The 288,358-nt window shown below is 42.6% G+C and overlaps 1 protein-coding gene across 3 annotated transcripts; it reads left to right on the forward strand.

Moving 5' to 3' along the window:
- Window positions 1-41,356: 41,356 nt before the first annotated feature.
- Window positions 41,357-234,560, forward strand: cntnap3 (contactin associated protein family member 3). 3 transcript variants are annotated; one of them, XM_042326590.1, is made up of 24 exons: window positions 41,357-41,583; window positions 71,663-71,773; window positions 89,062-89,255; window positions 100,261-100,408; window positions 114,677-114,886; window positions 133,029-133,210; window positions 134,802-134,942; window positions 136,883-137,183; window positions 137,392-137,541; window positions 140,775-140,946; window positions 153,837-153,943; window positions 157,024-157,143; window positions 157,723-157,920; window positions 159,346-159,502; window positions 162,479-162,606; window positions 164,168-164,338; window positions 186,565-186,786; window positions 198,604-198,843; window positions 214,334-214,558; window positions 221,214-221,347; window positions 227,481-227,568; window positions 230,826-231,044; window positions 232,193-232,264; window positions 233,276-234,560. In XM_042326590.1, exons 1-24 carry the CDS (start codon window positions 41,499-41,501, stop codon window positions 233,473-233,475), a joined length of 3,975 nt encoding a protein of 1,324 aa, XP_042182524.1. In that variant the 5' UTR covers window positions 41,357-41,498; the 3' UTR covers window positions 233,476-234,560. The 3 variants fall into 3 exon arrangements, with proteins under 3 accessions (XP_042182524.1, XP_042182525.1, XP_024286710.1); XM_042326591.1 differs by lacking the exon at window positions 232,193-232,264; XM_024430942.2 differs by lacking the exon at window positions 214,334-214,558.
- The last annotated feature ends 53,798 nt before the right edge of the window (window positions 234,561-288,358 follow it).

The raw sequence follows: 288,358 nt of genomic DNA on the forward strand, positions 1-288,358 counted from the left end.
CTGCCCGGCACCCTCCACAGCAACCCGCCAAAGCCCCCACCATTTCTCCTTTACCCAAATCCAGATAGCTGATGTTCTGAAAGAGCTGCAAAATCTGGACCCCTACAAATCAGCCGGGCTAGACAATCTGGACCCTCTCTTTCTAAAATTATCTACCCAAATTGTTGCAACCCCTATTACTAGCCTGTTCAACCTCTCTTTCTTATCATCTGAGATTCCCAAAGATTGGAAAGCTGCCACGGTCATCCCCCTCTTCAAAGGGGGTGACACTCTAGACCCAAACTGCTACAGACCTATATCTATCCTACTCTGTCTTTCTAAGGTCTTCGAAAGCCAAGTTAACAAACAGATTACTGACCATTTCGAATCCCACCATACCTTCTCTGCTATGCAATCTGGTTTCAGAGCTGGTCATGGGTGCACCTCAGCCACGCTCAAGGTTCTAAACGACATCATAACCGCCATCGATAAGAAACATTACTGTGCAGCCATATTCATCGACCTGGCCAAGGCTTTTGCCTCTGTCAATCACAACATTCTTATTGGCAGACTCGACAGCCTTGGTTTCTCAAATGATAGCCTGGTTTACCAACTAGCCTGGTTTACCAACTACTTCTCTGATAGAGTTCAGTGTGTGAAATCGGAGGGCCTGTTGTCCAGACCTCTGGCAGTCTCTTTGGGGGTGCCACAGGGTTCAATCCTCGGGCCGACTCTCTTCTATGTATACATCAATGATGTTGCTCTTGCTACTGGTGATTATCTGGTACACCTCTACGCAGACGACACCATTCTGTATACTTCTGTATACAGCTTCAATGCCATACAACTCTCCTTCCGTGGCCTCCAACTGAACACTGCCCGCACCTGCTCGCATATCCAGCATCACTACTCTGGATGGCTCTGACTTAGAATATGTGGACAACTACAAATACCTAGGTGTCTGGTTAGACTGTAAACTCTCCTTCCAGACTCACATTAAGCATCTTCAATCCAAAATTAAATCTAGAATTGGCATCCTATATCGCAACAAAGCATCCTTCACTCATGCTGCCAAACATACCCTCGTAAAACTGACCATCCTACCGATCCTCGACATTGGTGATGTCATCTATAAAATAGACTCCAACACTCTACTCAACAAACTGGATGCAGTCTATCACAGTGCCACCCACTACCCTCCATTGCAACCTGTACGCTCTCGTTCGTTTGCCCTCGCTTCATACTCGTCGCCAAACCCACTGGCTACAGGTTATCTACAAGTCTCTGCTAGGTAAAGCCCCACCTTATCTTAGCTCACTTGTCACCATAGCAGCACCCACTCATTGCACACGCTCCAGCAGGTATATCTCACTGGTCACCCCCAAAGCCAATTCCTCATTTGGTCGTCTTTCCTTCCAGTTCTCAGCTGCCAATGACTGGAACGAACTGCAAAAATCTCTGAAGCTGGAGACTCATATCTCCCTCACTAGCTTTAAGCACCAGTAGTCAGAGCACCTCACAGATCACTGCACCTGTACATAGCCCATCTGTAAACAGCCCATCTATCTACCTACCTCATCCCCATACAGTATTTATTTATTTATTTATTTATCTTGCTCCTTTGCACTCCAGTATCTCTACTTGCACATTCATCTTCTGCACATCAACCATTCCAGTGTTTAATTGCTATATTGTAATTACTTCACCACCATGGCCTATTTATTGCCTTAACTCCCTTAACTTACCTCATTTGCACTCACTGTATATAGACTTTTTGTTTTCTTTTGTTCTATTGTATTATTGACTATGTTTTTTTAATTCCATGTGTAACTCTGTGTTGTTGTATGTATCGAATTGCTATGCTTTATCTTGGCCAGGTCGCAGTTGCAAATGAGAACTTGTTCTCAACTAGCCTACCTGGTTAAATAAAGGTGGAAAAAATGTCACCATACAGTATGACATTAATTAATCTACATTGCCTTCAGAAAGTAGTCCTACCAATTGACTTATTACACATTTTTGTTACCGCATTAATTCAAAATGGATAAAATATAATACTTATGCACAATACCGCTTAATAACAAAACAAATACATGTTTTTAGAACTTTTAGCAAATTTATTGAAAATAAAATACAGAAATATCTAATTATTCATGATAATTCACACCCCAGAGTCAATACATGTTACAATCAACTTTGGCAGCATTACAGCTGTGAGTCTTTCTGGGTATGGTGCTTTGAACACCTAGATTGTACCGTTTTTGCACATTATTCTTTAAAAAATTCTTCCAGATCTGTCAAGTTGGTTATTGATTGTTGCTAGACAGCCATTTTCAAGTTTTGCCTATAGATTTTCAAGCCGATTTAAGTCAAAACAGTAACTAGGCCACAAAACAGTAACTAGTAACTAGGATCATTCAATGTCATCTTGGTAAGCAACTACAGTGTATATTTGGCCTTGTGCTTTAGGTTATTGTCTTGCTGAAAGGTGCATTCATCTCCCAATGTCTGATGGAAAGCAGACTGAACCAGGTTTTCCTTTAGGATTTTGCCTGCGCTTAGCTCGATTCCATTTATTTTGATCCTAAAAAAACTCCCTAGTCCTTGCCGATGACATTCACACCCATAACATGATGCAGCCATCACCATGCTTGAAAATAGAAAGAGTGGTACTCAGTGATGTGTTAGATTTTCCTCAAACATAACACTTTGTATTCAGGACATAAAGTTAATTTCTTTGCCACATTTTTTACAGTTTTACTTTAGTGACTTGTTGCAAACAGGATGCCTGTTTTCTGTACAGGCTTCATTCTTTTCTCTCTGTCATTTAGGTTAGTATTGTGGAGTAACTACAATGTTGTTGATCCATCCTCAGTTTTCTCCTATCACAGACATTAAACTCTGTAGCTGTTTTAAAGTCACCATTGGCCGCATGGTGAAATCCCTGAGCGGTTTCCTTCCTCTCCGGCAACTGAGTTGGGAAGGATGCCTGTATACTGACTGGGTGTTTTGATTCACCAGTAATAACTTCCCCGTGCTCAAAGGGATATTCAATGTTTGCTTTTTTTTACCCATCTACCAACTGGTTCCCTTCTTTGTGAGGCATAGAAACCTCTCTGGTCTTTGTGGTTGAATCTGCATTTGAAATTCATTGCTCGACTGAGGGACCTAACAGATAATTGTATGTGTGGGGTACAGAGATGAGGTAGTCATTAAATATGGTTGATAATATCATTTTACTGCAGTGGGCAAAATCAGGGTCACACAGTTTGATTCTTAGTAGTCTTAAACAAATCTACTTTGAAACAAAAGTATACACCTCACACACATGATAACGGGCTTAAAAAGAATAAGCTACCTGTGCCATGTCAGATATAGAGTTGAAAAGTATTAATATCACACTTTATATACATCAAAGAAGACTGAAATATAACAAAACTCGTTGATATAGAAACACTGGATTTTCATTGTTTGAAAAAATTATATTTGTATTCGTCATGATATTAGGAAAAATATGAATAACATTCCAACCATAACGCCAAAGGTCGGCTTTTGTTCATTGACTGCAGGAAAGGGCTACACATGAGTCCATGCAACTTATTGTGTGACTTGTTAAGCACATTCTTACTCCTGAACTTATTTAGGCTTGCCTTAACAAAGTGGTTGAATACTTATTGACTCATGACATTTGAGCTTTTCATCTTTAATTAATTAGTAAAAATGTCTAAAAACACAATTCCACTTTGACATTATGGGGTATTGTCTGTTTGTCAATGACACAAAATCAAAATTGAATTCATTTTAAATTCAGGTTGTAACAACAAAATGTTGAAAAAGTCCCTGTATGTGATCATATACCACTATCAAACATGGAAGAGCAATAGGCATGTAACTTAGACGCTGTATCCAAAAGTTCATTGGACAGGTCATGTGTGGATGTAAAGGCTTCCGTTGAAGCACCCAATGTCCTTGGTCTGTCACGCCTTGGTCTTAGTATTTTGTGTTTTCTTGATTTATTTGGTCAGGCCAGGGTGTGACATGGGTTATTGTGGTGTGTTTTTGTCTTGGGGTTTTGTGGGGTGTCTACGTAGTCTATGGCTGCCTGAGGCGGTTCTCAATCAGAGTCAGGTGATTATCGTTGTCTCTGATTGGGAACCATATTTAGGCAGCCATATTCTGTGAGTGTTTCGTGGGTGATTGTTCCTGTCTTTGTGGTTGCACCAGATAGGGCTTTTTCGGTTTTCATTATTTCATTTAATTATTTTTGTAGTTTCTGCATGTATAGTTTTTCCTTCATTAAAATATATTATGAGTCATCATCACACTGCATTTTGGTCCGACTCTCCTTCGACGGAAGAAAGCCGTAACAGAATCACCCACCGCAACTGGACCAAGCAGCATGGTGACAGGCAGCGACAGCAGAAGCAACAAAGGGAGGAATGGACATGGGAGGATGAATTGTTCGGAGAAGGACCCTGGGATCAGCCTGGAGAATATCGCCACCCCAAAAAGAACTGGAGGCGGCGGGAGCTGAGAGGCGCTGGTATGAGGAGAAGCAACAGCGGCAGCAGGAGCAACAATATCGGGACTACACTACTTGGGAGGAAATAGACAGGTGGGCTGTCGACCCAGAGAAAGTGCCGGAGCCCGCCTGGGATTCGCTGGAGCAGTGCGAAGCAGGTTATCGGAGAATGGAGTTGGCGAAGCAGGCATGGCGGCGCGGACGGAAGACAGAGAGTCAGCCCCAAAAATTTCTTGGGGGGGGGGGCTCACAGGGAGTATGGCTATGCCAGGTAGGAGACTTGCGCAAACTCCCTGTGCTTACCGGGGGGCTAGAGAGACCGGGCAGGCACTGTGTTATGCTATGGAGCGCACGGTGTCTCCAGTACGGGTGCATAGCCCGGTGCGGTTCATACCAGCTCTTCGTATTGGCAGGGCTAGAGTGGACATCGAGCCAGGTAAGGTTGGGCAGGCTTGGTGCTCAAGAGCTCCAGTGCGCCTGCACGGTCCGGTCTATCCAGAGCCACCTCCACACACCAGTCCTCCGGTGGCAGCTCCCCGCACCAGGCTTCCTGTGCGTGTTCTCGGTCCAGTTCCACCAGTGCCAGCACCACGCATCAGGTCTACAGTGCGCCTCGCCTCTCCAGCGCTGCCGGAGTCTCCCGCCTGTCTAGCGCTATCAGAGCCTTCCTCCTCTCCAGCGCTGCCGGAGTCTCCCGCCTGTTCAGCGCAGCCAGAGCCTTCCTCCTCTCCTGCGCTGTCGGAGCCTCCCGCCTGTTCAGCGCTGTCGGAGCCTTTCTCCTCTACAGCGCTGCTGGAGTCTCCTGCCTGTTCAGCGCAGCCAGAGCTGCCAGGCTGCATGGAGCAGCCTGAGCTGCCAGTCTGCATAGAGCAGCCTGAGCTGTCAGACTGCATGGAGCAGCCAGAGCTGCCAGTCTGCATGGAGCAGCCAGAGCTGCCAGTCTGCATGGAGCAGCCAGAGCTGCCAGGTTGCATGGAGCAGCCAGAGCTGCCAGTCTGCATAGAGCTGCCAGTCTGCATAGAGCAGCCAGAGCTGCCAGTCTGCATGGAGCTTCCAGTCTGCATAGAGCAGCCAAAGCTGTCAGTCTGCATAGAGCAGCCAGAGCTGCCAGTCTGCATGGAGCAGCCAGAGCTGCCAGTCTGCATGGAGCAGCCAGAGCTGCCAGTCTGCATGGAGCAGCCAGAGCAGCTAGATTCGCCAGTCAGCCAGACTCTTCCAGATCTGCCAGTCAGCCAGACTCTTCCAGATCGGCCAGTCAACCAGACTCTTCCAGATCTGCCAGTCAACCAGACTCTTCCAGATCTGCCAGTCAACCAGACTCTTCCAGATCTGCCAGTCAACCAGACTCTTCCAGATCCGCCAGCCAGCCAGGATCTGCCGGAGCAAACTACCTGCCTGAGCTTCCTCTCAGTGCTGAGCTTCCTCTCAGTGCTGGGCTTCCCCTCAGTGCTGGGCTTCCCCTCAGTGCTGGGCTTTCCCTCAGTGCTGGGCTTCCCCTCAGTGCTGAGCTGCCCCTCAGTCCCGAGCTTCCCCTCAGTCCCGAGCTGCCCCTCAGTCCCGAGCTGCCTCAGTCCCGAGCTGCCCCTCAGTCCCGAGCTGCCCCTCAGTCCCGAGCTGCCCTCAGTCCCGAGCTGCCCCTCAGTCCAGTGGGGTTCTGGGTGAGGACTACTAGGCCATGGTCGGCGGCGAGGGTGGACTATCCCAGGACGCGAGGGGAGGAACTAAGACATTAATGGAGTGGGGTCCACGTCCCGAGCCGGAGCCACCACCATGGACAGACGCCCACCCGGACCCTCCCTATGGTTTTGAGGTGCGTCCGGGAGTCCGCACCTTAGGGGGGGGGGGTTCTGTCACGCCTTGGTCTTAGTATTTTGTGTTTTCTTGATTTATTTGGTCAGGCCAGGGTGTGACATGGGTTATTGTGGTGTGTTTTTGTCTTGGGGTTTTGTGGGGTGTCTACGTAGTCTATGGCTGCCTGAGGCGGTTCTCAATCAGAGTCAGGTGATTATCGTTGTCTCTGATTGGGAACCATATTTAGGCAGCCATATTCTGTGAGTGTTTCGTGGGTGATTGTTCCTGTCTTTGTGGTTGCACCAGATAGGGCTTTTTCGGTTTTCATTATTTCATTTCATTATTTTTGTAGTTTCTGCATGTATAGTTTTTCCTTCATTAAAATATATTATGAGTCATCATCACGCTGCATTTTGGTCCGACTCTCCTTCGACGGAAGAAAGCCGTAACAGAATCACCCACCGCAACTGGACCAAGCAGCATGGTGACAGGCAGCGACAGCAGAAGCAACAAAGGGAGGAATGGACATGGGAGGATGAATTGTTCGGAGAAGGACCCTGGGATCAGCCTGGAGAATATCGCCACCCCAAAAAAGAACTGGAGGCGGCGGGAGCTGAGAGGCGCTGGTATGAGGAGAAGCAACAGCGGCAGCAGGAGCAACAATATCGGGACTACACTACTTGGGAGGAAATAGACAGGTGGGCTGTCGACCCAGAGAAAGTGCCGGAGCCCGCCTGGGATTCGCTGGAGCAGTGCGAAGCAGGTTATCGGAGAATGGAGTTGGCGAAGCAGGCATGGCGGCGCGGACGGAAGACAGAGAGTCAGCCCCAAAAATTTCTTGGGGGGCTCACAGGGAGTATGGCTATGCCAGGTAGGAGACTTGCGCAAACTCCCTGTGCTTACCGGGGGCTAGAGAGACCGGGCAGGCACTGTGTTATGCTATGGAGCGCACGGTGTCTCCAGTACGGGTGCATAGCCCGGTGCGGTTCATACCAGCTCTTTGTATTGGCAGGGCTAGAGTGGACATCGAGCCAGGTAAGGTTGGGCAGGCTTGGTGCTCAAGAGCTCCAGTGCGCCTGCACGGTCCGGTCTATCCAGAGCCACCTCCACACACCAGTCCTCCGGTGGCAGCTCCCCGCACCAGGCTTCCTGTGCGTGTTCTCGGTCCAGTTCCACCAGTGCCAGCACCACGCATCAGGTCTACAGTGCGCCTCGCCTCTCCAGCGCTGCCGGAGTCTCCCGCCTGTCTAGCGCTATCAGAGCCTTCCTCCTCTCCAGCGCTGCCGGAGTCTCCCGCCTGTTCAGCGCAGCCAGAGCTTTTCTCCTCTCCTGCGCTGCCGGAGTCTCCCGTCTGTTCAGCGCTGCCAGAGCCTTTCTCCTCTACAGCGCTGCTGGAGTCTCCTGCCTGTTCAGCGCAGCCAGAGCTGCCAGTCTGCATGGAGCAGCCAGAGCTGCCAGTCTACATGGAGCAGCCTGAGCTGCCAGCCTGCATGGAGCAGCCAGAGCTGCCAGTCTGCATGGAGCAGCCAGAGCTGCCAGTCTGCATGGAGCAGCCAGAGCTGCCAGTCTGCATGGAGCAGCCAGAGCTGCCAGTCTGCATAGAGCAGCCAGTCTGCATAGAGCAGCCAGAGCTGCCAGTCTGCATGGAGCTTCCAGTCTGCATAGAGCAGCCAAAGCTGTCAGTCTGCATAGAGCAGCCAGAGCTGCCAGTCTGCATGGAGCAGCCAGAGCTGCCAGTCTGCATGGAGCAGCCAGAGCTGCCAGTCTGCATGGAGCAGCCAGAGCAGCTAGATTCGCCAGTCAGCCAGACTCTTCCAGATCTGCCAGTCAGCCAGACTCTTCCAGATCTGCCAGTCAACCAGACTCTTCCAGATCTGCCAGTCAACCAGACTCTTCCAGATCTGCCAGTCAACCAGACTCTTCCAGATCTGCCAGTCAACCAGCCAGCCAGGCCAGGATCTGCCGGAGCAAACTACCTGCCTGAGCTTCCTCTCAGTGCTGAGCTTCCTCTCAGTGCTGGGCTTCCCTCAGTGCTGGGCTTCCCCTCAGTGCTGGGCTTCCCCTCAGTGCTGGGCTTTCCCTCAGTGCTGGGCTTCCCCTCAGTGCTGAGCTGCCCCTCAGTCCCGAGCTTCCCCTCAGTCCCGAGCTGCCCCTCAGTCCCGAGCTGCCTCAGTCCCGAGCTGCCCCTCAGTCCCGAGCTGCCCCTCAGTCCCGAGCTGCCCCTCAGTCCAGTGGGGTTCTGGGTGAGGACTACTAGGCCATGGTCGGCGGCGAGGGTGGACTATCCCAGGACGCGAGGGGGAGGAACTAAGACATTAATGGAGTGGGGTCCACGTCCCGAGCCGGAGCCACCACCATGGACAGACGCCCACCCGGACCCTCCCTATGGTTTTGAGGTGCGTCCGGGAGTCCGCACCTTAGGGGGGGGGGTTCTGTCACGCCTTGGTCTTAGTATTTTGTGTTTTCTTGATTTATTTGGTCAGGCCAGGGTGTGACATGGGTTATTGTGGTGTGTTTTTGTCTTGGGGTTTTGTGGGGTGTCTACGTAGTCTATGGCTGCCTGAGGCGGTTCTCAATCAGAGTCAGGTGATTATCGTTGTCTCTGATTGGGAACCATATTTAGGCAGCCATATTCTGTGAGTGTTTCGTGGGTGATTGTTCCTGTCTTTGTGGTTGCACCAGATAGGGCTGTTTCGGTTTTCATTATTCCATTTCATTATTTTTGTAGTTTCTGCATGTATAGTTTTTCCTTCATTACAATATATTATGAATCATCATCACGCTGCATTTTGGTCCGACTCTCCTTCGACGGAAGAAAGCCGTAACATGGTCACAATACTTTTACTACAGTATGTCGTCAATACAGTATGTCTGCAATACATCTATTTTATCTGATGTCATATAAAGTCAAATGTTCTGTAGACTATCAAACAATGTCAGGGGACAGAGATGGGCATGTAACTTTCATGGTATGTTAAAAACATTTTCCTTTTTACCAAGTTGGTTTTCAAGGGTTTACTCTGGAGATGTATTGGACGAGCAATGTGAATAAATCAACCCTCCATGGCATTGTGTCTCCTTCTAAACCTAAGGAACTTGAATGTTTTCTGTGGCCAGAAAGACAGGCAATATGAATCCACTTACCTACCTCTGCCTACACTGGTGTTTAAATGCAGTGGGTGTTGTCTGTCTTTTACTGATGTCATGATACGATACACACAGCCGCTATGCTTTAGGCTCAACCACTGTCAAACTTCCTTTCACCGCCTTCATCCTGGAGCCGCAGACTGGAGCCGCAGACTGGAGCTGCAGCCAAGTCCTCTCTGCCGATAGATAGGGCAAGCAGAGGAAGAGGAGAGAGGGCAGACAACAGGACATGCTCAGTGAGGTAATGGATATTTACATGGGAAGATATATAGTTTGCTCAGATGAGCTCAGCTTCTGTCCCCGGTAGATTGCAGAGAGGAAACAGGTGTCAGTTGTGACAGGCAGCGTTGTTGTGTTGAGGAAATGGCCAATACAGTGTGACAAGCCAGACTGGGCTGGAAGGGATACAAGATCTGCACAGGGCCCACAGAGGTTAAAGAACGGAAAGGAGAGAGGAGGAAATTGTGTTGGAGAGGAGGAAATTAATTCAAATCGGATAATATGCCCTTGGGCAGTGTTACACACATTAAGACTTACTCAAGAGTGAGACATATGTTATTAAAAATGACTAATTGTCAAAATCACATGCACAAAACCAATTTCCTTTTTATAGGTTTCGGGCGTGACTACATTTAATTCCACCACCATTTTGTGAAATTACAGATTTCTTTAGCATGAAACAAAGTGCTCCTTACAGAAACCTGACTTGCACCCATTTGAAAATCTCAGATGTCATTTAACTAGTCTTTGATTTCTTACTTTTTTTTTGCTCCCACAGTGCAGCAAAGGGCCTTAACAGTGCATCTCCTTAAAGTCAGCATACGCAGTACCACTCCTGTTATGTATCTGGGGTCAGTTACTCCTGAGGGGGTCAGTCCATTTTCAGTATTACCATTCTGCCCATTGATCCACAGATATCCCACTGATGGAGGGTTACATAACTGACACTCCCTCTCTCCCTCACATGAAAATACATACATTTCCCTAACTGGACCCCCATAGCCACTCTAACATTGACTACATCCCAAATGGCTCCCTATCCCTTTGTTGTGCACTACTTTTGAACAGAGCCCACAGGGTAAAAAGTACAAAATAGTGCCATATAAAGGGAATAGGGTGCCATTTAGGACTGAGACAATGTTCCACCTGAAGAGGCCTATCTGTCAGTCACAGGCTGTTACCGTGGAGATATTCAGAGGTCATTATGACGCTGGAGCCCTGCGGTGTGTATCGCATCGCCTAATATCACGCTCCACATCACACTCAATATCACACGCACGGCCTGGTCAAACTCCACCAAGTGCCGCTCACAACACAAAGTTTACACTCTCTAGAGTCAAGTCCTGTGGTTAAGTCGTGACCCTATAGTATCTACATATTATACTCTCTATATATTATAGTATCTACATATTATACTCTCTATATATTATAGTATCTGTATATTACACGCTCTACATATTATAGTATCTATATATTGTGCTCTCTATATATTATATAATCTACTGTATATATTATACTCTCATATATTATATTTCTATATATTATACTCTCTATATATTACAGTATCTATGTATTACAGTATCTATATATTACAGTATCTATATATTACAGATCCTATATATTATACTCTCTATATATTACAGTATCTATATATTACAGTATCTATATAATATAATATCTATATATTACAGTATCTACAGTATATATTATAGTATCTATATATTACAGACTGTAATACCTTGCATCTCTCCTGGACAGTCAGAGAGAGATAGGTAATTTTTGAGAGGAATGGAAGATTCGATATAGGCCGATATTTTTTTATATTTTCTGGGTCAAGGTTTGGCTTTTTCAAGAGAGGCTTTATTACTGCCACTTTTAGTGAGTTTGGTACACATCCGGTGGATAGAGAGCCGTTTATTATGTTCAACATAGGAGGGCCAAGCACAGGAAGCAGCTCTTTCAGTAGTTTAGTTGGAATAGGGTCCAGTATGCAGCTTGAAGGTTTAGAGGCCATGATTATTTTCATCATTGTGTCAAGAGATATAGTACTAAAACACTTGAGCGTCTCTCTTGATCCTAGGTCCTGGCAGAGTTGTGCAGACTCAGGACAACTGAGCTTTGAAGGAATACGCAGATTTAAAGAGGAGTCCGTAATTTGCTTTCTAATAATCATGATCTTTTCCTCAAAGAAGTTCATGAATTTATCACTGCTAAAGTGAAAGCCATCCTCTCTTGGGGAATGCTGCTTTTTAGTTAGCTTTGCGACAGTATGAAAAAGGAATTTCGGATTGTTCTTATTTTCCTCAATTAAGTTAGAAAAATAGGATGATCGAGCAGCAGTAAGGGCTCTTCGGTACTGTCTTTCCAAGCTAGTCGGAAGACTTCCAGTTTGGTGTGGCGCCATTTCCGTTCCAATTTTCTGGAAGCTTGCTTCAGAGCTCGGGTATTTTCTGTGTACCAGGGAGCTAGTTTCTTATGACAAATGTTTTTCGTTTTTAGGGGTGCAACTGCATCTAGGGTATTGCGCAAGGTTAAATTGAGTTCCTCAGTTAGGTGGTTAACAGATTTTTGTCCTCTGGCGTCCTTGGGTAGACAGAGGGAATCTGGAAGGACATCAAGGAATCTTTGTGTTGTCTGTGAATTTATAGCACGACTTTTGATGTTCCTTGGTTGGGGTCTGAGCAGATTATTTGTTGCAATGGCAAACGTAATAAAATGGTCGTCCGATAGTTCAGGATTATGAGGAAAAACATTAAGATCCACAACATTTATTTAATGGGACAAAACTAGGTCCAGAGTATGACTGTGACAGTGAGTGGGTCCAGAGACATGTTGAACAAAACCCACTAAGTCGAATATGCTGACTATCATCTCTCCTGGACTGTCATAAGGGTGACTATCATCTCTCCTGGACTGTCAATAGGCTGACTATCATCTCTACTGGACTGTCAATAGGCTGACTATCATCTCACCTGGACTGTCAATAGGCTGACTATCATCTCTCTTAGACTGTCAATATGCTGACTATCATCTCTCCTGGACTGTCAATATACTAACTATCATCTCTCCTGGACTGTCAATATACTGACTATAATCTCACCTGGACTGTCAATATGCTGACTATCATCTCTCCTGTACTGTCAACATGCAGACTATCCTCAAAATCCAACATTACCTTGCGTCCAAGTAAGGTAAATCTCAGGGTATTGACTGCTTGTAACCCTGCATGTCTTGACATGTAGCTCCCAGAGAAAACAACTGTCCTCTGACTTTCCAGTACTACACAGGCTCTAGTAGGGTTTGTCGTGCACCACACACAGTAGTCTGCAGCTCAAAACGCTGCAGATGTACATAGTCCATCTGTAAATAGCCCACCCAATTTACCTCATCCCCATACTGTTTTTATTTATTTACTTTTCTGCTCTTTTGGACACCAGTATCTCTACTTGCACATGATCATCTGATCATTTATCACTCCAGTGTTAATCTGCTAAATTGTAATTATTCGCTCCTATGGTCTATTCATTGCCTACCTCCTCATGCCTTTTGCACACAATGTATATAGACTCTTTTTTTTCTACTGTGGTATTGACTTGTTTATTGTTTACTCCATGTGTAACTCTGTGTTGTTGTCTGTTCACACTGCTATGCTTTATCTTGGCCAGGTCGCAGTTGTAAATGAAAACCTGTTCTCAACTAGCCTACCTGGTTAAATAAAGGTTAAATAAAAATATAAACAAATAAAAATGGCACGCTCTTCTGTATATAGTGCACTACTTTTTAACCAGACCCCTATTTCTATATAGGGAATAGGGTGCAATGTCAGATGCATATCTAGCCCTTCTCAGTAGGGTTGATGTGCTGTGCGCCTCAAAGCACCTCTTACTTTCCCAGAACTCAGTATGTACTATGGTGTAACACCTAGAGTTCTAGCCCCTCTCAGTAGAATATGAGGTGGACACCTAGAGGTCTAGCCCCTCTCAGTAGAATATGAGGTGGAGCACCTAGAGGTCTAGCCCCTCTCAGTAGGATATGAGGTGGAACACCTCGAGGTCTAGCCCCTCTCAGTAGAGTATGAGATGGAACACCTAGAGGCCTAGCCCCTCTCAGTAGAATATGAGGTGGAACACCTAGAGGCCTAGCCCCTAGGATCTTTTGCTACACACCTAGTCTCTCTGACCAGGGTCTGTGTGAGTCTCAGAGCTTCTGGTGTACTGGAATGAGGTCACAGTGGGTTAGTGGCTCGGCTGACCGGGCCGCTGGCTGTGATTAATTACTGGTCCGGAGAGCCAATGCCATTTCTCCCTTCACGTCGAGCCCTGTCAAGACACAGACACTTTTCTGGGACACTTATTTAGCATCCCTTAAACCGTCTGGATGATAGGATTGTGGATCATGTCTGAGCTGAGGCTAAGCTGTGGGACAGACTGAAACTGTCTGCCAATGGGTTGTTCTTATAACCAGAGCTCACAGATCTCACAGGCAGGCCTTCAGGAATGGTTGTAGAGATCATATCCTTACTGACTGTTATTGTACACTGTTCTGCTTTTGAAAAAAATAACAGCTTCCATCCAGAAAAACAATCGTTCTCAAAATATTGGTACAATACTGAGGCTTTTGTATAAAGAGAGGTGTAGGATAAGATATTGCAAAATCAGTCCAATGAAGAGCTTTTCCCATTCCTGGCATACAAACTTTATTTGCAAAATGGATATATAAAACAAATATTCTGATGTTTGGAAAGTGAAATTGCTGTATGACATGTTGAATCCAAACTCAATACCATGATGTAGATGTGCCAGCAAGGCAATTAAAGCAAAAAAATAAGACTAAATCCATTTAGTAATTATATGTCAACTTGGACCCATTGTATTTAATCGCCTTTGGCTTTCCCTCTTTGGGTCAGAGGGGAGAATGCTGTGGCAACAAACTGATATTGTGGGATAATTATGATTTAATTGATAAAGCAACTCTCTCAACTGACCTTTGCAATGCTAGTTAACTACTACTACTACTGCCGATGCTTGATAAGAAGTTAAAATGAACATACATTATTTTCTGTGTATGTTTATTTCTGCGTAAACACCATGGCATTTACCTGTTTACGGTTATCAGATACGCTTACCCTAATTCCCAACACACCCTAATACTTCCTGTATTAGCTTTATGCATAATACATACAAAAACCTCCCTTATATAGCTTTTAAATTTCTCCTTGCGGTACATTCACATAGGTGAAAAACATGTATATTCCAGTAACTACAGTGCACTGATCAATGGGATACCTGTGAGGGTATTGTATTGCTCAATGGAGGTTGTGTCCTGCATGTCATTGGCACAGTAGATTACTGTCCTTAGCAGTGATCATTATCTCGGTCATAATTAATACTTGGAAATATGGAGAAAAACAACTATTTGTAGGGTTCCCATAAGACTATATTGTATATACCAGAGTGTTTTTATCATTAGAATTAAATGTCAAGGGCCTTGTTTGAGACAATACATTTTCAGTTCACATAAGGTCTGCACGCTTGTGTTTGAGCATGAATTTTTTTGTTTTTCTGTGGAATAACTGGTGGCAACTCAGGTGATTGGTTAACATAGAAATGTTGTAACTAAACTTAACAAAAATATGAATATATTACACTACCAAACCAAGATAAGTGGCATAAAACACAGTGTAAAAATAGTATGGAGTACCTTAAATTATATCATGGGCAGAAAACCCAATTAATCTACATCATTCACTGAAGTTAATTTATAACAACAGAAGTGAAATGACAACAATGAACAGTGAACCATCATATTTTTGTATAAAATATCTAATAATGGAAGAGGATTGCTGCTTTGAATTTGGTCAAGTTTGTGTAGGAGAGGTGGAAAATATATTGTTATCCATCAATATTAATATGCCAGCAGGTATAGACAACATTGATGGGAAACTATTGAGAATAGCAGCAGACTGTATGGCCACCCCTATTCGCTACAGTATATCTTAAACCAGTATATCTGTGTACACAGGTGTGGAAGGAAGCTAAAGTCATTCCACTGCCAAAAAATGGTAAAGGACACTTTGCTGGCTTTAACAGCCGCCCAGTCAGTTTGCTGCCTCTTCTTAATAAACTGATGGAGAGAATTGTGATGGACCAAATAAATTACAATGCTATTTTTCAGAGTACAAGTTCATTACTGACTTTCAGCATGCATACAGAGTAGTGCACATAACACTTGCACTGACACAATTGACACATGATTGGTTCAAATAAATGGATAATAAGATGATAGTTGGAGCTATATTGTTAGATTTCAGTGCAGCCTTTGATGTTATTGATCATAAACAGCTATTGAAAAACTCACTTGCTATGGCTTTACATCACCTGCCATCACATGGTTGGAGAGTTATGTATCCAATAGAATCCAGAGAGTGTTCTTCAATGGAAGTTTCTCTAACATCAGATACGTACAGTGCGGTGTCCCTCAGGCCAGTTGACTTGGGCCGTTACTCTTATTTGGTTCAAAACATTCTCTAAGACCTCAGTTGGAGTTGAGCAAGTTGAGGAAGCTAAACTCCTAGTTATAACATTGGATGCTCAATTATTATGGTCAAGTCATATTAACAAAGTTGTTGTGACAATGGGGAGGGGTATGTCTGTTATAAAAAGGACGTTCTGAACAACTGGACTAGTTGTTCAGGCTCTGGTCTTAAACAAAATGTTGTTTAATATATTTTTGAAGGTAATTTTGCTATTTGGGTGAGTAATTTGATATGGAAGGGAGTTCCATGTGATCATTGCTCTGTATAATACTGTGCGTTGCCGTGAATTTATTTTGGACTTGGTGGCATGTCTTGTGGAGTATGTATGGGTGTCTGAGTCTGAGCATGAAAACTAGAAAAGAAGCAGCTAATCTCTCGTCAACCCTCAACCAGTAAAGACCGGCATGCATGTTGTTGATTTTAGTTCTGTATGTGCAGTTAAGGGCAAGGCGTGGTGCTCTATTTTGAGTCAGCTGCAGTTTTGCTAGGTCTTTTCTTGCTGCACTTTATCATATTACTGAACAATAATCAAGATGGCATTATTGTTCAGTAATATGATAAAGTGCAGCAAGAACTCCCTTCCATATCAAATTACTCACCCAAACAGCAAAATTACCTTCAAAAATATATTAAACAACATTTTATGGAATGGCGGGGACTGTGAGGGAACACACACTCACAAACACACGGTTTAACACACATCTTGTTTGGGGTATTGTTTGTACTATTATTATTATTATTTGTTTTTGTATTTATTGTTTGCATTTAAAATATGTGTGACTGTCCTTGTGTATCAGTGTCATGACTTCCACCGAAGGTGGTTCCTCTCCCTGTTCGGGCGGCGCTGGGCGGTCGCTGTCGCCGGTCTACTAGCTGCCACCGATCCTTTTCCCTTTTCTTTTGGTTATGTCTGTTTTGTGGTTCACCTGGTTTCATTTTGGTTAATTAGGGGGGGTATTTAATTCGACATTTCCTTTGGGGTTTTGTGCGGGATTGTTTTCGTTTGTACTGTCAGTGAGTTTGGGTTTCGTTTTATTAGCTTATGTTTTACAGGTGTTTTTTCCCTGGACTGCGTCTGAGTGGGGTTTTCAGGGCTATTGCTGTAGTACGGTGCCCTGTTGTTTGTTGAACTAGTTTAATTAAAAGCCCTTTTCTTTGGAACTTGTTTCTCCTGCGCCTGACTCCACACCCACATCTCCTTGGGGAGATCTCACAATCAGTGCTTTGTTAGATGTCATGTTTTGTGTTTTTTGTGGACCCCAGGAAGAATAGTTTCTGCTTCAGTAACAGTTAATAGAGATCGGATGTCACGTTTGTTATAATGAGTGGACCAAAGCGCAGCGTGAATAGGGCCAGAGTAGGGCTCCGGCCATGGAGCAAGACTGGACGCCGTGACTGGACTGGGCACTGGGGGGAGAGGAAGGCTCCGGCCATGGAGCAGGACTGGACGCCGTGCCTGGACTGGGCACCGGCCAAGAGGAAGGCTCAGGCCCTGGAGCAGGACTGGACGCCGTGCCTGGACTGGGCACCGGTGCAGAGGAAGGCTCCGGCCATGGAGCAAGACTGGACGCCATGCCTGGACTGGGCACCGGCGCAGAGGAAGGCTCTGGCCCTGGAGCGGGACTGGACGCCGTGCCTGGACTGAGCACTGGCGCAGAGGAATGCTCAGGCCATGGAGCGGGACTGGATGCCGTGCCTGGATTGGGCACCAACGCAGAGGAAGGCTCCAGCCATGGAGCGGAACTGGGCGCCCTGAGTGTGGGGAGTCGGCACAGAACGTACCGGGCTGAGGATGCGCACTGGAGGCCTGTTGCGTGGAGCTGGCATAGGCTTAACCGGACTGATAACACAATCTTCAGGGCGAGTGCGGGGAGCCGGCAACGGACGTACCGGGCTGGTGAGGCGCTCTTCAGGGCGAATGCGCTGCAGAATACACCTAACCAACATCTCTCTCGGAGGATCTCCCTCCTCACACTGCTCCATCGACTCCCGACGGTCTCTGGCTCTCTCCTCGGCTCGACCGACCGCCCCTTGTGCCCCTCCCCAAAAAATCTTTGGGTTTCTGTGGCCGCGGACCCCGGCGTCGTCGCTGTCCGCCTATGCTCCAGCTCTCCTTTTCCTTCAGGGCACGCTGCTTGGTCCAGTAGTGGTGGGACATTCTGTCACGTTCTTTATAATGAGTGGACCAAAGCGCAGCGTGAGTAGAGTTCCACATATTTATTGAGGTGAAACTTCAAACAACAAGTAAACAAATGAACGTGCAGTTCGTAGCGCACATTGGCACTAGACAAAACAATATCCCACAATGCAGGTGGGAGACGGACCACACTAACGGACCACACCAATTAAAGGCAACGATCATCAGCTGCCTCCAATTGGGAACCATACTCACACCAACATAGAAAATAATGACTAGAACACCCCCTAGTCACGCCCTGACCTCTATGGTCAGGGCGTGACATCTGAATAAACCATGGGGCTCCTGTCAAAAGCAGTGCACTATATAGGTAATAGGGTGTAATTTGGGACCCGGACTACATCTGAATACTGTACAGCTGTTGGTAATAGGGTGTAATGTGGGACCCAGACTACATCTGAATACTGTACAGTTGTTGATTGCTCCATGTTTGATCCTATTCTTGGCTGAACCCACCGACAAATTCTCTCCCTGAGTTATGGTCTTTAGTTCTAGCCTGGTTCCACATCTGTTTGTGCTGTGGGCAAAATTGCAAGACAACACCAGGCTACCTTAGTTCACTGTAGCAATAGTTAACATTGACACTGCAATCTACTTCTATACAAAATACCTTTGTGATTAAAAGTTTTTCTGCCATTCTGTTGCTGTTTTCATCTGTAAGAAAGGGGAGTTAGTAGTCATGGATCAGAGTGAGGCTCAGTCTCGCTCCGGTCTCGGCTAATCCGGGCTGTAAGCATGCTAATCCTTGACATGGAGAGTTATGCTAGCCAGCTTCTGTGGCATGTTGAATCAACAAGTAATAACATTGTTGAAGGGCTTATATGTTTCTGCCTGTTTGTTGAGCTGCTGCATAAAAATTTGAACAAGAAGAGGAAAGTAGGAGACCCCTTGCATCACAAACAAATAGGATCAACTGAGATGTTATTTTTTGGTAAATGTCAAGGTTGACCAGGTACTGTGACTTATGTTTTGAAACGGGAGGTCGCCAGACAAATCCTTAATGATATCAGTGGTTCAAGGATAAACTGAATGGGAAGAAGGGTGTTGGTGGCTGGGTATCATAAAATACTATTCCCCCATAAGAATGTTTTGCACAATGGAATCTTATCATTGCTATCCGCTTTTGTTAATATTATCCATTCAATCCTGTCTCTATCAGTCTTTTTACAGGTCAAGCATTTAATAAGGGAGAGAAGATGCACAAGCTGACCAACCTCACTGAAAGACACATACCCCCTAACTGTGCCAGTGGATCTATCTCCTATGTTGAGTTATTGCTATTGTAACACAATGATGTGGAGGCAACACATCACAGTCACATTTATTTTACCTTTATTTAACTAGGCAAGTCAGTTAAGAACAAATTCTTATTTTCAATGATGGCCTAGGAACAGTGGGTTAACTGCCTGTTCAGGGGCAGAACAGCAGATTTGTACCTTGTTGGCTTGGGGGTTTGAACTTGCAACCTTCCAGTTGCTAGTCCACCGCTCTAACCACTAGGCTACCCTGCCGCACATGAACAATCTCCAGCTGAAACTCAGTTGTATCAGTCAGATAGGGGGTCTCTGGACGTAATCTGTGCACAGTGGCCTCCAGCACCACCATCTACTGGAACAATTACACCCCCATGAGCTCTGGACGCCCTAGGACAGGGGTGTCACCAAAATCCTGGAGTAGCTCTTTGTTAGTAAGACCTTTAAAGAAGTTAACATTCATAAGTCTGCAGGGCCAGACGCATTACCAGGACGCATACTCAGAGCAAGCAATGACCAACTGGCAAGAGTCTTCACTGATATTTCAACCTCTCCCTGACCCAGTCTGTAATACCTACATGTTTCAAGCAGACCACCATAGTCATAGTGCCCATGTACACCAAGGTAACCTGTCTAAATGACTATCACTCCGTAACACTCACATCTGTATCCATGAAATGCTTTGAAAGGCTGTCCCTGGCTCACATCAACACAATCATCCCAGACACCATGGACCCACTCCAATTCGCAAACTGCCCCAACAGATCCACAGATGATGCAATCTCTATTGCAGTACACACTGCCCTTTCTCATCTGGACAAAATGAACACCTACATAAGAATGCTGTGTTCATTGACTTCAGCTCAGCATTCAACACCATAGATGGGTTTCATCTCCATTGGAGATTAAATACAGTTTACATGTAATCAACAATCTAAGCCCGTCTGTTTTGCGCCATAGTTGTGCACGCATTGGTTTTGTTGCTAAACAACCAACCTGTCTATACTGCCCTCCAAGCTCATCTGATCCACCTCTACGCAGACGACACCATTCTATATACTTTCGGCCCGTCATTGGACACTGTGCTATCTAACCTCCAAACAAGCTTCAATGCCATACAACACTCCTTCCGTGGCCTCCAACTGCTCTTAAATGCTAGTAAAACCAAATGCATGCTTTTCAACCGATCGCTGCCTGCACCCGCATGCCCGACTAGCATCACCACCCTGGATGGTTCCGACCTTGAATATGTGGACATCTATAAGTACCTAGGTGTCTGGCTAGACTGCAAACTCTCCTTCCAGACTCATATCAAACATCTCCAATCGAAAATCAAATCAAGAGTCGGCTTTCTATTCCGCAACAAAGCCTCCTTCACTCACGCCGCCAAGCTTACCCTAGTAAAACTGACTATCCTACCGATCCTCGACTTCGGCGATGTCATCTACAAAATGGCTTCCAACACTCTACTCAGCAAACTGGATGCAGTCTATCACAGTGCCATCCGTTTTGTCACTAAAGCACCTTATACCACCCACCACTGTGACCTGTATGCTCTAGTCGGCTGGCCCTTGTTACATATTCGTCGCCAGACCCACTGGCTCCAGGTCATCTACAAGTCCATGCTAGGTAAAGCTCCGCCTTATCTCAGTTCACTGGTCACGATGGCAACACCCATCCGTAGCACGCACTCCAGCAGGTGTATCTCACTGATCATCCCTAAAGCCAACACCTCATTTGGCCGCCTTTCGTTCCAGTACTCTGCTGCCTGAGACTGGAACGAATTGCAAAATCGCTGAAGTTGGAGACTTTCATCTCCCTCACCAACTTCAAACATAAGCTATCTGAGCAGCTAACCGATCACTGCAGCTGTACATAGTCTATTGGTAAATAGCCCACCCATTTTCACCTACCTCATCCCCATACTGTTTTTATTTATTTACTTTTCTGCTCTTTTGCACACCAATATCTCTACCTGTACATGACCATCTGATCATTTATCACTCCAGTGTTAATCTGCAAAATTGTAATTATTCGCCTACCTCCTCATGCCTTTTGCACACATTGTATATAGACTCCCCCTTTGTTTTCTACTGTGTTATTGACTTGTTAATTGTTTATTCAATGTGTAACTCTGTGTTGTCTGCTCACACTGCTATGCTTTATCTTGGCCAGGTCGCAGTTGCAAATGAGAACTTGTTCTCAACTAGCCTACCTGGTTAAATAAAGGTGAAAATTAAAAAAAAAAAAAAAAAAAAAAAATCACTAAGCTAAGGACTCTGGGATTAAACACATCCCTATACACCCGGACCTTGGAATTCCCTATTGACCACCCCTAGCTGATGAGGGTAAGCAACAACACATCCGCCCTGCTGATCCTCAACATAGGGGCCCTTCAGGGGTGCATGCTTAGTCCCCTCCTATACTCCGTGTTCACCCACGACTGCATGGCCGTTTATGACTCCAACATCATCATTCATTTTGCCGATGACATGACGGTGGTAGGCCTGATCACAGACGCCAATGAGACGTCATCGGCGTCTGAGGAGTTGTCCTGGCACCTCTCCCTCAATGTCAGCAAGACAAATGGGGCTGATCCTGGACTATAGGAAACGGAGGGCCAAACACGGCACATCCACATCGATGGGGCTGTAGTGGAGCAGGTTTAGAGCTTCAAGATCCTCGGTGTTCACATCACTAAGAAATTATCATGGGCCACACACACCAACACAGTCGTGAGCAGGACAACGCCTCAGGAGGCTGAAAAGATTTACAGCTGCACCATCAAGAGCATCTTGACTGGCTGCATCACCGCTTGGTATGAAAACTGCTTGGCATCCGACAGCAAGGCACTACGGAAGAGCAAAAACCTTTAAACCTGTAGACACCTGTCACATCTTCTCTTGCTCACCCCTTCCGGCGTACGATTGTCACCGGAATACCAACCACTGGTCCTGGGAGTCATCATTACGCACACATGGCACTCATCATTACACGTACCTTTTCATCATTATGATTCACACCTGTACTTCATTACCTTCATCATTTCCTCCCCTTTATAAGTCACTCCCTCATGTTCACTCACCAGTTGGTATTATGCGTGTTTACCAGCGTGTAGCCACATGGAATTGTCTCTTTCCTGGATTTATTAACCGTTTCACCTGCACCTGCTTCCCAACTCACAGCTTCATTATTACAGAATACCAACTCAAACTATGGAAGCAGCAGTAAAATTGGATATCTCTCAGATGGTCGACGACCAAGGGTACCTTCTACGTCAACACCATGAACAGCTGGCTCAACTGGGGACAGCCATGGAAGAGGTTCTCCACGGTCTGCAGCATCTCAAACACCCCCGAGAGACGTTGCAGTCCAGCAGTGAAGGACACTCTAGAGCCAGTCTACCCAGCGAGCCAGAGCAGCAGCCCATTCAGCAACTCACTCAGGTCAGCGATGGCCGTCTATCCCTCCCGGAGAAATACAATGGTACATCATCCAAATGCCTTGGCTTCCTGCTTCAGTTCCCCCTCTATTTTTCATACCAGTTGCGAGCCCCCACCACTGAAAGATCCAAGGTTGCCATGGTTATTTCTCTGCTGACACGGCGGGCATTGTAATGGGCTCCGTCTGGGAGAGAGGAGGAGCTAGATTCTAATGAGGGGTTCATGGCTCTGTTTAAATGCATTTTTGATCATCCTGCGGAGGGCATTGAAGGAGGTGAGCATCTGTTTCAGCTACAGCAGGAGAATCAGACGGCTGCTGAGTATGCTCTCACCTTCCAGACAGTAGCAGCTTCCAGTGGATGGAATGAGCCAGCGCTTCTCACGCTATTTAGATGAGGGCTGCGCAAGGAGTTCCAGACAGAACTGGCCTGTGAGGATAAGAACCTCACCCTGGACGCACTCATTGTGATGGCCATCCGTCTGGATAACCTTCTCCAGGAGCGTCTGCGTTCTCATCGCTTCTCTCACTCCTTTGGCGAGTACTCGGGATCAGAGCCTGAACCCATTGAGGTAGGGGTCACACGCCTTTCCGCGACAAAACAACGCAGACGGATACAGCTGGGGCTATGTCTGTACTGTGGGCAAGGAGGGCACAAGCTCCAGCGGTGTCCGGTACTTCATAATCCGGGATCCACTAGAGCAGACAAACGGTCACATGATGTTCCATCCCCGACCAGGAGTGAGTATTCCAGATTCAACTCTTCCCACTAGACTCTTGGGGTCCATCACTCTGGCTGACTGTCAAATCAAATCAAATTTATTTATATAGCCCTTCTTACATCAGCTGATATATCAAAGTGCTGTACAGAAACCTAGACTAAAACCCCAAACAGCAAGCAATGCGGTTGTAGAAGCACTGTGGCTAGGAAAAACTCCCTAGAAAAGCCAAAACCTAGAAAGAAACCTAGAGAGGAACCAGGCTATGATGGGTGGCCAGTCCTCTTCTGGCTGTGCCAGGTGGAGATTATAACAGAACATGACCAAGATGTTCAAATGTTCATAAATGACCAGCATGGTCAAATAATAGTAATCACAGTGAACAGGTCAGAGTTCCATAGCTGCAGGCAGAACAGTTGAAACTGGAGCAGCAGCATGGCCAGGTGGACTGGGGACAACAAGGAGTCATCATGCCAGGTAGTCCTGAGGCATGGTCCTAGGGCTCAGGTCATCCAAGAGAGAGAAAGAAAGAAAGAGAGAAAGAAAGAGATAATTAGAGAGAGCATTCTTAAATTCACACAGGAAAGAAGGAGAGAAAGACAGGAGAAATACTCCAGATATAACAGACTGACCCTAGCCCCCCGACACATAAACTACTGCAGCATAAATACTGGAGGCTGAGACAGGAGGCGTCAGGTGACACTGTAGCCCCATCCAATGATACCCCCGGACAGGGCCAAACAGGCAGGATATAACCCCACCCACTTTGCCAAAGCACAGCCCCCACACCACTAGAGGGATATCTTCAACCACCAACTTACCATCCTGAGACAAGGCCGAGTATAGCCTACAAAGATCTCTGCCACGGCACAACCTAAGGGGGGTGAGTGCCAACCCAGAAAGGATGACCACGTCAATGACTCAACCCACTCAAGTGACACACCCCTCCTAGGGACGGCATGGAAGAGCACCAGTAATCCAGTGACTCAGGCCCTGTAAAAGGGTTATAGGCAGAGAATCCCAGTGGAGAGAGGGGAACCGGCCAGGCACAGACAGCAAGGGCTGTTCATTGCTCCAGTGATCTTTCCGTTCACCCTCACACTCCTGGGTCAGCCTATACTCAATCATAGGACCTACTGAAGAGATGAGTCTTCAATAAAGTCTTCAAAGTTGAGATCGAGTCTGCGTCTCTCACATGGGTAGGCAGACCATTCTTTAAAAATGGAGCTCCATAGGCAAAAGCCCTGCCTCCAGCTGTTTGCTTAGAAATTCTAGGGACAATTAGGAGACCTGCGTCTTGTGACCGTAGCGTACGTGTAGGTATGTACTGCAGGACTAAATCGGATAGATAGGTAGGAGCAAGCCCATGTAATGCTTTGTAGGTTAGCAGTAAAACCTTGAAATCAGCCCTTGCCTGTCCCTCATGTACTGTGTCTACAGCTTTCGTGGATTCTGGCACTGCAGGGAACTTTTTATATATCAGACCCTTGCCTCCTCCCTCAACATTACCGTCTACCCGCTCTCCTCTCCTTTTCCGGTTCAAGGTCTCGACTGTTGGCCATTAGGATCTGGAACCATCACTCACATCACCTACCCTCACCATGGAGTCCAATCACCAGAATAACATCCCCTTCTTCATCACCAGTGCACCAGTTCAAAAAATCCTCCTAGGCTTCCCGTGGCTGCAACGCCATGGTCGAGGATGAGAATAACACTGGTCACCTGATTGCCGGAAGACCTCTTTTCCTGTCCTCTGTGGTTCCACATTGGTTGAGAGTCCTGTGGTTGCCTATCAGCCCAACATCCTAGAGGAATACCAGGACCTAGGGCAGGTATTCTCCAAGACCCGTGCTACCTGTCTCCCTCCTCATTGCCCCTGGGACTGTGTCATGACCTGTTTTCCGGTGCTACACCTCCGCGCAGATACATCTACTGTACCCTCTGTCTGTGGCTGAGACCCAGGCCATGGATGATTATGTTCAAGTGGCGCTCCAACAGGGTTTCATCCGCACATCCACGTCTCCTGCGTTGGCTGGCTTCTTCTTCGTGGCCAAGAAGGAGGGAGGATTATGCCCATGTATCAATTCATGTGCAAAGGATTAGTATTTCAATTGTTATAATTATCACTCTGTAGTGACTTCTTAGTCGACCCCCACTTCCCCTTTTGTCTAACAAGCCGTCATGCCTGTTTAGCCCTCTAGGGCACATTCTCCTATCATTTCTTGTAATCATATTTACTGTTTGTTTATACGTTTCTGTGAATTACTTAGTTAGTAATAAATAAATGATTTAAGACAATTGATGTATGGATGACTCATAGTGAAGACTGGGTTTGTGCAGATTTACGATGTTTGGAATGAGACTAACGTGAGGTAAAGTAAATAATTCATTAATTCGAAGACTAATTGATCAGATAAAATATCTGAATATTTTAGGAAATGATAACTTTGTAATCTGAATATTTTTCCTTAGTGCCCCGACTTCCTAGTTAATTACATTTCCATGATTAACAAGTTGATTGCGTAATACTAATTACAGAGAATCTTTGATAAACACTATAAGTCACGACAACATGCTGATAGAAATTTGGTAAAACGGATTTAAGTTACCTGCATTAAACTCCCCGGCTACTAGGAGCGCCTCCTCTGGGTGAGCGTTTTCTTGTTTACTTATGGCGGAATTCAGCTCATTCAATGCTGTCTTAGTGCCAGCCTCAGTCTGTGGTAGTATGTAAACAGCTATGGAAAATACAGATGAAAACTCTCTAGGTAGACAGTGTGGTCTACAGCTTAGCATGAGATACTCTACCTCAGATGAGCAATAGCTCTAGACTTCCTTAGAAATCGTGCACCAGCTGTTATTTAAAAAAATACATAGTCTGCCACATCTTGTTACCAGACTCCGCTGTTCTATCCTGCCGATACAGCGTATAACCAACCAGCTGTATGTCAACATTGTCGTCGTTCAGCCACGACTCCGTGAAGCATAACATATTACAGTTTGAATGTCCCGTTTGTAGTTTAATCTTCTGCGTAGGTCAAATACTGTATTTTATTATCCAAAGATTGCACGTTTGCTAGCAGAATGGAAGGAAGTGGAGGTTTATTTGATCGCCTACGAATTCTCAGAAGGCAGCCCGCCCTCTGGACCCTTTTTCTCCACCTCCTCTTCAGGCAAATCATGGGGATCTGGGCCTGTTCCCGAGAAAGCAGTATATCATTCACGTCGGGCTCATCAGACTCAAAGGAAAAAAAGGATTATGCCAGTCCATGGTGAGAAATCGCAGTCCTGATGTCCAGAAGTTATTTTTGGTCATAAGAGACGATAGCGGCAACATTATGCACAAAATAAGTTTTAAAAAAGTTACAAACAACACAAAAAAACACAATCGGTTGGGGACACGTAAAACATCAGCAGTCTCCGGTGACATTGTTACTATACTATAATATATTTTAGATGATACATCAAGCGAATCAGCGTCAAGCAATATTCCAGCATTGCGACTGAGTAGCCATCTCTAGAGGTTTTTAATTTTTTTGGGCTACAGTCATATAGAGTAGGTACATTACAGGATCTCTATGGCTACAGTCATATACAGTAAGGTACATTATAGGATCTCTCTGGCTACAGTCATATACAGTAGGTACATTATAGGATCTCTATGGCTACAGTCTTATACAGTAGGTACATTATAGGATCTCTGTGGCTACAGTCATATACTCGTCGCCAAACCCACTGGCTACAGGTTATCTACAAGTCTCTGCTAGGTAAAGCCCCGCCTTATCTCAGCTCACTGGTCACCATAGCAGCACCCACTCGTAGCACGCGCTCCAGTAGGTATATCTCACTGGTCACCCCCAAAGCCAATTCCTCCTTTGGTCGTCTTTCCTTCCAGTTCTCTGCTGCCCATGACTGGAACGAATTGCAAAAATTTCTGAAGCTGGAGAATCACATCGCCCTCACTAGCTTTAAGCAGCAGCTGTCAGAGCAGCTTACAGATCACTGCACCTGTACATAGCCCATCTGTAAACAGCCCATCTATCTACCTACCTCATCCCCATACTGGTATTTATTTATTCATTTATTTTGCTCCTTTGCACCCCAGTATCTCTACCTGCACATTCATCTTCTGCCGATCTACCATTCCAGTGTTTAATTGCTATATTGTAATTACTTCGCAACCATGGCCTATTTATTTCCTTAACTTACCTCATTTGCACTCACTGTATATAGACTTTTTTGTTTTCTTTTGTTCTACTATATTATTGACTGTATGTATTGTTTATTCCATGTGTAACTCTGTGTTGATGTATGTGTCGAATTGCGACGCTTTATCTTGGCCAGGTCGCAGTTGCAAATGAGAACTTGTTCTCAACTAGCCTACCTGGTTAAAAAAAGGTGAAAAAAAATATATATATATAAAAAATACAGTAGGTACATTATAGGATCTCTATGGCTACAGCCATATTCAGTAGGTACATTATAGGATCTCTATGGCTACAGTCATATACAAGTAGGGACATTATAGGATATCTATGGCTACAGTCATATACAGTAGGTACATCTCTGTGGTTACAGTCATATACAGTAGGTACATTATAGGATCTCTATGGCTACAGTCATACACAGTAGGCACATTATAGGATTTCTATGGCTGCAGTCACATACAGTAGGTACATTATAGGATCTATGCGGCTACAGTCACATACAGTAGGTACATTATAGGATCTCTATGGCTACAGTCATACACAGTAGGTACATTATAGGATCTCCATTGCTACAGTCACATACAGTAGGTACATTATAGGATCTCTATGGCTACAGTCATATACAGTAGGTGCATTATAGGATTTCTATGGCTGCAGGGCCACGCAAATTAAATGACATTATATTGGTCACTTGTGCCGAATACAACAGGTGTAGACTTTACAATGAATTGCTTACTTCCGAGCCCAGTCCCAACATTGCTGAGTTATAAAATATTACAAATATTTGCTAAATAAAAAATAAAATACTAACACAATAAAAACAATAATGAGGCTATGTTCAAGGAGTACAAGTACAGAGTCAATGTGCAGGGGTACCAGGTAGTTGAGGTCATTGAGTTAATACGGTATGTACACGTAGATAGTGGTAAAATTAACGAGCAAATCAGGATAATTAATAAACAATTAATAATTAATAAATAATGAATAAACAGTAGCATCAGCATATGTGACGTGTGAAACTATGTCTATGTGTGAGAGCGTGTGCGTGTGGGAGCGTGTGTGTGTGTTGGTGTGTCAGTGTAGTATGTGTAAATGTGTGCGTAGAGTCTAGTATAGGAATTTAACGACTGCATAGGGCTATGTTTTGGATGACTGGCTGCGAATGTTTATTGAATTTTTTTATTTCTGCCTTATCTATTCCAGACATTCTGAAATTCACTAAAGCATCCCATGTATGTAACTTTAGTCTTTCACTTTTCAAGTCAGTGCAAAACAATAAAGAAAAGAAAAGAAAATAATAGAGGGTCAATGTAAATAGCATTTGATGAACTGTTCAACAGTCTTATGTCTTTGGGATAGAAGCTGTTTAGCAGTCTTATGGCTTGGGGGTAGAAGCTGTTTAGCAGTCTTATGGCTTGGGGGTAGAAGCTGTTTAGCAGTCTTATGGCTTGGGGGTAGAAGCTGTTTAGCAGTCTTATGGCTTGTTTGTTTAGCAGTCTTATGGCTTTGGGGTAGAAGCTGTTTAGCAGTCTTATGGCTTGGGGGTAGAAGCTGTTTCTTATGGCTTTGGGGTAGAAGCAGTCTTATGGCTTGGGGGTAGAAGCTGTTTAGCAGTCTTATGGCTGTTTGTTTAGCAGTCTTATGGCTTTGGGGTAGAAGCTGTTTAGCAGTCTTATGGCTTGGGGATAGAAGCTGTTTAGCAGTCTTATGGCTTTGGGGGTAGAAGCTGTTTAGCAGTCTTATGGCTTTGGGATAGAAGCTGTTTAGCAGTCTTATGGCTTGGGGGTAGAAGCTGTTTAGCAGTCTTATGGCTTTGGGGTAGAAGCTGTTTAGCAGTCTTATGGCTTGGGGGTAGAAGCTGTTTAGCAGTCTTATGGCTTTGGGGTAGAAGCTGTTTAGCAGTCTTATGGCTTGGGGGTAGCTGTTTATGGCTTTGGGGTAGCAGTCTTATGGCTTGGGGGTAGAAGCTGTTTAGCAGTCTTATGGCTGTTGTTTAGCAGTCTTATGGCAGGTGCCTTTATGGCTTGGTCTGTTCAGGTGCAGACTTGGCTGTTGGTTACAGACAATTTTTTGGGGCCTTCGTCTGACACTGCCTTGTATAGAGGCCTTGATGGCGGGGAGATTGGTGATATACTGGGCCGTAAACACTACCCTCTGCAGCGCCTTGTAGACGGATACCGAGCAGTTGCCATACCAAGCAGTGATGGAGCCAGTCAAGATGCTCTTGATGGGACCTGAAGGCCCATGCAGCTGTACAACAACCACTTCAACCTCTATCTCCCTCTGTTGACACTGTAGGTGAAGGTTATAACCTTTGGGAGAAAGAGATATTTCATGGATTATAAAATGTTCAGTAACTGTTGTTGTGATTCGGTTTGTTGACTTTTTCAATCAGTCGTCTTGACTACCCAGGTCCAAAATGACAAGGTATCTATTTGATCCACAGTAAGATCCACAGTAAGACATAGTGTGTAACCATTAGCAATTAAACTTCACTGTAAACCGTTTACCCTACTAGATAGGTAAGTATATGAGAGTGAGTACATTTTTAAACACAGCCTCATTTAGAGTGAGCCTTCTGTAGAGTTTGAGGGGGAAGTTTGTCCGGGCTCGTTGCTGTAAAGCGACTGGACCCACTGCTCTGGCTAAGTCCCAGCTGCTCAGATACCTAATCTCATACCGCCTTCTCTGAATCTGTCTGCGGAAGTCGTGACAGTACCCCCCTTTGACGCGCGGCTCCAGCAGCGCGCCGACACGGGCCTCGGGGACGACCCGGAGGATGAGGCACAGGACGATCCGGGTGGAGAGGGTGAAATTCCTGCAGTAAGGAAGGTTCCAGGATGTCCTCCACCGGCACCCAGCATCTCTCCTCCGAACCATACCCCTCCCACTCCACAAGGTACTGAAGGCCCCTCGCCTGACACCTTGAGTACATGATGGCTCGCACAGTATACGCCGGGGCCCCCCTCGATGTCCAGAGGGGGCGGAGGAATCTCCCACACCTCAGACTGCTGGAGCAGACCAGCCACCACCGGACTGAGGAGAAACACATGGAACGAGGGGTTAATACGGTAATCAGGGGGAAGCTGTAACCTACAACAAACCTTGTTCAGTCTCCTCAGGACTTTAAATGGCCCCACAAACCGGGGACCCAGCTTCCGGCAGGGCAGGCGAAGGGGTAGGTTTCGGGTCGAGAGCCAGACCAGGTCCTCGGGTCTGGATACACCGGGGCCTCACTGCGGTCACCTTCTGCCACCTGATGGCCCGTTGCAGGCGCACATGGGCAGCGTCCCATGTCTCCTCCGAGCGCCGAAACCATTCATCCACCGCAGGTGCCTCGATCTGGCTCTGATGCCACGGTGCCAGGACCGGCTGATAACCTAGTACACACTGAAAAGGAGATAGGTTAGTGGAGTAGTGGCGGAGGGAGTTTTGGGCCATCTCTGCCCAGGGGATGAAAGCCGCCCACTCACCCAACCGGTCCTGGCAATAGGACCGCAGAAACCTACCCACATCCTGGTTAACTCTCTCCACCTCCGGGTGAAAACCTGAGGTGAGGCTGACTGAGACACCCAGGCATTCCATAAATGCCCTCCAGACTCTAGACATGAACTGGGGACCCCAATCAGAAACTATATCCTCAGGCACCCCGTAGTGCCGGAAGACGTGGGTGAACAGGGCCTCCCCAGTCTGTAGAGCCGTAGGGAGACCGGGCAAAGGAAGGAGACAGCAGGAAAATCGATCCACAACAACCAGGATCGTGGTGTTTTCTTGTGACGGAGGAAGATCCTTCACGAAATCCACTGATAGGTGTGACCACGGCCGTTGTGGAACGGGTAGGGTTGTAATTTCCCTCTGGGCAGGTGTCTAGGTGCCTTGCACTGGGCGCACACCGAGCAGGAGAAAACATAAACCCTCATGTCCTTAGCTAAAGTGGGCCACCAGTACTTCCCAATAAGACTGTCCGACCGATGCCAGGATGACCAGAGGAGGGTGACGTGTGTGCCCAACAGATCAAACGATCGCGGACATCAGACGGAACCTACAGATGCCCAACTGGACACTGGGTGGGAGTGGGCTCTGTACGTAATGCCCGCTCAATGTCCGCGTCCACCTCCCATACCACCGGTGCCACCAGGCAAGAAGTCGGAAGTATGGGAGTGGGATCCGTGGACCGCTCCTCTGTGTCATACAGCCGGGAGAGTGCGTCTGCCTTAGTTAGTTTCGCTCCGCCAGGCTGAGCTTGTTCAAAAAGACAGCACAGGTGGCGTACCCCGAGCGCTGAGACAGCACAGCTCCTATCCCAGCCTCGGACGCATCCACCTCTACTGTAAATGCCATGGAAGGATCAGGATGAGCCAGCATGGGAGCCGAGGTAAGCAGAGCCTTTAGGTGACCAAAAGCCCTGTCCGCCCCAGCTGACCACTGCAGCCGCACCGGTAACAAGGAGGTAATGGGAGCCGCTACCTGACCAAAGCCCCGGATAAACTTCCGGTAGTAGTTGGCAAACCCTAAGAACCGCTGCACCTCCTTTACCGTGGTTGGAGTTGGCCAATTACACATGGCTGAAATGCTGTCATTTTCCATCTCCACCCCTGATAGGCGGTACCCTAGGACTGTTGGAAGAACAGACATTTCTCAGCCTTGATGTACAGGTCATGCTCCAACAGTCGACCAAGCACCTTGCGCACCAGGGACACGTGCTCGGCGCGTGTAGCGGAGTAGATTAGAATGTCATCTATATACACCACTACATCCTGCCCGTGCAGGTCCCTGAAAATCTTGTCTACAAAGGATTGGAAGACTGATAGAGCATTCATCAATCCGTACGGCATGACAAGGTACTCATAGTGCCCATAGGTGGTACTAAATGGCGTCTTCCACTCACAGCCCTCCCGGATACGCACCAAGTTGTAAGCGCTCCTGAGATCCAATTTTGTGAAGAAGCGCGCCCCGTGTAATGACTCTGTCACACTGGCTATGAGAGGCAGCAGATAACTGTACTTAACCGTGATCTGATTTATACCTCGATAGTCAATACACGGGCGTAAACCTCCCTCCTTCTTCTTCACAAAAAAGAAACTCGAGGAGGCAGATGAAGTGGAAGGCCGAATGTATTCCTGTCCCAGAGATTTGGAGACATATGTTTCCATAGCCACTGTCTCCTCCTGTGACAGAGGATACATGTGACTCCTGGGAAGTGTTGCGTCTATCAGGAGATTTATCGCACAATCCCCCTGTTGACGGGGTGGTAGTTGAGTCGCCTTCTTCTTACAGAAGGCGAGAGCCAAATCGGCATATTCAGGGGAGAAGTGCTCATGACGAACGTCCTCACGTAGACTGCACCGGTAATGGTCGATCAGGGCCCTTTCATTCCATCCCGCGCTGGCTGCCAGGGTCCTGTAGTCCAGTGCAAAGTCCTGTGCGCTCCTCATCCCCTGTCAAAGATGGAACAACCGTTCCCCGCTGCTCTCCCCTCCGGTGGATGATCGAATACCGCCCGGAAACGGTGGGTGAAATCCTCATAGTGGACCAACGCTGCGCCTTCTCTCCCCCATACGGCATTGGCCCACTCAAGTCCTCTCCCCGACAAACAGGAGATGAGGGCGGACACGCTCTCGTGTCCCGAGGGATCCGGGTGGATGGTCGCCAGGTAGAGCTCCAACTTGAGCAGGAAACCCTGGCACCCGGTAGCCTTCCCATCATTTGCACTCGGGAGCGAGAGTCGAATCCCACTGGGTTCAGGTGACGAAGGAGTGGGTTGGTGTGGGTTGGGGTGAAGTGGAAGGGGGTGTGGGAAAACGCCCTCTCTCCCATTGCTCCAGGGTGTGCAGTACGCAATCCATGGCTGTGTCAATATTTTGGAGCATCGTCGCGTGCTGCTGGACGTGCTCCTCCACTGGTAACTGAGGACCAGATGTACCTGCTGACTCCATAACATGGTGTGTGTTTCTGTCAAGAGTCAGTGTGCAGCAGGTAGGACGGAGTCAGGCGCAAATTCCATACAGGGAAAATATTCCAGCTCAACACAACAGAGCGACTACTTAACAAAGAACGAACATGCACAAAACCATGTGGGAACCAGAGGGTTAAATAGGGAATAAATTATAATGTAACAGAAACTAGGTGTGTACAATCAAGACAAAACAAATGGAAAAATAAATGTAGATCGGTGGCGGCTAGAAAGCCGGTGACGTCGACCGCCGAACGCTGCCTGAACAAGGAGAGGCACCAACTTCGGCGGAAGTCGTGACAGAATGGGAAAGCACCATCATAAATGACTGTACTACCTTCCTTCAGCTTTATTTCCTTGTGTTCGCTGAATTGTGGCCCAATTAATTTATTGAGCCTGTAAAAGGTCACGTCCAGTTAGTCTACAAATTGTAGATAGTCTATTTCTTTCCATGCATTTAGTGGTTCTCTGCCCTGACTGTCTCCCGTCAGGTCACATCAGAATCACCTCCCCTGTTGAAGTAAAGCAGCTAATTTGGAGTATGGTCAGTGAGAACATAAGGACCTTCGCTCTCCAAACCCAGGATTGACTCTTTATTGTTTCTCACACACCAAGGCGAGGAGCTGGAAACACCTTGATCTCTTATACCCATGCTCTCTCATCGAAACAGATACTTTCTCAGCTAACTGACATTCTTCTTGTGAGGGGAAAAAAGACACAACACTACAGTACTCTACACAACCAACACAACACAACACAACACAATTCTACACATCACAACATATCACTAACAAACACAACATAAAAAAACACATCACTACTCTACACAATACAACACTACACCACAAAACACTACACCGCACAACACTGCACAACACTACACAACTCCACAACAAAACAACACTACACGAAACTCCACCAACAAAACACTACACAACAAAACACTACCAACACAACATTACCAACACAACACTACACAACACAACACTAAATTACACAACACAAGCTACACTACAAAACACTACACACACAACACAACACTACACAACAAAACACTACCAACACAACACTACACTACAAAACACTACACGCACAACACAACACTACACAACAAAACACTACCAACACAACACAACACAACACTACACTACAAAACACTACACACACCACTACACACACACCACTACACAACACAACAATACAGAACAAAACACTACACTACACTACACTACACTACACAACACAACAGAGACCAGCTGGAACAGGGAGGGAATATAAAGCAGAATAAATGCACAACACAACACTACACTACACAACACTACCAACACATCACTACACAACACTACACAACAAAACACAACACAACAATACAGAATAAAACACTACACAACAGAGACCAGCTGGAACAGGGAGGGAATATAAAGCAGAATAAATGCAAAAAGAGACAAGGTAGAAAGCAGTACAGCGCTTTAGAACAGCTGCCAGGCCAAGTGACTAATTTACTGTAGGCAACAAGCTAACTAACTAATAGCAAAACTAGCGCCTCTACACTGCATGAGCCTAATGTCGGCTTAATTTTTCCATAATGAAGAACTCCTTCAAATGTTTGTACTTGAGAATGTTACAGCAGCACACTGAATGAGTCTAACTGTTTTCCCATTGTTGATTTACTTCACATGATTTCACGTTTCATGTGTGAGAAGGCCTTACATCGGAAACAATTGAATTCATCACACACAAAGGAGTTAAACCCAATCATATCATATTTTGTCTATTTACAGCACACTGAATAAGGAAGGTTCCAATAAATTGTTTTGCATGGAGGAAACAGACGTCTCATTTGCATTTTGGCACTCCAAGCAAGATTATGACTATTTTTACAAAATTACCAGCAGGCTGGATTACTGCTAGATTCATCAAAGATTGCAAGTACTGTATAGAGTACTGCTCTATTTCATATGAATTTGTATGCTGGGGATGTTGTGGCACCGTGTGGTTCAGTTGATAGAGAATGGTGCCTACAATGCTACAGTAGGGTTGTGAGTTCGATTTCCACGGGACTCAAATATGAGAAAAGAAAATGTATGCGCTCACTACTGTAAGTTGCTCTCGGGAAGAGCATCCGCTAAATGTATGTTTTGTCCACATGGCATAGCTGAACAGCTCATATAACGCATAACTATGTTCTATTGAATAAGATTGTGATGCAGGAAACTACAAACAAATCCTGAGTAAATGTTTTCTGAATGAGTATGAATATTCAATTTCATATGCAAACTGTTCCCAAGTTTACATTTAGTAAACTTGTGTGAAAATGTAAATGAGTATAGAGATTACTGTAGCCAGGCACACAAAATGAAGATCAAAGACATTTGGATGTATACATATGCATTAGCCACTGTATGCTCCCAGAGATATCTCCATGCTATTTTAGAGATGTGCTGTCTTTGTTGTCCAACTTCTTTTAAAGAACAAAACCATTTTTCCTTCCATTCTATTGCGTTTAATGACTGAAACCACTCCATACTCCTTGTTACGAAAACCACATAGCCTCAATTCCTAGCACCCCTGGAACTATAGGTGGGCTTATATCGAACACTATAACCCTCCATCTTGCTCACTCTTATACACAGAGCACTTTAATCATTCACATTCTCCTCGCATCTCTCTTTTTTAGTGCTCTTTTCAACATCTCTGTTCTGTGGGATAGGGAGTTACCATGGGAAATGGACATCTGAAAGCGAAAAACAACAACGGTGATGCCTCAACAAAGGCAGCTCAGCGGGTAGGCAGTGTTACTGGACTCACTTCTGTGAAATGTAATTCCACCGGTGACTCTTTGACGCTGACTGTGTGAGTAGGAATCATCTCCATTAACGTTTGTATGAGTGCATTGCAATTATACACTGTGATGCATTCACAGTGTGTCTTACGGCATGCAAATAGAAACAGATATCAATAGAGAGATTGGACACTGCTGGTTTTACAAATGAGCCTTAATGTTTGAATCACTTCAGCATTTGCAGTAGCGATTCATTAGAACATAATCAACTACGGGCAAACAATTATGAACGCTTTCGCAAATATCGGTAGCAACACAACAACACAATACCCAAAAGGCTGAGACCCAATATCTTTGGAATTTCCTGGACATTGTCAACACAGGAGACTAGTATAGGTTTGGATTTAATCTGGGGTGAGAAATAGAAAATTAAATGTGTATTGAGCTGTAAATAAATAAGTCTACACTTGAGTAGAGAGGTTTTCCCAAGACCGCTACAATATGTTGCTGGAAAAATCAAACCCTTTGGGTTACCCAGCTTTAGAAATAGTGTGTGTGTCCAAAATGGTACCCTCTTCACTAAAATGCACTACTTTTAACAGGCTCTGGTCAGAAGTAGTGCACTATGTAGGGAAGAGGGTGCCATTTTGGATGCAACCATGGGGAAACAAGGGGTTCACTCAAAAGAGTGGAATTTAGGACATTTTCAAGATGCATCTATCTAAACATGAAAGTACTAGTCCCAAATAAATGGATGGAGCTACATTTCTAAAGAAGAGATGAGTGTGATTTCTCACAAAATAGTAAAAGGAAAGCTTTGTCCTTGAATTTACAAAGCTGGTCAATATAAAGGCTTTTGGGTATTGTGGAGGCACATGTCACTCAACACACAGTGATACGTTTCCATTGACAGAATACAGTCCGTAGTGTGTGCAGCAAATGGCTGGAAACCCTTTGAAGCTCAGGTTCTCCCTGTCAGTCAGTCAGACTCTTGTGTTTAAAAGCCTTTTTACCTGACAGGACATCTGATACGGCCATTAAATAGCCCAGTGGTTCATCTAAGTGTAGTCTGTCAGCGGTGCACTGGGGTGTGATCCTTATGGTTAGTGCGTGCGCGAGTGCTTGTGTGAAATCCTTCTCACGGGCAGTGCCCTCAGTACAAAAGGTCTACAATTCCTTGTTGTCTTTGTCTTAGTGCTCTCTCACCATATCGGTTAATAATTAGCTAGTCTATAAAAGCGTTATGAGTCAGTGTTTCTCCTTTGTGTATTTTGAAATCAAATGTTTCGGATGCAAGCTCTTTTACCCTTTTCACAAATGAGCTGTGGATCATGTGAAGGATATCTCTAAATGGTTCCATGGGTGAAGGAACATGCAATACTACACATTTCAAATTGCTTTCATGCCAACAAACCAGCGTGTTGTTGTTGTGTCTGTTGGTCTAAGGCCTATGTACTGTATGTGTCCTTGGCGGTTGGCTCAAAGGCAGATTCCCACAGCTACAATATAGCCCACACATCCTCTTCTGGCATACCTTCTACAACAGTATGTACTGGAGGTCTTTGTCCAATGAGGGATGAGCTATGTAGCAGCAAGCCAGTGACTTTAACATTATTACGGGCTTAGGATTTTCTCTCGATTGTGTCGAGGCACAGATCTGGGGATGGTACCAAAAAATGTCTGCAGCATTGAAGGTCCCCAATAACACAGTGGCCTCCATCATTCTTAAATGGAAGAGGTTTGGAACCACCAAGGCTCTTCCTAGAGCTGGCCGCCCGTCCAATCTGAGCAATCAGGGGAGAAGGGCCTTGGTCAGGGAGGTGACCAAGAACCCAATGGTCACTCTGACAGAGCTCCAGAGGTCCTCTATGCACTGTATGTGGCAGGTTGCTTGGCCACCACTCAGTAGGCCCCCTGTGGATGCCTTTCAGAACCCATTTTAAAACCCCACCTGTTTCATTTTGGTTGTCAGTGGCTCATTTGTTAATTCCCTTTTTCTATTGAGCAACGATTTTTGGTTTCTTATTGGGGAACCTAACAACAGTTATTACCATATAAATGCAACATGATAACATCTCTCACACCAGCGGGTTTAGCAGATGAGAGTGATTATGTTGACCTTAATGCATTTATTTTGTGTGATATGAACCCATTGATTCTTGAAGAATATAATGTATTGAAATACCTTGTGAGCTTAGTTCAACTGTTGTACCCCTCAGAATTTAAAATATAAACTTGTTTTACTCCATGGTTTGTTCACAAAGTAAATGTAAACAACCACTGTATAGTCTAAAAACATGTTTTTGATATGATGGATGGTCAGTCCTTGCATCCATAGCATACTGTAGACTAAGGATTTGAGAGTGGTTGCATTTCTCCAGCCCAATCCCTCAACTTTTTACTGAAACTGTGGCAGGGAGCACACTTGGTTAATTGCTCAATTAAGGATTGGCACTTAAAAATCCTTTAATCAAGTAATAGTGTTATTACATGGTGCAATCCTCTAGTGAATGAGTTACTTTTGTGCCATTAATATCAAGAAAAACTTCTGAAGTGAAGAACAAAATTCATAGTATTGCAAACAAAAATAATCATATTGAAAGCAAAACATAAAACCAAAAATATTGATTGCATAACAAAATATTGCAAGGAAATAAATTCCACATGTGAGAACAAATTAATTGTAAGTGAAGGCAATATAGTTTGCAGGGATTTTTTTGGGGAGATATCATGATTGAATAAAACGCCTTCCTCTTTCCTGCAATTTTCCCTATCTTTAGTTATGTTACCCTTGCCTTTGCTATCGATGCTTTTTTTCTCCAGTTGCAAGTTTTGGCACATCCATTCCAGCAATATAGCATCCTACATCTCTCTGCTGCTTTTTCTCAATGCGGCTGGAAGTGGTGAAAAATAAACTTGTGATTTATTTTTTTTTTTTGTAAGAGTGTGTGTGTGTGTGCGTGCGCCCCAAGTATTGGCAGACTTTGTAAAAAAAATAAAAAAAACAGTTAAACGCTAGCGTGGGGGCATCCTGAATGGCTCAGCTAGCATGTTGGTTTTAGGCTGCAGACCATGCATCATGGCACAGAGCCAATCTTTGACTTGACATTTATTGTTATCTCAAGTTTTGGCGTCTTCCAAAAATTGCGGCCACGAATCCACCATATATATATAGTTCGAAAGAATAAGATGAAGCTACAGTAACATGGATAACTACTTGAAGCTACAGTAACATGGATAACTACTTGAAGCTACAGTAACATGGATAACTAATGAATGATATGTGTTTTTCTACATCGTAATGTACACGGTGAAGCCTTTGGTAGGTAGGCTGCTTGGAGGCTTTTGGTTTCAATATGGCAAAGCCAAATCAGTCAGAGCCCATGGTTCTCACACGGGAAGTGAAATGATAGGCTTGCTCATGATCAAGGACGCCGCAAATGACATGTAACTATAAGTTCCTTGAATTTTATTTTGCGGCTGCCTTTCCATTATATGTATAGACACTTGTAGTTTTAGCTAACGTTACACCTACCAAAGCAGTGGAGTATGTAGTGAAGCAAAACTTGTGGTCAAAACCATTCATCTTGGGGCAAAAGGGGAACGGGTTTGCAAAATGCTATCATATCACGTATTTATACGATTTATAATTTGGTCATGCATAAACAAAATGTATACAGACTAGTTAAAAAATAAGTGACAATTGAAAAATTATTCAATGGATTACGATAATTGTCTAGTAAAAGTTTGTAACACAAGTTTGCACCCCTATTTTGATTTGCTCAATGGCACAGGTGGCCTAGTTGACGCCAGGCTGTTTGGCTCATCTCGGTCATGAAGAGGAATAACTGTGCATCTGTTTCTGATGAATAAACAATGTCATGCTGATGGGGGGGTAGCAGTCAAATAAAACCCAGCCCTGAAACAAAAAGTAGGTTGAAAAGAATGTGTATAATAGAATAGACATTACGTGGATTTGCCACTTCAAGTCCAAATATATCATACTTTTAACTAAACAACGACTTAATTGACGTAAAAGTCTAGTGAATCTCTGTCCATGGTCTTAAATCTCGAAAAAGTACATTTCTACTGGTGTAGGTGTTTAAACCAGTGATTTAAAATAGCTGTCCAGTGTTTCCACATTTCTATGAAATATGATCTGTAATTAATTACAATATGAGTTAAATAGTTTTCATTACAAAATTAAGTATACTATTGTAATTAAGTACATTAAAAAGCAGCTTATTTTGAGGAAATAGCAAGTATTATTTTAAGTGTTTTCCCCCCTCAAATGTATACTTTGGACACAAATACAATTATGTGATGAGTCAACATCATTATTTGGGTATGAGTTAACAGATTATGAGCTTTTAAAAGTGCCATTTTCACTGGACAGTTACTTCAAACCCATCGTTTTCTCTTGTCGCCACAGGCTAAACAGGTACAGTAAGTGGTTGGCTGGGTAGGTGCTATCCCATGCAAGGTCGTCGTCCGGTTTGTTATTTTGTAAGTATTGTAAAGTTGGGGCCAATATTAATTTATTCGATGATATATCAGTCTCCCTCGCTCCTCACTGCCACCGCGACGGCCTACCCTTCTCACAAATAACTATATAGAGTTAAACTAATCATGACACAGACTAAATGTTAAAAAATGTTAGTTGATAGCAGACAACATTAAGTCCAAGAATTTGTATAGTTTATTGGTTTTGAAGTCTGTGCTTAATAATGGGCACTTTAAAATATGTGATACTGATCAGAGGCTGGGCTGTAGAGGTGTGTCTATTTCTCTCTCAGCTCTCTCTCAACTGTTCCTCCTCGAGTCGGAACCAGTCGCATGGCGTGAGCAGAGCGCTTCACAGAGCGGACGCACAGGCAGGCAGCACAGAGAGAGGCACACGCGAATTATTTACCGAGCTAGAGGAGGACAGGAATAGTCGCTCTCCTCCGGCAGCATCATTTCGTTTTGAACATGCATTTGAGGACCAGAAGACACAGTGGAATGATTTTACAGCTCGCCGTCCTTCTCTGGTGTTCACATGGGGCAATTGGAAAAGGTGAGCACACGCAACAAGATTCCTGCAACTTAAGCAGAGAGGGATGGCGTGGAATTTGCTGTATTGCGTTTATTAAAACAAGTTTTTTTCTCTGCTTTCTATATAATCTGAGTGATTTAATAGAGTGGTTTATTTGTTACTTGTAGTATGGGGATATAAACCTTTAGGCAACTTTTTGTTGACAAATTACCACAGTCAGCGGTGACATTATTGATGTGTATTCGTTTGGGCGTTGAAGTTAATGTGTTAAACCTCTTGCGCCGAGTGGTTGAATATGTTTTTCAGAGTATTATTTTGCCTGTTATGGATTAAACAGAGCTTTCCCTTTAGCCATGTGGACACCCGCCATGCATGATGATGTTCTGACTTGACAGAAATGCGCAGCAAGCCCATCCAGCGTGTCAAAAGGAAACATGCATTGAGCTGTCAGAGTTTGCAGTGCAGGGAAAATCAGTGTCATATATTTTTAGCAGCTGTTATTATTAGGTTATAACCCTGCGGTTAAGTGTAATGGTTATGGTATCAGTGCTTGTCCCCGCAAATATGTATTTGCTACACCAAATGCGACAAATGATACAATTATGCACTTGAAGATACAGTATTATAAAGAGTAGCCTATTAGAAGCTTGGCCACTGCGTATATAGTCGATCATAGGTTGCATTAACCAACATTCAAAAGGACAATGCATGTGTTCTTTTCTTAATTTCCCACATACTGCGTAATCTCCTGAACAAGCTTATTTTCAACGGGGTCCCACGGAATGGTATGTGTGTATATATATATATATATGTGTGTGTGTGTGTGTGTGTGTGTGTGTGTGAGAGAGAGAGAGAGAGAGAGAGAGAGAGAGAGAGAGAGAGAGAGAGAGAGAGACAGAAATGGTCCAGTAAACTAGTGCTTGTGTAAATTAACCCCACTGATCATCAGTGTAGCCATGGTTGATGCTTCGATTCTTTAGGTGCGTTTTGCAGACAATCATAATGCATTACAGGACCAATGGACATAGGTTACAGCTGGCAAATGGCAAGAAAACACAATATTACAATTTCACAGATAATTGTAGATGAAAGGTGGGGTAATGGAATGGTCTCTCAGTTACTGTAAATTTAGAGAAATAAATGTAAAACAAGTTTTAATTCAAAGTCATTTTGCATGCTGTGCCTACAGGCAACACCATGTGATCTCTCTTCAACTAACATGGCACCTGTCTATTTATGGTGTGTGTGTGTGTGTGTGTGCGTGTGCATGTGTTTGTATGTGTGTGAGCGTGTGTGTGTGTACAACATGGAGAGAGACAGAAGTGTATATATAGAGAGAGCCAGAGAGGAAGAGGCTGAAAGAGAGAGCGAGAGGTAGAGAGAGAGGTAGAGAGAGAGAGAGTTGTAGAGGTAGAGAGAGGTAGAGAGAAACATTTTAATATATTTTTATTTAACCTTTATTTAACTAGGCAAGTGAGTTAAGAACACATTTGTATTTACAATGAAGGCTTCCCAAAAGGCAAAAGGCCTGCGGGGACGGGGGCTGGGATTAAAAATAAATAAAATAAAATATAGGACACAACACACATCATGACAAGAGTGACAACACAACATTACATAAAGAGAGACCTAAGACAACAACATAGCATGGCAGCAACACATGACAACACAACATGGTAGCAACACAATATGACAACAAAATGGTAGCAACACAACATGGCAGCAGCACAACATGGTAGCAGCACAAAACATTGTACAAACATTATTGGGCACAGACAACAGCACAAAGGGCAAGAAGGTAGACACAACAATACATAATGCAAAGCAGCCACAACTGTCAGTAAGAGTGTCCATGATTGAGTTTTTGAATGAAGAGATTGAGATAAAACTGTCCTGTGTTTGTTGCAGCTCGTTCCAGTCGCTAGCTGCAGCGAACTGAAAAGATGGGTGACCTGCAGCTTTGATATGTGCTGAGAGAAAGACAGTGTACCTTCTAGCCATACTCCCAAGTACTTATATGAGGTGACTACCTCAAGCTCTAAACCCTCAGAGGTAGTAATCACACCTGTGGGGAGAAGGGCATTCTTCTTACCAAACCATATGACCTTTGTTTTGGAGGTGTTCAGAACAAAGTTAAGGGCAGAGAAAGCTTGTTGGACACTAAGAAAGCTTTGTTGTAGAGTGTTTAACACAACATCCAGGGAGGGGCCAGCTGACTGTATCATCTGCATATAAATGGATGAGAGAGCTTCCTACTGCCTGAGCTATGTTGTAGATGTAAATTGAAAAGAGCGTGGGGCCTAGGATCGAGCCTTGAGGTACACCCTTGGTGACAGATAGTGGCTGAGATAGCAGATGTTCTGACATTATACACTGTGCTCTTTGAGAGAGATAGTTAGCAAACCAGCCAAAGACCCCTCAGAGACATCAATACTCTTTAGCCGGCTCACAAGAATGGAATGGTCTACTGTATCAAAAGCTTTGGGCTTGTCAATAAAAATAGCAGCACAACATTGCTTAGAATCAAGGGCAATGGTGACATCACTGAGGACCTTTTAGAGAGTCATAGAGGTAGAGAGAGATAGAGGTAGAGAGAGAGACAGAGGGGAAGAGACAGAAAGGAAGATACAGAGAGGAAGAGACATAGAGGTAGATCGAGAGAGTCAGAGAGGTAGAGAGAGGTAGAGGTAGAGAGAGAGAGAGATAAAGAGGCAGAGGGAGAGAGAAAGATGTAGGGAGAGAGAGCGAGAGAGACAGAGGGAGAGAGAGAGAGCGAGAGACATGGAGGGAGAGAGAGAGACATAGAGATAGAGACAGAGGTAGAGAGAGAGAAAGAGAAACATAGATATAGAGGTAGAGAGAGGGAGGTATAGAGGAGATGGACCCACTGGTTTCCCTCTAGGTTATAGATAGCTGGTAGTCCCATCCACCAAACTACCAGGTGTGAAACAGGGAATAGACTCAGGGGCTATTTTAATTTGGTATACAGCAGACCTAACTCACTCTATTAAATTGATCAAAGCAGGAACGTTTTACATTTGGCTAGAAATTCAAAAGGAAATTATTTCAACAGAGGAAAATGTCATCCTGCGTGCTACCTATATCCCCCCCACCGGAATCCCCATACTTTAATGAAGACAGCTTCCCCATCCTGGAGGGGGAAATCAATCATTTCCAGGCCCAGGGACATGTACTAGTCTGTGGCTACCTACATGCCAGAACTGGACAAGAACCTGACACCCTCAGCACACAGGGGGACAAACACCTACCTGGAGGTGACAGAATTCCCTCCCCCATATGCCCCACTAACTATGACAATATAACCAACAAAACGGGTCACAATTCCTGCAGCTCTGTCACATGCTGCATATGTACAGTCGTGGCCAAAAGTTTTGAGAATGACAGAAATATTAATTTTCACAAAGTCTGCTGCCTCAGTGTCTTTAGATATTTTTGTCAGATGTTACTATGGAATACTGACGTATAATTACAAGCGTTTCATAAGTGTCAAAGGCTTTTATTGACAATCACATGAAGTTGATGCAAAGAGTCAAAATTTGCAGTGTTGACCCTTCTTTTTCAAGACCTCTGCAATCCGCCCTGGCATGCTGTTAAATAACTTCTGGGCCACATCCAGACTGATGGCAGCCCATTCTTGCATAATCAATGCTTGGAGTTTTTCAGAATGTGTGGGGTTTTGTTTGTCCACCCGCCTCTTGAGGATTGACCACAAATTCTCAATGGGATTAAGGTCTGGCGAGTTTCCTGGCCATGGACCCAAAATATCGATGTTTTTTTCCATGAGCAACTTAGTTATCACTTTTGCCTTTTGGCAAGGTGCTCCATCATGCTGGAAAAGGCATTGTTTGTCACCAAACTGCTCCTGCATGGTTGGGAGAAGTTGCTCTCGGAGGATGTGTTGGTACCATTCTTTATTCATGGCTGTGTTCTTAGGCAAAATTGTGAGTGAGCCCACTCCCTTGCCTGAGAAGCAACCCCACACATGAATGGTCTCAGGATGCTTTACTGTTGGCATGACACAGGACTGATGGTAGCGCTCACCTTCTTCTTCTCTTGTCTTCTTCTATTTTTTCCGGATGCCCCAAACAATCGGAAAGGGGATTCATCAGAGAAAATGACTTTACCTCAGTTGTCAGCAATCCAATCCCTGTACCTTTTGCAGAATATCAGTCTGTCCCTGATGGTTTTCCTGGAGAGGTGGCTTCTTTGCTGCCCTTCTTGACACCAGGCCATCCTCCAAAAGTCTTCACAATACTGTGCATGCACATCACTGTGCATGCAGATGCACTCACACTTGCCTGCTGCCATTCCTGAGCAAGCTCTGTACTGGTGGTGTCCTGATCCTGCAGTTGAATCAACTTTAGGAGGCGGTCCTGGCACTTGCTGGACTTTCTTGGGCGCCCTGAAGTCTTCTTCACAACAATTGAACCGCTCTCCTTGAAATTCTTGATGATCCAATAAATTGTTGATTTAGGTGCAATCTTACTGGCAGCAATATCCTTGCCTGTGAAGCCCTTTTTGTGCAAAGCAATGATGAAGGCACGTGTTTCCTTGCAGGTAACCATGGTTGACAGAGGAAGAACAATGATTCCAAGCACCACCCTCCTTTTTAAGCTTCCAGTCTGTTATTCAAACTCAATCAGCATGACAGAGTGATCTCCAGCCTTGTTCTCGTCAACACTCACACCTGTGTTAACGAGAGAATCACTGACATGATGTCAGCTGGTCCTTTTGTGGCAGGGCTGAAATACAGTGGACATGTTTTTTGGAGATTCAGTTAATTTGCATGGCAAAGAGGGACTTTGCAATTAATTGCAATTCATCTGATCACTCGTCATAACATTCTGGAGTATATGCAAATTGCCATAATTTAAACTGAGGCAGCAGACTTTGTGAAAATGAATATTTGTGTCATTCTCAAAACTTTTGGCCACGACTGTATATATATATATGTTTACTGCTCCAGGGATATAATTAGTTTATATTATATTATATTATATATATTATATATTATTTACTATTAATATATACTTTTCCCTCTTTATGCGATACGCACTGCAGAGAACACTGGAAGAAGAATTATCACTAAATTATCAATGAACTATTGTAATGTGTGTCAATTAATCCCATAAGGGATGGGTTGCCAACTGGCAATTTTACACGAATTTTTTTTTAAATTCGTCATTCATTCAATAGCTCTCTTTTTAATATTTAACACAAGGAGAGAGGACAGGAGAACGCCTATGTGTTACGGTTTTCTTGTGTCGAAAGAGAGGAGGACCAAACTGCAGCGTGGTTATTTCGATACATCTTTAATTAAAGATAAACACGAACAATACAAAACGTAACGTGACAAACCGAAACAGCCCTATCTGGTGCAAACAAACACAGAGACAGGACCCACAAAACACTCAAAGAATATGGCTGCCTATGGTTCCCAATCAGAGACAACGATAAACACCTGCCTCTGATTGAGAACCACTCCAGGAAACCATAGACTTTTCTAGACAACCCCACTAACCACAATCCATAACCTACAAAAAAAACCTAGACAAAACACACCACATAAATAACCCATGTCACACCCTGGCCTGACCAAAACAATAAAGAAAACACAAAATACTAAGACCAGGGCGTGACACTATGGTTGATTTCACCCCCCAGAGTCAGGGTCAGAAGTTATAAACCTGGAAGGAACAAGAGTTGCTTCCAACATTCTAGTGTTCTTAGGAGCCGCTGTAAATAAATTACGCTCTTGTTTAGAGGAGCAGAACACTGCAACATGATTGGATGAGAGAGGATCAGTCGGATAATATCGGATCAGTAACAAAGCATTATTGTACACTTGTTCATGTGACATTTCACCATGGTAGGCTTTGAGTGGACTCCTACTATAGCTCATCTCTTGTCAGTAGTACTGTAGACTACTTTATCACTGACCTCAACCCATAGTCTCTCAGAGCGTTCACAGTCAGCCCAATGACACCCTTATCAGATCACAGCATAATCACAGTCTCCTTGAACAGAGCAATTCTCAATCATGAGGCATCAAAGCCAAAGGAACTGAATAATATTAACAAATGCGATAGATGGAAGGAAAGTAGTGTGGAAACCTACCAAAAAACAATTATGCACAGCAAATTCAATCCCTTTTTAGACAACTTCCTGGACAAAACATTGTAAGAGTGAAGGTGTAAACTTGGCAGTAGAAAACCTAAACAGTATATTTGACCGCTCAGCTTCCCTAGCTAATCTAAACATTTCAAACAGAAAACTGAAGAAAATGAACAACAATGACAAATGGTTTGATGAAGAATGCAAAAAGCCTATGAAAGAAATTGAGAAACCTATCCAACCAAAAACATGAAGACCCAGAAAACTTGAGTCTACGCCTTCACTATGGTGAATTACTAAAACAATACAGAAATGCACTATGGAAAAAGAAGAAACAGCACATCAGAAATCCGCTCAATGTAATTGAAGAATCCATAGACTCTAACTTCTTCTGGGAACATTGGAAAACACCAAACAAACAACAACACCAAGAGTTATCTATCCAAAATGGAAATGTATGGGTAAACCACTTCCCCAATCTTTTTGGCCCTAAAAAAGGCAACAAAGTTCAAACAGCAAAAACATATACATGATCAAATACAAATCTTAGAATCATCTATTAAAGAATACCAGAACCCACTGGATTCTCCAATTACATTGAATGAATTACAGGACAAAATACAAACCCTCCAACCCCAAAATGCATGTGGTGTTGATGGTATCCTCAATGACATTATAAAATATGCAGACCACAAATTCCAATTGGCTATACTTAAAAACTTTAACATCATCCTTAGCTCTGGCATCGTCCCCAATATTTAGAACCAAGGACTGATCACCCCAATCCACAGAAGTGGAGACAAATTTGAATAAAAAAACTACCGTGGGATATGCTTCAACAGCAACCCTGGGAAAATCCTCTGCATTATCATTAACAGCAGACTCATACATTTCCTCAGTGAAAACAATGTATTCACCCTGCACACCCTAACTGACAAAAAAAATAAAAAAAAGGAAAAGTGTTCTCATGCTTTGTTGATTTAGAAAAAATGAGGATCTGCTATACAAATTGATGGAAAGTGGTGTTGGGGGAAAAACATACAACATTATAAAATCCATGAACACAAACAACAAAAGTGCGGTTAAAATTGTAAAAAAAAAAAACGTTTTTTTTTCCAAAGGTCCGTGGGGTGCGACAGGGGTGCAGCTTAAGCCCCAACCTCTTCAACATATATTCAGTTGAAGTCTGAAGTTTACATACACCTTAGCCAAATACATTTAAACTCAGGTTTTCACAATTCCTGACATTTAATCCTGGTAAAATCTCCCTGTCTTATGTCATTTAGGATCACCACTATATTTTAAGAATGCAAAATGTCAGAATAATAGAAAGAATGATTTATTTAAATTTTTATTTCTTTCATCACATTCCCAGTGGGTCACAAGTTTACATACACTCAATTAGTATTTGGTAGCATTGCCTTTAAATAGCTTAACTTGGGTGAAATGTTTCAGGTAGCCTTCCACAAGCTTCCCACAATAAGTTTGGCCCATTCCTCCTGACAGAGCTGGTGTAACTGAGTCAGGTTTGTAGGCATTCATGGTTGGGATGATGTTCTTCGGCTTGCAAGCCTCCCCATTTCTCCTCCAAACATAACTATGGTCATTATGGCCAAACAGTTCTATTTTTGATTCATCAGACCAGAGGACATCTCTCCAAAAAGTACGATCTTTGTCCCCATGTGCAGTTGCAAACCGTAGTCTGGCTTTTTAATGGCAGTTTTGGAGCAGTGGCTTCCTCCTTACTGAGTGGCCTTTCAGGTTATGTCGATATAGGACTCGTTTTACTGTGGATATAGATACTTTTGTACCTGTTTCCTCCAGTATCGTCACAAGGTCCTGTGCTGTTGTTCTGGAATTGATTTGCACGTTTCACACCAAAGTACGTTCATCTCTAGGAGACAGAACGCGTCTCCTTCCTATGACGGCTGCGTGGTCCCATGGTGTTTATACTTGCGTACTATTGTTTGTACAGATGAACGATGTACATTCAGGCATTTGGAAATTCCTCCAAAGGATGAATCATACTTGTGGAGGTCTACAATTTTATTTCACAATTAGACCCAGCCCCAGATTACACAGATCCACAAAGAATTCGAAAACAAACCAAATTTTGGTAAACTCCCATATCTATTGGGTGAAAAACCACAGTGTGCCATCACAGCAACAAGATTTGTCACCTGTTGCCAAAAGAAAAGGGCAACCAGTGAAGAGCAAACACCATTGTAAATACAACCCATATTTTGTAGTATTTGCACATAATATGACATTTGAAATATCTTTATTATTTTGGAACATCTGTGAGTGTAATGTTTACTGTTATTTTTTTTGTTTATTTCACTTTTGTTTATTATCTACTTCACTTGCTTTTGCAATGATAACATATGTTTCTCATGTCAATAAAGCCCTTAAATTGAATTGAAATTGAATTGAATTGAGAGAGAGAGAGTGAGACATAGAGAGAGAGATGAGAGAGAAAGAAAGATACAGATGTAGAGAGAGAAAGAGAGAAAGAGGTAGAAAGAGAGAAAGAGAGAGAGAGCTAGAGAGAGATAGAAAGAAAGATATAGAGGTAGAGAGAGAAAGAGAGACAGAGGTAGAAAGAGAGAGGGAGAGAGACATAAAAGTGGAAAGAGAGAGATGTAGGGAGAGAGATATATAGAGGTAGAGAGCTACAGATAAGTAGAGAGAGAGAGAGAGAGAGAGAGCTACAGATAAGCATTGAGAGAGAGATGGGTATGGTGGTTGGTAATGAGATACATATGTATTGTAATTTGAGCAGATGGCTTTACATTTTGCAAGCCCCTGGCCCTCCACTGCTTTACTGCTTGCAGGGGTGGACTGGGACCAGAAATCAGCCCTGGCATTTATAACATCGGCCAATTTTTTCATTGATGCCCAAAATGCCAGATGGCCAGTCCGCCCCTGGCTGCTTGCCACTCTGAGTGCATCCCTGAGTCAGAGTCCTTTGCATCCCAAAAGGCACCCTATTCCCTATATAATGTGCACTACTTTTGACCAGGGCTCATAGGACTCCGGTCAAGAGTAATGCATTATATAGGGAACATGGTGCCGTTCGGGGATACGGTTAGAGCCACAGTGTCAAAGACCCTGCCTGATTCTCTCTATCCAGACACACACACACACACACACACACACACACACACACACACACACACACACACACACACACACACACACACACACACACACACACACACACACACACACACACACACACACACACACACACACACACACACAAACACACACACAGACCATCACTGTCAGGGTGAACAACTGTGACATAAATACATATACAGCACATTTAAAGAGAAGACAATGGCTGTCCTATGTGAGTTTCAGACGCATTGTCAAGGGACATTTTCCAGTTTTTTTTATTGTCACATTTACAAGATAGGTGTTGTGAAATGTGTTTTACAGCCTCCCGGGTGGCGCAGTGGTCTAAGGCACTGCATCACATTGCTAGCTGTGCCACCAGAGACTCTGGGTTCGAGCCCAGGCTCTGTCACAGCCTAGCGTCGTCCGGGTTAGGGAGGGTTTTGCCAGTAGGGATATCCTTGTCTCATAGTGACTCCTGTGGCGGGCAGGGCACAGTGCACGCTGACCAGGTCGCTAGGTGTATGGTGTTTCCTCTGACAGCGGCTGGCTTCCGGGTTGGATGCGCGCTGTGTTAAGAAGCAGTGCGGCTTGGTTGGGTTGTGTTTCGTAGGACGCATGGCTCTCGACCTTCGTCTCTCCTGAGCCTGTACGGGAGTTGTAGCGATGAGAGAAGACAGTCTCATTGGAGAAAATACATATATTTTTTAAAATGGTCAGCCATAGTGGTACCGCACCTCTGGAGCAAATTAGGGTTAACTGCCACATCAACAGAGGGAACAAGGTGCCGTTCGGCTCAGGTATTCAAACCAGTGACCTTTCAATTACTGGCCCAATGCTCTAAACGCTAGGCTACTGTCACGCCCTGGTCTTAGTATTTTGTGTTTTCTTTATTTTTTTGGTCAGGCCAGGGTGTGACATGGGTTTATTTTGTGGTGTGTTTGTGTATTGGGGTTTTTCATAGGTTTTGGGATTGTGGCTTAGTGGGGTGTTCTAGCAAAGTCTATGGTTGCCTGAGGCGGTTCTCAATCAGAGGCAGGTGATTCTCGTTGTCTCTGATTGGGAACCATATTTAGGCAGCCATATTCTTTGAGTGTTTGGTGGGTGATTGTTCTTGTCTCTGTGTTTGTTGTTCACCAGATAGGCTGTATAGGTTTTCACGGTCCGTTTGTTGTTTTTGTATTGTTCGCTTTTCTTCATTATTAAACATGTATGTAAATTACCACGCTGCATTTTGGTCCGACTCTCCTTCGACGGAAGAAAACCGTAACAGCTACCTGTCACCTACTATTCATAATGTATATGTTACCAAATGACAGCAAACCAAAGGATATATATTTTAAAATCTGCAGATGCTGCCTAGCTGACTTTGAGTTGTTTTTCCACCAAAAACATTTTTGTTTTTACTTGATGTGATTGCCATAGAAAATTATAAGCTTTCAATACTTTGATTTAAGCCTATTAAGAAGTCACCTCAATTACAATACTGCATTTTTCTATTCTAACACGGCAGTATATGTTTCCTCCTTTCACATCATGCTTGGCTGGTGCTGTTCACTGTAATTCCAAGCTGCTTCAGTGCATCTGTATCTTTGGAGAACAGGACTTGATATTTGATTTGTTGGCCAGTTGGCAGCATGTATAATCAAACAACTTGCTGACTCATCATACACTAACTGCTTGTCTGAGAAGTCAGTGTAGTACTTTTCATGAGAGGGTCTGCCTGCCCTCCAATGTCAGGTTCCGGTCCGTTGCGGCTCCGTTGGTAAGAGTATGGTGCCGGTAATGCCAAGATTGTGGGTTACATTCTCGTAGGTATCGCATATTGTACTTTCGATGAGGGTGTGCCCTCGACCTCCAATGTCAGGTTATGGTCTACCTAGTTATGTGGTGTGTGAGGCTGTGCTGTCCTGCGTGCTGTGTAAGTATGCGTATCCCTAATATATTCTGAGGCTATTTCATGAGAGTGTCTGCCCTCGCCCTCACCCTCCACAGTCAGGTTAAGGTCTCCTTGTTTATGTTGCTCATGGTTGGATGAAAAAATATAGATGTAGGATCTCAATTTGATCATCCTGTTGCAGGAGAACTTTGACATGTAATACTTGGTTTTCCCCTATGTGAAATGTATCAACCCCTACAAAATTTTAAATTCATTATAATCCACATGATAATTCACATTTACTATTAATGCAGGACTATTTTCCTGCTGTAGCAAACTGGCTCAAATTAACATCCTACATGCGTAGATGCCTATCTATAAAATATTCTGAGTCTATCTCATGAGAGCATCTTACCTTGACCGCCAATATCAGTTGAAGGTTTCCCTGGCTATGCTCCTTACGGGGAGGGGGGGGTACTGTACAGTATGCTGTGTATTGTATAAAGATTAGAGTATCCCTGAATTATTCCAAGACTATCCTCTTATTGGTTGAGGGTCTGAGAGCATCAGGCTTAATCAGAGCTATGCAGCACTTTGGTCCAACACTCAAGACGAGAGAGAGAGAGGCAGCCACCGTAGTCACTGTAGCTGGGGGAAGAACCTTAGTAGTTCTCAGCTGGAGACCTACAGTTGACTGTTTATAGATTGCTCCTTGTGACTCATTTGAACTTGTTTTATATGTGTGTACACAGAGTCCTTTACAATTAAGAGCTCAACACACAGCTACGTGAATTGCTTCTTTTTCATACGGCATGAAAATTGAATTAGGTTGATGCACAAATTCAGTTGGTTATTTGAATATGACCCCGTGTATACAGTGGGGCAAAAAAGTATTTAATCAGCCACCAATTCTGCAAGTTCTCCCACTTAAAAAGATGAGAGAGGCCTGTAATTTTCATCATAGGTACACTTCAACTATGACAGACAAAATGAGAAAAAAAATCCGGAAAATCGCATTGTAGTATTTTTAATGAATTTATTTGCAAATTATGGTGGAAAATAAGTATTTGGTCAAAAACAAAAGTTTATCTCAATATTTTGTTTTATACCCTTTGTTGGCAATGACAGAGGTCAAACATTTTTTGTAAGTCTTCACAAGGTTTTCACACACTGTCACTGGTATTTTGGCCCATTCCTCCATGCAGATCTCCTCTAGAGCAGTGATGTTTTGGGGCTGTTGCTGGGCAACACAGACTTTCAACTCCCTCCAAAGATTTTCTATGGGGTTGAAATCTGGAGACTGGCTAGGCCACTCCAGGACCTTGAAATGCTTCTTACAAAGCCACTCCTTCGTTGCCCGGGCGGTGTGTTTGGGATCATTGTCATGCTGAAAGACCCAGCCACGTTTCATCTTCAATGCCCTTGCTGATGGAAGGAGGTTTTCACTAAAAATCTCACGATACATGGCCCCATTCATTCTTTACTTTACACGGATCAGTCGTCCTGGTCCCTTTGCAGAAAAACAGCCCCAAAGCATGATGTTTCCACCCCCATGCTTCACAGTAGGTATGGTGTTCTTTGGATGCAACTCAGCATTCTTTGTCCTCCAAACACGACGAGTTGAGTTTTTACCAAAAAGTTATATTTTGGTTTCATCTGACCATATGACATTCTCCCAATCTTCTTCTTGATCATCCACATGCTCTCTAACAAACTTCAGACGGGCCTGGACATGTACTGGCTTAAGCAGGGGGACACGTCTGGCACTGCAGGATTTGAGTCCCTGGCGGCGTAGTGTGTTACTGATGGTAGGCTTTGTTACTTTGGTCCCAGCTCTCTGCAGGTCATTCACTAGGTCCCCCCGTGTGGTTCTGGGATTTTTGCTCACCGTTCTTGTGATCATTTTGACCCAACAGGGTGAGATCTTGTGTGGAGCCCCAGATCGAGGGAGATTATCAGTGGTCTTGTATGTCGTCAATTTCCTAATAATTGCTCCCACAGTTGATTTCTTCAAACCAAGCTGCTTACCTATTGCAGATTCTGTCTTCCCAGCCTGGTGCAGGTCTACAATTTTGTTTTTGGTGTCCTTTGACAGCTCTTGGGTCTTGGCCATAGTGGAGTTTGGAGTGTGACTGTTTGAGGTTGTGGATAGGTGTCTTTTATACTGATAACAAGTTCAAACAGGTGCCATTAAAACAGGTAACGAGTGGAGGACAGAGGAGCCTTTCAAAGAAGAAGTTACAGGTCTGTGAGAGCCAGACATTTTGCTTGTTTGTCGGTGACCAAATACTTATTTTCCACCATAATTTGCAAATAAATTCATTACAAATCCTACAATGTGATTTTCTGGATTGTTTTCCCTAATTTTGTCTGTCATAGTTGAAGTGTACCTATGATAAAATTACAGGCCTCTCTCATCTTTGGTGGCTGAGTAAATACTTTTTTCCCCCACTGAATCTTTCCATGACATAGACTGACCAGGTGAATCCAGGTGAAAGATATGATCCCTTATTGATGTCACATGTTAAATCAAATCAAATTAACCTTTATTTATCACATGCGTCGAATACAACGTGTAGACCTTACCGTGAAATGCTTACTTCCAAGCCCTTAACCAACAGTGCAGTTCAAGAAAGAGTTAAGAAAACATTTACCAAAGAAACTAAAGTAAAAAATAATAAAAAGTAACACAATATAATAACAATAACGAGTCTATATACAGGGTGTACCGATACTGAGTCAATGTGCCGGGCTACAGGTTAGTCAAGGTAATTTGTACATGTAGGTAGGGGTGAAGTGACTATGCACAGATAATAAACAGTAAGTAGTAACAGTGTACAAAACAAATGGGGTTGGGTATTAATGTAAATAGTCTGGTGGCCATTTGATGAGTTCAGCAGTCTTATGGCTTGGGGGTAGAAGCTGTTAAGGAGCCTTTTGGTCCATTTGTCGGCCTTTTGGACTTTGCACTCCGGTACCGCTTGCCATGCAGTAGCAGAGAAAACAGTCTATGACTTGGGTGACTGGAGTCTCTGAAAAATGTTTGGGCTTTCCTCCTAGTATATAGATTCCTGGATGGCAGGACGCTTGGCCCGAGTTAGGTACTGGGCCGAACACACTACCCTCTGTAGCGCCTTACTGTGCAGATGCTGTGCAGTTGCCATACCAGGCAGTGATGCAACCAGTACTCTCAATGATGGAGATGTAGAACTTTTTGAGGATCTGGGGCCAAATCTTTCTCCTGAGGGGGAAAAGGTGTTGTCGTGCCCTCTTAATGACTGTCTTGGTGTGTTTGGACTTCCTGAATGGATTTTTCTCAGGTTTTTGCCTGCCAAATCAGTTCTGTTATACTCACAGACATTATTTTAACAGTTTTGGAAACTTTAGTGTTTTCTATCCAAATCTACTAATTATATGCATATCTTATCTTCTGGGCCCGAATAGAAGGCAGTTTAATTTGGGCATGCTTTTCATCCAAAATTCCAAATGCTGCCCCCTACCCTAGAGAAGTTAAGTAAAAAAATAAGTTACAAACAATCCAAAAAAACGAACAAACTAGCGGTTAATTAGGAGCACGTAAAACAGCAGCAATCCCCTCCGGCGCAATTCTACATCAATCAGTGTAGATGAAGGGGAGGAGACAGGTTGAAGAAGGACTTTTAAGCCTTGATACAACTGAGACATGGATTGTGTATGAGTTCCATTTAGAGGGTGAATGGGAAAGACTAAATATTGAAGTGCCTTTGAACGGGTTATAGTAGTAGGTGCCAGGCACACCGGTTTGTGTCTAGAACTGCAACGCTGCTGGGTTTTTCATGCTCAACAGTTTCCCGTGTGAATCAAGTATGGTTCACAATCCATAGGACATCCAGCCAACTTGACACAACTGTGGGAAGCATTGAAGTCAACATGGGCCAGCATCCCTGTGGAATGCTTTTGACAAATTGTAGAGTCCATGCCCCAAAGAACTGAGGCTGTTCTGTTCTCTCTCTCTCTCTCTCTCTCTCTCTCTCTCTCTCTCTCTCTCTCTGAGGTACTCGGCATATTACCAGTCCTCTCAGGGCTTTTATCTTCTCTCACAGCTGATCTGGAGTCAGTGGAGCGTTCCTTCTAATCATTGCCTAATGGCAGATAACACCATGACACCTCAGTCCCCTACCCTGGGTGTGTACACAGATAGTGAGTCACACTCACACTAGTCTTGCTAGAATGATGGCGCCTATTGACACCTTATTCCTTATGTAGTGCACTACTTTAGACCAGAGCCCTATTCCTTATGTAGTGCACTACTTTAGACCAGAGCCCTAATCCTTATGTAGTGCACTACTTTTGACCAGAGCCCTAATCCTTATGTAGTGCACTACTTATGACCAGGGCCCAAAGAGACACAGTGCCTGTGGGTAGAGACTACACTCACACTGACAATATGCAGTATTCTCCTATAAGTCATTACTGTGTGATTTCAGTAGGCTTTTTAGTAAGACTATACAGAATCAAATACAGTTGACTTGCTGGGGCAGGAGGGAACAGTGGAAAGAGATGACCTCTTTGGCTGTGAGTCAGCTGTATGTGTCCCAAAGGTGTTTAGGAACAAGCAGAGAGTTTGGCTGGTGATTGAGGCTGTGGGGAAATGTTTTATGCCTCTAAATTAGACTTTGTCCACGTCCCAAATACTACTCTATCCCCTATATAATGCGGCACTTTTGCCCATACACTCTCAGAAAAAAGGGTTCCAAAAAACCCAACCTTGTTGGTTCCATGTAGAACCCTCTGTGGAAAGGGTTCTTCATTGAACCCAAAAAAGTTCTACCTGCAACCAAAATAGTTCTTCAAAGGGTTATCCTATGTGGACAGCCAAATAACCATTTTAGATTCCAGATAGCACCTTTTTTTCTAAGAGTGTAGGGCTCTGGGCAAAAATATGGAGTAGGGTTCAATTTGGAACCTTAGACTTCAGAGTCAGACAATGACCTCCCTCCTCCACTATTCCCACAGACAATAAGATTAATAATCAAGTAAAAAAATGTTCCTGGGTTGGAAATTATGTATATTTGGCCAGTAAACCGACTGACCGGGTGCTTCAGTGCTTCATATGCAGCACACAGCTCCCTGCCTCTTCGGAATGTATTACTTTTCAATGAGCTGGTTGTTTGTTTTGTGAAGAACATAAACCAGTGAATAAAATCAATTTGGTGCAACTGTCTGTGTGGCGTAGGTATTTCCCTGCAAAGCCCACTGTCCATCATGATTCATGAGAAGGGTGGCGTCTCACAGAGGCTGCATGAGGGAAGGGGAAAGCAGATAGCGAGGAGAGGATAAATCACCCTCATATTTCTTCTTTACTGTCATTTATGAAATGTGTGTTGGGGAAGTCGAGCCATGAATGAGATCTTATGAAGTCAAGGTTACACAAAGGTAGCGGCGGGTAGCGCTGGTCGTATTTAAAAAAAATATGTTTACTGTGTGAACTTGAGTCTGGCTCTGGCAGTTATGAATCTAGATTTATTAATCCAGAGAGCAGTATTTAAGTAGCAAATTGACAGAAAACGGCAGTTCATCTAACTTTGGTTCTGACCCAGGCCATTCTGTATTAGCTCAAGGCCAAATTCTTCAAAAGCCTGGCACCTTCAAAATGGATACATTCATCACACAGCCCTGTCATCATCGTAGATGAGTTGGTACTGGACCAGAAATCTGTCATGGTGGTTCTCTTTATAGGTTGCCCAATTGTTCTCTCAGCCTCTTTTAGCTTCAGTCCTACTTTGCTGTAATAACTAGAATAGTCAACCTTGCTGATACAGATTAGGCTGCAGTTGTTTAACATTCATACAGTCATCATTCACAACAACACCTGACCAGGGACAGGGCCCATAGGGCTCTGGTCAAAAATAGTTCACTGAAGGGTATAGGGTACCATTTTGGACGCTTACAAGGAAATAGCACAGGTGTGCTACCATTCAGCCGTTGGCTACCATGCACCCAACAGCTGTCCAGTACTAGCTTATAGTACGACAGTTGCAGCAGTTGATGTAGTTTCTAAAAAGAACCGTTGTAACACTATAACAGACCTGTGGAGCAGTGCTCTGAATAATCTCTCAATCTGAATCAATCTACATGTGTTCAACAAAAACAGGGCTGTTGTTAGCTGTTGTTTTTGTTGTTGTTGTCCACTGTTAGCAATGATTACAGCATTGACAATGCATGTCATCTGAGCCAACTGCAACATCAAATCATCAAAGTAATGATAAGAATCGCAGGTTCCTGCTATCTGTTTTCAATCATTTTTATTCAGGCTTTAGTTTATAATGGCTACAGTCAGGAGAGGTGTAGTGGAAGAAAAGTAGCAATATAGGAGAACCATAGAAATGTTTCCTTATTGCATTTCATAAACCTTAGTTGGAGGCTGAGGTAGTTGGAGAGTGAGGTAGTTGGATGCATGAGATAGTTGGATAGTGAGGTAGTTGGAACCTGAGGTAGTTGGAGCCTGAGGTAGTTGGAGACTGAGGTAGTTGGAGGCCTGAGGTAGTTGGAAGCATGAGGTAGTTGGGAGAGTGAGGTAGTTGGAAGCATGAGGTAGTTGGAAGCATGAGGTAGTTGGAGAGAGAGGGCTAGTTGGAGACCTGAGGTAGTTGGAGGTCTAAGGTAGTTTGAGGCCTGAGGTAGTTGGAGGTCTGAGGTAGTTGGAACGTGAGGTAGTTGGAACGTGAGGTAGTTGGAACGTGAGGTAGTTGGAGTGTGAGGTAGTTGGAGCGTGAGGTAGTTTGAGGCTGAGGTAGTTGGAGCGTGCGGTAGTTGGAGAGTGAGGTAGTTGGAGCGTGAGGTAGTATATGGAGAGTGAGGTAGTAGTTGGAGAGTGAGGTTGTAGTTGGAGAGTGAGGTAGTAATTGGAGAGTGAGGTTGTAGTTGGAGGGTGAGGTAGTTGGAGAGTGAGGAAGTTGGTAATGGGATAATCGGTCAGAGGGGAGGAGATGCTACGATAATCGGTCAGAGGGGAGGAGATATTACGATAATCGGTAAGGGGTAGTAAAGATTAGGAGATTCAGTGAGAGGGGAAAAGATATTACGATAATCGGTTAGAGGGAGGAGATATTCGAAGAATCGGTCAGAGGGGAAGATATATTAGGAGAGTCGGTTACAGGGGAAGAGATATTAGGATAATCTTGTCTTGTTGACACCCTCCAACTCCCAGCTCTTCTGGGACATTCTGAGCTCTTCCATTTCACTCCCCAGTGGTTTCCTTTGGGTAGGCCAGTCAGAGAGGCTGAACCAGTGACAAATGTGGGTCAGAACTGAAGTAACCCTCTTCTTTCAGCTCTGTTCTCTTCTCTTCTCCCCTCAGCTGTTCAACTCTGAGTATTCTATACAGTATCTGAACACCTCAAGCCAAGCTAGGAGGGTAGGCACCTCAATAATTTATAAGTTAACTCAGGCTCACCAAAATACTTACTTTGTTAACATGACTGGGAGGAAGAGTTAGTCTGACCTTCTGAAGAGCTTTTCCATCGGCATCTTCATAAGCTCAAAGCTAAGCAGTGATCAAGGCTACATATGGAAGCAGTGCGTTGGTTCAACAGAGACTCAGTTACCTCTCTATCCCCTGACTACAAAGAAACCAGATGTAAGGGGAAGAGGGCTACAGTACTATACCAAGGGTAGATTGCTAGACCATCACCCATTGATTGACAGTCACCCACAAGCTTATTGGCAGGTTAGAAGCTTGTGTGTGTGTATGTGTGTGTGTGTTCAATGTGCATGTACGTGTATTCATAGGTGTTTGTATTTGAGTGTAGTCTATAATTGTATTACTACCTGCGTTCACTTCCAGAGACCCCGAAACCTCCTCAACACATGCCCTCTCCGTTCCCCATTAGCTGTGTGCTAGTACACCCGTACAGAGTGGAATAGCCATATGTCTATGGGAATAGCACAGCCAGGGGACCGGGTCTTCTAAAATAAATAATCATCATAATTTTTCTAGCTACGAGCCTAATTACTCACTCCATTTTACTCCTCCTTAGCAGTCCAATAATATGTTTGCATCCCAAATGGCACCCTGTTACCAACTATAGTGCACTCTTTTTGACCAGGGCCCATAGGGCTTTGGATAAAAGTAGTGCACTATATACGAAGAAAAGGGTGCCATTTGGGGCCCCGTTATGATTTAATGGAGTACAGGCTGACACTCTGACTGTCAGTCATATTTCACATATTATATTTTTCGACAAAGCCTAATTTAGAACTGTTAAAACAAGCTGTATTTACAACGTGTGCGTGTATTGATGTTGCTGCTGAGTGCTGAGTAACTCAGAGAAGATAGTCATCCGTTATGTGTGAAGGGGTCCAGAAGTGTAGCAGCAGCGTCTGTGTCTGTCTGCGTCTCTGGTGATTATCAGTAAGTACTCAGGCACATCTCAACACTGAAAAAACACACACACATTGACACGACGTAGTTACAACACATAAAGTCAAATGGATGACTGTAAAGTGCATTAGCGACACTTAGAAAAAACACTTTAAAAAGTGTAGCTTGAGTGAATTATGACACCTCTAGGAAGAAATGTGACAAGTGTTGTTGGAAAGTAATGGCATTTTCCTCTTTATTGTACTGAACGTTCGGTTCCACACCTGATATGGAGTGTGCATTGACTGTTTCGTGTTATGAGGCTTGACGGTTGAAAGAGCCCCTCATTGGCACACCTGGGTTAAAATAGTACTTGAAATCTTTCAAAAGCATTGACTGTTTGGCTTCAGCCTGCATGGAGTGTCAGGTGGGTGGGGTTTGGAGTGACACGTTTTAGGACTTTTTTATTGGTTCCGTTGCACCAGGCAAGCTCAAACAAGCACAGCTAGCATATAGTATTTGAAATGATGTGAGATAGTATTTGAACCCAGGTCTGCTAATTGCATTTTTCTCCAACCCTGCAGAAGGATTTTTGTATCAGCCACGTGGGAGAAAACACAGAGAGAATGTAATTATCATAGTAGGACTTTTTAAAGCAGGCGTGCTTAGTGTGTCTTGATGGATAGACTTACAGTATGCCTATCCCCTGGAACAGGGCTGGGTGGCGATAAATCAGTCACTTTTATGCCCATTGTGGCGAAAGTACACTATCCACCCACACACCATAGTCCCGTGGACGCTCCAGGCCTATGTAAAATTTAGGCCTTAGAGCTGTAGTTGGAGAAGTGAATGCATAGAACACGTCCATTTTACAGGTTTATCTTTCAGTTTTCTTCATGTCCAGGCCCGTCACAGAGGAGGAGAGGAGAGGACAGGAGAGGACAGGAGAGGACATAATAGGGGAGGAAAGGTCAGAATAGGTGAGGAGAGGACAGAATAGGTGAGGAGGGGACTGAATAGGAGGGGAAAGGGGAGTAGAGAATAGGAGAGGAGAGGTGAGTAGTGAATAGGAGAGGAGAGGGGAGTAGAGAGGAGGAGAGGACCCAGCTGGCTGCAGCAATGGTTGAAAACATCTTAGGGTCTGTCCCTAATGGCACCGTTTATAGTGCACTGCGTTTGACCCGGGCCTAGTGCACTACAGGGAACAGGGTGTCATTTGGGACAAATCCTTAGTCTCGTTTCTGGGTTATAGATCATCTTAGTTTATGTTTTTCAAGCAGCATTAGATTACCCATTAATTACTTGCTTGTGTTCACAACAGTCTTGGGAGCTATTAGCATAAGTGAAGTTGCCTGAAGGATTCTAGATGAAATCTGCATTAACATGGTCGCACAGGAAAGTGTTGGAGTCATTGACTGTTCCTAGTGGTGCCTTTGCTCTAGTAATAAACGTGTTTGAACCCAGTCAGGGGAGTGACAGCCTTGCAGCTTTGCCGTCAGCTTGTCTCAACTCTGTGTCTGTGTGTTATTGTAAAGCGAAGTTAAGACTGGCAGACTGACAGATTCAGGATAAAGAGTCTTTAACGGCTACATTGCCACAGCGTCCTCCCTTTGATCATTGTCATCACTGATTGCATTTATCTTGGCTGCAGTCAACCCAGGGTGCTATGGTTTTAATGTAAAGCACAAAAGAGAGGGTTGATTGTTGTCAGGTAATTTTAGAGATGGGGATAGTTTGTCTGGCTAGCTGAGCATTAGTTATCCAATTGATACATTGTTTTTCTTACTGGCGTAATCATCTATTGTCTTGCTGCATTGTTTAACTAGATCAGCAGTGCTGCTCATGACAACGTCATCTCGCCGAGTGTACCGTTAAATTAAAGTCAACCTCAATGTGACCCACCAGATTCAGAAGCTTGAAAACCCCATTAGAAAAAAAGTTTGAAAACCACATTTAGTTTTATTTCAGTTTTAGTTTTATATAATAACCTTGGGCTGTGAGCACATGTTCATTCAATACCCGCCTGTGACTGCTGCATAACATAGTGCCTATTCAACACAGCATGTTCCACTATAGATTGGAGAAGTGGGGAATGATCGATCAATCAATCAAATGTATTTTTAAAGCCCTTTTTACAGTACCAGTCAAAATTTTGGACAACGCTACTCATTCCAAGGTTTTTCTTTATTTTGACTATTTTCAACATTGTAGAATAATAGTGAAGACATCAAAACTATGAAATAACATGTATGGAATCATGTAGTAACCAAAAAAGTGTTAAACAAATCAAAATATATGTTTTCTTCAAAGTAGCCACCCTTTGCCATGATGACTGCTCTGCACATTCTTTGCATTCTCCCAACCAGCTTCATGAAGTAGTCCCCTGGAATGCATTTCAATGAACAGGTGTACCTTGTTAAAAGTTATTTTGTGGAATTTCTATCCTTGTTAATGTGTTTGAGACAATCAGTTGTGTTGTGACAAGGTAGATGTGGTATACAGAATATTGCCCTATTTAGTAAAATACCAAGTCCATATTATGGCAAGAACAGCTCAAATAAGCAAAGATAAACGATAGTCCGTCATCTGGAAAATTTCCATAAGTTTGAAAGTTTCTTCGAGTGCAGTAGCAAAATTAAATCAAATCAAATTTGATTTGTCACATGTGCCGAATACAACAGGTGTGTAGACCTTACAGTGAAAATAGTCTGGGTAGCCATTTGATTCGCTGTTCAGGAATGCTTACTTACAAGCCCTTAAACAACAATACAGTTTTAAGAAAAATAGGTGACTATCTCTCATGAGAACTGCCAGAGGAAAGGAAGACTCAGAGTTACCTCTGCTGTTCATTAGAGTTACCAGCCTCAGAAATTGCATTCCAAATAAGTTTTTTTTTTAAAACAGAGAAAAACCTGAACCCCCCCTCCCCTACAAAAATCAAGTAGTTACAGAGCAGCAGTAAAATAACAGTAGCGAGGTTATATATAGGGGGTACCGGTACAGAGTCAATGTGGAGGCTATATACAGGGGGTACCGGTACAGAGTCAATGTGGAGGCTATATACAGGGGGTACCGGTACAGAGTCAATGCAAATAGTCTGGGTAGCTATTTGATTTGCTGTTCAGGAGTCTTATGGCTTGGGGGTAGAAGCTGTTAAGAAGCCTTTTGGACCTAGACTTGGAGCTCCAGTACTGCTGCGGTGCATTAGCAGGGAGAACAGTCTACGACTATTTTTGGGCCTTCCTCTGACACCGCCTGGTATAGGGGTCCTGGATGGCAGGAAGCTTGATCCCAGTGATGTATTGGGCCGTACGCATTACCCTCTATAATGCCTTGCAGTCAGAGGCCGAGCAGTTACCATACCAGGCAATTATGCAACCAGTCAGGAAGCGCTCGATGGTGCAGTTGTCAAACTTTTTGAGGATCTGAGGACCCATGCTAAATCTTTTCAGTCTCCTGAGACTGACAATGACAAAGTCCTGATAGACTTTGTCATGCCCTCTTCATAACTGACTTGGTGTGTTTAGACCATGATAGTTTGGTGTTGATGTAGACACCAAGGAACTTGTAGCTCTCAACCTTCTCCACTACAGCCCTGTCATTAAGAATTGGGGCGTGCTCGGTCCTCCTTTTCCTGTAGTCCACAATTATCTCGTTTGTCTTGATCACTTTGAGGGAGAGGTTGTTATCTTGGCACCACACTCATTGTTGTCTGTGATCAGGCTGTTGTGTCGTCAGCAAACTTAATGATGGTGTTGGAGTCGTGCCTGGCCATGCAGTCATGAGTGAACAGGGAGTACAGGAGGGGACTGATTACGCACCCCTGAGGGGCCCCCATGTTGAGGATCAGCGTGGCAGATGTGTTGTTACCTACCCTTACCACCGGGGGATGGCCTGTCAGGAAGTCCAGGATCCAGCTGCAGAGGGGGATGTTTAGTCCCAGTGTTCTTAGCTTAGTGATGAGCTTTGAGGGCACTATGGTGTTGAACACTGATCTGTAGTCAATGAATAGTACTCTCACGTATGTAGGTGTTCCTTTTGTCCATGCTTCACAGAGTTCAAGTAAGACACAACTCAACATCAACTGTTCGGAGGAGACTGTGTGAATCAGACCTTCATGGTCAAATTGTTACTAAAGGATACCAATAAGAAGAAGAGACTTGCTTGGGCCAAGGAACACGAGCAACGGTCATTAGACCGGTGGAAATCTGTCCTTTGTTCTGATTGGTCCAAATTTGAGATATTTGGTTCCAACCACTGTTTCTTTGTGAGACGCAGAGTAGGTGAAAGGATGATCTCTGCATTTGTGGTATGGGGGTGCTTTGCTGGTGACACTGTCGGTAATTTATTTAGAATTCAAGGCACACTTAACCAGCATGGCTACCACAGCATTCTGCAGTTTGCCCAACTGGTTTGCCCTTAGTGGACTGTCATTTGTTTTTCAACAGGACAATGACCCAACACAGCTCCAGGCTGCGTAAGGGCTATTTGACCAAGAAGGAGAGTGAGGGAGTGCTGCATCAAATGACCTGGCCTCCACAATCACCCGACCTCAACCCAATTGAGATGGTTTGGGATGAGTTGGACCGCAGAGTGAAGGCAAAGTAGCCAACAAGTGCTCAGCACATGTGGGAAGTCCTTCAAGTCTGTTGGAAAAGCATTCCAGGCGAAGCTGGTTGAGAGAATGCCAAGAGTGTGCAAAGCTGTCATCAAATGCAAAGGGTGGCTACTTTGAAGAAAACATATATTTTGATTTGTTTAACACTTTTTTGGTTACTACATGATTCCCATGTGTTATTTCATAGTTGATGTCTTCACTATTATTATACAATGTCGAAAAAAGTAAAAAAAATATATTTAAAAAATTGATTGGTACTGTACATCAGCAGTTGTCACACAGTTCTATACAGATACCCAGTGTAAAACCCCAAAGAGCAAGCAATGCAGATAAAAGCACAGTGATTAACAGGAAAAACTCCCTTGAAAGGCAAGAGTATATGGGCATGAAAGCCAGATTGTTCAAGACATTCAAACATTCATAGATGACCAGCAGGGTCAAATAATTAACCACAGTGGTTATAGAGGGTTCAACACCTCAGGAGTAAATGTCAGTTGGCTTTTCATAGTCGAGCATTCAGAGTTTGAGACAGACAGACAGAAACAGGGAGACAGCGACAGAGAGACGTCAGGGTTCCGTAGCCGCAGGCCGAGAGAGAGTGAAACAGGTCAGGGTTCCGTAGCCACAGACATAAACAGCATGATGCCCTATGAGGGCTGCACCTATCATACCATCACAATAACTCAATGATTGGATAGTGTTGCTCTGGCGAGCCAGGACTTTCTTTTGGGTAATAGCAGTCAATCACAGATCAGATCAAGCTACAAGGCAGTTTGCAGGCCCAGTAGTACATTACATAATGCTCACTCACATCCTGGTCTCACATGCTGCGAAGGAAGATACAGGTCATTCAGTTCTTTCTTCTTCAAAAGATACACACAATTTGTCTTCAATAGCCCTAGATGGGCCCAAGTTATCTATCCACATTCTTGATTCACTTAGGTCAGACCTAGACTGGATGTCAGAGTTGTGTATAGGTGGCAGGGAAGTCAGGCGCAGCAGAATCAAACTGAGTGTAATGGAGTTATTTAATAACAATGAACAAAACATACTCCAAACACTAAATGTAACAAATAAGTGTACGAGGACCCGACGCGCACTAAATACAAAACTATATACAACACTGAAATACAAACAATCTCTGACAAAGACATGAGGGGAAACAGAGGGTTAAATACACAACAGGTAATGAATGGGATTGAAACCAGGTGTGTAGGAAGGCAAAACCAATGGAAAATGAAAAATGGATCAATGATGGCTAGAAGACCAGTGACGTCGACCGCCGAGCACCGCCCGAACAAGGAGAGGCTTCGACTTCGGTAGAAGTCGTGACACTGGACCAAAGTTATTTGTTCATATTCTTGATTCACTTTGGTCATTCACAAAGTTTCTCCATCGAGTTTGGTTCATATTCAGGCGTATTTTATTAGGAATTAACTTCTGGCATTTTGTATTATTGTAGATCCACCAGTAGATGGGCACATTATCTTTTGGGGCCAATATGAAACACGAAAAACAAGCTCTAGTACGTTAGTTTATTATTTGGGACACGTCTTTCCCTGTGGAGGTTGTTGCTGCACGTGTTTAACTCTACAGAAGCTTCTAGCTGCTCTACTTCCTGTGGCAGTTGGTGTAAATGTTATAGGATGTGTCCCAAATGGCATCCTATTCCCTATATAGTGCGCTACTTTTGACCAGAGCCTATGGGGCACTATATAGGCAATAGGATGCCATTTAGGAAGCACCCATAGTCAACTACATTGTGCTAGCTGGCCACAAGCCCAATCTGTCTCTCCCTCTCTCTCAATCTGGCCAATTAATTCCCTGCCAGAGGAACAAGCTAATTAAAACAGGGACTGAAGCACCCCTACAATGTCACTACATGGAGTTAGCACATTAGGTTGGGTGTGCTGCTACAGTTCTGCTCTTCAATCTGTCTGGAGAGCTGAAAGACTATAGGCCCCATGGGTCAATATACTGTGGAACCAAGTTGTGCAGAATGGAACACAAGAACAGAACACTGGTGTTTAGTTTGGATTGAGGATGACTGTTAGTGTTCCATGCCATAGTTCCAGTTCACAAACAAGCATGTTATTGGCCTCATTAGACTATTATTTCTGCTGAATGCAGCATGGTCTGAATTTTTTAATACATCCAAAAGACATATAGTGAATTGTATTGAACTCAGTCTTGGAGTTCAGTCCAGCGCCTTATCCATACTCTATTTCTAGTTGTTGTTTGTGAAGGTGATGCATCATCTTCATCCGTATTCATTCTCCACTTCCATCATCTGGACTTATTTCAGCAAAATGTGAAATGGGACACAGTAGAGGGGAAGGGAGGGGAGGGAAGGGGAGTAGGAGAGGAGAGGAGAGGAGAGGAGAGGAGAGGAGAGGAGAGGAGAGGAGAGGAGAGGAGAGGAGAGGAGGAGAGGAGAGGAGAGGAGAGGAGAGGAGAGGAGAGGAGAGGAGAGGGTGGCCTGTCTCACTCTATTGCCTGTAGCTCCTGCCAAGGATCTGTCTTTTATCAATACTGATTAAACACTTCTGATGGGTTCTGAGGCCACTGACCCTCCTTGAGAAGAATACTTTGGAATGAGTTAATGATTTCATCCCAACTCTATTCCCTATTTAGTGCACTAATTTTGATCAAAGCCCTATGGGCCATTCGGGACACACACAATATATCATCATTTTCTAAGATAGTACTATTGGTATTGCCCTCGGGTAACTTCTGGTCTCAGGTTCAGGAGTGGCTGAAAAAGCATACCATTAATCTAAAATTGGGAGATCTGGAGAGATCTGGTAAGTCAATCGCTAATATATTAATACTCTTAGCAAAAGTATTTATCTTCAACTCACAATCGGTGGATTCAATTTGATAAGATAGATTTAAATGATATGTTAAACATCACAGCATAGTTAAAATATATATGGCGCATAGACATCCAAAGGGGGTGGTTAGCAGAGATAGGTGAGGGTTGGAATGTGTAACTGGAGATGAGTGGGAGGTTATCCTGATGCCTCACTTTACCCTGCCTCCATGTACATATCTACCTCAAATATCAGGTACCTCTGCACATTGATGTGGTACTCCCTGTATATAGATCTATTCTTGTGTATTTACTTTGATTCCACTTGTGTTTGTATTTTTCAACACTGCATTGTAAACAAGCATTTCACAATAAAGTCTACACCGGATGTATTTTGCCATTTGACAATTTTGTATTTATTTGATTTGTCGATGTGCCCTTGAGCGGGGCGCTTGACCCGGGTTGCTCCTGTGGGTCATTCTGGATGGGAACATCTGCTAAATGTCAAAAATGTCATGTAAATGTTGAGCGAAGGAGAATACACTGCAGATGTATTGTATGTTTAAAATTCAATACAAATTTTTCGAAAAAGTACTATTATGTTAAGTAGAGAATCTAGCTTTTAGTACATATATTATGTCTCTAAAAAAATAAATAAAGCATTACCTTGGGATGTAAGTATTGTTTTTTTTACGTGGGATTTCTATGGTTTAGAGCGCAGGTGTTAAACTCATTCCATGGAGGGCTGAGTGTCTGCGGGGTTTTGCTCGCTCATGTACTTGACTGATGAATTAAGGTCACTAATTCGTACGGAACTCCCCACACCTGGATGTCTAGGTCTTAATTGAAAGGAAAATCAAAAAACCTGCAGACACTATGACCTCCTTGGAATAAGTTTGACACCCCTGGTTTAGAGATAGAGAAATGAGCTATGGTACCTGTAAGCCTTTTCTGCAAAGGTGGCTCTAACACGAGGAAAGGTGAGTTTATTGTCGAGGTTCAGTGGATGTGTGCCGCACAGCTATTCAGCATTAACCTCCAGTTTCCTCCACCGCACCATGATGTCTGTGCATGACTGAACACAGAGTCAGTCAGAGATGTGGCTAAAGGCAGTGAAATGCCTAACTCTGAACACCATTTTTTAAATCGTTTTTTCAAACTCTGTTCTTTCTGTCAAGTCGTTTTCAACGAGTCTCATCTCATTAGTGATGATCAACTCAACTTTTACTCCTCTGCTCTCTTTTTGGAGTGCACTTCTCACCCTCAAACACTATAATTGAAATGCTTTTCACACTGAATACTCAACAAACAACCTCATGTACACTCATTGAGAGATAGTGATTGCAGGTTGGTCACGATGAGAGTGTGTGCGAACTACTAATGAGAGGTTTGCAAGCTGTATGATTAATATAATACAAAAATCCCCATCAAAGTTAGTCAGTTTATATATCTCTTTTTGCATGGGGCTCAGGGGTGCGTGCTGGAGTTATGGAGGTCATTTTGTGCCAACAAACTCTTTCTGAGCTTTCTTATATCTCCTAGATATAGGACAGACACTTCAAAACTGTATTCATTGTGATTTCTCCTAGATATGGGACAGACGCTTCAAAACCGTATTCCTTGTGATTTCTCCTAAATATAGGACAGACGCTTCAAAACCGTATTCCTTGTGATTTCTCCTAGATATAGGACAGACGCTTCAAAACCGTATTCCTTGTGATTTCTCCTAAATATAGGACAGACGCTTCAAAACCGTATTCCTTGTGATTTCTCCGAAATATAGGGCAGACACTTCAAAACCTTATTCCCTGTGATCTCTTCTTCTAGATATGGGACAGACGCTTCAAAACCGTATTCCTTGTGTTTTCTCCTAGATATGGGACAGGCGCTTCAAAACCGTATTCCTTGTGATTTCTCCTAAATATAGGGCAGACACTTCAAAACCTTATTCCCTGTGATCTCTTCTAGATATAGGACAGATGCTTGAAAACCTTATTCCTCATGATTTCTTTTTTGACTGTCTGATTTGCCATTCCTGAATGTGTTATTCAATGCATTTCTATGGTCTATAGTAGTAAAGGCCAAAATTCAGTATGTTATCAAATAATGTTTTCATTATTTTGGGGGATACCTACAGGTGTACTACAATTCTAAATAAAATAGCTAAATGATCCATGGTATGACCAATTTAAAACACGCCTAAAACAAGCATTAAAGCTTATTTGCCCCTAGCACGGTTCTGTAATATTTGTTTCTTAATGTTCTGTTTTTAATGTCATAAGAGACAAGCCAATTTTATCTGTGTGTGTGTGCATTTGTTTGCTTATGCATGTAATCACGCACCCCCAGCATGTGTGTGAGCATTTGGTCATATGTGCATGCCAATGTGTGTGTGTGGGTTTTTATTGTAATCTAAACCTCCAGTCATAACAGTCATAATCATAAAAGTGTGTGGAGCATGAACAGGTCTCTGAGAGGCTCTGGATCTAAACAACATGAGTCACCAGCTTGTTTTATTACTGAGGTGGTTCTAACATATATAACTGCAATACAATACCCAATCTGACATCATCAGGGCAAAAATGCTTGATCACATGGGGGCCATGTTAGAGGTGGTCAATGATTATCTTCTCTTCTCATCTAGTGAAAGTACTGCAAAGTGCAGCTCCTATTTGAATAGTATGGCATGGTCCTTTGTGGTAATTATTGACACCATGTCACATTGAAGAAGCCCAAGAACACCCTACTTTTGCAGTGTTTGACTCTTTTGAGTTGATCTCGTATGGTTGAAATATTTTTCTAATTTGGTTTATCAATACTTTGGTTTTACAACATATTACAGTTGAGTTCAAGTCACTCTGTAACATGTTTTGTGATATTGTTTTGGTCTTGGTGTTTTGATCTCTTCCAATAAAGTCAGAGCACACATTAGTGGTATTGGAACATAACAGTGTAGCTATTTTAATAAGCATTATGTAGTTATTTTACAGTGATGTCATTAGAATGGTGAGGACATCCTGTGATGTCACCACAATGGTGTCGATGGTGTTTCTATCGTGGCTTACAATATTGTGTCAACTCACTTTAAGCATTATTCCTCCTTGATAATGTTTTTTGGGGGTACTATGCTGAGTTACTACTAGTCCAGAGCTCAAAGACTAATCCTTTGCTTTGTGTTTCATGTTTGCTTGATAGACAGCTGTGATGGCCCACTGGTGTCCAACCTGCCCCAGTCTTCCTTCAGAAGCTCCTCACAGTTATCCAACAGCCATGGGCCCGGCTTTGCTAAAGTCAACAGGAGAGATGGTGAGTACTGGACTTTTGATACATACACTATTGAAAAAGAAATGGTTCCAAAAGGTTTCTTCAGCTGTCCCCATAGGAGAACCCTTTTTGATTTCAGGTAGAAACCTTGTGGGTTCCAAGTAGAGCCCTCTGTGGAAAATTGTTCTTCATGGAAGAACCATTTTAGGTTCTAGATAGAAAAAAAGGTGCTAAGAGTGTACCATTCTGCTGCAGTAGTTCTGAGGAAACAGGTTGTGTAGTCCCAATGGCTTTTTGCAATGCTTCACACACATTGACCTCATCCATTCCCCATTTCAAGTTGGAGTAAAGGATGCGAAAAATAATAAGGCATTGTTTGGCTTGAGAAAAGAGTCTGATATGGACACTGTATTGATTGTAGTATCCCCCACTGTTATTGGGAGGCTGTGTTCCAGCCGTACACTGTGGTGTTGAGGCTCAGCTGATTATTGCGGAGAGGGAGAATAGGGTTGGGTTCCCCACAGGACTGTCCATAAAGAACATCATAGGCAGGATTCAGCAGCAGTAGTGCAGGATCCAGATGATTTACTTTGAGAGAGAGAGAGATGCTGTTGTTACCACATCCCTTCAGAGTAGCGTACCCAGCTGGTCACCTACTGTAGGTAGATATTGGAGTACTACATCACAAGCTCCAATGCAAGGTCGCCCACCATTACCATCTGAATGGCGATTCATCCAAACCAAAAAAATCAAGAGGGGATTGGATGGTATGCTGGATGCTGATATAGGGTTTGCTTGCCTTGCTAACAGGGGGAAATGCTATCACGGTGGTTCTTTGTTTGAATGTTTTAAAACGGGGAGGGTTTATCTATTTTGTTTCTAGTTTTAAAGCAGAAAATCATTTGGGAAAAGCAGGGATTTTTAGCAGCCACATAAGAGGTCTGTGTGAATGATTTTTTTTGGACTGTGAGACCAAAGCATACTAAGCTTGTTGGATGCTGCTTCCGTGCTGTCTTTGATGGCTGTAGCAGTAAGCACACAGGTTTTTCACTATTCCCATCTGAATTGATCTGGGTGGATCAATAGGTGTCTAAAACTCTATGGTATCATCTGTTTGGTATATTTCCCTGTGTTTGATCATGATGAAGCAGTGTCAGTCAGGTTACTTGTTTTAGATATCAGTTAATGTCTGCACCAGAGGTAGAAGATTGCTTAAAACTCATTACACATGTGGGATTTGGCCTATATGGATTGGGCTAAATTAAAATGTTTTTATTACAGAAGAAATATGTATAAAGCATATGCATAACCATGGTAGCAATTAAAAAGGGAACAGTTTGGAGATTATGGGGAAATTACTAGGCCAAATATGAGGACACAACAGTTCACCTGACACAAGACTGAATCCATACATTACACTGTTGATTTAGTGTGTTTTACATTTACTGTACTTTTTGCCACATTGGTTGATAATGAAATCTTAAAATACTCCGGATATATTCGGTAACATGATAAGAATATTCCTAGAACATGTAGCGTACGTGCAACATATGACAAAAAAAGTTTGAGTCAAAGGACTAACGGGTATCTCCAAGTGGCCACACACTTCTCCAAAGTGTGCACAGTTCCTAAGTCATTTCAATGCACTTTTATGACTTAAAGAAAGATTCAACTACTGTATAAGGTGTTTTTTTCTTTTAGCTCTTCTAGCTGTGCCGTTGAGAAACTAGAGCAAACACAATTGTAGTTGTTTTGGTTGGAACACAGCCCTGCATCACACAATTACTGTTGTTGTTTACGCAATCCAAAAAATGGTCCCACATAAAAGGCAATCTTGGTGAGGTGAGCATCATTTGAAAGCTTGTTCTGTTGCCAACATTACTAGCTAAGATATAAAATATGATATTACAGTGTTAGGCTTTCACAAGGCAATTCAGAGACAGATCATTTTGGTTTCCTATATAATTAAGTAATGAGTGCATTCAGGTGTGTGTGCCTCAGCAACATTCTCTCTTAATTTACAGCTTTTCCCTCACTCAGACAACATCAAATTTGCAAAAATTGCCCAATTAGCAGGAGGAATTTGGGAAACTTCTTGTCATGCAAGGAGCTCAAGTTCAGAACGGCTGTCAGTCAAAACCCATACAGAGTTGTGAAGTACAGAGCCAGAGCTCAGAGGTCATGTATAGCATGTTACTGTACAGCCACTGCATACCAATTTAGCCATTTATCACTGATCAAATGAGATATTTTCAACCTGTGTACAGGTACGAGTGTATAGGATTAAATTACATTACAATCAGAAATCTCCATAATTGGAACCAGATTTCTGGCTGTAATGATGTAATTGCAACCAGCTTTGCTCTGTGGGTGAACATTTCTAGTGATGGAGTAGAGAACTGTAATCGATTGTTTACAAGACACTGCAAAGATGCCTCTCAATAACCTCTCTTCTATTTGACCTTTGACTGATTTCAAGCTCACTCTCTGTCCTTTCTGTGAATGGAAGAGGATCTAACAACATGGCATCCCACAGGGTTGAAACGGTGATGCTGCATAATTTATCCTACAAAGATGAGAATACAGTGACTCTCAAATTGCTTTTTTTTAACATGGCAGGGCACGAGACGACATAATCCCAGCTGTTCTAAGAAGAAATCTATGAATAAATGAATGAAACCATCTAATTTACAAATCTGCCTGCACATGTTAACACTTAGCATCCTCTAGCTAGTGTTTCTCAGAGGATATTCACATTACTGATTCAATTTACTGACAAAATGAACAGTGGTAACTATCAAAGCTTTAATACAGATGTAGAATCTTAACTTGATCACTCTTTTAAGCTTCCAAAGATAGTAATTTCCACTTTCAAATTTCAGACTTTCAACCACTACAAAAATGTTAATTCATTATAATCCACATAGTAATTCACATTTGCTGTTGCTGCATGATTACTTTCCTGCTGTAGCAAACTAGTTCAAATTAAGATCTGTTCAGTCCTGCTGGTATTGTATCTTCTCACCAGGCTTGTTTACTGAGAATGGTATTTCGTGATCTGACAACTAAGTTGATTGAAATAGTGAATTAAATATTCCTGTTTATCGATTGTAGTCAGAAAGCAGCAACACGAGAACAGGTGATACAGGTGGTGATATGATTGTATACAATGTATAGTCAGTAAAGTCATTGTATAAGAACATATCAAAATGGCACGTTGCCTGATCCTTGCAAGTTATATTGTTTGTCCTCAGACTGTCCGCAGAGTTAGATGGTCATCCACAGAGATCCTATTATGTAATTCTATGGGTTCACCCCTCTAGTCAGTCTGGAATTAGAATGCTTTTCAGACCCCACCATTCTACACATTCTATATACACATGCTGTGATCAGATATGTGACCATGTCCATGTAATCCAATGTGGAGAAACATGAAAGACACATTGAGATACAGTCAAGATCTGGTTAAACCACCTGCCTAGGGGTACAATAATGCATTATGGAAAACCAGGTTTTGAAGGATTATGGTAGGCCAGATTCTGAAGCATTATGGTATCCCGGGTTCTGAAGCATTATGGTAGCCCGGTTTTTGAAGCATTATGGTAGGCCGGGTTGTGAGGCATTATGGTAGGCCGGGTTGTGAAGCATTATGGTAGGCCGGGTTGTGAGGCATTATGGTAGGCCGGGTTGTGAAGCATTATAGTAGGCCGGGTTGTGAAGCATTATGGTAGGCCGGGTTGTGGAGCATTATGGTAGGCCGGGTTGTGAAGCATTATGGTAGGCCGGGTTGTGAAGCATTATGGTAGGCCGGGTTGTGAAGCATTATGGTAGGCCGGGTTGTAAACACACAGACTTTTATTTTCTCTTTCACGCTCCCTTGTTCTATCCTCCAATGAAACAAAATGAGTTTACTTAATTCAACCTCGTTTCTCTCTCTCTCACTCCTTCTTTCACTATCCCCCTTCTTTTTAATAACCTATTACACCTTCTTCTTTTTAATTATCTTTCTCTTTATCACTTTCTTATTCCCACCCTCTATCACCATTTACTGTCTCTGACACTGAGGTATCCCTTTGAATACACAAAACTGTGTTTGATTCTAATTATGAGTTACTCTGTCTCATTTTTTATTGTGGAGGAGCAATTCGGACAACTTCCATTCATCCCTTTGCTAAATGTTAATATCAGTATTTAACATTTAAATGGTTTCTTTTTTCATTTTTGTGATACTGACAGTTATACAATTATATTGAAATATGCTTTGAAATTACATTTTGGCTGGCTAATTCCTTTTCTTGAAGTGAAATTCAACTAAGTGGAGACCATTCATTGAAATGAACTCTATAAAGAACTATTGGCTAATCACATACTGATCTATTTGTTCAATCAGCGATCCACTGTCCTCCGGTTTCATGGTCTGATTTGTCTCTCCATGTCTTTTGGAGAGAACTGGTGGCCATTTTGGTCTAGTGAACATTTACCTGAACTGGCAGCTCAGCCAGATGCCAGCTTGGAATGTCCTATCAGAAAGTCCTCCCAAATTCCGGTGCTTTCCCTCTGATGATCTGCCATGTTATTCATATGGCCATTATTAGACGGTTGGTGTCACTCAAGGACCCACACTCTAAACAGGTGTTAAACATTCCTTATTCATTCCCTAGCAAGTGGAAAAACAGTACACTATTGATGAGTGAGTAGTCCCTTCATTAGACACGCATCTGCTCTTGTCTGGAAATCTGGTATGACTCGCCAAAGTCGTGTCGGCCACAATTTCCCAATCTCCCCTCTAAAATAGACAGGGCAACACTTGGCAGTCTAGGCAAGAATGATTTACAGTTACATCCAGAATTATTGGCACCCTTGTTAAATAGTGTTAAATACTGGGGCGGCAGTGTAGCCTAGTGGTTAGTGTTGGACTAGTAAACCGAAAGGTTGCAAGATCAAATCCCTGAGCTGACAAGTTACAAATCTGTTGTTCTGCCTCTGAACAAGGCAGTTAACCCACTGTTCCTAGGCTGTCATTGAAAATAAGAATTTGTTCTTAAATGACTTGCCTAGTTAAATAAGTATGGCTACAGGTTCATCTGCCTCACCTAAACCCCATTCTTGTGGGAAACTGCTATAGACCACCAAGTGCTAACAGTCAGTATCTGAATAATATGTGTGAAATGCTTGATAAGGTATGTGATATCAACAGGGTGGTATATTTTCTGGGTGCTTTCATCAAGCTGCCCACTCAAGAAAAAGCTTCAAACGGTAACCAGTGCATGAAACCTGGTTCAGGTTATTAGTCAACCTACCAGGGTAGTTACAAACAGCACAAGAATGAAATCATCAACATGAATTGATCACGTCTTTACTAATGCGGCAGAAATTGCTTTAAAGTAGTATCCAAATCATCGTATGTAGTGATCACAATATATTAGCCATGTCTAGGAAAACCAAAGTGCCAAAGGCTGGGCCTAATATACTGTATGAGGTCATACAGTATAGTTCAATAGTGATTCTTATTTAGATGATGTAAAGAATATTTGCTGCTCTGTGGTGTGAATTGAGGAGAAACCAGACACTGCCCTTGACACATTTATGAAATTGCTTATTCCAGTTACTAATAAGCATGCACCCATTAAGAAAATGACTGTAAAAACTGTTAAATCCCCTTGGATTAATGAGGAATTGAAAAATGTTATGCTTTAGAGGTATGAGGCAAAATGTATGGCAAATAGTCTGGCAGCATAACCGATTGGCAAACATACAGCAAATTGAGAGACCATGTGACTAAACTGAATAAAAATAAGAAACTACACTATGAAAGAAAGATGAATTATGGTAAAACAAAACTTTGGTCTTTGGTGCGAAAAGTGCAAATCAATCCCAGAACAACAGCAAAGGACCTTGTGAAGATGCTGGAGGAAACAGGTACAAACATATCTATATCCACAGTAAAACAAGTCCTATATCGACATAACCTGAAAGGCCACTCAGCAAGGAAGAAGCCACTGCTCCAAAAACCACCATAAAAAAGCCAGACTACGGTTTGCAACTGCACATGGGGACAAAGATCGTACTTTTTGGAGTAGTGTCCTCTGGTCTGATTAAACAAAAATAAAACTGTTTGGCCATAATGACCATCGTTATGTTTGGAGGAAAAAGGGGGGGACGCTTGCAAGCCGAAGAACACCATCCCAACCGTGAAGCACGGGGATGGCAGCATCATCTTTTGGGGGTGCTTTGCTGCAGGAGGGAGTGGTGCACTTCACAAAATAGATGGCATCATGAGGCAGGAAATTAGGTGGATATATTTAAGAAACATCTCAAGACATTAGTCAGAAAGTTAAAGCTTGGTCACAAATGGGTCTTCCACATGGACAATGACCCCAAGCATACTTCAAAAGTTGTGGCAAAATGGCTTAAGGGCAACAAAGTCAAGGTATTGGAGTGGCCATCACTAAGCCCTGACCTCAATCCTATAGAAAATGTGTGGGCAGAATTGAAAAAGTGCGTGCGAGCAAGGAGGCCTTCAAACCTGACTCGGTTACACCAGCTCTGTCAAGAGGAATGGGCCAAAATTCACCTAACTTATTGTGGAAGGCTACCCAAAATGTTTGATCCAAGTTAAACAATTTAAATGTAATGCTACCAAATACTAATTGAATGTATGTAAACTTCTGACCCACTGGGAATGTGATCTGTGGACCTATTGTGGCGGTAAGCAAATTGAAGTGGGTCCAGGGTGACCGGTAAGGTGGAGGTTATATTATCCTTGACTAGCCTCTCAAAGCACTTCATGATGACAGAAGTGAGTGCTGCAGGGCGATAGTCATTTAGTTCAGTTACCTTTGCCTTCTTGGGTAGAGGAACAATGGTGGCCATCTTGAAGCATGTGGGGACAGCAGACTGGGATAGGGAGAGATTGAATATGTTTGTAAAAACACACCAGCCAGCTGGTCTGCACATGCTCTGAGGACGCGGCTAGGGATGCCGTCTGGGCCGGCAGCCTTTCGAGGGTTAACACGCTTCAAAGTCTTCATATGTCTCATGTCTGTCTCATTGAATTGCGACATCACTTTGTCGCTATACTGACATTTAGCTTGTTTGTTTGCCTTGCGGAAGGAATAACTACACCGTTTGTATTCGGCCATATCCCCAGTCACCTTTCCATGGTTAAATGCAGTGGTTTGCACTTTCAGTTTTGCACGAATGCCGCCATCTATCCATGGTTTCTGGTTAGGGTAGGTTTTAATAGTCGTAGTAGGTACAACATCTCCTATACACTTCCTTATAAACTCACTCACCAAATCAGCGTATACGTCAATATTATTCTCTGAGGCTACCCGGAACATGTCTCAGTCCGCGTGATCAAAACATTCTTGAAGCGTGGATTCCGATTGGTCAGTCCTGCGATGAATAGTCCTTAGCACGGTTACATCCTGTTTGAGTTTCTGCCATAGGAAGGGAGGAGCAAAATGTCTACCTTGTTATCTAGAGACATTAGCAAATATACTTGGAAGCGGTGGGTGGTGTGGCCTCCGAAGTCTGACCAGAAGACCGCTCAGTCTTCTCCGGCGGCGTTGTTTTGGGTCAGCCTCTGGAATCTGTTCAAATGCCCTGGGTGGTTCGGACAAAGGATCCGCTTCGGGAAAGTTGTATTGCTGGTCGTAATGCTGATAAGTTGACATTTTTATTTATTTTATTTTACCTTTATTTAACCAGGCAAGTCAGTTAAGAACAAATCGTTATTTTCAATGGAACGACAGATTTGTACCTTGTCAGCTCAGGGGTTTTAATTAACTTGCAACCTTCCGGTTACTAGTCCACCGCTCTAACCACTAGGCTACCCTGCCGCCCCAGGATACCCTGTTGCTCTGATATCCAATAGTTCTTCCCAGCTGTGTGTAATAACACTTAAGATTTTCTGGGTTAACAATATAAGAAATAATACAAAAAACCGAAATACTGCAGAGTTTCCTAAGGACTAGAAGCGAGGCAGCCCTTTCTGTCGACGTCATCTTATCTGTTTAACACTATACATGTCAACTACTACAGCGACTGAAATTACTGCAACAATTAACAAAGTTAGTTTCAGAATGGGTGCCAAGGAATAAGTTAGTCCTAAATATTTGAAAAACTAAAAGCATTTTATTTGGGACAAATAATTCACTAATCCCTAAACCTCAACTAAATTGTATAATGAATAATGTGAAAATTGAGCAAATTGAGGTGACTAAACTGCCTGCAGTAACCCTGGATTGTAAACTATCATGGTCAAAACATGTAGATACAACATTAGCTAAGATGGGGAGAAGTCTGTCCACAATAAAGCACTGCTCTGCCTTCTTAACAACACTATCAACAGGGCAGGTCCTACGGGCCCTAGTTTTGTCTCACCTGGACTACTTTTCAGTCATGTGGTCAGGTGCCACAAAAGATGTAGGAAAATTACAACTGGCTCAGAACAGAGCAGCACAGCTGGCCCTTAAATGTACACGGGTACAGTACCTAACATTAATGATATGCATGTCAATCTCTCATGCCTCAAAGTGGAGGAGAGATTTACTTCATCACTACTTGTTTTTGTAAGAAGTGTTGACAAGCTGAATGCACTGAGCTGTCTGTTTTAAACTTCTTCAGGATCGGTGGGTCTCCCAAGGGACCGTTGAGCTAACTTAGGCTAGTGAGATAGCATGAGGTTGTATGTAACACGAACATTTCCCAGGACATAGACATATCTGATATTGGCAGAAAGCTTAAATGATTGTTAATGTCCAATTTACAGTAGCTATTACAGTGAAAGAATACCATGTTATTGTTTCAGGAGTTATGCACAGTTATGAACTTGAAAAGTTATTAATAAACCAATTAGGTACATTTGGGCAGTCTTGATACAAAATTGAATATACATGCAATGGTTCATTGGCTCAGTCTAAAACTTTGCACATACACTGCTGCCATCTAGTGGCCAAAATTCTAAATTGTGCCTAGGCTAGAATAATATATGATGGCATTTCTCTTGCATTTCAAAGATGATTGTACAATTTTTATTTTATTTTTAAACGGTTTTTTTCTTTGTATTTTCTTTTACCAGATTGAATGTGTTATATTCTCTTACATTCATTTCACATTTCTACAAACTTCAAAGTGTTTCCTTTAAAATGTTATCAAGAATATGCATGTCTTTGCTTCAATACCTGAGCTACAGGCAGATAGATTTGGGTATGTCATTTTAGGCAAAAATTTAAAAAAAGGGGCAGATCCTTAAGAGGTTTTAAACTACTAGCACACAGCTTGGACATCAATGCATACCATACAAGACATGTCACTAGAGTTCCCTTCACAATCCCCAAGCCCAGAACAGACTATGGTGCTCAGTGCTACATAGTGTAGAGCCATGACTACATGGAACTCTATTCTGGTAACTGATGCAAACAGTAGAATCTCTTAAAAAATAGTTACAAATATCTTATGGAACAGCGGGGACTGTGAAGAGACACACACACAGGTACAGACATGCATACGTACACACACACTAGCATACGCACACTACACACACGTACATTGTAATATTGTTCTATGGTGGTATTATACATTTTGTATTGTAGATATGTAATGGTGTTTTATATTTTGTTTTGAATATAATATACAGTGGGGCAAAAAAGTATTTAGTCAGCCACCAATTGTGCAAGTTCTCCCACTTAAAAAGATGAGAGAGGCCTGTAATTTTCATCATAGGTACACTTCAACTATGATAGACAAAATGAGAAATCCAGAAAATCACATTGTAGGATTTTTAATGAATTTATTTGCAAATTATGGTGGAAAATAAGTATTTGGTCACCTACAAACAAGCAAGATTTCTGGCTCTCACAGACCTGTAACTTCTTCTTTAAGAGGCTCCTCTGTCCTCCACTCGTTACCTGTATTAATGGTACCTGTTTGAACTTGTTATCAGTATAAAAGACACCTGTCCACAACCTCAAACAGTCACACTCCAAACTCCACTATGGCCAAGACCAAAGAGCTGTCAAAGGACACCAGAAACAAAATTGTAGACCTGCACCAGGCTGGGAAGACTGAATCTGCAATAGGTAAGCAGCTTGGTTTGAAGAAATCAACTGTGGGAGCAATTATTAGGAAATGGAAGACATACAAGACCACTGATAATCTCCCTTGATCTGGGGCTTCACGCAAGATCTCACCCCGAGTGGATCTTCCAGCAAGTCAATGACCCCAAGCACACATCAAAATCCACAAAGAAAATGGTTTATTGACCACAAAATCAACATTAGCAATGGCCATCTGTCTCGAGACTTGAACCTCATTGGAAACCAGTGGTTTGAATTGAACAGGGCAGTCCACAAGCACAGACCGAAGGACATCAAGGATCTGGAAAGATTCTGTATGGAGGAATGGTCTAAGGTCCCTCCCGATGTGTTCTCCAATCTCATTAAACATGATAAAAGTGCCTTTACCCTCGCAAGGGGAGGGTGGACAAAATATTGAAAACTAGGTGCCAATAATATTTAAAATATATATATATATTTGTTAACCAAAATATATTTATTTATTAATTAATTGTTGGACATAAAAGACTGTAAAAACACCAGAAACATGTTCCAACGTATTAATAAATATATTTGTGGTCATATACAGGACGGCAGGTAGCCTAGAGGTTAGAGCGTTTGACTAAAAACCGAAAGGTTGAAAGATCAAATCCCTGAGCTGACAAGGTAAAAAACTGTCGGTCTGCCCCGGAACAAGGCAGTTAACCCACTGTTCCTAGACCAGTTAACCCACTGTTCCCAGGCTGTCATTGTAAATAAGAAATTCTTCTTAACTGACTTGCTTAGTTAAATAACAGTTAGAAAAAATACATGTAAGTAAGGTTGAAATTGTGTTTTAGTCAAGTATTACATCTGTTTGGGCTTGTGGAAACATGTACAGTCTACAAATGATGTTATAATTATGTTCCAGCCTCCTGTCCATCCGCTCAAGAAGAAAATGGTCCTTGGCTCAATCTAGTCTATGATACCTGGAATAGGGTGCCATTTTGGATCCACCCCATGACAGGAAGAGAAGAAAAGTCTGAGTGATTTTATCTTCCTGGTTGGAAGGCCTGTCATACACAATATGACCAAATCTAAAGACAGAGGGTAGAGAGTTATTGGAACAGAGAGTAAAGGGATTATTCAATTTAGAAACCCTACAGCTACATTGGTGACTCGTGATGGAATTCACCACTGATCTGTGAAGAAAAGAAAAGTTGTATTTTGTAGAACCTTAGAAAATGAAAGTGTTTGCAGTACTGTGTGATTCCACTCAGTGTGGTAACCAACCATGTCTCTCTGTGTGGGGTACTTCTGACAAGGCAAAGCTGGTTGAAATCATAACATAATTTTAACCCGTTTACAAGGTTGTGATGACATTATTTCAACATGTTTTTTTCCGCTGGGTAGTACATATGGCATTAGAGAAATTTACCACAATTTGTCACTGAAAAAAACACAACAAAAAAAACTGTTGCCTACGAAAAACTCATAGTCAGTGTTGATTATGGACAAATGATTAGATCCCACTGATAATGTTTATATTTTCAGACCTTTAGTCAGATACGGTGCCTTCAGAAAATATTCATACCCCTTGACTTATTCCACATGTTCTGTTACAGCCTGAATTAAAAATGGTTGAAATATATTTGTTTTCTCACCCATCTACACACAATACCCCCTAATAACACAGTGAAAACATGGAAACATTTTTGCAAATTTATTGAAAATCAAATGCAGAAATATCAAATGTAAATAAGTATTCACACCCCTGAATCAATACTTTGGCGGTGATTGCAGCTTTGAGCCGTCTTGGGTATGTCTGTATCAGCTTTGAGCCGTCTTGGGTATGTCTGTATCAGCTTTGAGCCGTCTTGGGTATGTCTGTATCAGCTTTGAGCCGTCTTGGGTATGTCTGTATCAGCTTTGAGCCGTCTTGGGTATGTCTGTATCAGCTTTGAGCCGTCTTGGGTATGTCTGTATCAGCTTTGAGCCGTCTTGGGTATGTCTGTATCAGCTTTCAGCCGTCTTGGGTATGTCTGTATCAGCTTTGCACATCTGGATTTGGGTTTTTTCTCCCATTCTTTTATGCAGATTTACTGAAGCATTGTTAAGTTAGATGTGGGGTGGTGGTGAACAGTGATGTTCAAGTCTATCCACAGATTTCAATGGGATTTAAGTCTGGCTTTGGCTGTGCCACTCAAGTACTTTCCCATTGTTGTTCTGAAGCCATTCCAGCATTGCTTTGGCTGTATGCTTGGGGTCATTGTAAGTGTTGGAACGGTAACCTTTGCCCTAGTCTAAGGTAATTTGCCTCTGAAGCAGGTTCTGATCAAGGATTTGCCTGTATCTGGCTCCAGTCATTGTTCCCTCTATCCTTACCAGTCTCCCAGTCCCTGCCGCTGAAAAGCATCCCCATAGCATGATGCTGCCACCCTTATGCTTCACGGTAGGGATGGTGTTAGATGGGTGAAGAGCTGTCCCTGGTTTTCTCCAGACAGTGTTTTACATTCATGCCAAAGAGTTACATTTGTCTCATCAGACCACAGAATATTTTGCCTTATCTCAGGGTCTTTCATGTTTCTTTTTCCAGGCGTGCTGTCATGTGCCTTTTTCTCAGGATAGGCTTCCATCTGGCCACTCTCCCTTAAAACTGTTAGTGAAATTCTAAATTCCTCTGTATTATTTCCCAATCAGAATTATTACTCTGTCAATGCATTCTAAAGGGATTGTAAGACCCAAGAGTCCCGGTCTTAAAAGTCAGGTAACAGCGTTTAATTCAAGAGAGTACTGCCACATACACATTTTTCCACAGGTTATAAACTGAAAATGACGTCAGCGTTTTCTAAATGTTCTATCTCTTTCACCGGTAGAGAGGCCCTATAGTTCTCGAGCCTTCGCTCCACGCCTGAAGTCAAGGTCAGTCAGTTTAAATCAGCATTCTAGACAGTCTGGAGATAGTCCGTTCCTGCCACCTGGAGATAGTACATTCATTTGTACAAGGAACAGACCGTCATTTTTACTAAACTCCTGACTATATTATATACAATTGGGAATGGGAGCAAGAGAGAAAATGCATATATGTACAGTACATTATAGCATTTGGACTAGTCAGTTCTGATTGGAATGTATACATAATTAGTCATTTCAACCATAATTTCCTCCAACAAAAACCCAGATTGGTGAAGTGCTGTTGTCCTTGTGGCAGGTTCTCCCATCTCAACCAAGGAACTCTGTAGTTCAGGGGAGATTTCCCTGGCCAAGGTCCTTCTTGCCCGGTTGCTCAGTTTGGTCGGACAGCCAGCTCTAGGCAGAATCTGGGTAGTTCCATATTTTTTTCAATTTCCCAATGATTTCCCAATTTCCCAATTTCAACAATCTATAAATTAATTTGGAATGTCATAGCAAAGGCGTGTGGCTAATTATGTAAATGAGATCTCTCTATTTCATTTTAAATACATTTGCAAAAGTTTCTGAAAACATGTTTTCACTTTGTCATTATGGGGTATTGTGTGTAGGCGGGTGATTTGAATTATTATTTATTTTTTAATCCATTTTGAATTCATGCTGTAACACCAACAAATGTGGAATAAGTTAAGGAATATGAATGTCTGAATACACTGTATATGATGTGTTTATTTGAATGGGCAGCAGCACAGCGGTGGTATAATGACCACGTTCCTGACCCTACATTAACCCTAATAACCATGCACAGTGGGAAAAGCAGCAGCCCTGTCCGTTCCAGTCAGGGACTAAAGAGAAGATCAGGGGAGATTTCCTTGATTTGAACAGACAGCACTGCAGACAGAGGGAGAACACAATGGGAATCCAGGGATATGTCCCAAATGGCATCATATTCCCTATCTAGTGCACTACTTTTGAGCCCTGGTCCATTGATTGCACTAAATATGGAATAGGGTTTAATTTGGAACGTAACCCCACACAGGCCTTCCCAGCAACCATTAGGAGCCATTAGCCTTCCCGTGGGAGCTAATAATTGCCCATTTTCAAGACAGAATAAAAATATGAATGTGTTAATTGCTTGAAAAAAACCACCCCTTTATTCTGTCTCTGGTTTGCGTCCCAAATGGCACCCTGTTATTATAGTGCTTTACTTTTTTCCCTATGTAGTGCACTACTTTTGACCAGGGCCAGAGTCTTCATAGCTGGATACCCTCCTGGTATTGTGAATTCTGCTCCTCTTTGTCTCCCCTACATGCTCTCTCTGCTCTCTATTCCATCACCAGTAATGAACAAAGGTCAACGTGTTCACTCTCCCTCTCATCGCTGTGTCAATGGCAATGTCTGTCTGCTATTAAAGTTAAGTACTTATTAAACCAGGCCTTTCACTGCCTCATGTTCTAAATACCAACCTATACAGGCAGCTTGTTGCCTTAACCCGGACCAGACAGTAGTGTGAGTACAACCAACAGACGGTTATATAAACGGTAAAGTAGGAATATTAAGGGTGGATAATCAGTGGAATCTGGTCCCTAAGTCCCTGTGGGGTTCCTGGAGACTATTTGCTTCAGCTTAGTTAGATGACATCAACTTGGTACCAAATGTTAAATAGTCTTTAACCTCGGTGTCTTTGTGTTGGGTACTTAAAAGGCTCTGTGTGTTCTCTCTCTGTATAGAGTAAGGCATGCTGCAGCTTATTGGGGCATTTCTATTGGCAGCTGCGGTATGAGTCATTTCTGTGCTAGGCCCTCTAGCTGTCTTGTGTTCTGTCTTTGTGCCGACCCTGCTGGAAGCCTGGGCACCTCCTCTAGACAGCTCTGCTCCCGTTCTGTCCATCTGGCGTTCGGGGCTCTGAGGCTGCACTTTGGCCCGACTCAGCACTTTATGCTTCCCTTCTCTCACAGACATTAGCACACTTCTCATCCTGTCGTACCTCCTTTCTCACGGCGGCGTCTCCATTCTACAGAGTGCCATTTCATCACTTCTCCTCATGTCTCTATCCGACTGGCTTTCCTCTCTCCCTCCTCCTCATGTCTCTATCCGGCTGGCTTCCCTCTCTCCCTCCTCCTGGCTCTTGCAGAAGCCAAATGCCTGTTCCACAACCTGTTGTGATGTTTCATGGAATAGGTCACTCTGTTGATCAGATTGCTCTATTTTTCTTCTATCTACATTAACATGAACGTTTGGTCATTTACCAGACGCTCTTTTCTAAAGCCACTTAGTCGGTACATTCAACTAAGGTAGGTAAGAGAACCATCATATATCACAGTCATTGCAAGTAAAATCTTCCCCGCAAAAAGCAGCTAATGGTACTGCACTTGACAAGTGTCTGTTTAGGGGATTGACTATATAAACTACTACAGTCATGACCATGCATAGCTCCAGTTTGAGTGGTTACTTTACTGTGAGAGACTTGGACACTTTCTGCACATTTTAACTAGTTGCATGATCGAAACTGCTCTTCTTTATCATACAACGGAGAGTGACTCCTGCTCACAAAATGGCCCTGAATGTCAATGACACATTTCTCAAGTATTACTGTGTGCACAGTACCTGCTGGCGGATCATTGCATCCTCGTTTTGCCACCAGCTCTGTAATGGATGTATATGTTCTCAGGTTAGGTCTCGCAGTGCAAGACTGCTTCAATCCCACTGATGATATACACTGTACTGCTTCAATCCCACTGATGATATACACTGTACTGCTTCAATCCCACTGATGATATACACTGTACTGCTTCAATCCCACTGATGATATACACTGTACTGCTTCAATCCCACTGATGATATACACTGTACTGCTTCAATCCCACTGATGATATACACTGTACTGCTTCAATCCCACTGATGATATACACTGTACTGCTTCAATCCCACTGATGATATACACTGTACTGCTTCAATCCCACTGATGATATACACTGTACTGCTTCAATCCCACTGATGATATTCACTGTACTGCTTCAATCCCACTGATGATATACACTGTACTGCTTCAATTCCACTGATGATATACACTGTACTGCTTCATTCCCACTGATGATATGCACTGTACTGCTTCATTCCCACTGATGATATTCACTGTACTGCTTCATTCCCACTGATGATATACACTGTACTGCTTCATTCCCACTGATGATATACACTGTACTGCTTCATTCCCACTGATGATATTCACTGTACTGCTTCAATTCCCACTGATGATATACACTGTACTGCTTCAATCCACTGATGATATACACTGTACTGCTTCATTCCCACTGATGATATGCACTGTACTGCTTCATTCCCACTGATGATATTCACTGTACTGCTTCATTCCCACTGATGATATACACTGTACTGCTTCATTCCCACTGATGATATACACTGTACTGCTTCAATCCCACTGATGATATACACTGTACTGCTTCATTCCCACTGAGGATATACACTGTACTGCTTCATTCCCACTGAGCATATACACTGTACTGATCATGTACTGTACACTGTACTGCTTCATTCCCACTGAGCATATACACTGTACTGCTTCATTCCCACTGAGCATATACACTGTACTGATCATGTACTGTACACTGTACTGCTTCATTCCCACTGAGCATATACACTGTACTGCTTCATTCCCACTGAGCATATACACTGTACTGCTTCATTCCCACTGAGCATATACACTGTACATTCCCACTGAGGATATACACTGTACTGCTTCATTCCCACTGAGCATATACACTGTACTGCTTCATTCCCACTGAGCATATACACTGTATACACTGCTTTCATTCCCACTGAGCATATACACTGTACTGCTTCATTCCCACTGAGCATATACACTGTACTGCTTCATTCCCACTGAGCATATACACTGTACTGCTTCATTCCCACTGAGCATATACACTGTACTGCTTCATTCCCACTGAGCATATACACTGTACTGATTATGTACTGTACACTGTACTGCTTCATTCCCACTGAGCATATACACTGTACTGCTTCATTCCCACTGAGCATATACACTGTACTGCTTCATTCCCACTGAGCATATACACTGTACTGATTATGTACTGTACACTGTACTGTATGTGTACACTGATTATGTCTTACGCATGTGCTCCTCTTAAATGGTTCACGGTAACACTTTATTTTGAGAGGCACAATGCTGCGCAACAATCTATTAATAGATTATTATTATTATTATTAACAATAAATTACATCTTGGATAATCTCCATTGAAAATGCTCTTTAGTTCACTATTAGGCTTAATCTGTGTCAGAGAAACCTTCCCAAAGAGTTACAATATGTGGTATCTCTGTGCGGTATTTCCTGCAGGTGCTGGAGGCTGGGCTCCTGTGGAGTCTAATAAGTACCAATGGTTGGAGGTGGACCTGGGGGAGCGGACAGAGATCACAGCCGTGGCCACGCAGGGTCGCTATGGCAGCTCAGACTGGGTCTCCTCCTTCCTCCTCATGTTCAGCGACACGGGCTGCAACTGGAAACAGTACCGCCAGGAGGACAACATCCGGGTAAGTTAGTGGGACAAGACCATAATGGCTGTGTATAAAATGGCACATATTGGCACCCTTTTCCCTGTATAGTGTGCTACGTTTTACCAGGGCTACCCTCGGCTCCCAGGCTCACGTTGTGGCAAGGTGGAAGCTTGCGGCAGAGCCTAGACAAGGGCCCTGGTCAAATGTAGTACACTGTATAGGGAGCCATTTCAGATGCAGACCAGTACACCATGTAGCCGACTCATAAGAGTCCTTTCACTATCAATGAATAATAGATGAAACACCGGAAGGCAGGAACAGCTCAGCTTAGCTCTGTACTGTTGACTGAGGTAATTATTAGATGTAGCTGCTTTTTAGTGTTACCATCCTTGTTACTTGCTTTCTGTACTAAATAACATTCGGATAATTTTAGCTGACATGAGGAGGAGAAAATTTGAAAGATTGTCAATTAAATTAATGTATTTCACAACTACAGTACTCTCATCTTCTCGCAGTTTGACTATGCATATTGTAAAAAGTACTAAGCAAAAAGTGTCTGCACATATTCTGATAAATCCTAAAAACCTTTTTAAGGATTTTTAAACTCCAGATGCTAGTCTTCCCAGTTAGTCGATGACAGTCGATGACAGCAGCAGTCTAGCATCAGTATCGTTCAAAAGTCCTAGTGTGTTTTTTTTGTTTCCTGAGACAGGGTTTAGTAAGTTTAAGTTTTAGGGATGAGTGTTGTTCACTCTCTTTCTCTCTCCATGAGCAAAGGCTTTTCAGACAGGGGGCAGGCAATGGAGAGATGTGCTCCTTGACTCTGGGTATATTTCAAAGGGATACCTCACTCCAGGAGCAAATGAGATGCTGCTTCATGAGCTTTATCATACACACACACACAACACACACACACACACACACACACACACACACACACACACACACACACACACACACACACACACACACACACACACACACACACACACACACACACACAAATGAGATGCAGCATACTGAGCTTCCTCAGCAGGGAGGCAGTGCAATTTGTTGGGCTTAATGCTCCACTTCACCAGACGCATGGCTCATCCTCCCTCTTTAAAGACGCAAGTTAGCATTTTTCATTATGAATCTTGTTCTAGAGACAGCTCTGCAGCGTGGTCACTAGCTGGCATAGCCACAAAGTCATAAAATCAGATTTTAAACCTAACCTTAACCTTAACCCTAACCTTAACCACACTGCTAAACCTAATGCCAAACCCTAAACTTAAATTAAGACCAAAAAGCACATTTTTGTTTTCAGGAATTTTGACAATATAGCAAATTTTGCCTTTGCAGTTGGCCTATCTAGAGGAATCTCAGTTCTGCCTCCAGGACAACACTCATTCCAATAAATGTCAACCTGCTTTAAAGACACTGAAGATGCTTCTCACCCTTTCAAATTATGCAAGAATGATAAGAAAGTACATTTCACTCCAAGACAGACGTAAAATGCTATAGTATAAACTTAGGTAAAAAAATATATATTTTTAAAACACTGTAGTATCGGACACAGCTCTTCATTTTTGAAAATTCCAATGCCACCTCAGACCTCAGACCTCACTTTTTATTTTAAGTTTCAGTTGAAGTGGGTTCCATTGATTTCCTTTACAATAGGCAGGTGACTGGAGGGGGAAACAGTCCCCATTACTCTTATGAGAAAGGCTCATGATGGGTACTGAATAAGTCATGTGGTTATCGATTGCTGTTTGGCCACACACATTGCTGTAACCGCATATTTAGGGCCAACTGATGCTAGCCAGTGTAAAAGGGAGCTGACTTCTATCTATACAGTGTGCAACCATACCTCTCATGTCAACCCAACTACTGGACTGGCTCCTATCGATCTCACAATAATAGTTAGCAAATTCTATGTTAATTAGGTATTTCACCATTATTTTGGAGTTTGAACCGCCAACCAGAGTGTCAACTTTAATGGGAGGATGGAATAGTGAGTAGGGCACTTCCAGGGTGATGACCCCATTATTAACCTTTCTTAAAGAGAGACAGGGTCTGTGTCCCAAATACCACCCTATTCCCTATTTAGTGCACTACTTTTGGCCAGGGTCCACACCCATGCATTTGGGACGCAACCAGAGAGCAGGAAGAGAGGACCAATAATAGGACACAGTAATATTTCCATGTCTTATTAGCCACATAAGTTAGGATCAGAGAGGTTAACTACGCTCATTATTCATAGAGTAGATCTAAGTGTTTGCCAGCAAAACATGAGAAAGAGAGCTTCAGTATTACATTTCTTATTAATCTGTTTATCTTTTACTGAAACCATTCTTCAGAACCCACTTCATCAATGCGGCTATGTGTTCTCCTCAGTCATATGAGGCTAAGTTAGTTATATAATAACTTTACTATACTATTCTTGGCAATACAAATGAATTTTTCAACATACTGTAGCAATAAAGTATTTTAGAAATGACTACACTAGGGACACGATTGTGGTGGTGGGGCGGTTAGAGGGGGGTCCATGGGTCCTCCCCCGGAAACACAGTTTGACATGACTTATTATGCTTCTCTTCAGGGGCATTTTGAGGGGTATATGTAAGGGTATTCTGAAAACACTAAGTGGAAGGATAAGTGAAAGGGTAAGTCGTCACCATCATTAATGAAGGTAATTCACTGCAAATATTAAGAAGACACAGAAGATGAAGACAGTTGTATTATAATGATGCAGGGTAAAACAAATATGATTTGTAGACGTGATTGGTGTTGTGGAGAGGTTGATCATCACATGCCGACATTTTGCCACCGTCATACATCAGTACAATACTGTATATACACCTTGAAAGGGACTCCAGTTTTGTGAGACTCCTTTTTTCCACTTTTTGAGAATAACTCTCCTCTCACTCACCTCTATACCAACCCTGCCACTGCTCCTGCATGCTCTGACCCCTTCTTACGGTTGCTTGCCTCTCTAGCACCCAATCACAGCAGGCAAGGACATACGGTGAGCTAGACAGAGACAGTGAACAATGTCCTGTGTTACTGGATAACCTATAAAGTGTACTTTAAAAGACACATTTACAGTCAGTTGCTCTATTAAAAATCACATTTGTCCAAATCTACGTGATTCATTCAAGCTATGTACATTGAAAATGCAGGGCCTAGTTCCATTGAATCTATTTTAACCCAGGTAAAAGTATGTGATGATCACTGAAGTCAGAGAGTGCACAGGTTGATGTTATGTGTATGCTGTACATGACTGGTTTCCAAAGGAAGCCAAATTTTTTTTTTTTTTACCACTATCAACATCAGTAAAATATTTTACAAATATATATATATATATATATATATTCACTTGACAGGGAACACACAGTTTTGTGACTGTTTATTTTCACATTACAGGATAAGTAATCTTAGTCACTCACTCTCTCACCTGTAGATCAACACTGCTGCTGCCCTTGCCAGCATTGACTTCCCTCTCCTCACAGTCTCTTGCCTCTCTCACACCCAATCACAGCAGACAAGGACACTTGAGACAGTGAACAATGTCCTGTGTTTTTGGATAATCTACGAAGTTTACTTTGAAAGGGCACATTTATAGCTGAGTTGCTCAGCAATCACACTTAACTCGGTCTACATGGGGTGGCAGGTAACCTGGCGGGTAGGAGTGTTAGACCAGTAACCGAAAGGTTGCTGGATCGAATCCCTAAGCTGACAAGGTAAAAATCTGTTGTTCTGCCCCTGAGAAAGGCAGTTAACCCACTGTTCCCCAGGCGCCGATGACGTGGATGTCGATTTAAGTCAGCTCTCCGCAGCTCTCTGTTGCAGAGGGTTTAGGTTAAATGCGGAAGACACATTTCAGTTGAACTGACTAGGTATCCCCCTTTCCCTACATGATTCTTTCAAGATTTTAAATGACATGACCAAATAAGTGCTATACCTGGCCTGCTGTATAGAATGACAGTTTCCATCCCCCCTCTGATCTACTGTCTTCCACTCAGCCTGAGCTGTGCAGTGTCCATAGCTCAGTGGGACAGAAGTTTCAGCTCAGTGGGACAGAAGTTCCTAGGGGCGATGTGCGTGCTACTAACTTACTTTTCTTTTAAGATGATGCCCAAAAAAAGGCGAATACCTGGACCATTTATTTTACCTGGCGGTGGCATGTGGAGACAGACTAGGCTGAGACTCACTACTCACTCCCTCACACTGTGAATATGATTGTGCACGTAGCTAGTCACCTCCCAGGCTCTAATTTCTGCCGCATAGAGCCTGGTAACACTGTGCCTCAAAGTGAGACTTGAAAGGTGTGTGGTTAAAGGTAGACTCAGCGATATGACATAGAAGCCAAAAGTAAACAGCTTAGTGGGTCAATTTCCACAACAAGAAGAGTGTTAATGTGTGTGACTGTGTTGCATCTAGTTCATCTCAATATCTCCGGTGCTGCTTGTGGCAATGTCATTTCACTGAGCCTACATTTAAAATGGAGAGGGAGAAAGCCTGCTACAACTGTATGAGATGGGACATTGAAAAATTGCTGAGATCGCCAATCAATGTAAATGTTCTATCACAGCGACCACATTATTTTGTCCAGAGCCCAATTGATTCTGAATTCGGGCATAGAAAATGTATATGTGCAAAAAAAAATGTTGACGCATACTTTCCGATTTCCCAAACTCACTTCTTTGTTTGGCCCATTACTTGCAATGCTTGCACGTTGAAATCCACAAAGAGGGGAGGTGCTACATGCCTGGTGATGGACAGAGATCAGCCCATTAAAAGTGGTGTCTAGTGTCTATTTTCTCTGCTCCTGCCATAGACTACCAAGTACTGTTCTGATGCGCTCTGAAACCAAACATCCAGACCGAGAGCAAGCTGGCTGGTAGGCAAGATTAGTAGCTGTAATGTCTGCTTCCAACTCACACCCCCTGGACGCAGCTCACTTTCCAGCCCACTTTCTAGCTCACACTCTCAGACACCTAGATCCCCTGAATGCAGCTCACTCTCCAGATTCCAATCACCTGAATTCTAATCACCTGTTCACACACCTGTATGTCATTATCACACACTATTTAGTTCAGTTATTTGCACCCCATCACTGTGAGGTATTGTTTGTTTTGTGACACATTGCTTTCAGAGTGCTGGGTTTCCTGTGAATGACTCCTCCCATGTATGATGAGTTTTTGCCTGCCTCACTAACGATGGCTATTCCCTGCCTGTACTTCAGATTTCTTGTTATCTACCTATTGCCTGATCTCCCAGACTACATTACTAGCCTTTTCCTTGCCTGTACTGGTGCCCTTTTGGACCCCCTATGTATGAGCTTCTGCCTGCCCCTGGACCCAGCTTCCTGCCTCCTCCTGTGGTTCTTTGCAATAAACACCTTCTGCGCCCTGCACTTGAAACCAGCTCTCTGTCTCCCCTTGTGTTCATTACAGTACCTAGTAACTAGATCTAGCTAGATCTAGCTTGTCCATTGAGTCAACCAGTTAAATATGATGTAGATTCCAATGAGTGCATGGATTACATCACACCACCACAACAAAACCTTAGTAGCTCTATTTCCATATTATGATTTTTATTTTATTTCAAGGGGGCAGTTGAGGTTCAATTGAAATGCAAGCTACTCTGATTTTTCACTGATGCACACCAATGAATGAATAGCGTGCATATACACTGGTGCATATAGCTGTTGATTTATTCAGCAAAATATCATAGTTATTTAGGTGAAATCTATTCAACTTGCTTGTTTCGTTTGGCCAGTTCAATGCAATGCCATGTCACTAATACACCAACTTTTTAAAATGTATTTTTAAAAACGTTTTTACAATGGTGAGTTAAAGGTCAATGCTAACAACTGTTTGTTCGATGATGCAGACATTGCACAGTGCACCATTTATATGAAGTGTGCACAGCATTAACCACATTTCCATTCACAGTTTTTATGCGTGTAAAGTCATATCGTATAAAATAAAATCCCGACAGGTGATGGAAACGGTGTAATTTTATAAATGCCAACATAATTTGTCTGTTCCACATGGCGGGTGGAAGGTAATGCAGGAATTGGTGGTGAAAACGTCTGTATGTGCAAATATTGATATAACAACCATCATATCAAAGTAAACTTGGTGTCACGTGATATGGTGCGTTCTTCTCCCACTACAACTCATGAAACTATGCAGTTTATTAGGCTACAGATGAAATAAATTACGAACTCCACAGGGTGGTGAAAGTGCACAGTGATGAGCTTGATGATGCTTTCCAATAAATATTAAGTGTCTTATTCTGGTGACAAGATGATTGATGCTTGATTGCCATTTGACAATTAAAAATGTTCTCGCTCTTATCCATTATAATCTCATGGAGATTAGCCAACCTGCACAGCCTACATGCACTGTATCTGCAAGATGTTGGCAAGAGTGCAGGTGCCAGAACGAGATTAGGCACATTTGCTATTCAATGCAACAGTTGTTGTGGCAAAACTATTGGTAGAGTTGTAAATGCGATGGAAGCACAACATTGAACTTTAGATTTGTATTTGGTACATGAAACATGAAAGCATAAGTGGAAAAGTACATGTTGTGTGCACTACTTACTCACGCACTGATTATGTTATCCTCAACAAGTTCATTTGGTGGAAACACCACTGGTGGGAAAATGCACATTTTCTTCATGCAGATTCTAGAATATTCGCATGAAAATCTGTCGCCAATTAGATGGAAACCTAGCTACTGATAAATTCTGCAAAATGTCCTAGTTGTCTCTGCGAAATAATCTACTTTAACTAGCTTGTTTCGTTGGGCCAGCTTAATGCAATGCAATGCATGGTCATTGGTCACTAAGAGAAACGTAAAGAAAAAATGTCACATCGAATATCTACCTTAGCGGAACATTGTTTGCGACGTGCTTGTTGCTCGCTATATTTCATTTCAAGGAGGGGAGAGGGATGGGCACAACACCAGAGGGGGGCATTCCATTCCAGATACAGTTGAAGTCGGAAGTTTACATACACTTGGGTTGGAGTCATTAAAACTCATTTTTCAACCACTCCACACATTTCTTGTTAACAAACTATAGTTTTGGCAAGTCGGTTAGAACATCTCCTTTGTGCATGATACAAGTAATTTTTCCAACAATTGTTTACAGACAGATTATTTCACTTATAATTCACTGTATTGTAATTCCAGTGGGTCAGAAGTTTACATACACTAAGTTTACTGTTCCTTTAAAACCTCTTTGGGCTAAGTGGGACGCTAGCGACCCACCTCGACAACATCCGGTGAAATTGCAGAGTGCGAAATTCAAAATACAAAATTATTATATAATATTATTATTATATTGAACATTCATGAAAATATAAGCGTCTTACATCGTTTAAAAGCTTAACTTCTTGTTAATCCAACCGCTTTGTAATATTTCAAAAAGGCTTTATGGCGAAAGCATACCATAAGATTACCTGAAGACAGCGCCCCCTTCTGCCAGCATTAAAAACATCTTCCAAACCACAGAGGCGTCACAAAAATCTTAAATAGCGATAAAATAAATCACTTACCTTTGAAGATCTTCCTCTGTTTGCAATCGCAAGGGTTCCAGCTACACAACAAATTGGCGTTTTGTTCGATAAAGTCTTTCTTTATATCCCAAAAAAGTCATTTTAGTTGGTGCGTTTTTTTCAGTAATCCACCCGTTCCACTCGTTGATCATGCAGACAAAGGAATCCAAAAAGTTAGCAATAAACTTCATCCTAACAAGTCAAACAACGTTTCTAATCAAGCCTCAGGTACACTATGTAAATAAACGATAACATTTAATACAGAATGTAGTATGTTCAATTCCGGACATAAATAACGAAGTACGCGCCCTCATCCACGAGCGCCACAAGACTACAGTCCAAATGAGAGCCACCTTGAAAAACTACAACTTCTAACTAATTTTTCAAAAAACAAGCCTGAAACCGTTTCTAAAGACTTGACATCTAGTGGAAGCCATAGGAACTGCAATCTGGGAGGAATTACTTTGAATATCCCACAGACAAGTATTTGAATGGACTGTGACCTCCAAAAAAAAATATTCTGGGTGGATTCTCCTCGGGTTGTTGCCTGCCGTATCAATTCTGTTATACTCACAAACAATATTTTAATAGTTTTAGAAACTTCTGAATGTTCTCTATCCAATGCTACCATATGCATATCCTAGCTTCTGGGCCTGAGTAACAGGCAGTTTACTTTGGGCACGTCAGTCATCCAAACTTCAGAATACTGCCATCTAGCCTTAACTTAAACAGCTTAGTTAATTCAAAGAAAATGATGTCATGGCTTTAGAATCTTCTGATAGGCTAATTGACATAATTTGAGTCAATTGGAGGTGTACATGTGGATGTATTTCAAGGCCTCCCTTCAACCTCAGTGCCTCTTTGTCTGGTTCATCCTTGGGAGCAATTTCCCAACACCTGTAGGTACCACGTTCATCTATACAAACAATAGTATGCAAGTATAAACACCATGGGACAACGCAGCCATCATACCGCTCAGGAAGGAGACGCTTTCTGTCTCCTAGAGATGAACGTACTTCGATGCGAAAAGTACAAATCAATCCCAGAACAACAGCGAAATACCTTGTGAAGATGCTGGAGGAAATAGGTACAAAAGTATCTATATCCACAGTAAAACGAGTCCTATATCAACATAACCTGAAAGGCCACTCAGCAAGGAAGAAGCCACTGCTCCAAAACCGCCCAAAAAAGCCAGACTACGGTTTGCAACTGCACATGGGACAAAGATTGTAGTTTTTGGAGAAATGTCCTCTGGTCTGATGAAACAAAAATAGAACTGTTTGGCCATAATGACCGTCGTTATGTTTGGAGGAAGAAGGGGGAAGCTTGCAAGCCAAAGAACACCATCCCAACCGTGAAGCACGGGGGTGGCAGCATCATGTTGTGGGGGTGCTTTGCTGCAGGAGGGACTGATGCACTTCAATAAATAGATGGCGTCATGAGGAAGGAAAATGATGTGGATATATTGAAGCAACATGATATATTGAAGCAACATCTCAAGACATCAGTCAAGAAGTTAAAGCTTGGTCGCAAATGGGTCTTCCAAATGGACAATGACCCCAAGCATACTGTAACGTACTGGGTGTAGTGGGTGAGAAGTCAGGCGCAGAAAGTTCAGGGTAGAGCTATATTTAATGCACAAAACGACGAACATAAGCCAACCCCACGAAAACACAGGGCGCACAACAAAACAAATGCCCCAAACACGGGGACTTAAACTGTCCAGCAAAACCCACGAAATGGGAAACGCACAACCCACAGACGTGCACACAAGTTACACAAAACAATCCCGCAAAAAGAGCAGGTGGGCCTACTGGTAAATAAAGCCAGACTAATCAGCCTAAAACACAAACAGGTGAAACCAATAAACAGAAAGGGGAAAAAGGATCAGTGGCAGCTAGTAGGCCGGTGACGACGACCGCCGAGTGCCACCCGGACAGGAAGGGGAGCTACCTTCGGAAGGAGTCGTGACACATACTTCCAAAGTTGTGGCAAAATGGCTTACAGACAACAAAGTCAAGGTATTGGAGTGGCCATCACAAAACTCTGACCTCAATCCTATAGAAAATTTGTGGGCAGAACTGAAAAAGTGAGTGCGAGCAAAGAGGCCTACAAACATGACTCAGTTATGAAATTAATAAAAGCTGAAATAAATCATTCTCTCTACTATAATTCTGACATTTCACATTCTTAAAATAAAGTGATGATCCTAACTGACCTAAAACAGGGAATTTTAGGATTAAATTACAAGGATTAAATGTAATGAATTGTGAATAACTGAATTTAAATCTATTAGGTGTATTTATTTAACCAGGTAGGCCAGTTGAGAACAAGTTCTCATTTACAACTGAGAACTGGCCAGGATAAAGCAAAGCAGTGCGACAAAAATAACAACAGAGTTACACGTGATAAACAAACGTATAGTCAGTAACACAATAGAAAAATCTATGTGCAGTGTGTGCAAATGTAGTAAGGTTAGGGAGGTAAGGCAAAAAATAGGCCATAGTGGCGAAGTAATTACAATTTAGCATTAACACTGGAGTGATACATGTGCAGATGATGATGTGCAAGTAGAGATACTGAGGTGCAAAAGAGCAAAAAAAGAAATAACAGTATAGGGATGAGGTAGTGTGTATGTGTGGGTGTTGCTATGGTTACCAGTGAGCCTAGATAAGGCGGGGCTTTACCTAGCAAAGACTTATAGACCTGGAGCCAGTGGGTTTCGCCGCGAATATGTAGCGAGGGTCAGCCAACAAGAGCATACAGGTCGCAGTGGTGGGTAGTATATGTGGCTTTGTTGACAAAACGGATGGCACTGTGATAGACTACATCCAATTTGCTGAGTAGAGTGTTGGAGGCTATTTTGTAAATGACATCGCCAAAGTCAAGGATCGGTAGGATAGTCAGTTTTATGAGGGTATGTTTGGCAGCATGAGTGAAGGATGCTTTGTTGTGAAATAGGAAGCCAATTCTAGATTTAATTTTGGATTGGAGATGCTTAATGTGAGTCTGGAAGGAGAGTTTACAGTCTAACCAGACACCTAGGTATTTGTAGTTGTCCACATATTCTAAGTCAGAACCGTCCAGAGTAGTGATGCTAGGCGGGCTGGCAGCTGCGGGCTGCAATCGGTTGAAGAGCATGCATTTAGTTTTACTAGCATATAAGAGCAGTTGTAGGCCACGGAAGGAGTGTGTGGAGGATATAGGAGTATATATGGCTAATAGATGTGCAGCACAGGAGGTTGGTGACCTCTTAATTGGGATGGACGGGCTCGTGGTAATGGCTGGACCGGAATTGGGGGAATGATATCAAATACATCAAACAAATGGTTTCCATGTGTTTTTGATGCCATTCCATTTGCTCCGTTCCAAGCATTATTATGAGGAGTTCGCATCTAGGTAGACTCCAATGATGTGTAACATCCAAATAATGTGAGTATAATGTGTAAATCAGGCAGATAATTATACTGTCCCCTCTGTGTGTTCCAGGCGTTCACAGGGAACAGTAATGCAGACAGTGTGGTGCAGTTTAAACTGCAGCAGCCAGTCTTCGCCAGGTTCCTGCGGTTACTTCCTCTAGATTGGAACCCCAACGGGAGGATAGGTCTGAGACTGGAAGCCTATGGATGCCCTTACAGTAAGTACAACCAGTGGAGTTTGACAGGACATCATTACCTCTAAACAGATATGGGCAACTCCCTAAAGTCCCCCAGATCAATTTCCCCCCTATATACAGTATATATAATGCATTCAGTATTTAGACCCCTTGATTTTTTCCACATTTTGTTACGTTACAGCCTTATTCTAAAATTGATTGAATTAAGAAAAAAAAACTATCAATCTACACACAATGCCCCATAATGACAAAAGGGAAAAGTGATTTTTAGAAATGTTTGAGGGCTCAGGGCCAGACCCAGATGCAGACACGGGAGGCAGATGGTTTGAGTATTTGATATGTATAAGTTCCAAAAAGGGTAGGCAAGAGAATGGTCGTGGACAGGCCAAGGGTCAAAACCGGATCAGAGTCCAGGAGGTATAGAGTGGCAGGCAAGCTCGAGGTCAGGGCAGGCAGGCGGGTATGGAGTCCAGAAAACAGGCAAGTGTCAAAACCGGGAGGACTAGCAAAAGAGAGAATAGCAAAGCAGGAGCACGGGAAAAACGTGCTGGTTGACTTGAAAAAGACAAGACGAACTGGCACAGAGAGACAGGAATCACCGGGTTAATTACACTGGGGAATATAATCGGAACCTGGAGGGGGTGGAGACAATCACAAGGACAGGTGACACAGATCAGGGCGTGACAGTAACCCCCCCTAGGGGCACCACTTGGTGTCCTACCTGGGCGCATACCTGGCTGACCGAGGTACCGGCGGTGAAAATTGGCGATGAAAACTGGGTCAAGGATGTCTTTAGCAGGAACCAAGCACCTCTCCTCCGGGCCATAACCCTCCCAGTCAACCAGGTACTGGAAACCCCTGCCCTGTGGTCGAACCCTCAGGATGCGTCTCACCGTATACGCTGGCTGGCCATCGAATACCCGGCGGGGAAGGATGGGCCTAGAAACAGAAGACAGAGGACTGTGAGACAAGGGCTTAATCCTGGAAACATGAAAAGTAGGGTGAACACAGAGGGTACGGGGCAACAACATATGGACAGAAGTGGGACTAATGACTCTAGAAATGGGGAAAGGACCAATGAAATGGGGGGAAAGTTTACGGGATTCTACCCGGAGGGGTAGGTCCCGAGTGGACAACATACCCTCTGCCTGACCCAATAGCGAGGAGCCAGAGTCCGGTGGTGTTCCGCTTGTCAACGATACCTGGAGGTAGTCTTGAGAAGAACTGCCCGAGCTCTTCTCCAGGTACACCGATTGCGGCGGACGAACATCTCTGCTGAATGTATGTTGACCTCCACTTCTTGCTCTGGAAAGAGCGGGGGCTGATACCCTATGGAGCATTCGAAGGGGGATAGTCCAGTAGCCGAGCAGGGGAGAGTGTTCCTGGCATATTCCACCCAGACCAGTTGCCAACTCCAGGTGGTGGGGTTACTGGTAACAAGACACCGGAGTGCCGTCTCCATATCTTGATTTGCTCGATAGAGGGGAGCCGCCAGGTTGCTGTGGCCCCGAATGAAACTGCGATAGAAATGAGCAAAACCCAGTAACCATTGGAGCTGCACCCTGGACGTGGGCTGTGACCAATCCACCACCACCCTCACCTTCTCTGGATCCATCTGTACATTCCCCTCAGGTATAATGTATCCTAGAAAGGAGATAGTGGAGCGGTGGAACTCACACTTCCCTGGAGAGGTTCAAAAGCTGAGGAGAGGAGTGGTAGAGGGTACCGATTTAAAAGTATATATATATATTGTTGAGACCCTGGTAATCTTTACATGGATGCAGGGTCTTGTCCTTTTTCCCCACAAAGAAGAATCCTGCGGCGGCAGGATAGGCAGAAGGACGAATGCTCCCAACAGCCAGTGAGTCCTCAATGTACTCCTCCATGGCCTTAGTCTCAGATCCGGACAGGGAATAGAGCTGGCCTCTAGGTGGTGTGGTGCCCAGAAGGAGGTCAATAGCACAATCATAGGGATGATGTGGAGGAAGGGAGGTAGCACGAGCTTCGCTGAAAACCTCCAGGATGTCATGATACTCTCCGGGCACGGCAGAGAGATCCGACGCCGTACTTAATCTTGGAGACAGATGTTTCGGGGATGGCTGCGCCGCCTTTGAATGGCAAAATGCGCTCCAACCCAACAGAATGGAACCCGTAGTCCAGTCAATATCTGGGTTGTGTTTTTGGAGCCAAGAAAAAACTAAAACAACAGGTATGTGGGGAGACTCAATGAGGAGGAGCTGAATTGACTCACTGTGGTTTCCAGATACCCGCATATTTAGGGGAATTCTGCTGTGGGTGACTCTACCAATGGCGCGACCGATCCAGTGCCCTGGCATCCATGGGAACAGAGAGGAGTTGAGTATTGATACCCAGTTCTGATACCAGGGTAGCGTCCATAAAACCCTAATCTGCCCCAGAGTCAATAAGCACCCGGAGAGACTTATACTGGTCTGCCCACAGCAAGCTCACAGAAAAATGAGTATGGGTAATGGGACTTTTACTGGGAACTGTGTGCTTGTACCTACTAAGGTGTCTGGTCTCTTAACTGGGCAGGTGGCTATATAATGTCCTACAGCTCCACAATACAGACAGCAATTGGAGCTTAGCCTGCGGGAATGTTCCCTAGGTGATAACCTAGTCTTTCCCAGTTGCCTAGGTTCTGGTGTGTCAGACTCACTCGTCATTGATGATTCTCGAGGAGGCTCGGGTGGCTTCAGATCCTCTCTGAAAAATATCCTTTGAGGACTTCCAGATACCTTCGACGATGAGCGAGCCACTGTGGATGAACGAGTGTGACCCAGGCCAGACCTCCTCTCACTACTGCATTCCCTTAGCCGCCCATCAATTCTAATGGTGAGGGCAATGAGGGAATCAAAGTCCACCGGCAATTCCCGAGCAGCTAGCTCATCCTTTATCACCTCAGATAGTCCGTGAAGGAAGGTATCGAAAAAGGGACTCAGGATTCCAGGCACTCTCGGGCCAATGTGCAAAAATCAACAGCGTAGTCTGCCACACGATGGGAATCTTGATGTAATTCAAGACGTTTAGGGGCCACCTCTCTCCCGGATACCGGAGAATTGAACACCTTCCTCACCTCTGCCATGAAATCCTCCAGATGATGACAAATGACGGATTGTTGCTCCCAAACAGCCATCGCCCAGGAGAGCGCCCTTCGCGACATTAATGTAATAATATATGCTATCTTAGATTGGTCCGAAGGGAACGAAGATGACTGTAGCTCAAAAATAAGGGAGCATTGAGAATGAGAACCCCGGCAGGTACCAGGATCCCCAAAGTAAGGCTCCGGAGGAGGTAAGCGGGGTTTGCGGGGAGCCGAAGTAGGCTGTACAAACTCAGCACTCATAGAGAAAAAGTTACTGGGTGGTTTGGGGTTCTCAGAGGTGGAAGCTTGCCTATGAGCTAACTCCCTGATTTGCTCCATTATAGCCTTAAACCCCTGGTCGTAGCATTCCGTCAGGGAACGAAGCCCTTCCTGAAGTAGCTCCTCATGCCTCCCAGTCGTGGCTCCCTGCAGGGAGACAGCGTGGCGGAGCTGGTCCAGGTCTGCTGGGTCTGTCGTGGCCAGTTCGTACTATAAGGGCTCAGGGCCAGACCCAGATGCAGACACGGGAGGAAGATGGTTTGAGTATTTTATATTTATTAGTTCCAAAAAGGTAGGCAAGAGAATGGTCATGAACAGACAAAAGGTCAAAACCAGATCAGGAGGTACAGAGTGGCAGGCAGGCTCGAGGTCAGGGCAGGCAGACTGGTCAGGCAGGCAGGCGGGTACGGAGTCCAGAAAACAGGCAATGGTCAAACCGGGAGGACTAGCAAATGCGAGAATAGCAAAGCAGGAGCATGGGAAAAACAGACTGGTTGACTTGAAAAAGACAAGACGAACTGGCACAGAGAGACAGGAATCACCGGGTTCATTACACTGGGGAAAATAATCGGAACCTGGAGGGAGTGGAGACAATCACAAGGACAGGTGACACAGATCAGGGCGTGACAATTTTTGCAAATATCTAAAAATAAAAAACAGAAATACCTTATTTTCTTAAGTATTCAGACCCGTTGCTATGTGTAGGTGAGGATTTGTGGTAGACTGTATTCTTTAGGTTTTACTTGATGTGTTTGCTCCCATGTGCTGGTAAGGGCACAGATGACAAACAGGTAGGATTCCACTTGTGGTGGTTTAATAACGCTGAAGATCCACAGGCACGGAACAGCACCGCACAGTTTATGTAGTGTGGATGGACTAAGGCACTTAGTGGTTAGGCAACTTGCTTCAACCAAAGTGTGTGTGTGTGATCTGCAAGTACAGAGATTCGTAAAGATACATTAGTGAATGACAGACTACAATTTCCAATTCACATCTCTTATAAACAATATGCATGGATATAACATGACTATGATGACGTAATGCTACAGTGGGGAGAACAAGTATTTGATACACTGCCGATTTTGCAGGTTTTCCTACTTACAAAGCATGAACAGGTCTGTAATTTTTATCATAGGTACACTTCAACTGTGAGAGACGGAATCTAAAACAAAAATACAGAAAATCACATTGTATGATTTTTAAGTAATGAATTTGCATGACGTAAGTATTTGATCACCTATCAACCAGTAAGACTTCCGCCTCTCACAGACCTGTTAGTTTTTCTTTAAGAAGCCCTCCTGTTCTCCACTCATTACCTGTATTAACTGCACCTGTTTGAACTCGTTACCTGTATAAAAGACACCTGTCCATACACTCAATCAAACAGACTCCAACCTCTCCACAATGGCCAAGACCAGTGAGCTGTGTAAGGACATCAGGGATAAAATTGTAGACCTGCACAAGGCTGGGATGGGCTACAGGACAATAGGCAAGCAGCTTGGTGAGAAGGTAAAAACTGTTGGCGCAATTATTAGAAAATGGAAGAGGTTCAAGATGACGGTCAATCACCCTCGGTCTGGGGCTCCATGCAAGATCTCACCTAGTGGGGCATCAATGATCATGAGGAAGGTGAGGGATCAGCCCAGAACTACACGGCAGGACCTGGTCAAACCATTAGTAACACACTACGCCGTCATGGATTAAAATCCTGCAGCGCATGCAAGGTCCCCCTGCTCAAGCCAGCGCATGTCCAGGCCCATCTGAAGTTTGCCAATGACCATCTGTATGATCCAGAGGTCATGTGGTATGATGAGACAAAAATTTAGCTTTTTGGTCTAAACTCCACTTGCCGTGTTTGGAGGAAAAAGAAGGATGAGTACAACCCCAAGAACACCATCCCAACCGTGAAGCATGGAGGTGGAAACATCATTCTTTGGGGATGCTTTTCTGCAAAGGGGACAGGACGACTGCACCGTATTGAGGGGAGGATGGATGGGGCCATGTATCGCGAGATCTTGGCCAACAACCACCTTCCCTCAGTAAGAGCATTGAAGATGGGTCGTGGCTGGGTCTTCCAGCATGACAACGACCCGAAACACACAGCCAGGGCAACTAAGGAGTGGCTCCGTAAGAAGCATCTCAAGGTCCTGGAGTGGCCTAGCCAGTCTCCAGACCTGAACCCAATAGAAACTCTTTGGAGGGAGCTGAAAGTCCGTATTGCCCAGCGACAGCCCCGAAACCTGAAGGATCTGGAGAAGGTCTGTATGGAGGAGTGGGCCAAAATCCCTGCTGCAGTGTGTGCAAACCTGGTCAAGAACTACAGGAAATGTATGATCCTTGTAATTGCAAACAAACGTTTCTGTACCAAATATTAAGTTCTGCTTTTCTACTGTACCAAATACTTATGTCATGCAATAAAATGCAAATTAATTACTTAAAAATCATACAATGTGATTTTCTGGATTTTTGTTTTAGATTCTGCCTCTCACAGTTGAAGTGTACCTATGATAAATATTACAGACCTCTACATGCTTTGTAAGTAGGAAAACCTGCAAAATCGGCAGTGTATCAAATACTTGTTCTCCCCACTGTATACAGGACCATATAGTGCAATACAACGTGACTGTGACTGCACTAATTTGAGAATAAATAATTTTATTTATCACTTGCGGTACAACAGATGTAGACGGAACCCCTAACCAGACAACATTCCGCTGAAAAAACTCGGCAAACTATACTTTTGCATCTACTTTGTGCATGACACAAGTAATTTCTCACAAAATTGTTGAAATTATTTCATTTATAATTCAAATATTTTTTTACATTAAATATGTCACTTTCACGCATTAACAAATCCAATACAGCAAATGAAAGAAACTTCTAGTTAATCTACCCATCGTGTCCGATTAAAAAAATGCTTTACAGCGAAAGCACAACATATGATTGTTAGATCACCGCAAGTCAAAAAAACACACAGCCATTTTTCCATGCAAAGATAGACACAAAAAGCAGAAATATCGACAAAATTAATCACTAACCTTTGATGATCTTCATCAGATGACCCTCATAGGACATCATGTTACACAATACATGTATGTTTTGTTCGATAATGTGCATATTTATATCCAAAAATCTTAGTTTACATTGGCGCGTTACGTGCAGTAATGTTTTGATTCCAAAACATCCTGTGATTTTGAAGAAATACTCATAACATTGATCAAATTGATAAAAGATACAAGTGTTATTCACATAATTAAAGACAGACTTCTCCTTAATGCAACCGCTGTGTCCGATTTCAAAAAAACTTTACAGAAAAAGCATAATCTGAGAACGGCGCTCAGAGCCCAATCCAGCCAGAGATATATCCGCTATGTTGGAGTCAACAGAAGTTAGAAATAACACTATAAATATTCACTTACCTTTGATGATCTTCATCAGAAGGCACTCCCAGGAATCCCAGTTCGACAATAAATGACTGAAAAGCACTGGAACGAGAGCTAACTCTCTCGTGACCGCGCGTCATGAGACCAAGGCACTCTGCCAGACCATTGATTCAAACAGGTCTCATGAGCCCCTCCTTTATAGTAGAATCCTCAAACAAGTTTCTAAAGACGGTTGACATCTAGTGGAAGCTGTAGGAAGTGCAACTTGACTCCTTAGACACTGTGTATTCGGTAGGCCAAGCTTTGAAAAACTACAAACCTCAGAGTTCCCACTTCCTGGTGGATTTGTCTCAGGTTTTCGTCTGCCATATGAGTTCTGTTATACTCACAGACATCTTTCAAACAGTTTTTGAAACTTTGGAGTGTTTTCTAGCCAATACTACTAATAATATGCATATATTAGCATCTGGGACAGAGTAGGAGGCAGTTCACTCTGGGCACGCTATTCATCCAAAAGCGAAAATGCTGCCCACTGTCCCAAAAAGGTTAAAGAGCAGCAGTAAAATAACAATAGCGATGCTATAAACAGGTGGCACCGGTACAGATTCAGTGTTTGGGGGCACCGGTTAGTCAAGGTAATTGAGGTAATATATATATGTAGCTAGAGTTATTAAAGTGACTATGCATAGATAATAATAATAATAAAAGAGTAGCAGCGGTGTAAAGGGGGGGCAATGCAAATTGTCCTTGGAAGACATTTGATTAGATGTTGAGGAGTCTAATGGCTTGGGGATAGAAGCTGTTTAGAAGCTTCTTGGACCTAGACTTGGCGCTCCGGTACCACTTGCCATACGGTATCAGAGAGAACAGTTTTTCTTAGACAATTTCTAGGGCCTTCCTCTAAAGACCTCGACATAACATATTGGCTTGTTGGGAGGAGTTGGAGAAGCCTGGATTTCACTCTTTAATTTGAGTTTAGAGGTCCGGGATGGCAGGAAGCTTGGCCCCAGTGATGTACTGGGCCATACACACTACCCTCTGTAGTTCCTTGCGATCGGAGGCCGAGCAGTTGCCATACCAGGCAGTGATGCTCTCGATGGTGCAGTTGAAGAGACTTTTGAGGATCTGAGGACCCATGCAAAATATTTTCAGTCTCCTGAGGGGGAATAGGTTTTGTCGTGCCCTCGTCACGAATATCTTGGTGTGCTGTGGACACCAAGGAACTTGAAGCTCTCAACCTGCTCCACTACCGCCCAGTCAATGAGAATGGGGATGTGCTCAGTCCTCCTTTTCCTGTAGTCCACAATCATCTCAATTGTTTTGATCACATTGAGGGAGTGTTTGTTGTCCTGGCACCACACGGCCAGTCTCTGATGTTCTCCCTGTAGAATGTCTCGTCGTTGTCTGTGATCAGGCCTACCACTGTTGTGTCGTTGGCAAACTTAATGATGGTATTGGATTCATGCCTGGCCGTGCAGTCATGAGTGAACAGGGAGTACAGGAGGGGACGGAGCCCGCACCTCTGAGTGACCACCGTGTTGAGGATCAGAGTGGGGGATGTGTTGTTACCTACCCTTACCACCTGGGGGCGGCCCGTCAGGAGGTCCAGGATCCAGCTGCAGAGGGAGGTGTTTAGTCCCAGGGTCCTTAGCTTAGTGATAAGCTTTGAGGGCAGTATGGTGTTGAACGCTGAGCTGTAGTCAATGAATAGTAGTCTCACATAGGTGTTCCTTTTGTCCAGGTGGGAAAGGGCAGTGTGGAGTGCAATAGAGATTGCATCATCTGTAGATCTGAGTAGGCGGTATGCAAATTGGAGTGGGTCTAGGGTTCTGGATAATGGTGTTGATGTGATCCATGGCCAACCTTTCAAAGCACTTCATGGCTGCAGACATGAGTGCACGGGTCGGTAGTCATTTAGGCAGATTACCTTAGTGTTCTTGGGCATATGGACTATGGTTGTCTGCTTGAAACATGTTGGAATTACAGACATGTTGAAAGTGTAATTGAAGACACTTGCCAGTTGGTCAGCGCATGCTCATAGTGCACGTCCTGGTAATCCGTCTGGCCCTGCGGCCTTGTGAATGTTGACCTTTTTAAAGGTCTTACTCACATCGGCTGTGGAGAGCTTGATCACACAGTCTTCCGGAACAGCTGATGCTCTCATGCATGTTTGTGTTACTTGCCTCGAAGCAAGCATATAAGTAATTTAGCTTGTCTGGTTGGCTTGTGTCACTTAGCAGGTCTCACCTGTGCTTCCCTTTGTAGTCTGTAATAGTTTGCAAGCCCTGCCACATCCGACGAGCGTTGGAGCCGGGGTAGTACTTTTTGAGCTGGATATTGTTGTTCTGATTAAATAAGCAATAAAAACTGGCCTTCTTTAGACTAGTTGAGTATCTGGAGCATCAGCATTTGTGGATTTGATTGAAAATGCCTGAAACAAAGTACTTTCTTCTGAAACTCATCAGTCTATTCTTGTTCTGAGAAATGAAAGCTATTCCATGCGAGAAATTGCAAAGAAACTGAAGATCTCGTACAATGCGGTGTACCACTCCCTTCACAGAACAGCTCAAACCGGCTCTAACCAGAATAGAAAGAGGAGTGGGAGGCCCCAGTGCACAACTGAGCAACAGGACAAGTACATTAAAGTGTCTAGTTTGAGAAACAGATGCCTCAGAGGTCCTCAACTGGCAGCTTCATTAAATAGTACCCGCAAAACACCAGTCTCAACGTCAACAGTGAAGAGGCGACTACGGATGCTGGCCTTCTAGTCAGAGTTGCAAAGAAAAAGCCATATCTCTGTCCAGTTTCTGTGTTCTTTTGCCCATCCTAATCTTTTATTTTTATTGGCCAGTCCGAGATATGGCAATGCACTGGGGGACATTATCCTATACCAATATAGGGTTAATGATATAATAACCAAAACAGAGGTAGCCAGCTCACAATTGCTAGCTCGCAGTTGAAACTACTAATTAGCATAACCATAAATATGACATTATCTTCACAGAGTGCATCTTCAGACAAGATATGAAATATGTACTAACATGGCTAACACAATGAAAGCTAACTGGTGGGAAAACACAAGGATGGCTGGAACTTTCTCTCACTTGACTACTCACGAGCTGACCTTCTCTGAGCTGGAGATAACACAGTATGCTCTGCTCCACTTCACTGGTGGGCGGAGCTCCAGCTCTGATATGACGAACTAACATTATTGAAATGATTACCTACAAATCAAATCAAATCAAATCAAATTTATTTATATAGCCCTTCGTACATCAGCTGATATCTCAAAGTGCTGTACAGAAACCCAGCCTAAAACCCCAAACAGCAAGCAATGCAGGTGTAGAAGCACGGTGGCTAGGAAAAACTCCCTAGAAAGGCCAAAACCTAGGAAGAAACCTAGAGAGGAACCAGGCTATGTGGGGTGGCCAGTCCTCTTCTGGCTGTGCCGGGTGGAGATTATAACAGAACATGGCCAAGATGTTCAAATGTTCATAAATGACCAGCATGGTCGAATAATAATAAGGCAGAACAGTTGAAACTGGAGCAGCAGCACAGTCAGGTGGAAGTTGAAACTGGAGCAGCAGCATGGCCAGGTGGACTGGGGACAGCAAGGAGTCATCATGTCAGGTAGTCCTGGGGCATGGTCCTAGGGCTCAGGTCAGTTGAAACTGGAACAGCAGCATGGCCAGGTGGACTGGGGACAGCAAGGAGTCATCATGTCAGGTAGTCCTGGAGCTCAGGTCCTAGGGCTCAGGTCCTCCGAGAGAGAGAAAGAAAGAGAGAAGGAGAGAATTAGAGAACGCACACTTAGATTCACACAGGACACCGAATAGGACAGGAGAAGTACTCCAGATATAACAAACTGACCCCAGCCCCCCGACACATAAACTACTGCAGCATAAATACTGGAGGCTGAGACAGGAGGGGTCAGGAGACACTGTGGCCCCATCCGAGACACTGTGGCCCCATCTTACCCAGACCTAACAGACATGATACGAGATGTGTAGGGGTGTTTAGCCGCTCCATCAACAGAGGATTTGGCTAGGTATAATCACTAATAACAAAAAACTCTAGTCCCGTACATAAATGATGAAAAGGGTTCTCTGCTCAAGTGGAGAAGAGAAGCTGCTGTCCGTAACAGCCTGGCGTAGCTACAGCTCTGATATGATTATCTACAAATACTTCACAGCCTTTTGTACACTATGAGACTCGAAAATTGAGCTAAGGTGCATCCTGTTTCCATTGATAATCCTTCAGATGTTTCTACAACTTGATTGTGGAGTCCACCTGTGGTAAATTCAATTGATTGGACATTATTTGGAAAGGGACACACCTAAGGTCCCACAGTTGACAGTGAATGTCAGAGCAAAAACCAAACCATGAGGATGAAGGAACTGTCCATATAGCTCCGAAACAGGATTGTGTCTAACCACAGATCTGGGGAAGGGTACCAAAACATTTCTGCAGCATTTAAGGTCCCCAAGAACACAGTGACCTCCATCATTCTTAAATGGAAAAAGTTTAGAACCACCAAGACTCTTCCTAGAGCTGTCCGCTAATCCAAACTGAGCAATCTGGGGAAATGGAAGGCATCAGGGTTGACAGAGCTCCAGAGTTCCCCTGTGGAGACGAGAGAAACTTCCAGAAGGATAACCATCTCTGCAGCACTCCACCAATCAGGCCTTTATTGTAGAGTGGCCAGATAGAAGCCACTTCTCAGTAAAAGGTACATTACAGCCTACTTGGAGTTTGCCAATAGGCACCTAAAGGACTCTCAGATAATGGGAAACAAGATTTGCCCTGAATGCCAAGTCTGGAGGAAACCTGGCATCGTCCCTGCGCTGTAGCACGGTGGTGGCAGCATCATGATGTGGAGACTAGTCAGGATTGAGGGAAAGATGAACACAGCAAAGTAAAGATACCCTTGATGATAACCTGCTCCAGAGCGCTCTGGACCTCAGACTGGGGCGAAGGTTCAATTTCCAACAGAAAAATGACCCTAAGCAAAGCCAAGGCAACGCAGGAGTGGCTTCGAAACAAGTCTCTGAATATCCTTGAGTGGCCCAGCTAGAGTCTGGACTTGAACCCGATCGAACATCTCTGAAGAGACCTGAAAATAACTGTGCAGGGACGCTCCCTATCCAACCTGACAGAGTTTGAGAGGATCTGCAGAGAAGAATGGGAGAACCTCCCCCAAATACAGGTGTGCCAAGCTTATAGCGTCATACCCAAGAAGACTTGAGGCTGTAATCGCTGCCAAAATTGATTCAACAATGTGATTTATTTCATTGTTATTCTTTTTTTCATTTGCAGAAATTCTAAACCTGTTTTTCATTATGGGGTATTGTATGTAGATTGATGACGAAAACAAACACTTTTATGCATTTTAGAATAAGGCTGTAATAAGGTTCTGAATACTTTCCGAATATTGTGTGTGTGTACATTATTTTGTTAGACTCTTTCACTCAGATATCATATTAAAAACTGGAAACCTTTCTCTCCACCCTATGGTAAAATGTGTGGAATTGCAGAACATTAGCTGTAAAACTGCACAATTTTCTTTCTGCCCCTTTGAATGTTTTTTTTTTAAATTGCATGACATTAGTTAGACAAGTGCAAAATCTTCTCTCTGCCCCATGGCAAAATGTGTAGAATTGCACCAAACTTATTTTAAAACTGCAACATTTTCTCTATGCCCAATAGCAAAATGTGCAGATTAGCAGGAATTAAACTCTGAAACAAACCCAAAAAATACTTAGGGCCCCTAAAAGGCTAGGGCCGGCTCTGACTGTGGCCCCTCATCAGCCACAGCGGCCCCTCATGATGAGTTCAGATTTTTCATGGTCCCCACCCACATCAAAGTTTTCCATCTTTGCATTATTACAATGAGAATACTGTAATCTGGTTGTATTGACTTTGTTGCATATGTCCAGTATTAAACAATGCTAGGGAAGGACTGTACGTGTACTAACTGCATGCTCTTTTCTGTGGATGAGCCAACAAACAATATGCAAAAGACCCATTTATTTTCTTTTTCATCACTGTTGTCATTTCTGTTTACAGCGAGCATGTCTCACACAGACATCCATATCTGTTATGTCTCACACTGTGGCTCTGTTTCTCCCTCAGTCCAACAACCTGTCCCTGGATTGTTTGTTTTTTAATCAGTCCTCCATTGTAGAGCGGTGATTTATGATGTATATGAAACAAATATATGAATAGTTTTGTGTTCTTTTTGTATGCAGCACTATTGGGAGGAGATGTATTAAATTGTGGATAAGCGAGGACAGAGTGTATGTGTTTTGATATTGTATATTGTGTTTTGAATGATTATACATAAGAGCAGACAGTTTTACTCTTAAAACGATTATTGCCCACGGTTTGTTTATACTTATTTAACTGGCTTTTGGCTATGGAACAGCATTCTGAAGGGTTTATGTTTTAACCCTCAGTGACTGCTACCTGTGCTATAGGTATTATTATTCTGTAATGACCATTTAACAATGTAATTTGTAACCGTGAAAGTAAATGCCAGGGAAATAGGCCTGTAATCCCAAAATGACATATGTTTAAGTATGTCATATTCAACTTACAATGCATTGCAAACAATATCAATAAGGTAAAAGCATAAGATAAATGGTCAGTACTCTCACATTAAAGTCTTATTTAGTCTTTAACCACAGCTCTTCAATCATAATCATGAAAAAGACTGATCTAGTGATTGAAGTGGTTTGATGTGTGACGGACCAAGGCTACCCTGCCTCATTAGAGGCAGTTAAGTAAGGAGAAATTAGCTTTGGCTCTAAATCTCACTCAACCAGCACACACTGGAGCCTATAATGCACATCTAATTGCTAATAAAAACACTGAACGCAATGAATGGCTGCCACTGAGTGTGAATAACGTCTCTACTATTCTCTTCAGTATCCCAGTGGTCAAATCTGGTTGAAATTGGCTCATTACAACCAGCATTACAGCTGATGTTATATCAACAAGTGTTTCCCACTGGGTTTCTGAATAGAATGTCTGCATTTGTTTTCCTGCTGAAGATGAGGGTTGTGATTTTAACTTCTACTATCACAGGTTTGTAATGTAGTCCCTTATAGCTCAGTTGGTAGAGAATGGTGCTTGCAATGCCAGGGTTGTGGGTTTGAGTCCTAAGGGGGACCACTATGAAAATGTATGGACCCAATACTGTAAGTTGCTCTAGATAAGAGCGTCTGCTAAAATATAAACAATTAAATGTAAAGTTTGCAGTGTTGGATTGTACTACCATACTCTACTGTATAATCTTTACTTGTAAATGTGTTGGTTGTACTACTATACTCTGCAGTATAATCTTTACTTGTGAATGTGTTTGTTGTACAGTACTACTATACTCTACTGTACAATCTTTACTTGTGAATGTGTTTGTTGTACAGTACTACTATACTCTACTGTACAATCTTTACTTGTGAATGTGTTGTACAGTACTACTATACTCTACTGTATAATCTTTACTTGTAAATGTGTTGTTTGCAGAGTCTGACGTGGCAAGGTTTGACGGCAGCAGCTGCTTGCTCTACAGATTCAGCCCTAACCCAACATCAAGTCAAACAGCCAAAGACACCATCTCTCTGAAGTTCAAAACCCTGCAGAACTCTGGGACCTTGATACACACAGAGGGACAAGATGATCACACCATCACGCTGGAGTTACACAAAGGAAAACTTTTACTCCATCTCAGAAAAGGTACAGTGGCCTCTAGTACAATCAAATCCATTTATCTCGTATGTCCTTTACGACGTTCACTATACTTTTTTTATGATAAATAGTTTTCACAGTATAGAATGTGTTTGGAGCTGACCCAGTGTTTTAGGGGAATAGCCTACCATAGTATGTTACATCAACTACTATACTTACTACGATGCATAGCAGACAGGGAAAGAAAGTTTCATGTTTACCAGGCATAAGTGGGGCTAAACTTCAGGTGGTGTTATGTTCTCAGCTTGTCAGACTGTCCAAGGCATCAACATATGGTGCACCTCTTAGCAGGACCATCTGTCTGTTGCATACCACTAGGGTTGAGAGAGAGACACCTCTCTATCTTCACAGGGAGGTTAGTACAGTAGATATCCACTAAGCACTATCAGCACACCCACACCCAAACACACACACACACACATACACTGTACTATCAGCACACTAAACATGTCTAATACACAGCAGACCTACACATAATTATTGAGACACTTACGATAACTTAGGACCATAATAAATTCTGCAACTACTGAATGATTTAAGGATACCTTATTGCTGCAATCTGCAGTTTGCTGTATACTGTAGTCGGTTACTTAGGTTATCCAATCCAAAACCCAATAAAGGGTCTTTACTGTGGGATGCTCTGCTATTCATTATTAGTTGAATAAAATGAAAACCCCACAATTTGTCACTGGAATAACGGGATTGTCAACATAATAAGAAGAGGAAATTAAAACAGCAGGTGACAGACTGGACCTGTGCCAAAACAGAATAAAAGGCAAAAAACAATCATAGTTTATCAAACTAGTTGAAGGGATCAAAATTGTCTGCTGCACTTAATCAATCCAAACGGCCATAGGCTACAGTATAACATTTTACACTACATGATGAGTAAGGTCATACTGAAGAGGGTTGTAACTTGTGAGTACACAAACTATTTGAGTGGCCTGGTTTAAACATTTAGTTTTTGGTTGAAGTAGTGATGAACCTGGATAGACCGGTCTCCTTGTCTGATCATCTTCTGCATATTTCAAAAACTCAGTTTATGAGAGTTTAAATCCATTTTTTATTTAACATTTATATATTTAACCAGGTTTTTCCATTGATGGCAAGAACTGGGGTTTCTACATGTATAGAAATTCCAATCATAACGCTTATAGGCAATTCGCTAGGCAGGTTAGGTTTTCCCTCTAGGGCCTAGAGTCTAGGCACTGCCATTTCTGTCTAACTTAGAGCCATGCCACATGCATGGCTCTGGCTAGAACTCTCCAATAGACTGAATTTCCTCAACAGCAGCTCCAGTTTTTCCTGCAATAGTTGTTCTCTTCTACACAATGTGATTGAATGACGCTGATAGTCAACTAGCCGACAGTAAACCATCGTTAGTGCTGTCATTTTTAAAGGAAAGCTCAGAGGGAGAAAAGGAAAACCATCCGTTGTTATGATGGACGAGAGATTATGTCATTCTGTTTATCTTGATATGGACTGGCGCTGACAAAAGAACTGTGGCTCTGCCTCAATCAAAGCGTTTGTCGGGACGCTCTCCCTCTCTCCGTATTTTACATCACCCTTTCTCTCCTTCCCTCTGCCTCTTTATTTCTCTTTCCCTCTTCAAATCAAAATCAAATGTTGTTGGTCACATGCGCCGAATACAACAGGTGTAGACTTTACTGTGAAATGCTAACTTACAAGCCCATTCCCAACAATGCAGAGTTAAATAGTAAGAAAAATATTTGACAAATAAAAAAGTAAATATTAACACAATAAAAACAATAATGAGGCTATATACAAGGGGTACCAGTACAGAGTCAATTTGCAGGGGTACCAGGTAGTTGAGGTCATTGAGGTAATAAAGTATGTACATGTAGGTACTGTAGTGGTAAAAGTAACTAGGCAATCAGGATAATTAATTAACAAAGTAGCATCAGAGTGTGAGTGTGTGGCGTCAACACAGTCGTGGGTGAACAGGGAGTACAGGAGGGGACAGAGCACACACCCCTGAGGTGCTCCCATGTTGTGGGTCAGCATGGTGGATGTGTTGTTGCATAACCTCAACACCTGGGGGGAGCCCGTCAAGAAGTCCAGGATCCAGTTGCAGAGCGAATTGTTCCAGGGTCCTTAGCTTAATGATGAGCATGGAGAGCACTATGGTTTTGAACGCTGAGCTGTAGTCAATGAACATCATTCTCACCTAGGTGTTCCTTTTGTCCAGGTGGGAAAGGGCAGTGTGGAGTGCGATTGAGATTGCTTCATCTGTGGACCTGTTGGGGCAGTATGCAAATTGGAGTGGGTGCAGGGTTTCTGGGATCATGGTGTTGATCTCAGATATGACCAGCCGTTTGAAGCATTTCATGGCTACAGATGTGAGTGCTATGGGGCAGTAGTCATTTAGACAGGTTACCTTGGTTATCTTGGGCATAGGGACTATGGTGGTTTGCTTGAAACTTGTAGGTATTACAGACTGGGTCAGGGAAGGATTGAAAATGTCATTGAAGACACTTGCCAGCTGGTCAACGCATGTTTTGAGTACGCATCCTGGTAACCTGTCTGGCTCTGCGGTCTTATGAATGTTAAGCTGTTTAAAGGTTTTACTCACATCTGCAATGGAGAGCGTGATCATACTGTTGTCCGGAACAGCTGGTGCTGTCACGCATGGTTCAGTGTTGCTTGTCTCGAAGCGAGCGTAGAAGGTATTTAAGTTGTCTGGTAGGCTTTAAGTTGTCTTGTAGGCTTTCAGCTGGGTTTCCCTTTGTAATCCATGATAGTTTGCAAGCCCTGCCACATCCGGCAAGCATCAGAGCCGGTGTAGTAGGATTCGATTTTAGTCCTGTATTGATGCTTTTCATGTTTGATGGTTTGTTGGAGGGCATAGCGGGATTTCTTATAAATGTCCGGATTGGTGTCCCGCTCCTTGAAAGCAGCAGCTCTAGCTTTTAACTCAGTGCAGATGTTGCCTGTAATCCATGGATTCTGGTTGGATATGTACGTAGCGTCACTGTGGGGAAGACGTCATCGATGCACTTATTAATGAAGCCTTTGACTGATGTGTTAAACTCCTCAATGCCATTGGATTAATCTTGGAACATATTCCAGTCTGTGGTAACGAAACAGTCATGTAGCTTAGCATCCGCGTCATCTGACCACTTCCAAATTGATTGTGTCACTGGTACTTCCTGTTTGAGTTTTTGCTTGGAAGAAGGAATCAGGAGAATAGAGTTATGGTCAGATTTGCCAAATAAAGGGCAACAGAGAGCTTTGTGTGAGTGAAGGTTGTCCAGAGTTTTTTCTTTAGGTGCACATATGCTGGTAGAAATGAGGTAAAATGGATTTCAGTTGGTTACCTTGTTATTTATCATCTGTAGCTCAGTTGGTAGAGCATAGCCCTTGCAACAGAAGGATAGTGGGTTCAATTCCCAAAAAGGCCCATACATAAAATGTATGCATGCTTGATTGTAAGTCACTTTGGATAAAAGTGTCTGCTAAATAGCGTATATTATTTATCTGTTTTTTTCTTATTTTTTACATCTATCCTCTCTCTCCTTCCCCCTCTTCCCCCCTCTCTCCTTCCCCCTCTCCCCTTCCCCCTCCCTTTCCAATTTCTTTCATGCTGTAATTTACCAATGTAAGCTCTGTCTGTCTCTTTCACTCAGTCTTTCTCTTCTCTCTCACATGAATGTAATGTTGTGTCTATTGAATTAGTGTGACTCTTCCTCAGTTTTAATGCAAGGTTGAATTATCTGCATAATTTAGGTCAGTACCTCTCTGACTGTGTATTAGACCTGAAGCTATAATTAAGCAGCCATTTACTCAATAATCAAGTCAAATCCTGATAAGAAACAGTCCCAATACAGGACAGCATTGACATTGAGTCCTCTATACAGGATAGTAAAAGTGCCTGGAAAGCAACAGTAACCAGCATACTGTACCTCTCGTACCTTCAACGTTGATGGATGTCACAATATGACCATAACAATGTAGAGTAGACAGAGATGGTTATCTGGGGGGATTGACCTCTCTGCAGTTTACTATTGCCTTGTAACTCTTGTCATTCCCCTGTCAAGAAGCTTTCTCTGCGCAGTTTGTGTTACTGTGATGGCTAGCCTTAAATTAAACGCTATTCTCCTTGGTGCATCCTAGATGGCACCCTATTCCCTTATGTAGTGCACTTATTTAGACCAAGTAGTAGAATATAGTATATAGAGAATAGGGTGCTATTTGGGACGCAATCCTGGTCTTCCTCTTTGAGGTAATCAGTGAGTTCCATTTGTAAGAGGGCCTTATCACGGCTGTGTGAGGGAGAGTGAGGGAGGGTGGCAGGGTCTTGTAATGGCTGTGTGAGGGAGGGAGGGGTGGCAGGCCATTCTTCCTCTGCTTCTCTGAGGATTGGGGAAAGAACAGATTTACGTTGCTATAGGGGCACACTGTACTTTAAAGCTGTGACTATACAAGCTCTGGCAGGAATCCTCTATAGAGAACATGGAGAACTGCTATAGCACTATGCAAATGCCACCCCCTGTATCTGCTCTGTCAGTTACATTCAAACATGTATGCATGTGCATGCTCACAAACTCACACGCATACGTAAGCAACAAGTACGCACACAAACAAATACATATGGCTTTGTTGTGAAAATGGATAAATATTGAATTCTCCACACATAACCTATACACCTATTGTTGAGGAAAACCACAATACCATTCTTCCACATACACCATTATTGCCCATACATCTATCCAAACACGCAAATACAGTATATGTACATGCACAGCCATACTGTATGTACACACAGTCACAACAAAGCTTTGGTCCAAGGCTTTTCATGAGCCAAGCCTGTGCAATCAATATGGCTGCAGTGCTCACATTGAAAAACATAGGCTGTTCACCCTCCAAGGAGCAGACAGACCGACACAAGCTGTTTGCAGCAACTTTGCTGCCTGTATGTGGAAATGAATGAAATAAATGGATTGCCAAGATGTATTTCCGGTATCCAAAACCATGCCATTCCCTCTGTAGTTTACATTAATCAAAATGCCTGTTTATATTGTGAACCATTGGCTCATATTTCACTCCAATTCTTAACTGTCAACTGTAATATTTATTGTATGCAAATAGATGAAGCGGCAGGGTAGCCTAGTGGTTAGAGCATTGGACTAGTAACCAAAAGGTTCCCGCGCTGACAAGGTACAACATCTGTCGTTCTGTCCCTGAACAGGCAGTTAACCCAAGTAGTCTGGGTAGCCATTTGATTAGATGTTCAGTAGTCTTATGGATTGGGGGTAGAAGCTGTTTAGAAGCCTCTTGGACCTAGACTTGGTGCTCTGGTACCACTTGCCATGCGAGAACAGACTAGTTTGGCAAGTGTCAGTTTTAGGGCCTTCCTCTGACATGGTAAAGAGGTCCTGGATGGCAGGAAGCTTGGCCCCAGTGATGTACTGGGCTGTACGCACTACCCTCTGTAGTGCCTTGCGGTCGGAGGCCGAGCAGTTGCCATATCAGGCAGTGATGCAACCAGTCAGGATTGGAGGTCGACCGACTAATCGGAATGGCAGATTAATTAGGGCCGATTTCAAGTTTTCATAACAATCGGTAATCAGCATTTTTGGACACTGATCATAGCTGATTATATTGCACTCCACGAGGAGACTGCCTCCACGGCAGGCTGACTACCTGTTATGCGACTGCAGCAAGGAGCCAAGGTAAGGTGCTGGCTAGCATTAAACGTATCTTATAAAAAACAATCAATCTTAACATAATCACTAGTTAACTACACATGGTTGATGATATTACTAGTTTATCTAGCTTGTCCTACGTTGCATATAATCGATGCCTGTTCATTTATCATTAAATCATAGCCTACTTCGCCAAACGGGTGATTTAACAAGCGCATTAGCGAAAAAAGCACTGTCGTTGCACCAATGTGTACCTAACCATAAACATCAACATCTTTCTTAAAATTAATACACAAACATATATTTTTAAACCTGCATATTTAGTTAATATTGCCTGCTAACATGAATTTCTTTTAACTAGGGAAATTGTTTCACTTCTCTTGTGTTCTGTGCAACATAGTCAGGGTATATGCAGCAGTTTGGGCCACCTGGCTCATTGCGAACTGTGAAGACTATTTCTTCCTTACAAAGACAGCCAACTTCGCCAAAAGGGGGATGATTTAACAAAAGCGCATTTGCGAAAAAAGCACAATCGTTGCACGAATGTACATAACCATAAACATCAATGTCTTGCCTTTCTTAAAATCAATACACAGAAGTATACATTTTTAAACCTGCATATTTAGTTAAAATAAATTCACGTTAGCAGGCAATATTAAACTAGGGAAATTGTGTCACTTCTCTTGCGTTCATATCACGCAGAGTCAGGATATATGCAACAGTTTGGGCCGCCTGGCTCATTGCGAACTAATTTGCCAGAATTTTACGTAATTATGATATAACATTGAAGGTTGTGCAATGTAACAGGAATATTTAAACTTATGAATGCCACCCGTTAGATAAAATACGGAACGGTTCCGTATTTCACTGAAAGAATAAACAATTTATTTTCTAAATGATAGTTTCCAGATTTGACCATATTAATGACCTGAGGCTCGTATTTCTGTGTGCTATTATGTTATAATTAAGTCTGATTTGATATTTGATAGAGCAGTCTGATTGAGCGGTGGTAGGCAGCAGCAGGCTCATAAGCATTCATTCAAACAGCACTTTCGTGTGTTTGCCAGCAGCTCTTCACAATGCTTCGAACATTGTGCTGTTTATGACTTCAAGCCTATCAACTCCCGATATTAGGCTGGTGTAACCGATGTGAAATGGCTAGCTAGTTAGCGGGTTGTGCGCTAATAGCGTTTCAAACGTCACTCGCTCTGAGACTTGGAGTTGTTGCTCTGCAAGGGCTGCGGCTTTTGTGGAGCGATGGGTAACGACACTTTGAGGGTGGCTGTTGTCAATGTGTTCCTGGTTCGAGCCCAGGTAGGGGCGAGGAGAGGGACGGAAGCTATACGTTACACTGGCAATACTAAAGTGCCTATAAGAACATCCAATAGTCAAAGTTATATGAAATTCAAATGGTATAGAGAGAAATAGTCTTATAATTCCTATAATAACCTCAACCTAAAACGTCTTACCTGGGTATATTGCAGACTCATTTTAAAAGGAACCACCAGCTTTCAAATGTTCTCATGTTCTGAGCAAGGAACTTAAACGTTAACTTTTTTACATGGCACATATTGCACTTTTACTTTCTTCTGCAACACTTGGTTTTTGCATTATTTAAACCAAATTGAACATGTTTCATTATTTATTTGAGTCTAAATTGATTTGATTGATGTATTATATTAAGTTAAAATAAAATGTTCATTCAGTATGGTAATTGTCATTATTGCAAATAAATAAATAACTAAAAATGGCCGATTTTAATCGGCATCAGCTTTTTTAGTCCTCCAATAATCGGTATCGGTATCGGCGTTGAAAAATCATAATCAGTCGACCTCTAGTCAGGATACTCTCGATGGTGCAACTGAAGAACCTTTTGAGGATCTGAGGACCAATGACAAATCTTTTCAGTCTCCTAAGGGGAATAGGTTTTGATGTACCCTCTTCACGGCTGTCTTGGTGTGCTTGGACCATGTGAGTTCGTTGGTGATGTGGACACCAAGGAACCACTACAGCTCTACAGCTCCACTACAGCCACTACAGCTCCACTACAGCCACGTCGATGAGAATGGGGGCGTGCTCGGTCCTCCTTTTCCTGTAGTACACAATCATCTCCTTAGTCTTGATCACATTGAGGGAGAGGTTGTTGTCCTAGCACCACATGGCCAGGTCTCTGGCCTCCTCCCTATATGCTGTCTCGTCGTTGTTGATGTTCAGGCCTACCACTGTTATGTAATCGGCAAACTTGATGATGGTGTGGGAGTCATGCCTGGCCGTGTAGTCATGAGTGAACAGGGAGTACAGGAGGGGACTGAGCACGCACCCCTGAGGGGCCCCTGTGTTAAGGATCAGAGTGGTAGATGTGTTGTTACCTACCTTTACCATCTGGGGGTGGCCCGTCAGGAAGTCCAGGATCTAGTTGCAGAGGGAGGTGTTTAGTCCCAGGGTCCTTAGCTTAGTGATGAGCTTTGAGGGAACTGCTGTAGTCAATGAATAGCATTCTCACATAGGTGTTACTTTTGTCCAGGTGGGAATGGGCAGTGTACAGTGCAATAGAGATTGCATCATCTGTGGATCTGTTTGGTCCGGTATGCAAATTGGAGTGGGTCTAGTGTTTCTGGATAATGGTGTTGATGTGAGCCATAACCAACCTTTTAAAAAACTTAATGGCTACAGACGGGAGTGCTACGGGTCGGTATTAATTTAGGCAGGTTACCTTAGTGTTCTTGGGCACAGAGACTATGGTGGTCTGCTTGGAACATGTTGGTATTACAGACTCAGACAGGGAGAGGTTGAAAATGTAATTGAAGACACTTGCCAGTTGGTCAGTGCATTCTCGGAGCACACTTCCTGGTAATCAGTCTGGCCCTGTCATCTTGTAACGGCAGCCATCCTCTCCGGCTCCATCTTACATCATTCAGGGCTCGACCAACCCAGATTATAATGTCTGATATACCACGGCTGTCAGCCAATCAGGGTTCGAACCAGACGTTTAATCAATATAACATGTGATTAGTTTTCCTCTGAAAGTACAGTCATAATATCACAGTCAAAGTATCAGTCAGAACATTTCAACATGCTTCTCCATCATTCTTAATGACTTTAAGTTTGTCAATGATTATATGTTGACCTATTACATTTTTATGGTTCACTGAACTAAGCACAAGGTGTATTCCTTGCCATGTACTGTAGCTGGATAGCTGTTTTTTTCTCCAGCTTTTTTTGCACAATTGATTGTAGGTTATGTACATGCAGTGTTTTAGAGCAAGTGTTTACGATCACAGCAATTTGAGTATGACATGTTGAAATAATTTAAACGGCCTGTATCTAGATAAGATTTTTTTTGCCATCATTGGTAATCTGATTTAAAGTTGCAGCAAACGACAGTAACATGTGCAATACAATTAAGTTATGCTGTTTTCAGATTGTCCCCATGAGTACTCCAGTTTATTCTCCATCAAATATAGTGAGATTATATGAGACAGATTGTGCAGAGACACAAGGCATTCACTACCCAATCTTAGGAAGAGCTATGGCTTTCATGGTTTACCCTTTAAATAAGATCTCTGCATTTCTGCTGGTCAACAGCAGACATGTACGTAAAATGGCAGTTTTCAGACGGCCATTTAGACAAATGAGTTTCTGTAGATAATATAGAGTTGCTGTACTTTACTGTGTGCCCATCTATTTTTCTATTTCCAAACTGGCTCCTTTAGCATCACTGTACCTAGGAAGAATTTCACCAGCATGGTTTATGTAAGTGTTACGTCTCAAATGGGCCTTGGTCAAAAGTCAATCAAATTTTATTTGTCACATGCGCCGAATACAACTGGTGTAGACTTTACCGTGAAAGGAAGAAAATATATATTGGGAGTACCACATCAATGTGCAGGTATTTGAGGTAGATATGTACATGAAGGCAGGGTAAAGTGACCAGGCATCAGAATTGATTATAATAAGAGTAAAATAAAGAACAGAGTAGCAGGATCAAATGATGAGTGTAAAAGTGCGTGCTTGTGTGTGTGCATGTGTGTGGGTTTTGTGTGAAAGTGTCAATATAGTGTGAGTGAGTGTGTGTATATGGTGTACAGTGCATTTGGAAAGTATTCAGACCACTTCACTTTTCCCATATTTTGTTACATTACAGCCTTCTTCTAAAATTGATTAAATACATTTTTTCCTCATCAATCTACACACAATACCCCATAACAACAAAGCGTAAACAAGGCTTTACATTTTTTGCAAATATGTTAAAAATGTAAAACAGATACCTTATATGCATATGTATTCAGACCCTTTAATAAGAGAGTTGAAATTGAGCTCTGGTGCATCCTGTTTTCATTGATCATCCTTGAGATGTTTCTCCAACTTGATTGGAGATTGTGATAAATTCAATTGATTAAAAATTATTTGTAACGATACACTTGTCTACCTAAGGTCCCACAGTTGACAATGCATGTCAGAGCAAAAACCAAGCCATGAGGTAGAAATAATTGTCCGTAGAGCTCCGAGACAGGATTGTGTCGAGGCACAAGGGTACTTAAAAATGTCTGCAGCATTGAAGGTCCCCAAGAACACAGTGGCCTCCATCGTTCTTAAATGGAAAAAGTTTGGAACCACCAAGACTCTTCCTAGAGCTGACTGCCTGGCCAAACTGAGCAATTGGGGGAGAATGGCCTTGGTCAGGGAGGTGACCAAGAACCTGATGGTCACTCTGACAGAGCTCCAGAGTTCCTCTGTGGAGATCAGAGAACCTTCCAGAAGGGCACCATCTCTGCAGCTCTCTACCAATCAGGCCTTTATGGTAGAGTGGCCAGACGGAAGCCACTCCTCAGTAAAAGGCACATGACAGCCCACTTGGAGTTTTCCAATAGGCACCTACAGGACTCTTAGACCATGAGAAACAAGATTCTCAAGATTGAACTCTTTGGCCTGAATGCCAAGCATCTGGAGGAAACCAGGCACCGCTAATCACCTAGCCAATACCATCCCTACGGTGCAGCATGGTGGTGGCGGCATCATGCTGTGGGGATATTTTTCAGCGGCCAGGACTGGAAGACTAGTCAGGATTGAGTGAAAGATGAACGGAGTAAAATACAGAGAGATCCTTCATGATAACTTGCTCCAGAGCACTCAGGACTTCAGACCGGGGTGAAGGTTCACCTTCCAACAAGACAACGACCCTAAGCACACAGCCAATCCAACAGTCGCTGAATGTCCTTGAGTGGCCCAGCCAGAGCCCGGACTTGAACCCGATCGAACATCTGTGGGGAGACCTGGACATAGCTGTGCAGCGACGCTCCCCATCCAATCTGACAGAGTTTGAGAGGATCTGCAGAGAAGAATGGGAAAAACTCCACAAATACAGGTGTGCCAAGTTTGTAGAGATATACCCAAGGATGCTCAAGGCTGTAATCGCTGCCAAAGGTGCTTCAGCAAGTAAAGGGTCTGAATACTTATGTAAATGTGATATTTCAGGTTTTATTTTTAATAAATTAGTAAAGATTTCTAAACTTATTTTTGCTTTGTTATTATGGGGCATTGTTGTAGATTGATCAGTTTTAGAATAAGGCTGTAACATAACAAAGGTGTAGGGGTCTGAGTACTTTCCGAATGCAACTGCTAAAGGTGTCATTGTACGCTGGTAAATTGTTTCCTTTTAAATCCACAATTAGAATACCTCCACAGCCTCATAGAGAATATAGATCATTTTCTAACCTCTGGATTAAACTAAATTATGATAAATGGATTTGAGGGCCATCAAATATTACATATTGGATCACTAAAAAACATAACTTTTACATTACCGCATAGTTTACCAATACAATGGTCTGATGGTGAAGTGGAAATAGTCCATTTCTTTTTTCCGGATATGAATACTATCTCACTGCAATACATTTTAATCAAAAGTTAGCAAAAATAGATAAGATCTTGCTACCATGGAAAGGGAAATATTTGTGGAAAAATCACCCTTATTAAGTCATATCCCAGTTTACCTATTTACTTACGGCCTTGCCTACACCTAGTGAATTGCTTTTTTAAATATATGAGCAAAACATTCACTTTTATTCGGGACTGCAATCCAGACAGAATTAAACAGGCCTATTTATATAATGAATAGCACAGAAATTATTAAATATTAAGGCAATAGACCTCTCGCTAAAGGCATCAGTCATACAAAAGTTATACATAAATCCAAACTGATTCTCTAGCAGATTAGTAAAAATGTCTCACCCAATGTTCAAGAATGGCCTTTTTCCCTTTGTTCAGATTACAACCACTCACTTTGGGTTATTTTATTATAATGTATAGAACAGTAAAGACCAAAATTGGTAAAAAATAAAATAAAAATGTGATTAAAAAAAAGTATACAAGTTTTATTTAAGGAGCTAAAAATGGACAGCTGTGCCATATAGTTTGCAAAATAGTTGTGAAAAGATTTCTGATGTACCGATTCCATGACACATGGTTTATGAACTGATACACCAAAACACCTTTGAGTTTCTGAATTTAAATTATTATACTATAATATGGGGGATATTTTGATATTTTGATGTGAAGAATAATATAACACTCTTAGCAAAAATGTTTAATCTTTAATTTACAATCTGTAGAAACTGAGAATAGAAAGGTTCAGAAATGTTTTTAAACATCACAGTACTGTTGAAAAATATATGGCAAATAGAAAAACTGGATGGGACTAAAAACGACAAGATAACTAATGTAAAATATACTGTGTCCGTAAAAAGTATATGGGTTCAGAACATTTTTGGTACAGCACAGTTAAAAAATATATGGCAAATAGAAATCAAAACCGGATGGTCTTCAGAGATATATTCGAGGGGTTGAGTGTACCTGAAGGATGTATTGCAGATTGTAAATTATGCAGACAATTACATTGATGGAAGCCACAATCTATTTCTAATACTAAAGCTGATCTACTGCCCCCCTCAAAAAACAAAAAAACAAAACCCTCTGAAAGATTGATCAAACGGAGAGTTCTGAAAGTTTGACACTAGCACAAATAATGTCTCTCTGAGACTCGAACTCTGCCATGAGACTTCTCCCTCACATCTGCCCATGGGGATTAGGTCTGCTTCTCAAGTGGCACCATATTCCCTAAAGATGTAGGATCTTAATTTGGGCCGGTTTGCTACAGCAGTAAAATAATGCTGCAGCAACGGGAAATGTGAATTATTATGCAGATTATAATTAAAGCTGCAATATGTCATTTTTGGGGGGGTGATCTGACCAAATTCACATAGAAATGTAAGTTATAGATCTGTCATGCTCATTGAAAGCAATTCTAGATATGTTCTATGTGTGCAATTTCTATGCGTCCAGTTTTGTTTTTCAGTCCTTTACTTCCGTGTACACTAGCTTAAACAGCTGAAAAAAATATATTTTTATTATTGAAAAGATATTTAACAGCGGTTTAGATGGTACAATAATTATCTACACATGGCTTGTTTTGTCACAAACTGAAATTAGGTGAGATCCTACACCTGTATACTGTCCCTAATTTTGACCCTTGACCCTGGGGAATAGGGTGCCATTTGGAACGCATTAGGTATGGGCCAAACTGCCTCTGCCACGAAGAGAGCTCAGTTAATCAATACCAACAGATGGATATTTATTTGTTTGTGAAGCTCGACCTCAAGGCCTCTTAATCGTGTCTCATTCCATCTCTCTTCTCAACTAATCTGACATCATACTGACATCTGACTCTACATAATTGATGTGTTAAAGTGACACACATTCATCATTTGCAGAAGTCTCTCTCTCTTAATGATGTTGTAGCCTCTAGGTACATCCCAAATGACTATTCCCTATATAGTTCACTACTTTTGACCAGGGCCCTTTAAAATTCGAATCAAAAGTAGTGCACTATGTAGGGATTAGGGTGCCATTTGGGATACAGACCTCTCCGCTATAACCAGCTTCTCCGAAGAATGTCTAATACATATTTAATTACGGAGTGCATTTGCTTCACTCATTCCTTCATCCCTGGCACCACAGTACTGCACTGCTTCTTTTCCAGACCTGGGTTCAAATACTATTTGAAGCTTGATTGAGCTTGCCTGGTACAATGGAACCAATAGTAAAGTCCCAAAACCTCCGAACCCCACCCATCTAGCACTCCAGACAGGCTAAAGCAAATGCTTAAAGTATGCTTAAATGCTTAAAGTATTTGAAGTATTTAAAATAGTATTTGAACCCAGGTTTGTTATTTACTGCAAGACAAAAACATTCACCCAACATGTTGTGAGTTTGCGGACTGTAAAGATGGACCTGCTAGAGTTCATACTATATCATGAATTATGTCCTGCTATCTTTTACAAGCTGCAGTTTTTTAAATGATGCATAATTACTTATTGGGCTTCTTTCTTTAGCCAGTATGGTTGGTATGGTATACTGTACAATACAGTCCCCAACAAGAATTAAATGACTGTGAAGTTCATGGGTTCTCAATGTGGCTGTGTGTCTCCCAAGTGGCACCCTATTTGCTATATAGTGCTCTACTTCAAAGGTAGTGCACTATGTAGGGAATAGATTGCCAGATATCCCGAGTCTCATGCCAGAAATACAGTTAAAAAGCTACTGTAGTTTAAAACATTGAAACACTGAGCCTTCAAGACACCTACCCTGTGCAACCTTATGACGTCTGTCTTCTCAAAGGCAGCACACTCATGTATCTTCATTTTCTCTTTTTGGTATGGGCCATTAAGTCATGGATTGTGATAAAGGTTTTTTCACTAAGTCACTTACATGCCTACCACACCGCATGCGTTGCGTGTGCAAGCGTTGCAAAATAAATGTACAAATACTGTATATGCTATTCAATCAGGTGCTGAAATAGAACTTGGTTCTATTTGACATGTTTGGCGTGCCGCAAGTCCCGCCTCTGCCATCTCCTCATTGTTTTTTAGGAGAATATTTTTATTTTTTATTTTATTTTACCTTTATTTAACCAGGTAGGCAAGTTGAGAACAAGTTCTCATTTACAATTGCGACCTGGCCAAGATAAAGAAAAGCAGTTCGACACATACAACGACACAGAGTTACACATGGAGTAAAACAAACATACAGTCAATAATACAGTATAAACAAGTCTATATACAATGTGAGCAAATGAGGTGAGAAGGGAGGTAAAGGCAAAAAAAGGCCATGGTGGCAAAGTAAATACAATATAGCAAGTAAAACACTGGAATGGTAGTTTTGCAATGGAAGAATGTGCAAAGTAGAAATAAAAATAATGGGGTGCAAAGGAGCAAAATAAATAAATAAATAAAAATTAAATACAGTTGGGAAAGAGGTAGTTGTTTGGGCTAAATTATAGGTGGGCTATGTACAGGTGCAGTAATCTGTGAGCTGCTCTGACAGTTGGTGCTTAAAGCTAGTGAGGGAGATAAGTGTTTCCAGTTTCAGAGATTTTTGTAGTTCATTCCAGTCATTGGCAGCAGAGAACTGGAAGGAGAGGCGGCCAAATATAATAAATATAATAATATATATATATATATATATATATATATATATATATATATATATATATATATATATATATAATATATATATAATATAATAATATACCCATGTGGGTGATTGAAAGATGAACGAGGGTCACACTCCAGTCCATTTCATTGTGGTAATGCTCCTTATAGTTGGTTGCCAACTGCCATATAAAATCAGAAGAAGAAGAAGAAGAAGAAGAAGAAGAAGAAGAAGAAGAAGAAGAAGAAGAAGAAGAAGAAGAAGAAGAAGAAGAAGAAGAAGAATGCACTAGGTTTCCCCTTTTTATCTGTGGATTAATTGTCAGAGTGGAGAACACAGGATTTTGTATGACTCAACATGGGTCAAAATTATACAAAGATCCAGCAACATAAAAAAAGGACCATATGCATTTCAGGTAAAACAACAACACAATGTTTATTTTCCAGGACAAATTTGCTAGCAATAGTGAACAAAAATGTAAATGCAACATGTTGTGTTGGTCCCATGTATCATACGCACAAGAAGCTTATTTCTCAAAAATGTTGTACACAAATCTGTTTACATCCCTGTTAGTGAGCATTTCTCCTTTTCCAAAATAATCCATCCACCTGACAGGTGTGGCATTTCAAGAAGCAGATTAAACAGCATGATCATTACACAGGTGCACCTTGTGCTGGGGACAATAAAAGGCCACTCTAAAATGTGCAGTTTTGTCACACAAGACAGTGCCGCAGATGTCTAAAGTTTTGAGGGAGGGTGCAATTGAAATCCTGACTGCAGGAATGTCGACCAGAGCTTTTGCCATATAATTTAATGTTAATTTCTCTACCAAAAGCTGCCTCCAACATTGTTTTAGAAAATTTGGCAGTAAGTCCAAACAGCCTCATAACCGCAGACCACATGTAACCACAGATATCCAGGACCTCCACATCCGGCTTCTTCACCTGCAGTATCGTCTGAGACCAGCCATCCAGACAGCTGATGAAACTGAGGAGTATTTCTGTCTGTAATAAAGCCCTTTTGTAGGAAAAAACTACTTCTGATAGGCTGGGCCTGGCTCTGCCGTGGGTGGGCCTATGCCCTCCAAGGCCCACCCATGGCTGCACCCCTGCTAAAGTGACTAGTGACTGATTTTCCGATCCACGGCCTTACCTTTTTTTTAAAGGTATCTGTGACCAACAGATGCATAGCTGTATACACAGTCATGTGAAGCCCATAGATTAGGGCCTAATGAATTTATTTCAATTGACTGATTTCCTTATATGAACTTTAACTCAGTAAAATCATTAACTGTTTCATATTGCATTTATATTTTTGTTCAGTATGTTTGGTTCACAGTTGGTTTTGGTATTTTAACGTACGTGTCATGAACGCATCTGGTGGGGATAAACAAAATCAACACGCGCGTGATTGCAGACGCAGAAGCAGGTGCTGAGCCGGTTTTGTCAGCATTTTCGGTTGATTGCACAGATGAAGCCATGTGGATTAATATATTGAGTAGTTGACTGGCATCTCTCTTACTGATGTTTGTGTCTCTTGAATGATTTAGTATGTGGTGACCTAAACACTGGAAACCAGTGGTGGCGGTCTCACAGTAATGGTTGGAATGGAATTAATGGAATGGTATCAAACACATGAAAAAACATGGTTTCCATGTGTAATATACCATTCCATTCCAGTCATAACTACACTATATATGTATATATACAAATGTATGTGGACACCCCTTCAAATGAGTCAATGCAGATATTTCAGCAACACCCTTTGCTGACAGGTGTATACAATTTAGCACACAGCCATGCAATCTCCAAAGACAATTACAGGCAGGAGAATGGCCTTACTGAAGAGCTCAGTTCCAAATATCTGCCCTGCTAGAGCTGCCCCGGTCAACTGTAAGTGCTGTTGTTGTGAAGTGGAAATGTCTAGGAGCGATAACCGCTCAGCCGTGAAGTGGTAGGCCACACAAGCTCACAGAACGGGACCGCCTAGTGCTGAAGCGTGTGTCGATTACAACACTCACTACCGAGTTCCAAACTGCCTCTGGAAGCAACTTCAGCACAATAACTGTTTGTCGGGAGCTTCATGAAATGGGTTTCCATGGCCGAGCAGCCGCACACAAGCCTAAGATCACCATGCGCAATGCAAAGCATTGGCTGGAGTGGTGTAAAGCTTGCTGCCATTGGACTCAGTGGAAATGCATTCTCTGAAGTGATGAATCACGCTTCACCATCTGGGGGACCTGACAGACGAATCTGGGTTTGGTGGATGCCAGGAGAACGCTACCTGCCCGAATGCATAGTGCCATCTGTAAAGTTTGCTGGATGAGGAATAATGGTTAGGGCTGTTTTTCATGGTTTGGGCAAGGCCCCTTAGTTCCAGTGAAGGGAAATCTTAACAGTACAGCATACACTGATATTCTAGACGATTCTGTGCCTCCAACTTTGTGGCAGGCCCTTTCCCGTTTCAGCATAGCAATCCCCTGTGCACAAAGCGGGGTCCATACAGAAATGGTTTGTCGATCGTTGTGGAAGAACTTGACTGGCTTGCACAGAGCCCTGACCTCAACCCCATCAAACACCTTTGGGATGAATTGGAACGCCGGCTGCGAGCCAGGCCTAACCGCCCAACATCAGTGCCCAACCTCACTAATGCTCTCATGGCTGAATGGAAGAACTTCCCCGCAGCAATGTTCCAACATCTAGAGGAAAGCCTTCCCAGAAGAGAGGAGGGTGTTATCGCAGCAAACGGGGACCAACTCCATATTAATGCCCATGATTTTGGAATTCGATTTTTTTTAATGTAGTCTATGAGCCATCCTCGACTCACCAGTCTCCACTGCTTGAAACGTACAGCATTTCCTTATTCTAGCATTGCCTGTCCTAGAAAGGAAAACACTTCTACCAGACTATTACCAGAACACGTTTTCCTCTGTGATTAATGTATGGTTTTCTTTCTGTGTCTCTGTTGTATTCCAGATAAAAGTGTCTCTCCTGGTCCTGAGAGCCACATGGTTGTGTCACTGGGTAGTCTTCTAGATGACCAGCACTGGCACCACGTAGCCATCGAGCGCTTTAGTGGCCACCTCAACTTCACTGTGGACAAAAGCTCTCAGCAAATCCAGGTTCCTGCAGAACTCAGTCCTTCCGAGATAAACAAGGTGTGTTGTCTGTGACCTGTGGTGTGTTGCCTGTGACCTGTTACTCAAATAATTCCACACACACACACACACACACACACACACACACACACACACACACACACACACACACACACACACACACACACACACACACACACACACACACAAAAACCATTCCTGCATGCTTGTTCTTTCAAATATTACCCTCCATTTGTCTCTAACCGATGCATTCATAGATACTGTACGAATTAAACACATAGAAGACACACACTCAAAATAAATATAGCTTTGTAGCACGGGTCTTGATTATGCCATTGAATTCTCTCCAAGAGGGATTCATTAAAGGCCGCTAATGAATAAGATTAACCCAACCTCCATACAATATTTCTAGACTGTTTTAATAAATGGCCTATAGAAATACTTTTCTATTGAAATTGAAACACAGTTGAGCTACTGATCATAATCTACATGAGTCCTATTGAGACATTTATGTACATTGCCATTGTAGTCCCTTCCTGAAACACAGATTGGGATCATTTATTTAATCTACTCTTCTGCGCTCTGCTCTATGCTACTCTGCTCTATTCTGTTCTGCTCTGCTTTACTCTTCTACTCTACTCTACTCGTCTCGTCTCTTCTGCTCTACTCTGCTCTTTTTTTACTCTACTCTGCTCTTCTACTCAGCTCTGCCCTTCTCTTCAGTTCTACTCTGCTCTTTTCTTCTTCTCTGCTCTGCTCTACTCTTCTCTTCTGCCCTGCTCTACTCTTCTGTCTACTCTACTCCTCTGTTCTACTCTACTCTGCTCTTTTCTTCTGATCTTTTCCTCAACTCTATTCTGGTCTTCTACTGTGCCCTACTCTACTCTGCTCTTTTTTTTACTCTACTCTGGTCTACTCTACTCTACTCTGCTCTTCTACTCTGCTCTGCCCTTCTCTTCTGTTCTACTCTGCTCTTTTTTTCTTCTCTGCTCTGCTCTACTCTTCTCTTCTGCTCTACTCTGCTCCTTTCTTCTACTCTACCCTGCTCTATTCTGCTCTTCTCCTCTACTCTTCCTCTCAACCTTGCTCAACTCTTCTACTTTTCTCTTCTACTCTGCTCTGCTCTTTTCTTCTACTCTACCCTACTCTACACTGCTCTTCTACTCGGCGATTCTCTTCTACTCCACTCTGCTCTTCTACTCTACTCTACTCTGCTCAACTCTGTTCGACTCTGCTCTTCTCTTCTACTCTGCCCTTCTCTTCTACTCTGCACTTCTCATCTACTCTACTCTGCTCTTCTCTGCACTTTTCTTCTACACTACACTACTCTGCTCAATTCTGCTCTTTTCTTCTACTCTACTCTGCTCTACTCTTCTCTACTCCACTCTGTCCTGCTCTACTCTACTCTGCTCTTCTCGTCTACTCAACTCTGCTCTGTCCTGCTCTACTCTACTTTACTTTACCTTTTTATTCCTTCCTAAACATATGCCATCAATGAATGATTTCCAATCTCATTTGGTCTATCACCACTTGTTGAAGGTGTTACTATATCAAATTGTCATATAATGATAATACACTGTAGGTAAGAACATGTTGGAATATTAACATTGGCTTGATGTTCTTTCACAAGATTAGCTATGGTGGCGTCCAGTGCCATGGAAGTCAGAGGGTTATGTCCAGGAGGAACTTCCATGGGTGCCTTGAGAACCTGCTCTGGAACGATGTGAACGTGATAGATCTGGCCAAACAGCAACAGCAGGTCTTCATCACGGTACATTTGCAAAGGGGAGGGAACACATCACCTCCACATCACTCTCCAACCAAAGTGCATGAATTAAGTAGCAAACTGAATTGAATAGAAAATTTAACAACTCTTGGAGGTTGATAAAAAATGTATAAAACCAACTTGTTTCAGCCCTTAGCCATCCTCCGGGTTTGCTACCTCAGCCTGTTGAACTGTAGGTGGTTGGTGATAGGTTTATTATTTCTATTTTGTATTTATTTAACCTTTATTTAACTAGGCTAACCTGGAATTATCTGGGATTTATCTGCTAACCTGGATTCAAATAGTATTTGTTTTCTTTCAAATACATTAGCTGAGCTTGATTGAGCAAAATTGAACAGGTGGAATAGTCACAAAAGTACAAAAGTATTTCAAAGGAAACAGAGATACTATAAATCCCATAGCGCACCTTGTGTCTATGTGAACTGCTGGAAAATCAGACCTACCTGCATCTAGCTGCTCCTCTATGTAACAGAATCACCTCAATACAAATGGGTTATTTTCCTGTTGATTGGTCCATTCATTGAACAGAGAGTCTGAATCCCTCTAGATGGTGTTTAGCTCTCTCCTAAACACATTTTACCGTCTTGTAAATGATTACCTTAACTGCTCCAAAATGAAGTAGCGAATGGAGGAATAAGCAGAAATAATTCATGCGGGAAAACTGAAATTAATAAACACCCACACATCTAACACAGAGAATACCAGTAGCCAGAAATGAGATATGACCACTTGTTTAAATGTAATAAATATGCTAGGGAAATGAAAGTGACGTCAGTCTCTGGAGTATACTTTGAGGACATATTTCTTTGTTATTTTTCAGTGGTTAAAGATTCTGCTCACTACAGTAGCATACTGTAAGCACACTGTTGCAGTATATCACTTTCACTGCTGCTGCAAACAACTGTTTCCCTGTTGTAGTAGTTACTGTACAACAATGTCATTGTAACGCTCGTTGTCGTAAGGAAGAGTGGACCAAAGAGCAGCATGGAAAGTGTTCATGATCTTTGTCAAGAATCACTCAAACAAAAATAACGACTACAAAAACAAAAGCGAACAGTTCCGTCAGGCACATTATACTAAACGAAAAACAACACCCCACAAAACCCAAACGAAAAATGACAACTTATATATGATCCCCAATCAGAGACAACGATAGACAGCTGCCTCTGATTTGTAATCACACTCGGCAAAAACAACAAAGAAATAGAAAAAATAGATCCTCCCACCTGAGTCACACCGTGACCTAACCAAACATAGAGAATAAATAAAGATCTCTAAGGTCAGGGCGTGACAGTCATACTAGTCATACTAAAGATACTGCTGTGATATCACATTGAGCTAGACAGTACTGTAATACACCATTTTCACCCAGCAGCAGACCATGAAACCATCATTACTATACAACCACCATCCAACAACAATGGTCAACACATTAGATGGCTAGACCTACTCCCAGACAGACACACAGTATGATTTCAGTCATAACTTCACAAAGTTGCATTTGACTAGCCTGATTAAGATGGTCCATGTTATTACTAGCTTAAACCAGACTGAATGCTGGGTTCACCATTGTTTCATTGAAGCAAAACAATGGATGAGTGCAGAATTCAGTCTGGTTTAACCTGACTAGCATGACAGCGATCGTCTTTGTTTGCTCTGCTAACGTCCTGAGATCATATACCTCAGATCCCTATAAGGTTGAGGACTCTCATTATGATATGTATTATGAATGTCCTCCTGCTGGACATCTTGCTGATTAGATGAATCTCTTCTAATGCCATTCGCAATAGACTCAGGTCAGATGTCCCTTAGCTTGATTTCACCGTCTTGCTGAGGACTAATTAATATTTAGGTTTTTCCCATTACATTACACATATCTATATACGTGTATATATATATATATATATATACACACTTTTTTTTAGGGCAATGTGACCTTTACATGTGCTGAGCCAGTCTCTGTCCCCGTGACGTTCGCCGGCGCGCAGAGTTTTCTCCAGTTGCCAGGGGCAGCGCAGCAGCAGAGAGATGGCGGCGGGGTTGCCGTGGCGGTGGTTGGCGTGGCGATCAGCCTGCAGTTCCGGACCTGGAATAGAGCTGGCCTTCTGTTAACCTTTGACCTCCAGCAGCAGGCGGGAAGCCTGTGGCTCTACCTGAGTGAGGCCAGAGTCAGGCTGCAGATACACAAGGCTGGAAGATACACAATCCTAGTGGACGTAACTGCAGGTCAGATCAACAGTAACATACGGTTGTTGTTTTGTGAAGTTTTGATCTCTGAGAATAACACAATCTCATTACCCTAAATAGCTAATCACTGGATAAACAAAAACATCCTTATTGCACCCTAAGACTGTTATGCAAAATATTGAATTGAGCAGGATAATGTCCTATATTATAGGTAGCTAATACACTCTTGTTTCTTTTCTGTCCATAGGATTTGGTCTGAATGATGGCCAGTGGCATTCAGTAGACCTAACTGCAAGGAGAGGTCATCTGACCATCACTGTGGATAAAGAGGAAGACTCCACGGCTCATGCCAGCCCATCTTTCCCTGTGGTATCAGGAAACAACCTCTTCTTTGGAGGTGAGAGAAAACAACATGCATCATACACTGAGTGTACAAAACATTAGGAACACCTTCCTAATATTGAGTTGCACCCTCTTTTGCCCTCAGAACAGCCTCAATTTGTCTAACCATGGACTACAAGGTGTCAAAAGCGTTCCACAGGGATGCTGGCCCATGTTGACTCCAATGCCTCCCACAGTTGTGTCATGTTATCCTTTGAGTCGCGGACCATTCTTGATACACAAAGGAAACTGTTGAGTGTGAAAAACCCAGCAGCATTACAGTTCTTGACGCACTCAAACCGGTGCGCCTGGCACCTACTACCATACCCCCTTCAAAGGCACTTAAATATTTTGTCTTGCCCATTCACCCTCTGAATGGCACACATACACAATCCACGTCTCAATTGTCTCAAGGCTTAAGAAACCTTCTTTAACATGTCTCCTCTCCTTCATCTACACTGGTTGAAGTGCATTTAACAGGTGACATCAATAAGGGACCATAGCTTTCACCTGGATTCACCTGGTCAGTCTGTCATGGAAAGAGCAGGTGTTCCTAATGTTTTGTGTACATTGGACCTCAGGTCTTTTCCTGACTGTGTCACATGACCAGGAAAAACTCTTCGCCCTGATCATAAATACTACTTGGCTTTCCAGAGACTAATCCTAATTTCAGTTAGATAGGCAAGGGTAACTGTTGGTGCATATGTGTATCAAGATTTGTTTTGGACGAGTAGTGTTTGATCTCAGGGCTTAGTGCAGAGAAGCATAGAGCTTCTTAACCAGACTGCGGGAACTCTCCTCCTCCTCCTCCACTTTAGCTTCCCTCAGAGCATTGTTTCTCTGTTTGGATTCTGTGTTTGTCTCTCTGTCCCCCTCTCCCTTCTTCCCCTCAGCAAAATCTTCTTGGAAGGCTTGTCACATCATTTAACTACCTTTAGCAGAGAGCCAGGCAGCACCAGCTCTGTGTCCACAGCCCACACACACTGGAAATCAAGCAGAATAACAATTATGCCTTATTATTATGACTTGGCCTTCACTCTGGAATATACAACCTATACTCTGAATATACAATGCATTCGGAACTGTATATCGATTTGGAGATCGATACTACAGCGAGCTCCAAATCGACATGTGTGGAATCATCGACAGGTCAGTACAAAACACCATTCCCTGATAGGATTGTTACTAGGGTTGCACAACATTCCCAAAATTCCCATGTTTTACAGAAATCCTGGTTTAAGAATTCTCAGATTTCCTGTTTATTCCCTCCTGATTCCAGGAATCTTGTAACAGGAATTTCTGGATAACCGAGTGTCAGTGTCACTAATGCTATATCTTCCTCAGTTCACACACAAACTTAGCCAGATATAACTGGTACAAGGACAACCTGGGTGTGTGGACTATTGGATGAACTAATGGTATTACAAAAGCTCCTGATTTAACTTAATTTTGAGTCATTTTTAGGAAATTCTCTTATCCAGGGCGACTTACAGGAGCAATTAGGGTTAAGTGCCTTGCTCGGAGATTCGAACCAGCAACTTTTCAGTTACTGGACCTACCTCTTGACCGCTAGGCTACCTGCTGCCTGTGTAACTTCAGGCAACTTCGGTGTTGAGTTTGGTACATTATACATTGAAGTCCTTTAGCAGGCTTTCTTAATCAGAGCAACATACAGAGCAGGAGCAATTAGGGTTACGTGTCTTGCACAAGACCCATTGACTTTTTCCACATTTTTTACACTTTCGCTGGCATAGGTGAATCCTGGTGAAAACTATTATCTCTTATTGATCTCACCTATTGATGAAAGGGAGGAGAGAGGTTAAAGAAGTCTTTGAGAATTAATTTTATTTCTATTTAACAAGGCAAGTCAGTTAAGAAGAAATTCTTATTTTACAATGACGGCCTACCCCTTCCACAACCTGGGCGACAGTGTGTCACGGTTCATGAATCCACTGCCTCCCTTTCTCTCTCTTTCGTGTTTGTGTGGGCGTGGTTCCCAATCTCGGCCTGATTGTCTGTGCCAGCTGGAATCACTTATCTTCCATTTATATGTTCTGTAACCAGTGTTTCTTGTTGTCAGATCGTTGTTACTTCTCTGAGGTTGTGTCGTGTATCTGTGCTCATCTCTCACCGCCCTTGTGTGGATTATCTGCTGTGCTTCCTCCTACCCATCCGGACACACTCCCCTGGATTTCTCAGCACGCTATCATAGGAAGAGGCGCCCTAGTCCCTGGGTCGGATTCTGTCTGAGTACAGTCTGTCTGTCCTGTTGCTGCTGTAAACTGTATTCATTAAACCATTGTTGCTTGCATCTTGCATCCGCCTCTCTATTGTCACACAGTGGGGCAATTGTGCACCACCCTATTGGACCCCCGATCACTACCAGTTGTGATACAGCCTGGGATCGAACCAGGATCTGCAGTGACACCTCTAGCACTGAGATGCAATGCCTTAGACAACTGCGCCACTTGGGAGCATATGTTTTTCCCATTCAGAGGGTGAATGGGCAAGACAAAAATTTGAAATGCCTTTGAACGGTAGTAGGTGTCAAGTGCACCGGTTTCTGTCAAGAACTGCAATGCTGCTGGGTTTTTCACACTCAACAGTTTCCCGTGTGTATCAAGAATGGTACACCAAAAAAGGACATCCAGCTAACTTGACACGACTGTGGGAAGCATTGGAGTCAACATGGGGAAGCATCCCTGTGGAACGCTTTCGACACCTTGTAGAGTCCATGCCCCGACAAATTGAGGCTGTTCTGAGGGGAAAAGGGGGAGGTACAACTCAATATTAGGAAGGTGTTCCTAATGCTTGATATTTTGTATACTCGGTATATACTGTACAAGCTATACTCTGAAAATACAAGCTATACTCTGAATAATCAAGCTATACTCTGACTATACAAGCTATACACAGAATATACAAGCTGATCTCTGAATATACAAGCTGACCTCTGAATATACAAGCTATACTCTGAATATACAAGCTGTCCTTTGAATATACAAGCGGTCCTCTGAATATACACGCTGTGCTCTGAATATTCTTCTTATATTGTATACCCTGAATATACAAGCTGTCCTCTGAATATACAAGCTGTACTCTTCTTCGCTACTGTATGAGATACAACATATCTTTGTAATCCTTGATCATGGGGTAATGGCTTTGGCCTGTTTTTATTGACCACCTGTCTTTTGTAATGCCTACTTGTAAATGGGCGTTGATTTATGGCTGTCGTTTGGTCTAATACAGGTTGCCCGGACAGTGAGAATAACCAGGAGTGCAGAAACCCCTTCAACGTGTTCCAAGGCTGTATGAGACACATCCATGTGGATAACAATGCTGTGGATCTCATCAAGGTACAACAGATGCTGATAGGAAACTACAGCGATCTCCAAATCGACATGTGTGGAATCATCGACAGGTCAGTACAAAACAGTTCACACACAAACTTAGCCAGATATAACTGGTACAAGGACAACCTGGGTGTGTGGACTATTGGATGAACTAATGGTATTATGAAAGCTCCCTATTTAACTTAATTTTGAGTCATTTTTAGGAGACACTCTTATCCAGAGCAAATTACAGGAGGAATTAGGGTTAAGTGCCTTGCTCGGAGATTCAAACCAGCAACTTTTCGGTTACTGGACCTACCTCTTGACCATTAGGCTACCGACTGCCTGTGTAACTTCATGTAATGCAGTGTTGAGTACATTTTACATTGAAGTCCTTTAGCAGACTTTCTTAACAAGAGCAACATACAGAGCAGGAGCAATTAGGATTACATGTCATTCTCAAGGCCATATCAGCAAATTTTTTTCACCTAGTCTGCTCAGGCATTTGAACCAGCAACCTTTCAGTTACTGGCCCAATGCCCTTATCCACTGCGTTACCTGGTAGAGAGAAGTCTATGTGCATTGTTTGCCTGTCACTCGAACGCTTATCTCTGAAATCTCTTTAGATCTTCCCCGACACATTTCTTGATTGTTTTCACATCTACCTTTTATATGAAGTGAAAACATTTCTGAGGTAAGGTGTGCTATTTTGACAATACAACAGTGCGAAGTGAAAGGGGGATATTACACCACCCTGTGGAGTCCCAGAGATGAGGAATCAGCGGCAGAAAGATTGGTCCTATATGAAATGTAGACGTATTGTTCAGTGGAGGCCGTGGTTTGGAAATAACTAATATGATGTTCCATGCAGAGACTGATTTGTTACAATTCTATTATTGCTGCTGCATTGCTGCTGCTGCCCTGTCAACTCTATGCTGTAGTTTTTAGTTTAGAGGGCATGGTTTGTTTTTCTAATGCCGCTCTCTTCTCTCGTTTCTCCTTGATTTTAAATGGCTCACTGTTTGGTCTCCCATCGCATTCCTCTTATATTGTCATCTTTGTTACGGCCATTATCATCAAAGTCATCATCACTTTCATCTTCCATTTTCACTTATCATCACCACTGTCATCACCATCTATCAGTATTGTTATTGGGTGCATTCCAAATGGCTCCCTTTCCCCTATATTCTGTAGTAAACTACTTTTGACCATGGGCCCTGGCCCGGGCACTATATGGGGAATGGGGTGCAATTTGGGATGGAGACATTGTAATCTTTATCTTCGCCATAGTGCTTGCCGGCCATCTTTTTCAGATTGTATCTGATATGTGAGAGACAGCGAGTCAAAGCCACTCATGAGGAGCGGAGCTAATGTTTTACTGTCGGCTTTCTCCACGCTCAAATAGGAACACTATTATTGTGACAATTATCAACTCTCCTTGTGACCACACGCGCACAAGCACACGCACATACAAATTCACACAGTCTCAGCAAACAATCTGTCTGTACTGGTTGTAGCTTGTCGTCAGAGAGACACATTTCTCCTGCTTCACTGGTTTTAATTGAATATCTGGACCTGATCCTATTATTTAATTTGGATCTGCTTCTGTCTCTGATGGTCTGGAGACTTTATGGCTCACTTGAAGCAGATGCTTTGAACTTTGAGATTCCCTTTTAAAATGAGTTTAGTTGTATAGTTGATTGGCGTATTCAGATTGCGTTGTATTGGAAAGAATGCGCTGCCTGCACTGCAAACAACCCATATCACTGTCCTTATAGCCACCAACCCTTGGTGGTGATGCAAAAATGTATTATACATCTACATTTGAGTCATTTAACAGACTTTCTTATCCAGAGAGATTTACAGTAGTGAGTGCATACATTTTCATTCGTACTGGTCCTCCATGGGAATCGAATCCCTGCTCTACCAACTGATCCACATGGGACAAGAATGGGATCAAAATACAATGCAAAGAGGACAATACACTGTGTATTTTCATGTACCACTCCAAATGAAAACCTGATATAGTGGTGTGTTTGCTACAGGATTCCTTATCGGGTTAGTTACACGCCACAGGTAGCCATAGAGGTGCAGCAGGTAGCCTGGTTGTTAGTGTGTTGGGCAAGTAACCCAAAGGTTGCTTGATCAAATCCCTCTGTTCCTCTGCCCCTGAACAAGGCTGTTAACCTGCTGTCATTGTAAATAAGAATTTGTTCTTAGTTAAAGGTAAAAAGAAGAGGATTTGGGGTTATTCATTTTCAGTTTTTATATACAGCTAGCGGAAATAACGGTTTCATCTTGTGACTCCATTTCCGATGTTATTGTGGTGTGTGTATGCACGCGAGTGTGCATGTGTGTCAGTTGGGGAGAGAGAGAGAGAGAGAGACCCAGAATTTTTTTTTGTGTCAACAACCCCCCAAAAAATGGTTGAGTCAATTTCAAACCCACAAAAAAAAAAAATCTAAGGGTTAAATAAAGCAGTACTTGTTACCTTCAGACAAGTCCCGTGAGCAAAAAGGAGAACATTGTCGTGTTCGTGAGAGTCTCCCCTTTTTATTGAATGGTAGTTTATAGGTGAAACTGTTCGGACGTTTTCATGCGAAGACCGATTTTCGGGAAGTCTCATGTTCTGACAAACACCCCTGGACTGTAGCTCTGTCACATATCTCTAGTATAAACTGATAGGGATCTCCAGTGTGTCAATCAACTCTATGGGTTTTTAATGGTCATTTTCAGCGTGTTTATCGTTCCAGGGGAAAGCTTCATCTCGGTCCAGTAACCTGGCCCCAAGATGTGGTTGACCGAATACAGAGGAAAATGGTGTTTGACAAGCCTGTTGACTAGGTAATATTCTAATCAACCACATCTTGGGGTTCTATTCAACCGCCCCCTGCTGTTACGTCACTTCAATCTTCCACTCTGTGAATATGAATACCTGTGTGTGTGGTGCTGTTGCTCTGCTGCTATCGGGGGGGATGAAGAAAGTGAAAAGTAAAAAGTCTCTCCCTTGGCGAGGTGTGTGTGTGAGAGAGAGTGTTTGAGAGCTAGAGACAGGGGGAGAGAGCGAGTTCATTTTTGAGGCTTGTGTGTGTGTGTGTGTCTGCCTGCTCACGCCTGCCTTTGTGCGTTTGTGGAAGCTGGAGGGAAAACACTGCTTTTAGCTCCCTCAATGGCCTTATGCTCTGTGTGGAACTTCAGCTTCAGGCAGGGGTGTTGATCTTGTGATAAATAAACGGGGCATAAACAGTGCATTTTGTGTAAATGAAATGACAGTGCCAGTGCACATCAGGCAGGCTACCTGCACACTCCATTACCTCAAGACACGTGTTTGTGTGTGTGTGCACGACAAAGGGAGTAAGGCAATAGCACAAAGCTGGTAGCTTAGCCCTGGAGTGGGGAATTGAATCATTTATAATGGAGTGATTTTAGTCCACTCTCTCTCTTTCTCTCTGTTAGCTAGCTACCGGAATTTATCGAGAGGCCAAGTAGCTCAGGAACAGAGAAAATAACCAGGTCAATCAGGTGCATAGCCACCTCACCTTAGACAATAAGAAACAGAGATATGATTATGCCGCTCCTATACAATGCGAACAGAATGATTATCTTTAGATCGTAATCAACATTAGGATTAACATTCTGCTCCATATTAATCACTTGAGATTTCCACCCTATAATTGTCACACTTAACTATATTTACAATGTAGTGACAACTACTTCCATTCTAATGTGTAGTTTTACCACTCTTACTGATGTCTAGCTAATTACGTATAATCCACCATAGCATTCGCTCTTACTGCCATTCATGTACAGTAATTCACACCCTGCATTTAAGCTCCTGGCTGTGCTGTGCTGCAACAATACTTTGTTTTCCCCTTGGCTCTGCAGCACACCCATAGAGATGTACTGTAGGCTACAGCATTGTATATCCAGCATTGTATATCTTTGGCTGCAGCAGTGAGTTTTGTAAGACATTTGCTGTATCCTATCCAAACCTGGGTTTAAATAGTTTTGTTATTTTCTTTCACCTGGTACGCTTCATAAAGGGCAGCTATAGTATTTGAAAGTTAGCGAATAGGATTTGAACCCAGATCTGGCTGTATTTTGCTGCAGTGAGGAGTGTTGGACCAGTGAGTTTAGCCTCTGTCAGCCTGCAGTGATCCCCCCCCCCCACACACACACACACACCCCCACCACCAGGATGCACCAGTATCTCTTCCTGAGGTCGCGTTGATGACATGGGGTCCGTCTCTCATAATGTGACGTTGGGCCACCTTTGGTCTCCAGGCTTAGGGGAGAGGACCTGAAGACCTGTCTCACCTGTCTCCTGCAGGGCCCCTGTCAGGCTCAGCCAACCCTTGAAAACACTACAGTTCAGACAACACCAGCGAATGGCAACTAAGAAAACAACACTGTAACCTTCACCATTGTTTCTCCGGGCCTGCTTTGCCTGTCTCTCAGCCGGTGACTTTCCCGCGTCATGACACGGCTATATTTATCACCCCTCTGTAATTGGGATCACGATGCACGTGGCTTAGCCTGCCAAGGGTTGGGCGGGAGGCGGCATCAGGGCCCAGAGAGAGAGGGGGGTTATGGGTAGCTGAGGGTACCTAGCTGCCCCAGCCTTCTGTCACGCTGTCTGTGAGCTGTGGCATACAGCCCTGGAGCAGGTGCTCTCACGCAGGTGCTCTCACGCAGGTGCAAACACGCAGGTGTTCTCAAGCAGGTGCTCTCTCAATCTCAATTTAAAACTCGCTTTATTGGCAAAAAAAAGGTGTATGAAAAAAACAAGTCAGAAGTTTACATACACCTTAGTCAAATACATTTAAACTTCGTTTTTCACAATTCCTGACATTTTAATCCTAGTAAAAATTCCCTGTTTTAGGTCAGTTAGGATCACCACTTTATATAAAAAATGTGTAATGTCAGAAAAATAGTAGAGAATTATTTATTTCAGCTTTTATTTCTTTCATCACATTCCCAGTGGGTCAGAAGTTTTTGCGTCTCTCACTCTCACTCACACACACACTGCAGACACTACCACGAGAAAAACAAAGTTTACTCTCTGTCCCATCATGCTGTTCAAGGGAATGAGGTTATTTACTTTGTAGCTCTTTGATGCTCTTTTTAGGACATTCTAGCTAGCTTTTCTCGGTAATAGTCTTTACCGGGGGGTTCAGTGACTTGGCGGTGAACTGTAATGACTTGGAGTCATGTTGAGTAGAATTGGATGGAAACACTGTGATGATATACAGTGCGGTGATATCCAGTTCGGTGATACACAGCAGTGGTGTCTCGCTGGATTGATCCCATTCCAGTATTTACAAAATGGAGTTGCACTGTGTGGAAGATTATGGGACCAAGGCCATCCATAACATAATTAGGAATTAGAATACTAATATGATCTCTATGATCCATAGAATGTGATACAATAGTGTGGAGAAAAGAAAGGGATATTGTGTGTGTTTGTGTGTGTGTGTGTGTGTGTGTGTGTGTGTGTGTGTGTGTGTGTGTGTGTGTGTGTGTGTGTGTGTGTGTGTGTGTGTGTGTGTGTGTGTGTGTGTGTGTGTGTGAATGTCCTGAAATGCATGCACCTGAACCTCTGTTTTAGTGTGTGTGTGTTGAACAGGATCAAGGTACGTAATAAGAGTTTCTAGCTCAGTGCATCCTGTTTGTTATATGTGAACCTGTTAGCAGGTGTATGAAGTTGTCAGGTCCATCTTTACATGACTCATGGCAGGCTTAGCTTTCCATCCTCTGCTCTCTTGGAGGGAGATATTGAATGAGAAGAAAGCTGCCCATGTGAACATCAGGCTGCAGTGAAAGAGAAAGTGTTTGAGAGAGATTGAGAAAGAGAGTGTTTCTCTGTGTATGAGGCAGCAGTGAGAGTGTGTGAGGCAGCCTGTGAAATCCTGTGATTCAGCTCAGTGGCTGTTCTGGGATCAGTGCCAGCAGGTCAGGCAGACGGATGTGTCTCAGGCTGGGCTGGATGTGTCTCAGGTTGGGCTGGATTTGTCTCAGGTTGGGCTGGGGATGATGGGGAGCAGGTTACTGTTTTCGTAATGAATCTTGTTCTGGAGGCAGCTCTGCAGAGTGATCACTAGCTGGCACAGCCACAAAGACATAAAACCAGATTTTAACCTAACCTTAACTACACTGCAAACCCTAATGCCTAACCCTAACCTTAAATTAAGGTTAAAAAGAACATTTTTGTTTTCATACATTTTTACAAAATAGGCAATTTTGACTTTGCATTTGGCCTATCAAAGGGGGAAATTGCTCAGTTCTGCCTCCAGGACAAAACTTATGACAATAAACATCATTCTGCTGATGAGAAAGGCAGGCAGGATTGCCTCCTTCACATTGTCACGACTCCCACCGAAGGTGGCTCCCCTGCCTGTTCGGGCGGTGCTCGGCGGTCGCCGTCACGGGTCTACTAGCCGCCACCGATCCCTTTTTCCTTTTTCTGTCAGTTTAGTCTTATTAGTTGCACCTGTTCCTTTTGTGTTTCTTGATTTTTGTCTATTTAAGCCGGTTAGGCCCGCTTAGGTTTGTGTTGGATTATTTTGTGTTCACTGTTGATTGTGGATGTGGTTTTGTTCTCTGGATCGTTTACCCTGTGTTTTGGGTTGGTCAGTGTGTATGCGCCCTGTGTTTGGTGTGACCGTTTTCTCCTGATAATTAAATTATACAAATCATTGAACCCTCTGCTCTCTGTGCCTGACTCCTACCTTCCACTCCTAGTAACTCGTGACACACATGCCATGTAAAATCTTTATCGGAGAGTAGAGAACAGTGTTGATTCTCCAGTCTGACGTTATGCCATTCCGTTCATGTCGGAAAGGTCTCAATCTGTACGATGCTGCGTTTAGAGCAGATAGCTCCAAAATGCACACACAGATATGGTAACATAGGCTGCAAAAAGGGATGCATCATCTCCACACACAAAAATATACGTCCAGAATATACGGGTGGCCTTTTAGTTACAAGATACTGTTAACAGATTATTAGAATATACACTACCGTTCAAAGGTTTGGGGTCACTTAGAAATGCAGTGTAGACATTGTTAATGTTGTAAGTGACTATTGCAGCTGGAAATGGCTTGATTTCTTATGGAATATCTACATAGGCGTACAGAAGCCCATTATCAGCAACCAACACTCCTGTGTTCTAATTCCGCGTTGTGTTAGCTAATCCAAGTTTATCATTTTAACTTCTTATGGCTGAGATCCCGTTACCGGGAGCGATATAACAACATCCAGTGAAAGTACAGGGCGCCATATTCAAAAGAACATAAATCTTATAATTAAAATTCCTCAAACATACATGTATTTTATATCGTTTTCAAGGTAGTCTTGTTGTTAATCCCACCACAGTGTCCGATTTCAAATAAGATTTATCGGGAAAGCACCACAAACGATTGTTAGGTCACCAACATCTCACTACAAATACACAGCCAATTTTACCAGCCAAAGAGAGAGAGAGAGAAAAAGCACAAATAGAGATAAAATTAACTAACTATTACTAACCTTTGATAATCTTCATCAGATGACACTCATAGGACTTCATGTTACACAATACATGCATGTTTTGTTTGATAAAGTTCATATTTATATCAGAAAATCTGAGTTTACATTGGCGCGTTACATTCACTAGTTCCAAAAACATCCAGTGATTTTGCATAGCCACATCATTCAACAGAAATACTCATCATAAATGTAGATGATAATACAAATTATACACATGAAATTATAGACATACCTCTCCTTAATGCAACCGCTGTGTCAGATTTTTAAAAAAAACATGCAATAATCTGAGACGGTGCTCAGAAGTAAAAACACCATAGCCGCAAAAATGGCGTCAACATAAACAAGAAATTACATGATAAATATTCCCTTACCTTTGATGATCTACATCAGAAAGCACTCCAGGAATCCCCACAATAAGTGTTTGTTTTGTTCGAAAATGTCCGTTATTTATGTCCAAATACCTTCTTTTGTTAGCGCGTTTGGTATACATATCCAAACGCTAATTCTGGTCAGCGTTATATCGGACAGATACTTCAAAACGTGATATTACAGGTCGAAGAAACATTTCAAACTAAGTACAGAATCAATCATTAGGATGTTTTTAACATATAGCTTCAATAAAGTTCCAACCGGAGTACTCCTTCTTGTCTTCGTGAGCAATAGAACGCAAGTGCCTACCACGTGGAATAAGCATGATCAGAAAATGGCTGACTGCCAGACACCTGATTGATTCTGCTATCATTCACTCCCACAACATCATAGAAGTCGCATTATAATTTCTATTGATGGTTGACATCTAGTGTAACCCCTAGGCAGTGCAACATCATTAATATCTCAAGGGGATTTCATTGGGACTCTGGTGAATACATACAAAGCTCAGATTTCTGACTTCCTTTTCTGATTTCAACTCAGGATTTTGCCTGCCATATGAGTTCTGTTATACTCACAGACATCATTCAAACAGTTTTATAAACTTTAGAGTGTTTTCTATCCAATACTAATAATAATGTGCATATATTAGCAACTGAGACTGAGGAGCAGGCCGTTTACTTTAGGCACCTTATTCATCCAAGCTACTCAATACTGCCCCCAGCCATAAAAAGTTAAAAGGCTAATTGATCATTAGAAAGTGTCACACAGCCTGGAGTGGTGGGTGCGGAGTCAAGTGCAGAGAGCAGAAGAAAATGTGGGAAACTGAACTTTATTGCGGAATCCACAATTAACGCCAAAACCAACAGGCGAAGACAAAGTGTCCAACCCAAAACCGGGCACAAACAGACAGGGAACACAACACGCAACCAACCTAGACTAACAGAAAACAAGGCCGCACAAAAGCAGGCGGGCCTAACAGGCTTATATAGTCCTGAACCAAAACTCAAACAAGAAACAGGTGCAACCAATAAGACGTAACAAACAGAAAAGGAAAAGGTGATCGGTGGCAGCTAGTAGACCGGCGGTCGTCGTGACAGTAAGCCCTTTTGCAATTATGTTAGCACAGCTGAAAATGGTTGTGCTGATTTAAATAAACAATAGAATTGGCCATCTTTAGACTAGATGAGTATCTGGAACATCAGCATTGGTGGATTCGATTACAGTCTCAAAATGGCCAGAAACAAAAAAAATTCTCCTGAAGCTCGTCAGTCTATTATTTTTCTGAGAAATGAAGGCTATTCCATGCGAGCAATTGCCAAAAAATTGAAGATCTCGTACAACGCTGTGTACGACTCCCTTCACAGAACAGCACAAACTGGCTTTAACCAGAATAGAAAGAGGAGTAGGAGGCCCTGGTGCACAACTGAGCAAGAGGACAAGTACAGTAGTGTCTAGTTTGAGAATCAGACGCCTCAGAAGTCCTCAACTGACAGCTTCATTAAATAGTACCTGCAAAACACCAGTCTCAACTTCAACAGTGAAGAGGCGACTCCGGCATGCTGGCCTTCTAGGCAGAGTTCCTCTGTCCTGTGTCTGTGTTTTTTTGCCCATCTTAATCTTTCCTTTTTATTGGCCAGTCTGAGATATGTTTTTTTCTTTGTAACTCTGCCTAGAAGGCCAGCATCCAGAGTCGCCAGAGTCGCCTCTTCACTGTTGACGTTGAAGGCCAGTTTTATTGCTTCTTTAATCAGGAAAACAGTTTTCAGCTGTGCTAACATAATTGCAAATGGCTATCTAATGATCCATTATCATTTTAAATGATAAACTTGGATTAGCTAACACAATTTGAAATTGAAACACAGGAGTGATGTTTGCTGATAATGGGCCTCTGTACGCCTATGTATATATTCAATACAATATCAGCCGTTTCCAGCTACAATAGTAATTTACAACATTAACAATGTCTACACTGTTGTCAAGACTGTCCTGATCAGGTCAGGATACAGGAGACCACAACCCTACAGATTATCTCTCACCCCCAACATAGGAGGAGAGATCCAGGGGTCTGAAGATGTGGGGGTTTTATGACCCCTCACGCCCATGGTAAATCTTAGGCCCCAGACAACATTCCTTTGTCCTCTCACTATGGAGAACCAACCTCAGAACATTAAGCATGCAATAAAGGGACTTTGGAACAATGGTTTCCGTCAGTCACAATGGTGGTCATGACGATAGATGGAATATGAAAATGTATGTAATTTTTGTTCTGTTATTAAAGGTTAATAGATGACGTTATTACGAAAACATTAACTTTAAGAGTTTTCCCAGTATATGTTTGATGTTTATACATTGTACGTTGTGTGGAAAATGTCCAAATCAAAGAGAATATTTTGGTAAAGATGAAATGTGAAGTTAGTTGTCTAAAATTGGATTTGAGTAAAATCTAGACCTTGTCTCTTAACTTGGTATGCCCAGAGAATTGCCTTAAAGGCGGTTGTGCCCACTTCTGACCCGAGGGTATAAGACATGTGAGTGAAGAATAAACATATCTGACTAAGTGACCCGAGCTGCAGCCGAGGTCTAAAAAGTAAATGAACCCAAAACTCAACCCAAGGTTAAAGACCTTTTTCTACCCATGCTACTGATGAGCAGCTGTGTCTAAGCGGGTGAATTTAACCCGGTCCACCTAACCTCCACTCTCCATCGAATCGTGGTATCTACACTGTTTCATTCCTACACTGTGAGCTCTGAGCTACAGAGCTGTCTGTCTTCAGAAGACCCCTCCCAGAGCAAGGGCGAGGAATCAGACCAAAAGGACACTGACATCGTGAGGACAACCAGAGAGTTGCGCCGGAGAAGTGCGTCATTGAAAAGCGTAAACGACCCACGCAGAGCTTCCCATCTGAGACCTCCCACACGTAATTACATCATTATATTCTGACCCATAAGAGCGGCAGTTCGGGGCAAGGCTAGGGTTAAAATAAGCATAGCTGACAAATGCACCCAAATGTATATTTCTCTTGTGTACTTTCTCTTTTTCTCTCTCTTTTAAATCCCCATTTTGGGTGACACACGCTATAGTGTGTTGGCCCGTTATACTAAGTTCTAATCAATAGCCTAGACTGTGTTTTTCTGCATGTGGATCTTTTATCATCATTTTAGCTTTCTAGTAAATAAATAATCAACTAAGATTGGTGTGGTACGAACTCATTGGTGGGACCCGGGTCCGTGCAGATTCCCGGTTTATGCGACATTCAGAATGAGACTGTAGAGGAAACTGATTAATTAGCGACTGTTGTAAAATCGATATTCTGATATTCTTTGAGTTAATTTGGGAAATAGAAACTCAATAAAACAAATTTTCCCATGGTGCCCCAGGTTAATGAGTTATTAATTGCTTGATTCATTTAATCATGCAATTAGAAACATTTAATCATTCGATGAGCAACAGTCGTCACATTAACTAATACAACGTCACGACACTATTTCGGATCAATTTGATGTTATTTTAATGGACGAAAGATGTGCTTTTCTTTTAAAAAACAAGGACATTTCTAAGTGACCCCAAACTTTTGAACAGTAGTGTAATTGTAATGGTGCCCATTATTAGTTCTCAGAACTGACCATTTCAGAGGACATTCTGAGAATGCCTACTTGGAGTTCAGAAAAGGTTTCTTTACAGGTCTTGAAAAAACTTGAGAAAGGTGTAGAAAATCGAAAGAACACTGGGCCTAAATGCATAAAGAGATTCACAGGATGCCAAAAAATGGTTGTTTTTGTCAGATATGTCTCTCTGAGAAAATAGTTTGACTATGCGCCAGGGGTTGGAACCAATTCAGGGAACAGAACCAAAAAATGGAAAATATCTAAATTATTTGAGGAACAGAACTGAAAACTAAAGTGATCTATACTGTTCCCGGAGCAAAAACGTTATTTAAAAAGTGTGGGAATCAGTTAGTTTCGTTATTGTACGTTCTGGGCATTTTTTTTCCAGTCCCACAAAAATCGCAACAGCCTATGCAAAGCACTCACTCTGTCACTCAGAAACGTATTCCAGCGTCTGCCTGCCAGCTGGAAATCTTTGCCAGTGGGTCTGTAGGCTACCTGCCCCTCCCCTCCCCTCTGAAGCATTGGTTAGCCTACTGTACCCTACTGACATTACAAACATAATTAAGAAATTAGGGAGAGAGGTTTAATTACAGAAGACTTTTTCAATACTAGTTAATACAAGTCAATACTAGTCACATTTCCCATTGGATTTATTAACTACAAAAATGTAAGATGTGTTTTTAATTTTAGTGCTGCTCTGCACACACAACATTGTTAGCTAGTCCTGCACACACAACCTTGTGAGCTGGTCCAACGTTAAACCAACTCGGAAGTTCAAACATATTCAGAGTTCCTCCATAGAAGCCGCTCCTCCGTAGGTATAATTTTTGGGGCCGAATTCTGATAATGCATGTTATAACAAGATGCCCAGTGCCTCAAGGCAAGGTTCCTCCATCCTCTTTCACTCTCTCATCACCATCATATTTTCAGTTACATCTCACGCCCTACACTGTGACTGGCAGCACAGTGTGTGTGTGTGTGTTTGTGTGTTTGTCATTCAGTATGATTAAACCATGCTATTACGGCAAAATACAAGTTGCTCTTAATGACTTTCCTGTACAGATTAAATCGCTTACCTGCTCCACAGCAAGCTGCTCTATTTTAATGTAACCTTTATTTAACTAGGCAAGTCAGTTAAAAACTCATTCTTACTTACACTGACAGCCTACCCCAGCCAAACCTGGATGATGCTGGGCCAATTGTGCACCACCCTATGGGACTCCCATTCAAGGCCAGATGTGATACAGCCTGGATTTGAATCAGGGACTGTAAGGACACCTCTTGCACTGAGATGCAGTGCCTTAGACTGCTGCGCCACTCGGGAGTTCAGATAGAGCATGCACTCTATCCTCACTGATTGGTGAAGTAATTTAAAATTGAGCTAAATGTATATTTCAGAGGTATAAAAAGGAACAGAAAGATTTCTGACCTTCAGAAACCTGTGGGGGATAAAACTCTCTTCTCTTTTCAGATGCTCTCCAAGCCATTGTGAACACGGGGGGAGATGCACCCAGTCTTGGAGTACCTTCCATTGCAACTGTTCGAACACGGGCTACAGTGGAGCAACATGTCACAGCTGTAAGGAGACCTTGTGTGTTTCTTAAAAATCTTAAAACCACAGTGTTGTTTTTAGAACTGAAGAATTCTTTCAAAACCTGTGTGTGTGCTTGCTTGCATGCGATTAGTAAGCGCTCAAAGCAGAAGGCGTATATCCAAACTGTAAAGCTAGCGCAGAACTAAACAGACTAAACAGACATACTGTCGAGAAGATATTGTGTTTGTTCCTTAAACATGCACAGAGACACAGCCAATTGGATTCAAGGTCAAGCGTCTTATCTCTGATGCAGCAATAGCCTGCTGCAGTGCCTGACCCGTTTGACAAAGCCTCACCATTGATAAGGATTAGGACAAAGCCTTTAATGATGTGATAGCTTCTCTCGCTCTGTCTCTCTAAGTCCGCTCAGTGTCATCATAAATTGTGTGGAAGATTTGAACGTTAAATTAAGCGACTTGTCAGTCAAACATAATCGCCTCACCATTTAACACATTCACACTTGAGTTGCGTTGAAATTGAAGTGCTGGTGGAGACCGGAAAAGGACTGGTGATTTTCTTTGTCTCTATAATTAAATTGTAATTAAACTTAGATTCATCACAGGAAGTGATTCAGGTGAGGAGGAAATAAGATATTTATGAGAATGGAGATATACTGTGTGACTAAACTATTAGAGGTTGTTAGTTATTATTTTCTGACAAGAGGGGAGGGTTTGTATTGTTTCATACATTGTGTACGCACATCCAATGACTTGCATGGTGCTTGGTACAAATTGCCAGACGATGACTTTCGGGTCAAAATGGTGCACAAAAAAAACAGGTGCATTCATCATTGTACCTATTCTTTATTTCATGAGGGTTTGTATTATGCCAGGTCAATGTGTTCTAGTTACAGCAGGGTTTCATAGTCATGTTCAGGGGAACCCACAGAGGTGCACATTTTTGTTCCTGCCCAGCACTTATACACCCGATTAACAAGCCCTTGATTAGCTGCAGGTGTGTCTGGTCTTGGCAGGAACAAAGAATTAACTGAGGAACCCTGCTCAGGGTAACAGTGAAAGGGAATACACTGAATACAACCTCCTGTTAATGTTGTTATTGATATGGCCTTGTATTAATTATTTATCAGTCAGACATGCCCACTAGCCATTAACCAATGGCTATTCAGAATAATATAGACTGGTATACACACGGTGTGCATCTGAAATGGCATCCTATTCCCTATAAAGTGCACTTCTTTTGACCAGGGCTCCAAAGGCTCTGGTCAAAAGTAGTGTACTATACAGGGAATAGTTAGCCATTACGGACAGAGTCAAAGAAACGGCAACATCTGCAGTGATGGGGCCTGCATTCCTTAGGGACACCAGCTAGCACCCTTTAATCTAGAATGCAATGGTTTTCTGTGCGTCTCCTTTCAAATAATGATGGTTAGCACATCAATAATGTAACAACCTCCGCAACAACAGAACAGACTGCTGGCTCAAACACACACATTACATCAACAGAACAGGCTGTTGGCACACAAAGCTACTGTAAATCAGAGTGGAGAGAGTTGAGTGCCCAAAACAAAGAACGCCTTTCGCTGCTCTGCGTCAGTGGAGCCTTGTTGTCTGGCACACCCCAACATGGCTTAGTGTCTTGGAATATAAAAGTTTGTGTTGTTTGCTTTGTGTATGTGTGTGTTCTGTTTGCACACCCAATGTGCCTTGGTGTCATAGATTAGAATATGAACGTTAATTTTATTTGCTTTTAGTACTGTATGTATATGTTATGTACACTGAGTATACAAAACATTAAGAACACCCAGTGGTGGAAGAAGTACCCAATTGTCACACTTGAGTAAAAGTATAGCTACATAAATAGAAAGTTACTCAAGTAAAAGTGAAAGTCAGGCAGTGAATTACTACTTGAGTAAAGTCCAAACGTTTTTGGTTTTAAATACACTTAAGTATCAATAGTACAAGTATGATTCATTTAAAATTCCTATTATTTAGCAAAGCAGACAGCACATTTGCCTTGTTTCTTTTTTAATTTTGCGGACAGCCAGGGGCACACTCCAATACTCAGACATTATTTACAAAAGATGCATTTTGTGTTTGGTATACGTATATTCTGTGAGTTATTCATTTAGAAATGTGAATACATTATAAAGTATCATTGGACAGCCCTTGCCACCCAAAGGCATTAAGTATGCTCCTCAGCTGAAACATTTAAATATTTTCCTCCAAAGCAATCCTAGATGTCAAAATCTTCATAAACAGCATAAATTATAAACAATTGTTTTCTTTCAGGAAGTGGTGTTAAAGACTTGATTTGGAAATTTACATATAGACCACATGCCAGGTCTCAAGTTCTTAACTTATCATACTTACTTTCACATCTAGTGGAAACATGGCAGTGTTTGCTCTAAAAGTTGTTCCTGTGTAATGTACATTTAATTGGAATTCTTGCGCATGTGTCTGTTGGTGTCTGTATTTGTTTCAGTTCATTATTTCAGTCAGTACTAATTTCAGCAGGGGGAAAAGCAGTGAATGTTATTCTTGAGTAAAAGTAAAGTCACCCAGTAAAATACTACTTGAGTAAAACTATTTGGTTTTAAATATACTTACAAGTAGAAAAAGTAAATGTAATTGCTAAAATATACTTAAGTATCAAAAGTAAATGCATAAATCATTTCAAGTTCTTTATATTAAGCAACCTACACGGCACCATGTTATTTATTTAATTTTATTCTAAGGATAGCCAGGGGCACACTCCAACACTCATTTTTACAAATTAAGCATTTGTGTTTAGTGAGTCCACCAGATCAGAGGCAGTAGGGATGACTAGGGATGTTCTCTTGATAAGTATGTGAATTAGATAATTTTCCTGTCCTGCTTATCATTGAAAATGTAACGAGTACTTTTGGGTGTGAGGGAAAATTGAGTAAAAAGTCGATTATTTTCTTTAGGAATGTAGTGAAATAAAAGTAAAAGTTGTAAAAAAATATCAATAGTAAAGTACAGTACAGATACCCCCAAAAACGACTTAAGGTGTAGTTTAAAGCATTTTTACATAAGTACTTCACACTGGCAGTAAGTGCTTGTGTATATTTTCTCCTACTCAGCTGTCTATGAGAAGTCATGTGAAGCGTATAAACACCAGGGTAACACATCAGGCCTGTATTACATAGATGTGGACGGAAGTGGTCCGATCAAGTCACAGCTGATCTACTGCAACATGACAGGTAAACCACACACACATGCACGCGCGCGCACACACACACACACACACACACACACACACACACACACACAAGCTAATTAAACCACTGGATGACTATGTGGTTTCCCTGTTACATTATACCACTGCATGGATAGTTAGGGTTTCCCTGCATGCATAACCACTGGTGGCAGTGTGACAAATAATCTCCACTTAGTTTTTACTATTGCCTAATGCAAATCTGTTATGACAGAGAAGTAGGGTTCAGTTAAAGTGCCACCAACAATCTGGCATATGGTACTTCCTTATTGCCCGCCAGTGGCAGTTTAGTTATTTCTCTCACTGACGGAAACAGATAGACACCTCGTTTAGGGGGCTGTTGATGGCTCTCGGTAAGTAACTGAGCTGTGAGCTGTGGCTGGGATCCCAGATCTTCTGACAGGATTTCCATCCTTCAGGGCTGGCACCAGCTGCTATCGGAAACATCTCGTCTTCCCACCCACCCCATCCCCATTTTCACACTGTCTCTGCTATCATTAACATTTTCATAATTATTTAGAATGATCCTAGGATTTCCCTCTGTTCTCTCTCTCTTCTCCTCCAGATAAAACATGGCTGGTGATCCAACACAATAACACGGAGCTAACCAAATTAAAGGCCTCATCTGGGATAAATCAGCATTTAGCCTATTTTAACTATTCTGCCGACGCGGAACAGCTCTGGGCCATAATTACCCAGGCAGAGCACTGCGAGCAGGAAGTCCTCTACCACTGCAGAAAGTCACTCCTCTTAAACACACCAGGTGAATCATTTTATTAACAGTATTGATCCCAGCCAGCCATAAAGGTCAGGATGATTAAAAACCTGCTCACTCAGTCAACTGTGAGTCAGTGTACGCATCCCAAATGGCACCCTATTCCCTATATAGTGTACTACTTTTGACCAGAGCCGGCAGAAGTAGTGAACTATTTAGGGAATAGGGTACCATTTGGGAGACACCCTGTGAGAGGGAGTGCTGCTCTCCACCCGCAGAGCTTAAGCAGATGTCACAAATTGATTATTGTGCTCATTGTTGCAAATTAATTTATGTTTTAGGGGGGGGGGTTGTTCTATGTAGGCCTACCCGTCATATTGTTATACTAGAATATTCATCATTTCTGGATGTGTTATGGTACATGCACTGAGTGAGTTAGCATTTAGGTGATTCGTTTTTGCGTTGATTGGTGTGTCGTTGGTGTTTGCCATATGATATTAATTTGTAATGACTCTTTTAAACCTGCAAATGAACATGAAACAAGGCAACTCACAGCTTCACAGTGTAATTGCTGTCCATTAGCTGTCTCGTTACTGTAGAGGCTGACTGAGGGAAGAGGAAAACAATGTCAAAGCTAAATAAATAATGCTGGAAAATGTCAAATGAAGAATAATGAGGGATAGAGTATGGTTTTAGGTTTCTGTTTAAAACCAGACAGCCTGCTTCAGGTGGGGGAACGTGATCAGACAAGTGATGGAAGAAAGAATCAATGAGAATGACTTTCTTTTCTCTTTCAAGGCAGCACTCTGGAGTCTGGCCTGTTTTTTTGGGGAAAGTGGTGACTGAAACCATTCTCAATTAAGCACTCTCTCTCCTCTTGTTACAGTCTTTTTGTGGAGCGTGTCTCTGTTATATGTCATTAGTGTCCTCATTGCAAATAGCACCAAATTGATCTTTAGGTAAAACACATCTTGTCTGATCTGTTTTTACATTTTTACCCAAACATCTCATGCCCTACATAGTAAATAAATGAACAGGAGTTTGGGAGTCTGTAGTATTTTTGAACACACCCCTTTGTTAGGTTAACATTTTTCAGAGTAAATAACTCACGGACACTAGAGAAGCTTGACCAAGTTTTATTCTTCCCAAAGGGTCGACACAACTGTATTCAGACAAATAAATAGCTTCCCCTGTGGTGGTATTCATACCCCACTTTGGGTGGAGTCTCCTCCTTATCTCTAAACATTGCATCATTCTTGCTAAGCAGGGAACTAAGTGATCTGAGCCTTCAATGGTTTCTCCCCTTATCAGTACTGTTACAAATGATTGTTTTCCCTGCACTCAGCCCCTCATTATGGCACCCCTCATGTCTCTTGTGTAACTAATGCTCCTATTCTCTGAGTATAACAATGTTCAAAGTTTACTCCAGAATCCGACACCTTCAAAGTGTGTGTGTCTGTGTCTTTATCTCAGATGGATCTCCGTTCACCTGGTGGGTAGGTCGTACAGATGAGCCCCAGACGTACTGGGGCGGGGCGGTACCAGGGAGCCAGCAGTGTGGCTGCGGTCTTCAGGGGAACTGCATCGACTCAGACCACTACTGCAACTGTGACGCTGACCGCAAAGAATGGTACAATACCATCACATTCTCTATATATTTCCCTCAATCTCTTTCTCTCACTCTATCTGCTCCCCTCTTTCTCTCTCGCTATATATCTGCTCCTCTCTATATATATACCGTGGGAGAACAAGTATTTGATACACTGCCGGTTTTGCAGATTTTCCTACTTACAAAGCATGTAGAGGTCTGTAATATTTATCATAGGTACACTGAGAGACAGAATCTAAAACAAAAATCCAGAAATCACATTGTATGATTGTTAAGTAATTAATTTGCATTTTATTGCATGACATACGTATTTGATACATCAGAAAAGCAGAACATAATATTTGGTACAGAAACCTTTGTTTGCAATCACAGAGATCATACGTTTCCTGTAGTTCCTGACCAGGTTTGCACACACTGCAGCAGGGATTTTGGCCCACTCCTCCATACAGACTGTCTCCAGATCCTTCAGGTTTCGGGGCTGTCGCTGGGCAATACGGACTTTCAGCTCCCTCCATAGATTTTCTATTGGGTTCAGGTCTGGAGACTGGCTAGGCCACTCCAGGACCTTGAGATGCTTCTTACGGAGCCACTCCTTAGTTGACCTGGCCGTGTGTTTCGGTTCGTTGTGATGCTGGAAGACCCAGCCACGACCCATCTTCAATGCTCTTACGGAGGGAAGGAGTTTGTTGGCCAAGATCTCGCGATACATGGACTCATCCATCCTCCCCTCAATACGGTGCAGTCGTCCTCTCCCCTTTGCAGAAAAGCATCCCCGAAGAATGATGTTTCCTCCTCCATGCTTCACGGTTGCGATGGTGTTCTTGGGGTTGTACTCATCCTCTTCTTCCAAACACGGCGAGTGGAGTTTAGACCAAAAAGCACTATTTTGTCTCATCATACCACATGACCTTCTCCCATTCCTCCTCTGGATCATCCAGATGGTCATTGGCAAACTTCAGACGGGCCTGGACATGTGCTGGCTTGAGCAGGGGGACCTTGTGTGCGCTGCAGGAGTTTAATCCATGACGGCGTAGTGTGTTACTAATGGTTTTCTTTGAGACTGTGGTCCCAGCTCTCTTCAGGTCATTGACCAGGTCCTGCCGTGTAGTTCTGGGCTGATCCCTTACCTTCCTCATGATCATTGATGCTCCACGAGGTGAGATCTTGCATGGAGCCCCAGACCGAGGGTGATTGACCGTCATCTTGAACTTCTTCCATTTTCTAATAATTGCGCCAACAGTTGTTGCCTTCTCACCAAGCTGCTTGCCTATTGTCCTGTAGCCCATCCCAGCCTTGTGCAGGTCTACAATTTTATCTCTGATGTCCTTACACAGCTCTCTGGTCTTGGCCATTGTGGAGAGGTTGGAGTCTGTTTGATTGAGTGTGTGGACAGGTGTCTTTTATACAGGTAACGAGTTCAAACAGGTGCAGTTAATACAGGTAATGAGTGGAGAACAGGGGGGCTTCTTAAAGAAAAACTAACAGGTCTGTGAGAGCCAGAATTCGTACTGGTTGGTAGGTGATCAAATACTTATGTCATGTAATAAAATGCAAATAAATTACTGAAAAATCATACAATGTGAGTTTCTGGATTTTTGTTTTAGATTCCGTCTCTCACAGTTGAAGTGTACCTATGATAAAATTACAGACTTCTACACACTTTGTATGTAGAAAAACCTGCAAAATTGACAGTGTATCAAATATTTGCTCTCCCCACTGTATCTGCTCTCCTCTTTCTCTCACTCTCTTTCTCTGTCTGTTTCCCTCTTTCTTTATAAAGAGTGGCAGGGTAGCCTAGTGGTTAGAGTGCCGGACTAGTAACCGGAAGGTTACAAGTTCAAACCCCTGAGCTGACACGGTACAAATCTCTCATTCTGCCCCTGAACAAGCAGTTAACCCACTGTTCCTAGGCTGTCATTGAAATTAAGAATTTGTTCTTTAACTGACTTGCCTGGTTAAATAAAGGTTAAAAATCTCTCTCTATATATACTTCTTCTTTCTTCCTCATCTTCTGAACACCAATCCCCACTACTCTTCAGCTCCTTTTTGTCCACCCTTCCCTATGTAATGTTTGGATCTCTGCCCCAACATGCTATAGTATACCATCTGCTGTACTCAAACCCACAGTGTGATTCTCTACTGACTGAGATTCACCTTTCAATTTTTTTTATCATATTCAGAAAGGGCCTTGTTCTCTCACCGGCATTTGTATTTGTTTTCATGAAATTTTTATAGCCCCCACAACAGTAATACGACTACAAGAACATAAACATCAGCTAGAGTAAACATCATCTGGATGGAGGTTGTTAAAATCGGCACAATTTTCTTTTCTATTTCCTGTTGTGATTGTTTGTGCCCTAGTGGTATTTGATTAAGCAATAATCAGAACAGGAAGTAGCTGTCCAGAAGGAATGGTTCTAATTCTAGGAGTATGAGTCAAATGCCTACATCTCCAAAGATGCAGCAGAAGTATACTGTACTTACAACTCTATTGTATAAAAATAACATTCATCCTACATCTCTGTATGTGTATTTCTTACAACACCAGCAGTGCACAACTCCAGTTCTCGAAGGCTCCCATCCTGCTTCTCGCTTTCACTCTCTCTCATATTGATTGGCTATAGATTCCACACACCTAGCCCAAGTAATCAACTTGCCATTGAAATGCAACAAATGGTGTATCCTGTTAGCTCTGGAGAACCGAAGCTATACACCTCCACCCTATACCATGTCTCTCATCGATAGCTATACATATTAGAGAGATTATCAAGAGCAACCAGACCAGCTGCCTGCTATTACTGTCACACTGTGAATCCAGACACAAAGACAACCTACCGTTACTGTGCTTCATAAACTAACCAACAATCAAATACTCAGGATGGCTGTTAATTAGGATCAATTGAAGAAAGCAACATAGGCCAATATACACTGATTTTGATCTGGTCCTTTGTTCCGCTGTTGTTTTAATGCATCCCTCCTCTGTTTTATGTAACCCAGGGCGACTGACTCTGGTCTGCTCACCCATAAGGAGAATCTGCCGGTCAGATGGGTGGTTGTTGGGGATCTACAGAGACCTGGATCAGAGGCAGCCTATAAAGTCGGACCACTCAAGTGTCATGGCGACAGTAAGTATCAAATTATGACATTGTAAAGATAGTCTCACACTCGATCTACATTCTTAGAAAAAAGTGCTACTGTATCTAGAACCTAAACGGTTTATTCAGCTTATTCACCCTTTCCACAGAGGCTTCTATATGGAACCCAAAATGGTTCTACCTGAAACCAATGTGTACAGCCGAAGAACCCTTTGGAACCCTTTATAATCCCAATTATTTATTGGGTATCACCCAAAGTTTTGGCACACAGTGCCTTACTCTGGGTTAGAAAGTAAGGATCAAGTCAATTAATCGTTCTACTAAATCAGTCCATTATGTAATCCATTAATGACCCTCCTTCAATAAACTGACTAGGTTTTACTGAGTACTGTGTGCTCGCTTTGATATATCAGTCAATCTATCACTCCATTATTTCTATATGGACATGGAGTATTTACAATGCACACAGGCTGTGATTCAAACAAATGCAGATAAATGACCTGAGCACTGTAGACTTTACAAGCTACTCCTACTCTGTGTCACTTTCTGACCTTAGTTCTTAGGTTATGTCTTTGTTTAGTATGGTCAGGAGGTGAGTTGGGTGGGTTGTTTATGTTCCTTTTTCTATGATTTGGGATTTCTGTGTTTGGCCTGGTATGGTTCTCAATCAGAGGCAGCTGTATATCATTGTCCCTGATTGAGAACCATACTTAGGTAGCCTGGTTTCACTTTTGAGTTGTGGGTGATTCTTTTCCGTGTTAGTGTTTGTGCCACACGGGACTGTTTAGTTTGTTTCGATTTTCGTTTGTTCTTTCACTTTGTTATTTTGTATTTTGTAGTGTTCAGTTTTACATACAGTATTAAAATGGACACTTACCATGCTGCAAATTGGTCGGATATCTCTTACTCCTCGCCAGAAGAAGACGAGCGTTACACTCTGAGTCCTCAGCACAGTCATTTCTTTTCCCATACCTGTTTGATGCTAATGCAACATTCTCTTCCTCTCCATCAATCATCATGTTAATCACTCTGATTATGCACATAACCTAATTATCTGTACCACATTAGCAGAATGGTTACAAAAACAATGTTCTCTCTTTTATGCACTTATGCTGATGGCGGTAGGTAGTTGTTAATCAGACAATAATGAATCAAGAGTCCCAATCTCTTTTTTATTCCTAATTGCATCCTTGGTTACCTGAAATATTTATCTTAGTAAATTAGACATAAACGGGGGAAACAGAGGTGGAATATAATTAAGATGAATTAGAAGAAACAGTTGGCCTGTTCATGTGCCTGACAGTCTCATCAACAGATCATTATTATGAACTGAGAACGAAACAAGTTGAGGACATATACTCTCGAAGCCACATCTTATTTTGTTCTCAGTCTATTTAGACCTTAGTTTACAATAAGCACCCTTTTTCTCAATCAGCACCTTGTTATGGTTGTCGCACCTATGTGATTTGTGGTTGTCTTACTTACCTTAGCTGAATGCACTGACTAAGTCATTCTGGATAAGAGTATGCTAAACGACCAAAATGTATGTACATGTAAATGGTAAATGTATTGATTTCCATCATTTCCTCAGAGAACTTCTGGAACGCAGCGTTCTTCAACAAAGAGACGTCATATCTGCACTTCCCCACGTTCCACGGAGAGCTGAGTGCAGACATCTCCTTCCTGTTCAAAACCACTGCTGCTTCAGGAGTCTTCCTGGAAAACCTGGGCATCAAAGACTTCATACGGGTGGAACTCAGCTGTAAGTAGAATGGATGAAGTCGACTGTAATAGAGTCGATAAAGTCAGCTGTAATTAGAGTGGATGAAGTGAGTTGTAATAGAATGGATGAAGTTGGCTGTAATAGAGTGGATGAGCTCAGCTATAAGTAGAGTGGATGAAGTCAGCTGTAATAGGGTGGATGATATCAGCTGTAATAAGGTGGATGATATCAGCTGTAATAGGGTGGATGAAGTCAACTGTAATAGGGTGGATGAAGTAAGCTGAAATAGAGTGGATGAAAATCTCCATCTTTTACACCGATTGACTGCACATAATAACATGTTCTGCAGGTCTTGTTCAGTTTCTGCCATCAAAATAATATAACCAGCATATAAAAATGTACTTGGCATTTCATCATAATATCTTACTCCAATATTTAACTGTTGAATTTATTTTGTCAAATAATTTATAAACAAAGCAAACAAAGTCTGTGATAATCTGTACGATATTCATTAACACACATACAAGCAATTGTTACTTTGTAAGATAACATTTCCCATCAACCCCTGTCTTAAACAAACTATAGGCTAAAATATCCCTATTTACAAAATCAAAAGCTTTCTGGAAATCAGTGAAACATGCAAAAGTAGGCTTCTCTTTGTGTAATCTATTCCTGATTATTGTACAGACCGAGAAGATATGATCTATACAGGCTCCAGATTTACGAAATACATTTTGTTCATACACCAGAATGTTTTGATCCTCCAAAAAGGTCATTAGCCTATTGTTGAGGATGAATGAATATAATTTATAGACCGAACTTAATAAAATACGCCTCTATAGTTCAGTGGTACTTTCAGGATTTTTTTTGAAGATTTGGGAATGGGATTCACTATAGACTTATACCAAGTGAATGGCAGTATACTGTGCTCAAAACTCATTTGGAGCAAATCATATAGGATGTAAATTAATTTTGAGTATTTTAAAACTTTGCAGCGTCAATCACCTTAATTAACTTTTTGTTACCTGAGAACAAACTACCAAACCCCTTCTCCCACTTTTAAGTACCTGTGTAACATCAGAGTTCAGCCCCCTCTAGCTCTTCCCTGACTTCCATTATAATTTTCTTATGTAGTTTTTGTCCTACCTTGTTTATTGTCCCTCCAAAACGATTGAGGATTTCTTGTCTGTATCTCCTCATGGCGTAATAACTGCCTTCTCTGATATCTCAGTTTGAATAGGTGCAGTCTTTTATCAAACACATGCTGTTTGTTCTAAAACTCCTTCCTACACGGTTCTCTTGTATTCCTACCTTTACACTGTAAATATAAGTACATTATAGACCATAGGTCCCTTAACTCATCATTCCAACAAGCCTTATTCAGCTTGTAAAATGTCCTGGGCTTGGCAGTGTATTTCTATTTTCATAATTGTTTTCCCATTTCAGAATATATGACATCACAACATTTTTCATACCACACATCTAAATCAAATTTGGTTTCTTGGCATCTTTGCAGAGTTCCACCAGAGCTCTACATGCCATTTCAGGACACAGGAGGTCATTTGGCAAATTTGTTTTCTTAAATGTAGGCCTATGTGGGGTATGTACAGTATATTTTGCCCTGAGTGATGCACAGTTATATTTGGTTGAGAAATTTTGTGGCCAACAGAAAAGATCATAAATAAAAGGGAATTATCAGGAAGTGTACATTTTTCTCCAATTTAGTTAAAACATCCACAGTCTTCCAACATTATCCACAGTCTTCCACCATTTGTTTAGAGGGTAACACCTTAAAATCCAACGTTTCTAGAGAGTTGTGGAGGTAACTATATAGTCCACCACAGCTGTTCCTTTGTCAGATATGGATGTAAAGTTATCTCTTAAGGGGATTATCCTTCCATTAATGATATACATTTTAGAGTCCCGAAGGAATTCTAATAGGGTTTCCATGATGATTAACAGAGTCATCCAAAGCAACACTCGGTGTAATATCATCAATATCATGTACAGTTGAAGTCAGAAGTTTACATACACCTTAGCCAAATACATTTGAACTCAGTATTTCACAATTCCTGACATTTAATCCTATTAAAAATTCCCTGTCTTAGGTCTGTCTTAGGTCTGTCTTAGGTCTGTCTTAGGTCAGTTAGGATCACCACTTTATTGTAAGAATGTGAAATGTCAGAGTAATAGAGAGAATGATTTATTTCATTTTTAATTTCTTTCATCACATTCCCAGTGGGTCAGAAGTTTACATACACTCAATTAGTATTTGGTAGCATTGCCTTTAACTTGTTTAACTTGGGTCAAACATTTTGGGTAGCCTTCTACAAGCTTCCCACAATAAGTTGGGTGAATTTTGGCCCAGTCCTCCTGACAGAGCTGGTGTAACTGAGTCAGGTTTGTAGGCCTCCTTGCTCGCACATGTTTTTTCAGGTCTGCCCACAAATGTTCTTTAGGATTGAGGTCAGGGCTTTGTAATGACCACTCTAATACCTTGACTTTGTTGTCCTTAAGCCATTTTGCCACAACTTTGGAAGTATGCTTGGGGTCATTGTTCATTTAGAAAACCCATTTGCGACCAAGCTTTAATTTCCTGACTGATGTCTTGAAATGTTGCTTTCATATATCCACATATATGTGGATTTTCCACCCTCATGATGCCATCTATTTTGTGAAGTGCACCAGTCCCTCCTGTAGCAAAGCACCACCACAACATGATGCTGCCACCCCCGTGCTTCACGGTTGGGGGTGTTCTTCGGCTTGCAAGCCTCCCCCTTTTTCCTCCAACCATAATGATGGTCATTATGGCCAAACAGTTTTATTTTTGTTTCATCAGACAAGAGGACATTTCTCCAAAATGTACGATATGTGTCCCTATGTGCAGTTGCAAAATGTAGTCTGGCTTTCTTATGGTGGTTTTGGAGTAGTGGCTTCTTCCTTGCCCGAGCGGCCTTTCAGGTTATATTGATATAGGACTCGTTTTACTGTGGATATAGATACTTTTGTACCTGTTTCCTCCAGCACCTTCACAAGGTCCTTTGCTGTTCTGGGATTGATTTGCACTTTTTGCACCAGAGTACGTTCATCTCTAAGAGACAGATTGCATCTCCTTCCTGAGCGGTACGACGGCTGCGTGGTCCCATGGTGTTTATACTTGGGTACTATTGTTTGTACACTTGAACGTGGTACCTTCAGGCGTTTGGAAATTGCTCCCAAGGATGAACCAGACTTGTGGAGGTCTACACATTTTTTAAACTTCCGACTTCAACTGTATATAGTCATGTAACCTCCCAATTCGACTGTTAAGATCCCCACATATGTAAATAGCATCTGCTTCTGTATGTAGGTATACTTGACTTAACAAATGACAATAGAAGGAGGATACATATCTACCCCTGTTCAGGTGGAAAATAGCATGAAAACACAACAAAACAATCATCTGACACCCTATGTTCAAAGTGCAAACCAATAATTCCTTCTATGGCTTTATCGATAATTTCAATTTTATATGCTTTCATCATACCAGACTTTACACATATTCTCACTCTCCGAGAGCCCCTGGGGGCTTTCATATGAGTTTTTCGGTTGTAAGTGGATGATTTCATTTGTAAAAGAATGGATAAAGTCAGCTGTAATAGAGTGGAAGATTTTGACGTTTGTGTTCCAGTATATAATATAACAAATTGATATTACGGTTTCAATAAATACGTTTTAAATCATTCAAATGTATTTATAAAGCCCTTTTGACATCAGCTGATGTCACAAAGTGTTGTACAGATACCCTGCCTAAATCCCTGAACAGCAAGCAATGCAGATGTAGAAGCATGGTAGCTAGGAAAAACTCCCTAGAAAGGCAGGAACCTAGGAAGAAACCTAGAGAGGAACCAGGCTCTGAGGGGTGGCCAGTCCTCTTCTGGATGTCCCCGGTGGAGATTATAACAGTACATGGCCAAGATGTTCAAATGTTCATAGATGACCAGCAGGGTCAAATAATAATAATGACAGTGGTTGTAGAGGGTGCACCTCAGGAATAAATGTCAGTTGGCTTTTGTCAGTTGGCTTTTCATTCAGAGTTAGAGACAGCAGGTGCAGTAGAGACAGAGAGTCAAAAACTGCAGGTTCGGGACAAGGTAGCATGTCCAGTGAACAGGTCAGGGTTTCATAGCCGCCGGCAGAACAGTTGAAACTGGAGCAGCAGCACGACCAGGTGGACTGGGAACAGCAATGAGTCATCAGGCCAGGTAGTCCTGAGGCATGGTCCTAGGTCTCATGTCCTCTGAGAGAAGAGAGAGAGAAAGAGTTAGAGGGAGCATACTTAAATTCACCCAGGATACCGGATAAGACAGGAGAAATACTCCAGATATAACAGACTGATCCTAGCCCCCGAAAAAAACTATTGCAGCATAAATACTGGAGGCTGAGACAGGAGGGGTCAGGAGACACTGTGGCCCCGTCCGACGATACCCCCGGATAGGGCTAACCAGGCAGGATATAACCCCACCCACTTTTCCAAAGCACAGCCCCCACACCATTACAGGGATATCCTCAAACCACCAACTTACTACCCAGAGACAAGGCCAAGTATAGCCCACGAATATCTCCTCCACCGTACAAACCTGAGGGGGGCGCCAACCCGGACAGGAAGATCACGTCAGTGACTCAACTCACTCAAGTGACGCACCCCTCCTAGATTCTCCTAGAGCACCAGTAAGCCAGTGACTCAGCCCCCGTAATAGGGTTAGTGGCAGAGAATCCCAGTGGAGAGAGGGTTAGGGTTAGGGTTATTTTTCCAGTGCCGTTTTCCAGGCAAAGACAGCAAGGGCGGTTTCTCGCTCCAATGCCTTTCAGTGCCTCACCTTCACACCCCTGGGCCAGACTACACCCAGTCATAGGACCTACTGAAGAGATGAGTCTTCAATAAAGACTTAAAGTTCGAGACCGAGTCTGCGTCTCTCACATGGATAGGGAGACCATTCCATAAAAATTGAGCTCTATAGGAGAAGGCCCTGCCTCCAGCTGTTTGCTTATAAATTCTAGGGACAATTAGGAGGCCTGCATCTTGTGATGGTAGCATATGTGTAGGTATGTATGGCAGGACGAAATCTGAAAGATAGGTAGGAGTAAGCCCATTTAATGCTTTGTAGGTTAGTTGTAAAACCTTGAAATCAGCCTTAGCCTTAACAGGAAGCCAGTGTAGAGAGGCTAGCACTGGAGAAATGTAATCACATTTTTTGGTTCTAGTCATGATTCTAGCAGCCATGTTTAGCACTAACTGAAGTTTATTTAGTGATTTATCCGGGTAGCCGGAATGTAGAGCATTGCGGTAGTCTAATCTAGAAGTCACAAAAGAATGGATACATTTTTCTGCATCATTTTTGGACAGAAAGTTTCAGATTTTTGCCATGTCACGTAGATGGAAAAAAGCTGTCCTTGAAACAGACTTGATACGTTTGTCAAAAGAAAGATCAGGGTCCAGAGTAACGCCGAGGTCTTTCACAATTTTATTTGAGACAACTGCACAACCATCAAGATTAATTGTCAGATCCAACAGAAGATTTCTTTGTTTCTTGGGACCTAGCATCTCTGTTTTGTCCGAGTTTAAAAGTCAAAGCAATGCCGCCATCCACTTCCTTATGTCTGAAACACAGGCTTCCAGGGAGGGCAATTTTGGGGCTTTACCATGTTTCATCGAAATGTACAGCTGTGTGTCATCCGCATAGCAGTTAACATTATGTTTCCGAATGACATCACCAAGAAGTAACATATATAGTGAAAACAACAGTGGTCCTAAAACGGAACCTTGAGGAACACAAATGTACAGTTTATTTGTCAGAGGACAAACCATCCACAGAGACAAACTGATATCTTTCCAACAGATAAGATCTAAACCAGGCCAGAACTTGTCCGTGTAGACCTATTTGGAATTACAATCTCTTCAAAAGAATGTGGATGATCAATGGTATCAAAAGCAGCACTAAGGTCTAGGAGCAGGAGGACAGATGCAGAGCCTTGGTCTGACTCCATTAACCTTTCTTGGGCAGGCGATCTGCTAGCGGAACCCCTCCACAACATTCCACTGAAAAGGCAGCGTGCAAAATTCAAAAATATTTTTTAGAAATATGTAACTTTCACACATTAACAAGTCCAATACAGCAAATGAAAGATAAACATCTTGTTTATGTGAAAAAAACACAGCCATTTTTCCAGCCAAAGAGAGGAGTCACAAAAAGCAGAAATATAGATCAAATTAATCACTAACCTTTGATGATCTTCATCAGATGACACTCATAGGACATCATGTTACATAATACATGTATGTTTTGTTCGATAATGTGCATATTTATATCCAAAAATCTCAGTTTACATTGGCGCGTTATGTGCAGTAATGTTTTGATTCCAAAACATCCGGTGATTTTGCAGAAATACTCATAATAACATTGATAAAAGATACAATTGTTATTCACATAATTAAAGATAGACTTCTCCTTAATGCAACCGCTGTGTCAGATTTCAAATAAACTTTACGGGAAAACATAATCTGAGAACGGCTCTCAGAACCCAAAACAACCAGAGGAATATCCACAATTTTGAAGTCAACAGAAGTTAGAAACAACAACATAAATTTTCACTTACCTTTGATGTTCTTCATCAGAAGGCACTCCCAGGAATCCCAGTTCGACAATAAATGACTGATGTGTTCCATAAAGTCCATAATTTTTGTCCAAATAGCCACTTGTTGTTCGTGTATTCAGCCCAGTAATCCATCTTCATGAGGCACAGGCACTTCCCCCAGACAAAAAGTTGTTACAGTCCTTTAGAAACATGTCAAACGATGTATGGAATCAATCTTTAGGATGTTTTTAACAGTAAACATCAATGTTCCAACCGGAGAATTCCTTTGTCTGAAGAAATGCACTGGAATGAGAGGTAACTCTGTCGGGAGCGAACGTCATGAGACCAAGGCACTCTCCTTTATAGTAGAATCCTCTTTCAAGTTTCTAAAGACTGTTGACATCTAGTGGAAGCCGTAGGAAGTGCAACTTTATCCATATCTCAATGTGTATTCGGTAGGCCAAGCTTTGAAAAACTACAAACCTCAGATGTCCCACTTCCTGGTTGGATCTTTCTCAGGTTTTCGCCTGCCATATGAGTTCTGTTATACTCACAGGCATCATTCAAAACGTTTTCGAAAATTGTGTTTTCTATCCAATACTAATAATAATATGCATATATTAGCATCTGGGGCAGAGTAGGAGGCAGTTCACTCTGGGCACGCTATTCATCCAAAAGTGAAAATGCTGCCCCCTATCCCAATTAAAAGGTCCTTTACCACATTCACGAGTGCAGTCTCAGTGCTATGATATGGTTTAAAACCAGACTGAAGTGTTTTATATGCATTGTTTGTCTTCAGGAAGGCAGTGAGTTGCTGCGCAACAGCTTTTACATTTTTTTTGAGCGGAATGGGAGATTCAATGCAGGCCAATAGTTTTTCAAATATTTTCTGGGTCAAGGTTTGGCTTTTTCAAGAGAGGCTTTATTACTGCCACTTTTAGTGAGTTTGGTACACATTCGGAGGATAGGGAGACGTTTATTATGTTCAACATAGGAGGGCCAAGCACAGGAAACATCTCTTTCAGTAGATTAGTTGGAATAGGCTCCAGTATGCAGCTTGAAGGTTTAGAGGCCATGACTATTTTCATCAATGTGTCAAGAGATACATTATTAAAAAACTTGAGTGTCTCCCTTGATCCTAGGTCCTGGCAGTGTTGTGCAGACTCAAGACGACTGAGCTTTGGAGAAATACGCAGATTTAAAGAGGATAATTTGCTTTCTAATGATCATGATCTTTTCGTCAAAGAAGTTCATGATTTTATCACTGCTGAGGTGAAAGCCATCCTCTCTTGGGGAATGCTGCTTTTTAGTTAACTTTGCGACAGTATCAAAAATACATTTTGGATTGTTCTTATTCTCCTCAATTAAGTTGTAAAAATAGGATGACCGAGCAGCAGTGAGGGAGGGCTCTTTGATACTGCACGGTACTGTCTTTCTAAGCTAGTTGGAAGACTTCCAGATTGGTGTAGCGCCAATTCCGTTTTCTGGAAGCTTGCTTCAGGGATCAGTTATTTTCTGTATAGTTTAGTTTCTTATGACAAATGTTTTTAGTTTTTATGGGTTCAACAGCATCTAGGGTTTTAGTTCCTCAGTTAGGTTGTTAACCAATGTTAGTACACTGACATCCTTGGGTAGGTGGAAGGAATTAGAGGTCGACTGATTAATCGGAATGGCCGATTAATTAGAGCGATTTCAAGTTTTCATAACAATCGGAAATCGGTATTTTTGGGCGCCGATTTAAAATAAAAACAAATAAAAAATAATAATATATATTTTTATACCTTTATTTAACCAGGCAAGTCAGTTAAGAACACATTCTTATTTTCAATGACGGCCTAGGAACAGTGGGTTAACTGCCTTGTTTATTGGCAGAACGACAGATTTTCACCTTGTCAGCTCGGGGGATCCAATCTTCCAACCTTACAGTTAACTAGTCCAACGCAATAACGACCTGCCTCTCTCTCGTTGCACTCCAATAGGAGACTGCCTATTACGCGAATGCAGTAAGCCAAAGTAAGTTGCTAGCTAGCATTAAACTTATCTTATAAAAAACATAATCAATCATAATCACTAGTTAACTACACATGGTTGATGATATTACTAGATATTATCTAGCGTGTCCTGCGTTGCATATAATCTGACTGAGCATACAAGCATACACGTATCTGACTGAGCGGTGGTAGGCAGAAGCAGGCGCGTAAACATGAATTAAAACAGCACTTTCGTGCGTTTTGCCAGCAGCTCTTTGTTGTGCGTCAAGCATTGTGCTGTTTACGACTTCAAGCCTATCAACTCACGAGATGAGGCTGGTGTAACCAAAGTGAAATGGCTAGCTAGTTAGCGCAAGCTAACTAGAGGGACGGAAGCTATACTGTTACACTGGCAATACTAAAGTGCCTATAAGAACATCCAATAGTCAAAGGTTAATGAAATACAAATGGTATAGAGGGAAATAGTCCTATAATTCCTATAATAACTTCATCCTAAATCTTCTTACCTGGGAATATTGAAGACTCATGTTAAAAGGAACCACCAGCTTTCATATGTCCTCATGTTCTGAGCAAGGAACTGAAACGTTAGCTTTCTTACATAGCACATATTGCACATTACTTTCTTCTCCAACACTTTGTTTTTGCATGATTTAAACCAAATTGAACATGTTTCATTATTTACTTGATGCTAAATTGATTGTATTTCTGTATTATATTAAGTTAAAATAAGTGTTCATTCAGTATTGTTGTAATTGTCATTATTACAAAACATTTTTTAAATCGGCCGATTAATTTAAATTATTCTTAATTTAATTTAATCTTTTCCGGCCCTCCAATAATCGGTATCGGCGTTGAAAAATCATAATCGGTCGACCTCTAGAAGGAATGGCACTTGCTTGTTTTATGTATATATCATTATACACTACCGGTCAAAAATTTTAGAACACCTAATCATTCAAGGGTTTTTCTTTATTTTTTACTATTTTCTACATAGTAGATTAATAGTGAAGACATCAAAACTATGAAATAACACATATGGAATCATGTGGTAACCAAAATAGTGTTAAACAAATAAAAATTAATTTTGTATTTGAGATTCTTCAAATAGCCACACTTTGCCTTGATGACAGCTTTGCACACTCTTGGCATTCTCTCAACCAGCTTCACCTGGAATGCTTTTCCAACATTCTTAAAGGATTTCCCACATATGCTTTTTGGTTACTGCATGATTCCATATGTGTTATAACATAGTTTTGAAGTCTTCACTATTATTCTACAATGTAATAGTAAAACTAAAGAAAACCATTGAATGAAAAGGTGTTCTAAAACTTTTGACCGGTAGTGTATATGGGGCAATTTAGCTATTAAGATTTGTTATCTGTAATGGTTATGATAAATTAGGCATATCTGTTGGCATATAGATAAATTCACACGTATTATGTTTACAGTGCTGGCCATTCAAAACAAATCATGCTATTAAAAAATGTCAAATGCTCATCCCTACTCAGACAGGGCCCCATGCACAGTGAAGTTGTCTGTGTGTGTGTGTGTGTGTGTTATAAGAGACAGGAGGGGGGAATCTGTGCACTGAATACTAAAGAAATAAGAACAGATGATCAGCATTTTCTTTTTGCTGCTTGAACAGAGAAGTGTTCGCTGACTCTACCCTCAGCTTTGTGTGTGTGTGTGTGTGTGTGTGTGTGTGTGTGTGTGTGTGTGTGTGTGTGTGTGGTGTGTGTGGTGCATCAAGCTCTTCCCATGTCTAATACTTCTTATTGTTATTATTTGGAACACTACTCCTCTTACACTGTTTAAGCTAGATAAATCATTCAAACTTTAAAACGTGCAGAGTGGTCAGGACCAGAGTGCTTGATACAACTTTTTTATATATTTTATTCCTAAGCTTTTTGTCCTTTTTTTGTACATCTTCATTCTCTTTCATGGGATTTCCTCAACATTCTAAAGGTCCCATTGTGACATCAACTCCCATTCCCTGTGAACAATGCAAAATTTGAGACGAATCAGCTACTTTGACCACTTTCCCAAGCAGTTAGACAAAAAGTATAGGAAGGTCCTCTATGTCTCTGATAATCAAATCTGTACAAAAATAACACATACGAATCAAAATATTGCGGTTTTATTCCATAATTTTCTCTATCTTTTTATAAATAACTGACATTTTTACCAATTTCCCAACAAATTAGACAAAAAGTTAGAGCGTATGAAATTTTCCTTTTATTCTCTGCTATTCGAATCAGATCAACAATATCTGCTTCTAATCTAACGATACAGCTGTTTAAGTAACCGCATCAACATTTTTTTCCCCCAAACCTTTTACAAACAACTGCAATTTTGACCACTTTTCCAGCACTTTAGACATCAATTTAAAGGGTATGAAATCATGGTCTACTTCTCTGGTATTCCACTTTCTAAAATCACTGACAGGTGGCACTATTGACTGATGGAATCAATATGTGTCTTAATATTTATTTATTTATTTATTTTATTTTAAAAGAATATCTAAATAATTTGCATACAGGGATGAACCAGGAAATCTGGTCACAATGCGGACACAGTGGAGTATGAGTATGAGACACATTTTAATACCATGTGTAGACATATTTCGGGAAAATGTGGGCAGAGTCAGAATGTGGACAAGATCAGAGTGGTATACTATGAAGCAAGCTAAATCTACTCAGGATATTATACAGCTAGCCAGCTTCAGTTAGGTTCATATTCCAGGTCAGGCTTCATCCATACTCAGATGGTAGATATTACTCATCCACTGAACTCTTAATTGAGAGAATGCTGAAACATCAATACATGGGTACATTTTCATTTGTGTCCAAATCAAAATAAAAGAAGGGTTACGAGTTAAGAAGTAGGCTTTGAGAAGTGACGTTTTTATTTTATTACTGCATGAGCACCTTTTTCCCACTCCTATCACTCCTTCTGAACAGCTTGTTGTGAAAGATGGCTGCTGTTTCATTGGCTCTTAACCAACCGTGCCATTTTGTTTGTTTTTTCGCATTGTTTGTAACTCATTTTGTACATCATGTTGCTGCTACCATCTCTTATGACTTCAAAGAGCTTCTGGACATCAGAACAGCGATTATTCACCTCGAATTGGACAAAGAATTTGTTAGACTCTGGTTAGACATGGGGCGGGGGCCTATGTATATTTGTAAACAACAGCTGGTGCACGATATCTAAGGAAGTCTCAATGTTTTGCTCGCCTGAGGTAGAGTATCTCATGATAAGCTGTAGACCACACTATTAACCAAGAGAGTTTTCATCTGTATTTTTCGTAACTGTCAGACTGATGTTGGCACTAAAACCACACTCAATGAGCTGTGTACCGCCATAAGCAAACAGGAAAACACTCATCCAGAGGCGCCACTCCTAGTGGCCGGGGACTTTAATGCAGGGATGTTAAATGTGCAACCAGAGGGAAAGATTTCTAGACCACCTTTACTGCACACAAAGAGACGTGTACAAAGCTCTCCCTCGCCCTCCATTTGGCAAATCTGACCATTAATTATATCCTCCTTATTCCTGCTTACAAGCTAAAATTAAAGCAAGAAGCACCAGTGACTTGGTCTATACAAAAGTGGTCAAATGAAGCAGATGCTAAACTACAGGACTGTTTTGCTAGCACAGACTGGAATATATTCCGGGATTCTGTCAATGGCATTGAGGAGTACACCACATCAGTCACTGGCTTCATCAATAAGTGCATCGGTGAAGTCGTCCCCACAGTGACTGTACATACATACCCCAACCAGAAGCCATGGATTACAGGCAACATTCGCAGCGAGCTAAAGGGTAGAGCTGCAGCTTTCAAGGAGCAGGACTCTAACCCGGACGCTTATAAGAAATCTCGCTATGCCCTCCGACGAACCTTTAAACAGGCAAAGCGTCAATACAGGACTAAGATCGAATCGTACTACACCGGCTCCGACGCTCGTCGGATGTAGCAGGCTTGCAAACCATTACTGACTACAAAGAGAAGCACAGCTGAGAGCTGCCCAGTGACATGAGCCTACTAGATAACTTCCATGCTTACTTCGAGGCAAGTAACACTGAAACATGCATGAGAGCATCAGCTTTTCCGGATGACAGTGTGATCATGCTCTATGCAGACGATGTGAGTAAGACCTTTAAACAGATCAACATTCACAAGGCCGCATGGCCAGGCAGATTTCCAGGACGTGTACTCTGAGCATACGCTGACCAACTGGCAAGTGTCTTCACTGACAGTTTCAACCTCTCCCTGTCTGAGTCTGTAATACCAACATGTTTCAAGTAGAACACCATGGTCCCTGTGCCCAAGAACACTAAGTTAACCTGCCGAAATGACTACAGACCCCTGGCACTCATGCCTGTAGCCATGAAATTAAACACCATAGTGCCCTCAACGCTCATCACTAAGCTAAGGACCCTGGGTCTAAACACCTCCTCATGCAACTGTATTTTTTTAAACATTTTTTTATTTATTTCACCTTTATTTAACCAGGTAGGCTAGTTGAGAACAAGTTCTCATTTACAACTGCGACCTGGCCAAGATAAAGCATAGCAGTGTGAGCAGACAACACAGAGTTACACATGGAATAAACAATTAACAAGTCAATAACACAGTAGAAAACAACGGGGGAGTCTATATACAATGTGTGCAAAAGGCATGAGGAGGTAGACGAATAGTTACAATTTTTCAGATTAACACTGGAGTGATAAATGATCAGATGGTCATGTACAGGTAGAGATATTGGTGTGCAAAAGAGCAGAAAAGTAAATAAATAAAAACAGTATGGGGATGAGGTAGGTGAAAATGGGTGGGCTATTTACCAATAGACTATGTACAGCTGCAGCGATCGGTTAGCTGCTCAGATAGCTGATGTTTGAAGTTGGTGAGGGAGATAAAAGTCTCCAACTTCAGCGATTTTTGCAATTCGTTCCAGTCACAGGCAGCAGAGTACTGGAACGAAAGGCGGCCAAATGAGGTGTTGGCTTTAGGGATGATCAGTGAGATACACCTGCTGGAGCGCGTGCTACGGATGGGTGTTGCCATCGTGACCAGTGAACTGAGATAAGGCGGAGCTTTACCTAGCATGGACTTGTAGATGACCTGGAGCCAGTGGGTCTGGCGACGAATATGTAGCGAGGGCCAGCCGACTAGAGCATACAAGTCGCAGTGGTGGGTGGTATAAGGTGCTTTAGTGACAAAACGGATGGCACTGTGATATACTGCATCCAGTTTGCTGAGTAGAGTGTTGGAAGCCATTTTGTAGATGACATCGCCGAAGTCGAGGATTGGTAGGATAGTCAGTTTTACTAGGGTAAGCTTGGCGGCGTGAGTGAAGGAGGCTTTGTTGCGGAATAGGAAGCCGACTCTTGATTTGATTTTTGATTGGAGATGTTTGATATGGGTCTGGAAGGAGAGTTTGCAGTCTAGCCAGACACCTAGGTACTTATAGATGTCCACATATTCAAGGTCGGAACCATCCAGGGTGGTGATGCTAGTCGGGCATGCGGGTTCAGGCAGCGATCGGTTGAAAATCATGCATTTGATTTTACTAGAGTTTAAGAGCAGTTGGAGGCCACGGAAGGAGTGTTGTATGGCATTGAAGCTTGTTTGGAGGTTAGATAGCACAGTGTCCAATGACGGGCCGAAAGTATATAGAATGGTGTCGTCTGCGTAGAGGTGGATCAGGGAATCGCCCGCAGCAAGAGCAACATCATTGATATACACAGAGAAAAGAGTTGGCCCGAGAATTGAACCCTGTGGCACCCCCATAGAGACTGCCAGAGGACCGGACAGCATGCCCTCCGATTTGACACACTGAACTCTGTCTGCAAAGTAATTGGTGAACCAGGCAAAGCAGTCATCCGAAAAACCGAGGCTACTGAGTCTGCCGATGAGAATATGGTGATTGACAGAGTCGAAAGCCTTGGCAAGGTCGATGAAGACGGCTGCACAGTACTGTATTTTATCGATGGCGGTTATGATATCGTTTAGTACCTTGAGTGTGGCTGAGGTGCACCCGTGACCGGCTCGGAAGTCAGATTGCACAGCGGAGAAGGTACGGTGGGATTCGAGATGGTCAGTGACCTGTTTGTTGACTTGGCTTTCGAAGACCTTAGATAGGCAGGGCAGGATGGATATAGGTCTGTAACAGTTTGGGTCCAGGGTGTCTCCCCTTTGAAGAGGGGGATGACTGCGGCAGCTTTCAATCCTTGGGGATCTCAGACGATATGAAAGAGAGGTTGAACAGGCTGGTAATAGGGGTTGCGACAATGGCGGCGGATAGTTTCAGAAATAGGGGTCCAGATTGTCAAGCCCAGCTGATTTGTACGGGTCCAGGTTTTGCAGCTCTTTCAGAACATCTGCTATCTGGATTTGGGTAAAGGAGAACTTGGAGAGGCTTGGGCGAGGAGCTGCCGGGGGAGGAGCTGTTGGCCGAGGTTGGAGTAGCCAGGCGGAAGGCATGGCCAGCCTTTGAGAAATGCTTATTGAAGTTTTCGATAATCATGGATTTATCGGTGGTGACCGTGTTACCTAGCCTCAGTGCAGTGGGCAGCTGGGAGGAGGTGCTCTTGTTCTCCATGGACTTCACAGTGTCCCAGAACTTTTTGGAGTTGGAGCTACAGGATGCAAACTTCTGCCTGAAGAAGCTGGCCTTAGCTTTCCTGACTGACTGCGTGTATTGGTTCCGGACTTCCCTGAACAGTTGCATATCACGGGGACTATTCGATGCTATTGCAGTCCGCCACAGGATGTTTTTGTGCTGGCGAGGGCAGTCAGGTCTGGGGTGAACCAAGGACTGTATCTGTTCTTAGTTCTGCATTTTTTGAACGGAGCATGCTTATCTAAAATGGTGAGGAAGTTACTTTTAAAGAATGACCAGGCATCCTCAACTGACGGGATGAGGTCAATGTCCTTCCAGGATACCCGGGCCAGGTCGATTAGAAAGGCCTGCTCACAGAAGTGTTTTAGGGAGCGTTTGACCGTGATGAGGGGTGGTCGTTTGACTGCGGCTCCGTAGCGGATACAGGCAATGAGGCAGTGATCGCTGAGATCCTGGTTGAAGACAGCGGAGGTGTATTTGGAGGGCCAGTTGGTCAGGATGACATCTATGAGGGTGCCCTTGTTTACAGAGTTAGGGTTGTACCTGGTGGGTTCCTTGATGATTTGTGTGAGATTGAGGGCATCTAGCTTAGATTGTAGGACTGGCGGGGTGTTAAGCATATCCCAGTTTAGGTCACCTAACAGAACAAACTCTGAAGCTAGATGGGGGGCGATCAATTCACAAATGGTGTCCAGGGCACAGCTGGGAGCTGAGGGGGGTCGGTAGCAGGCGGCAACAGTGAGAGACTTATTTCTGGAGAGAGTAATTTTCAAAATTAGTAGTTCGTACTGTTTGGGTATGGACCTGGAAAGTATGACATTACTTTGCAGGCTATCTCTGCAGTAGACTGCAACTCCTCCCCCTTTGGCAGATCTATCTTGACGGAAGATGTTATAGTTGGGTATGGAAATCTCTGAATTTTTGGTGGCCTTCCTGAGCCAGGATTCAGACACAGCAAGGACATCAGGGTTAGCAGAGTGTGCTAGAGCAGTGAGTAAAACAAACTTAGGGAGGAGGCTTCTAATGTTGACATGCATGAAACCAAGGCTTTTACGATCACAGAAGTCAACAAATGAGGGTGCCTGGGGACATGCAGGGCCTGGGTTTACCTCCACATCACCCGCGGAACAGAGAAGGAGTAGTATGAGGGTGCGGCTAAAGGCTATCAAAACTGGTCGCCTAGAGCGTTGGGGACAGAGAATAAGAGAATAAGAGGAGCAGGTTTCTGGGCATGGTAGAATATATTCAGGGCATAATGCGCAGACAGGGGTATGGTGGGGTGCGGGTACAGCGGAGGTAAGCCCAGGCACTGGGTGATGATGAGAGAGGTTGTATCTCTGGACATGCTGGTTGTAATGGGTGAGGTCACCGCATGTGTGGGAGGTGGAACAAAGGAGGTATCAGGGGTATGAAGAGTAGAACTAGGGTATCCTGGACTTCCTGATGGGCCGTCCCCCCGTAAGGGTAGGTAACAACACATCTGCCATGCTGATCCTCTACACAGGGGCTCCTCAGGGGTGCGTGCTCAGTCCCCTCCTGTACTCCCTGTTCACTCATGACTGCACAGCCAGGCACGGCTCCAAAACCATCATTATGTTTGCCGATGACACAAGTGGTAGGCCTGATCACCAACAATGATGAGACCTATAAGGAGTAGGTCAGAGACCTGACCATGTGGTGCAAGGACAACAACCTCTCCCTCAATGTGATCAAGACAAAGGAGATAATTGTGGACTACAGGAAAAGGAGGACCGAACACGTCCCCATTCTCATCGACGTTGCTGTAGTGGAGCAGGTTGAGAGCTTCAAGTTCCTTGGTGTTCACATCACCAACAAACTAACATGGTCCAAGCACAACAAAGCCAGTCAGGAAGAGGGCACAACAAAACCTATTTCCCCTCAGGAGACTGAAATGATTTGGTATGGGTACTCAGATCCTCAAAAGTTTCTACAGCTGCACCATCGAGAGCATGGTTGCATCACTGCCTGGTATGGTACCTGCTCGGCCTCCGATGGCAAGGCACTACAGAGGGTGGTGCGCAGTACATCAGCGGGGCCGAGCTTCCTGCCATCCAGGACCTCTATACCAGGCGGTGTCAGAGGAAGGCCCTAAAAATTGTCAAAGACTCCAGCCACCCTAGTCATAGACTGTTCTCTTTGCTATTGCATGGCAAGCGGTACCGGAGCGCCAAGTCTAGGTCCAAGAGGCTTCTAAACAGCTTCTACCCCCAAGCCATAGGACTCCTGAACATCTAATCAAATGGCTACCCAGAACAGTTGCATTACTCCTCTTTATTATTATCTATGCATAGTCATTTTAATAACTCCACCAACATGTACATATTACCTCAATTACCTCGACACCGGTGCGTCTGCACATTGACTCTGTACCTGTACCCCCGGTATATAGCCCCGCTATTGTTATTTACTGCTGCTATTTAATTAATTGATTATTTTCATATTTTCTTAACTGCATTGTTGGTTAAGGGCTTGTAAGTAAACATTTCACTTTAAGTTCTAATGTACACCTGTTGTATCCGGCGCATGTAACAAATAACATTTGGTTTGTTGTGCTGTTGCCATATAATCCATAGAAGGGTTTTGGAATCTCTAACCCTAGCAATTCAACTGGACAAACAGGTAGCTTCAAAAATGCTCAGAGGCAACATCCTGAGAAAGTATGGTCTGGTCAAAGGGCAAATGAAAACATGCTAACAAGTCTTCAATACCCCAGGAAAAAGCAGTGTCACATAATTAGCACAGCCACAGAAGAGAAAATCACTAGATTCTATGAACGTGATGCCAACAGTAGAGCAGCAACAGGGAAAAAGGACCCACTAACGAGGAACAAGAAGAAAAAGCAGAAGTTCCTCTTGAATGGCACAATTCAGAACCTTTATCAGAAGTTTAAGAGGGAATATTCAGAGATTAAAATGTCCTACACTGAATTCTGCAAAAGATGTCCTTTTTGGGTTGTCAAGCCAACTGGCCAGGATAGGGACACACGCCTCTGCAAAACCCGCACCAACCTCCAGTCCATGGCGGACAAACTACGGTATCATAAAGTGATCAGCTGCAGCAACATTGAGAACCTTATTGAGTCTTTGTGCTGTGAGAACCTGAAGAAAGAGTGCATGTACACGGACTGCTCCCTTTGGAAAAATACGTTTTTTATGGTAAATACATGTTTTCAGCTGTCAGAAAGCAAGTTTATACATTCAGGCGTTGTGTTGAATTATTAAGATTAGGAAAACCTTAAAAATCACTTAAAATAATATTCAATACAAGTTCATGTACAAATGTATTAGAAAAGTGTTATAAATAAATTGTATGATATTTCATTTTCAACTAAAATTTATGTTTAATGATGAGATGGAAATTGCATTTGTCTATATCTGTCTGAGAAAAGTGTCAAAAATATTTACATTCCTGAATAGTACGATCGCAGCCATTATCAAAAACAATTATAATACTGGTAAAATGGTGTTTCAATAAGTTTTCATTTCTGAAAGCTTGCAGGGCCAAAGTGCCCAAAGTTGCACACCCGACTACATGTAGACAAATAGTATTATAGTAGTCTATCAAAATAATCAGACAAATTATTTTAGTAAATATAACTTTGACCATATGTAATTGTTTTTCTGTAAATAGTAAAGAACAACTTTTTAAAATTCTTCCACTACCTCAAAAATATTTTTAAAGAGCTAAAGCAAGCCGCCCCACAACTTTACAACTTTAATTAATTAAAATGATCCATTCAGACAAGATGGGCAGTTAGGAAGACCTTTGTATAAACATATACACTAAATGTGTAACGTTCTACGCAGACGACACCATTCTGTATACTTCCGGCCCGTCCTTGGACACTGTGCTAACTAACCTCCAAACAAGCTTCAATGCCATACAACACTCCTTCCGTGGCCTCCAACTGCTCTTAAATGCTAGTAAACCAAATGCATGCTTTTCAACCGTTCGCTGCCTGCACCTGCACGCCCGACTAGCATCACCACCCTGGATGGTTCCGACCTAGAATATGTGGACATCTATAAGTACCTAGGTGTCTGGCTAGACTGTAAACTCTCCTTCCAGACTCATATCAAACATCTCCAATCTAAAATCAAATCTAGAGTCGGCTTTCTATTCCGCAACAAAGCCTCCTTCACTCACGCCGCCAAATTTACCCTAGTAAAACTGACTATCCTACCGATCCTCGACTTCGGCGATGTCATCTACAAAATAGCTTCCAATACTCTACTCAGCAAACTGGATGCAGTTTATCACAGTGCCATCCGTTTTGTTACGAAAGCACCTTATATCACCCACCACTGCGACCTGTATGCTCTAGTCGGCTGGCCCTCGCTACATATTCGTCGCCAGACCCACTGGCTCCAGGTCATATACAAGTCCATGCTAGGTAAAGCTCCGCCTTATCTCAGTTCACTGGTCACGATGGCAACACCCACCCGTAGCACGCGCTCCAGCAGGTGTATCTCACTGATCATCCCTAAAGCCAACACCTCATTTGGCCACCTTTCGTTCCAGTTCTCTGCTGCCTGTGACTGGAACAAATTGCAAAAATCGCTGAAGTTGGAGACTTTTATCTCCCTCACCAACTTCAAACATCTGCTATCTGAGCAGCTAACCGATCGCTGCAGCTGTACATATTCTATCGGAAAAATAGCCCACCCAATTTTACCTACCTCATCCCCATACTGTTTATATTTATTTACTTTTCTGCTCTTTTGCACACCAATATCTCTACCTGTACATGACCATCTGATCATTGATCACTCCAGTGTTAATCTGCAAAATTGTAATTATTTGCCTACCTCCTCATGCCTTTTGCACACAATGTATACAGACTCTCTTTTTTTCTACTGTGTTATTGACTTGTTAATTGTTTACTCCATGTGTAACTCTGTCTGTTCACACTGCTATGCTTTATATTGGCCAGGTCGCAGTTGCAAATGAGAACTTGTTCTCAACTAGCCTACCTGGTTAAATAAAGGTGAAATAAATAAAATATATATATATTTTTAAAGTTCGTCGAAATGGGTAGACCAAGGCGCAGCGTGATTTGGGTTCATCAAAATGTATTAGAATGTGAACCAGCAACACAAATAATAAAGAGAAACAAACGAACGTACAGCCTTGTAGAGATCAAAAGCAACAATACAAAAACAAGATCCCACAAACAGCAGTTGGGAAAAGGCTACCTAAATATGATCCCCAATCAGAGACAACAATAGACAGCTGCCTCTGATTGGGAACCATACCAGGCCAACATAGAAATACAAAAACTAGACTACACATAGAAATAATAAACTAGAACACCCCCCCCCAGTCACACCCCGACCTACTCCACCATAGAAAATAAAAGCTTTCTTTGGTCAGGATGTGACAAAATGAAAGAGAAAAATGCATGACAAATGTTTTCAGGGAATAAAATACTGTACATACAGGTAACTGCCAAAATGATGGAAACACTTGAGTAAATGAGGGAAGAAAATGTATATTGAAAGCAGGTGCTTCCACATAGGTGTGATCCCTGAGTTAAAATCAAATAAAGCGGCAATATGTAACTATGTGGAACCTGACCAAATTCACATAGAAATGTGAGTTATAGATCTGTCATTCTCATTGAAAGGAAGTCTTAGAAGCGTAAGATCTGTTCTATGTGTTATTTCTATGCTTCCCGTTTTTGTACACTAGCTTCAAACAGCTGAAAATATAATATTTTGTTATGGAAAATATATTTCACAGCGGTTTAGATGGTACAATGATTCTCTATGTAACGGATGTGAAACGGCTAGTTAGCGTTTCAATCGGTGACGTCACTTGCTCTGAGACCTTGAAGTAGTGGTTCCCCTTGCACGGCAAGGGCTGCGGCTTTTGTGGAGCGATGGGTAACGATGCTTCGTGGGTGTCAGTTGTTGATGTGTGCAGAGGGTCCCCTGGTTCGTGCCCGGGTATGGCCGAGGGGACGGTCTAAAGTTGTACTGTTCCATCTACACTACACTTGCTTGTTTTGTCACATAAACTGAAATTCGGCAAACTTTTAGAATTTTAGCAACCAGGAAATGGCAGAGCGATTTCTGCATGGTGCGTCTTTAACATCCCATCATGCTTAGGTTCATATATAAAAATGCTGGGCAGGCCATTATTTTGGCTACCATGGCTATGCCCCCATAGGATGACAATGACATGTGGTCATTGAATGGTTTGATGAGCATGAAAGCAATGTAAACCATACGCCATGGCCGTCTGTCATTAGATTTCAACTCAACTGAACACTTCTGGGAGATTCTGGAGCGGCACCTGAGACGGTGTTTTCCACCAACATCAACAAAACACCAAATGATGGAAATTGTTGTGGAAGAATGGTGTCGCATCCCTTCGATAGAGTTCCAGACACTCGTAGAATCTATGCCAAGGGGCATTGAATCTGTTCTGGCTCATGGTGGCCCAACTCCCTTTTAAGACTTTGGTCTATCCTTTATTTTGGCAGTTACCTGTAGCTAGCTACTGTATAGTGGAGTTTACTGCCAGGCCAGCAGTGGACGTTTTTGATGTAGTGTGTGAGATAGATCTGGGGGAAAATAACTGGAACACAATGTTGTCAGGCCACTTTGTACTGGTATCGGCATGACAACCCCTCATCTTTCTCTATTCCTGTTGATACTCAAGGTCACAGCAACCATCAAAAAAGCTTCACAGTTGTGTCAGATATACAACTGAAAAAGTGTAAATGTGATTTTGTCCGAGCAGTGAAAGTTGCATGGGTCAGATGAGTATTTTTATAGACAAGATTAGAAAGAAAATGTCAGAAGACAAGGGGAGGAAAATTATCTAGATGTCTGGAGGTAAAAAATATCTATTTGGCACTCTGCATTTTGGGATATTTACCCACCTATCCAAATGCTACTTATCTGGTGTGTATAACCATCTCTTTCTCCTTCCTTCCTTCCTTCCTTCCATCCCTCCTTCCCTCCACAATCCGCCCTCCTCCTTTCCTCCTTCCCTCCCCCTACAGCGCCGACAGAGGTGGTCTTCTCATTTGACGTGGGCAACGGCCCCTTTGAAGTGCGGGTGGAGACAGGCGATGTGGCACTAAACGACGACAGGTGGCACCGTGTTCGAGCGGAGCGGAATGTAAAAGAGGCTTCACTGCGTGTGGACGCTTTCCCCAACGCCACACAGAAGGCCCCCGCCGATGGTCACATCCATCTGCAGCTCAACAGCCAGTTATTTGTAGGTAGGAAAACACTGCTGCTTCAGACCACTACCTATCCCTCCCTCATTCGAGACAGAAATAAACCAGACCCGGGTTCAAATACTATTTGAAATCCTTCAAATACTTTAAGCGTTTGATCTAGCCTGCCCTGGGAGTGCCTGTTGGGTGGGGTTTGCAGTTGTGGGACTACTATATCAGTTCATAAAGGCAGGCTCAAGCACACACAGATAAAGTATTTGAAGGGAATTTCAATCGCATTTGAACTCAGGTCTGCCATTAAGAGGAATAAGCATGCGTGATAAGCATATAAATGGCTCAGTGAGAGGTGCTAGGCTTCCTACATTCACCAGCCCTATCCACGTCTGTCATTTGTAATAATGCCGTTTTCGTCTGCTTTCCAAAAGCTACCCTATTCCCTATATAGTGCACTACTTTTGACCAGAGCCCTATGGCCCCTGGTCAAAAGTATTGCTCTACATAGGGAATAGGATCCCAGTTGGGGAACAGCCTTTGAGTTGGGGCACCCTGAGATTCTTCCTGTTTGTCCCCACTCCCTCCTTCAAGAGTGTGCCAGAGAGCAATTCAGAGAAATTAAGCCATTTGTGGCTGTTTTCTGTTTTCTCTGTTTCCTCTGCCGGTGGTGAACAGAGACTATGAATCCATAGCTTGCAAATATAGGTAGCGGTAATTCCAGATGGAATTGGTGTTTGAAATATTGTGACATTTCTCTCCTTTTTAAAATGTTTTGATCAGTACAGCATAGTTCAAGAGGTAAGTTAATAAGAGAACGAGAAGGCCCTGCTTCCAACAGTAAGATGCAGTGGATGCACCACCTATAAGAAGCAGCCGCCGTCACAGTAATAGTTTGAGAATGCTCATGCATTCTCAAACAACCTTGCTCTCAGGCCATCTGTCCACTGATATGCATTTGCTTGAAGCTAGGTTTAATAAATCTATTCTGTACCTACGTCAGACATCTATATTGGGAAAATTCTTTGCCATATAGAGCCTATCAGTACCATTGTGCTGGTTTTCAGTCTGTTTTTGCCCCAGACTATTCCAATGATTTAAAGACAGGAAAACACTAGGAAAAACAGGCTGTTGTATAACACTTTATCTACAAGCAAATATTGAGGATGCTTCTTTCGGTCTGTTATATCCACAAACATCCACTTTGCTGGAAAAACGAACAAACAGTGGATGCGGGCAGAGTCAGAATGAGAGAATGAATATTGATATGTTGGATGTCTTTAGCCAGTAATCCCTTGCAGTGCTTGTGAGGGACCATACTCTATGTAAAACCTAAAGATTGTCCTGTGGTTCATAGGAATTGGCCTCTATTGGTATTATGTGTCACGGGTTGATAAATACACATTTTATGATTTATATTCAGAACGTATATGTAGAAAACGCTTTCAGCCCCTCTCCTGAACACTTCCAGCCCTCTCTAACTCTTAAAACAAGTAGCCTACCTACCGCCAACAAGGTGTCAGCATGCTTAAGTTCGGCTTAAGTTCGTAGCCAGTATACACTTCCTCAAAATAGTCAACATTTTTCTAAGATAACTCAAGAAATCTGTCATTCATTTTGACATAAAAAAAAATTCTAACTAAGATGTTTTGCGCAGTATTTTTTTATAAAACAATATGCATTAAAACGAGTCTTCTCTCGTTGAATGACAACAAAGACTTTCATGAAAAGTCCTTACTGTTGACCAATCTCCGACAAAGGTGCATAGACTTCGGCTCTGAAGTCCGTCTTGCCTCCAGAAAAAATGGGTGTGTCTGAACAGTCTCAAAAACCCTCATGGGAGTCCAAAACAAACAAAAACATCATTTTTTTTGTCATAATATATGCACAAACTCTACCGAACCGTTTCGGTTGGGAAGCATGTGGACACCTTAAGCCTGACTCCCTGACCCTGCAGAGCGCAGAGGTGGGGAAGGATCCCCATTGTTTACAGGCTACTCTGTGTCCCCTCTGGGGCTCTTTAGTTACATGCCACATGCAGTGACCTCAGGGCATCTATCCAATAGGCAGGTGGGACCGGGACATGTATAAAAGCACAGTCCAACCCAGTCTGGGCTCAGTCTCACTTTTTTACATTTGACATTTTAGTAATTTAGAAGACGCTCTTATCCAGAGCAACATACACTTAGTGCCTTCGTCTTAACATAGCTACTGTAGGTGGGACAACCACATATCACAGGCATAGTAAGTACACTTTTCCTCAAAGTAGTTATCATCAAAGTCAGCGCTGGGGGGGTAGGGACTCTGCAGCCTTAGCTTCAGGGGGAAGCTAGTTCCACCATTGGGGTGCCAGGATAGTCTTCAGCAAGCAGTGGCAGAGTGAGGAGATCTTTCATAAATCTCTGCCCTACATCTGGGCCACAACCCACAGACCAATTATCCTGCAGCCCTGGACTCTCCCAACACACTGTAATGTTAGTGCGTCTCTGACCTATGTAAGTGAACTGCACTGGGATAGGGCACTTTATGTCTGGTTGTACTGTAAATTTTATGTAACTATTTGATAGCCATTCATGCCATAGGCCTTAAGATGTCAGCCCCCATGGCTTGATCCAACCTGCTAGCCTAGCCTAACCTAGCATGCTAACTTATTACCTATGCTAGTTGACCCTGTATATATTTTGTGCTATGTTTATCTTATTTTCCTATTGCTAACACCTTATAGCTGCTATTGTATATACAGTGGGGAGAACAAGTATTTGATACACTGACGATTTTGCAGGTTTTTCTACTTACAAAACATGTAGAGGTCTGTAATTTTTATCATAGGTACACTTCAACTGCAAGAGACGGAATCTAAAACAAAAATCCAGAAAATCACATTGTATGATTTTTAAGTAATTAATTTGCATTTTATGTCCCAGGGCTTGGAAATGATTGATTTGCCCCTCCAGGATGGAGAAGCTGTCTTCAATAAAGTATGGGGATTCTAGTGGGGGATATAGGTAGCACACAGGAGGACATTTTTCTCTGATGAGATAAATTCCTTTTGAATTTCTAGCCAAATGTAAAATGTTCCTGTTTTGATTAATTTAATGGAGTGAGTTAGGTCTGCTCTATACCAAATTAGCATACCCCCTGAGTCCCTTCCCTGTTTCACACCTGGTAGTTTGGTGGATGGGACTACCAGCTCTCTGTAACCCAGAGGGCAACCAGTGGGTCCGTCTCCTCTATACCAGGTTGCTTGTAGGATGACAATGTCTGTATTACCGATTTCTTTGGTGAAGTCCGGGTTCCTGCTCTTTAGGCCAAAGTCAAACTGCTACCAGACAGTGGTAGGCTTGATTACCAACAACGACGAGACGGCCTACAGGGAGGAGGTGAGGGCCCTTGGAGTGTGGTGTCAGGAAAATAACCTCACACTCAACGTCAACAAAACTAAGGAGATGATTGTGGACTTCAGGAAACAGCAGAGGGAACACCCCCCTATCCACATCGATGGAACAGTAGTGGAGAGGGTAGCAAGTTTTAAGTTCCTCGGCATACACATCACAGACAAACTGAATCGGTCCACTCACACAGACAGCATCGTGAAGAAGGCGCAGCAGCGCCTCTTCAACCTCAGGAGGCTGAAGAAATTCGGCTTGTCACCAAAAGCACTCACAAACTTCTACAGATGCACAATCGAGAGCATCCTGGCGGGCTGTATCACCGCCTGGTACAGCAACTGCTCCGCCCTCAACCGTAAGGCTCTCCAGAGGGTAGTGAGGTCTGCACAACGCATCACCGGGGCAAACTACCTGCCCTCCAGGACACCTACACCACCCGATGTTACAGGAAGGCCATAAAGATCATCAAGGACATCAACCACCCGAGCCACTGCCTGTTCACCCCGCTATCATCCAGAAGGCGAGGTCAGTACAGGTGCATCAAAGCTGGGACCGAGAGACTGAAAAACAGCTTCTATCTCAAGGCCATCAGACTGTTAAACAGCCACCACTAACATTGAGTGGCTGCTGCCAACACACTGACACTGACACTGACTCAACTCCAGCCACTTTAATAATGGGAATTGATGGGAAATGATGTAAATATATCACTAGCCACTTTAAACAATGTTACCTTATATAATGTTACTTACCCTACATTATTCATCTCATATGCATACGTACATACTGTACTCTATATCATCGACTGCATCCTTATGTAATACATGTATCACTAGCCACTTTAACTATGCCACTTTGTTTACATACTCATCTCATATGTATATACTGTACTCGATACCATCTACTATATCTTGCCTATGCTGCTCTGTACCATCACTCATTCATATATCTTTATGTACATATTCTTTATCCCCTTACACTGTGTATAAGACAGTAGTTTTGGAATTGTTAGTTAGATTACTTGTTGGTTATTACTGCATTGTCGGAACTAGAAGCACAAGCATTTCGCTACACTCGCATTAACATCTGCTAACCATGTGTATGTGACAAATAAAATTTGATTTGATTTGATTTGTTTTGACTGCTGAAGTGTTTGGTACCTCCAGGGCAATTCAGAATGCTGAAGTGTTTGGCACCTCTAGGGCAATTCAGACTGCTGACGTGTTTGGTACCTCTAGTGTAATTCAGACTGCCAACATTTTTGGCACCTCTAGGGCAATTCAGACTGCTGAAGTGTTTGGTACCTCTAGGGCAATTCAGACTGCTGAAGTGTTTGGCACCTCTAGGGAAATTCAGACTGATGAAGTGTTTGGTCCCTCTAGGGCAATTCAGACTGCTGAAGTGTTTGGCACCTCTATACCAGGGGGTGGGGTGCATGGGGTGGGCAGGCGGGGTATAGGTCTGATCTGAGGGGGCATAAATGGGGTGTGGGCATGGTTGACATGGGGGGGTGTTGATTGGTTGGGGTGGGGATGTGGCTGGTGGTGCTGTGGTCTGGATGTAAGTCCTCTTGGTGTGGGTCCTCTATGTGTAGGTCCAGTATCTCGCTGGTCTGGGCGTTGTGTCTATTGATCTGTTGCTCCTGTGTGAAGTGTTGGGGCTACGTTTGAATTGCCCACCAATTTACCTACCTCATCCCCATGCTGTTTTTATTTATTTACTTTTCTGCTCTTTTGCACACCAGTATCGCAACCTGCACATGACCATCTGACCATTTATCACTCCAGTGTTACTCTGCTAAATTGTAATTATTCGCCTACCTCCTCATGCCTTTTGCACACAATGTATAGAGACTCTTTCTTTTTTTTCCTACTGTGTTATTGACTTGTTTATTGTTTACTCCATGTGTAAATCTGTGTTGCTGTCTGTTCACACTGCTATGCTTTATCTTGGCCAGGTCGCAGTTGTAAATGAGAACTTGTTCTCAACTAGCCTACCTGGTTAAATAAATGTGAAAGGTGGGCACTGCTGCCTTGTATAGGTGGACCTTGTCATAAAGGCTGTTCAAGTCCAGGGTGGAGTGGTGGGCACTGCTGCCTTGTATATGTGGACCTGGTCATAAAGGCTGTTCAAGTCCAGGGTGGAGTGGTGGGCCAGTCACGGGAAATACTTGCATTTACCCGCTGTATTGTGGCAGGGTGGAAGTATTTTCGTGGTAGCAGGGTGGAGATAACCACTTGTGCGTTGGGGAAAGTAGAAGAAGCTTTTTCAATCACTCACTTAAGTGCTGTGGCCACCCTTTCCTGCTGTGCTCTCGGGTCGTTTGTGCCTGTGTGTATTATTAAAAAAATATTTTTTTAAATTTTACCTTAATTTAACCAGGCAACTCAAGAACACATTCTTATTTTCAATGACAGCCTGGGAACAGTGGGTTAACTGCCTGTTCACGGGCAGAACAACAGATTTGTACCTTGTCAGCTCAGGGGTTTGAACTCACAACCTTGCGGTTACTAGTCCAACACTCTAACCACAAGGCTACCCTGCCGCCCCATATTATGTGGCTAGTTGGTCCTCAGAGAGAAGGTCTAGGGCGCGCTGGGTGTTTGGACACCAGAGTTTAGACACATTGTGTTTGGGGAAAAATGTTTTTTTTCTTGTATATATTTCCCATTTGAGTCCATAAGGAGAACAATCTGTGTCTTGTGTTTGTCCTCAGTGGGTGTGGGGGGGTTGTCAGGAGGGCTATCAGGGTGGCTGACAGGGGGTGCTCAGTGGGGGTGAGAGCCGCTGGGCTTGGGGTTCTTCATTTGTCTGTTCTGCTGTGATGTCGACGCTATGGTCAGGGTCTGGTGTGGACTGTTCTGCTGTGGTGTTGAGACTTTTGTCGGGTGCTGAGGTGGGCTGTTCTGCTGGCTTCTCTGCTGGGGTGGCCACCTCTCTAGTGGGTTGTTCTCTGTCACCCCCCCCCCCTCAACTTCTCCTCCAGCAGTCTCATCCTCTCCTCTAGTGCTCTGTTCTTCTCCTGATCCTGCTCTTTCTCCTGTTGAAGTTGTCTCACCACTGTCCAGAGTGCAGATATGTCTCTCTCCAACTTCAGGACTCCAGGTCTGGTTAAGAGAGTGTTGTTGTGCTGGACTGTTGTCTGGGTCTGTGCTGACTGGCGTGTAATCACCTGCTGTTCCAGCTCCACCTGCCTTACCTCCAGCTGGGTAAATGTATCCTTCATTTCAATGAGAGGGTAGTACTCTGTGCTGGGAGGTTGACTTTCCGCTGGGGGTGGCTCGTCTGTGGGGTTATATAATGAAGAGGTCTGGTCTGACCCGCTCGGGGTGGGGGTATCTTTCTCAAGGGAGAGCTTCTCCTGCTGGGCTAATTCTTTGATTAGGTGAAAGTTTGGGGTTACCCTGTACCATTACTGTTCCAGACTTATAGAGATTTATATTAGCTGACTCAGAGTCCTCTTTGTCAAGTACCCTGAGTTTCCACGCCTCGTTAACCCCCCCTCTCTTAACAAAAGGGTAGTGTGCTAATGTAGCACTGTGCCATGCCAGGGGATGGTTTGTGTGGAAGATAAGGTTGCTGATGTTCCCATTTTTGTAATAGTCAGCAAAAAATGTTGCTTGATTTTTCACAAGGAGCTTCATTTTCTAATATTTTCTTGCCTTATCATTCTTTACATACACAGGGTACTGTATTTTAATTACCTCTGAACAGCAGGAGGCAGCTTCTAAGGCCTCTCCATTTGGTTGGAGTAGACTGCTTGACCCCCCTGCCATTGTTGTGCTAAAGGACTTTGACACCTCTCACTTGACGCGTCAGTGCTAGTTGAAGTTGTATCAAGTTTGGTAGTCTTCATTTAGCATTCAGTCCTTATAAAGTAATGTAGTGTATTTTTCTTCTTGGCTTTTTGAAATAAAAAACAGTTTCAGACTAAACATTACTCACTCGAGGTTCGAGGTTGGATTGTGTTTTCAGGTTTCTGTTGTTTTCCAGAGAATTTGCTGTATAGAATAATAATCCTTGGTAGTTGTAAATCTTCCAGTTGATTCTGTAATTCCATCCAAAATCAGGTTGTAGGTTTTGAGTTTTGATTTGAAGTGAAGGTTATGTTGTCGAGGGTAGCATCCTGTATATGTTCCTGACAAAAAAAATCAAAGTTCATCTAACCCTAAATCTGTCTTTTTTTAAAGAAAATGCTGAAAAATGCAGGTGCTCATCTGATCATGTCTCTATCTCTCTCCAATTTTCCTAATTTCTCTCATTTCTAATTTCCCTCATATGGTCATCTCTCTCTCTCTCTCTCTCTCTACACTCTCTCTCTACACACTCTCTCTACTCTCTCTCTCTATCTACACTCTCTCTACATACTCTCTCCACACTCTCTCTCTCTCTCTCTACACACTCTATCTCTCTCTCTACACACTCTCTTTCTCTACTCTCTCTCTCTCTCGCTCTCTCTCTCTCTCTCTCTCCTGACACTCTCAATTCAATTAAATTCAAGGGGCTTTATTGGCACGGGAAACATGTGTTAACATTGCCAAAGCAAGTGAGGTAGATAATATACAAAAGTGAAATAAACAATAGAAATTAACAGTAAACATTACACATACAGAAGTTTCAAAACAATAAAGACATTACAAATGACATATTACGTATATATACAGTGTTGCAACGATGTACACAAGGGATTGGGTTGTATTTATGGGTTGTATTTACAATGGTGTTTGTTCTTCACTGGTTGCCCTTTTCCTGTGGCAACAGGTCACAAATCTTGCTACTGTGATGGTACACTGTGTAATTTCACCAAGTAGATATGGGAGTTTATCCAAATTGGGCTTGTTTTCGAATTCTTTGTGGATCTGTGTAATCTGAGGGAAATATGTGTCTCTAATACGGTCATACATTGGACAGGAGGTTAGGAAGTGCAGCCCACGAGGCTATGCCCACTGAGTCTATATATATAGTCAAAGCTTTCCTTAAGTTTGGGTCAGTCACAGTGGTCAGGTATTCTGCCACTGTGTACTCTCTGTTTAGGGCCAAATAGCATTCTAGTTTACTCTGTTTTTTTGTTAATTCTTTCAAATGTGTCAAGTAATTATCTTTTTGTTTTCTCATGATTTTATTGGGTCTAATTGTGCTGCTGTCCTGGGGCTCTGTGGGGTGTGTTTGTGTTTATGAACAGAGCCCCAGGACCAGCTTGCTTAGGGGACTCTTCTCCAGGTTCATCTCTGTAGGTGATAGCTTTGTTATGGAAGGTTTGGGGATCGCTTCCTTTTAGGTGGTTGTAGAATTTAACGGCTCTTTTCTGGATTTTGATAATTAGTGGGGATCGGCCTAATTCTGCTTTGCATGCATTATTTGGTGTTCTACGTTGTCCATGGAGGATATTTTTGCAGAATTCTGCATGCAGAGTCTCAATTTGGTGTTTGTCCCATTTTGTGAAATCTTGGTTGGTGAGCAGACCCCAGACCACACAACCATAAAGGGCAATGGGCTCTATGACTGATTCAAGTATTTTTAGCCAGATCCTAATTGGTATGTTAAATTTTATGTTCCTTTTGATGGCATAGAATGCCCTTCTTGCCTTTTCTCTCAGATCGTTCTCAGCTTTGTGGAAGTTACCTCTGGCGCTGGTGTTTAGGCCATGTATAGTTTTTTTGTGTGCTCTATGGCAATGGTGTCTAGGTGGAATTTGTATTTGTGGTCCTGGCGACTGGACCTTTTTTGGAACACCATTATTTTGGTTTTACTGAGATTTACTGTCAGGGCCCAGGTCTGGCAGAATCTGTGCAGAATATCTAGGTGCTGCTGTAGGCCCTCCTTGGTTGGTAACAAAAGCACCAGATTATCAGCAAACAATAGACATTTGACTTCAGATTCTAGTAGGGTGAGGCCGGGTGCTGCAGACCTTTCTAGTGCCCGCGCCAATTCGTTGATATATATGTTGAAGAGGGTGGGGCTTAAGCTGGATCCCTGTCTCACCCCACAGCCCTGTGGGAAGAAATGTGTGTGTTTTTTGCCAAACTTTAACTGCACACTTGTTGTTTGTGTACATGGATTTTATAATGTCTTGTGTTTTACCCCCAAAACCACTTTCCATCAATTTGTATAGCAGACCCTCATGCCAAATTGAGTCGAAGGCTTTTTTGAAATCAACAAAGCATGAGAAGACTTTTCCTTTGTTTTGTTTTGTTTTGTTGTCAATTAGGGTGTGCAGGGTGAATACATGGTCTGTTGTACGGTAATTTGGTAAAAAGCCAATTTGACATTTGCTCAGTACGTTGTTTTCATTGAGGAAATGTACAAGTCTGCTGTTAATGATAATGCAGAGGATTTTGCCAAGGTTGCTGTTGACGCATATCCCACGGTAGTTATTGGGGTCAAATTTGTCTCCACTTTTGTGGATTGTGGTGATCAGTCCTTGGTTCCAAATATTGGGGAAGATGCTAGAGCTAAGGCTGATGTTGAAGAGTTTTAGTATAGCCAATTGGAATTTGTTGTCTGTATATTTGATCATTCTCTCTCTCTCTCCCGCTCTCTCGCTCTCTAGCACTCTCTCTCTCTCGCTCTCTCGCTCTCTCTACACTCTCCCTACTCTCTCTACACTCTCTCTACACTCTCTCTACACTCTCTCTACACTCTCTCTCTCGACACTCTCTACACTTCAGTACTTCAGAATCATGAGCCCATTCTGATGTACAATTACCCAAACGTGATTATATCCCATCAGGCAGTTACCCAAAGTCCGCTCTGCAATGACCAAATTACAGTTTATTCCAACTCAACAGTTACTACTGTAGCATAAGAGTATTCAATAATATTTTATTTGACACATACATAAGAAATGCTTTAACAATGTAGCACACTTGCCAGGCTGTCATTGTAAATAAGAATTTGTTCTTAATTGACTCATCTGGGTAAATATTATTTTTCTTTGTAAGGTTTCTTTGTTTAAAAAAGTTTTTCAGTTGCAGCATCAGTTAGTCTACAATGAGAAAGTGACATTTTATTCAACGCTCCCTGAAAGGAAAGATTTCTTACATTATATTTGACTAAAGATTTGACAGCCTGCCTAGGAAATGCTTCAACATTGTGTTAGTGCTTTGTAAACAAAACAAAAAAAAAACGTTTTTCAGTTCGAAGAGAACTCCGACAGACCCAGAGTCTTGCTTTGCAGGGGGAGAGGCTCATTGATTCTTTGTTGTGAAAAGCCTTGCCTGAACTCCAAGAACAATATGAACTGCCAGCTCTGAAGTATGGGGAGATTCCAGAGAAGAGAAAGAAAAGACAAGGAGGAGACGGAGGTTAGCAGCCAGAGCAGTGGCAACAGACAGACAGCTGATAAAAGTCAGCTCTCTGAATGTGTTTTCTGGTACGTGCCCCGTCACAGGGCGGCTGGGTGATGTGTCACATAGCTCTGGTACGTGCCCCGTCACAGGGCGGCTGGGTGATGTGTCACATAGCTCTGGTACGTGCCCCGTCACAGGGCAGCTGGGTGATGTGTCACATAGCTCTGGTACGTGCCCCGTCACAGGGCGGCTGGGTGATGTGTCACATAGCTCTGGTGTCACGTGCCCCGTCACAGGGCGGCTGGGTGATGTGGCACATAGCTCTGGGTGATGTCACATACGTGCCCCGTCACAGGGCGGCTGGGTGATGTGGCACATAGCTCTGGGCGGCTGGGTGACGTACGTGCCCCCCGTCACAGGGCGGCTGGGTGATGTGTCACATAGCTCTGGTACGTGCCCCCGTCACAGGGCGGCTGGGTGACGTGTCACATAGCTCTGGTACGTGCCCCGTCACAGGGCGGCTGGGTGACGAGTCACATAGCTCTGGTACGTGCCCCGTCACAGGGCGGCTGGGTGACGAGTCACATAGCTCTGGTACGTGCCCCGTCACAGGGCGGCTGGGTGACGAGTCACATAGCTCTGGTACGTGCCCCGTCACAGGGCGGCTGGGTGACGTGTCACATAGCTCTGGTACGTGCCCCGTCACAGGGCGGCTGGGTGACAGGGCGGCTGGGTGACGTGTCACATAGCTCTGGCTCTGGTACGTGCCCCGCCCACATAGCTCTGGTACGTGCCCCGTCACAGGGCGGCTGGGTGACGAGTCACAGGGCGGCTGGGCGGCTGGGTGACGTGTCACATAGCTCTGGTACGTGCCCCACATAGTCACGTGCCCCGTCAGGGCGGCTGGGTGACGTGTCACATAGCTCTGGTACGTGCCCCGTCACAGGGCGGCTGGGTGACGAGTCACATAGCTCTGGTACGTGCCCCGTCACACAGACTAAGAAGAAATAGAGAAAGTATCATAAATAAACGGGAACAAAGCGGTTGACTGCTCTGCTTTGTGTGTTGGCAGGAGATACATGTACTGTACATAACCTATAGGAGATCTTACTTATCCACTACCCTTGGAATTTCAGATAGAGAAACAGGAACAATGGGTTTTTACTGTGTGCTGTGTTGGGTGTTGACAGGTGGCACAGCCTCCAGAATGAAAGGCTTCCTGGGGTGTATCCGCTCGCTGCAGCTGAACGGGAGGACACTGGACCTGGAGGAGAGGGCCAAGATCACGCCCGGGGTGAGGCCGGGCTGCCCGGGACACTGCAGCAGCTACGGGGAGCTGTGCCAGAACCAAGGGAGGTGCGTGGAGATGTACAACGGCTTCTCCTGCGACTGTGGCCTCTCAGCCTATGCAGGCCCCTTCTGCCAGAGAGGTAAATAGACCATGAGCATCACATCGACCTCTAAGCTCTGAGGTTCTGGTGATCATCTCATCAGCCACATGAGAGGATGTGGTGTTCATGTTGATGCAGTCAACACAACACCAGAGGACATGTTTATATGTTATTACACTACAATCTATTCTACACCATCGCCATGGTTACAGTATCTTAACTGACATGCCTAGTCAAATAAAAGTTCAATAAAAATTTGAAAAATATAACCATATTAAACTAATGAGGTTTAGCCTACTGTTTTTAATTCCTTTATTGTAACATACGGTTAGCTCTACAGAACATATTTATATATATATATATTTTCTTTTTGTAGTTATTTGATTTTGACCCTTAGTAGCTTCCTACCAAGGAGTGGGCATTTTATTTAACCTTTATTTTGACAGGGAGTCAATGCTGAGACCAAGGTCTCTTTTCCAGATGAGCCCTGTATAGCACCACAATACACATCAAAATACAATAAACACGTTAAACTACACATTCACATACACAATAAGACAGCACGTTATTATACACAACAGTACACGAAAAGCAAAACACAATCATAAAAAACACATTATTTCGTAAAAAAGGTCCCCTAGCAACCGTCTGAAAAATGCTCTAGAGGCTCCAATTCTTTCCAGAACAGCCATTTAGAATTTTTCCATATTAAACGATGACTATCAAAAAAGTGAAGAATCCATATTATTTCTGAGGACCCTCTTAGCGAGCTTGAGTTAAAACACGACTTAACATGCACTTACCAGCTGTGTGAGTTAGCTACATCGAGAGCTTAATAATATAGGAGTGTTTTCTGTACATCTTTTGATGTCTCTGAGTCATCGCCATCAGCATTAGGCCTGGTTCGATGTGGTAACTGTCGGCGTTCCATTCAAATCTCTTCAACAAAGGTGTTCGAGGGAGTTGAGGTCAGGGCTCTGTGCAGGCCAGTCAAGTTCTTCCACACCATCTCAACAAACCATTTCTTTATGAACATCGCTGTGTGCTCAGTGGCATTATCATGCTGAAACCGAAAAGGGCCACCCCCAAACTGTTGCCACAAAGTTGGAAGCAGAGAATTGTCTAGAATGTCATTGTATGCTGTAGCGTTACGATTTCCCTTCACTGGAATTAAAGGGCCTAGCCCGAACCATGCAAACTGCCCCAGACCATTATTCCTCCTCAACCAAACTTTACAGTTGTCACTATCCATTGTGGCAGATTGGTCAACCAGACTGCCGGATGTTGAAGCGTGATTCATTTCCATGGTATTTCCACATTTTGGAGTCGAGTTCCATTGACCTCTTTACCGCATGCCAAGCCGCTGGTCACAACACTTGAAAACTGTTCTTAATTAGTGTTCTTGTTATAGATGCTCTACTACTCCACAGTCTAGCTCTTGTCAGTTAAAGAGTGTATTGTTCTGTAAGTAACAAGGTCATAATACTGTTAATTATGTCTGTAAGAAGAACATTTCATAGAAGAACAAAGAAGTGGGTTATTAAATATATTGACGTTTTAAATACATGTTCAAAACTCTGCATTGGTTTAATAATAGTTAACGCAAGGACAGAATGTTAACAGAGTTGACAAAATATTTGTAAAGAATACAAAGCAAAGTGAAAGACACAATACCATTGATTGCTATTTGATTTGCTTAAGTAGGATCCTCATTAGCTGATGCCAATGCAGACAGCTAGTCTTACTGGGGTCCGACATGTAACAAAAAATGCATTACAGACCAAATAATTTACCATTTACATACAGTATCAGTCAAAAGTTTGGACACACCTTCTCATTCCAGGGTTTTTCTTTATTTTACTATTTTCTACTTTGTAGAATAATAAGTGAAGAATTAAAAATGATGAAATAAGACATATGGAATCATGTAGTAACCAACAATTTTTAAAGAAATCTAAGCAGTTAGCTCAGCTGTACACAATAAGTTCATTAGAATTAACTGCACCTCAGATTGCAGCCCAAATAAATACTTCACAGGGTTCAAGTAACAGACACATCTCAACATGAACTGTTCAGAGGAGACTGCGTGAATCAGGCCTTCATGGTTGAATTGCTGCAAAACTAAAGGACACCAATTAGAAAGACATGATTGGGCCAAGAAACACGAGCAATGGACATTAGACCAGTAGAAATCTGTCCTTTGGTTTGAGTCCAAATTTGAGATTTTTGGTTCCAACCGCCGTGTCTTTGTAAGGTGTAGAGTAGGTGAACGGATGACCTCTGCATGTATTGTTCCCAACGTGAAGCATGGAGGAGGAGGTTGTTGGTGTGGGGGTGCTTTGCTGGTGACACTGATTTATTTAGAATTCAAGGCACACCACAGCATTTGGCAGCAATACGCCATCCCATCTGGTTTGCACTTAATGGGACTATCATTTGTATTTCAACAGGACAATGACTCAAAACACACCTCCAGGCTATGTAAGGGCTATTTGACCAAGGACAGTAATGGAGTGCTGCACCAGATGACCTGGCCTCCACAATCGCACGACCTCAACCCAATTGAGATGGTTTGGGATGAGTTGGACTGCAGAGTGAAGAAAAAGCAGCCAACAGGTGCTCAGCGTATGTGGGAACTCCTTCAAGACTGTTGAAAAAGCATTCCTCGTGAAGCTGGTTCAGAGAATGCTAAGAGTGTGCAAAGCTGTCATCAAGGCAAAGGGTGGCTACTTTGAAGAATCTAAAATATAAATATATTTGGATTTGTTTAACACTTTGGTTACTACATGATTCCATATGTGTTATTTCATGGTTTTGATGTCTTCGCTATTATTTTACAATTTAGAAAATAGTATAAAGAAAGAAACATGCATGAATGATTAGGTGTCCAAATTTTTGACTGATACTGTACATGTCAGTACATACAGTGGGGCAAAAAGTACTTAGTCAGCCACCAATTGTGCAAGTACTCCCACTTAAAAAATGTCATCATAGGTACACTTCAACTATGACAGACAAAATGAGAAGAAAACAAATCCAGAAAATCACATTGTAGGATTTTTAATGAATTTATTTGCAAATTATGGTGGAAAATAAGTATTTGGTCAATAACAAAAGTTTATCTCAATACTTTGTTATATACCCTTTGTTGGCAATGACAGAGGTCAAGTGTTTTTTGTAAGTCCTCACAAGGTTTTCATACAATGTTGCTGGTATTTTGGCCCATTCCTCCATGCAGATCTCCTCTAGAGCAGTGATGTTTTGTCTGTCATAGTTGAAGTGTACCTATGATGAAAATTACAGGCCTCTCTCATCTTTTTAAGTGGGAGAACTTGCACAATTGGTGGCTGACTAAATACTTTTTTGCCCCACTGTACACACAAGTAGGTCACAAGGGGAGAGGTGTTGTGCCACGAGTGTTGCTTTATTTGTTTTTGAAGCCAGGTTTGCGTTTCACTTGTGCTATATAAGATGGAAGGGGGTTCCATGCACTCTTGGTTATTTAATACTGTACGTTTCCTTGAATTTGTTCTGGACCTGGAGACTGTGAAAAGATCCCTGGTGGTATGTCTGGTTGGGTAAGTGTGTGTGTCAGTGCTGTGTGTAAGTTGAATTTCCAGCACATTAATGTTTCTCATAAAAGTGACGCAGTCAGTCTTTCCTCAACTCTTAGCCAAGACAAACGGGCATGCATTGTATTAATATTAGCCCACTGATTACACTAAAGAGCAAGACGTGTCACTCTGTTCTGGGTCAGCTGCAGCTTAACTAGGTATTTCTTTGCTGCATTTGACCTTACAGAAATACTGGATAATAATCAAGATAAGATAAAACTAGAGCCTGCAGGATTTGCTTTGTGGAGTATGGTATCAATAAAGCAGAGCATCTCTTTATTACGAAAAGACCTCTCCCTGTCACGTGCGTTGAAATGAGTGGACCAAGGCGCAGTGTACTTTGAGTTCCACATGTTTTAATCAATGAAACTCACCAAAACAAATACAGAGGAAAAGCGAAATGTGACGTTCTGGGCTGCTCACAGGCAGCTACACAAAAACAAGATCCCACAATCTAAGGTGGGAAAAAGGGCTGCCTAAGTATGATCCCCAATCAGAAACAACGACAAACAGCTGCCTCTGATTGGGAACCATGCTAGGCCAACAAAGAAATAGAAATAGATAGATTTGCCCACCCAAGTCACACCCTGACCTAACCAAATAGAGAATAAAAAAGGCTCTCTAAGGTCAGGGCGTGACACTTCGGTGGCGCCTCTGGTGCGGGGATTGTCGCCGGGGACTCCGGACCGTAGATCGTCTCTGGAGGCTCTGGACTGGGGACTGTCGCTTGAGGCTCCGTACTGGGGACCATCGCTGGAGGCTCTGGACTGCCGACCGTCATTGTAGGCTCTGGACTGCAGACCATCGCTGGAGACTCTGGACCTTGGATCATCACTGGAGACTCTGGGACATGGATCATCACTGGAGGCTCCGGGCCATGGATCATCACTGGAGGCTTCGGGCCATGGATCATCACTGGCCAATAGAGAGTAAAAAAGGCTCACTAAGGTCAGGGTGTGACACTCCCTATCTTTACAACCATTGAATCTATATGTTTTGTCCATGGAAGTTTACAATCTAAGGTGACACCAAGTAATTTAGTCTCCTCAACTTGTTTAGCCATACCATGCATTACCAGATTCAGCTAAGGTCAAGAACTTAGGGAAATATTTGTACCAAATACAATTATCTTAGTTTTAAAGATGTTCAGAACCAGTTTATTACTGGCCACCCATTCCAAAACAGACTGCAACTGTTTGTTAATGATTTCAGTGACTTCATCAGCTGTGATTGCAGATGCATGTATGGTTGAATCATCCACATGGTTCTAATTCTCAGAGTAAAAACCCGATGGACACTATGAAAGCTTAAACCAATTTTATTCTTCCCAGAGGATCAATACAGCTGCATTAGACAAAGACATGTTCACACAAGCACTGATATTTAACATTTTCTCCTAGGCTGCGTCTCCTCCTACCATCTGAACAAACATTGTATCATTACTGCTAGGCAGGACACTAAGTGATACGGGCCATAAACTTTTCTTTCTCCCTTAACGTGACCTGACCTGACCTCGACCCCCTTCATTACGAATCCATGGTTCTCTCCCCTTATCAATGCCTGCCACGTGATTGCTTTCCCAACATTCAGTACATTCCAAACTTAATTGCTCCCACCATATGGGGGATTTTAAATCCAAGATGGCGTAGCAGTGCAGACGTGGTTTGTTGTCCTCTCGTGGACTTTTGTATTTTTAGTTTTTTGAATATATTTCAATCTCTTCAATCACTTTCCCATTTTTAAATTAAATATACCTTCCGGGAACCCGCCTCACCCAATGTGACACGGATCCGCTATTGTTTTAGACCTAATAGCCAGAACCTCCATCAGAGACTAGCCATTACCTAATAGCTATTTTAGCCATTGTTAGCCACTGCTAGCGGCCTTTCCTTCTGCACAGACACCAGCTGTTTTTTTTGTTGCCAGGATAATACTTGCCAGCATCAGACTGTTTTCTCCACAACAATGCCGGATTCCTGCCGTAAACCCTGGAGCATTACTCCTGATCATCACAGCTAGCTAGCTGTCACCGAGTGACCCAGCCCCGAAGCTAGCCCTGAGCCAGGCCCACCTCCCGGCCTACTTTGTGATCACCCAGCTACTCAACCGATGCCTTCCAGACTCTATCCCAACATGGCTAGAATTCACCACTCCACTGGATCCTTGCCGTAAGCTCTGGACCTTTGCATCGGATCATCACTGCTAGCTAGCTGCTACCAAGTGGCTATAGTGGCTAACGCCCCTGCCCCGAAGCTAGCACCAATTAGCCGCGAGCCAGGCGCATCCCCCGGCTAACAAACGAAATTACTACAACTACAATTACCTCTTTCGCCATCTGGTCTGGACCCTTTATCGACACGGCACCCCGCCGTACCACCACGACTGGTCCGCCGACTTAACTCCATCCGCTGTGCCCTCAACCGGCCTTTGCCGGACGTCAGAGCAGACGCTTCTACTTACCCAAGCCTGCTAACGTTAAACTCTGTGTGTCCAGCGTTCTAGTGTAGTAACGACTACCCCACGGCTTCCCTGTTCCATCTATTGCTGTTCACTGGACCCTATGATCACTTGGCTACATAGCTGATGCCTGCTGGAATGTTCATTAATCACGGTACTTCATTTTGTTTATTTTTTGTTAATCTGTCGGCCCCAACTCAGGCCCTGTGTGTAGTTAACCGACCCTCTCTGCCCATTCATCGCCATTTTACCTGTTGTTGTTGTCTTAGCTGATCAGCTGTTGTCTTACCCATTGTTGCCTTAACTAGCTCTCCTAATCAACACCTGTGATTGCTTTATGCCTCGCTTTATGTCTCTCTCAAATGTCAATATGCCTTGTACACTGTTGTTTAGGATAGCTAGTCCCACTCAACATGCCTCAGATACCTCCTTTGTCCCATCTCCCACACATGTGGTGACCTCACCCAGCATAACTAGCCCGTCCAGAGATGCAACCTCTCTTATCATCACTCGGTGCCTGGGTTTACCTCCACTGTACCCTCACACCACCCTACCCCTGCCTGTACATTATGCCCTGAATCTATTCTACCATGCCCAGAAATCTGCTCCTTTTATTCTCTGTCCCCAACGCACTAGACAACCAGTTTTGATAGCCTTTAGCCGTACCCTAATCCTACTCCTCCTCTGTTCCTCGGGTGACGTGGAGGTTAACCCAGGCCCTGCGTTTCCCCAGGCACTCTCATTTGTTGACTTCTGTAGCCGAAAAAGCCTTGGTTTCATGCATGTTAACCTCAGCTTGCCTAAGTTTGTTTTACTCACTGCTTTAGCACACTCCGCCAACCCTGAAGTTCTTGCCGTGTCTGAATCCTGGCTCAGGAAGGCCACAAAGAATTCTGAGATTTCCATACGCAACTACAACATTTTCTGTCAAGATAGAACTGCCAAAGGGGGAGGAGTTGCAATCTACTCCAGAGATAGCCTGCAAAGTTCTGTCATACTTTCCAGGTCTATGCCCAAACAGTTAATTTTAAAAATGAATCCAGAAATAAGTCTCTTACTGTTATAGACCCCCCCAGCTCCCCGCTGTGCCCTGGACACCATAATATGTGAATTGATTGCCCCCCATCTATCTTCGGAGTACGTTCTGTTAGGTGACCTAAACTGGGATATGCTTAACACACCGGCAGTCCTACAATCTAAGATATATGCCCTCAATCTCACACAAATTATCAAGGAACCCACCAGGTACAACCCTAAATCTGTAAACATGGGCACCCTCGTAGATATTATCCTTACGAACTTGCCCTCCAAATACACCTCTGCTGTTTTCAATCAGGATCTCAGCGATCACTGCCTCATTGCCTGCATCCGCTATGGGTCCGCGGTCAAACGACCACCGCTCATCACTCTCAAACGCTCCCTAAAACACTTCAGCGAGCAAGCCATTCTAATTAACCTGGCCCGAGTATGCTGGAAGGATATTGACCTCATCCGTCAGTCGAGGATGCCTGGTCATTCTTTAAAAGTAATTTACTTACCATCTTAAATAAGCATGCCCCTTTCAAAAAATGTAGAACTAAGAACAGATATAGCCCTGGTTCACTCCAGACCTGACTGCCCTCGAACAGCACAAAAACATTGTTTGGCAGACTGCACTAACATCGAATAGTCCCCGCGATATGCAACTTTTGAGGGAAGTCAGGAACCAATACACGCAGTCAGTCAGGAAAGCAAAGGCTAGCTTTTTCAAACAGAAATTTGCATCCTGTAGCTCTAACTCCAAAAAGTTTTGGGACATTGTAAAGTCCATGGAGAATAAGAGCACCTCCTCCCAGCTGCCCACTGCACTAAGGCTAGGTAACACTGTCACCACCAATAAATCCACGATAATTGATCATTTTAATAAGCATTTCTCTACGGCTGGCCATGCTTTCCTCCTGGCTACCCCAGCCCCGGCCAACAGCTCCGCACCCCCCGCAGCTACTTGCCCAAGCCTCGCAGCTTCTCCTTCACCCAAATCCAGATAGCAGATGTTCTGAAAGAGCTGCAAAACCTGGACCCATACAAATCAGCTGGGCTAGACAATCTGGACCGTCTCTTTCTAAAATTATCCGCCGCCATTGTTGCAACGCCTATTACCAGTATGTTCAACCTATCTTTTGTATCGTCCGAGATCCCTAAAGTTTGGAAAGCTGCTGCGGTCATCCCCCTCTTCAAAGGGGGTGACACTAGACCCAAACTGTTATAAACCTATATCCATCCTGCCCTGCCTTTCTAAAGTATTCGAAAGCCACGTTAATAAACAGATCATTGACCATTTCGAATCCCACCGTACCTTCTCCGCTGTGCAATCCGGTTTCCGAGCTGCTCACGAGTGCACCTCAGCCTTGTTCAAGGTACTAAACGATATCATAACCGCCATCGATAAAAGAACCAGCCGTCTTCATTGACCTGGCCAAGGCTTTCGACCCAGTGAATTACCCTATTCTTATCGGCAGACTAAACAGCCTTGGTTTCTCAAATGACTGCCTCGCTTGGTTCACCAACTACTTCTCAGACAGAGTTCAGTGTGCAAATCGGAGGGCTTGTTGTATGGACCTCTGGCAGTCTCTATGGGGGTACAACAGGGTTAAATTCTCAGGCCGTCTCTCTTCTCTGTATATATGAACGATGTCGCTCATGCTGTGGGTGATTCCCGGATCCACCTCTACGTAGGTGAGACGCTAACGTCCCACCAGGCCAACGTCCGGTGAAACTGCAGAGAGCTAACATTCTAAATACACCATTTGTTATAGTAAACATTCTTTTAAATACATGAATCTTACATCATTTAAAAGTTGAACGTCTTATTAATCCAGCCGTGGTGTCAGATTTCAAAAAGGCTTTACTGCAAAAGCAAACATGCTATTCTCTGGGGACGGCGCCACGCACACACAAGTATTAGCATTTACCAACCAAGCATTAGCGTCATGACAGTCAGAAATTACAATAAAATAAATCGCTTACCATTGAAGATCTTGCTCTGGTGGCAATGCCAACTACACAGTGAATGTTCATTTTGTTTGATAAAATAAATTTTTATAGCCTAACACGAAAATTTGTAAACCGCTTGCGTCGTGATTTCCATCTCATCCAACTTTGGACGATGCGTTCGTGGTAATTACACACACTAAACAAATGTTTATCCAGTCATGGTTGCAATCCTCTGGTTGTTACTAACACAACCATACTTGATGGTTCTTTTCCCAGGACGTATTGACCGAAACAAACCGATTTGAAGACACCAATCAATGACTTCATTGCGCACCAAGATAGGACCGGTCTATCGTTGATTGACTGTATTTTGGCCCAATGACCACTGATCATGTTGAAATCTAGCTGGCAAGATAGCCAATGAGCTGAGGTAAACGGCAATATGTAATGGTTATACGTTTGAAGACCAGCCTTTGTCGTAAACTCTGGCGTAAAAGAGGTTCATTCGCCATTGCAAATCCTAATTGACGGAGCCACGGGTGTTACGCATAGCAGTACATATTCTATAGCATTTTCAACAAGTTTATATATTTAAATTACGGTGAATAAATCAGGAAAAGCTAAAACAAAGTCTAGGTATACAGATTTAACCCAAATTATAGAGGACATAGATAGATACAGCGAGACCAAGTTGCTTCAGGAATATGAATCTTTCAGCGAAGCTAGTTTTGACTCCCAGGCGGAAGACATGTTTCTGCATGGCGAGGATGCCATGCTGGATTGGTAAGTTCTAATGCTAATGTCATTGTTTGAAAATAATAATATCAAATATTATTCATTTGAGATTTTTTACATTTTATTTTATTTTATTTGCAATATATAAATATATAAATATATCATCTGTAATGAAATGTGTAAAGTACACATTGGCTATACTGTGTGTGTGTGTGTGTGTGTGTGTGTGTGTGTGTAAACATTGGAAACATTGGATGAAACAACCCTTCACCACTTCACCATAGTGATTATGTTCCATGTACTCTATATATATCTGTTTATTTGACATGTTGATACAGAGCTCATACGTGAAAGTATTGTTACTGATTTTAAAAAAAATCTTTCACAGTGGCAGTGATTCTGATTATGAACCACCAATGTCTAGGTGTCCATCTCCCTCTGAAGCTGGTTCATCCAGCCGGACCCCCGCTGTCTCTGGCTCCACACCTACCAGGCCATCTAGAGATGTGAAGTCAGAGACAAAGAAGCAGAGGTGGGGAAGAGAGAAACCTGCAGACAGAGGGCCAGAGGGTCGTTGGCACTCTGTGTTAGAAGATGATGTGGAACCAAATCCACCAGTTTATAGACCCAAAAGGCAGCCAGGACCTCAACTAGACATGACTGCAAAGTACAGCCCCCTTCAACTTTTTCAACTGTTTTTCACCCCGTCAGTTGTTGATTCCCTGATGTCGAACGCCAATAAGTACGGGGCTAAGAAGCAGGCAGGAAAGAAAGAGGCATGGAAGACTATTTCCATGTCAGACCTTTTCTGCTACTTTTCACTGGTCATTTACATGGGGCTGGTGAAGTTGAAAACTCTAAGGGACTACTGGAAACGTCAGCTCTCTATCAACTGCCTTTCCCCATGACTGTCATGTCTTGTAAAATGTTTCTGACTATCTCACGGGCGCTTCACATCAGTGACCCAGAAGTTGATGGAGAGAATGACAAGAAGAGAGGCACACCAAGGTTTGATAGGCTGTGCAAAATCAAACCTCTCTACCCCAACATTGTTGAGGCCTGCAAGACCTATTTTCAGCCCGCCCAGAACCTGTCCATCGATGAGAGGATGGTAGCCTCAAAGGCGAGAATCAGCCTCAAACAATACATGGATTTTCAACTGCTGGGGAAGGGCTACAAACTGTTTGAGGACCCAAGCCCTACCCTGTTTACAGAGCTTAGGTAGCGGGATGTGTGGGCTTGTGGCACCATTCGGACCAACAGAGTGGGCTTTCCAAAGACAAAGGTGAACGACATGCCTAAGCAGGCTGAGCGTGGTACCATCCGATGGATCCGTGAAGATGGCCTGCTCTTTGTGAAGTGGATGGATACCAGAGAGGAGGTCATGTGCTCCAGTATCCACAAGTCCTTCAGTGGAGATCACGTCGTCAGGCGTGTGAAGGATGGTGCCGGGGCATAGACCACAAAAAATGTCCCCATTCCAGCTGCTGTGAAGGACTACAACAAGAGCATGGGAGGTGTGGGCCTGTCAGATGCGCTGATAGGATATGCCCCATCACCTGCACCACCTGTTCAGTAAGCCTCTGCTTTACAGCAGAAAGAGACTGCTATGGGCCATGGCACCACCAGCACAATATTGTGTAGAGGACTGAGGGTCTTCACAATATTGTAAATAGAAAATATGTAAATAGTTACCCTTGTTAATTGTTTTTTATATTTTTTATATATATATTTTTTGGTGGGAGGTGTGTTAGAATAGCATTTATGTATTTTGTATGTAGTTCTTTCCTTCAAAATATATCACTGTACCAATTCAGCCACTTGGGTACATTTGGGTACATTTGTGTGGGACACCTGGGTGACTTCATGCTCAATGTCATGTAGCTCGATCATTTTTGAAGTTATCTGTCCAAAACTTTGCTCAACTATTGTTGCCATCTTATGTTCTTCATTCAAATCATCCACAGCATCCTATCTGTATGTTTGGCTGTTCTTGGTCATTTGAAAGATGATGCAGCAACAATAAAAAACAGAAAACATATTATTTCCTTGTATTTTCTTCTACCAGATCTATTGTGTTATATTCTCCTACAGTCAATTCACATTTCCACAAAATTCAGAGTGCTTCCTTTCAAATGATACCAAGAGTATGCATATCCCTGCCTCTCGGCCTGAGCTACAGGCAGTTAGATTAGGGTATGTCTTTAGGCGGAAATTGTGAAAAAGGGGGGGTACCCCAAAGAAGTTAAGTAACCTCAAATCGAGCTTCAATGCCATATAACACTCCTTCCGTGGCCTCCAACTGCTCTTAAAGGCTAGTAAAACCAAATGCATGCTTTTCAACCGTTCGCTGCCCGCACCTGCCCGCCCGACTAGCATCACTACTCTGGACGGTTCTGACTTAGAATATGTGGACAACTACAAATACCTAGGTGTCTGGCTAGACTGTAAACTCTCCTTCCAGACTCATATTAAACATCTCCAATCCAAAATTAAATCTAGAATCGGCTTCCTATTTCGCAACAAAGCCTCCTTTACTCACGCCGCCAAACATACCCTCGTAAAACTGACTGTCCTACCGATCCTCGACTTCGGCGATGTCATTTACAAAATAGCTTCCAATACTCTACTCAGCAAACTGGATGAAGTCTATCACAGTGCCATCCGTTTTGTCACCAAATCCCCTTATACCACCCACCACTGCAACCTGTATGCTCTAGTCGGCTGGCCCTCGCTATATATTCGTCGCCAGACCCACTGGCTCCAGGTCATCAATAAGTCTATGCTAGGTAAAGCTCCGCCTTATCTCAGCTCACTGGTCATGATAACAACACCCACCCGAAGCACACGCTCCACCAGTCTCACTGGTCATCCCCAAAACCAACACCTCCTTTGGCTGCCCTTTCCTTCCAGTTCTCTGCTGCCAATGACTGGAAAGAATTGCAAAAATCGCTGGAGACTTATATTTCCCTCACTAACTTTAAACATTAGCTATCTGAGCAGCTATCTAATTGCTGCAGCTGGACATAGCCCATCTGTAAATAGCCCACCCAATCTACCTACCTCATCCCCATATTGTTTTTTATATACTTTTCTGCTCTTTTGCACACCTGTATTTCTACTTGCACATCATCATCTGCTATTTATCACTCCAGTGTTAATTTGCCAAACTATAATTACTTCGCTACTATGGCCTGTTTATTACCTTACCTCCTCATGCCATTTGCACACACTGTATATAGACTTTTTTCTATTGTGTTATTGACTGTATGCTTGTTTATTCCATGTGCAACTCTGTGTTGTTCTTGTGTCGCACTGCTTTGCTTTATCTTGGCCGGGTCGCAGTTGTAAATGAGAACTTGTTCTCAACTAGCTTACCTGGTTAAATAAAGGTGAAATAACTTTAAAAATATATATATATATACTTTCCTCCTACAGATAACTATTAACCTCTGGTGTAGCCACTTGGCTATGGCACCCCTCATTTCTCTATTACAACTAATGATTAATAAGGATTTAAAGTTCATAAATCCAAACCTGTCAGCAAACATGGACATACATGCTTTGTTTAATGCCAGTGGCAGGTCATTGGTACAAATAGAAAAGGATAGAGGGCCTAGAGAGCTGCCCTGTGGTACATCACACTTTACATGTTTGACATTAGAGATGCTTCCATTTAAGAACACCCTCTGAGTTATATTAGATATATACAGTTGAAGTTGGAAGTTTATATGCACCTTAGCCAAATACATTTAAAATCAGTTATTCACAAGTCCATACATTTAATTCTAGTAAATATTCCCTGTTTTAGGTCCGTTAGGATCACCACTTTATTTTAAGAATTTGAAATGTCAGAACAATCATTTATTTCAGCTTTTATTTATTTCATCACATTCCCAGTGGGTCAGAAGTTTACATATACTCAATTAGTATTTGGTAGCATTGCTTTTCAATTGCTTAACTTGGGTCAAAAGTTAGGGTAGCCTTCCACAAGCTTCCCACAATAAGTTGGGTGAATTTTGGCCCATTCCTCCTGACAGAGCTGGTGTAACTGACTCAGGTTTGTTGTAGGCCTCCTTGCTCGCACACTCTTTTTCAGTGCTGACCACACATTTTCTATAGGATTGAGGTCAGGGTTTTGTAATGGCCACTCCAATACCTTGACTTTGTTGTCCTTAAGCCATTTTGCCACAACTTTGGAAGAATACTTGGGGTCATTGTCCATTTGGAAGACCCATTTGCGACCAAGCTTTAACTTCGTGACTGATGTCTCGAGATGTTGCTTCTATATATGCACATAATTTTCCTCCCTCATGACTCCATCTATTTTGTGAAGTGCATTTTGTACCTGTTTCCTCCAGCATCTTCACATGGTCCTTTGCTGTTGTTCTGGGATTGATTTGCACTTTTCACACCAAAGTACATTCATCTCTAGGAGACAGATCGTGTCTCCTTCCTGAGCGGTATGCCGGCTGCGAGGTCCCATGGTGTTTATACTTGCGTACTATTGTTGGTACAGATGAATGTGGTACCTTCAGGTGTTTAGAAATTGCTCCCAAGGATGAAACAGACTTGTGGAGGTCTACAATTTTTTTTCTGAGGTCTTGGCTGATTTCTTTTGCTTTTTTCATGATGTCAAGCAAAGAGGCACTGAGTTTGAAGGTAGGCCTTGAAATACATCCACAGGTACACGTCCAATTGACTCAAATGATGTCAATTAGCCTATCAGAAGCTTCTAAAGCCATGACATAATTTTCTGGATTTTTCCAAGCTGTTTAAAGCCAAAGATAACTTAGTGTATGTAAACTTCTGACCCACTGGAAATATTGTGATACAGTGATTTATAAGTGAAATAATCTGTCTGTAAACAATTGTTGGAAAAATGATTTGTCATGCACAAAGTAGATGTCCTAACCAACTTGCCAGAACTAAAGTTTATTGGCAAGAAATTTGTGGAGTGGTTGAAAAATGAGTTTTAATGACTAACTTAAATGTATGTAAACTTTCGACTTCAACTGTAGCTCTGAATCCATGATATGGCATGGGGTTGAAAATACATAACACAAGTTTTCTCATCGCAGGTTATGGTCAATAATATCAAAGGCTGCACTGAAATCGAACAGTACAGCTCCCACAATCGTATTATTATCAATTTCTTTCAGCCAATCATCAGTCATTTGTGTTAGTGCAGTACATGTTGAGTGCCCTTCTCTATAAGCATGCTAGAAGTCTGTTGTTAATTTGTTTCCAGAGAAGTAGCATTGTATTTGATCAAACACTAATTTACCCAACAATTTGCTAATAGCTGGCAGCAAGGTGATAGGTCTGCTGTTAGAACCAATAAAGATCGTTTTACCACTCTTGGGTAGCGTCTTGACTTTGGCTTCTTTCCAGACCTGAGGACAAAGACTTTCCTCTAGGCTCAGATGAAAGATATGACAAATAGGAGTGGCTATAGAGTCATCTACCATTCGCAGTAGCTTTCCATCGAAGTTGTCAATGGCAGGAGGTTGTTCAATTCCTCATCAATCCATGGAGCCCTAACAGTTCTAACAGTCAGTTTCTTAAAACAGGTGCATGCTTATCAATACTTGGAAGAAGCAATTTCATAAATTAAGTGCATCGTTTGGATGCTCCTTATTAATCACATCAGACCACCAAGTATTTTTTTAACATCATCCACATAAGAGTAACAGCAAAACCATTCAATTCAACCCAGAACCCCCCTATTTTACTTCCTTGTCCTCCAGAGGTCTCGGCTGACTTCAAACCTGGGACATCGGTCCAGTACACATTCAAGGAGCCGTATGAGCTGAACAGGAACATCAGCACCCAGTCCTCCTCCATTTACTCTGACCTCAAGCTGCGGGGAGAGAACGTGTCCTTCAGCTTCCGTAGCTCCCAGAGTCCGGCGCTGCTCCTCTATGTCAGCTCCTACTATAGAGAGTACCTGGCTGTGCTGCTCAATAGGAATGGTAAGAGGCGGAGGGATTTCAAAATCCAACCTGTGATATTACTTATGTCGTATTACTACATTTAGAAAGGTTATTAACAATGACTGTAAGTGAGAGCGGGGGAGGGGTGTTGGGGGAGAGAGAGGGAGGAGATAGAGAGAGGGGGTGGGGGAAGAGGTTTGGGAGAGGGGGAGATGGTGAGGGGGTGGGGAGAGGGTTGGGAGAGAGAGGGAGGAGATAGAGAGGGGGGGGGAAGAGGGTTGGGGAAGAGGGGAGATGGAGAGGGGGTGGGGAGAGGGTTTGAGGAGTGAGAGAGGAGATAGAGAGATGGAGGGTGGGGAGAGGGGTGGGAGAGGAGAGAGAGGGGGTGGGCTGAAGAGGGTTGGGAGAGAGGGGGATAGAAAGAGGGGGGATGGGGAAGAGAGGGGGGGATAGAGAGAGAATGGTTGGAAACAGCTGCTGAACTGAGCAGGTCCTCATCTTGCTGCTCATTTTCCTCCACTAGCATATTCATTTAGATTAATTTGAGTCTCCAAGTCCCTGTAGACACCAGGCTTGTCAGACACCACTGCCTCTTAATTCATCCACAGTAACATGTGTGGCATTGTCGGTTGTTCTAAGAGAGCACATGCAAGATATCTCAGTAAGAGTAAGAAAGTGCAAAATATGTCTTTCTTGATAGTAAATATAGTCAACATATCTAAATACAAAGGGACAGTTTATCAACTTGCCAGGCCACTTTTTGATTTGATTTGGATCTTCTGTTTGTCCTGTGTTAGATGTGATATTAATGAGGAGAGTTTGAATATAAAATGAATATATTTTGCCTGGTAGCTAGGCTACTACTAGTGTCTCCAGCTACACAGTAAATTCCTTTAACCCTTGTCTGGTGTTCGGGTCTGTGGGACCCATTTTCAATGTTTACTCAAATAAAAATTACACAATTCATTATTTGAGACTTGAGACTCATTGGCCTTGGCTCATTTTCTGTGAAGAACATGTAAAATAACACATTTTTATTAAGTGCCCACTGTGCACGCCCCTAAACATTTATTTTACGCATGTGGTGTTTGTAATAAAAGTGTAGAAAAGTGTGTGTGTAGGTGAAAGCAAGTAAAAATGAAACAAAGGTTTGCTGTGTGCCTTCACTCGGTCGTCCTCCTCCCTGGCCCTGCTGTTTCAACATAGCACCAAGAACCTGTCTGTCTGTCTCCCTGCCTGTCTGCCGCTTTTCTCGGGCTCTGTACCCTTTGTAGTGTGTGAAACTACACAATGTCTTGCGGGAACCTGCACAATGTTATTACAATTTAAATACATTTTTTTTTAAGAAAGTATTTTCCCACACTACCCCAGCCAGGTGCAAATTGGGGGAGGGACACAAAAAATAAATAGCTTTGCATGTGTGGCTCCTTACAACAACAAAAAAGAATCTCTACTCAGAGAGGTCTTAGAATTTTTTTGCAGAGAGAAAAGCTAATGTCCCTGTCAATTCGGAGTCTGACAGTGAGCTTGAAGAAGAGGATGAGATTGACCCTCAGCCAGCCCCAGGACCAGCCCGTCAGCAACCAGCTCATCAACAGCCTGCAGGAGGAGAAATATTGATGTCAAAAAATTGTGAAATTGAATGGTCTGCCTGCCTAAGGAGTGAGCCGCCCTGCATGGCTGCCAATGTGAAAAGGATGCAACCAGGGCCGATGCGGATGGTGGTTACAAATGTGCAGGACATAAAGTCTTCTTTTGAACTGTTCATCCCAGACACCATCCAGAAAATCATTCTGGACTGGTGTTTTTGGAGAGAAATAGAAGGAGATGGACCAAACTCATTTACATGCATACTTTGGGGTTCTTATCCTTGCTGGTGTTTTCAGATCCAATGGGGAATCCACAGAATCCCTGCGGGATGCAGAAACAGGCACAGAACCTTTCCATGCAACAATGTCTCTGGAAAACTTCCACATTATTTCCAGGATTATGCGCTTTTATAATCAAGACACCAGACCAGCTCGGCAGCAGAGAGACAAGATAGCTGCAATCAGGTCAGTGTGGGACAAGTGGGTGGACCGCCTTCCCCTGTTTTACAACCCTGGGCACAACGTTACTGTTGATGAGCAGCTTATGCCATTTAGAGGCCGCTGCCCCTTCAGGCAGTGCAAACTGTTTAAACCCGAAAAATATGGATTCAAGATCTGGGCTGCCTGTGATGCTGCTTCCTCATATGCGTGGAACTTGCAAGTGTATTGTTTTATACATTTTTTATTTAACCTTTGCTAGGCAAGTCAGTTAAGAACAGGGAAGCCAGATGTAGGAGTCCCTGAGAAGAACCAAGGGATGCAGTTTGTCCTGGACGTAACAGGGACTCCGTGGCCACAACATTACATGCAATAACTTTTTTACTTCGCACAAGCTGGGACAGGAGCTCCTCGAGGAAGCTGACGATGGTAGGAACAGTACGAAAAAACAAGTCAGAGCTCCCACCTCAGCTGTTGAATACACGGAACAGGCCTATCAATTCCTCTAAGTTTGTGTTCACGGCCGACACGTCCCTAGTGTCCTACATGCCAAAGAAAGGCATAAATGTGGTACTCATGAGTGCGCTGCATATCGATGGGAGAATCTGTGGCCAGGAACATAAAATCAGAAATCATAATGCCACAAAAGGAGGGATGGACAATTTCAAAAAGCTGGTGACTGGCTACAGCTGCAAAAGAAAAACCCTATGCTGGCCACTTGTGATATTCTTCAACATCTTGGACATCTCGGCGTACAACGCGTTTGTCAACTGGATGGCATTGAACCCAGATTGGAACAGAGGGAAGCTCCAGAGGAGACGGTTCTTTCTTGAGGAGCTGGGCAAGGCATTGGTAAGACCTTAAATCCAGATGAGGCAACATATCCCAAGGACCCCAGCTTCTGCAGCCATTGTGAGGAGGATGCTGGTGCCCCATCTGCCCGACCCACAGGACAACTTCAATACCGGAAGTAAGTGTGAGTGATGTTGTTGCATGTGTGTGTGTCTGACTCTCCTACCTTGGCCTGCTATAACTATATATGTGAGTGAGTGAGATGTTAGTAAAATTCCTGAACTAAGTGTTTTTATCATTCTAGATTGCAGCCGGTACCAACAAGAAGAAGCGTTGCGATGTGTGTGGACCCAAGAAGGACAGGAACACAAGGACACATGCATCAAGTGCAAGAAATACATTTGCAACACACACACAGTAAAACTCTGTCCCTCATGTGTTTTGTAGACCGGGGTGCTCATTTATCATTTCCATAAAATACTGAATGTAAAATTTGTTCTTCCAATTTGTTCAGTTCAAAACAATAAACATCAATAGTGATGAAAACCATGTTTTATTTATATTTGTTCGAGATGAACATGATTTATTCCACCCGTGTCTTGATTAAAATAGATTTTTGTTTACAAAAATCTAATTTTATCAAAAATAACCCGTGAACATTGGGTGAATAACAAAAACATGAACACCATGCAAGGGTTAAGTAGATACTGTTAGCTACAACATGTTCAAAAACTAACTGCAGAGGTTAAAGAAACTCAAAGTGTAGTGGGTGTTTAAGAAGTTTGATATTCTCTACTGTAGAGAAGTTGCAGTAAGACTGCCTCTACATTACCATGTACTGTACTGCAGTGGAGGCTGGTGAGGAAGGGGACGGCTCACTTCATTCCAGCCATCAATATAAGGTGGCCTCCCCTCACCAGCCTCCACTGCTATGCTGTATGTCTAATGAATATGCAATTCAAAAAGGTTGCTTCTGATACACGTTTTTTATGGTCCTGAGAAGTGTGATGGACTGCCAAGTGTGTTACTGTGGAGTGTACAGTCATTCAGTTAGTTAACACACTTCTTCCTGAACGATCGTCCAATTTAGAGCTCAGTGAGCGGTTGTTCTCGGAAACCCTGGATAGCTTCTTCTCCGAGTGGTCAGCGACGCCCCACTGGCAGACAGTCTACACTCTGCCCATGTCAATGTGTGACAGTAATTGTGGCCTATCTAATGTGATGGTCCTCTACTTGAATATAGGAATGGGCCCTTTCCACTTACATAAGAGTTTCTTTTACCTAGGGCACAAATCATAAAATGTCTCAAATACTCCTGTACCTTACAGTGCCTCAGTAATTGTAGACTTTCTGCTATGATGGCCCTCTGCTTTAATCGAAGAATGGGCCCTCGCCCTCTTTTATAAAATAGTTGTTTAATTTGTCCTATGGCACAAATAATTTTAATGTCTATTTAACACTCTTACCCTCTCAAATATTATTTTCTTTCACCTGGATGTGTGTAACTAGTTCATGTTTTATTAACACTGAACAAAAATATAAATGTAACATGCAACAATGTCAAAGATTTTATTGAGATTTTATTGAGTTAGAGTTCATATAAGGAAATCAGTCAATTGAAAATACATTCATTAGGCCCTAATCTATGGATTTCACATGACTGTGTATACAGCTATGCATCTGTTGGTCACAGATACCTTTAAAAAAAAAAAGGTAAGGCCGTGGATCGGAAAATCAGTCACTATCTGCTGTGACCACCATTTACAGCATGCAGCGCGACACATCCCCTTCGCATAGAGTTGAACAGGCTGCTGATTGTGGCCTGTGGAATGTTGTCCCACTCCTCTTCAATGGCTGTGCAAAGTTGCTTGATATTGGTGGGATCTGGAACACGCTGTCGTACACGTCGATCCAGAGCATCCCAAACAAGCTCAGTGGTGAGTATGCAGGCCATGGAAGAACTGGGACATTTTTAGCTTCCAGGAATTGTGTACAGATCCTTGCGACATGGGGCCGGGCATTACCATGCTGAAACATGAGGTGATGCAGCGGATGAATGGCACTACAATGGGCCTTGCCACGATATCTCTGTGCATTCAAATTGCCATTGATAAAATGCAATTGTGTTCGTTGTGCATAGCTTATGCCTGCCTATATCATAACCGACCCCCACCATGTGGCACTCTGTTCACAACGTTGACATCACCAAACCACTCGCCCACACAACGACATGAACGCTGTCTGTCATCTGCTCGGTACAGTTGAAACTGGGATTAATCCGTGAAGAGCTTGCCAACCTCTTACACTTCTCCAGCCTGCCAGTGGCCATCAAAGGTGAGCATTTGCCCACTGAAGTCGGTTAAAATGCCGATCTGCAGTCAGGTCAACTTCAACAATGATCAACACTATTTAATTACAGACAGTGACTGACAAGACCCTGGTGAGGACAACGAGCCCGCAGATGAGCTTCCCTGAGATGGTTTCTGACAGTTCGTGCAGAGATTATTCAGTTGTGGAAACCCACAGTTTAATCAGCTGTCCGGGTGGCCGGTCTCAGACGATCTCGCAGGTGAAGAGGCCAGATGTGGAGGTCCTGGGCTGGCATGGTTACACATGGTCTGTGCTTGGGAGGCCGGTTGGACATATTGCCAAATTCTCTAAAACGGCATTGGAGGCGTTTTATGGTAGAGAAATTAACATTCAATTCTCTGGCAAAAGCTCTGGTGAACATTCCTGCAGTTAGCATTTCAATTGCACACTCCCTCAACTTGAGACATCTGCGGCATTGTGTGACGAAACATTTAAGCGTGGCCTTTTATTGTCCCCCGCACAAGGTGCACCTGTGTAATGACCATGCCGTTTAATCAGCTTCTTGATATGCTTCACCTGTCAGGGGGATGGATTATCTTGGCAAAGGATAAATTCTCACTAACGGGGAGGTAAACAAATATGTGCACAACATTTGACATAAATACATTTTTGTGCGTATGAATAATTTCTTGGATCTTTTATTTCAGCTCATGAAACATGATATCAACACTTTACATGTTGCATTTGTATTTTCGTTCAGTATATTATTTGTACCCCCAATCCCTCCATGAAGAATTCTAATTATGTTATTGTAATTATCATGAAGGGCTTTCATGTTGGCTTAATGATTAAAAAAGACACCATTGTATGAAGTGATAATTCGTGTGCTCCAGCATCAGTGAGAATGTGTTTTTTAAGCGATGTAATACATTTCCAATTTGTCCATTCATCTGAATGTGAATGATTAGTTTGGTGCTGACTGACAATACAAACACAACCGTGTATTACTCAGAGCCCCTCAGATACATAATTCCCTGCAAATTATGAAAATTAATTTGATTTATTATCTCTGTTATTGATAGGGAATTAAAGATTAATCAGCTTAGTACAGGGTTTTCAAAACTCGGTCCTGGGGACCCCAAGGCTGCACATTTTTGTTTTTGCCCTAGCATAAAATGTCAGTTAATTATAATCAACATAATAATTCCCATACCCTGTTGCTGCAGGATTATTCTCCTGTTGTACTTATTGGCTCAATTTAAGATCCTACATCTGTACTGCTGTAAAAAAAAAAAAGATTTTCTGGGTTCATTGTGAATGCTGCACATGTAGAAGTGAGATTGTTCAGTGGCTGTCTGCATTTAAATGGTGTTGATTATTGTTCAAGTTTCATCTCTATGGGAGTTTCAGTTAACTTTAGTCCTGGGCTAAAAGGGTCTTTCAAATGAGAATATCAGTTAAGAATGTTTTCAGTGCAGGAGTCTGTTTAATCTGTTTCTGGACAACTGTCCCATAATGTGTCTGAAAATTACCTGGTATTAAAGCTGTCTCTATATCTTTCAAAGGTTACCTGGACGTTAAATACAAGCTGCAGAACAGTAGAGATGCTGAGGTGTTCAGGACCAGCGTTAGGAACCTGGCCAACGGACAACTTCACAGAGTCTCCATCAGAAGGCTTTCAGAGACTGTCAGTGTTCAGGTAATTTATTCCCTCACCGTTCAGGGAATTTATTATGTCACTGTTCAGGTAACTTATTTAACTTATTCTGTCCCTATTCAAGTAACTTATTCTGTCCATGTTCAGGTAACTTATTCTGTCAGCATTCAGGTAACTTATTCTGTCACCGTTCAGGTAACTTATTCTGTCATTGCTCAAGTAACTTTTTCTGTCACTGTGCAGGTAATTTATTCTGCCACTGTTTCAGGTCATTTATTCTGTCACTATTCAGGTAACTTATTCTCATTCAAAATTAAGTAAAGCTGAGCAGTTACCTTGGTGCAGTGGATCTCTTCCTTAGGTACTAGTACCCCTGGGGGTACCTGGCCTATCCACAAAGGGTACTTGGGAATATTAATAAAAACATAGGCCTAAAAATTGGTTGCACATGAGGAGGTTCTGCAGGCAGAAAATAACGTAATTGGGTGTAGCATAACGTAAAAATATTGAGAATCACTGCCTTGAATGTCAGCAAGGGGTATTTAAAGTCAAGTAGGCCTATATGTAATGTAACTAACCTGCTGTGAGATATTTATCATGGTGAGTAAAACTAATTCAAAAGGAAAATAACATTACTCCCAACAGATTTAAATATACAGTGAGATGTGATACCACTTGAGGATAGTGGATAAAGAGTGATGCAGGTTCTTTCTATAGTGTAGTTCTACCTCTTGGGACTCTGTATATATCATGGAGTCCAAGTTCTTTGCTAACCTCACATGAGAAGCCAACCCTACAGATGTTGGATCTTAATTTGAGTCAGTTTGCGACATCAGGGAAATAATCCTACAGCAACAAGAAATAATTATTCAGATTATGTGTGATGGTCATTGATGAAAAACATCAGGATACTTTTTAAACCTCAAATACACTACAAGTTTTTCCTGTATTGCAGGAATGTTCTCCTGCCACAGGGTCATCAAATTAAGATCCTACATATGTATCTATCATCAAGTCCAAGCCCTTTGCACAGCAGGACACAAACCCAGGCCTTGCTCCAGAGCTGTACTTACTCAGAATGCACAGACACATTCCAACTCTCAGTCGTTAAGTAGGCCCACTCATTCACAATTCAGAGACATTTCAGGCAACATGAATGATTCTAAATAATTAAAGGAATAGGATGGCGAACAAGAGTACAGTAGAGAGAAATCGATAAAGTTTTAGCGTAAGGGACTGAAATCTGTGAGGAGAATGAAAACATATTTCAAGAATTGTAACAACAAAGGTGGTCGACATTCTTCTTTTCAGCCATTCTTCGACAGACACATGGAAAGCAAGTTGCGTTTTTTACCCCATATAGTAAAATCTATTATTTAGATCATTCTGAATTCCTGTTTAGCATTGCCCTGATGTGATCTGCCACTGCCACTAGTTAACATGATATTAACTCCACCGCATCACCCTTAGCTATTTTTAATTACAGTGTAATGTTCTTAACTAAGTGCTCTGCAATACAAATGGAAGGTCATGGCTTGCTGGGTATTTGCTGAAGCAAGGTAAAGTCTATTTCGCCTGGGATCATCCTGTATTAACCCTTCTTTGAGAATTTGAACTACAGTACAGCAACCCAACTATAACAGCAAGGCCATACAAACGCCCAAATTTAGACACCCCATTTATAAACCTCTTAGAGAAGGGGGCGAGTCCAATATGTTGGACAATTTTAATGCACTTCCCTTCCATAGTAATCACTTAGTGGACCACACACGTAGAGGTGTTTACTTCCATGTTTCCGACCACCCAACATGTACTAGTCTGACTAGTCTAGTAAAAGGAATATGATAACGCACACCCAGTGGGGTAGAGTAACTAAGTAAAATACATCAAAAGGGATACCTAGTCAGTTGTACAACTGAATGCCTTCAACTGAAATGTGTCTTCCGCATTTAACCCAACCCCTCTGAATCAGAGAGGTTTGGGGGGCTGCCCTAATTGACATTCAGAGCACCCAGGGAACATTAGGTTAACTGCCTTGCTCAGGGTTGAACGACAGATTTTCACCTTGTCAGCTCGGGGATTCTATCCAGCAACCTTTCGGTTACTGGCCCAACGCTCTAACCATTAGGCTATCTGAAATATTACTAGTTTTGTAGTTTTTTGGGGTATCTGTACTTTACTTTACTATCTATGTTTTTGACAACTTTTCCTTTTACTTCACTACATTCCTAAAGAAAATATGTACTTTTTACTCTGTACATTTTCCCTGACTTGTACTGACCAAAAGTTCTTGTTACATTTCGAGTGCTCAGACAGGACAGCAATATGATTCAGAGGGATTGGGTTAAATGCAGAAGACACTTTTCAGTTGATGGCATTCAGTTGTACAACTGACTAGGTATCTCCCTTTCCCTTCCAATATGGTTAAATTTGCGCACTTATCAATATAACACAGTCATCCCAACTGCCTCTGATCTGGTGGACTCACTAAACACAAATAGAGTGTTGGAGTGTGCCCCTGACTGTCCATAAATTAGCAAATAATAATAAGCATGCTGACTAGTTGGCTTAATATATGGAATTTGACATATGACAATTACTTTTTACTTTTATTCAAGTATGACAATTGAGGACTTTTTCTATCGCTGTACTTAAGTACATTTAAAACCATATACTTTAAGACTGTTACTCAACTAGTATTTTACTTTATGACTTTTACTCAAGTCATCTTTACTTGAGTATGACAATTGAGTACTTTTTCCACCACTGCGGACACCCAAACATGTTTTATAGAGGTGCTGGTTGGTCTCCTAACCAGTTGTGCTATGTGTTTTTTTTGCGATATTTGTAAATCATTTTGTACATATTGTTTCTGCAACCGTATCTTACGGAAGAAAAGAGCTTCTGGATATCAGGACAGCGATCACTCACCTCGGATTAGACAAAGATTTCTTCTTCAACAACAACAACCACAACAACAAGCAGGACTCACACGATATTCTCCAAACACCCCACAGGGCAGACATCCAAAATCTTCGCAAAAAGAAGCGACGCAGAGGACGAAGAGCTGGATGCCTCGTCCGGACCCGAAGGGAACTAGGAAAGCTGCCGTTACCGTCAATATTACTCGCCAACGTGTATCATTGGACAATAAACTAGACTAGGTATGATCACGAATATCCTACCAACATCAAAAACTGTAATATCCTATGCTTCACGGAATCGTGGCTGAATGACGACATGGATATTCAGCTAGCGGGATACAGGCTGCACCGGCAGGATAGAACAGCACACTCCGGCAAGACGGACGGACAGACGGGGGGGGGGGTCTGTGCATATTTGTAAACAACAGCTGGTGCACGAAATCTAAGGAAGTCTCTAGATTTTGCTCGCCTGAATTTTAGTATATTGTGATAAACTGCAGGCCACACTACTTGCCTGGAGAGTTCTCAGCTATACTTTTCGTGGCTGTTTATATACCACCACAGACAGATGCTGGCACTAAGACCACTCTCAGTCAGCTGTATAAGGAAATAAGCAAACAGGAAACCACTCACCCAGAGGCGGCACTCCTAGTGACTGGAGACTTTAACGCAGGGAAACTTAAATCAGTTCTACCAAATCTCCATCAACATGTTAAACATGCAACCAGAGGGAAAAAAAATCTAGATCACCTGTACTCCACACACAGAGACGTGTACAAAGCTCTCCCTTGCCCTCCCCACAGTGACTGTACGTACATACCCCAACCAGAAGCCATGCATAACAGGCAACATTCGCACTGAGCTAAAGGGTAGAGCTGCCGCTTTCAAGGTGCGGGACTCTAACCCGGAAGCCTACAAGAAATCCCGCTATGCCCTGCGACGAATCATCAAACAGGCAAATCGTCAATACAGGGCTAAGATTGAATCATACTACACCGGCTCCGACGCTCGTCGGATGTGGCAGGGCTTGTAAACTATTACAGACTACAAAGGGAAGCACAGCCGCGAGCTGCCCAGTGACACGAGCATACCAGACGAGCTAAATCACTTCTATGCTCGCTTCGAGGCAAGCAACACTGAGGCATGCATGAGAGCATCAGCTGTTCCGGACGGCTGTGTGATCACGCTCTCCATAGCCGATGTGAGTAAGACCTTTAAACATGTGGACGTGTGCTCCGGGCATGTGCTGACCAACTGGCAGGTGTCTTCACTGACATTTTCAACATGTCCCTGATTGAGTCTGTAATACCAACATGCTTCAAGCAGACCACCATAGTCCCTGTGCCAAAGAACACAAAGGCAACCTGCCAAAATGACTACAGACCCGTAGCACTCACGTCTGTAGCCATGAAGTGCTTTGAAAGGCTGGTAATGGCTCACATCAACACCATTATCCCAGAAACCCTAGACCCACTCCAATTTGCATACCGCCCAAACAGATCCACAGATGATGCAATCTCTGTTGCACTCCACACTGCCCTTTCTCACCTGGAAAAAAGGAACACCTATGTGAGAATGCTATTCCTTGACTACAGCTCAGTGTTCAACACCATAGTGCCCTCAAAGCTCATCACCAAGCTAAGGATCCTGGCACTAAACACCTCCTTCTGCAACTGGATCCTGGACTTCCTGACAGGCCACCCCAGGTGGTGAGGATAGGTAGCAACACATCTGCCACGCTGAACCTCAACACTGGAGCTCCCCAGGGGTGCGTGCTCAGTCCCCTCCTGTACTCCCTGTTCACCCACAACTACATGGCCAGGCACGACTCCAACACCATCATTTAGGTTGCTGGCGACACAACAGTGGTAGGCCTGATCACCGACAACAACGAGACAGCCTATAGGGAGGAGGTCAGAGACCTGGCCGGGTGGTGCCAGAATAACAACCTATCACTCAACGTAACCAAGACTAAGGAGATGATTGTGGACTACAGGAAAAGGAGCACCGAGCACGTCCCCATTCTCATCGACGGGGCTGGAGTGGAGCAGGTTGAGAGCTTCAAATTCCTTGGTATCCACATCAACAACAAACTAGATTGATCCAAACATACCAAGACAGTCGTGAAGAGGGCACGACAAAGCCTATTCCCCCCCAGGAAACTAAACTGAGATCCTCAAAAGGTTCTACAGCTGCAACATCGAGAGCATCCTGACCAGTTGCATCACTGCCTGGTACGGCAATTGCTCGGACTCCGACCGCAAGGCACTTCAGAGAGTAGTGCGTACGGCCCAGTACATCACTGGGGCAAAGCTGCCTGCCATCCAGGACCTCTACACAAGGTGGTGTCAGAGGAAGGCCCTAAAAATTGTTATAAAGACCTCAGCCACCCCAGTCATAGACTGTTCCCTCTACCACCGCATGGCAAGCGGTACCGGAGTGCTAAGTCTAGGACAAAAAGGCTTCTCAACAGTTTTTACCCCCGAGGCCATAAGACTCCTGAACAGGTAACCAAATGGTTACCCAGACTATTTGCATTGTGTACCCCCCCCAAGCCCTCTTTTACGCTACTGCTACTCTCTGTTTGTCTTATTTGCATAGTCACTTTAACTATACATTCATGTACATACTACCTAGATTGGCCCGACAAACCAGTGCTCCCGCACATTGGCTTACCGGGCTATCTCCATTGTGTCCCACCACCCGCCAACCCCTCTTTTTACGCTTCTGCTACTCTCTGTTCATCATATATGCATAGTCACTTTAACGATACCTACATGTACATACTACCTCAATCAGCCTGAAAAACAGGTGTCTGTATATAGCCCTGCTACTCTTTTTTCAAATGTATTTTTACTGTTGTTTTATTTCATTACTTACCTACACACACACACACACACACACACACACACACATACCTTTTTTCACACCATTGGTTAGAGCCTGTAAGTAAGCATTTCACTGTAAGGTTTACACCTGTTGTATTCGGCGCATGTGACAAATAAACTTTGATTTGATTTGAACGAGAAAACCTTTCCAAGCTATTTCACTACTTCCTTTTTTAGTTGAATAACAGATACTAAACAGCCAAGTGATGTGTTTAAAGTACTTTGAAGAGCAGGATTTAATTAAACAGTCTACATGAAAGAGTACATTCTCCATCATCTGAAAGTGTTAATTGTCTTTTTTTAAATCCCCAATTTGACCTTTCAACAAAGTGTTTACAGGTCCTGTTCTGCAATTTGTTTCAGATTGACCAGCACGAAAGGGAAGACTTCAATCTCACATCTGATGCAGAATTCAATGCTATCAAGTCAGTTGTCCTGGGGAAAGTGCATGGTGAGTTATAGAAGACTCCATTCAAATGACGAAGAAGGCCGTTTAAGTTAAAACTTGCAAAGAAATTGTGATTTAATATAGAGCTCAGAGGTGTTCCGCTGTATTTCAATCACAGAACTGGAGAGCTTGTGAGGATCCCTCCTGTCTGAAGCTTTTACATAAAGCTTGTTAAAATAACATAAAGCTTGTTAAAATGACATAAATATTGTTCAAATGAAAATATGATGACAGAGCTTCTTTAGCTCAAATAGAGATAGAATTGCTCCCATACGTATGTAATAATTATCAATTATTATGTTTATTTTTTTGTTCACTCAGGTAATCACAGTTCGACATGACATGTTATCATCGGAGCGTTGTTGTGTGTCTGTTTACTTCAAATCTGAATAATATTGTCTTTATGTGTAATTATTGTCTATCCCTGCTTTGGAAATAGGCCACTTTATGAAGGCCTATTGCTAATGTCTTTGTTTTAAAATAGGAGGCCTGCTTTCAGTTGTAATGAGGAATGATTAAAGGAAACAGACACATAAAATACAGCCGTTACAGTCGTACAGTACATTCTGATACAATATAATTAACAAAATATTCCATGTCAAGTGGAAATAATACTCCCATACTATGCCTGTATACAAAAATACACAATGCACTGCTACTCATTTCAGATGCAAATCCATTTCTATCCATATGTAACAATGTCAAGAATGTCACAATAACAAGTTAAACAGTAGCTACTGTGATATTGTTATTGACTTATTCAGGAACTTTCAAAAAACTCCATTAGTTTAAAGTCAGACTAACCCAAAAGCTCCATTATTGTAAAGTCAGACTAATCCAAAAGCTCCATAGGTCTAAAGTCAAAGCTCCATTGGTCTAAAGTCAGACTAATCCATCAGCTCCATTGGTCTAAAGTCAGACTAATACAACAGCTCTATTGGTCTAAAGTCAGACTAATTCAACAGCTCCATTAATCTGAAGTTAGACTAATCCAACAGCTCCATTGGTCTAAAGTCAGACTAATCCAAAAGCTCCATTAGTATAAAGTTAGACTAATCCAAAAGCTCCATTAGTATAAAGTCAGACTAATCCAAAAGCTCCATTAGTATAAAGTCAGACTAATCCAAAAGCTCCATTAGTATAAAGTCAGACTAATCCAGTAGCTGTAGGGTATAATGACTTGTGGGGCTAAGGGGTCTGCCCTCTGGCTCTCCGGTCATCCGACACATACACACAAACAAACTGCTCTGTGTAATCTCAGATGCCATGGACCATGTTAAAGCGTGACCGGGTCCTCCCCATACTCTCTTTTCTAACCCCGCCACAGTATGTGTGTCATATCAGGATCAAAGAGCTGGCATGAAAGTGGATTATGTGTCATTCCCAGCGACGCCTGTCATCAATCACGCTAACAAATTGAAATGTAATATGTGTGTGTGTGTGTGTGTGTGTGTGTGTGTGTGTGTGTGTGTGTGTGTGTGTGTGTGTGTGTGTGTGTGTGTGTGTGTGTGTGTGTGTGTGTGTGTGTGTGTGTGTGTGTGTGTGTGTGTGTGTGTGTGTGTGTGAGACTTGCTATTGAAAAGGCCGCCGTAGGCAGGCCTGGCTCTCAAAAGACAGGCTATGTGCACAATGCCCACAAAATGAGGTGGAGACTGAGCTGCACCTCCTGCCAAATGTATGACCATATTAGAGACACATATTTCCCTCAGATTACACAAATATTCCACAAAGAATTTAAAAACAAACCCAATGTTGATAAACTCCCACATCTACTGGGTGAAATACCACAGTGTGCTGTCACAGTAGCAATATTTGTAACCTGTTGCCACAAGAAAAGGACAACCAGTGAAGAACGAACACCATTGTAAATACAACCCATATTTATGTTTATTTATTTTCCCCTTTGTACTTGAACTATTTGCAAACAAAATGACATTTGAAATGCCTTTATTCTTTTGGAACTTTTGTGAGTAATGTTTAATGTTCATTTTTATTGTTTATTATCTAGTTCACTTGCTTTGGAAATGTTAACATATGTTTCCCATTCCAATAAAGCCTCTAAATTAAAATTGAAGAGAGAGACAGAGAGAGACAGAGAGATGAGGAGGAATAGCTCCCCTGTTGTAAGAAGGGAAAGTTACAGTCAGGATACAGTAGCTTGTGTGATGCAATACAATGCCATTGGCTCACTAACTTCTTTAAGAAAGGTAAAGGGGAAAGGGGGATACCTAGTCAGTTGTACATCTGAATGCCTTCAACTGAAATGTGTCTGCCTTAATCGACATCCATGTCTTCGGGCGCTCGGGGAACAGTGGGTTAACTGCCTTGCTCAAGAGTACTGATAACCATGCAAATTCATACCATTAAATGCATAGTCACTTGGTCATTCTGAAGAGCCAGTGAGGCAGATACCCTGGCAAATGTAGGGTTTTACTGGATGTTAGCCAGTCAAATGGAGGCAGTGTTACTGGGGTCTCTCATTATCTACTTCCAAATGGAAGCAGTGCTACTGGGGTCTCTCATTATCTACTTTCAAATGGAAGCAGTTTTACTGGGGTCTCTCATTATCTACTTTCAAATGGAAGCAGTTTTACTGGGGTCTCTCATTATCTACTTTCAAATGGAAGCAGTGTTACTGGGGTCTCTCATTATCTACTTTCAAATGGAAGCAGTGTTACTGGGGTCTCTCATTATCTACTTTCAAATGGAAGCAGTGTTACTAGGGTCTCTCATTATCTACTTTCAAATGGAAGCAGTGTTACTGGGGTCTCTCATTATCTACTTTCAAATAGAAGCAGTGTTACTGGGGTCTCTCATTATCTACTTTCAAATGGAAGCAGTTTTACTGGTGTTTCTCATGATCTACTTTGTTTATTGTGAGCTGTTGATCAATATTACTCTGAGAGCAATGAATCCCACTTATTTTACCTTAGACTGATCAGTATACTGCACATTAGTGGGGGACCGAGTATCTGCGTGTTTTTGCTCCTCCCTTGTACTTGATTGATGAAGTAAGATCACTAATTAGTAAGCACTCCCCTCACCTGGTTGACTAGGTCTTTATTGAAAGGGAAAAAACAAAAACCAGCAGACAATAGGGTCATCCATGGATTGAGTTTGACACCCATGATGTAGGGGATCTATTTTAATCTATACCATTATCCATTACAGTACGTAATGATCTGACTTACCTCTGATCTCACTGACTGTTTCTGCATTTTTGGTTGTGTGCATGGGTGTGTGTGTGCGTTTGTGTTTAGAGTCTGGTGAGCTGGATCCAGAGATTGCCAGGCTGAACTCCCAAGGTTTCAGTGGCTGTCTGTCGGTGGTCCAGTTTAACTCCGTAGCCCCACTGAAGGCAGCGCTGCTTTACCCCAACACCAGCCCAGTTATAGTGATTGGATCCCTAGTAGAGTCCACCTGTGGTTCCTCATCTCCAGCCAATCCCTACCCAGCTGAAACTATACACTCCCTATCAGGTAAGAGGGGAGGTGTCAAGTTCCCCATGATGGGCGGAATCTGTGGTAATAGCGGGGACTTATGGTCACCCCTTTTCCATCTCTCTCTCTCTCTCTCTCTCTCTCTCTCTCTCTCTTCTGCTTGAGTGCCTTTTGTTTTTCTTTAATTCCACTTGAGAATCTACACTTTTTTCCAAACTGCTTTTTCAAACTTTATCAAGGGCCCATTTAATACATACACCATCTTCCTTGTTAATTAGATGAGAATGAAAGTGATTACATTGTGACAGATGAGTTCATTCATCTGGATGAGTGGCATTTCTCATTTGCATAATATTACTTCTGTGGTCCTCCTCATGCGGTTTAGGACTGAGGGTGTAGTGTTAAATGAATCCTGCATGGACTGATGACCCTTGATGTTACTGACTCTCTCTCTCTCTTCTGTCCCTTTCTTTTCTCTTCTCTCTTTCTCTTTCTCTTTCTACTCCTCTGTCTATATTTCTCTTTCTGCTGCCTCTCTCTTTCTGTGTATCTTTCTCTTTCTGCTGCCTCTCTCTCTTTCTGCTGCCTCTCTCACTATTTCTGTGTATCTTTCTCTTTCTGCTGCCTCTCTCTCTTTCTGCTGCCTCTCTCACTATTTCTGTGTATCTCTCTCTTTCTGCTGCCTCTCTCTCTTTCTGCTGCCTCTCTCTCTTTCTGCTGCCTCTCACTATTTCTGTGTATCTTTCTCTTTCTGCTGCCTCTCTCTCTTTCTGCTGCCTCTCTCTCTTTCTGCTGCCTCTCTCACTATTTCTGTGTATCTTTCTCTTTCTGCTGCCTCTCTCTCTTTCTGCTGCCTCTCTCACTATTTCTGTGTATCTCTCTCTTTCTGCTGCCTCTCTCTCTTTCTGCTGCCTCTCTCTCTTTCTGCTGCGTCTCTCACTATTTCTGTGTATCTTTCTCTTTCTGCTGCCTCTCTCTCTTTCTGCTGCCTCTCTCACTATTTCTGTGTATCTCTCTCTTTCTGTCTGTTTCCCTCCCACTTCTCTGTCTTTCGGTCTCTCTCTTTCTGTGTCTCTCTCTTTCTCTCTCTCTTTTTGTGTATCTCTCTCTTTCTGTCTGTGTTTCTCTTGCTCGCTCTCTGTCTTTCTGTCTCTCTCTCTCTCAATCTCTGTCTCTCTCCACTGTAGATCATTTAGGTACAGTAGGTACTGGTGAGCTTATAGTCAATGCAATCAAGAGTGACTCTGCATTGATTGGAGGTAACGGGAACATGTTTCTCCTGTGTTTCACTGTTATAGTGTCATAATAAACCATACTTATATTGTATTCAGTAAAACAACATGTCAGACAAGAAATGATCCTGTTCAAAACTTCTCACTTGCAAAATATATGTTTTTCTGAATGAGACAAACCTGGATAAATAAAAGTTAAATAAATATATACAATATTTCAACATAAGATATGGCATGTTTGCAGCATCACATCACAAAGCTTTGAAGCGGTGGTTGATTAGGTTCCAGTTGGTACAGTTGCTGGAATATAGAAAGTAGTTTAAAGTCCTCCTTATACAGGCTTACTCAGTGCCAAATGCACAAAGGACACCAAAAACTAATTAAACGTTTAAAGAAATTATTTGCTGATTAAGGAAGTTTTACAGCTATCTTCATATATATTTTCATTTTAGAACCATTGTAAATTTACCATTAAATTGAGTCTGTGTGTGTGTTCTGGTTTCCCAATAAGATGCATCCTTTTCTCTTGATAATGAAATGCACCATTCATAGCATTGCAGTGTACAAGGACTGTAGCTAAGGTTTATGAAATGAATGCCTGCTACGTTTGTGAGAATTGAACTGGAGATCTTTGTGCTGTGCCTTGTACAGAGATGAATTTACAGCTTTTAGAAGCTTGTGTAATGCCTTTTAGAGTTTAGATTAGCAACGGAAATTAGGCAGGCCGGGTAATAGCAATGAAATACCCACAAGAGAAATTGGCATATTATTTATCTTAAGGCTTCTATGCCGTAGACAAAACGTTGCAGAACTAAACTTAAGAATGCTGAGAAAGGAGTTAATGTGTTCTGAAAGCCACTGTGCTTTCTCTATTTTTGCTTCTGAAAAAGGAAACCCATAGAGATGTCACAATGTGAAATGATGTTAATTGGTTTCACGTTTTCCGTCTTAAAAAAGCACTCTGTTAAAGTTTCTTTCTGTTTTCAAATGAGTGCTGTTTTCTTGTTTCCTGACTTCATGTTTTGTACTCCTTTGCAGGTGTGATTGCTGTGGTGATATTTGTGATTCTGTGTGCGTTGGCAATAATGGCAAGGTTCCTGTATCGACGGAAAGAGACATTCCACACCCAAGAACCCCAGGGAATCAAACCTGAGGCCGACAGTCCTGAATACCCTTTCCACAGCGAGCCCAACTCACAGAACATACTAAGTGAAAACCAAAAGGAGTATTTCATATAAGTCCAACTATCCACATCTCAACCTTCTCGATGTTGGACTAATCCAATGAATCTGATTAAGGAAGGACAAGCCTTGCCAAGCCCTAGAGACGTTAATTACGTTCACAGTACATTACACACACAGTACATGCAGTAAAAGACCATCAGCAACTGTCAACAAGATGGCTGACCAAGATTTGAAGAGGACAACAAATAATCTGTAAATGCATCCATGTATTGTGGTTTCAAGTAGTTACCACAGCCACAAAACCAAAATTGGCTATATCGTAAACAATAATGGAAACTAAAGTTTGCTTTTCGGTCTTAATTTAAGGTTAGGTTTAGGCATAAGGTTAGCAGTGTAGTTAAGGATTGGGTTAAGGTTAGGGTTAGGTTTGAAATCATATTTTAAAGAAATTGTAGCAATAGACTGGGTTTATGACTTTGTGGCTGTGGTAACTAGTGATGACCACATATTGTTTACTGTTTTTTGTACACACTGTTTGTACTGGTAATATGACACAAGTGTAGATGATAGACTTTGAAAGGTGTTGATACTGTCATTCATGGGAGTGTAAATATTCTTTGAAAATGTAAATGTTGAATTAATTCATGTCTTTATAACAATCGCTGTCTAATATTCCTCTCCGGTGGAACAGTACTGAAAATATTATAATAATGCCTGGATGGATTTATACTGTATGTACTTGCAGTACGGTTATGAAGATGATACAGTACATGTTTGGATTATTGAGTTGAAAGTATTTTGGTATTATGATGATGCAATTGCTTTATTGAGAGATTTAGATGTTTTAGCCATAGAGATTACCTCTACAGCACACACAGTATATACTGTACTGTGTATTACAGTAATAACATCTCAAAATCTGTTGACCAAAATACATGAGAACATGTATTGAACAAACATATCGAATCCAACATCCCACTGACAAAACTTATGTAAATACAGTATTATGTTCCAAATGTTTTTTTGTTTTTTTACTTCACTGTACTTCAGAAAGTTCCGTGGCAAGCATAACCTGTAATTTTGTGTGCTTGCTCTGCATTATCCTTGATAAAAAATAAAAGCATAGCCATTTAACGGTTTTCTTTGAAACACTGCTTCCTTACCACCCACAGCTAGAACACTTTGACGGACCGAATTCTCAGAAAAGCTTTGAACGGAACTCACAACATTAGGCTCTCTCTAAAACACCTGGGCTAATCACAACCTTCCTTTCACAAGGTGCTAATCTTTATGAGAATACACAGTTTGGTTTGTCAGACAGACAGACATGTTTGGTGGGATTGGTGATTCATAGGAAGCAGAATGATAATCAGAGGAAGTTCATCTGAGACACGCTGACAGAGTCAGAGAAGAGGAGATGGATCTGATGAATGCCAACCTGTCTATCTGTCAGCATGCGTGTCTTCATTCGGTTCAAACAGCGGTACAGACTAGATCAGGAAGGTAAAGAAGAGAGGATTGTCGTCATCAGTTGCTGTTCATCACACAAACACTGCTCTGCTCTCTGTGTTAGTTGGAACCCTGGAGAACATAGCTAGTACTTTAAATGGAAGACTTTTGACCATTTCTACGACATTCTTTTCTTCCACAGTGCTTTTTTTCCTGGTCAGATTAGATGTTCCCAAGCGTTAAACATTGTATGAATCATTGTATGGATCTACTATATGTTGGTTGGAGACAGGTGACCATACGGAGGTTTTTCTACAGCCCTCACAGTCACAGTAATGCCGCTGCACAATATTTAACTAGGCAAGTCAGTTAAGAACAAATTCTTATTTACAATGACGGCCTACCCAGCCAAACCCTCCCCTAACCTGGACGACGCTGGGCCAATTGTGCGCTTACTTTTGGGACTCCCAATCACAGACGGTTGTGATACAGCCTGGTATCGAACCAGGGTTTGTAGTGACACCTCTAGCACTGAGATGCAGTGCCTTAGACCGCTGCACCACTCTGGAGCCCTTGACCAGTAAAAAAAAGTAGTACACTATATAGGGATTAGGGTACCATTTGGGACACAACCTCTGATAATAAGCCCACAGAGAGTGCAGTCTAAAATACCCATGGACAGAAACAAATGGATAGCTGATATTGAGTCTTCGCCTAGTATCCCTCCCTATTCAGTTTAAAAACCCTCACACTCCCATGTTGGTATGTTTTAGGGCAGGATACTAGACAATTTCATGGATTATAGGACCACAGAGAGTCCAATCTAAAATACCTATGGACAGAAACAGCATATTGAGTCTGCCTAATGAGTATAAAACCTATACTACCTACTCTTCACATCCCTGTGGTATTTTGTCATGCAAAGCAGAGTGTCAATATGCCTGGGAATAGATCCAATCGGAGGTGTGAAGGCATTCATTTTGCTTTCTGGGACAAACTGTGTATACCGTCATTTTGAAGAAACGAAGTGCTAACTATACAGTAATGGGCATGTTGGCATAACTGAGGTTTGAAGGGTATTAAAGGTTTATTCTTTTTGGGGGTCTTTAGTTTCACTTTTTTTTTTTTACATTACACATGGTTGGGATTGAACTGAACACTACTCAATGTAACTATAATGGAATGATGCTTATTGGTGATTAACAGTATAACGTCAGTGACTGTTTTCATTATATTCAGGTTGTTTTGATTAACAAGTATATCCTGTTCAATAAAATTCAAATTGATCAGTTATTGAATAGTGTTGAATGAGAAACATGTTTTTGATGCACTATAGACAAATCATGATATACCATATATGTGTAAAGGATTGTAAGGAAGTGTTGACAATTGAAACCATCCACCACTTCTGTCACTACTAATGCTTCCATTCAATATCAAACTCCTGTCCACTGTCCGTAATGGAAGAACTCATTCTGTGAAACTTTATGGCGAGATGCATTGAATTAAATATTGAGAAACCTATGGCACAAGGCTTAAGGATTTGTTTATGTTGGTGTTTGTCTTTGTGTATGTAAAATCGATTCCAAAAAATTTATATGTCCATGCAAGAAAAGATATGACAATGCAACATTATTCTGAGAAGCATTTCAACAGTATCTCTCATTGTTCAAGGAATTATCCTTCTAAATTTGAGCCGCTACTTTAGCTCTGCCCATATACCTGTCTGGTGTGTCACACAGATGGAAAAATCTTGGCTTCATTCTCCTCACAGCTTTTTTCTTATCCATTCTGTAACAATTCACACTTTTGAGCAGTGAGATTACATTTCCCAGGCCTTGTGGCCCGCCCATACATCTGCTGCTGAATGCTGGGTTATTGGCCTGCCACTGCAGACAATAACCAAGAACAGATGGCTAAATGCTTGACTTTGTCACCCAGTCCACATGCTGAGAGCTAGACTCCGGGAACAAACTGAGGGCCAGTCAGATGGGTCTGTTCAGAGGAAAACACAGATAGTGTTGGCATATGTTCCTCATGTATAGCGCTGATCTTTACAATTGCAGGAAAATCAGCTTTTTTATTGATATGCAAGAAACTGTGTGCCGAAGGAAGCAGATCATTGATAAAAACTTTGAAGCAATTTGCTTCCGAATTCAGAAACACGATATGTAGGCAGATTTGGTGGGTCTTCTCTTTTGCATATAGGGCAGCTGTTAGGATAAAGAAATACCCCAATTTAAATATTTTGATTTGCGAATAAACCATACCATTGACCTTTCAGTACTAGGTATATGTCTCTGTCACCAATTCCCTCAGAGCCATAGTCAGACCTTTAGAACTTCCTTATCTGCTCATTATGCTGACCACCACCACATCGGGCACACAATCACCAGGGCACACTCAAATCCTATTGGAAATTACAGACCTCAATTCACAGTAAATCAATCATGCCCAATCTTCAGTCAGTGTGGTTCTCGAAAAAAAATATTGTATTTGAGGGGCAATATTTATCTCTGGGTTTTCATCAAACATGGAAAGTGCTCAATTGAATAAATCTCATTGTTACATTTGACATTTTAGTCATTTAGCAGACGCTCTTATCCAAAGCGACTTACAGTTAGTGCCTTCATCTTCTAGCTAGGTGGGACAACATAGTAGGTACACCACATAGTAAGTATACATTTCCTCAAAGTAGCTATCAGCAAAGTCAGAACTAGAAGGGGTGGGGGAGGGTCAGTTTTATTTTTAAAAAATGTATTGGGGGGGGTTAAGGTGAAGAGGGGGATTATTTAAGATACCCTTTGAAGAGGGTTTCACAAGTTTTTGCGAAGATGGGCAGGGACTCTGCTGTTCTAGCTTCAGGGGGAAGCTGGTTCCACCATTGGGGTGGCAGGACAGTCTTCAGCAAGGAGTGGCAGAGTGAGGAGCACTCTGGGAACTTTATGTCTGGTTGTACTGTAAGCTAGTATGTAACTATCTGATTGCCATTCCTGCCATCGGCCTAAGATGGCAGCCGGCCAGTGTTGTTGTTATGCAATCTAAGATAACGGCTCCCATGGCCTTTTCCAGCCTGCTAGTCTAGCATGCTAACTTATTACCTAGTTGGCCCTGTATATATTGTGTGCTATGTTTATCATATTAGCCTATTGCTAACGCCTTATAGTTGCTATTCAGTTTATTTTAATTAGCAAATTGTTTTACATATATATTTATTTATATATATGCACTATCGTTCAAAAGTATGAGGTCACTTAGACATGTCCTTGTTTTTGAAAGAAAAGCACATTTTTTTGTCCATAAAATAACATCTAATTGATCAGAAATGTCTTGCAAAAGTATTCATCCCCTTGGCATTCTTCCTATTTTGTTACATTACAACCTGTAATTTAAATGGATTTGTATTTGTGTTTCATGTAATGGACATACACAAAACAGTCCAAATTGGTGAAGTGAAATGAAAAAAATAACTTATTTAAAAACAAATTCAAAAAAATTACAAACGGAAAAGTGGTGCATGCATACGTATTCACCCCCTTTGCTATGAAGCCCCTAAATACGATCTGGTGCTACCAATTACCGTCAGAAGTCAAATAATTAGTTAAATAAAGTCCACCTGTGTGCAATGTAAGTGTCACATGATTTCAGTATATATATATATATATATATATATATATATATATATATATATATATATATATATATATATATAAATACACACATATACACACACACACACACACACACACACACACACACACACACACACACACACACACACACACACACACACACACACACACACACACACACACACACACACACACACACACACACACACACACACACACACACACACACACACACACACACACCTGTTCTGTAAGGCCCCAGAGTCTGCAACACAACTGAGCAAGGGTCACCACCAAGCACCATGAAGACCGAGGAGCTCTCCAAACAGGTCAGGGACAAAGTTGTGGAGAAGTACAGATCAGGGTTGGGTTATAAAAAAAATATCAGAAACTTTGAACATCCCAAGGAGCATCATTAAATCCATTATTAAAAAATGGATAGAATATGGCACCACAACAAACCTGCCAAAGAGAGCCACCAAAACGCACAGACCAGGCAAGGAGAGCATTAATCAGAGAAGCAACAAAGAGACCAAAGATCAATAACAAAGGAGCTGTAAAGCTCCACAGCGGAGATTGGAGTATCTGTCCATAGGACCACTTTAAGCAGTAAACTCCACACAGCTAGGCTTAATGGAAGTGGCCAGAAAAAAGCCATTGCTTCAAGAAAAAAATAAGCAAACACATTTGGTGTTTGCCAAAAGACATGTGGGAGACTCTCCAAACATATGGAAGAAGGTACTCGGGGTGATGAGAGCTTTTTGGCCATCATGGAAAACGCTATGTCTGGCGCAAACCCAACACCTCTCATCCCCCCCGAGACCCTATACCCACAGTGAAGCATGATGGTGGCAGCATCATGCCTTGGGGACGTTTTTCTTCGGCAGGGACTGGGAAACTGGTCAGAATTGAAGGAATGATGGATGGTGCTAAATACATGGAAATTCTTGAGGGAAACCTGTTTCAGTCTTCCAGAGATTTGAGACTGGGACGGAGGTTCACCTTCCAGCAGGATAATGACACTAAGCATACTGCTAAAGCAACACTCGAGTGGTTTAAGGAGAAACATTTAAAGGTCTGCTGTTCCCACATGCTTCAAGAGGGCCACCATTGTTCCTGTTCCCAAGAAAGCTAAGGTAACTGAGCTAAACGACTACCGCCCCGTAGCACTCACATCCGTCATCATGAAGTGCTTTGAGAGACTAGTCAAGGACCATATCACCTCCACCCTACCTGACACCCTAGACCCACTCCAATTTGCTTACCGCCCAAATAGGTCCACAGACGATGCAATCTCAACCACACTGCACACTGCCCTAACCCATCTGGACAAGAGGAATACCTATGTGAGAATGCTGTTCATCGACTACAGCTCGGCATTCAACACCATAGTACCCTCCAAGCTCGTCATCAAGCTCGAGACCCTGGGTCTCGACCCCGCCCTGTGCAACTGGGTACTGGACTTCCTGACGGGCCGCCCCCAGGTGGTGAGGGTAGGCAACAACATCTCCTCCCCGCTGATCCTCAACACTGGGGCCCCACAAGGGTGCGTTCTGAGCCCTCTCCTGTACTCCCTGTTCACCCACGACTGCGTGGCCACGCACGCCTCCAACTCAATCATCAAGTTTGCGGACGACACAACAGTGGTAGGCTTGATTACCAACAACGACGAGACGGCCTACAGGGAGGAGGTGAGGGCCCTCGGAGTGTGGTGTCAGGAAAATAACCTCACACTCAATGTCAACAAAACTAAGGAGATGATTGTGGACTTCAGGAAACAGCAGAGGGAACACTCCCTATCCACATCGATGGAACAGTAGTGGAGAGGGTAGCAAGTTTTAAGTTCCTCGGCATACACATCACAGACAAACTGAATTGGTCCACTCACACAGACAGCATCGTGAAGAAGGTGCAGCAGCGCCTCTTCAACCTCAGGAGGCTGAAGAAATTCGGCTTGTCACCAAAAGCACTCACAAACTTCTACAGATGCACAATCGAGAGCATCCTGGCGGGCTGTATCACCGCCTGGTACGGCAACTGCTCCGCCCTCAACCGTAAGGCTCTCCAGAGGGTAGTGAGGTCTGCACAACGCATCACCGGGGGCAAACTACCTGCCCTCCAGGACACCTACACCACCCGATGTTACAGGAAGGCCATAAAGATCATCAAGGACATCAACCACCCGAGCCACTGCCTGTTCACCCCGCTATCATCCAGAAGGCGAGGTCAGTACAGGTGCATCAAAGCTGGGACCGAGAGACTGAAAAACAGCTTCTATCTCAAGGCCATCAGACTGTTAAACAGCCACCACTAACATTGAGTGGCTGCTGCCAACACACTGACACTGACACTGACTCAACTCCAGCCACTTTAATAATGGGAATTGATGGGAAATGATGTAAATATATCACTAGCCACTTTAAACAATGCTACCCTATATAATGTTACTTACCCTACATTATTCATCTCATATGCATACGTATATACTGTACTCTATATCATCGACTGCATCCTTATGTAATACATGTATCACTAGCCACTTTAACTATGCCACTTTGTTTACATACTCATCTCATATGTATATACTGTACTCGATACCATCTACTGTATCTTGCCTATGCTGCTCTGTACCATCACTCATTCATATATCCTTATGTACATATTCTCATCCCCTTCCACTGTGTATAAGACAGTAGTTTTGGAATTGTTAGTTAGATTACTTGTTGGTTATTACTGCATTGTCGGAACTAGAAGCACAAGCATTTCGCTACACTCGCATTAACATCTGCTAACCATGTGTATGTGACAAATAAAATTTGATTTGATTTGATTTGAGGTCTTGGATGGCCCTAGTCAAAGCCCACACCTCAATCCAATTGAGAATCTGTGGTATGACTTAAAGATTTCTGAACACCAGCGGAACCCATCCAACTTGAAGGAGCTGGAGCAGTTTTGCCTTGCAGAATGGGCAAAAATCCCAGTGGCTAGATGTGCCAAGCTTATAGAGACATACCCCAAGAGACTTGCAGCTGTAATTGCTGCAAAAGGTGGCGCTACAAAGTATTGACTTTGGGGGGGTGAATACTTATGCACGCTCAAGTGTTCCTATTTTTTCTTATTTCTTGTTTGTTTCACAATAATAAAAAAAATTGCATCTTCACAGTGGTAAGCATGGAGTGTAAATCAAATGATAACCCCCCCAAAAAACAATTTTCATTCCAGGTTGTAAGGCAACAAAATACTAAAAATGCCAAGGGGGATGAATACTTTCGCAAGCCACTGTACAGTGTAGTTATCGTTAATGTTGTAAATGACTATTGTAACTGAAAATGGCAGATTATTTATAGAATATCTACATAGGTGTACAGAGGCCCATTATAAGCAACCACAACTCCTGTGTTCCAATGGCATGTTGTGTTAGCTGATCCAAGTTTATGATTTTGAAAGGCTAATTGATCATTAGAAAACTTTTATGTTAGCACGTCTGAAAACTGTCCTGATTAAAGAAGCAATATAACTGGCCTTCTTTAGACTAGTTGAGTATCTGGAACATCAGTATTTGTGGGTTCGATTACAGGCTCAAAATGGCAGGAAACAAAGACATTTCTTCTGAAACATGTCAGTCTCTTCTTGTTCTGAGTAATGAAGGTTATTCCATTCAAGAAATTTCCCAGAAACTGAAGATCTCGTACACTGCTGTGTACTACTCCCTTCACAGAACAGCGCAAACTGGCGCTAACCAGAATAGAAAGAGGAGTGGGAGGCCCTGGTGCACAACTGAGCAAGAGGACAAGTACATTAAAGTGTCTAGTTTGACAAACAGATGCCTCACAAGTCCTCAACGGGGAGCTTCATTAAATAGTACCCGCAAAACACCCGTCTCAACGTCAACAGTGAAGAGGCGACTCCAGGATGATGGCCTTCTAGGCAGGGTTCCTATGTCCAGTGTCTGTGTTCTTTTGTCCATCTTAATCTTGTCTTTTTATTGGCCAGTCTGAGATATGTATTTTTCTTTGCAACTCTGCCTAGAAGGCCAGTTGCCTCTTCACTGTTGACGTTGAGAATGGCCTTTACTGAAGCTTGAATAGTGTTTGGTTCGGCTATTATCCCCCCTCCCCAACTTGCAACAAATTGTTGTTACTCCCAACTCGTTCTTCGCCCTCTTCCACGTGTCATTCTGTGCCTGAGTGGCTCGCTTGTGGATGTGGTGGCAGGTTATGAAAGCACCTTCAGTTATGCGTCCAGAATTCAGCAGAGCAAGTTTGTATGACAGTCTGGTTAATCACAGGCAAATTGTTATATGCTATGGAGGTACATTTGTGTGTTTTTGTCGAGAGCAAAACTTCTTTATTTTCAATCCAAAATAATTTTTCTGAAAGCAATTTTTTTCCAACACAAAGGAAGTCATAGCGGACACCTACGAAGAAGGACTGTGTGATGATGGCATCTCAGGTAAGCAGCACTGGGCGTTCTTCCATCCAACTTTTACATAGCAGGTAGTTAGCTCCTACGATTCAGTGTCGGTTCATAACATTCTACTATATTACACACATAAACACCGTAGAATGATAAATCATGCAATTTTTATTCTCAAGCTTACCAAAAGCATTTAGCTACAAATGCCTGTTCTTGTCATTTTCAGTTGAATTAACCAAACTTTTTTTCATAGCAACTCATAAGCAGGCCATGTCCTATTTGTTTCATAGTCGATATATAATCATATTTCATGACAGTGTAACCGTTAGCCTTTTTTCATAAGGATGGTAATAGATAATATGTCTGTCAGGGAATGCTATTCTGATATGTCAGTCGAAGAGTTAGACCAGAAAGTCAACACCATTAAGGCAAGGATGCCCCATGCGGGCGTTAGAATGGTCAAATGAAGTCTCAGAGCAATGGGCCATCGTGTACAATGGCCAAGATTTAGGGAGTCTGCAGTGTGTAGAGCAAAACGGAGAACACCACCGTGTTCGTGAGCGTCTCATCTTTCTGCTCAGAAACGATAGACACGATAAGACTGATTATTTTTGCATGTCTCATGGTTTGACACACCGCTGTAGCTTTGCTACCTTTCACCACAGATGCAGATGGCTGACATCTGGCTGACATCGGTGGATCAATTGAGACATAGCCCATGCAAAACAACTGATACAGAGTGGGGCAAAAAAGTATTTAGTCTGCCACCAATTGTGCAAGTTCTCCCACTTAAAAAGATGAGAGAGGCCTGTGATTTTCATCATAGGTACACTTCAACTATGACAGACAAAATTAGAAAAAAAATCCAGAAAATCACATTGTAGGGTTTTTAATTAATTAATTTGCAAATTATGGTGGAAAATAAGTATTTTACCGGTGATTTTCATGAAGTTGCAGTTTGGACATTTCACCGGTAAAAATTATAATTATAATTCACGATTGGCATTGATGATGGCCTATTTTGAAATTAGGTAGCCTATATCTAACTTGGTGTTTGAGGGTATTAAACGTATATAAAAAACATATTTAGACAATATGTGGAGGCATGGTCAGACGTTGCAATTGGAGGTTGCTTTTTATGCATATTCCTATATATTTAAAAAAATCTTTGTCTTAAATCTGCATTGTTGGAAAAGGACCCAAAGATAAGCATTTCGTTGTTAGTCTACACATGTTTACGAAGCGTGACAATTAAAATTGGATTCGATTTCTATAATAATAGGCTATCCAATTGGCTACATCTGTCAAACTGAGAGAAAAATTGCTCTCTCCCCTACAAAAATATTACTAAGCCACCAGTACGTACTGTTATTGAACAGCCAATTGATATGAGATTTGCATCTGAATTATATATAAAATCTTGAACCCATGGGATCAACCCTCCCCCAAGGACTCATTTCCCAGAATACAACCCTCTTTAAATGATCTGTCATCAACATCACAGAATAGTTACCCAGCATTTCTATGGCTACAAATATTTAATAGTACTCTTTGATGATCTATATGAATTTCTCTATGGCATTAAGACTTCTATTAGTAGGACCAACTACTATATGCATTGCTAACTGTGAACACAAAGAATATTCTACAGTAGTTAATTCAATGTTCAAAGGCACTGAATTGAAGACAAAGGCTAGAATAGGTATACTAAGTAGCCTTGCACGAGCCTTAGCTTGTGCAATCGGAAGAGCTAATAGGAGCAGGAGCATATCTAGTGTTTCTGTAGTGTGATGCAGCTTGCTGCACAAGTACAGCCCCTGGACAGGACGCTAGTCTATTGCAGGGCCCTACCCCCAATCTATCTCCGTAATACTGAGTGCCAAGCAGAGGAGCACCAGGTCCCATTTTTAGTCTTTGGTATGACTCAGTTGGGGATCTTACTCCAAACCTTTTAATCTCAGTGCGGACACTAATCCAGTGGTCACCAACTGACTGGTTGGCTTTTCTACATAAATGACATCTAGTGTGCCTACTCGGATAGCTCATATCACTGTTCCCACAGCTTCCACAACCCCTAGCCTATGTGAGATTTCGTAACTTTTAAAACCATGACCAGAGAAAGAGACTAATAGAATACAGCAAACAGCTGCTGTGTTTATTGAGTTCATGTCTAAGTTTTTATTCAGTATTGTCACAGTTTTTATTCAAGACTCTTACAACATTAGAAACACTTCACCCTGCTTCCACTCGCGCTGCAGTTGCAATGAATGAGTAGCCAAGTCTATCGATAGCCCTGCATTTTTATTATTATTAGCAGGGTGTCTTGTCCATTTTAATAGAGGAATATTTCAGATTTTCTGGTCATAGGACCAACATGAATTTGTGCATGAGGCAGATGCGGTGCCAATCCCCAAGAAGAGAAGGCCAAGTTACTCTGACCCTGGAGAGGAAGTGAGCCATTCTGGACTGCAGGTGCTGAATGGTTGGCAATATAGTTGAGGTAGTATAGCGTGTAGACCCCAGGAGAGCAAGAAGTGACTGTGGCAAGAAAAAAAACTCCCTTGAAGGAAGAAAACCTTGAGGAACCAGGTTCAGCTAGGAAGCCAATCCTCTTTTGGCTGGATGGGTAGGATTCAGTGCGTGAGGTAAATGATGTCCGTGATAGGAGGCAGGGACTAGAGGGCACTGCTTGAGTTAATGCAGGTTCTGAGAGATGAGCATGTGTGCTCTCCTGATGTTGATGTCTAACTTGATCATTATTAATCAGACTAATTCAAGAGTGCTCTTCTCAACCATGGATGGCCTGATAAAGCCTACCCACACAAACCTGTGAACTTTCCTCCACATCTAAATATGATGAGTTTGCTGCATATTTCATAGATAAGATAACCAACATTAGGCTGGGTATCAGTCAAGCAAGACCTGATGAAAAGTTTGCTATGTGCCCTAGATTACCACACAGGCACTATGGATTTAATTTTCCCTGGTTGACACAGACATGCTCAGGAAAGTGGCATCACAACTTAAGCCTTCTACCTGCCTTCTCAATCATATCCCCACCACCTTCAAATGGGTTAATTACATATCTGAAGTGCAAAATATTGTTTATCATTCCCTGTTCACAGGCACTTTCCCCACTGCACAAGAAATTGCTATGGTGAAATCATCTAGATTGGTCGAAAATTGCTTAGAGCTGAATAATCGCCAACCTTCCCTTCTTAAGCACAAGTCTGGAGAAACCGGGGTTCAAACAGCTAAATGATTTAAGTGCCAACTGTATTTCAGAAAAATTCCAATCTGATTTCTGTGCCCATCACAGCCAAGCGACAGCCTTACTTAAAGTGGTAAATGTTCTTAGATACCAAACAGCTCTCTGTCCTTGTCCTCAGATTTAAAAAGTGCTGCATTTAACACTGTTGACCATCATGTCCTTCTGGACAAACTGGAGAGGTGGGTTGGCATCGCCAGTCAAGTTTTAAGATTGCTTTAGGACCTCAGAAAATACATATCATGTGGCCTTCCACAAGGTTACATTTTGGGTCTGCTACTGTTCTCTCAGGTCATCTGGCACTGGCCTTTTAACTACCCCACAGCCTAGGACCAAGAGGCAGCCTTTAGTTATTTTGCCCCCAGCCAGAGAACCTGAGTGGGGCCGAAACTGGACATATTTACAAAAAATCTTAAGATATGTGGCTTTGCTTTTCCTTTGGGTGCTTTTAAGTTGTACAATTTGCCATTATTTTATCTTATGTTTGTTGTGTAGTAAATATTTCTGCTTTTATTTCATAGTTTTTTCCTGTTAAGCACACTGCAATGCATTCCCTGTTTGAAATGTTCTGCATAAATAAAATTAAAAGTTCGATTTGGAACTCACTCGTGAAAAGGTTCTCAAAGCTTCCATTGAATAACACTTTGTGCTCTATTGGATGATAAGCTTGAGAGGACCAGCGTGCAAGGAATTGTATAGTATGGTCTGGGATGCTGTGTCGAGATTCCATGGATGCAGCGCCTATGTGGAAGTAGTGTCCAGAGAATTGATCAACAGGATAGCCATACAGTGATCGTATTTGTCTCAGATGGGAATGGAACCATTGGAGAGGCGATGAAATCACATTTGGTGGATCAGATATTGAAATTGTCTGAGCTGTAGGAAGTAGGTGAGTGGTTGGTAAGGGCAGATGTTAGCCAGAAGTTAGCCAGAACAGGTAAACTTGAGGTTCTGCCAAACTGGTCAGTTTCCTGTGTGATGGTGGTATCTTTGTCGAGGATGGTGATGTCAGTCTTGTATGCTGAGAAGGGATGTAGGTAGAAAATGAGAATATAAACTCAGAACATTGCAGGAAGCCAAAGAACACCAAAATAAACTAATCCCAGCATAGAGACTGCGATGGAGAAATAACCTTAGCATCTGGATGCATACAGAGAGGATGAAAAAGGAGATTGGGGGATATTGGCACGGCTGGGCTGTGGCGGGCAGTTGAAGACTTGAACAGAGGCAGACGGTTCACTGATCGAGGAGAGGGTCTCAGCTTGTAAAACAAGGGGCCAAACCGCTGCAGGATTAGTTGGCACATAACTGTCTGGGATTTCATGGCTGGTAGGGATAGAAGGTGATGCACTGCACGGATTGCAGTTATGGGACCAGCGATGAAAAGAGAAGTTGTCACTGGCAGAAGGGATGATCCACCACTGTGTGTCACAGTCATGGGCCAGCGGGTCCTGAGGTGGGGAGAGTTTCTGGTGGCTGTAGCCAGGGCCAGACGGCCAGCAGTTATGATGAACCGCGAAGCAGTTGGTTCACTGAACTGGGACAGGGTTGCAGCTGGGAAGGCCAGGGGCCGCACTGCTGTGGTGGCAGTGGGCACATAACTGGCTGCGTAGGTGGGGGATGTGAGGATTCGTTGCTGGCAGAGAGCAGAGGAGACATTGCAGTGGTTGCAGCGGGGCCTGAGTGAAAGTGGTCAACACTGGCAGATAGAGGGTGAATCACTGGTTTGAGATGGGGCCAGCAGGACCTGGGCATGGGGGAGGGGAGCCAGAGGCTGTGAAGAAGGAGCAGGCAAGGAGGCCAGGAGGTCAGCGAGACCTGAGGGAAAGCGGTCAACACTGACAGAGAAAGAGGGTGAGCTGCTGCCAGAGAAGCACAAGTGAGACCTGGGGTCAAGAGGATCCAAATGCTGTGAAGATCGAGCTGGCAAGGGAGCCGGGAGGCCAGAGCGGGCAACTGGAAAAGTTGCACCAGCAGCAGAGACGGAGCATATGGGGGGGGGGTAGGGGAAGCAGTATGCTGAGAGACATCGGCTGTCGCTGGCAGAGAGGGTAAGGTGAGCCACTTCCGGAGCAGCGATCAGTTGGGCCAGAGTAAAAAGTAGTTGCAGGAAACAAGGGTGTCTGGGGGCCAAAGAAGCCATTGGATGCAGGTAGTGCACTGCCGGCCTGGAGAGTGGAGGAGATAAGGGAGAGGGATGTGTACCTGTGTCGGGTATTAGAAAAAGGGCTGGAAAGAATATGGGCCTGCTGAGCTGTTGGGGGTAGCTGCTGTTTGACTTAGGCTGTGTCCAATGTCAAGTCGTTATCTGAGGCTGAGGGAGAAGCCAGGTCCGGAGCTGGTTTGGGGGCCTTGGTCGAAGTCTTTGAGGCCTGATCTGAGACTTGGAAACCAAGTTGGTGGTGTGGGGATGTTATCATGGTGGCCCTTGGATGCGTGGTGTCCTCATGCCGTAGCAACATGGGTGGAGTTGGTTGTGGTCCCACCAGGATTGGCAGCCATAGTCAACCAAACAGAGAGAGGGAGAATTAGTTTAGTGGGGGCATGAGGGAGGTAGCAACATAAGTGAGAACAATCATGGCTGGACCATGCAGTGACATGAAGATAGCATTTCTAGAGTGAGAAGGTCAGTCTGCAGGATATGGATGAGGCCAATATGGTAAATAGGTACACAGAGGAGCGGGGCATGTGGCCAAAAGATGTGCTGGTACGTTCAGTGAAGCAGGGTCATGGATCTTTGGGAAATGCACTCGGAACAGCACATGGAAATGGACCACGGAGTTGGCCAGCTTGTCGTGGAGGAAACGTTGTGAAAGCAGGCAGCTTATTGGGCCATAATATGAGAGGAACAAGGGATAGAAATTCCAATTGACAACTAAATAAAACTAAAGCATTAAGCAGCAAGGGCCAACTGACTTCATCAGCAAGGTTAAAGACAGAAACAGTACAAGGTTAGAGAACAAGAACTGAGAGGACCTGGTGCGAGATTCAACAAAATATTACAATTAACCTGCTGTGCAGCAAACTTGCTCAGCAGAACTTGACAAGGCTAGTAACACCAGTGTTCTACAACACGTACTGTGGAACACAGGAGTAATGAATCTTTGGTGGGGATTATTGGTGGATGGCATCCAACGTTATGGTGCATTACCATCACTGACTGTTCTGGAGTGAGGGCCAGAGACCGCGAGAAACTACATCTTACCTGCCAGCCCAGTTTCTCTTAAAAATAAAAAGACAACTAAATATTTGAAACCATATCTAATCATGGTCTACTCAATATGCCCCTTAATATTAAACCCTTTCCTGTATCCCCTCACAAGAGGAATGTTAGTTTGGTAAGGTTTACATAGGGTGGCAGTGGTGATTAAGGAGAGTCAGGACAGGTGTGGAGGCTGATTAGCAATGAGTTGCAGCTGATGCTGTTGAGGAGCTGCATTCAGGGCAACTAGTTAAAGTGTTGCATCAGGTGTGGAAGCTGATTGGAAGTTAGTAGCAGCTGGTGCTTGTTGAGTTAGTAGGGAGCTGCGTTCAAGGTAACCAGTTAAGTGTTGCATTCAAGTCTGGTCCTCTCTTCTGAAGTTTAGTAAATTCTTAACACCATTAAGCGTTTGAAGACAAGGTGACTTCACATGAATATATGTAAAACGGATGGATGAGAGCTATTGGAATATAAATGTTATATTGGCTTTGGCAGCAGTGATAACAAGGAATGTGAACAGAAATCTGTATTATGCATGCACAGTTAAAGCTTACTGCTTAAGATGCACCTCACTTCAGGTTGCTTAGGCTGCCTAATATTTGGAGCATAATCTAGTGTATCAGCAATTAAGCGAAGACTACCTTGAGCCAGATAACACTGCTAGGTTCCACATTCCGAGGAGGCAATTTTCCGTTAGAGTACACTGTGACCAATCATTGATTAGAGTCCTATGTATGTCTCTTCCAATTTCTACCTGGTCACACATTCCAATCCCTTAATCAGGGTTACGTCCCAAATGTCACCATATTCCCTATTTTATGCACTCGATTTGACCAGAGACCTATCAAAAGTAATACATTAAGTAGTACATTCATTTGGGACGCACTCCAGGTCTGGCGTTCATATTTCTGTGCTCTTGGGGTGGTTAATTACTTTACCCTTGAGGGAAGATGTAGATATAGATACAATGGATATGAATGTTTGTGATTCATTGAAGCATTTAGTGTAGAATGTTGATCAATATCGTAAGAGGTTTGTTCAGTTTTTGGAGAAGGGACATATGTGTGGTACAATGTTTCCTTTGCAGACTGTTTTGATGAGCACAGCTTGCAGGTGTGAGTTCCAGCACCTTATCAGGTGTGAGTTCCAGCTCCTAATCCCATCTGTTCTCTGAGCATTTTGTATTATTCTGTATGTAAATCTGAGACACTTTCAGTGATATGTTACATTTCATATTGTATGTATTAATTTGTGGATGTCCATCACCCATCACTCAGTAATATGCTGTATTTGATTTGCCCCTAAACATAACACATTGTATTCAGGACAAAAAGTTAATTGCTTTGCCACATTTTTTTGCAGTATTACTTTAGTGCCTTATTGCAAACATGATGCATGTTTTGGAATATTTGTATTCTGTAAGGTGTTCCTTCTTTTCACTCTGTCATCTAGGTTAGTATTGTGGATTAACTACAATGTATTTTTATTTAACTAGGCAAGTCAGGTAAGAACAAATTCTTATTTACAATTACGGCTTACCCTGGCCAAACCCTGATGAAGCTGGGCCAATTGTGCACCGCCCTATGGGACTCCCAATCATGGCCAGATGTGATACAGCCTGGATTAGAACCAGGTACTGTAGTGACACCTCTTGCACTGAGATGCAGTGCCTTACACCACTGTGCCACTCGGGAGCCCATTGTTGATCCATCCTCAGTTTGATATTTTCACAGCCATTAAACTCAGTAACTGTTTTAAATCACCATTGGCCTCATGGTGAAATCCCAGAGAAGTTTCCTTCCTCTCCGGCAACTGAGTAAGGAAGGATACCTGTATCTTTGTAGTAACAGGGTGTATTGATAGGCCATCCAAAGTGTATTAATAACTTCACCATGTTCAAAGGGATATTCATTGTCTGATGTTTATTTGTCTACCGATAGGTGCCCTTCTTTGTGAGGCATTGGAAAACCACGCTGGTCTTTGTGCTTGAATCTGTTTGAAATTCACTGCTCGACTGAGGGACCTTACAGATAGTTGTACGTGTGGGGTGGAGAGATGAGGTAGTCATTAAAAAATCATGTTAAACACTATTATTGCATACAGAGTGAGTCCATGCTTCTTATTATGTGACTTGTTAAGCAAATGTATATTCCTGTACTTATCAGATGTGTAGTTCCAGCTCCTTTTCAGATGTTGTGACTAACTCCACTATACTGACGTAATGATATTAATCCCTGATGTTTCTCCTACCCATTACTCACTACTAACTCTCCTGCCAGTTTAGCTCTGTCCAGTACTTGTAAATTTAGCTCCGCCCAAGAAACCATATCATTGACCTTTCAGTACTAGGTACAGTATATGCCTCTGTGACTAGTGCCTTAGTCAGACCTTTAGAATTTGGTAATCTGATCATTACACAACGGCTGGGTCTAATCTTGAATGCTGATTGGTTAACATCGACTTCCATCCAGTGTCTATTCCACCGGCTAAATCTATGAAGTTAAAATGCCTATTTACTCTGTTCCATCTGACTGCGCAATCCACTGTCTCATCAGCAAAGCAATGTGAAAACTTGATCTCCACTATAAAAAGCATCAAGGCATTATCTCACATTTCTTTAAGACTAACATTTTGTTTTCAACAGCAAACATTTGTATAAACCTTGCTGTCTGTCTCTTCAACATTTGCAACATTGTTTCAATATTAAAATTCGATCTCCAGCTGTCCCATACTAATGAATGTGACGGGCAGCGTTTCTCAGCCAGTCTAAATCATGAATCAGCTGACAAAAGTTTTATGGATACATAGAAATATAAATTGGAAAAAAGGTCAAACGAACTGAAGCTAGTTTTCAGTTTTTACAGCATCAATTTGAAGTAATTTTGTTAGCTGTGTGGTTGGCTAGCCGTGTACTGACGAGTAAGCACATTTTCTATGCCACACAAAATTGCGCCTCATTAGCTCATTGTTTTGGATGTATCCAAATAAATCTCAGAAGAAAACAACTTATTCAAATGCAACTACTTTGCTTTTTAAAATTTTTTTTTACTTGACTGTAAGTTAGCTGTAGTTGGTTAGCTAGCAAGCAAGGGATGAGAATGTTGCCAGCCAGTATGGAAATGGATCATTTAGAACAAACAACTGGGTTGTGTCCATAGATAGATACAGAACAAAAAGACTGAACAACTTGGTGGCGTCTCTAGCAACTGAACCCATAGAACGAAAGACCTGCCGGCTTTGGTAGCAACCCTAGATTAGTATTGGAACTATGTCTTGTGGAAGGACGAAATAGTACGAATAAATTCATCAAAATGAAAATGTCATGAAAATATAATTATTTGAATATGTTGGTAACCTGTATATTAGTCTCGGGCCTAACAACACCCGTGCCAATATATCCTCCACACACCGGCTTCTCGGGCATTATTAATTAATTATGCTGATCTCATGCAAGTCAGCATTACCACTATGACATCACATGGGCACACAATTACCTGGATACACTCAAACCGCATGGAAATTATAGACTCCAATTTACAGTAAATGAATCATGCCCAACCTTCAGTGAGTCTGGTTCCCGAAAATGAAAAAAAAAAACTCAAACACTCAGATTCTATTTTGAGGGGTAATACTCATCTCTGGGTTTTCATGGAACATGGAAAGTGTTCATTTGAATAAATCTCATTGTTGCTAGGACATTGTCATGCATGAGCACGTTAAATACAATCAGTGGCAGTCGGTGACGTTTAAAATGAGGGAGGAAGGTTATATTTTTTATGAGCATGGCCTTATTTCTATTATAGCATATTGGATGACTGTCATTCATATTCTATTCACCCAGCTCAATATAACATCAATAGGTTTAGTCTACTACGTGATATTCAAATTTTCCCTTTACACATCAGGAGATTCCGACAACCTAGCTAGCCTATGAATGAACGTTTACAACGTACGTAGGTGCACAGGTTGAGAAAAATGTGTGTAATCACAGTGACAGACAGTGACACATTCAGTACCACCTTGCACACACTAGCTGATCTAAGGTGTAATCATTAGTCCAATGTTGCAAACGAGGTTCAGGTTTGTTTTTCCCCGTTTTGTTCCATTTGATTCCGTTTTATGTTTTCCAACAGAATCAGCTGGAATGAATACACCCTTGATCACACTAAAACAGTTCACTTTCATTGCAGCCACATACAAACAACATGATCATTTTGCTACGCGCTCTCACCTTCTCACCTTTTCCCTTTGCTTGTGGACTTCAGTGCTCAACACATCAGCTGTCTTTGACCAGGTGAAAAAACCTTTCCAAGTCAAACCTTCATATCATAACCACTACACCCAGCCTACATCGTTGTCACCACATAAGCAAATGTAATAGATAACGCAGCTACTACAGCTAATGCATTAGTAAACTCACTACAATCCTGCAGTACAGTGTACAGTCAGCAAGCAGTTTAGCAGTTACACTGGCAGGCCCTGGTGAAAATACATTTATAAAACCAAAAGCTTACCTTGACTTGGAAGAGTTCTAATGTTGAATAGCTAAACTAGCTAGCTGTATTCGCTAGCTGAGTGAAAGTGGAAAAAAATGAGAAATGTACCTTTCTCTCTCTCTCTTGCTTCTCTTTCATTTTAAAATAAATTGTTAAAATCTGTTAAACTATTGTCTTTCTCTTTCTTTGAGTCAACAATAATTATAGTTTATGTCTATGGAAGGGTGTGTGAAATTCCCTTTCCTACTCTGAGTAACCTCCACTGAAGACAATCATGATGATGGTCCACTACAGTCATTGTGACTTTGTGAGATGAAATACTGTGTTTGTACCATGGGGGGAGTGCTGGTAGAGGAAAATGGTCATACCAAGGATCATTTAGCTATTAGAATTTTAGGACCTCTTTACGTATATATTTTTTTATACAGTTGAAGTCGGAAGTTTACATACACCTTAGCCAAATACATTTAAACTCAGTGTTTCACAATTCCTGACATTTAATCCTATTAACAATTCCTTGTCTTAGGTCAGTTAGGATCACCACTTTATTTTAAGAATGTGAAATGTCAGAATAATAGTAGAGAGAATGAAATATTTCAGCTTATATTTCTTTCATCACATTCCCAGTGGGTCAGAAGTTTACACACACTCAATTAGTATTTGGTAGCATTGCCTTTACAATTGTTTAACAGAGCTGGTGTAACTGAGTCAGGTTTGTAGGCCTCCTTGCTCGCACACTCTTTTTCAGTTCTGCCCACAGATTTTCTATGGGATTGAGGTCAGGACTTTGTGATGGCCACTCCAATAGATTGATTTGGTTGTCCTTAAGCCATTTTGCCACAACTTTGGAAGTATTCTTGGGGTCATGGTCCATTTGGAAGACCAATTTGTTACCAAGCTTTAACTGATGTCTTACGATGTTGCTTCAATGTATCCACATAATTTTCCTTCCTCATGAAGCCATCTATTTTGCGAAGGGCACCAGTCACTACTGCAGCAAAGCACCCCCACGACATGATGCTGCCACCCCCGTGCTTCATGGTTGGGATGTTGTTCTTCGGCTTGCAAGCCTCCCCCTTTTTCCTCCAAACACAACAATGGTCATTATGGCCAAACAGTTCTATTTATTTTTCATCAGACCGATAGGACATTTCTCCAAAAAGTATGATCTTTTTCCCCATGTGCAGTTGCAAACTGTAGTCTGGCTTTTTTATGGAGGTTTTGTAGCAGTGGCTTCTTCCTTGCTGAGCAGCCTTTCAGGTTATATCGATGTACTGTGGATATACAGTAGATACGTTGTACCCGTTTCCTCCAGCATGTTCACAAGGTCCTTTGCTGTTGTTCTGGGATTGATTTTCACTTTTCGCACCAAAGTACATTCATCTCTAGGAGACAGAACGCATCTCCTTCCTGAGCGGTATGACAGCTGCGTGGTCCCATGGTGTTTATAATTGCGTACTATTGTTTGTACAGATGAACGTGGTACCTTCAGGCATTTTGGAAATTGCTCCCAAGGATGAACCAGACTTCTGGAGGTCTGCAGGTCTTGGCTGATTTCTTTTGATTTTCCCATGATGTCAAGCAAAGAGGCACTCTGTTTGAAGGTACATCCACAGGTACACCTCCACAGGTACACCTCCAATTGCCTCAACTGATTTCAATTAGCCTATCAGAAGCTTCTAAAGCCATAACATAATTTTCTGGAATTTTCCAAGCTGCTTAAAGGCACAGTCAACTTAGTGTATGTAAACTTCTGACCCAATGGAATTGTGATACAGTGAAATAATCTGTCTGTAAACAATTGTTGGAAAGGTGACTTGTGTCATGCACAAAGTAGATGTCCTAACCGACATGCCAAAATTATAGTTTGTTAACAAACAAATTGTGGAGTGGTTGAAAAATTAGTTTTAATGACTTCGATATAAGTGTATGTAAACTTCCGACTTCAACTGTACATATACAGTACGAGTCAAAAGTTTGGACACACCTACTCATTCTATGTTTTTTATTTATTTTTTGTATTATTTTCTACATTGTAGTATAATAGTGAAGACATCAAAATTATGAAATAACACACATGGAAGTGTAGTAACCAAAAAAGTGTTAAAAACAGTAAAATATTTTTTTTATTCTTCAAAGTAGCCACCCTTTGCCTTGATTATACAGCTTTGCACACTCTTCGCATTTTTACTTTGCAGTCCAACTCATCCCAAACCATCTCAATTGTGTTGAGATAGGGTGATTGTGAAGGGCAGGTCATCTGATGCAGCACTCCATCACTCTCCTTCTCGGTCTTTGTGAGACACAGAGTAGGTGAACGGATTATCTCTGCATGTGTGGTTCCCACATTGAAGCATGGAGGAGGAGGTGTGATGGTGTGGAGGTGCTTTGCTGGTGACACTGTCAGTGATATATTTCGAATTCAAGGCACACCTAATCAGCATGACTACCATAGCATGACTACTTCAGCATTCTGCAGCGATACGCCATCCCATCTGGTTTGCGCTTAGTGGGACTATCATTTTGTTTTTCAACAGGACAATGACCCAAAACACACCCCCAGGCTTTTTACAGGCTATTTGACCAAGGAGAGGGATGGAGTGCTGCATCAGATGACCTGGCCTTCACAATTGAGATGGTTTGGAAAGTGTTTGACCGCAGAGTGAAGGAAAAGCAGACAACAAGTACTCAGCATATGTGGAAACTCTTTCAAAATTGTTGGAAAATCATTCCTCATGAAGCTGGCTGAAAGAATGCCAAGAGTGTGCAAAGCTGTTTTCAAAGCAAAGGGTGGCAACTTTAAAGAATCTAATATATAAAATCTATTTTGATTTGTTTAACACCTTTTTGGTTACAACGTGATTTCATATGTTATTTCATAGTTTTGATTTCTTCACTATTATTCTACAGTGTAGAAAATAGTCAAATAAAGAGAAATTCTTGAATGAGTACTTTTGACTGGTAATGTATGTCACGCATCACTACTTCATAGGACAGGCAATTTAACGTTGTTTTTTAAGCTTTAATTTGCCTTAATAACAAACTAGTATACCATATGTAAATATGAATAAAATTGGTAAATTACGAGCCTAGTTGGATTAGCCACGGAAAAAAATAAAACCTTCCAATTAGCCATTATATTTTATTTTTAAACAATATAGTTATTTATTTGTATTCTTTAACAAGGCATATATAAGAAGAAATATTACATGAAAAAAATATAACAGCAAAAACCACATCAAAAGTTAACAGCAAAAAATATATGATATCTATTAGATTAGATATGTTATGAACCATCTAGGACAAAACAAAAGTGTTACAGAAGCATAAAACCACCACAATTACAGTGGTCTGATCCAATAGGATAGAACATATTTGGTGCAAATTTAAGATGAAACACAGCGCCAGAAGCCAATTGGATATCTCTCCCCACCACACCACATGCACACACAACCCTGATTTTCCTTTATTATTTCACCCACATCACGCTGCTCAACAAAATCCAAAAATGGTCCCCAAACCTTTTCAAAGGTGTCTTGTTTACCCTTAACCGTGTATGTTATCTTTTCCATTGTTGGGCAAGACAACATTTCCCTATGCCATTGGGCAATACTAGGTCTGTTCACACTTTTCCAGGCAAGAGCTATCAAGCCTCTTGCTTGCAACAAGCACATATCTATAAGAGTTTGTTCTTGGTTCTTTAGATGAGGATTGATTTGGTACAACCCCAGGGTAAACACTTTGGGATGGAGAGGCAATTTTACTGATACTATTTGGGATATCATATGTGATACCTCCTTCCAAAAATCGTGAATTTTCTCACAGTCCCACAGACAATGAAACAGAATCCCTTTAGAGTTATTGCACTTGTAGCATATATCTGGAATTGTACTATTAAACACATTTAACTTAGCAGTGGTAACATCTGTTCGCATCAACCAATTGTATTGCAATAGTTTTAGCCGAGTATTCACAGTCTGTGTCTGAGCCTTGGTACATACAGTATACATTCGTCCAAGAATATGTCCTCCCGACTATCTTCCTTCCAAGAGTTAATTTCCATTGGCCATGATTCGCTGAGATAATGGATGGACTGGAGATGTCGAGAGATGAGTTGGGATTGGTCTGCCATGTAGCACGCTTCTGTCTATGACATGAGCTGGTCAGTATGTGTAGGTAATCCTTTCTGAAGCTTCTTTTTTGAAAGACGTCACGTAGTAGAACTGCAAAAGTGTTGCTCTCTACTTTCTAAAGGACCGACTTTTGAAATCAGTGGGGTGCCCAGTGGAATTAGAGTACGTCAGCTAAGGAGATAGAGAAAATTATGGCATTTGATTGCAAATATGTAGAGGGAATCGAAAAGAAAACAGACAGAAGGATGTCGTATAAAATGCCTGTCTCTGTATTACCTTCAAACTAAGGGCAACCATGGCATCCGTGACAGAGAGGGAGAAACGTCCATCCATGCATATGGGTAAGATCGTCTAGCTAGCTAGATTTTCAGATATTATACTTTTCTAATTTGTCAGGAAGTCATTTTATTTTCAAGTTAAAGCGTACTGTTAGCTAGCAAGCTAACATTAGCTGGCTGACTCGCTAGCTAACGTTACATGTTTGATCTGTGTTTGACCTTCTGGCCACTCTACCATACAGGCCTGATTGGTGGAGTGCTGCAGAGATGGTTGTCCTTCTGGGAGGTTCTTCCAACTCCACAGAGGAACTCTGGAGCTCTCTCAGAGTGACCATCGGGTTCTTGGTCATCTCCTTGACCAAGGCCCTTCTCCCCTAATTGCTCTGTTTTGCTGGGCAGCCAGCTCTAAGAAGAGTCTTGGTATTTCCAAACTTCTTCAATTTAAGAATGATGGAGGCCACAGTCTTCTTTGGGACCTTCAATGCTGCAGAAACGTTTTGGTACCCTTCCCCAGATCTGTGCATCGACATAGTCCTGTATCGGAGCTCTGCAGACAATTCCTTCGGCCTCATGGCTTGTAAAAATTTAAAAAACACTATTTCAAATTTTGCTACTTAAGACCGAATAGAGCCGGTCGGTCACATATGCAAAACAGAGAAATATGTGGTTTTATTCCTTAATTCATAACCATAGTAACCCATATTAAGCATGTAAAGACAATATGATTTCAGATGAGTAAATTGACTTTGCATGGATGAGCGCTATTGGAATATAAATAGTATATTGGCAGCAGAGATATCCCGGAATGTGAACAGAAATCTGCATATTATGCATACACTGTTACAGCATACTGCTTAAGATGCACCACACTACAGGTTTCTTAGGCTGCCTAATATTTGGAGAATAATCAAGTGTAACAGCAATTAAGCACAGTTTACCTTGAGCCAGATAAGACTGCTACGTTCCACATTCCAAGACAGCAATTTTCCATTAGAGTACACTGTGACCAATCATTGATTAGAGTCGTATGTATGTCTCCTCCAATTTCTACCTGGTCACACATTCCAATCCCTTAATCAGGGTTACGTCCCAAATGTCACCATATTCCCTATTTAATGCACTCGTTTTGACCAGAGACCTATCAAAAGTTGTGCACTTTGGGACACAGCCCTGTCTGGGCTGGGATTCATATTTCTGTGCTCTTGGGGTGGTTAATTACTTCATCTTGAAGGATGAGGTAGCTATAGATACAACAGGTATACATATTTGTGATTAATTGTAGCATTTAGTGAAGAAAAACAGTTTATTCATTTTGATCAATATTTTAAGAGTTTTGTTCAGATTTCAGTCTTTGAATAAGGGACATATTGTTTTCTTTGCAGACTGTTTTGATGAACAGCTCCTTATCAGGTGTTTACTTTCAGCTCCTTATCAGGTGTTTAGTTCCAGCTCCTTATCAGGTGTTTAGTTCCAGCTCCTTATCAGGTGTTTAGTTCCAGCTCCTTATCAGGTGTTTAGTTCCAGCTCCTTATCAGGTGTTTAGTTCCAGATCCTTATCAGGTGTTTAGTTCCAGCTCCTTATCAGGTGTTTAGTTCCAGCTCCTTATCAGGTGTTTAGTTCCAGCTCCTTATCAGGTGTTTAGTTCCAGATCCTTATCAGGTGTGTAGTTCCAGCTCCTTATCAGGTGTGTAGTTCCATCTTCTTATCAGGTTTGTAGTTTCAGGTGTGTAGTTCCAGCTCCTTATCAGGTGTGTAGTTCAATCTACTTATCAGGTGTGTAGTTCCAGCTCTTTATCAGCTGTGTAGTTCCAGCTCCTTATCAGATTTGTAGTTCCAGCTCCTTATCGAATCTGGTCTCAGAGCATTTCGTATTATTCTGTACTTAAATCCGAGACCCTCCATTTAGTATGATGTATTACGTGTTGTATTGTATGTATTAATTTGTGGATGTCCATCACCCATTTTGTACGATATGTAATGAATTACAATTCGTTATATGTCATGAATTTCCTAAACGTACAATATGTTATGAATTGATAAGTGTATGATATATTACAAAATCTAGCTAGTTGGCTAGGTGTCTAACATTAGCTAGGGGTTAGGGTTATGGGTTAGAGTTAAGGTCAAGGTTAGGGTTATGTGAAGGGTTAGCTAAAAAGGGCTAAGGTTAGGGTTATGGGTGTGTAGTTCCATAACTTTATCAGGTGTGTAGTTCCAGCTCCTTATGAGGTGTTGTGACTATCTCCTAATATACTGAAGTAATGATATTAATCTGTGATGTTTCTCCTACACATTAGTAACTATTAACTTTCCTGTCGGTTTAGCTCTGTCCAGTACCTGTCTGTTTAGCTCTATCCAGTACCTGTCTGTTTAGCTCTGTCCAGTACCTGACAGTTTAGCTCTGTCCAGTACCTGTCTGTTTAGCTCTAACACAAGGTATGCAGCCAGAGGTCTCTTCACAGTCCCCAGATCCAGAACAGAGGCTGGGAAATGCACAGTATTACCTAAATGGAATACTGGATGGAACTCCATGCCACTCCAGGTAACTAAAGCTAGCAACAAAACCAGATCCAAAAACCAGATAAAAGAAGACCTTACAGCACGACGGGGACTGTGGAAGTTTTTACACTGCTGCTATTTCCGAAACTCAATTTTCTTAAAACTGCATTTTAAGTAAGCATTTCAGTTAGGTTGTATTCGGCGCATGTGACAAATACAATTTGTTTCGATTTTTAAAATGTGATTTGTATTGTGTATTGTGCATTGTGCATTGTATTATGTATTGTAATTTGCATTGTGTACTGTATATTGTACTGTATTTTGTATTGTATTCTATGCGTTTTAGTTGTTGTGTTTTGTTTCCTGTTTGGACCCCAGGAAGAGTAGCCACTGCCTTGGCAGAGGCTAGTTGGGCATCCTAATAAAATACTATTCTTATTGCATAACTGCAATACATCTGATTTCTTTTAAATGGATATGAACAGTAGTTCTGTAACGGTTTTCTTCCGTCGAAGGAGAGGAGGACCAAAATGCAGCGTAGTTCGTGTTCAACATGTTTAATAAAAGACGGTAACGTGAACAACTACACAAATACAAAATAACAAACGTGACTAAACCCAAAACAGTCCTATCTGGTGCAGCAAACACAAAGACAGGAAACTACCACCCACAAACCCCAACACAAAACAAGCTACCTAAATATGGTTCCTAATCAGAGACAATGACTAACACCTGCCTATGATTGAGAACCATATCAGGCCATACATAGAAACGGACAAACTAGACACACAACATAGAATGCCCACCCAGCTCACGTCCTGACCAACACTAAAACAAGGAAAACATAAAAGAACTATGGTCAGAATGTGACAAGTTCTCATATTTCTGAGTAATATTCCTTTAATTATTATTTGATGTATGGTCTAGTGGTAAATGTTATTCACAATACACATAGCATATGCTTGGCTTCTAACTGTGCAGCTCTGAGCAGGTTAACTCAATAATTTAATGCTGGGAATATATCACATTATAAAAATATTAAATATAACCTACATGGGTCTGTAGCATTTACAAGGAAATTGAGTCAGATTGAATATTATATTATTGTCGTATTCAGGGACTGATTAATGTAGGGCCTTACAATGGCTGAAGCCCCTGGGCCCATGCCTGTAGACAGAAAAAAAAGTGGGAACATTTGTAATTCAAAATCAATATCCAACCACAGGAGAATACTCTCAATGTTCAAAATACACCAGAGAGCATCATTTAGCCACAGAGGATCAATAGTTTATAAAAAAATAACTGTAGATTAAGTTTTATCACAAGCACATACAGGTAACTGCCAAAATAAAGTGTCTTCATAGAGAGTTGGGTCACCACGAGCTGTCACAAGTGTTTCCTTTATTTTGGCAGTTACCGTTAAGCCTACAGTCAGGAAGGCTGCAATTTGGGCAGCATGTGCGCCAAATATACAGCTTGCTGCATTGTGGCCATAGACATATAATCCATGGAAGAGTTTTGGAACCTCTTACAATTTGACTGTTAAAGTCGTACACTAGCAATCACTGCCAGTCTGACTTGAACGGGAACAGCCATTTATGGATTATATTTCTATGGTTGTTGCAGCTGTCTGTTTGCCTTTTGCAAATTTCAAAATACAATTGTGGAAAAAACATACAGTTTGGAAAGACAAATTTGTGTGGAGAATTGATAGATATTTAATTTCTCAACAACACCCAATTTTGAGTGAACAGCAGCACTGTTTTAATAAGTAGTTTATCTTGAGACCAGCTATTGCCACAATGAGTGCATTGGCCATCACCGGTGAATAGCCTATAGCTTAATCTTCATCATTGGGTGAGTCAGTGTGCCAGTGGAAAGTTTAATTAGTAACCTACCAAAGCATATAAAGAAGTAGCCACCATTTGCCTTTATGACAGCTTGGCAGTCTCTCAACCAGCTTCATCTGGAATGCTTTTCCAACCATCTTGAATGAGTTCCCACATATGCTGAGCACTTGTTGGCTGCTTTTCCTTCATTCTGTGTTCCAACTCATCACAAACCATCTCAATTGGGCTGAGGTCGGATGATTGTGGAGGCCAGGTCATCTGATGCAGCCCTTCATCACAATCCTTCTTGGTTAATAGCTATTACACAGCCTGGAGGTGTGTTGGGTCATTGTCCTGTTGAAAAACAAATTATAGTACCACAGAGCGCAAACCAGACAGGATGATGTATCGCTGCAGAATGCTGTGGTAGCCATGCTGGTTATGTGTGCCTCAAATTCTAAATTAATCACTGACAGTGTCACCAGCAAAGTACCCCCACACCATCACACCTCCTCCTCCATGCTTCATGGTGGGAACTACACATGCAGAGATCATCCATTCACCTACTCTGGGTCTCACAAAGACACAGCGGTTGGAACCAAAAATCAAACATTTTGACTCATCAGACCAAAGGACAGATATTAACGGGTATAATGTCCACTGCTTGTGTTTCTTGGCCCCTTTAGTAGTGGTTTCTTGGCAGCAATTTGACCATGAAGGCCTGATTCACGCAGTCTCCTCTGAACAGTTGATGTTGAGATGTGCCATGTCACATCCGCCAAGCGTCAGACCTGGTGCAGTAGTACTCAATCTTAGTCCTGTATTTACCTGTTTGATGGTTCGTCTGAGGGGATAGTCCTTCTTACATGCATCCGGATTAGTGGCCCACTCCTTGAAAGCGTCAGCTGTAGCCTTTAGCTCGGTGCAGATGTTGCCTATTATCCATGGCTCCTGGTTGGGAGATGTACATACGGTCACTGTAGGGATGACGGCGTTATACCCGTTAATATCTGTCCTTTGGTCTAATGAGGCCAAATGTTAGATTTCTGGTTCCAACCGCCTTGTCTTTGTGAGATGCAGAGTAGGCAAACGGATGATCTCCACATACAGTGGGGCAAAAAAGTATTTAGTCAGCCACCAATTGTGCAAGTTCTCCCACTTAGAAAGATGAGAGAGGCCTGTAATTTTCATCATAGGTACACTTCAACTATGACAGACAAAATGAGAAAAAAAATCCAGAAAATCACATTGTAGGATTTTTACGAATTGATTTGCAAATTATGGTGGAAAATAAGTATTTGGTCACCTACAAAAAAAGAAAGATTTCGGGCTCTCACAGACCTGTAACTTCTTCTTTAAGAGGCTCCTCTGTCCTCCACTCATTACCTGTATTAATGGCACCTGTTTGAACTATCAGTATAAAATACACCTGTCCACAACCTCAAACAGTCACACTCCAAACTCCACTATGACCAAGACCAAAGAGCTGTCAAAGGACACCAGAAAAAAATTGTAGACCTGCACCAGGCTGGGAAGACTTTTAGTAAACGTTCTGTTAAAGTAATTAAATAACATGATTTTTATACATTTTTTTGTCAAGTTCCTTAAATGTGCTGAGAATGTTCCAAAGTCAAGCAACTATCCTGCACCATTACCAGACAGTTATGGGAAGGATGTATGCAAAATAACCACAAGACAACAAAACTATCACCAAGCTTTAAGAAACATGCTGTATGGTTCTCAGAATATGGTGTGTTAACTGGGTAGTGTGCTTCTGTGCACCTCAGGAAATGTATGCATAATGACTGATTGTTAATTCATTCAAAGTGTTCCTCAGTGTTATCCCTTTTTCTTCCATTAGGGCACTTATACGTCACCCCTGGAATCCCCAAGGGACCATTATAGCATAATTATGCCACTTCTCATTCTGGAAAACCTCTTCATGAAGAGAGAGAGAGAAAGAGAGAGAGAGGGGGGGGGGTTCTAGCATCATCCCTTCTTCTCTCATGAATCACAAATTATTTCCCCTCTCAACATACTGTCAATGTCTTTGACATTTTAAGTCTTTCAAGCTCAGTTGAACTCTTCTCTGTCACTGACCTCAGCTAAACGAGACTTAATCTATGGCAGATGTAAAACATTACTCAACATTAGATTATTATACATTACAGTATTTATAGGCAACAGAATGTGATGGGCAAGCAATCTGCCAGACTGTGAAAGACTTTGGAAGAAAGATACTGTATTGCAAAACTTACTGTTCGTCTGTGCTGGTTGATAATGTATTTCTTGGACGTTTACAGCACAAGCACATAGTCTTTTCAGGTTCAGCAGTAAGAGCTGTGTAAAAGTCAGTATGTGAATTTAGTTTATTTAGGACTTGACAATATACAGGTACAGTTGAAGTCAGAAGATTACATACACCTTAGCCAAATACATTTAAACTCAGTGTTTCACAATTCCTGACATTTAGTCCAAGTAAACATTCCCTGTATTAGGTCAGTTAGGATCACCACTATATTTTAAGAATGTGACGTGTCAGAATAATAGTAGGGAGAATTATTTATTTCAGCTTTTATTTCAGCTTTCATCACATTCCCAGTGAGTCAGAAGTTTACATACACTCAATTAGGATTTGGTAGCATTGCCTTTAAATTGTTTAACTAGGGTCAAACATTTCAGGTAGCCTTCCACAACCTTCCCACAATAAGTTGGGTGAATTTTGGCCCATTCCTCCTGACAGAGCTGGTGTAACTGAGTCAGGTTGAAGACCTTCTTTCTCGGCACACGCTTTTTCAGTTCTGCCCACAAATTTTCTAAAGTATTGAGGTCAGGGCTTTGTGATGGCCACTCCAATAGCTTGACTTTGTTGTCCTTAAGTCATTTTGCCACAACTTTGGAAGTATGCTTGGGGTCATTGTCCATTTGGAAGACCCATTTGCGACCAAGCTTTAACTTCCTAACTGATGTCTTCAGATGTTGTTCCAGATGTTCAATATATCCACACAATTTTCCTACCTCATAATTCCATCTATTTTGTGAACTGCACCAGTCCCTCCTGCAGCAAAGCACCCCCACAACATGATGCTGCCACCCTCGTGCTCGTGGAATGGTGTTCTTCGGCTTGCAAGCCTCCCCCATTTCCTTCCAAACATAATGATGGTCATTATGGCCAAACAGTTCTATTTTTGTTTCATCAGACCAGAGGACATTTCTCCAAAAAGTACGATCTTTGTCCCCATGTGCAGTTGCAAACCGTAGTCTGGCTTTTTTATGGCGGTTTTGGAGCAGAGGCTTCTTCCTTGCTGAGCGGCCTTTCAGGTTATGTCGATATAGGACTCGTTTTACTGTGGATATAGATACTTTTGTACCGGTTCCCTCCAGCATCTTCACAAGGTCCATTGCTGTTGTTCTGGGATTATTTGCACTCTTCGCACCAAATTACATTCATCTCTAGGAGACAGAACGCGCCTCCTTCCTGAGTGGTATGATGGCTGTGTGGTCCCATGGTGTTTATACTTGCGTACTATTGTTTGTACAGATGAACGTGTGTCACGTCCTGACAATAGAGAGCCCTTATTTTCTATGGTAGAGTAGGTCAGGGCGTGACTGGGGGTTAGTCTAATTTATTATTTCTATGTGGGGTTCTAGTTTTGTTTTTCTATGTTGGTGATTGGTATGACTCCCAATTAGAGGCAGCTGATAATCGTCTCTAATTGGGGATCATATTTGAGTAGCATTTTTTACACGTGTTTGTGGGATATTGTTTTATGTGTAGTTGCATGTTAGCACGCCATTGTCATCAAGTGTCGTTGAGGCGTTATTGTTTTGTTGTTCACTTATTTCTTTTGATTTTCCCAATAAAAGATGTGAATTTCTGCCTATCAGAATTTTGACATCAATTTCTGGAATTTTCCAAGCTGTTTAAAAGCACAGTCAACTTAGTGTATGTAAACTTCTGTCCCACTGGAAATGTGATACAGTGAATAAGTGAAATCTGTCTAAACAATTGTTGGAAAAATTACTTGTGTCATGCACAAAGATGTCCTAAACGACTTGCCAAAACTATAGTTTAACAAGACATTTGTGGAGTGGTTGAAAAACGAGGTTTAATGACTAATCTAAATGTATGTAAACTTCCGACTTCAACTGTAACTGCCAAAATAAAGGAAACACCAACATAAAGTGTCTTAACAGGGTGTTGGGCCACCACGAGCCGCCAGTAAAGTCTGTGTGCCTTGGCATATACTACATGACCAAAAGTATGTGGAAAATCTCATTCCAAAATCAAGGGCATTAATATGGAGTTGATCCCTCCTTTGCTGCCTCCAGTCTTCTGAGAAGGCTTTCTACTAGATATTAGAACATCGATGCAGGGACTTGCTTCCATTCAGACACGGGCATTAGTGAGGTCTCGGCACTGATGTTGGGTGATTAGTCCTGGCTCGCAGTCGGCGTTCCAAATTATACCAAAGGAGTTCGATGGGTTTGAGGTCAGGGCTCTGTGCAGGCCAGTAAAATTCTTCCACACCGAATTTGACAAACCATTTCTGTATGGACCCTCACTTTGTGCACAGGGGCATTGTTATGCTGCGACAGGAAAGGGCCTTCCTCAAACTGTTGCCACAAAGTTGGAAGCACAGAATGTCAATGTCACACACACTGTAGCGTTAAGATTTTCCCTCACTGGAAGGGGCCTTGCCCGAATCATGAAAAACATCCCGAAACCATTATTCCTCCTCCACCAAACATTACAATTGGCACTATGCATTGGGGCAGATAGCGTTCTCCTGGCATTTGTCAAACCCAGACACATCTGTCGGTCTGCCAGATGTTGAAGCGTGATTCATCACTCCAGAGAACGCGTTTCCACAGCTCCAGAGTCCAATGGTGGCAGGCTTCACACCACTCCAGCTAACGCTTCGCATTGCGCATGGTGATCTTAGGCTTGTGTGCGGTTGCTCGGCCATAGAAATCCATTTCATGAAGCTCCCGATGAACAGTTCTTGTGATGACGTTGCATCCAAAGGCAGTTTGGAACTCGGTAGTGAGAGTTTCAACCGAGGACAGACGATTTTTACTCTCTACACTCTTCAGCACTCGGCAGTCCCATTCTGTGAGCTTGTGTGGCCTACCACTTCGCGGCTGAGCCATTGTTGTTATTAGGCGTTTCCATTTCACAATAACAGCACCTACAGTTCACCAGGGCAGCTCTACAAAGGCAGAAATTTGACGAACTGACTTGTTGGAAAGGTGGTGTCCTATGCCAGTGCCAAGTTGAAAGTCACTGAGCTCTTCAGTAAGGCCATTCAGTGTTTCTCTATAGAGATTGCATGGCTGTGTGCTCGATTTTATACTCTAGTCAACGGTTGTGGCTGAAATGGCCAAGTCCACAAATTTGAAGGGGTGTCCACATACTTTTTTTTTATATATATATAGTGTATATTCTACACGTGTCTTGAACTCTATTGGAAGGATGCAACACCATTCTTCCATGAGAATATCCATAATTTGGTGTTTTGTTAATTGTGGTTTGATTTTGGTGGAAAACGCTCCAAAATCTCCCGTAAGTGTTCCATTGGGTTGAGATCTGGTGACCGACTCACCCACCCACACTTTAAACCCCCTATGCTCCGTTGAGATCCCTCTTCAAAGTCACAGAGCTCTCTTTTTTTAGCCATGGTAGCCAAAATAATGGGCAACTGGACATTTTTATACATGACACAAAGCATGATGGGATGTTAATTGCTTAATTAACTCAGGAACCACACCTGTGTGTGGAAGCACCTGCTTTAATTATTCTTTGTAGCTAAAGTATTTACTTTATTTTGGCAGTTACCTGTAGGTCAGAGGTTAAGTTTTGATAAAAAATGAGGAAGGAAGGGCTGACTTGAAATGTTTATGCGGAATAAGTCAAATAAACCACACTAATTAGCAAGGATGTTTTGAAAATTCACATTTGGTTGAAATACCTTTATTCAAATCAATAAATACACTTTGGTGTCAATGAATGTAAAAGACAAGACATTCCGCTCACTGAAAATGGTTTCATTTAGTTTTCTAGTTCTCTGGTCACTTCTTCGACCCCACTTCACGACTGATTTCAGCACAGAAGGGGATTATGCCATGCAGTAGATTGCTGTGTAATCACTGGCATTTCCTTTTTCAAACTGAAGGAGACTGTGACTTCTGTCTTCACAGGAAACTAGTCAACCGTTTTCAGTCTAGAGTCCCTGTGGCACACAGTGCTCTGCTTCAAGGCATAGGCAGTTACTTTATCATGACTCCACAGACTGTTGCGTATAAATGACTATGAAAATGTCATTCTGCATATGGAGAATTTTCAGATAGAGACTGGATGTTTGCAGAGGGAACAACAATACAGATGTCAATGTTCATTCAATTCATTGTTGAGAAAACAATCTGCACCACCATGGAGTTTCAACAGAAAAATAAAATATTATATTTTATTATTTGCCTTCCCAAGAAATCCATAATGTAGGGTTCCCCCACAACTTGAAAAGTTCAGTCCTGGACAAGAAAAAATATAAAAAAATCCCAAAACATTATGTAATTTAGCAAACATAAATCACTGCCTTAAATTACCAGAACACCATGTTGACAATGTACATATTGCCATTAACTCAGGATAGAGTACAGCAGGATTTTCAGAATAAAGCTATTGACATAGGTCTTTTTCCTAGACCACACTAAGTCAAACATGTTGTGTTTCCCCTAGATTAATTTACCAGAGGCGCTCCCCCGAGATGTGTTTTTAAAGAGATAGTGGGAAGTCCTTTTTCTACTTACCTCGAGTCAGATTAACTAATGGATACAATTTATATGTCTCTGAATGCAGTTTAAAGGAAGCTAGTGCAATCATTGGAAGTCTATTGGAGCAGCTAGCATGCTTGCTGTTCCCATAGACTTCCAGTCAACGCATGCTAGCTATTACCAAACACTTTCAGTCATTGTGCTGTTAGGTTCTAATAAACTCAACGGACACTATGAAAGCTCAAACCAGGTTTATTCTTCCCAGAGGATCAATACAGCTGCATTAGACAAAGACATTATTCACACAAGCACTGATATGTAACCCTTTCTCTATGCTGAGTCTCCTCCTACACATTTGAACAAACATTGCATCTTTATTGCTATGCAGAAAACTAAGTGATACGGGCCATAAACGTTTCTTTCTCCCTTAACATGACCTGACCTGACCTTGACCCCCTTCATCACTAATCCATGGCTCTCTCCCTTTATCAATGCCTGCTACGTGATCACTTTCCCTACACTCAGTACATTCCATGCTTAATTGCACCCACTATATACTTTCCTCCTACAGATAACCATTAACGTCTGGTGTAGCCCTCGGCTATGGCACCCCTCAGGTCTCTATTACAGCTAATCATTAATAACATTTAAAGTTCAGAAATCCAAACCTATCAGTGCTACCGCTAGTTCGCAATGGCGCAACTTCCTTCAAACTGCATGCAGAGACATAAAAATGGCATCCATTAGTTAGTTCATCTGACACTGTTGAAATAGAAAAAGGGTTCCATTGCCAAAATCTTGCACTATCCCTTAAAGATCAGAGTGGCAAGTTACAACATATATTTTTTGCAATCAGAGGGAGCAGTGGCTTGAATGAGAGCCACGAGCGCACAGCCACCGCTTGCTCCTCGTCATCTCCCAACAGTTCAGTGGCGAGCATCAGTTATATTTCAGATGATGTCAACATCATTAAATTGTTATGCATTTTGGAGTAGAACGTCCTTTTAAAAAGTTACCAGAAGTGACCTTACAGTTGTTCTACAAAACGTGTACAGTAAGTATGTAGTGCAGCAGGTATGTCTTTTGTCTTGTAATGGCAGCCTGAGTCTGTAGCGCTATCAGGGCTAATAGCCAGGCAAGGCCCATCAATCATAATGATGTGTGAGTAAGCCAGGCATCTCTTTCCTGCCTTGTCTCTGCAGCTAATGAACTATGAGTACGCTAAGTGTAAGTACTGTACTTTTCCACACAGTTAAATGGCAAACATTTTAACTGGAGGTTACCTATCTGGAGGCCCATACCCTCTATTTTCTCCTCCGCAGTCCCCACTCATACAAATACTCATGAGGTAGTTTGCTAAAGACCCCCAGTGACTGACAGGACCCCATGTCAAGGGATTCTCTCACTCTTGTGGAGTGCTTGCCTCTCTCCTTTCACTATCATTCTCAATTGTTCTTAATCATTCGCTCTCTCTCCACACGTGATATACTGCAGCTTTGTGATAACTCTCCCTAAGCTAACATATTACGAGCCGAGCTAAAGTACATTTACATAGTAAATAAGTAGGATTTACAATGCTGGATGTATTATATAAAGAATCTGTTTGTTGTTCACACCCTGTGGATTCCATGTGCTTCCCAAATTAAACACTTTTGCCTGTATAGTGCAGTACATTTGACCAGGGACTATAGGGCTATGGTCAGAAGTAGTGCACTATAAAGTGAATAGGGTGCTATTTGGAACACTGGAAAGGCTAAACAGAACTTCCCTCAAAAAAAACAGAGCATATAGACTCTTCATATGGTCTCAAAGCATGTGACCAATGATAATGATAAGCTTAGATCACCTCTCAAATGTAATATTCATCCCCTCAGCAATACAGTAAAACACCATTAATGGTGTTAATGACCAGATTTGAATGTAACATTTAACTAGTTGCCTTGAACAAGCACCAACTGCTACCCATTGCCAATCAGCCTCAACTAATGTTTGCAACGCTTAACTATTTGCCTTAAACGGAACACCTAAAACAAACTCCAGTTGCTACTAACTGCTAATCAGCCTTAACACCTGTTCTCACCCTCCTTAATCAGCACTCCCACCCTACTTAAACCTGATCAAACAGTCATTCCTCCTCTCTGTTTTGTGTTGCATGCAAGACACAGCGTGACAAGCCTTGCTGTAGCAAAAGCTTACTTAGTTACTTAAGCTAGCTTACTTCGTTTACAATGGAGATTGATCTCACCATCTTAGATTCCACCATGTTTTCAGACCAAGTCCCAGATTCTCCATTATCATGGGGACACCCACGCTACCAGATGTCTGCGGTCTGTTGTCTTGGTGCCCTGCCACAATTCCAGGCCTCAAAGAACCGGAATGCCGTGGCTGGCCTCCAGGCCGATCTTCTGAACGCCTGAGCTCACCAGCCTTCCCTCTCTGCATGCATGGACGGCTCAGGGCCTCCACCATCCCGCCAATCTACAGAACCACCTCTCCCCTCATGCCTCTGAGGCATTTAAAGGCAGGCCTCTAGTGCTGTTGGACGGGACTGTTCCCTGGCTAGCTACAGAAGAAGATCCGGGAGGGGGGGGTCAAGAAGCAGTCTGTAAACATCCCGGATGCCATGGCTCTACCGCTGCCGAGGGCCTCTTCCATGCTGTTGGCAAGAGTGCATGTATAGCATACATGACGAGGTTATTATAGACGAAAAGCAAAACAATTTTTTTTTGTCAAACAACAGCCAAGAATCGACGGTCATGTCACCAGAATAAGTGCCTCCATTTTTTTTATTGGAAAGGTGCATCAAGCTCATCACCTTGCACTTTCACCACCTTGTGAAGTTCCTAACTTGTTTCATCTGTAGCCTAATAAACTGCATGCTTTCCCGGACTAGTGGGAGGACCACACATGTCAAAAAAGTGTTTCCACTGCCATTTTTCGCATTATTCATTTTACTGACACTAAAAGACCCCACCTTGTCTAATGTATTTTGTTTCCTGGACAGTTTACTGAAGAATACCCTGTTTCCATCAGGCCTCTCCGACGTACTTTACTCACATAAAATGGTTGGATGGAAACCTGCTTTATGGAATGCATATTTTGCTCCTGCATTTTAAATGCAATCTGATGGCCCATACTGTACACTCTTAAACTCGTTGAATATATCATTTCAATATATGAGGCCCCCTGACTGAAACATCCTCCTATGCATTCTGATGTTCCTCCACTTATCACTGATTTAGAGTGAGAGAAACCCACCCCAGTGAGAAGGAGCCCTAATTCTCTCTCTGCCTTGCTTCCCCCCCTCTCTCTATTTTTTGCATGAATTACTTTTGGTCATCTGTGATCCGCATGAAAAGTAGCTTCTCCCAGTAGACCGGTCAGATTATGCAGATGAGAGTCTGTGATGCACAATTTACCCAGTAGGAGTAATCCTAACCCCACATCAACACTGCCTCCCCTAAAAAGCAGAATAATTAAAATCCGAATATTTAGCAAAGCGAACCAAATACATCTGCTACCTTTACTGATTTCAGTCCAGGCATCACATTTACTGCAATGGCTATTCAAAGTGTCAGGAAAATGAAACCTACACAGTAAAACTGTGAACGAAATTGATGAAATGGGTCTCTGAGCGGCATTGAAGTGCCTTCATATGGAGAGTAAATGTGCCAATGGTGCTTTAATACCAATGTATTTTCTGCTACAACAAGCAGAAAATGTGAAAGGCAGCCTGTGCACTATGAATCTAACATTAATGGGTTGTTCTTGTTGAATATTTTTCAAAAATTGGGCATCTGCTGCTGTGCATACTGCACCAAGCAATACTGTGATGTGCCTACAGTACCTTTTTAGAATTATCCATCAGATTACTGTATGTAAAAAGCAGCACTACACAACGAGTATACAAAACATTAAGGACACCTGCTCTTTCAATGACATAGAATGACCAGATGAATCCAGGTGAGAGCTACTATATATACAAAAGTATGTGGACACCCCTTCAAATTAGTGGATTCGCTGTTTCAGCCACAACCATTGCTGACAGGTGTATAAAATTGAGCACACAGCCATGCAAAGTTTCTGCCCTGCTAGAGCTGCCCCGGTCAACTGTAGGTGCTGTTATTGTGAAGTGGAAACGTCTAGGAGCAACAATGGCTCAGCCGCGAAGTGGTAGGCCACCAAAGCTCACAGAACAGGACTGCCGAGTGCTGAAGTATGTAACGCGTAAAAAAACATCTGTCCTCGGGTGTAACACTCGCTACCGAGTTCCAAACTGCCTCTGGAAGTAACGTCAGCACAAGAACTGTTCATCAGCATTGTCATGAAATGGGTTTCCATGGCCGAGCAGCCACACACAAGCCTAAGTTCACCATGCGTAATGCCAAGGGTTGGCTGGAGTTGTGTAAAGCTCGCGGCCATTTGACTCTGGAGCAGTGGAAACGCGTTCCCTGGAGTGATGAATCACGCTTCACCATCTGGCAGTACTACGAAAGAATCTGGGTTTGGCGGATGCCAGGAGAACACTACCTGCCCCAATGCATTTTGCCAGCTGTAAAGTTTGGTGGAGGAGGAATAATGGTCTGGGGCTTTTTTTCATGGTTCTGGCTAGGCCCCTTCGTTCCAGCGAAGGGAAACTACAATGACATTCTAGACAGTTCTGTGCTTCCATCTTTGTGGAAACAGTTTGTGGAAGGCAACTCAAAATGTTCGTAATGTTTGGTATACTCAGTGTAGGGTTGTCATGCAGGCAGCTTCACAACTGTATCTGTGCTGTACACCTTCCCTTTAATAGTAGCAGCGATATATCACTATGTTAGTTGTCCATTCAGACAGTCTTTGGTTGACAAATTGGAACGCTGTACCATCAGAATGCAATATTGTGAAACATTATTATTCCATTATTACTGCAGATATATTAAGGACTTTTTCTGAAATGGCAACGCAAAAATATGACATAATGCTGCTTTAAAATGTGTGCTATTGATTACCCTGTTTTTAATAACTTTACTTCCAAAAGACATGGTCCTTGGTTTTCCTCTCAGTGACCAAATGGTAATATCCTTTCTCCCTATTTAAAATAACATGACATTGTTATCGTGTATAACAATAATTGCTGACCTTACAGGTATTGATATTACCCTAATACCCTAATAGCATTAAGACTTGTGTTTACTTACTGATATATTCATATATTCCTCAACCTTTGATTTTGCAGTAACCACTGTTGAATGGTAATTGAATTTAATATGCAGCACAGTCAAGGCAGGTGTCAAGGCGAAGCGCCCCAGAATAAAGGGAGTCACATATGAATGAGGTTAGTTGATTACAGCAGCATCTCCACTCATCTCTGGTAAGATGAGATGAGAGAGAGAGTGAGCGAGCTGATTCTTCAGTGCCATGTTTCTCTACATACCATAGGTGGGCAGACATAATTACTGCTGGTCCACTATCTGATTAGCCATCTCGTGGGACCCAACGGTAAACGGAAAACATCTCCACGCACCGACCAATTACAAATGACACCACAGACCTCCGTTGTCAGTTTGTATCCATCATTATCACGCTGCGCAATGTGCCTGGAATATCAATGTGACGTTTATTGATGAAAAAGAGGCTGAATAACACAACGCTGTCTGTCCTGCCGTGACATCTTCTCTCTTGAGCTTTTGGCCCCTTGCTGAGTGTCAGTCGGAGTGTCAGTCAGAGTGTCAGTCGGAGTGTCAGTCGGAGTGTCAGTCGGAGTGTCAGTCGGTGTCGTGGCAGTCGGAGTGTCAGTCGGAGTGTCAGTCGGAGTGTCAGTCAGTCGGGCGTGTCAGTCGGAGTGTCAGTCGGCGTGTCAGTCGGGCGTGTCAGTCGGAGTGTCAGTCGGAGTGTCAGTCGGAGTGTCAGTCGGAGTGTCAGTCGGAGTGTCAGTCGGCGTGTCAGTCGGAGTGTCAGTCGGCGTGTCAGTCGGCGTGTCAGTCGGCGTGTCAGTCGGCGTGTCAGTCGGTGTGTCCATTGGAGTGTTAGTTGGTGCAGGGTTAGTTGGGATGCAGTGACAGAACAGGGAGAGGGTTTGTCAGGGATCAGTGGTCAGGTGTTAGGAGCCAAGATGTTCAAACTGAACAGTACCTCAAAGAAAGTTCACTTAATGACCTGTACTACTTCCTACTGGTTAACTTCCCTGTGGCTCTGCCTCTGCTGAGAGAGGCTTCACTATGGGAGGGAATGACTCATCTTGGGCTGCAGGATCTAAGATATTATTGAATTCCATATTAATAGAGCTGTAATATGGGTGTGATGAATTTGTTGCTTTTACCATTACTGTTGGTATGATCAAATGTAAGCCTACGTAGACAGCCTTCAAATACTTTAAACTGTTCAAAATAGCATACAGATAAGCTGTTAAAGCCCAGCCAAAGATATTGTTCATAAATATCTGACTGGTGTGAAGTGTACAGGGTACATTATGCTGAAAGAAGAGAAAGCTCCGGTTTTCTCACCCAGTATAGTCCCAACAGACATCAGTTGACAAAAGCATGCTTTCAGTGAATGTGTCTCTCGTTCTTGATTGCCATGGGAATAGTCTTGAAACACATGAAGGGAAACAGAATAAATGTTTTAAAGAAGCAAGGAAGCACAGTGTCAGCTAGGAATACTTATGGGATGGAATAGTCTTGGCCTCTTGTGTAGGCCTTGGCTTAAGGTCAATTGTTGGGAATGTTTCTAGCCTTATCTTTTATGAATGTGCGATAACACAGGAATTCACACTTAATCTGTACACTTTTGAAACAGGTTTCTCAGAAGATGAGAGTGAGACTTTAAACAGTGTCCTGCTCCCTACTTACTTTCATCTCCTTTCAAGAGTTGCCAGACCAGACCCCCCCCTCTCTGACTTTACAAAGGGGTTTAGTATTTCTAATACATATACATTTCCTGGCCTTTAAGCCACCTTGGGCCTGGCAATCGTATAATAAATGGATTTCTTCCAAAAAATGTTCAATATCACCTCACCCTTGAATAGCTCAGTGAAGTGGCACTGGTTTGGCTGAGGGTATAGGAAATGGTTGTAGCTCCCACACAACTGGGCAATTAATTAACTACACTACGAACGTCTCCCCCATTCTCCTCCTTCGCCGACTTAAGCCCTCTGAGATCGGATAAGTCTAAAGGCATAGATCATGGGCTTTTGTATGCCCCAGATTACATCTCAGAGTATGCTGAAGCGGACTACATTTATAAATAACAGGGTTTTTAAAGACGTTAGGTTCCTCCACCTCATGTTTTATTGATGTCCACAACACCTTGAGTCCATACTTCCTTCCATGTCAGAGGGTCGGTTGATGTGTCATCTGTAGGCAGCTTCAAACCCACAATTCCTTGAAGGATGACGTACGCTGACTGTATATGAAATGCCTTTGTAGTGCCTTTAATGAATGCTAAGGTGTTTTAAACTTGAGCGTTATAAAACGTGTTTCCAGTTACCTTTTACCCACAAAAGTTTTCGCAAATTGAGAAGAGAGAGTGATGTTGCTTTAAAAGCTATCAAACTATTTCTAGTAAAAAGATAATGAGAGGACTGATAGCAACCAGGCCAGGCATTATATAAGGTGAACTTTATGTCTCAGGGAACCCTCTGCTCCTGAAAGGTTTGTCAATAGGCCTTGTAGGCTGTCGTTGTAAATAAGAATGTGTTCTTTAACTGACTTGCCTAGTTAAATTAAGGTTAAATAAAATAATGTGCCTGGAATCTTAAAAGATCTATTTTCACCTGCCTGGGTGACACAGGGGAGACGAGATGGCTTCTAGCTTTTCGCTGCCCGAGATTAATAACGATCATCATCAAATCGAATCATCAAATGTATTTATATAGCCCTTATTAGATCAGCTGATATCTCAAAGTGCTGTACAGAAACCCAGCCTGAAACCCCAAACGGCAAGCAATGCAGGTGTAGAAGCACGGTGGCTAGGAAAAACTCCCTAGAAAGGCCAAAACCTAGGAAGAAACCCAGAGAGGAACCAGGCTATGAGGGGTGGCCAGTCCTCTTCTGGCTGTGCCGGGTGGAGATTATAACAGAACGTGGCCAAGATGTTTAAATGTTCATAAATGACCAGCATGGTCAAATAATAATAATCACAGTAGTTGTCGAGGGTGCAGCAAGTCAGCACCTCAGGAGTAAATGTCAGTTGGCTTTTCATAGCCGATCATTGAGAGTATCTCTAATCTCCTGCTGTCTCTAGAGAGTTGAAAACAGCAGGTCTGGGACAGGTAGCACATCATGATAGCTATCACAGGCAAATGTGCTTCCTTCCTGTGTTGGAGATGAAACTCATCCAAGAGCCATGTTTTCAATTACACACGTTATCAATTACACAGAGCTATCGTATAGATAGCTCACCATTTATCAAAAGGGAACAGTAGATTGGTGCTAAGCTGTCCTATTGTAGTGGATCTTACCTGGCTCTCACTGTTAAACCTCTCATTTACCTCATGTCACGACACAGATTGCCACATCTGCAACCTGACATTTAGAATGGAGATTTAGATGTGCTGTTATCTGCTATCTGGCAGCAGTACAGTGGGGGCAAACCCAACCCTCGTTGTTGGCATTTTGCCTGGCGTAACTTCACTTAATTGTCACTTTCAGTATCTTCTATCCATCTAGACTCTTCAATTTTATTTTTATTTTTTTCAACTTTCACTATATTTGATGATTTCATATGATTGAAATGGGACTTGCTAGGCAAGAAAAGTAAATGGCAATCATTGTAGCCATTATGGCAGACAATGTTCAATTTCCCCCTTTCTGTATAAATCATTATGAAAAGCAAGATGGCTTGTGATTAATGTCTAACCTGGGATTAGTCAGTTAAAGCCGAGACTGTAAAACGTATTTGAATATGGCAGTTGCATTTGCATTTCGATAGATTGGCATTACATCTGTCCTTTACAGCAGCTTGCTTTTGAGCTTGTCAAGGTGTTCAGAATACAAAGGTTTCAGCAAGGAATCTCAGTTTGCTGATTGAAGACACTCTCTAAATGTGCCTGTAGATTTTGTGTGTATGTTTTCAGCCACTACCAACCACTGTCTTAAATTGAGGTCTCTATCGAAAATCATCAATTGTGGCCTAGGCTCTACCGACATGGTTGATTGAAGCGATTTAGTTGGTTGCATGTATAACAATCTTTGAAAACATAGAAGTATTTGAAACTCATACAGATGTAGGATTTTATTATGAGTATTGTTTATTAATTACATTTTAAAACATATAGTGAAGCCGGTCAAAATGTACATTACATTGTCATCTAGCAGACAGTCCCATCCAGAGCGACCCACCGGAGCAACCCATTGAGTTGTGCGAGTCTGCTGTGGAGCTCATCACTCCGCCTAACAGGGAGGGGGCCAGAGACAATCACTCAATGCCAACACATATTTCTAGTTAATGAGTTTCCATGGCCAAAGAGCAACCCACCGGTCAAACGCCCCACCCATCGAGCAGATCTCCCAAGTTAAATTGGGGACCCGAACCAACGACCTCTTTGCCACCGGCCCAAGCTCCCAACTGCCAGGCCACCAACTATCCAAGATCCCCCCACAGTTCCACTCCCCCTCCACTCCCCACCCCCCAAACCACTCCACAGCTCCAGAACAGCCTAAATTCGTCAGGGCATGGACTCCACAAGGTGTCGTAAGCGTTCCACAGGGATGCTGGCCCAAGTTGTCTCCAATGCTTCCCACAGTTGTGTCAAGTTGGCTGGATGTCCTTTGGGTGGTGGACCATTCTCGATACACACGGGAAACTGTTGAGCGTGAAAAACCCAACAGTGTTGCAGTTCTTGCCTGGCACCTACTACCATACCCCGTTCAAAGGCACTTACATATTTTGTCTTGCCCATTCACCCTCTGAATGGCACACATACACAATCCATGTCTCAATTGTTTCAAGGCTTAAAAATAATTATTTAACCTGTGTCCCCTCCTTCATCTACACTGATTGGAGTGGATTTAACATTTGACATCAATAAGGGATCATAGTGTTCACCTTGAGTCACCTGGTCAGTCTATGTCGTGAAAAGAGCAGGTGTTCCTAATGTTTTGTACACTCAGTGTAGCTCAGTATTTGAATTATTTATTTTATACAGTCATTACTGCTTATCTTTATCAAAGGTGTCAATAATTTCAGACCCTAATGTATGTACATGATCACAATGTTAAACCATATAATCACATTAATAATCATATCCATATTCAAATCACACCTTTATTGAGATAGATGGCATCCATATTTTATAAATCCAATCCAAATTTACAGCTCAGAGTCATTGTGTTGAGGGGCCACCGCGCTTCAGGATAATTATTCACCCTCTGCTCTTGTAATACATCACTAACACTGTTTACTGGCCCAAGGTCAGTGCTTAGCAGAGTGAGAGAGAAAGTGAGACTGAGAAAGAGAGACTGAGAAAGAGAGACTGAGAGAGAGACAGAAGGAAAAAGCGAAAAATAGAGATAGCTGAACAACAGGAGATATTGAAAATGTTGTGTTTAAAAATCAAGCAAATTAACTTTTCACTGGAATGCTGTCAGACCCTTTCGAATGGTTGGTGAAATATTCCCTCTGCGTTTCCTTACTGACACCAGCTCTCAAACTCTTCCTGACTTGAGAGTCTGGAACGGCTGCTTTCATGTGTCAGCATGAAGCATCGATAATGAAGAAGGTGTACCCTCAGACTTCCAAGCTGCACTCTACGCTGGTTGGATATCCCCATTTCAAATTTAATGAATCATGATCGATTGTTTTACATAGGACAGCCCCAGCCCTTCCTCTTCCAGCAAGCCTTTCCTAGATAAGCAAACAGATACACTAGCTAGCTAGCTAGCTAGTAAAACCTGTGGAGTTCTGACATCGTTTGCCACTAACATCATGAATAGGGGGAATAGATTATCAGACATTTATATTTAACGTTATAACAACCCTTCTACACTAAAACGAGTGACATACTAGACAACTGCACCCTGTTAAAAGTTACAATCTTGTGGCTAGCAAGTAGCAACTAACGTTAGCTAGCATAGCTAGCTGTGAATATGTCGATCGCCCATGTCTAGCTAGCTATTGTATTAACCATGCTGACTTCTGGCAAGTTTCCTGCATGCCCCCTTATTTTGGCAATACATGAACATGAAATACCCTAAATATTAACTACAGCAAGTATGACCAACAAAAACAAAAGATATGAATCAGCTTTCATCAAGTCAACCAAGTAAACCTGTCTATCCTCTGCAACAATTACTAATGTAAAGATAAAGAAAAGAGAGAGCATGTACACAATGTACTTTACTTTACAGGATGAGATAATGCATGACGCAAACGTGGAATGACTGAAATTTGAAGATGTAGATTCAGTGAAGATGTACGCTACATGTCCACAAAAGTATTTGGACACTTGCTCGTCAAACATCTCATCTCAAAATTATGGAGTTGGTCCCACCGTTGCTGCTAAAACAGCCTCCACTCTTCTGGGAAGTCTTTCCACTAGATGTTTGCACATTGCTGCGGGGACTTCCTTCCATTCAGCCACAAGAGCATTAGTGAGGTCGTGCACTGGTGTTGGGCGATTAGACCCGCAGTCTGCATTCCAATTTATCCTAAAAGTGTTCGATGGAGTTGAGGTCAGGGTTCTGCGCAGGCCAGTCAAGTTCTTCCACACCCATCTCAACAAACCATTTCTGTATGGACCTCGCTTTATGCACATGGGCATTGTAATGCTGAAACAGGAAAGGGCATTCCCCAAACTGTTGCCACAAAGTTGGAAGCACAGAATCATCTCGAATGTCCTTATATCCTGTAGAGCTAATATTTTCCTTCACTCGAACTAAGGGGCTCAACCTGAATCATGAAAAACAGCCCTAGGTAATTATTCCTCATCCACCAAACTTTACAGTTGGCACAATGTATTGGGGCAGGTAGAGTTCTCCTGGCATCTGCCAAACCCAGAATAGTCCGTCGGACTGCCAGATGGTGAAGCGTGATTCATCACTCCGGAGTCCAATGGCAGCAATCTTACACCAATGCCACTTGGCATTGCACATGGTTATCTTAAGCTTGTGTGCGTGTGGCTCTTTGGCCATGGAAACTCATTAACTAGAAATATGTGTTGGCATTGAGTGATTGTCTCTGGCCCCCTCCCTGTTAGGGGGAGTGATGAGCTCCACAGCAGACTCGCACAACTCAATCGCTAGTTGAAAACTGTTTTCTGCCCTTCCCAAAAGAATTTGTAGAGAACTGGCCCCCTTTCTGGGATTCCCCCACAAACAGGACCAAGCCTGGCCTGCTCAGGAATGATGGACTCCATCCAAGCTGGAGGGGTGCTCTCAGGTGTCTAACTCCTCTAGCTCCACAATGAGATATGTTGCAGACCAGGCAGCAGGCTCTTAGACAGCCTGCCAGCTTAGTGGAGTCTGCTTAACCTAGTGGTGTACGCCTTTGCCATCTCACTGGAATAAAGACCTCCATTCCTGTCCTTATTGAAAGAGATTATGATAATATCTCACATCTCAAAATAGGACATCACTTCCAATCATAGGCTGGATCTAGTTTTGTCCCATGGAATACATATTCAGGATCTAAGTGTTTTTCCTCATAATCCTGGACTATCGGACCACCACCTGATTACGTTCACAATCACAACAAATAACCTGCTAAGATTCCGAGATGCCCTTCCAGACTCCCTCCACCTACCCAAGGACGTCGGAGTACAAAAATCAGTTAACCACCGAACTGAGGTTCTAAACTTAATGTGTAATAGATGCAGATGCACCTAGATGCAGTCGCAGGACTAGCAATTCTAAAAACACAAAACATTTGTCACAAGAAATTAGCTCCCTGGTATACAGAAAATACTTGAGCCCTGAAGCAAATGGAAATGGCGCTTCAACAAACTGGAAGTCTTCCAGCTAGCTTACAAAGACAGTACTATGCAATGTTGAAGAGCCCTCACTGCTGCTTGATCAGCCTACTTTCCCAACCTGATTAAGGAGAATAAAAACAATACAAAATAGATTTTTTATACTGTTGCAAAGTGAACTAAGAAGTATGGCCTTCACTTCAGCAGTGATGAATTCATGAACTTCTTTGCCAAAATGATCATGATCGTTAGAAAGCAAATTACCGACTCCTCTTTGAATATGCGTATTTCTCCAAAACTCAGTTGTCCTGAGTCTGCACAGAACTGCCAAGACCTAGGATCAATGGAGACACTTTCGTTTTTTAATCCTGTATCTATTGACACATTCACAAAAATAGTCATGGCCTCTAAACCTTTCGGCTGCGTACTGGACCCTATTCCAACTACTGAAAGACTACTGAAAGAGCTACTTCCTGTACTTGGCCCTCCTATGTTGAATATAATAAACATCTCCCTGTCCTCCAGATGTGTACTAAACTCAATAAGGTGACAGTAATAAAGCCTCTCCTGAAAAAGCCAAACCTTGACCCGGATTATATATTTTTTTACTATAGGCCTATATTTTTTTAGTTATGCAGACAGGATAATCCATGCTTTTGTCACGTCTAGATTAGACTACTGCAATGCTCTACTCTCTGGCTACCAGGATAAGGCACCAAATAAACTTCAGTTTGTGCTAGATATTGCTTCTAGAATTTTGACTAGAACCCAAAAATGTGATCACATTACTCCAGTGCTAGTTTCTCTAACCTGGCTTCCTGTTAAGGTTAGAGCTGATTTCAAGGTTTTACTGCTAACCTACAAAGCATTACATGGACTTGCTCCTACCTATCTCTCTGATTTGGTCCTGCCATATATACAGTGCCTTGCGAAAGTATTCGGCCCCCTTGAACTTTGCGACCTTTTGCCACATTTCAGGCTTCAAACATAAAGATATAAAACTGTATTTTTTTGTGAAGAATCAACAACAAGTGGGACACAATCATGAAGTGGAACGACATTTATTGGATACTTCAAACTTTTTTAACAAATCAAAAACTGAAAAATTGGGTGTGCAAAATTATTTAGCCCCCTTAAGTTAATACTTTGTAGCGCCACCTTTTGCTGCGATTACAGCTGTAAGTCGCTTGGGGTATGTCTCTATCAGTTTTGCACATCGAGAGACTGAAAATTTTCCTCCTTGCAAAACAGCTCGAGCTCAGTGAGGTTGGATGGAGAGCATTTATGAACAGCAGTTTTCAGTTCTTTCCACAGATTCTCGATTGGATTCAGGTCTGGACTTTGACTTGGCCATTCTAACACCTGGATATGTTTATTTTTGAACCATTCCATTGTAGATTCAATTTAAAGCTTGGGAAATCTTTTTGTATCCAAATCCGGCTTTAAACTTCTTCACAACAGTATCCCGGACCTGCCTGGTGTGTTCCTTGTTCTTCATGATGCTCTCTGCGCTTTTAACGGACCTCTGAGACTATCACAGTGCAGGTGCATTTATACGGAGACTTGATTACACACAGGTGAATTGTATTTATCATCATGTCCCACTTGTTGTTGATTCTTCACAAAAAAATACAGTTTTATATCTTTATGTTTGAAGCCTGAAATGTGGCAAAAGGTCGCAAAGTTCAAGGGGGCCGAATACTTTCGCAAGGCACTGTACATAAGCTATGGTCATAAGACTCAGGCCTCCTTATTTTTCCACAGAATTTCTAAGCAAGCAGCTGGAGGCAGGGCTTTCTCCTAAATATATACATTTTAAGGAATGGTCTGCCTATCCATGTGAGAGACGCAGACTCGGTCTCGACCTTTAAGTCTTTACTGAAGACTCATCTCTTCAGTAGGTCCTATGATTGAATGTAGTCTGGCCCAGTGGTGCAAAGCTGAATGGCAAGGCACTGGAGTGACGAATCGCCCTTGCTGTCTCTGCCTGGCTGGCTCCCATCTTCCTCTGGGATTCTCTGCCTCTGACCCTATTATTGGGGCTGAATCATTGGCTTACTAGTGTTCTACTATGCCGTCCCTAGGAGGGGTGCGTCACATCGTGCCAGGATATTTTTTTCTATACTCGACTTGAGTGGGTTGAGTCACTGACGTGATCTTCCTGTCCGATTTTGTGCCCCCTCGGGCTTGTGCAATGGGAGAGATTTTGTGGGCGATACTCCGCCTTGTCTCAGGGTAGTACTGTAAGTTGGTGGTCTGTTGATATCCCTCTAGTCGTGTGGGGGCTGTGCTTTGGCAAAGTGGGTGGGGTTAACCCACCTGGTTGGCCCTGTCCTGGAGTATTGCCGGGGACACATTGTCCCCAGACTCCCCCTGTCTCAGTCTTCAGTATCTATGCTGCAATAGTCTACTTGCTGGGGGGCTAGGGTCAGTCTGTCCTATCTGGTGTAAGTCTCTTGTCTTAGCTGGTGTCCTGTGTGAATTTAAGTATGCTCCCTCAAATTCGCCCATCTCTCTCTCTCTCTCGCTCGCTCTCTCTCTCTCTCTCTCTCTCTTTCTTATCCCCCTCCCGGAAGACCTGAGCACTAGGGCCATGCCTCAGGACTACCTGGCCTGACGACTCCTGGCTGTCCTCGTCCGCAGTCCACCTGGTCGTGCTGCGGATCCAGTTTCTGCTGAATTTTGCCTGTGCCTATGGAAGCCTGACCTGTTCAACGGACATGCTACCTTGTCGTGCTGCTGCTCCAGATTCAACTGTTCTGCCTGCGGCTGTGGAACCCTGACCTGTTCACCGGACCTGCTACCTTGTCTCGAACCTGCTGTTTTTGACCCTCTCTCTCTCTCTCCCTCCCCCTCTCTCTCCCTCTCTTCCACATCTGCTGTCTCGACTGAATGCTCGGCTATGAAAAGCCAACATGTACTCTTATCATTTCCACCCGGCACAGCCAGAAGAGGACTGTCCACCCCTCAGAGCCTGGTTCCTCTCTAGGTTTCTTCCTAGGTTCCGGCCTTTCTATGGAGTTTTTTCTAACCACTATGCATCTGCATTGCTTACTCTTTGAGGTTTTAGGCTGGGTTTCTTTGTAAGCACTTTCTGATTGCTAATGTAAAAAGGGCTTTACAGTTGATTGATTGACATGAGAACCAATACAGAATTTGCTCAAAGTCGCTCATAATTTGAGCTAACCTCCCCTTTTACAAGCCCGACTTACCAGACCAGTGATGCACAGCTCGCTGTGTAGTCACATGGATCCCGTGTCAGCCAGGCTACCATCAACTCTCATCAACCTTTGAATTAAGTTGATTGTGGTTGTATCCATAGAAATAGAATGATTCATTCTCTTTCTATGATTGTATCTTCCATGGAATGTCAATTCGTTGAGCGTGACAGGAAGATAAAGTGTATGACTATATTCATTAAAACATGTTAACAATGCACAACTACAGAGAATGATGAAGCAGGGGAGCTAAGAGCTCTAACTGACCAAGTGGTGATAATGACCTTGGTAGCAACAAGTGGGTAACAATCCAAAGTGAATTCACACAAACATTCTATTGGGAGAAGGAATCAATGAGAGCCTATATCATTTCAAAATGTCTGTACCCTGAGCATTTAATATTTTTAGGGGAATTGTCATGCCCAAACATTGTGTCCTTGAATTGGTACAGTCCCTAGTTCTCCAACTAGGGACTGTACCAAGTGTTCTCCTGATAGGCAGACTACAGTAATAAATTAGTTTTTTACACGTGTTGTGCAGACTAAGCCATTCTCATCTGTTAATGACTGGCTGTTATCAGGAGGCGTAAGACAGTCACACAGCATGGTGGAGATGAAGAGATATTTCATGGTCGTTTCATGTCTCATTTTGAAATGCAGATGCCATTTCAGTACGACGTGTGTCTGTGTGTTCCTTTGTGGGTGCATGCGTGTTTGAGAGAGAGCGAGAGAGAGACAGAAAGAGAGAGAAAAAGTAAACCAGTCACACCAATCAGACTTTGTTCTCTTGGGCTACAAACTTTCAAAAAGACATGAGTAATCTCTCGGGATTCACCTTCAATGAAATGTTTGCTGTGGGGCATCCATTCAGTCACAGTTCACCACAAACCCACCTACACACATACAAGGAGCTTGCTAAATCAACACCCACTATCTCTCTCTGATATGTCTCAGCTTTGGAGAGGTTCTTTTAACTCTACTCTCAAGGGCCTCATTCTGAGTTTGAAAACGTCATGGGTCCTCTGGGTAAGACTTCCCTACAGCACTTTAAACACAGAGCTAGGATCAAAAGTACCAGATTCAGAAAACCTCATATAAGCTTATACATTACTGTTGATCCTCCTACCTTTTCATAAACTCCAAATCTGCAGCTGTTCTAAGACAAGGAAAAGAACAACCTCAAGTTAATTGCAAGTGACTCAAAAGTGCAAGTGCTTCCCTATCTTTTCTGATTCTGATTTAGAAACCATTTTCTCATTTACCCATAGTTAGAACTAAAACTAAATATTGTGATGGCCTGATCCTTACTATAAGTTATTTCCATATTTCCTCGGTTTTTCGGATGACTGCCTTGCCTGGTTCACCAATTACTTTGCAGACAGAGTTCAGTGTGTCAAATCGGAGGGCATGCTGTCCGGTCCTCTGGCAGTCTCTATGGGGGTGCCACAGGGTTCAATTCTCGGGCCGACTCTTTTCTCTGTATATATCAATGACGTTGCTCTTGCTGCGGGCGATTCCCTGATCCACCTCTACGCAGACGACACCATTCTATATACTTTCGGCCCGTCATTGGAAACTGTGCTATCTAACCTCCAAACAAGCTTCAATGCCATACAACACTCCTTCCGTGGCCTCCAACTGCTCTTAAACGCTAGTAAAACCAAATGCATGCTTTTCAACCGATCGCTGCCTGCACCCGCATGCCCGACTAGCATCACCACCCTGGATGGTTCCGACCTTGAATATGTGGACATCTATAAGTACCTAGGTGTCTGGCTAGACTGCAAACTCTCCTTCCAGACTCATATCAAACATCTCCAATCGAAAATCAAATCAAGAGTCGGCTTTCTATTCCGCAACAAAGCCTCCTTCACTCACGCCGCCAAGCTTACCCTAGTAAAACTGACTATCCTTCCGATCCTCGACTTCGGCGATGTCATCTACAAAATGGCTTCCAACACTCTACTCAGCAAACTGGATGCAGTCTATCACAGTGCCATCCTTTTGTCACTAAAGCACCTTATACCACCCACCACTGCGACCTGTATGCTCTGGTCGGCTGGCCCTCGTTACATATTCGTCGCCAGACCCACTGGCTCCAGGTCATCTACAAGTCCATGCTAGGTAAAGCTCCGCCTTATCTCAGCTCACTGGTCACGATGGCAACACCCATCCGTAGCACGCGCTCCAGCAGGTGTATCTCACTGATCATCCCTAAAGCCAACACCTCATTTGGCCGCCTTTCGTTCCAGTACTCTGCTGCCTGTGACTGGAACGAATTGCAAAAATCGCTGAAGTTGGAGACTTTTATCTCCCTCACCAACTTCAAACATCAGCTATCTGAGCAGCTAACCGATCGCTGCTGCTGTACATAGTCTATTGGTAAATAGCCCACCCATTTTCACCTACCTCATCCCCATACTGTTTTTATTTATTTACTTGCTCTTTTGCACACCAATATCTCTACCTGTACATGACCATCTGATCATTTATCACTCCAGTGTTAATCTGCAAAATTGTAATTATTCGCCTACCTCCTCATGCCTTTTGCACACATTGTATATAGACTCCCCCCTTTGTTTTCTACTGTGTTATTGACTTGTTAATTGTTTATTCCATGTGTAACTCTGTGTTGTCTGCTCACACTGCTATGCTTTATCTTGGCCAGGTCGCAGTTGCAATTGAGAACTTGTTCTCAACTGGCCTACCTGGTTAAATAAAGGTGAAATAAAATAAATTAAAAAAAATTAAAACACATTATACAATAGCCATGGAGAAACCATGAGAATTTGAATAAGCATATGTTTGGTCTATTTGCCTTTGGAAGAGAAAGCCGTATTAAGAGATACCACTGCTC

The sequence above is a fragment of the Oncorhynchus tshawytscha genome, linkage group LG09, assembly GCF_018296145.1.
Source record: "Oncorhynchus tshawytscha isolate Ot180627B linkage group LG09, Otsh_v2.0, whole genome shotgun sequence".
NCBI classification, from domain to species: Eukaryota; Metazoa; Chordata; class Actinopteri; order Salmoniformes; family Salmonidae; genus Oncorhynchus; species Oncorhynchus tshawytscha.

What these genes read in the sequence shown, in the direction of transcription:
- cntnap3 (XM_042326590.1), top strand. Translation starts at nt 41,499, where the DNA reads ATGCATTTGAGGACCAGAAGACACAGTGGAATGATTTTACAGCTCGCC. An exon ending in TGGAGCAACATGTCACAGCT is followed by an intron (nt 153,944 to 157,023) that starts GTAAGGAGACCT and finishes TCTCCTACTCAG; the next exon opens with CTGTCTATGAGAAGTCATGT. An exon ending in TGACTCTGCATTGATTGGAG is followed by an intron (nt 232,265 to 233,275) that starts GTAACGGGAACA and finishes ACTCCTTTGCAG; the next exon opens with GTGTGATTGCTGTGGTGATA.